Raw genomic sequence first — 272,548 nt, 5'->3', positions numbered from 1 at the left:
TTGGGCTGTCAGGGCCCCAGAAAGGAAATCCCAGGACCACAGAGTCACCCTGATCCTCATTCCAAGGGCATCCCTGTCACCTGGGGCTCCCCTGCCTCTTCCAGCCACCCCACGCCCCTTTGGCTCCCCCTTCCCGTGAGCTGAGCCGGGCCGGTGTCAGCCCTGGCAGCCTGCGCTGCTTCAATTAAACCCTCATTAATTTTTCAGTCCCCCTGAGCACCCGGGCACGGGCGGTTTGCAGAGCTGCTAATTGGTGTCTTCTCTACTCCAGATCCAAGATCCGCCAGCGCGGCCGGGGGGGCTCATCCACCCGCCAGCTCTCGGGGACGCTCACGGAGAGGCTTTGGGGCCACACGGAGCCACGTTCCGTGTCCAGCAGAGGCTGTGGAGGTGACCCAAAATCCGTGGGGCTGAATCACCTCATTCCAGGTGGGGTCCAGCCCTGGCCAGGGACAGGGCACAAGGATGCCATGTCCAGCCGTGGGGGGGTCCCAGCCCTCCTGCCCCCAGAGTGGGGGAGGATGAAGCCCTTCAGCCCCACTGCTGAGAATATTTGTGGTTTTTGTAACCCAGCCCTGTCTCACCTTCAGCTGGGGCAGTTTCTGCTGCTTCCTGCAGCCACCCCAGCAGGAAAGGTGTGTGCACCTGAGGGCAGGTACCTTGGAGAAGGGCTGAGCACCCCATGACACCCCACAGCCCCACTGGGGATGGGATGGGATGGGATGGGATGGGATGGGATGGGATGGGATGGGATGCGATGGGATGGGATGGGATGGGATGGGATGGGATGGGATGGGATGCGATGGGATGCGATGGGATGGGATGGGATGGGATGGGGAGCAGCCCAGTCAGGCTGGACACTTCATCCAGGCTCAGTGGCCACCAGATGCAGAGGGGCAGCTTAGGACGGGCCCAGTGGCACTGGGATCACAGCAGGATGCCAAGGTCACCGGGAAAAGCGCTCGGCGATCTCCATGGAAACATTCCACCTTTGGTTCTGGAGATCAAAGTGGCTTTCTTGTCCCTCTCTCCTCTGTGCTTCAGCCGTGCCTGTGCCAAGCAAAGAGCCACTGGCGTGTCCAGTGTCCCCAGTGCAGGGGGTGAGGGGCCAGCATCTCCAGGATCCCACTGCCAGCATCCCCCTGCACCCCGGTCCCAGCATCCCGGCCCCATTTCCCTTCCCAGCATCCCAGTACCCCCCAGTATCCCACCTCGACCCCCACCCCGCGGCCCCTCCCGCCTGATTGACAGCGCTCCCAGCCAATGGACGAGCGTCGCCGCCGGGGGGGGCGGGGGGCCCGCGGCAACAAGAGGGGCGGGAGCGGCGGGGGCTGAGCCGGCGGCTGGACCGCGGCCCCTCCGGTACCGGCAGCGGCTCCGCGCCCCGCCCGGCCCCGCCGAGCCGCCACCTGCCCGCGCCGCACCACAGGTAAGGGCTGTCGGGGCTGGAGCCGCACCCGCGGGGCCGGGAGCCGGCTCCCCCCCGGTGCGGAGCCGCCGTCGGGGCAGGTGCCGGGAGCTGCTCCCGGGAGCCGCTTCCCGCGGGTGCCGGGACCGGCGGCCAGGAGCTGTCCCATAGTGCGGGTGGGCAGAGCATCCCCGAGCCCCCACCCATCCCCCGGGCCCCGTCCCTGCTCCCTGGGGTGCCATCCAGGGGTGCTGCTGCAGGCTGGGGTGCTCTGTGCAGCCCTGGGGGGGACACCCGTAGTGCCACCCCTGTGTCCGGTTTTGGGACCAGCAGCCACTGACCAATTGGCACTTTGGGGTGAGCGTGTGGTTCCCTCCTGGGTGCTGTTCCCTGCCCTGGCATGGCTGTGTGCTGCTTGGAAAAGGGAATGGAGGGCTGTGGACTTCAGGATGCTGCTCTGGAGTCCCGGCCACTGAGGGCTGAGCTGTGCTGAGGGGCTGCATCCTCCTGCTGTGGGAGGACTGGGATCGTGGCAGGTGTGCCCATGTAGAGTGCCTGGCATGGGTTATGATCAATGCCAGCCATTTAGAACCAGACCGTGGTGCTGGGGGGCTCGTGGGGCCGAGCTGGGGTCGCTGGGGAAGCCTTGTGCTCTGTGGGTGTCCGGACATTCCCTGGGCTGCCGAGGGCTGGTGGGTTCGGTGCTGCCGCGGCAGACGGTGACAGATGCTGGTGGGATGATGGGGCAGGAAGGAGCTGCTGCCTGTGGGATTTGCCGGGAGCGGGGCTGGCTGGGAGCATGAGGAACCCCACATCCCCCATCCCAGGGTGTGCCCCAGGCCCACACAGCCAGGACATCAGATCCCTGAGAGGAGATGGTGTTGGTCGGGCTCCAGGTGAACTTCTCCTCAACTTCATGGAGAGAGAAGCTCCAGGAGCTCCCGGAGAACCATCTGCTGCTCCGGCTGAGCGGCGCTGGCAGCCAAGGCTGCGTGGGAGCGGGCACGGCGCGTATCGGAGCGGCTCCGCTCCCTGCCCACACAGCCAGGGCCTTGCCAGGGCTCCCTGCTGCTGCTGCAGCCCCCCGGCCAGACCCCGTCCCCACCAAGGAGCAGGATGGCCATCCTCGCTGGATGCTGCGAGGCCAGCGGTGCCAGGGAGGTTTTTATGTGCCCTAATGGCAGATTCTTCACTGTCCCATCCTTAGAGAAGGGCTGGTGAAAGGTGTTCCTGCCCATGGGACTAAAAGCCTGGAACTAAATGAGGTCCTTTCCAACCCAAACCATCCTAGGATTCTATGATTGTGCTCTGGCAAAGGCGATGGGAAGAGTTCTGAATTTTCAGTTGTTTTTTGAGTGTTTTCCTGCAGCCCCAAACGAGCCCAGGGAATGGGGTGATGCTGCTGGCTGCTCTGGTGGGCTGCTCCAGGGCCAGCTCCTGGACACCTCCAGCAGCAAAGGCCACAGCCACATTCCCAGTGCCACAGCTGCTGTCCTGCATGGACACCCATCAGCCAGGTGGATCAGCTCCAGCAAGGAGAAGAGGGATGTGGGATCAGCCAAGGTGGAGGATGGTCTGGGAGGACCATCCCACTCCAGCCTGGTGGGGATTTTCCTTTCCAGGGGCAGCCATGGGGAAACACAGCAGCAAGCTGGCCCCGGAGATGCTGGATGACCTGGTGAGGAGCACGGAGTTCAGCGAGCAGGAGCTGAAGCAGTGGTACAAGGGCTTCCTCAAGGACTGCCCCACCGGCATCCTCAACCTGGAGGAGTTCCAGCAGCTCTACATCAAGGTGGGCTCCAGCTGGGGGTCTGAGTGCTGCCTGGGGGGCTGGAGCACCTCAGGTGCAGCCTCCATGCTGAGTTCCCCCTTCTCATTTCAATTCCTCTTCTCTCCTTCCCGCAGTTTTTCCCCTACGGCGACGCCTCCAAGTTTGCCCAGCACGCGTTCCGCACCTTCGACAAGAACGGGGATGGCACCATCGACTTCAGGGAGTTCATCTGTGCCCTGTCTGTCACCTCCAGGGGCACTTTCGAGCAGAAACTCAACTGGGCCTTCGAGATGTACGACCTGGACGGGGACGGGAAGATCACACGCCTGGAGATGCTGGAGATCATTGAGGTACCACTGCTTCAAACCAGCAGGGATTGTTTGCTTTTTCCAGGCTTTTCACATGCATTGGGTCCCTTTTAGCACCAAAGATTGAGTTTTCCTACCCAGAGCCTTGTCTGAAGGGTGCTTGATGTGGATCTGATAGAACAGGGTCCCAACAGAGCAGCAATCCTGTCCCTGTCCCCTGCCTTGCCCTGGGATCTTGTGTCCTTCCAACATTCCCTCTCATTCCCACTCTCATCCTTCTCCAGGCCATTTACAAGATGGTGGGGACTGTGATCATGATGAGGATGAACCAAGATGGGCTGACACCGCAGCAGCGAGTGGACAAGATCTTCACAAAGATGGACAAGGACAAGGATGACCAGATCTCCCTGGAGGAGTTCAAGGAGGCTGCCAAGAGCGACCCCTCCATCGTCCTGCTCCTGCAGTGTGACATGCAAAAATAGAGCCCTGGGACTCAGGGCTGGACTGGCTGCAGCCAAACTCTGCCCCCTGTGATGGTTTCAATCCCCGTTTTTCCCCCCATTTGGCCCCAGGCATGAGGCACATTCCATCCCTCCTGCTGCCCCTGCTCTGGCTGCATCCTGGGCAGCCCATGTTCCACACCCCTGAGGTCAGAGCCTGCTCTGAGCGTTGTCAGCTCTCTCCCACCCTGGAGATGGATGCCCTGCAGCCACTGGTGTGTCCTGGCTGACCAGGGCCAGCTGTTCCCACATCCCTGCTGCTTTCTCCCTGCTTTCCCCCACTGCTCCACCTGCCCCATTCCCTGATCCTAGCTGAGACCAGCTGTGTCCCCCTTCTGCTGCTTTCCCCCCACTTCATGGCTTGTGATGTCTCCAGGGAGGCTGAAAAGTCCCAAGTCCTGCTCCTGGTCCCTCCTTCACTGGCAATTCCCTGGAAGGCTGCCTGGAGAGGCCAGGGCAGGGTCTTGTACCAGCTTTAGCTCTTCCACCTCTGTTTTTCCTGCTGGGAACAGCCAGGCTTGGTCAGGACACTCCAGCAGAGAACAGAAGTGTCCAAAGCCAGCCCTGGATGTGGCCAGTGTCCCATCCCAGCAGCCACCTTCCATCCCATCAGGTGGGTGATGTCCCCAGCTGCCCTGGGTGCTCTGTGGCATTTCTGACCCTCCTGGATATTGAGGTGAGGCCTTCAATGTCAAACTGGAGGCAGGGTCAGGAGTGTGGGTGTGGAAGGCAGGTTTTGGTGCTGCTCCTGGGTGTGTGGCACTGCTGTGGGGACAGCTGGGTGCTGGATGGGGGCTGTGGGGAGGTGTGGATGGGTCCTGTCCCTGCTGAGCCTCCTGGCAAAGCTCTGAGGCCACAAGAAACAAATCTGTCTCCTTCCTCCCCCCTCCCAGCCTGCTGCATCCACCCCTCCTGTCCCAGGCTGGTGTTTAGTCTGCACCAGGCTGGTGTTTAGTCTGCACGTTGTGGTGTTGGTGGCTGTGGTTTCTGTTAGGAGATGGTGAAGTTGTCACTTATTTTTTTAATGGAAAAATAAACTGTCCCCCGTGTGTGGTGTCCCCCTCTGGATGGTTTATTGGGGGGCAGCTGGCTGGGGACAGTGAGGTGACATCACTGCACTTTTGAGAATATTTTAGGGGTCTCACCTGAGCCTGTGACACCCCAAGGGGTGGAGAAACCCTCAGGGACAACACAGTGGGGCTCAGGCTGGGGAGCCTTGAAGGTGGATGGAAATGCAGCCCTCCAGTCACGCAGGCAGTTCTGGGGAAGAGAATGTCACCTTTGGGGTGGGGAGGCCCAGACCTCAAACCTCTGTGGAAATGGGTTTCACTTGTCAGCCAGGGGCTGGCCCCTGGCTGTGCCCTTCCCTCAGGGCTGGTGGCTTTGTCTTGGGCTCCATCTGTCAGCAACTGGGACCTGCTCTCAGTGCATCTTTGTCCTTCTTTTCTCCACCCCCATCTTCCCCGCACAGATTTTCCTCTGGCCTTTCTTCTCCCTCAGCAGCCTGCACAGACAGTGACTGTTGCTAAGGAGCTCTCACCAAATTTTCATCCTTCTCTGGAATCAATCCGGCAGGGCTGGCTCCCAGCTCTCCCCATCCCACCCCAATCCTGCAATCCCTCAGCCTTTGGTGCGTCCTGCAGCAGCCAGCACGGGAGCACGGGGATGGGAGGGTGCCAAAACCACGGCAGGGAGTGTATTTTTAGGAGAGCTCTGCACCTCGGATCTGGCCGCTGTGCTTTCCAGGAGCGCGCGTGCGAGTTTGCAGCTCAGCAGTGCCTGGGAAAGAGGGAATGGGGCAGGTTGTCCCACCCTGTGGGAGCTGGGGACGTGCCAGGGCTGCTGCCTGAAAGGGCAGCAACTCCAAAGCTCAAGGGAGAACTCCAAGAATAGCCTGGTGATCCCCGGGCCCTTCAAGCTCCTGCTTCCCCGGGGGCCACCCCAAAGGAAGCTCAGGTGTTTCCTAGCAGGGAGCTGCAAAAGGCCCTGGGGAAAGGAAGTCTGTGAGAATGAAATGATGTTGAATCCCCAAAGGGTTTGGGATTCCTGGAGCCAGCCCTGCCCACCAGCACACAGCTGGCTCTGCTCTCCTGGTTGGACCTCGGCGCAGGTGGGGTGGTGTTGGATTGGTCCCATAGGCCCCACGGGGGTCCCCGAGGCTTTCGTCTGTAGGGATGTTTTTTCTTTAGCTGGAGCACAGGGATTTGGGTAAAACCCTGTTCTGTCACCTCCCCCCAGGGAGCTGCACTGTTCCAGGTGAGATCCTTCATCCCTTGCCCCTTTTCCTGGGTTTTGGTCTCTGGGATGCACCTGCTGCTCTCCAAGGGCTTCTGGGGGGTCTGCTGGTGGCGGTGGAATTTTTAGCCTGAGCTGAACGTGCAGCTCTGTGGCTGCTGCTCCCACCAGCACTCCTGGGAGAGGAGAGCCTTAATTAACACCCGCACTCACTCCATTAACCAGTGAATGGCACAGGTCACCCTGGCACGGAGCAGGGTCCCGCCACACCTCCGTCCTCCCCTGGCTGCTCCATCCTCTGCAGCTCCCAGCACTGCCCAAGGATGGCCAAACCAGAGACCCGCGGCTGGCGACGAGCGGGAGCTGCCGTCCCCAGTGCTGCCCCATCGCTCCTGCTCCGTGTCCTCCCGCGGCTCTGCTGAGGCCACCTTTGTCCCCAGCCCTTCCCCTCGTTCCCGGCCGTTCGCTGCCCCCTCAGGGCTCTCCCCTGGAGCGGGGGCTCCCTCCTCCATTCCCCGCAGCTCCCCGCTATCGCCGGGGGGGAGCGCGGCGGCGGCGAGGAGCGCTCGGTCCCTAAGAGGTTAATCCGTGCCCCGGTGGACTGAAACCCCAGAGCTTCATGGGATGCCATATAAAGCGCGTTCCGTCGGGCCGGCCCCGGCTCCGGGAGCTCCCGGGACTCGCGGAGCCGCCGCCGCGCACGGAGCGGAGCCGCCGGTGCCCCGGAGCCGCCGCGCCATGGAGCCGCCAGGTCCTGCCGGGGCGCCGGGGCGGCCCTGGGATGAAGCCAAGGCTTTCTACGACAACCTCGCCCCCAAGAAGAAGCCCAAATCGGTGAGAGCCCCCGAGGTGCCGCGCAGCGCTCCCCGCCATTGGGGACGCCCCCATTCCAGGCGCGACCCCCGCCCCGCCTGCCCCACATCCTGCGGGTGCCCCGGGGCTCTCCAGGTATCCCATCTCCCGCAGGTTCTCCTGGGTGCCTCATGGATTGCCCCATGGAACCCCCCAGGTGTCTGTGGGTGCCCCATCTCCTCCAGGATCTCTGGGGTCCCTTCCGGTGCCCCATTTCCTCCACGTGTTTTGGGGTCCCCCTGAATCTCTCCGTGTTCTCCATCTCCTCCAGGCTCTGTGGGGTCTCCCATGGTGTCTCTGGTGTTTCTTTGTACCCCTGCCTCCATCCATGTCCTTGCGGATGGCCTGGCTCTCTCCAGATGCTCCCACTTCTCCATGGTTGCTGGGGTCTCTCCGGCTCCCCCCGGTCTCTCTGGGTTCCTGCAGGTCCCTGTGGTGCTCCTGGCTCCCTCCTGAGCTGTCCTTGCAGAGTGGCCCGGTGCCCCATGAGCTGCCTGTCCCCTGTGCCAAGGCGGGAGGCCCTGGCAGGGACAGGAGGGGTGGCACTGACAGAGCCGGGGACAGTCAGGAGCCGAGCCGCTGCCTGGGCCGGGGGTGTCACAGGGGTGTAGCTGCCCCTCGCCTGCTCCGGGAGATTAGAGGGAAAGCCTGTGTTATCTAAGGAGGGCTGAGCCTGCCGGCTTTAAACATGGGAGCGCCTGGAAGCAGGAGAGCAGGGCTGGCAGCCCGGCAGGGCTGGGAGCTGTGCCCGCCTGCCCCTGCAGCCTCTGAGCCCCACAGCCACCCTCGGAGCCGTGGGACCCCCAAAACCTGGGGTCTGGCAGAGGCGCTGGACCTGGTGGCAGCTGGCACCTTCTGTGACACTTTCCTTGCTGGCACCTTCCGTGGCAAAGCTCTGTGTGCGACCTCTCCACGAGGGGACACGTCCAAGCCCTCACTTGGGGCAGCCCTTGTGCTTTCCCTGCTGGGGACCAGACTGCCACCCCCGCTCCTGGACCCGCTGCCAGCTCACGTTGCTGCTGCCTGTGCCCTTCCCAGAGGAGAGGGACAGCCTGGCTTGGTGGCAGGATGCAGCTACTTGTCTTTCATGCCTTGCTTTGCCCATGGATGCCATCCCAGGCTCCTCCTCTTCCTCTCCTCGCAGCCAGCTCGCTGACCAGTAACTGTACAACTGGGGAAACTGAGGCACGGGAGCAGCCATGTGCTTTGCAAACTGAGATCCAGGTGCTCACATCCTGAGGCTGGGCTGTGCCACCACGCCCTGTGGGGCTGGGGATGATGCCAGGCTCCGTGCCCCTCTTCTGGGGCAGGCTGGGGGCCCTGTGCCAGTCAGCTGGCAGCCCGTGATGGACGGCTGCAGGGTGCTTTTCTGCAGTATAAATAATTTCCTTGGAAAACTCCAAACCACCCTGGCCATCGCCCTGAACTTTAATCTGATCCCCGAGCAGGGGGCTGGTGGTGCCTGGGGCTCCTTCAGGAAATGGGGTTTGGTGTTGTCTGTCTGCACCCATGGGCTGCCAGTTCTGTCTGTCCTGGCCCAACAGGAGCAGGAGAGAGCTGCGAGGTGACAGGAGAAAAGGTGATTTTGGGAAGCCATTCCTGCCTGGGGAATGGGTTAATGGGGCATTCCTGCTTTGCAGTGGTCGCAGCTCTTCCCGCGGCTGCTCCTGCCAGGGAGGTCAGCAATGAGACCTGTCACCCTTCAGCAATGCTGGAAATGTCCCCAGCCTCTCTGGTGACACCGAGTCGGGCCATTGGGAGCTGGTTTTCTGCCAGCTCCCTTCCTCTGGGCACCCTTGGGACCCAATCATCTCACCCGTGTGCGATTTTTGGGATGCTGGAGTGGGGACAATGCTTGACCCTGGGGCAAACCATTCTTCTTCCCTTTCCGTGACCAAAATCTTCTGAATATTGAATGAATCACAAGAGTTTGGTCTTCTGCAGCATTCAGGGAAGTGCCCAGGATTCCTGCAGGATTTTAGGATGGAGTTGGGCCCAGCCCCAGGCAGCTCAAGAGGATCAAGGGGTGCAGAATGGGGTCCCCACTGTGGCTCCTGCCAGTGGTGGCCCCCAGGGGTGGCAGTGAAGCTGCTGGGGTTGGGTGGCACCGTGGGCACCTGTGGCTCTTGTGGGAGGGGGTGACACGGTCCCACTGCACATCCCAGGAGCCTGTGGGATTTCCAAATGTCTGCCTCTAATCCTTGGGGGGCTGCTGGGGATTTACATCTGATTAGAGCAGCGATTTAAAGGCTGCCAGCTGTTGGATCTGCAGGCAGAAAATTGGGCTGTTTCCAGTCACTCCTGAAATACACCTTCACCCCAAAACTGCGGGGTTTGGGGTGGGGTTTGCACTCAGTGGAGCTGGCCCTGTTGGAAAAGTCTTTTTGCATTTCTGAGTTGGGGTTTGGACCTTGTGGACCTCCTGGAGCTGTGCCAGTGGCTGATGTTCCTCTTCAGAGGGCTGGGCTGTTGGGACACATCCCTGATTGTCCCTCCTGTTTGGCTGACCCTAGGGATGGACCCAGGATTGGGATGGGACCTTCCCCCACCCTGTTCACACTCCTCTTAAACCCATCATTAATCTCTTCCTCAAGGTCCAGGAGGGGGCTGGATCTGACCTTCCCATGGGAAGGAAGAGGAGCTCACCATGAATCCCCAGGCAGCAAATTCAGTTGGATTTGGCTGAGCAGAGCCTGGACTTGTGTTGGATGAGCTTTCACTGACCTTGGCTGACCTTGGATGCTGTTCTGAGGGGAAAAACAGAGTTTGTGATTCAGCCCAAACCCTCCAGGGCTGAGGCAGCCAGAGCAGGAGGCTGTGGTGGGATGGGGGCTGTGGGACCAAATCCATCCCTGGACTGGGAGTGGGACCCCCTCCCATGCACACATTTCCTCTTACAAAAGAAGAGTGTTTGCCTTGAAACATCTCAATTTCTGGGGAAAAGTGGGGTTGGGTGGGTTGTTAGCAGCACTCAGATGGAGGATTTGAGGTGCTGTGGTTCCTGAGGCTTTTTAAAGCTCATTTTTGAGTGTGGTAATGACCATCTGCAGCACTAATGGGACGGAGAGGCATCCAAACAACCTTGAGGAGGGAACACTTCCAAATGAAACCTCCACTTCAAAGAAATGTCAAAATGCAGATCCCTCCTTGCAGTGCAGAATCACCTCATTTTCCAAATGTCAGCATTTCCCAGGGAACAGCAGGGCTGTTCCAGCCCAGCCGGAGCTGGGAGCTGCCTTAGCACCCGGGTGAGACTTTCCTGCCCCGAGTGCTCCACAAGGTGCAAATCTTCCTTGGCAGGATCCGGCAGCTCCCATTCCCAGGGGCTCCCTGCCCGCAGGCACCTGGGGCTCCAGCAGCCCACGCTGGGGCAGAGGCAGGCCTGGAGCTGAGGGTTATTTTTATTGCTGTGTTTATTGCCTCTTCAATGAACCTCCCGGAGGGCTGGTGCCTTTCAGAGGCGGGGAAGGGACCTTGAGCAGCCAGGGCTGTTGGGCAAGGTGTGGAAGGTGTGCGCTGGGGGGAGAGGGAGATGGAAATTCCCTCTGGGCACCCGGCTTGGCTTGTGGCCCCAAACATCCTTCTCACCCCCTTGAACACGCCTCAGTGCTGTTACATCTGGGCTGCTGACCTGTTTTCTCTGCTGGGAATCTCCCTCCAGGGCTGACCCCGGTCCAGGATCAGGGAGCAAACACCTGGAAGATTTCCTGCACACCCAGTGCTGCAGGGACTCGGGAGCAGGATGGAGCAGCAGGACTCCAGCTAATGGCCGGATGTCCCAAGACCTTTCAGAGTTATTAATATTTCCAGCTAATAAATGGCCCATGACACCAGAGTTATTAATTAATGAGCTGAAGTGCCAAAGGCTTGGCCCGTGACCAGTTAATATCTGACACTCCTCGGGGACCTGGCTGTGGTTCACTTGGAGCGGTGCTGGTGTCCTGGATCAGGTCCTGCCTGTCCTGGGGGTTGTTCCCCTCCTTTCCTAAAAGAGCCACTTCCAAACGGGATCTGATTCCCCTGAAAATGCTGTGGGAAAGGGATTCCTGTGCCCTCAGTGATCGTCCCAGCCCGAGCTAATCTGGGTCTTGTCTTAATCGCTTTGCTGGGGATTTGGGGGATTTTGGGGACGGATGCAGCCTCTGGAGAGGTGCCTGGGACGGACCAGCTGTGGGGCTGGTGCTGGGAGTGGCGTGGAGGCTCCCACTGACTCATTCCTGGGTGGGGCTGGGGGCAGAGCGAGCCCAGCCCTGCGGGAAGCGAATGCCAGTGTGGATGGGGCACCTCGGCCTTGCCAGGCTGCTGCTCCAGGAAAGTTCAGCCCCGGGCAGGGTGGGAGCTTGAACTTTGGAACACCTGGGTGTGCGGAGCAGCTGGAGGAGGCACCCTCCACCCTGAGCAAATGGCATTGCCAGAGGATTACTCATGGATAACATGGCCCAGAGGATCCTAGGAGGCACAGAGGAGCAGGGGCTGAGGTGTTCCTGCAGTGCTCACAGCCAGGATTCCTCAGAGCCCCCAAGCCCTGTCCTGCTTGCTGGACTCCTGTGTAGGGGACAGGACTCCCTGTGCCACTGTCCTTCTGTAGGATTTGCTGTCCTGGCAGCCAGGATTTCTCACTGGCCGTTGGTAATTAACTTATTTTTGTGCTTGCAAGTGTGTGATGGGGATTAACACGCTCCCTGCCCTGCAAGGGGAGAGAGGGAGGATGGGTGGGGGTCAAGATGAGCTTGACTTACCCGCTGTCCCCTCTGTCCCTGCCAAGCCCCTCTGGAGGTGCCTCGTTGGCTTCAGCTGGAGGAGGTTTTGGATTTGGGTTTTGGATGGAACCCTCGAACATCAACAATAATGACTCATAAATCGTTGCTTGCACCACCTGTTTGTCATGTTTCCACCCACAATAACTCTATCAAGGGTTTGGAGGAGCTGAGCTGGCACGGGCTGTTTGTCACATCTGGACGGCATCACGGGATGCGGATCTGGCTCAGCCGCAGAGCGCGGCTCGTTCCTGCCTGGGGGGTGGGAAAAGCCACACAAATTCCTTCTGCACGGGCTTCAGCGGCTCCTCCTGGGGTCTGCACGGGTCCTGGGAGCCTGTTTGCAGTGGGAGGGCTTGGCAGCAGGATCTGAGGTGGCCCAAACGTGTGGGGATGGAGCATCAGGGCTGCATCGAAGCCCTGGGATGCAGCTGCTCTGTCCTTCTCCAAATCGTTTCAGAGGTGTCACGCACCTCATGGCCTTAAATGCCGGGAGATGCCACCCAGGGGCTGCCTCCCTAATTTGTCCCTCTGCCCACAGCCCAAACCCGAGAACGCCATCACCATCGCCGTGTCCTCGCGGGCGCTGTTCCGCATGGAGGAGGAGCAGAAGATCTACACGGAGCAGGGCGTGGAGGCCTACGTGAAATATCAGCTGGACCACGAGAACGAGCCCTTCCTCCCCGGGGCAGCCTTCCCCTTCGTCAAGGTGAGCAGCCACAGCGCCGTGATCCCCAGAAATTCTGGGGAGAGGACAGAGCTCATGTGGGGCCAGGATGGACACGAGCCACAGAGCAAACACAGGGCAGACAAACCTCCCAGCAAGCGATGTGCTGCTTCCAGGGCTGGATTTTCCATCTTGAGCCCAGGAATTGAACAAATCATCTCCTTGGATCACGTTTCCCTTTAGGGAATTGTCTTCTTCTTCTTCTCTTTTTTTTTTTTTTTTTTTTTTTTTTTTTTTGTAATTATGATTATTATTACAATTGATTTATTCTTGTAAGTTGGCTGAGTTTAGCCTTGCTCCTGAGTCGGCCAATTTCTAATTCTGACGTGTTGAAATGAGGCATTTCAAACTTGAAAAATATTTTCTAACCTCTGTAGCAGTTGGTGCAGTTTTGGGTGCTGGAGCCCATTCCCAGTAAATAGATTAATCAGCTCTGTGGGGCAAGACTTGTTTCTGATTGCTTGAAAAACACTCATCTGTAACTTGGAGCTAATTTAGCCTCATTTAATAACTCCAAACCTTTTGTGTTTGAAAACAGAAGAGTAGCTAGGTGGAATTATTCCCCCCCTCTAAAATGAATCTATTTTTTTCCCAGCTGATGTCAGCTTGGCTCAGGGTGTAGTTGAGGTGGGGATTTTGGTGACCGGGAGTGTTTTGTTGATGGGAAGGGGCGAGGACCACTCCTGGGGCTGGCCAGATTTGTGGATTTGGTGACCAGGAGTGTTTTGCTGGGTGGGAAGAGGGTCAGGGCCATGCCAGGGGGGGGCTGGCTGACACCCACCCCCTCTCCCCGGGGTGCTGCAGGCTCTGGAGGCAGTGAATGCTCAGCTCCGTGAGCTCTACCCCGACAGCGAGGAGCTCTTCGACATCGTCCTCATGACCAACAACCACGCCCAGGTTGGGGTTCGTTTGATCAACAGCATCAACCACTACGGTGAGATGGGGACAAAGCTCTCCTTGGTGGCTTTTGGGTGGTGGCGTTGCTTGGCACCAAGAAAAGGAGATGTTTTCTCCCATTTTTCCCCGCTTCTCCCGGATTTTCTGGGTGCTGAGCAGAAACTGGCTGGTGGGGAGGAGCTCTGGCTGCTGGCCCTGCTGTTGGGCAGCAGAACCAAAATGAAGCCCAGCCCTTCCAGCACCAAGGCTGGGTTTGGGGGGCAGCCAGGCTCACCCCGGGGTCCCTCCTGCCCCCAGATCTGTTCATCGAGAGGTTCTGCATGACGGGAGGGAACAGCCCCATCTGTTACCTCAAGGCCTATCACACCAACCTCTACCTCTCCTCCGACGCCGAGAAAGTGAGTGGGGCCATTGAAGAGGGTGAGTCTGGGGTCCAGCTCAGGGGGGGCAGCGGGGGGAGCCTGGAGCCCTCAGGGGGTTGATCCCAGGAAGGATAACTCCAATATCCCTGTCCCTAAGCCGACGTGCACTTAAGGTTTGCCGAGCCCCACATCTCTGACGCTCCAAAGAGCCTCCAGTTTCCATAGAAATGAGCCTTTCCTCAGCTCTCCCGAGGCAAGGGCGGTGTTTTTCCTCCTTAATTCTTATATGCAAAGAGTGATTTGTCATCTGGGGGTTTGTTTTTGCCGTGGAAGCTCTCGGGGGCCAAGCTGCGGGTGCTCCCGGGCGCGTTTCCTTGGGGTGTTTTGCTCCCAGCCCGTCGTGTTTTGCTCTGCTCCTCGGTGGCTGAGCCGCGAGGACGGATCCTTGGATAACTGCCACCTCTTGCCTCATCCTCAGGGATTGCTGCAGCCACCATCTTCAGCCCCAGCAGGGACCTGGAGGTGTCGGAGAAGCAGCTGCGGGTGGCGTTCGACGGGGACGCCGTGCTCTTCTCAGATGAGTCGGAGCAGATCGTGAAGGCTCACGGCCTGGACATGTTCTTTGAGCACGAAAAGGCTCACGAGAACAAGCCCCTGGCACAGGTAGAGCTGGACTGAGGGCAGGAAAAGGCTCTGGGAGAGAGAGGCAGCCCTCATGGGACACTCCCAACTCTGGGATCAAGCCAGAGTGAGGTGCGAGGTGGGGTAGGGCAGCAGCTGCTGGCCCAGGGGACGCCTTTGGGGTAATTTTTGGGGGGCTCACAGGGTGAAGGGGTGGTGAGAGGAAGGTGGGGATTGGAAGGCTGACAGAAAGTTTCTTCTTGCTCCGCCAGGGCCCCCTGAAGGGCTTCCTGGAGGCACTGGGGAAGCTGCAGAAGAAGTTCTACTCCAAGGGGCTGAGGCTGGAGTGTCCCATCCGCACGTACCTGGTGACGGCGCGGAGCGCGGCCAGCTCGGGGGCCCGGGCCCTAAAGACTCTGCGCAGCTGGGGCCTGGAGACGGACGAGGCTTTGTTCCTGGCCGGGGCTCCCAAGGGACCTCTGCTCAGGAAGATCCGGCCCCACATCTTCTTCGACGACCAGATGTTCCACGTGGAGGGAGCGCAGGAGATGGGCGCCGTGGCCGCCCACGTCCCCTACGGCGTGGCCCAGAAGCACAAGCGGCCGGCGCAGGAGAAGCAGCAGACCCCAAACAGCAAATAGTGGGGCTGGGGGGATCCCCCCACCAACCCCCAGCACGGACCTCATCCCGTGGGCCGCGCTCCCTGCTCGTGCAGGGAATGTTTGTTGTGGGAATGGGAGCTCATCCCCCGCTCAGGGGCTGCAGAGAGGAGGAAAATGCCCTTGGTGCCTCTGTTCGCCGGGGTCTTGTGGCATTGTCGCTGTTCCTCGTGGGGCTGGGGGCTCCTCTGTGCCAGGAGATGTTTGCCCAGTTTATCCGTGCACTCTGCACTTGCTTCAGGCAAAACCCCTCGAGGATGGGTCTGCCTTGTGTGGAATCTTTGTGCCAGGAAGGTTTAACCTATTTATTTAAAACCCCCAGTGATTCCCAAAGCCTTCTGGCTTTCCCAAGCAAATGGTGAACTGGAAAATTGGGAGCACTCAAAAACCTTCCAAGCAGCTTTGAAACAAAATTTTGTCCCCTTTAACTGGAATTAAACCGTGATATTGTTCCTTCCCAGCCCCAGCTGCTGCTCCCCAACCAGAAAATACTCGATATCTGTCCTTTCACCAAGATTTTGCCAGCTTAAATTTGGAAAAATAGAAACAAATACTTAACATACTAAAAAAAAAAAAAAAAAAAAAAAAAAAAAATCCTGTTTCCTGCTTGGAGCTTTGGGCTGGTGTATTGTTGGCCCAGGTTTTTATATTTGGGTTTCACACTTGCATGATTTAGCACTTAAAACTAATAATCTCAGTGAGCATCCAAAGCCCAGCTTGTCCAAGGGCTGCAGACGCATGCCCAGGGCTTGAATTAAGTTAAAAGCAGGCCTTGATATATTAGGGACATCATTTGAAGTCCATTTAGGTAAATCTGCAGAGAATTTCAGCCTGGGGATTTCAATTAAAGGATTTTTTTTCTCCCTTTCTAGGCTGAGCCCATATGAGTTGATAATCTTTTTCTCCTCAGCTTCTTAAAACCTCTGGTGTTTCCTGAAATAGACACCTCTGTTAGCGATGCTGTGAGAGAACCAAATCTCTGATTAAAAAACAGGATGGGAAATCAATGGGAGAGAAACTGGTGTGAAAATCACACTGACATTTCTGCTCAAAGCCCTGTCCCAAAGGAGACACTCGGGAGGAAAATTTAAAGATTATCTTCCTTGTGGGTTTTTCTTTTCCTCTATTTTTTTTTTTTTTTTTGCACGACATCCCACGGCTGAGCAGGAAGGGTGCTCAATATTATCAGGCAATTTTCTACAAATTCCATGGGCTGAAATTTTCCAAGTTGTGTGTCTGGCTCTTTCCAGGGAGGTTTCAGCTCCAACAGTGAAGCTGGAGCTGGAGTTATCACCCTTTTGAGGAATATGTAAATAACCAAGCTGGTGATGCCTTCAGTGGCTCGGGAGACTTTTCTCATTGCACTAAATCCTGCTCTAGCAGTGAAAAGCAAATTGCACTTTCCCCCCCCAAAAAAAAATTCTTTGGCAGACTGTTAACTGTCACGTCTGGGTGACAAACACCTCGGAGGAAGGTCTAAAATCCAAACAAACAAATGAAAAATCTTGGGAGAAACGAGTTTCTGAGTGTCACATCCGCCAGCACTCAGGTTTATAGAAAGGTCTTGTCTTTTTTAATGTGAACCCAAGATTTTGGGATCTGAACTGGATCTTGGAGACTTTTTTGGCAGCTGGGAGGGGGAGCACAGCCAGTAAACATTTCCAAGGTGTTTCCTGAAGATGGTGGAAGCCCAGCCAAGCCCGGCTTGTGCAGGGGAGAGGATGTTGCAGGAGGAATGGAATTGTCAGCCAGCCCTGGGGAACAGGGCAGGGTGCCAGTGGAACTGGGGACACGGGGATGTGTCCGTGGGATGGTCCAGAGGTGATGCTGGTGTTGGCAGGAGGAGATGGCTGCCCAGGGAAGCAATGGGTTGTGGTTTTGGGGCAGAACGCTGGATTTGAGCAGATTCCTGCTGCCTCTCCAGGCCCTGAGGTGCACAGGGAGCTGGGTGCAAGCTGGGGACAGGGTTTTAGTGACCCTGCTTTGGGTCCTCCTGCTGCCAGGGCAGCTTAGGGGCTCTCTGGGAGGTGTGGAGCTCAGGAAACGGGCCCCAGGTGAGCCAGACCTCCCCAAATCCTTCACGAGCAGGGAGGATTTTCCATTCCCACCATGGCTGCCCCTTTTGCTTTTCTCCACGTGGCTTCCTCTGTTTTTGTTTGGGTTTTTTTTGTTTTTTTTTTCCCTCCTCCATCACTACAACTGGAAGACAAGGACTTGCTGCTTGTGTAGTCCCCTTGGGCTGGGGAGTGTCCCTGGGATCATCCCTTGGGATGGGCACTTCTCCCACAGGGTCCTGCCTCTCCTGCTGTCCTGGCTGACAACTGGACTTTTCCTGCTGTGTGTTGTTGCTGTGGATTTCACTTCTTTGTCCTCCAGTGGTTTTTTGCCATGTTAATGGGATCCCTCGGGGTGTTTTTCCAAAATAAACCGTGTTGGTCCCAGCCCGGCTCCCTCTGTTCTCACAGTGAGAATTTGGCTCTGAGCTCCCTGCTTGGGACCTCCCAGGTTTTATGGTGACGGGGCGAGCGTGACAAGAAGGAAAAAAGGGGTTTTGGGGTTTAAGGGGATTCAGAAAATGTGATTAAAGCTCCTGTTTTGGGACTGGAGACCTGTGGGAGAGGTAGGATCCCAGGGGTGGGATGTGCTCTGATACAACCACCTCCCTCTGCTTCGTGAGCGGCTTTTGTGGGGCACCTGGGCTCGTGATGGAGCCCTGGATAAAAATACAGCTTGGCAGGAGACTTTTGTCAACTTGATCTTCTCCCAGCCAACAGGTGGGAGGCAGCACAAGCTCAGCAGAGGAGATTTATGGCTGCTGAAGTACCGGCTCCATCCGAGCAGCGACACTGCAGCGCCGGCTCCTCCCCGCCAACGAGGGGAACAGATGGACTGAGGGGAAGCAACAAATTCTCCATCCATCACCAAATATAGCCAAGGAATGTCCGTAGGCCCCAGGGCAGCATCCCTGCTATGGGTGTTCATTTAAGGGAGGGATGGCCCTCAGCAGAGCGTTCCTGCTCTGCTGGAGTGCCTTCCCCCAGCCCATCCCCAATCCTGCTGTGCTCTTCCACCAGATGCTCGGAGGGAAAAAAAAAAAAAAAATTGAAAAAAAAAAAATCGAATTCCAGCACAGATTCCAGCCTGAGATGCACCAGGGAAAGTCCAGGTGTGTCCATGCAGCCCTGGGAGGTCGGGATGACCACGGCAAAGCCAAAAGCTGCAAGGACAACCCCAAGCCTGTAGTTGTGAGACGCTGAGATCAGGGAGGGACAGGAGGAGCTTTGTGCAGGTGCATTTGGGATGCCTGGCTCGGCTTTGCTGCGAGCCTGAGGTTTTGATTCTGCTGCCTGTCTTCCAAGCTTTTCCCTCGATCAGGCATGGCAGGGCTTTGCAGGGAGCGTGCTTTGAAATAAAGCCCATGGAGGAGGAGGAGGAGGCGGAGGCAGAGCTGGTGGGAATTATGCTGCCACTCAGCAATTGTCAGCACAGATGTTCCCGAGGTAATCACTGCCCTGAATAGCAGGAGCTGCTTTTCGTGACCAATCCAGGATTTAACCCCAAGAACTTGTGGGGTGTCTTGAGAGAGTGGGACACCTCTGATGAGCGTGGCAGGCAGGTTGGGCAGAGCATGGACTCTGCTCTCCTGGTCCTTTGTGTGCACCAGGGGAGTTGTGACACGTCCCTGCCTCAGTTTCCCCATCACCATGGCAGAATCATGGAATTCTAGACTGGTTTGGGTTGGAAGGGTCCTTAAAGCCCATCCAGTGCCATTCCCTGCCATGGGCAGGGACACCTCCCACTGTCCCAGAGTGCTCCCAGCCCTGTCCAACCTGGCCTTGATCACTTCCTAGGATGGTGAATCCAAAACTGATGAATGATCCAGAGGGAACGGAGGATGATTCCAGCTCCTTAGGGAGGGAAAGCAGAAACCCAGGAGTGCTCTGAAGTGCAGTGAAACCCCTGCAGATCCTGGTGTGTGGGGACCACGCAAATCCAGGTCTGTCCTGTGGCCCAGGTGGGAACTCCTCTGCAGCACGTTCAGTTTTACATCCTCCCTGGAGAGGGGAACAGGCGCCAACAACCCCAGCAGGAACCTGCAGCCATCCCAGGGGGATAAAATGTCAGGGCAGGAGACCTGGTGACAGGGTGACAGAAACACCCGGAGCTGGAAGGACAGATAAGGGGACGTGGCGGCAGGAGAACAAGCAAAGGGCACTTGCTATCAGCACGGGTGGGGCCGTGCCAGGATTTGAGCAGCCCGACCATCTCGTCCCTTCAACACCGCTATTTTTAGCCCTGGTTGCTGACACCTCTGTCACCAGTGCCTAAAATGGTCCCCGCTGAGCACACCCAGCGCCGCCGGGGCCACCAACGAAGCCGTGACTCAACGGGGCAGGCGTGGAGCCGCTCACGGCCCCGCTGGCCGGCGGAGGCAGCCGGAGCCTCCCCTGCCAAGAGGCAGCTCCGTGCTGGGTCAGCTCCGTGCTGGGTCAGCTCCGTGCTGGGCCAGCTCCGTGCTGGGTCAGCTCCGTGCTGGGCCAGCTCCTCGGGAAATGCTCCAGGAGCTTCGTGTTCAGGGCCTGGCCCCTCGCCAGGAGGGGTCCCTGGGGCACCTGTGCCCACCTTCCACCTCGCCAGAGCTGGGAATTGCCCAGCCCTTGTTGTGTTGCACCAAGTGGTTTGTTCCAGATCAATCTCACAAGCCCTGGCTGGGAATTGTTGCTGTCCCTCGGTGTTGGTGCTGTGGGGATGGATCTGTGGGGATGGATTTGTGGGAGCTCCCAGCCGCGCTGGTGGGATTAACCCTTTGCCTGCTGGGCTGGAGCTACACACGGGAGGGCAAAGATCTTGGACCCGCAGAGCAAACCCACCCTGCTCCCTGCCTGGAGATCCCCTTTTAGAAAAAACGGCCTCGTTTTCCCAGCTCTGCCCAGAGCAGCGAGCGGCGGGGGCGGAGATCTCCCTGTCCTGGCGCTTTCCCATTCCTGCAGCGAAGGCTCCGTTACCGGGGCTGCACTTCAAAGCTTTGCTGGCAGCGCTGTGCCGGATGGGGCTGTGCCATAATCCCCCCTGGGAGGAGAGCAGAGCAGAGGAGGGGGGGTCTCAGGACATTCTGGGCCTGCAAGAGAGCTGGAGAAGGGACTTTGGACAAGGGCATGGAGTGATAGGATAAGGGAGAATGGGTTTAAACTGAAGAAATATAGATTTAGATTAGATATTGGGAAGAAATCCTTCCCTCTGAGGGTGGTGAGGCCCTGGCACTGGTTGCCCAGAGAAGCTGCAGATGCCAGGGAGGATAAATGAGAGAAAATCTGCTCTGATTGCACTATGAGGGAATCTTGGCTTCCCCTGCGCTGACTTTTGGTGGGAATTGGAGCACGAGTGGACATTGTTGTCCGTGCTGGAATTCAGGTCCATGCTGATGGGGATGCGTTTGCCCCAGGGAACGGGGGAACACTTCTCGTGGGGACGGGGACAGTTGTGGTGCTGAGCAGGTGCCACGAGAGGGCGTGGAGGGCTTGAGTGCCGCCAGAGGTGACCTGGTGGCCGATGTCCCCCTCCTTGGTGCCCTAATGCCATCACCGCCTTTCCCTGGTGCCACCTGGTGCTCCTTCCCTTCAGGTGCGTGACTGGGGGGTGTGAACGGGCATCTCTGCCTCAGCACAGCCCCGGGGGCCACCTGAGCCCCCGGGCTGTCCCCAACCCACCCCCCTGCAGGGTTTGACCTCCACGGGGAGGGGCAGCTGCTTGAAGCCCACCAAGCTGTGCATGCAGTGATTTTCCTCTGCATTTCCAATTCTGGCGTGGGACACACGTCCTTAAGTGCCACCTCAGGCAATTTGTCACCCTGGGTGACCTGGCTGGGGGGGCCACCCCATATGGCAGGGGTGGGGTGATGGGGGCTTGTCCTGCTGGCTGCACAAACAGGCCCCGCTTCCTCGCCGGCCTCCTCCAGGTGCGGCTGGGAATCATTAGGAACTCTCCGCGCCGGCTGAGTGTGGGAACTGGAAGAGAAAGCTGGAGAGAGGCCTTCTTTCATCTCCCCACTCCCTCCTCCCCCCGCGTCTGCCAAGCCTGGCTTCCTTTTGAATCCTTTAGCTTGTGCCAAGCGAAGGAGAAGAGGAGGGGGGAAGAAAGAGAAAAATGGGGGGGAAAAAAAAAAAACACAACAAAAAAAAAGCAACAACCACAGGAATGTGTCCAGGGATCTGGCTTCATTCAGGCTGCCAAGCCCTGAATACCCCGGCTCCAGTCGGGGAGCTGGAGGGAGGCGGCGGTAGCAGCAGTGGGAAAACAAACAGGGAAGTGCTGGGAGTGTCACCAAAGGGGGTGACAAAGGCTATCAGAGAGGGGGACACGTCCCCTGCCATGGTACTGGGGGTTTGGGAGCACCCCTGGGTTAGGGTGCCACAAGTCCCACGCTGGGAGCAAAGCTGCCATGTCTGGGTGAATCCTGGCCATGTTCCATCCCAGGATGGGGACACAGTGCCCAGCCCGTCTGCATTCCATGGGGCACCGTGGGGACGTGGTGCCCGTGTGCCAGGCCTATCCCTCCCGACCAAGGCAGCAGGGTGGGCGCCAGGAGAGTCTGGGAGTCTTTTCTCCAGCACATCGGGAGAAGGATGGTTTTTGACTCGCTGCCGACTTTATTCCCAGCAAATTAATAATTTCCTCTTGTGGCAGCAGCGTTGGCCTGTGCATGTGCGTGCTGGTGGCTCCCACTGCCCTCCCAGCCGCCTCTCCCCCCTCCGGGAGGGTCAACGCCGCACCTCCCTCCATCCCCGTCCTCAGCTGGGCTCCTTCCAGCTGTGCGGAGCTGTCAGATCCAGCCCAGCTGTGCCGGCCGCGGCCTCGGGAGCATCCCGGCGGGAGCAGGGGCCCGGCTGTGAACTGATGATGCGAGTGCCGGAGGTGGCGGGGAAGCGCCTTGGGTGGCGGCGAGGGAGGCGCAGCTCCAGGAAGGAGCTCTCGCTGCCTCTTGGCTTCGCAGCCGCTCTGGCAGCGCTCGGAGAAACGGGAAAAAAGCAGCGAGGGAGCCGCCAGCACACGCCGGACTCTGTCCTGGAGACACGGACAGTCTGCCGGGCAGTCCCAGCGCCGGATGGGAGCGCTGGGCACCCCGGCGTGGCAGTAAGCTGGGCACGGGATTGTCACCCGAGTCCTTGCAGAGCTCCACAGACGCGCTCACCGCCCCTCCTCGTGTGCCGTGTGCTCCGAGCATCCCCTCCTGCGCGCTGGGCGCTCCTTCCCAGCCGCTCCCGGGGCTGTCCGTGTGTCCGGCCGCGGCACACACACTTCTCCCGTGTGCGGGCGCGCACCGCGGCACTCGCTATCGGCAGATCTGCTGGGAACGCCAGCCATTCCTCGGGCAAGCGATTGTGTTTTGTTCCTTATTTATATCCCCGGGGTGGTGCCACAGGTGGGCGATTGTTCCAGCTGACAGCCTGAAAGGCAAAGGAACAAGATTGAACTTCCTGCTATTCAATTAGAGAAAGTGAGCATTCAGCAGCAGCTGCTGGCTGCTGGCAGGAGCCGAACCCCGCCGCGGTGGGCGCAGGAAAAAGCAGGAAAAGCTGCCTGATGCCATGGGCACGGCGGGTTCCAAAGCACCCCTGGCTGTCACTGCTCTCCCTTGAGTTTGTTTTTTAGGAGGAGATTTCCTGATCAAAGCAGCTCCCTGGAGCAGAAGTTGGATGAGGAGGAGCTGGGGGAGCTGAGCCTGGAGAAAAGGGGGCTCAGGGGGCACCTCCTGGCTCTGCAGAACTCCCTGACAGGAGGGGACAGCCAGGTGAGGCTCAGGCTCTGCTCCCAGGGGACAGGATCAGAGGAAACAGCATCAAGCGTGCCAGGGGAAGTTTAGGTTGGATAATAGGAAAAAAAATCTTCACTGAAAGGGTGATCAGGCACTGGAATGAGCTGCCCAGGGCAGTGGAGGAATCACCATCCCTGGAAGTGTTCAAAACCACACGGATGTGGCACTCGGGGACAGGGTTTGGTGGAGAGCGTGGTGGTGCTGGATTAATGGTTAGACTCGATTTTAAGGGTCTCTCCCTACTTTAATGGCTCTGTGGGAAGCACCAGCATGGAAAACAGCAGCGTGTGGTGGTGGGGGACACTTTAAGTGGGGAGAAGCCATGCCAGGAGGCAAAGCCAGGAGCTCGAAGTGCCGGAGGGAGCAGCTTCCCCCCCCGGGCCAGCCCGAGCGCTGCAGCTTCGCCTCTGCCCTGAACTCTGTGTGATCCCTGACCCTGGGGCCTCTGTGGCGGAGGGCTGGTGGCTTTGGAAGCCCTGTGGATGATGTGCACTTCCCCTCCTCTGTGCTGGAAGGGCCAGGGGATGATCCCTTCTCTTGTTGACTGGGAGCCTCCTTGTCCCTTTTTCCCCAGACTCGTCTGCACTCCCTCCCAGAGGCCGGCAAGGGAGGAAGGAGTGTGTGCTCCTGTGAGCTCCACATTGGGAACAAACCTCTCTCCCTCCTCCCCTCACTGCCTGGGCCCCCTCTGACGCATGCATGGCCTTGTGGAAACCCCTGCAGCACCCAGGGTGCAGTGAGGGCTTCAGGGTCTCCATGTGCCAGGAGCCCAAGGCATCCCTGCTCCATTTCCTTCCCTCCCTCCTGGGGCCAATCCAATTGGAGAAGAATCTCCTGCTGCTGCCACCTCTCCCTGCTCCTTTCCCCCTGTGCCATCTGTTCCTAGCACAGTGACAACCTCACTGGTGGCGTTGCTGCTCAAGATCCTCCCGTGCACCCCTGAGCTCTGTGTTTTCAACCCATCTGTTTCCACGGGCTCGGGGTGTCTCCCAAGCTGGTTGTGATCATCGGGGCTGCAGTTGGAATCCGTCTGGCACAGCTGCAGCACACGGAGAGCCCCACATGCCTCCACGCACGCCAGACCCCGCAGCTCCGTCACCCCGAGGGTGGGACCGGGCTGAGCTCAGCACCTCGCACGAACATCGGGGAGGTGACACCGCAGCCGAGGCGATCGGCAGCGATTGGCCCCTTTTGGGAGCTCGCCGTGAAAGCTGCAGAGGCTTTTTCCGTGCGTGCCGATGCTTTGGAAGTGGCGGGGGTTGGACATGCCAAAGCACCGGCCACGTCTGAGCGGGGCTCGGTGCCTCGTGTCACTTCCAGGAGGCCGGGAGGGCTCGGGGGTGTTGTCTGTGAATGTTAAAGGCACTTGTGTAGCCAAGCAGCACAGGCACATGCTGTCATTGCCTCTGCAGTGCCATCTGGCCAGCAGCAACGCAGCTAGAACCAGGGCTGTGTGCAGGAGAACATTTTACAACAGAGAGCAATTAACAGAATAAAGCCCTTTTTAAAATCCAGTAATTAAAAACAGTCCCTCCCCCTTGTTTTCCTTTTAAGCTGAAAGTTGCTGTTTACTCATTTGCTTTACAAAGTGTGCCTTGTTGTGGCTTCAGAAGAAATGAAAGTTTGAAGTGGTTAGAGAAGAAAGGCTTTGGGGCTGGTGCGTTCCAGGCAGGGCGGAGGGGCAGGGGCTCTCCAGCCCGGCTTGTTTGTATTTGTTCTTGTCTACTCACAAGATCGCTAAACACACATTTAACAAGTGGTGAAACTGTCTACCAGCCTGATCTCTCCCAGGGTTCATGAGAAGAAGCCTGGCACATTAGCATTGCTGGGGGAAGGGGAGGGGGAGGACAGGCCTTTTGAAGGGTTGGTGTTTTGGGGCTGAGCGAGGGAAGGGCTCCTTGCAGCAGGCCAAGTCCCAAACAAAGGCATTGTGTTCCCCGGAGCCCTGGGGACTGGCCCCGGGGGAAGGCCAGGACCTTGCCTCACCAGCCACGGGTTTTCCCATCCCAGCTCCTGGTTTCCTAGCAGGGGTGCGGCCCTCAGGCCATCCAAGGCTTTCCAGCGGCCAGAGCTGGGAGTTGGCACTTCCAGGGCTGGCTCATCCATCCCTGAGCGCGAGAGCCACAGAACCCAGGGCTGCAGTGGTCATGGGGACCATCCTGTGCCACAGCAGCTCACCTTGTCCCCACCACCCTCACCTTGTCCCCATCACCCTCACCTTGTCCCCACCACCCTCTCTGGGTACACAATACCAGAGAGGAGCAGCCCAGTGTCCAGTGCCGACAAGTCTTCAGTCCTCTCTGTGTGGCCACAGGGGAGCCCTGATGTCAGGGGGCTCCTGGACATGCAGTTGCTCCGTCTGTGGGCAGGTTTGGTGCAATAACAATTATCACTTGTTGTGGCTTCTCTGTAAAACAAGTGCCCAGTGCAGCAGCATCATTATGGGTGGGGAAACTGAGGCATGTCAAGGGCCCAGCCCACTGGTGGTGTCTGGTGCTAAACCATCAGGATGTTCTGCTGATTCCAGAGCAGGATGGTGATCCTGTCCCTGGCTGTCCCTCAGCCCTACTGACCTGGTGACACAGAGTGGCACAGACTCAAGGGGACAGCAGCAGCTCCAAGGTGTCCCAGCCGTGAGCTCAGCAGGTGCAGCCTCGTGGAGCCCCATCCCATGGGATTGCAGGGCTGAGCCACATTCCCAGACCTGCCATGGGGCAATAGGTGTGAGGACACAGACAGCCCTGCCAGGGTGGTGAGGGCAGCGCCGAACTCCAGCTCCAGGATCTGCCCTGTCCCTGCCTGGGGAAGGGTGAGGCCACGGGTTTGTGGGAAAATGTTGTTTTTCCCTCCCCTGGACTGCCCGTAGCAGTCGGCTGGGCGGGCTCTGGATTGCGTGGGCCGGGGAAGTGGGGGGGAGTTTGCAATTGTGGTGCCTCTGGCTTGGAGCAGAGCCACGGCAAACAATCCTCTCCTGGCCTTGCTCCAGATCTGACAGAGCACGGAGGTGATACCGTATTCATCCCTCCACGCTTTCATCCCAAATCACCTCCTGAAAGCCCTGCCTGGTTCTCCCGCCCGCGATGAATCTGCTTAGCCACAGAGCGAGGCAGCCTGTCCACAGCCAGGAATCCTGTCCAGCATCCCTCTGAGGCCTCTGCTTTGGAAATTACAGCTGTGGCTCTGGCAGGCGGCGGTGGGACCTGAGGTTAGTAGGTGATGTTGACTGAAGATGTGAGGACAGGGCATTCCAGGCATGCACGGGGTTAAACCAGAGGTGTCAGTTCACGGGGAGGTAACAGATAAGTCCTGCTCCTCGGCTGCCTCTGGCTTTCCAGAAGCCTTGCCCTCCCTCCCACATTCCAGCTGCTGCAGCTTTTCACAGCTGGCCGCTCTCCTGGGACATTTCCCAGAGCTGGGAAGGCGGGAGGGGAGGGAGCAGCAGCGTGGTCCCAGCGTGGGAGGGGGGTTGGTGGCTGGGCTGACCATTGCCCCTCCTGGGACACTCAGTCTGGAGCCCTTCACCCTCAGGACGGGCCTGGCACAGGCAAACCGAGGCAATCCCAGGTCCCTGGCAGGGATCCACCCTCAGCCCTGGCCCGGAGAGTTTTTCCTGCTGTAGGGAAGGGACATCAATCTTTGCAGCTCACTTATTCCTTGGCCTCTGAAGCAGGGTAGCCAATTAGTGCTGGGTGTGATGGATGGCTTAGCCCCGTCCTCGTGACACCCATCCTCTGGAAACAGTTCCCACCACGGAGAGGCACAGCCAGCCGGAGCAGGGGACAGCTCTCACCAGCTCCTGAGTCCCTGAGGGTCTCACAGGGGTCCCAGGGACGGGAACAGGCATTGCAGCAATGCTTGCTGTCATTCCAGAGGGGAAACAGCCCCGAGCACGGGGCCCGCACTGTTAATTCAGGGCTTGGGGAGAGCTTTCCTCTGATAATTCCCTGGCTTGGCTGTGGCAAAGCCCGGAGCTCTCCAGGGAAGAGCAAATCAGCTCTGGGCAGAGGTTGGTCACCCACTGCTTGTGGCTCTGCTCTCGGGGTCACGGTACCGTGGGAATTGGCTGCAAAGGCACCCAGTGAGAGGCCAGGAGGGGCAGAACCCCCATTTCTGCACCCCAGCTCCCCTTGCCCACAGTGGGGGAGGTCTGGCTGCTCCCTCCCGTGGGACATGGGTGACACTCCTGAAATCCAGCTCCCCTCACGCAGCTAAGCTCGTTTAATCCTTCCCTGTCGTCTCTGCTGAACCGGCCTGTGAGGGGTCTCTGCTCAGTCTGGGGTGATTCAGATGTCCCTCACAATCCCCCCTGGGATCCCTGGGGTCGATTATAAACGACTCTCCAGGAGCACAGGCTGGAGAGCGGATCCGATTACAGGAGAAGTGGGTTTTTGGGGCCCCCGCTCTGTTCATAATGAAGTGTAATCCTAGAAAAACATGTTGCCAATTACACTTCAATTGAACCCAGATAATGATGCTTAGACAGGGCCCAGAAAAGATGGAGTCTGGACAGTGAATTCCTTTCTGATGGAGAAGAAAAGTGTTCCTCTGTGGCAGGTCTGGGCTCGGCTTGGTTCAGGCTCGCTGTGATATGAGCAAGAGCCTGAAACAACCAATCTCAGGATCCCATTTAAATGGTTTTATCGGTGGAAAGAGTATTAATCTCTCAAAAACACATGTTTATGGGAAGTTTGGTTTGGGGATGTATGTGTTTCTAACTGAAATCACTTTGGAAAGGGAGGAGGAGCGGGTCTGAAAACTGCTAAAATAACACTTTTCTAACTCTTCTGGTTCAAAGTAACTTTTCATTTGGAAATGTAAGCTAATAACAGCTCGGCTTCTTGACCACTTCTCATAGTGAAAACAAAACACCAGAATCAGAGTAACAAAGTGCTGTGACCTAAAGCACGGGTTTCACTCCCTTTTTTCAGTTTACAAACACTGCCGAGATGTCAGTTTTCCACTCCAGCCCAGGACGGCTGGTTCAGGTCCCTGCTGCTTCACTTCAGAAAGGAGGATGGTGTGGTTCAGTCCCAAAATCTGCTCGGTGGGGAGGTCTGTGCTTTGCTCAGCTGGGGCAGGCGTGGGCGAAGGGCAGGCAGGAGCCGGGATTTGGCTTTTCCGGAGCTGCTGGCGAGGTGCTGGGGAATTGCAGACACCTCGGTGTTGGCGGGTGCAGCGTGGGTGAGCTGGCAGAGATGGCTGAGGGAGATAGGGAGCACCCCAGGAGGCCACGGGAGACGGGTGGCTTGGCTGGCCCGAGCGGCGACGGGGCTCTTATCGCCGCCACGGTCTCTGCAGAAGGGCTTTGGGAAACCCACGTGTTGCCAGATCTCAGCGCCGATTATTTTCTTCAAAATAAAAGGCATTATTTTCGTACTGGGAACCTCCACTTCAGCGCTCTCCCTCCTCCCCTCTCTCTGTCTCTCTCCCACACGCACACGTTTTTGCTGCCTTGGGGGATTTTAGCAGCGCAGGGCTCTGAAAAACAGATTCCTGCCTCCTTGCTGCAGGAGCGGGGAAAGGGAGATGCTCGCTCGATGCTGGGCTGTGGCTTAAAGTTTCCAGCTTTGCGGAAAGAGACCAGAAAACAGCGATTCATCCCAGTGTTACAAAGCCTAAAGTTGGGCTTCGGCCGTTTTGTCTCACGGGGTAGGTGTCTAATGCCCTGGTGAGCTGGCACTTGAAGAGGCTCCAAGGCTGTGGGAGCGTGGCAGGAGGCCGAACTCCCGGCGGGACCATCGTGCTGCGGTGCCAGGCCTGGCCCGAGTGCGGTGCCACCGCTGCCACCCCGGCCCTCGGCAGTGGCCGCCGATCGATGCCAGCCGAGGGCCCTTTGAGCGGCGTCCTCAAACAGCGCCGCGCTCCGAGCGAGCGGCTTTCCATCCGAGCCGTGAGCCTGCGAGGTGCCGGGCAGACATGTGTGTGCGTGTGGGGCTGGATGTTGATTTTTCCCTGAAACAACTCAAGGCTTTATCAGTCCCATCTCTTTCCCACGGTTTTCTGTTGCCAGTGAGGTCACTGGTCCCTTTAAACTGGGGCTGAGGCCAATGTGCAGCGGGTGGAAGGGGGGCCGTGGGCAGGAGGGGGGGACATGAGACGGTTCACACAGACTGTTCCTTTTACAGGAAGACTTGGGATTTCGACCAGCGAGCGGGAGGAGGCGGCGGGGCGAGGAGGGGGGGCCCTGGGAACCGGGGAGCGCCGGCGCGGCCGCGTAATCCGTCACTCCCGGGAGATGGTGGCTCATTAACCCATTACCCGGGAGGTGGGGACGTGCCGGGAGGGAGCCAGGGAAGGAGAGCCGGGGGTGGGAGAGGCAGAGCGGGCAGGGGAGGAGCCGTGCGGGGCCGGAGCGGCGGAGCCCGGGCAGGGACAGAGCACTGCCCCGAGCACGGCGGGCGAGGACGGCGGCGGCCAGCGGGGCCACGCGTGGGGCAACCTCGCCGAGCCCACCGGCTTCTCCCCCCGCCAGGATGAAGCGGCTCTGCGAGGAGAGCTCGTCCGACACGGAGTCTGACGGCACCATCGACGTGGGCCGGGAGGAGGAGTACAGGTGAGGGCAGGCTCCGTCCCACGCGGGTTTTTGGGGTCCCGGCACCGCTCCCCGCGAGCTGCTCGGAGCGGCAGCGCCCGGTGCCTGCCGGGGCATGGCACGGGAGGGCACCGGCTCTGCCACGGCTGAACCGGGGCACGGACGGGAGGGCACCGGCGCTGCCACCGCCGCACCGGGAGTCCCTCGCACCTCGCTTAACCCCTCGGGGTCGGGCTGGTCCTGCGGGGACCGGCAAGATGACCCCAGAGTGCTGGGCAGGGCTGGTGCTGGCCATGGGGCTGACCCCCAAGGAAATCGAAGTGGCCATACAAGTGTTAAAGCTGCGTTAGGAGCTTCAAGAGAACCCCATCAAAGCCAGCGCGGTGGCCTTCTCCTGCCAGGTGGCAGAAGGGCAGTGGGAGCCCGTTCTCTGCACCCCGAGATGGGGCAGCCCCCCCGGAGCAGAGGCACCCACGCCCCTGTGCTCCCGGCAATCCGAGGGCTCCCAGGGAATGTGGAAGAGACGGGAGGTTTTGCGTGAGAAAAACGCTTCTGCTGTGCTGATGCATTCGTAACGCAGCAGCTGGGGCTGTGATGTGTTAGGGAGGGAGCCCGAGCAGGGAAGCGCTGCCCCGGTGCCCCTCGGCGGTGCAGGCTCTGTCCCAGCGCTCCTGAGCTGCACTTTCGGCTCCGGGGCTTTGCAGTTTGTGAGGGAATGGTGAGGACAGGACCCGTGTGTGGTTCCCCAGGTGATGCCCTCAGGCTCCCCTGGCACCGGGCATCCCCAGCAATGCCCGGTTCCCAGGCTGGGTCAGCCCTCCCAGGCTCCGAGGGTGCAGACAGCACAGAGAATGAAGGAAAGGCTCTGTTATTTGTTCCCATCCAAAAATCAGCTGCTTTTGAACTCTTGTTTCAGTAGCCAAGTGTTTCCACTCCCTCCACATCCAGCAAGGCCTTGGATTAATTCATTCCCTCTTGCTCTTTGGTATCCTGAGTGGAGAAACTGCCTGGCTGGTGCCAAGCTCAGCTTCTCATGGGACAAAATTCATGAATCTGCTTCTGATACAGTCGCAGCAGAGTCGGGCACGTCTTACACAAAATGTCCTGCAGAATTTCCCTGAGCCCTTATGCATTTCCAAGTGCATCAATATTTAAGCTGCTTTCCTGCTGCAGCTGAAATGTATCCCACCTCTTCACATCAGTGCAGCACAGAGTCCACAGGACCCCAAGGGACAAAATATTTATTTATTTTGGTGACCAGTAATGATGAACTTTTAATCTCCCCCTGGTGCTGCTAATGTGTTTGTCTTCTCGAGCCGGTGGTGGAACCAGGCTGGCTGTGATCTGGTGATATTTGTAGAGGTGGATGTTGGTCCTCGTGTCACGCAAATCTACAGCCAAAAGAACTGTTCTTGCCCTGCTGAGGTCACACCCCAAGTAATGCCATCCTGCATGGGATGCTGGTGCACCCAGAAAAAGCAGACATTTCCAGGTGGGAAGTGAGGAGGAGTGATTAGAGCAGAGAGAGGCTGCCTGGCTGGGGTTCCCAGCCCATTACCCATCGGTTGAGTGGTTTGGGCAAACCAGTTTCCCTGTAGTGAGGGGATGAGTCACGCCGGGTGTGAGGCTTGAATCAGTTTGTGGAGCAAGTTTAGGCTCCGGGGTCACTGCAGAAGTGCAAGATCTGCCAAGTTCACAGCCAAAGTTATGCTGTGGATGATAAAACCAAGCAAAGAGCAATGCAGAAATTTTAATCACCAGAGAATATACTCACACCATCTTTTATGCGGTTCAAATCCACCAGAAGTATTTTTAAAATACATTTTGCAATGAGATGGGTGTTGATACCCACATCTGGACCTGAAGCTCACCAAGAGCAACACATCCAGACAGCTCTACAAAGAGAGTTTCAAAAATCCCTATTCCTCTTTGGGTGCCTACTTTGCATTTCCAGGTGAATTCAGCACCTACCCCCTGCACCTAAAACACCCTGGTGTCCATACAGAGCCTGTTTTCACACCAAAATTGCTCATTCTGTGTGTGTCTGCGTAGCTGGCAATGCGTGTTAGTACTTGTGGAGCCAGCCAGCACCTCTGCCCAGAGAGAGCCCACCCAGCAGACATTCAAATAGGGGACCTGTATGGAGACGAGCAGAGCAGGCAGTAGAAGAACGTGTTATTGTGTAAAACCACTTCTGAAAGCACCTCGCTTGGGCCTATTTTTAATAGGCTGCGCTGGGTCGGCTCGCTGCAGACTGCAGCGTCTGTGCAGGAAAATCCTTAATAGACTCTTATTAAAATGCTTTGTCAAACTGAAAAACATTTGGATTGGGGTGAACCCAAGTGCCCCTTTTCCAGATTTGGGTGTCTGACACCAGCTCTGGTCCCTGCGGCGCGCTGGGCTGGCTGGGATTGCAGGCGTGTTCACATCCCTGCTCCGAGTTTCGTAAGGCACAGAAACAGCCCTGAGCCAGCTGCCCTTTCCAGAGGGACAAATCCTGCTTGGGGGAGGTGGGAGGTGGCCCAGCCAGCCTCATCCCCCTCCTCGGCCACAGGGTCTTGCTGCAGGGAGTTTCCCACGCCCGGTTATCCATGGTTATGGAGACTTCACCTCCGTGGGGACCTAAGGGTTGAACTTTGCCTCCCTCTGCATGTCTAGTGCTGACCTTTGGTGCTTTTAGCCAGGCAGGCACAGGGTGGTTTGTGGGGCCCTGTTCCTTAGACTGTCCCCACGATGTCCCTCGTCCCCTGGGCAGAGCTGAGCCCCAGCAGGAGGGTCTCTGCTCTGTCACCTCCTGCCAGGTGTCCTCCCTGCCCAGCCCCCGGCCCCTCTCTGGATGGTTCAGGGGTGTCCGTGAGTTCAGAACATCCCAGCCCACCCCGAAAACTGTGGTTTGGGAAGCGACTCTGTGGGAAGCCCTCAGAAACCACATCAGTGCCACCACTGGCCTCACCCTGAGGAGCAGCCAGCCCTCCCTGGGTGGGAGCTCGGATCCCAGAACTCAGATCCCTCCTGCCATCGTGGCTCCGAGATGCAAAGCCCTGCAGACAGGGCAGGCTCAGACACGAGAGACGGGAGGTTCACACATGGAGGAAGAAAGGCCATGACTCCAGAGCTCAGATCGCTGCTTTTCCAGCTCTGTGGAGATGCCATCATGGGTTGGGATGGAAGAATTGTGCCTGGGAGTGGGTGGACAGTTTGGTGCAGAAATCTGTCCCAGGCTGGTGGGAGATTCTCGGAGGGGAGAGAGTGGGATTCAAATCTCTGCTTGGTCCCCATCCCCAATTCCTGAGCTCTGTGTTGTGGGTAAAAATGAGATGGGAACCACAGAAGACATTTTTTGGGGTGGGGGGAGGAAACTGCAGATGGCAAACGTGTGTAGAACATATGTGCAAGAGAGGTTGCTCTCCAGCCAGAAATGATCCCCTCTCCTTCCTTTCCAGCCATGTTTCCAGGTCTGTGTCTCCCACCACGACATCTCAGATACAAGCCAGGAAGAAGAGGAGAGGGGTGAGTGTCCTTTCAGGGCAGCTGTGTACCCTGGTCAGGCTGGCCCTGTGTGCCAGGGGTGTCCCCCTGTGTGCACTGGGGGGCTCTTGGCCCATCCTTCCTGTTAAAATCACCTTTACACTGCTCCTGCTCCACCTCCTGCAGAACTCCCCCCAAACCCAATTTTTTCCCCAGAGATTTGGCCTCAAACCCGGCAGAAAAGGGGAGAGCCATTTCACCTGGGCTTATCACACCAGTCCACTTTTCTTCACTCAACTTCTGCACTCCAAAACATTCACACACACGGCCCTTCCAAAGCACCTGGAGGGCTTTAGATCTGTGAGCTGTGGCTGTAAGTGACTGTGGTTTCTTCTGTCTGCTTGGAAAATCTCCCACAGATCATCGAGAAGCGGCGCCGAGACCGCATCAACAGCAGCCTCTCGGAGCTGCGGCGCCTGGTGCCCACGGCCTTCGAGAAGCAGGTGTGTGTTTGTGGGAGCCCCTGGTGCCCCCCGTGAGGCCTGCAGGGTTTGGGGTACAGCCCCCAGAATGAGGAAGTCTGGAGCAAGGCTATGCCTTTCTTATCCTCCTCACTCCGGGGCGTAAGTGGGTGGTGGAAATGGGGTGGTGAAATGATATTAGCAAATATTCAGGAGCCCTAGGGAGGATAAAATCAATCTAGGAAGTGTTTTGCAGATATGAGGAAGCACAGAAATGGGGATTTTTTTCAATCTGCATTGGGAAGGAGCTCTTTTTTCTGTTCACTTGATGTGAAAAACAGAGCCCTGGTGGATGCCCTGCACCATTCTGAGCACTCCTGGGCTTCAGAGAGGTTTCAGGGAGGAAATCATTGGCCAGACCTCGGCTCCTGAGAGGCACAAAGCCCTGGACCATAAAATGACAAATGGCTTTTCCTTTCTGCTCCAAACACAGGGGTCTTCCAAGCTGGAGAAGGCAGAAATTCTACAAATGACAGTGGATCACTTAAAAATGCTTCACGCCACAGGAGGAACGGGTAAGAACTGCTCTTATGAGCACATGGCTGAGGTGAAGGTGCAAACCTGGAAGGAAAATTCCCCAGCAGCAGCAGCAGCAAGCTGCCTCCAGCCAGCTCTGCCTGCTTCCCAAGGGAAATACCTTTTCAGGGAGGGCAGATGGGCATTTTCCTTCAGATGGATCAGCATCCCATGCATCCATTTGGGAGACTGGGGTATGTGGGATGGTAAACCCCCAGCCCCACAGGGACAGCAGGGGTGTTTCACCCCCTGCTAAAAGCTGTTTTGCCAGAGACTCATTTATTCCTGCTCCAAAACGGAGCCTGCTTCCAGAAAAACCATATTAAACTCTTTACCTCCTCCCTGGGATACATTTCCTGCGGAGGCTGAATTCTGCATGAGGACTCTGCAAATAAACAAGGCTTTTTTTCCTTTTCTGTTCTTTTTTTGTGTGTGTGTGCCTCTTGGTTGTTATAAGAAGAGACAGGGAGTCCTGTGCAAAATCCAACAAAGGTTTTATTTGTACTGAGACTTTAGTTCAGACCCTCTGTCCTGTTCCAGTTAACAGGATGGAGATCACAGCTCCAGTAAAGAAGCCTCTGGCTTGCTTACCACCCAGTTTTGGCTTGCTGGGGACATTGCTGGCATCCAGGCTTTGGTTCAGGGCTGTAACTTGGTCTGGAAGATTTGTTTAGATATTCAGTTTGACTGCACTGCAACAAAGGGCTGCATTGTCACGAGAGACCCCGTCAAGCACAGTGGTCCAGCACTTCACTGTGCTGTGACATTCTCTGCTTTATTGCTTATGGTCTCATGAAGCTGCAAGTTGGGAGCAGAAGCCTGAAAATCAGCAGTTGGTTGCTGATTTCTGTGGCTTTGAGCTTTCTCAGCCCAGCTGTTTTGGTTCTGCCACTGCCCTGTGACATTGCTTTAAAGGCAGTGTAAATTTTGGGAGCCAGGCAGAGAGAAGTGGTGCTCAGCTGTGCGTTGAGGAGACACTGTCCTGAGTGGAATATCCCTCTGGCAAAGGCAGTCCAATCCCAGTGCCCATCTAGCCCACAGCCACGTCTCCAGCATCACTGATAGAATCCAATAGGGGAAAAAACCTCCCTTCCTGAGCACAGCTAATGAAACCTTTTTCTGGTCTCACACCACTGAGAGGCTCCCTGACCCTGGCGGGTTTGTCCCGGTGAGATAACCGCAGATGCCGCTCTCATGCACACAAACCTCCAGTCCCTTGGGACACCCACTTGGCTGCCTGCTTCAGGAATATCACACGGCAGCAAAGTGCCTCAAGTGAAAAACACAGTGCATTAGAGAGGGTAGTGAAATCCAGGCGCATTCCTGAGCTCTGCACGGTTTTAATGTCACCCATGTCCTCTCCCTCCAGGCTTCCTGGATGCCCGGGCTCTGGCTGTGGATTACAGAAGCATCGGCTTCCGCGAGTGTCTCACCGAAGTTGTCAGGTACCTGGGCATCCTCGAGGGCCAAAATGCTGCCGACCCCATCCGGCTGCGACTCCTCTCCCACCTGAATAATTACGTGGCAGAAATGGAGCCTTCGCCCGTGGCCGCGTCCCTGCTGCCCATCCAGACCTGGCCCTGGTCCTTCCTGCACGGCGCCGCTGGCCCTGTGCAGATCCCCAGGAGGGAGGCCGCTCCCGCTCCGGTTGTTTTGACTGCATCTTCCCTGGCTTACCCCAGCCCTGCAGTGAGGCCGGCCCCTCTCCGCCGCGTCCCCGGCGAGATGCTGCCGTCTCGCCGGAGCTTCCTGGCCAGCAGGATGGGTTCCTCCAGCCGGAGGGCCCGCGGCGCCAGCTCGGCCGCAGCCGTGCCAGCCGTGCCCAGGATGCCGTCGCCAGCGGGAGCACTGAGAGAGGGCTCATCCAAGAGCAGCCAAATCGCCACATTCCTCTTCTCCCCAGCCTCTGCCGGCATCCCTGTGCCGCCAGCTTATGCAGCGCCACCCATCTTGGGCGCTGCCGCGCAGGGACCAGGGATCAGGGTTGGGACATCCAGGATCTGCCGCTCCTGGGCGACGGAAATCGGGGCTTTCTGACCCTCCCTTCCCCTCCGGAGACAGGAGTTCTCCAGCGCTCATCGCCCGCAGGGCTGTGAACAAACTCGGTTGAAAAGGCATCTTTCCTGCTTTGCAGAAGCCAAGGATCCATAGAGAAAATTCTCTCTGCTCTTCCCTCCCTCCTTGCACCGCCCTCGTCGCCTCACCATCACACGTCCTCTCCCTCGTGATGCCTGCAAACATAAATCACATCCAATTCCATGCACTTGCCTGCACGAGGCCACGCTCCAGACCCTTCTGGATACGAGGGAGGGGGCACACGCAGATCCCAACCCCGTTCCTCCTCCAGCAAACCCCTCTGCAGAACCCAGCCTTGCTCTCCTTTGGAAAACAGCCAGCCTTGAAATACTGTCTTTATTTCCCCGGGGACTCAGAGCTGCCAGCCAGACTTGCTCGTGCCGATTCCCTGCGACGCATCCCCCAGCTGCAGCACCTAATTTTGGTGTGGTGGGATGGACACAGCTCACGCCCCTTGCCCAGCACTGCTGGCACCCACAAGGCAGGCTCCAGCCCCCCCAGCTCCCGAAGAGAACTGGCTGCCTGCTAATCCCTGTGCTTTCCTCTCTGCATTACCAGCTTTTCCCACTTATGTGCCCTTAAGGTGGAGTGAGGCAGCGGCTTAGCAGGGCTCGTTCCCACAACCCGGCTGAGATCCCGCCGTGGCTGCAGGGCCTGCGCTGGGTTCCCGGCACAAACCCTGCTGGAGCAGCCGGCCAGGCCACCTGGGCACAGCCCCTGCCCCGCACCGAGGTGTGAAGAGGCGAGACCGAGGATTTCAAAGGGACGCCTGTCACCGAGGGCAAGGCTCTGACTGCCAAAGTGAGAAGAAAATGCCTTTCCCTCTGCCAGCCTCCCTGCTGGAGCTGTCTCTCCTCCACCCCCTGCCGAACAGCAGTGTCTGCAAAGGGGGAAAATGGGTTGGAGCAGCCTGAATTTGAAGTGCCTCCCTCGTTCTCCCTGAGCCCAGCATCCTTCACCCTCCCCTCCTACAATGTCTCTGTTTTCTTTCTCCAGCACTATGTTTGGGTCTCACACCTCTCATCCCCCTCCCTGGGCCGGGACCAAAACCCACTGAGGTGTCACTGCACTTGTCCTGAGTCCTGAGAGCTCTCCCTGCCTTGCCCTGTGTGCCCCTAGATGAGTGTCACAGCAGACCACACCTCTGCTCCTGCAGCTGGCCTCCCCTCCTCTCTTCTTTGGGCAGAAAGAACAGAAGCTTGACGCTTTCAAGCCACCCTGCCCCTGTGCCATGTCCCGTGGTGGCAGGGCAGAGTGACCCAGTGCTCCCCCCCACCTGAACAGCTCCCTGCATTTGTGCCTTGACTTGCTGGGATACATGTGAACAATATTCTGGATCCAGCTGCATGCCCAGCCCTTGCCCACCTCTACAGCACCCCACCATGGAAAGAGAGAAGAGGTCGGTGCAAACAAAGGTTAAAAAAAAGGGAGAAGATCTCTTTTGAATGGGAGAAACTCTTCCCATGCCTCAGGTCAGAGGTGCAGCCGGTTGGGCTGTGTGGATGAGCTGCTGTTTTCCTTCCTGCAGATGGTATCTGCCATGTGCATGTCAATGTATGTATCTGCCATTGTTTGGGAAGTGAGTCCCTCCCAGTTGTTTTGGTGGAAGTCATCGCACTTAACACACAGAAATGCCTCTGCTGCTTCTCACCCTTGTCCTCAAGTGCCAGAATCAGCCAGGAACAACATATTCCTTTTTAATAAAGTCACAGGAGGGAAATCCTCGTGGAGCCTGGCTGTTCCTGCAGCTGGTTTGTGCACTAGAGCTCACGGCCTCACTTTACACTGTGCAGTGCTCTTAGATTCACAAGCTGTGACATCAGCCAAGGTGTCAAATAAAGTCTTTCAAACCCCTGTCCTGGTTGTGAAATTTAGTGTTGAAGTGAATCCCATCTGCTCATCCAGCCTGCCTGGATCACGGAAGGGACCTGGGAAGGTCATTGATGAGTAATTTTGTGGCAGGTTTTGATCCCTGAAAAGCTTCAAAAAAAAAAGGTAAGATGCAGCTTTTAAGGTGACATCCCCTCTGAGTCTTTTATAGCACTTGGTCATTCTGGCCCCAAGATTTTTACTTTGGAAAACGAGTCGGAATCAGACGGGTATTCACCGAGGCTTGCCCTGAGATTGGCAATAACCCATCACTTGAGAAGAAATAATTTCATTTAGGGTCTACAGAAGTGTCAGGGAACAGATGGGGTCTGGCAGAGCCTTGCAGCCAGACTGAGGGCTCGCCCTGGTCTCCTGACCCTTTGCAGCCAGGACCAGGACAACCCCTGTGGCATCTCGCTGTCGGGAAACGCTTTGGACTAAACAAAGAGCCACAGCTGAGAGCCTGTCTCTGTTTTGAGGAAAGGACCAGTAAATGATCCCTCTTCGTGAAAGATGCTTGGGAGAATTTTACTGAGGAATGGTGGGAATTCAACTTCCTTTCCCATAACTCCTTCCCGCTGCAAAATGCCTTTCAAAACCGCCCATTAATCCCTTCCTTAAGTGCTGTGTGGGGAATTGCTGGAAGGGAGCAACTGCAGCTGTGATGGAGTAATGCAGCATCCGTCTGGAAGCGGGGAGAAACTTCAAGAGCAATAATAGGGCTATTGATGACGGGTCGTCCCGCTGGTGCCTGGGCTGCCCTGACCCGGCTGGAGCTCAGTGCTCTGGTGTGGCCTCGGCCAGAGAGAGGAACCAAATTACCCTCCGTGGGAGGCAGGCACACAAACCGGCCCCGCGGGCTACAGTGCTAAAACAAAACAGAGACAGTGGGAAAAAAAACCAAAAAACAAAAAACAAAAAACAAAAAACCCAAAAAAAACCACCCAAACCCCACTTCCTGATCTCCGCGGATCAAATGGGAGCCAGGGTGGGTGGAAGGGCATCGGTTCAGGCCCGTGGGGTTTTCTCCCCACAGCAACTCGGTGATTACAGAGCAGTAGGTCGGGACTGCAGCTTCATTTAATTTTCTTTTCCCAGGGTTTTCTTTAGCCTAAACTCTAATACATCCTGGCAGCTTTTGATCTACCCTGCAGGGGAAATCCCCGAACTCTCCGTGCACTCCCTTCATCCTTGTTCTTCAGGCAAAAAAAAATCCTGATGGAGAGACCTGTGGGAAGGCGTGGGCTGCTCGGTGGCACAGCGGAGTTAAACAAGGCTCCCAGCCCCGACACGGCTGGAACAAAACAGGGTCCTGATGAACGAGCTTGGAGGGGACAGGGACACTCCCAGGCTGTGGGAGATGTGCTGTGCAGCAGGTGCTCCAGGAGCCAGCCCTGCTCTCCCAAATTCCCCCGCATGAAAAACATTGCTTATCTCACTCCTGCCCTGGGGGAAATGTTCTCCCTCCTTTCTGCTCGTGGAGCAATCCCGCCCTGCCATCTGCTGGTGAAATCCTAAAGCCGAGGAGGAGAAATCCTAAACCGGGGGCAGCATTTGGTGGAAAGCCTGCCATCTGTGCTGAGAACTGGGTGATCTTTCGGGGTGACCATCAGCGACCGAGGCACAGCTCAGACGCACGGTGGCACAGCAGCTTGGGAGGCCTCTGGATGATGGATGGGTCACCCACCAGCACCATCGATGGGGATGGATTGGCCAGATGAAGCCATTAACAGATGTCCCCTCCGCTCCAGGCGCTGCTGAAGGTGCTGAGAGGGCCAGCTGGGAGGAGCTCGGGTATCGCTGGTCACCAGGAGCAGCTGCACCCGTGCGTTGAGGGCACCAAGAGCAGGGCGGCCCCTGGGGCAGTTTTGTACCACTCAGTCCGTGTAGGGAGTGAAAAGGATCGAGCAGGACACAACTGTGGCTGTCTGCACTGAGTCCCCTGGGAGGGAGCACAAATGTCACAAAATATGTTTCAAATCAGAGCCACAGCGGCTGCTGCAGCCAAAGGGTGTTTTATGTGGAAACACGCTCTTTGAGCTGGGCTGTGTTTTGACTTTAGCTGTCAAAGCAGGAGCTGAACACTTCCACCGCGACATGCCTGTGTCAGTCCCTGGTTTCCCAGCGGAGGAGGTGCCAGCTGTGAAGGACCAAGCTCAAAACAGTGGCAGGTGTGATCCCACCAGTGCGGCCTCACGGCACTGTCAGCTGTTGGGAGAATGATGGGAGCAGGAGGAGGAGGGTAGAAAATATTGTAAATCACTACAATTTGCTTTGCTATTTTTACCTTTTTTCTGCTACTCTTGATTATTCCACTGTAGTGAAGGGGAAGATATTATATCCCAATTTTTTGATAACGTTGTATCCCGCTTTTAAAGCAAATTAAAGGCAATTTACCAATTGAGAAGCCACAATGCCCAGCTAACCAGCATCTACAGACTTAGTCCCCCTTAACAGGACAGCCATGGAGCCTGAAGGTCACTGATGAATCACTGAATCCTGCTCTGCCGTGTCCTCACGCTCTGCTGAAGATGCTGGAAATAGATAATTACGGATCTCCCTGGAGCTGATCTCGTGAGCGTGAAGCCACGGGACAGCAGCAGAGGGAGGTGAATCCCTCTCCCATTCCAGCAGCTTTCTGCTGGGAGCTGTTTAAGCCTCATCCGGGGAAGAGGGACTGACAGCTCGCTTCCATGGGGAGACATCCAGGACCCTTGGTCCCGCTCCAGGGCAGCCCATGATGGGAGCTGGAACAGCGCCGGGGCTGCTGCGGGAACTCGCGCTTATTTGGGGAAAAATGATGCTCTGAAGAGGAGGAGGTTGTGGGAACAGCTCCAGCTCCGACCTCTCCTCATCCCGCTGCCAGCGACACCTCCAAAACCAGAGCTCGGAGCAGTGAGAAGAAAAATCCCAGAGGAATTGTTCACTCTCCTGGTGCATTCCTCTGCTCGACCTGCTCCTTGCCCTGTCCCAGCCCCACGGCCCCGCTCTCCACAGGAGCCTTCCCTGGATTTTTTTGTGTTTTATGGTGGGACTGAGCTGCCCTGTGAGACATCTGCACATGTAGGATGGGGTGGGAGGGAAGAGAACCCCAAAAACTCTTGTGGGTCCATCTCCCTGCCAGCTGCCCACAGGGGATTGTTCATCCCTAAATCTGTTGAGGTGAAACTTGTGTTTTTGCTTATGGCTGTTGCTCCATGTTGGGAACACTGAACAGCCTGGCACATTCCTCTGACACCACTTGGGGATATTTTATGGATTTATGGGATCCATAATCCCACAATTTATAGGATCCTTCTCAGCCTTCCCTTCTCCAGACAGACCAGGCCCAGCTCTTGCAGTCTCCCCTCATGAGGGCAATGCTCCAGACCCCAAATCATCTTTGTGACCTCTGCCGGACCCCTCCCTTCCCCTCCACCATCTCCTTCCCTTTATTGTCCTAAAACTAATCAGGCAACCCACACAATTTCCAAAAACGATTAACTTTAATCATTCCCAGCGCGGGCCGCTCTCCTGTGAGGCCCCCGAAATGGCGGGAGCCGGGCGGGTCCTCCCGCCCGCTGGGGGGCGCTGCGTGCGGCGCGGGGCGCCCCGGGCCGGGCCCGGCCGCCTCCTCTCGGCGGCACCGCGGCCCACTCGCGCCGCCGCGGCGCCTATAAAGGGCCGCCCGCCGCCCGAAACCGCCGCCTCTCCGCCCGCCGCGGCCGCACCGCGTGAGTCGGGGTCGGGACCGGCGCCGCCGAGCCCGCCCCGGGCCGGCGCCGCGGGGTAGGGAGCGCGGCGCGCCGGGAGAGCGCGGCGGCCGCGCCCTGCCCGCCCGCCCGCCCTCAGGCCGCCGCGTGCCGCGCTGGTTTATTTATAATACCTTTGGGCTATCTAGCCGAGCTAGTTTTAAGATAAATAGTTGCGTTGGTGCGCGTTAGAGCCTTATTTATTTATTTGGGTTTTATTTTGTTTTGTTTCCTCAGGAAAATCCACGCGCCGCCGCTCTGCAGAATCTGGGCTAAATCGAAGCAAAAGATAAGAGACGTTGGGGTTTTAGGAGTTTTGTTTTTTGCCTTAAAGCTCTTGGGAGCCGGCGTATGAATTTTGGCGTCTTATCCGATCGCTGCTCTCCAGGAGGCGTAACTTTGGGGTGTTTTTGCTGATTTTCAAGCTTGCACAAGCCTCTCAGCTGCTCGGTGTCCTGGTGCCCACCCTCCCGCCAGCCCCCCTTATCCCGAGCTTCTGCCGGCCGCAGCTTAGGCTTTAATTAAGAGTTTTGAGTGTTCCCCCAGAATTAATATTTGTAAGGAGCTTGACTTGAGACCCTCCCCAAGTGAAAAAAAAAACCCCAGTGGTTGAGAGCGCCGAGGGGAAGATGAACACGGCCGCCAGCAGTTACCCCATGGCCTCGCTGTACGTGGGGGACCTGCACCCCGATATCACCGAGGCCATGCTCTATGAGAAGTTCAGCCCGGCTGGCCCCGTGCTGTCCATTCGGGTCTGCAGGGATATGATCACCCGCCGCTCCCTGGGCTACGCCTACGTCAACTTCCAGCAGCCCGCAGATGGTAAGTGGCAACGGCAGCCGCATCCATGGCTTTTCCCACCTCGTTTTTCCTCTTTTTTTCCCCCCACTAATTCACGTGTTGCCATGTAGCTGCCCACCGCAACGTTACAGGGTGAATCGTCTCTTTCTGGTGATTGCAGCTGGAATATTTTTTTACTGCTTGGTGGCTACAAAATGCTCTGCAAAATGCACTTCTTACTAATATCTGTAATTTTAGGCAGGCCTGTTTTTTGCACTGATAGTAAATTTCAGAGATTCGTGTTTGCTCCTCGTATGAGAAAATAATCCCTACTATGTTCGCCTTCATTCTGGGGTAGTTTGGGGCTGTTTCTGTGGGGGGTTGTGCAGCCAGTCCTAGCAGAGAAACTTCAGAGTAGGCTGCGTGCTCAGTTAAGTGACTGATCCTGTGGCCGCTCCACACACTCCCAGTTTAATAAATTTGCTATCTCCTGTTGTTCAAGCAGCTGGCTGTGCCTCCCAGTTGGGGAAGCGGTGTTCTTGCTCTAAAGTGAAATAAAATGCTTTGTTCAACGTGTGGAGAACCAGATTGTCTCATGTGCAGGAGCCACATTTGCTTTGCTCTTGCCAGACTCTCTTTTTTTCACACTTTGCTTCCTGCTCAAAGGCAGGTGTTGCAGAGCTGAAGCAGCACATGAAAGATGGGACAGGAGAGGTCATTTTAGAACACGTCTTTTCTGGAAGGAAAATGGGTCAGCGTTTTCTGCCCCAGTTTTCAGAGCTCTGCCTGCTGACTGCTGCAAGTTTATTGCTCCGTGCTGGGGTTTAACAGCACCTCTGTGTGATAGAGGCATCCAAGTGGAGATGAGAGTGAGTTCAGAATCAGTTTACAGCAGCACAGACTTTGTAAGCTTTCCTTTAGCCTGTAGTAGGTTTTCTTACCTTACGTTTTTGCAGAGCTTCCATCCTCTCCCAGGGCAGTTCCCTGTGATGCCATTTCCTTGGACTGAGCTGACTGAGCACTTTTGATCCTTTTCCTTGTCATGCTGATTAAAAGCTGACTTTTAGGCACCCCACTGCCTAATTTCTCATTTGTGGCACAAAAAAGCTTTTTCTTTTTTTTTGGGGGGGGGCAGTGAATTTGTGTTTTAAAGATTCTCAGAAAGAAGGAACCTGAGAGCCTCTATGTGTGGTCCTATCCTGCCCTGAGTGCCTCTTATAAAACCATCTTGGTACATTGATCAAAAACAAAGTTATCCCAGCTCACCTGCCTTCCTTAAGCTCTGATCTCATTTTGCAGGATCAGAGACATAAAAACAAGCAGCAGAAACAATGGCAGGAAGGAACTCCAGCATGGATTGGATAAATTCTGGGGAGAATTTTGGGGTGCAGAAGTGTAGATGAAGTTCTCTCAAAGCAGAGAAGGGTGATCTCAGAAGGGATCAGTGGCTGGTCCCATGTGCTTTAGCAGAAGCATTCTGCACCTCGTACAAATGGGGGCCTTCCCAATATATTCCAAGGTAATCTTTTATGGTAATAAATAGGCAGGAATTTAGGGGGAGGCTGCACCATTCTGGGCTGCTGGGGAGGCAGCAGACATTTTAGGAAGCTCCTGGACTTGAAGTGATACTTGGAGCAAGTAGGTGGTGTCTTGTTACTGGTAGGTCTTAAAAGGTCAAGTGGTTTAAACCTAATCGTTGAGTGAATACTGGAACAGGGAAATAGTCAAACTCCTCCTGCCCTCATGAAGAGATGCGAATTTCTGAATTTCTCCTGTCAAACTGCGGCATGTATTACCCTACATAAATAAAAAAACCCACCCGCTGCACTCCGTTTGTTGAATTCCAAACACTGACAGTCACAAAAAGACAGCTCAGGGTAATGAAGCAGAGAAACTTCAGTTTGGCTGCAGAGATAAGGTGTTCTGAAAGTGTAGGAAAACCAGAATGTTTCCCAAGCTAAGGAGGATCCCAGGGCTGGAAATAGATATGTGTTTCTGTAGGAAGCTATAGATAAACTTGTTTGTTCTCCTCCTTGAGGACAGTGTAAAGGAGGAGCTGTGTAAGGCGAATTGTGAAGTTAAAAGGGAAGAGTTGGTACTGACACAAGCTTCACTGCAGCAGCATTTTGTTGTAACCTCAGTGACTGAGGAACTTAATTCTTTTGAATATGCACAATCTCTTTTTTTAAAAAAACAAGTGGCTACATTTGCACGGTGTGTTTTCCTTGTCAGGACTTTTTTGCTCAGTGACCTAAGTGAGAGCCTGGAGGTCTGGGGAGAATAAAACTCTTTGTCTGGAGTTTCTCGTGGGTGAATCTTGGGGTGTGAGGTTGGTTATTGATCTTCATGCTGCACAGCCACAGCCACTAATTCCACATTGTGTTAACTCTGCACCTGTAAGGGAGGCTAATTGCTCTTGAGGCCTGAGGCAAACTGCAGTGAGTGTTCAGGTGCTCTCCCTATCCAGAAAGGGAATGAAAAGGAAGCCTGAAAGGGGCTGTGAGTGTGTTTTATGTTCTGTATGAGCCGCAGTTGAGTCTGCTGGAAGGATGACAGGAACCAGTGGGAGAGAAACAGATACAGGAACTGAAATGGCTGAAGCTTTGTGGCTTAAATAGAAGAAAATGAGAAGGTGTTTGCTCAGATGAAGGAAATGAATCAGATGTGCTTGGTGTGAGTCATTCACAGAACTCTTGCAGATCCTTTACAGGTTTTCTGAGGTCCTGGTGTAGAGGGGTTGCATCTCCACCTGTGGGTGTGGCACACATCCCTCGGGGAATCCTTGTAGGGCTTTCTCCTCTCACCAGAAGTGTCTGGGTGTAATAATAGAGTGGAACAGTAGCAACCCGTTGAAAGAGCAGAGCAATAGTATCTGCTCAGGGAGCTGGGGAGAAACCGGGAAGAACTTCCTAAGTGCTCTGGAGCTGGGTGGTGGCTCTGGAGCCTTCACACTCCCCCTGGTTACAGCCACTGCTTGGTCTGCTTGTCACCTTCCAGCAGGAGCCTGTTCCTGCTGCAAATGGTATTATCCACCCAGTTTGTGCCCTTGCCAGCACATGCTTCTGCAGGACCTCTGCCTGCTATAATTAAACACTGCCAAATTTGACGAGCTGCACCGGCTCGCCTGCTGAGCTGCCTACACTAGGAAAGGACTGCAGGAAGAACCTGGCTTGCATGGACTTGGAGGAGCAGCAGCTGAGGAATCGTTTTAGCCTGGCAGTTAATTGCATGTAACACCTTGGTCTAAGCAGAGCTGTTGGAGTCCTTAAATTATATATTTTTTTTTCAAGCAGAGCGTGTTTCCAACTGGATTTGTGTGTGGGGAGAACAGTGATGGTCCCATTTCAATTTGAAAAGCAGCAAGAACAAAAAAAAAAAAAAAAAAATGCATTTCAAAGCGCATGAAAAAATTGGAGAAACTTCCATGCAGTAGTGGAGGCTGGCACTGGGGCTAGGGAGTGCAGGCTTTGGTAGGCAATATTCCACTGGAATTCCTGGAGGTAGTTTTGGGACATGCTGAGTAGTTAATCAGGCTGCACGAGCCAAGTCACGTGCAAGGTGCTCAGATTGGTCTTTTCCTTGAATTTTCTGCTCCTGAAATCTAATCAGCAAATACCACAGGGTGAAGGTGGCCTGGGAGAACTGAGCCAAACAAATTTGGAAAGCTTGGGTTCTGCCCTGTTAATTTTCCTCAATTTTAATGCATGTCTTTCCATCTCTTTGCTTGCTCCATGCTGGGAATTAAGACTCTTTCTTCTCTGCTCGCTCCATGCTGGGAGTGTTTTCTGGCACAGAACAGTGCGAGCATCTCGATTTTATGAACAAGATCCTGATGTGTGTATGTAATGATCCTTTTAATACACCAGTAGGCAGCAGAAATAGCCTCGTGGAGGGGGGTTTCAGTGCAGGTTAGAATGACAGTGCTGGCGTTTGAGAGCTTAGATAAACACTTCCCTGTTAATCAGATGGGGTGTACAGACTTTTTCCCCCCAGAATTTTCTCAGGTCTCTTGTCATCTTTAGCTTGAACAACTTGGGAATCATTTTTTGGCCACATAAGTTATGTAGAAGCTGACTCATGTCCTCACAGCCAGCCATGTGTTCATGCACATTTTCCCTGACCTGACAGGGAGATGATCCTTCTCTCTGAATAGAAATGAGGATGGGGAGATGTGAGCTTCATGAAAAGCAAAACAGCCACACAGTCGCTCTTTTTACTTCTTTTTTTTTTACCAGAGTTTCCTGGTTTTCCTTTCCTTCTTTGGGTGGAGTAATTTACCTTTATAATAATTCAGAATATGACTAATAAACCAGGCATTTTGATATCAGTTTTGCTGTGGTGGTAAATACATTGCTATAATGTAAATTTAAAGTCTGTGAAACCTTTTATATACTTAGTGACTGTGCTGCAAAGACCTCCCTTGAAACATTGAGTTAAAAGTCATTGATCACCTCTGATAATACCCCAAATGCCTCCATGAGCTGAGTAAAATCGATAGAAAAGGATCACCCACCCACTGGAAACCTTTATTTTGTAACCAACCACGGAAAATCTGTTCTTGGCTTCTCTTGCAGCTGAGCGAGCTCTCGATACCATGAATTTTGATGTGATCAAAGGGAAACCCATTCGCATCATGTGGTCTCAGAGGGACCCTTCCCTGAGGAAGTCAGGGGTTGGGAATGTCTTCATCAAGAACCTGGACAAATCCATTGATAACAAGGCACTTTACGACACATTCTCGGCCTTCGGAAACATTTTGTCCTGCAAGGTGAGATGTGGTTACGTTGTCCAGTTCTTTTAGGGTGGGGCCATGATCAGAGATTGAGTGTAGGTAGTGAAAGGGACACTTTTTGTCAAGTATAAGCAGCAAATTCACAGAATATTCTGAGTTGAGACACACAAGGCTCATCAAGTCCAACTCTTTAAATGAATGCTGCCTACAGAGATCAAACCTATGACCTTGGTGTTAAAACAGAATCTCTGAAAGGCAGAGTTGACCCAAAGCTGAAATTACATCAGATTTGGTCATGAAGTGCAGGAATCTGACGTGCAGGTGGTGTCTGCCAGGTGCTGACCCTTGTCAGGAGCTGCCTGGTGCTGACCCTTGGCAGTGGCACGTTTTCACCCGCTGGCCCGTGGCAGAGGAGGGACGCTGACAGCTGGCTTTGCTCCCTCTCCTGCAGGTGGTGTGTGATGAGAATGGCTCTAAGGGCTACGCCTTTGTGCACTTTGAGACCCAGGATGCTGCAGATAGGGCCATCGAGAAGATGAACGGCATGCTGCTCAACGACCGCAAAGTGTGAGTGTCACAGGCGGCAGCAGCAGCGCTCACATGCTCCGGGATGCATCTCGGTATTAACAGGGACACACAAGGCACTGGTTCTCCTGGCCCAAGCCTTGGCCTGCTACCTCTCCACTCCAGGGCTGGTGAGTGACCCTGCCCAAGCCATGGCCTGCTACCCCTCCATTCCAGGACTGGTGGGCTTCCCTGACCGAGCCTTGATTTGCCACCTCTCTGTGAGCGGGCTGGGGTGGGTTCTGTCTAGGGCCAGTGGGAGTCCTTGGCCAGCCACAGCACAGGTGATTTTTCTGGTTGGTCTGTGGCCTGTTTGTTGTCCTCTGCTGTCACCCTTTCTTGTCCCCATTCCCAGCTCCTACTGCACACTCATTTTTTTTGCCTCGCCGCAAGTCACACATTATCTTTTCGCTCTTGGAACCGATCTGTTTATTGGGATTTTCATTTTTTTTATCTTACAGATTTGTTGGGAGATTCAAGTCTCGTAAAGAGAGGGAGGCTGAGCTGGGAGCCAAGGCGAAGGAATTCACCAATGTCTATATTAAAAACTTTGGGGATGACATGGATGATGAAAGACTAAAGGAGCTCTTTGGCAAATATGGTAAATACAGAAATACTTTAATTGAGGCTGTGAATTTCATGAAATGTGGTAGTTTGAGTGCTGCTGTGTAGTCCCTACCTGGGTCACTTTAAGGCTGAAGACTGGAGATACTACATGGAATTTAATAATCTTGAAATACTTCTGGTATTTTACTAACCCTGTTCCTTGGTAACAGGTAAAACTCTGAGTGTTAAAGTGATGACAGACCCCACTGGAAAATCCAAAGGCTTTGGCTTTGTAAGCTTTGAAAAGCATGAAGAAGCCAACAAGGTAGGACTGACTTTTATGTTTCTTAGATAACTTCAGAAAAGAAAAACTTGGTTTATCCTGGGAGCCTGTTTCTGAAATGGAAGAAAATTCTGCCTTGGGCATGACCTTTTCTAGATGTAGGAACTTGGAAACCTTTTGCACCTTAATAGCTTGACATTGAAGGGTAACTTGGCATCCCTCCAGTTTCCTAGATCCACACAGAGTGCAGTGGTATAATCAAGAATGTTAATTGCTGAAGAAATACTACAGTGCAGGGCTGAAGGAGGAGGAGGAGGGCACCTAGAGTGAGAACAGTGCTCAAAAATGGTCTTTTCTAAGCAGAATGCTTGTTAAAATGTAGCTTTAATTACAAGAAAGGGTGGGGATGAATTTCCAAGTTAGGTCAGCGCTCAGTGGTGTGTCAGCTTGATCTCTGTGATAACTTCAGCTTGTCTTTAATGAGCCTGTTGTTAACAGGAAGAGTGCAAAGGTAACGTGCAAACTCTGGTTTATTGACTGACAGGCAGGGACACAGCTCTGGGCAGTCCTGCTCTGACACAATCAGGGGCTGTCCTGCTGCAGCAGCTGAGAGTTTCCTCTTGAACCCTCTGTGCAGGCAGTGGAAGAAATGAACGGGAAGGACATCAATGGGAAAATGCTCTTTGTGGGCAGAGCACAGAAGAAGGCTGAGCGCCAGGCAGAGCTGAAAAGAAGGTTTGAACAGCTAAAACAGGAGAGACTCAGCCGGTACCAGGTGAAGAATGTTGCTTTTCTCAATTTAAGCACTATTTCTGGTCTGTTGAAGGAATTGCCAGAGCAGTTATTGTCCTGTGAGACATCCTGGGTTAAAACACAGAGGTGTCTCCGTGGTATTTGGTGGCAAAGGGGGCATCAGGGCTTAGTCTTGGTACTGAAAGCGTTTAGGAAGATGTGAGACAACAGGCATGAAGTCTCCTTGACTTTCAAATGGGGATCCCTGGGGGGATGGGAAGAGGCAGCACAACTCTGCACTGCTCTCTGTAATTTGTGGCAGAACTGGGTCGTGTCAGAGGTGGCATCTGAAACTCCCCCACTCCCTGAGGTGCAGTGGTGGACTGGGGACACGTTATGATGCCACAGGAAGGCAGAGGAAATCCAGACGAGCTCCCTTTCACCACAGTGGGACTTGTCTCTACGCCTTTGCAACATTTATCACCTTCAGCTTTGGGTGGTGTGGAAGGAACATGATGCTAAATTAAGAGTTTTCAGATAAATTACTGCTCTGGCAGATGGGTAACAGTTGATGTGATTAAGTTGTTTTTTTTTTTTTTTTTAATGTTGTGGATGTCATGCTGTTCTCTCCCTTTCCAGGGTGTTAACCTGTACATTAAAAACCTAGATGACACTATAGATGATGAAAAACTGAGGAAGGAGTTCTCACCTTTTGGGTCAATAACAAGTGCCAAGGTACTGTGGGATTTGGGGGTTACTTGGATTTTAAAGCCTGAAGAAGGAATTGTTGTCTGACATGGCATTAAAGGGCTGTTCTTAACGTGTGGTTATTGTGATTCTGAAAACACCTTGGCTAGTAAATAGTGGGATTTTACTGAAAGCTTCATTCCCCTACTAAAAGGGGAGGCAGGAAGTGGCAAACATGCTTGCTTGAGGTGGTAAGCATGAAATGGCACTTTCCTCTGTGCATTTAGGACTGCACCAAATCTTTCCCATTCCTTACTGTGCAGTGTGGGCCTGGGGACACATGGTGCTGACAGCAACGCAGAGCAAATCCAGACAGGTGACTCTTCATGAGAACCTGTCTCTACACCTCTGCAACAAGTTGTGTGCTACCTAAAATCTAAAAAAACCACAGATTCTTCAGCTCAGTTGTACTGGTACTCCATTAGCAATTGATCTTTACTGCAGGTGATGCTGGAAGATGGACGGAGCAAAGGGTTTGGCTTTGTCTGCTTTTCCTCTCCAGAGGAGGCCACCAAAGCTGTGACAGAGATGAACGGGCGCATCGTGGGCTCCAAGCCCCTCTATGTGGCACTGGCACAGAGGAAGGAGGAGAGGAAGGCCCACCTCACCAACCAGTACATGCAGCGCATCGCTGGCATGAGGGCCTTGCCTGCCAACACCATCATCAACCAGTTCCAGCCCGCTGCTGGTGGTTATTTCATGCCTGCTGTGCCCCAGGTGAGCTGCTGTGAGGTTTTTAACCTGTGCTAATCTCACTGAGCCTTTCTCATGCCTGTAAGCAACAACTCCTAATGAGGGGTGCAGCAGTGGAGTTAATTCTGTGACTTGCCAGCTGCCTGTTCTCTTAATCCGACCTGAGTTGAGTCCTGGCAACGGCTGCCAAAACACGTTGTAAACAATGTTTGTGATGCGCTTGGATGTTGCCTCTGAGCTTATCTGATCTTCCTCCAGGCTCAGAGCAGACCCACTTACTATGCACCCAACCAAATGACACAGATGAGACCCAACCCACGATGGCAGCAAGGAGGGAGACCTCAAGGTGAGAGCACCAGAGGCTGCTTTGGTTGTAGAATCCTTTGGGAGCTGTACTTCCCAACGGGAACAATTAATGCTTTCCTTTGTGGGAATGGTCCTGTGCAGGGCCAGGAGCTGGACTCTGATCCTTGTGCATCCCTTCCAACTTGGCATATTCCGTGATTCTCTGATTCTTCCCGTGCACCACCCCTGTAGCTGGCTGTCCTGCCTTGCCAGGCGCTTCTCTTTTGAGGATTTCCCCTCCTTCCATCCTCTAGGCTTCCAGGGAATGCCGAATGCCATGCGCCAGTCGGGGCCCCGGCCCGCCCTGCGCCACCTGACCCCTGCCAACGCTCCTGCCTCCCGGGGCCTCCCCACTGCTGCCCAGAGAGTTGGTAAGAAGGGGTCTCTTCCTGGGCTTTTCCCCTTCTCTGGGAGGGAGGAGGATGCTGTGGAGACTTGACTTCTCCCAAAGACGGTCATCAGACCTGGGCTTTCTGCAAAGAGCAGAGCCAGCACCTGCTGCTTTCCTGTTCCTCGCTCTGCAGTGCAGGTCTGGGGGCACTTGGTGCTACAGCACAGCAGTGGAAATCCAGATGGGTTCTTCTCCACTGGTTTGGGACTCATCTCTACACCTCTGCAACACCGCCCAAAACTCTCTGTAGCTTATGGGTTTTGCTTTCAGAGGAGAGCAGCCTAATTATTTTTTCCCCGGTGATCAGCTGTAGAACAAAAGGTGTGGGATCTATGGATTGGTTCTAGGGAGAACAGCCCTTTCCTGAAGTAACCAGCTACACTTTGGTTTCTGAAGAATTATCACTGTGCAGAGCATAGTTTGAATTAAAACCAGACATCCCAACTTGTTAGCATGTTGCTGCAGGTGTTTGTCACCGTGTTCTGTTCCTTTGCAGGTGTTGGCACAGCAGCACAGAATTTGGCTCCCCGTCCTCCTGTAGCTGCCCCTGCTCCCAGGGCTGTTCCTCCTTACAAATATGCCTCAAGTGTCCGCAGCCCACACCCAGGTGTCCAACCTCTGCAGGTACCACCAGGGCAGGGCAGGGCTGGGAAGTCCCTGCAGTTTCACATGCAACTGAAGTATTTTTATAGAAACTTCAAGCTCCTTTTACGACCCAGACAATGCTAATTTGGAATTTTAAAACCTGGCAGTTGTGCCTTTGCCAGGGGCACTCTGGTTGGATGACCTGTCTTGTATTCACAAGCCCTTTTGTAGCCAGACTGGCTGTAAGGATATTTCTCTTGGTTCTTTGTTCCAATGTTTTGCAACCATTTAAGTCTCTCTCCTCTTTGCCAAGTTCTCACTGGGGTATCATTGAAAGAAAGAGCACCATCTACACCTGGCTTTCTCAACATCTCATGATGTTTGATCCAGGTTTTGTAAGACATTTATGGTGCTCCTGTGTGACATTCCAGGGTTTTGAGCTCAAGGCTTGCAGGGAGTGTTTGTGAACCAAGGGTACCTTACCTGCCCTTTTCTGAAGCTGAGGTGTTCTGTAGGCTTGACAAAGATCGTGTTTTAGGAGGGAACATCTTAGAATTGTCTAAATATGAAGCAATCAGCCTCTTCCTTATTTCAGAACTGTTGTCTGCCCTTTTCAGGCACCGCAGCCTGCAGTGCATGTGCAGGGCCAGGAGCCACTGACAGCCTCCATGCTGGCTGCTGCCCCTCCCCAGGAGCAGAAACAGATGCTGGGTGAGTAAAACCCCACTGCTTACCAATCATTTTTCATCCCCTCAGGTTTCAAAGATCCAGACTCATCCACCTGAACTCCTTTTTCTCCTTCAGGAGAGCGTTTGTTCCCCCTGATCCAAGCTATGCACCCCAGCCTGGCGGGGAAGATCACAGGAATGCTGCTAGAGATTGACAACTCAGAACTGCTGCATATGCTGGAATCTCCAGAGTCCCTCCGCTCCAAGGTGAGCTGCTGTGTCCCTTTTTTGTCTTGGGGGGCCTCTGAGCAGGGAGAAAATCTCACTGGATTTGTGTCCCCAGGTGGAGGAGGCTGTGGCAGTGCTGCAGGCTCACCAAGCTAAGAAAGAAGCTGCCCAGAAAGTGGGTGTGGTTGCTGCTACCTCTTGAACCAGGATGACTGGTGAGTGTCTCAGTCCTCAGCTTCAGTGAAAAGCTTCCAGAATCAGTAAATAAAACACAGTTGTTTTATTTAATTAAGGAAAAATATATAAATAAATAAAACACGGTGAACAATTCATGTGGGTCTGTGACCAGCACTTACCTGATTGTAGTCCACTTTTCAACAACAAAAAGCTCCTAATGTAGTTTCTCCCAGCAGAATACTTATGTAGAACTTAAGAAATATTCATTCTGATGCTCATTTAAGGGATCTAAAGATGTTGTTCAAGTCCCTGAGGTGTTCCTTGGAGCTGACATGCTGGGGATGAGTCTTGTGGAACTGCTAATCTGGGAAATAGCCACGAGGAGCTCTGGCAATTTTGAGGCTAAACAGGCTCTTAGTGCCCATTCCTTATCCTGGAAACCACTTGCCTTCTGGATATAATAAATGTTGGAAATGTTTCACTGGATATGTCTGTCCACACAAGTGGTGTCACCTGTGTTTGGGGTTGGCTCTTGTTTTATTTATGGATAAGGATTTTGATTCTTGGAATGTCTCTTGCTGTTTCTCATGATCCATTTTTCTACGGGTTGTCTGGAATTGCCATCTCCAAGACTTTGTGCTGGAGATCTGTGATCAGATGTCACAGCTCAAGCTGGTGAAGAATGATGAGTATTCTTATTTTCACTGGGTGGTCTAGCAAAGAATTTGAGTTTCTTGTCGATAATAATTTCTGATCATCTGACCAGCACAAGTAGCTTCTCTGTACCTTCCCAATTATACTGGAATCCTTATTTCTTGGAATGCTGGAGTATTCCCTAGCCTGGAGCAGGGATGCTGTCAATAACATCTCTCCCTCTTTCCCCCCTAGGATACAAAGAAGCCAAATAGCCCCTTCCTAGACATCAGCTCAAGATGTGTGAAGATCCTTCACTGTCCTGCCGATCTCAAGGCCATGCATTGTATCACATAGTTATATTGCATTTTGTAAATTAATCTTATAGATCTTATTTAAAAAGCCAACTCTGAAGCTCAAGGTTTCCAAAACCAGAATCTGGGGGGGTTGCAAGCTTTTCCTTTGCCAGAACAGAGCTGCCCCTTGTGTCTTCTAAAGAGGACGTTGAGGATTTTAGGCTGGAAGTATTTTTGTGAGTTTGTGTTTAATTGAACAATCCAGTTTGGAAAGTTTGGGAAACATTTATCAATAAAGGAATAAACTTGCACTGTGTTTCTCATCATTTCTCTCTGTTGGATAAACAAATGTGGTGTGGCTTTGTGAAATTAAACTGATGGGCGTTTAATTGGGGGGTGAATACATTAAACAGGGATTTGACTTATTCTGCTTACTAATTTTAGATAATGACTATTTAAAATCATGCCTGGGGCAGTATCTGAAGGGGTGATGGCTGTAAACAGTGCTCTAAGAAGGGTTGGGGAGGTATTTTCAAGTGAAGGGTACAAGGGTTTGGCCTGTTTTGTCGTGGGCTGTTCTTTGTTTACATTTCTACATTTTCAGCTGGATCTTTAGTGGCCCTTCTGCTATTTTATACCTGAGGTTTGCCACTGGGCTCGACAAATCCTTTCCAAGCTTATTTTGGGTGATCCTTTGGGCTAAAAAGCATTTATTCAGGTAGCACAGACCACTCGCTAAGCTGGGACGAGCCCTCCCCAACCCAAGCTCCAACACCGCGCTCAGGCTGGAGCTGAGCACCCCTCCCGCAGTGCACGGGAGGCTTTGGGAAAGCCTGGACTGGGGTGGAAGGAGCGCGCAGGGCTGCACCAGCGGCTCGCTCGGGTTCTCTGCTGTGAACGCGAGCCGCGCCGGCCGAGCCCCGCGCCGGCCGAGCCCCGGCGGAGGGCGGAGCGATGTCGCCGTTCCGGGGCGGGCCGGGCCGGGCCGAGCCGTTCCGGGGGAGCGGGGCGCGATGGCGGCCACCAAGCGGGTGCTGTACGTGGGTGAGTGGCCGGGCTGGGGGGACCCCCGAGGGGCCGGGGCCGCCGGCGGTGACCGCTGGCCGCCCCCGCAGGCGGGCTGGCCGAGGAGGTGGACGAGAAGGTGCTGCACGCCGCCTTCATCCCCTTCGGAGACATCACCGACATCCAGATCCCGCTGGACTACGAGACCGGTGCGTGCCTGGGCGGGCTGGAGCATCCCCGGGGTGCGGGTTTGGGGTGGCTTTCCCGGGATGGGACCCCCCCCCCCGCCCCGTGGTACCGATGTGTCCGTGCTGGCCCTGACCCCTCGCTTCCTTCCTTCCCTCCAGAAAAGCACCGCGGATTCGCCTTCGTGGAGTTTGAGCTGGCAGAGGTGAGGAACCAGCAAGTGCTTGAGCCATTTTGGGTTTTTTTGGGATGGATCCTCTTCCTGCTGGTGAAATCGCGTGTGGGTTACCCGCCATAACATTGTTCTGCTCTTCCAAGTCCTCACTTTTCCCATTTTCTCTTGGGCTGAAGTTCCCACTTTTCCTGTTTCCAACCCAAACTGCTCCCCTGCCACCGTCCCTGGCTGGGTTCCTTGGTTTCATGGGCTGTCATCTATTTGTCCTCTGATCATCTGTCCTGGGCTTTGTACACAAATCTCTCCTCTCCCAAATTCTCATGGCAGCAGTAAAACATCTTAAATATGAGGGGTTAGTGGGAAGATGAGACCCACATGGGGTTTGGAAACGCCACATGGATGGGGTTTGGATATGGCTTTTACAAAACCCATCAGTTCATACATCCCTGGGATAAGTGAGGTTTAATAAAACCTGGCAATTTTCTTTCTAATGAGATGCTGGGACATGGCTATGCTGGACCATGAGAATAAATGTTAATAATGATTTTATTTTGATTTTTTCTTTTGGCAGGATGCAGCAGCAGCTATTGACAACATGGTATGGACCCTGCTCCCACTCCTGCTCCCTGTTCCTTGGGGATGTGTGGCTTTGCTGCCCTGGGTGCTGTGGGTTTCAGAGAGAGCAGAAGCTGTGTCCTCTGAGCTCTGCAGGGCTTGGGGGGGCACGGTGGTTTTATACCTTTTGGTGGGCTTTGCTGTGCTTTTTTCTCCTCTGCAGAACGAGTCTGAGCTCTTTGGCAGGACAATCCGAGTGAACCTGGCCAAACCCATGAGGATTAAAGAAGGGTCATCCAGGCCTGGTGAGCTGGGGAACAGAACATCCCTGGGCGTGCTCGGAGCTCTGTGCATAAGCTGAGCTGTGGCCCTTTGGGTCAGTTCCTGTGCTCTGACCTTTCCTTTTGTGGCCACAGTCTGGTCAGATGACGAGTGGCTGAAGAAGTTCTCAGGGAAGACTTTGGAGGAGAACAAGGAGGAGGGAGGAGCAGAGGCCCCCAAAGCAGAGGCACAGGAGGTAGGAAAAACAACCGGAGCCATCTGTATCCCCGTTATCCCAAAGGATGAGAGTGCAAAGCAGAGAGAAATGTCACCTCAACTTGCTTTTCTTTTTTTTCCTGCCCAGGACGAGCCTCCTGCCAAGAAATCCCGGGTCAACCCCCAGGTTTACATGGACATCAAGATCGGGAACAAGCCCGCGGGGCGGCTGCGGATCCTCCTGCGCTCCGACGTGGTGCCCATGACCGCAGGTGAGGCGAAGGCTCAGCCTCCCCTCCTGGTTGTGGTGTGGAGGATCAAAAATGGGACGGCACACCGTGATCAATATGATCAAGTGAAGCCACTTTTATTATACAGAATCCTATATTTATGATGAGTTCTGCTGTTTATGCTCCTCCAGCTAATACGTGTTTATTGGTTAATCCTAACTGTCCACGCATCTAAAATTAAATACTGATTGGATCACCCGATTCTTCACACGTCCTGCTTTGCTTGTCTGGCCCACCCTGAGTTCTCTTTTTTACTTTCTCGAACTTTGCTGACAACTTTTGCTGATTCTTGCTGACTCTACTTCTTTTCCTGTCTTCAAGGATTCACTGACCCCGTTCCTTGAACTGATTATTTGTTACCAGAAGGCCGGATTGTGCATCTGCTGAATGTGTGTCCATTGTCCTGCAAAAAATCCTCAACACCTGGTGACCCCCCCGGGGGGGGCACAGCTCTCACCTCCCTCCCCTTTGCCCCCCACACAGAGAATTTCCGCTGCCTCTGCACCCACGAGAAAGGATTTGGCTTCAAAGGCAGCAGCTTCCACCGCATCATCCCCCAGTTCATGTGCCAGGCCGGAGACTTCACCAACCACAACGGCACCGGCGGCAAATCCATCTACGGGAAGAAGTTTGATGATGAAAACTTCATCCTCAAGCACACAGGGCCAGGTAAAGCCCATTCTCCAGGAGAGAAAATGGCTTGGCATCATCCAGGGACCCCATTTGGGCTGTTTTGGCCATGTTGATAGCAGCAGCCCTGAATTATAATGATTATCATCTACATTGGCCACGTTTTTCTGCCACATTCAGACCCTTGTGTCTCACCAAATGCATCGTTCCCTCTCCATCCACTTTATTTGCAGTGTTACATAAAGGAAAAACAATTTCAAAGCTGCTTTTCCTGCTTGATTTTAAATGAGGGTTGTCACAGCACGACTGTGAAAGGCAGGAGCAAGCAAGCAGATTTATCTCCATACAAACAGCTTTGCTGTTACTGCAGCTAAAAATAGCTGAGCAACTTTCACACTTGCAAGTGCTCCTCAGCATAATTGATTTCTGGTAGTTTCTGGGGGTTTTGATATCCAGCAGCTCCCCCGAATCCAGCAGCGTTCTGTGGGACACGGGAATGGGGCTGGGCTGGGGTAGCAGCTCCTGAACTCAGCCATAACTCTGCACTCTCTGATCCCAGGGATGGTGTCCATGGCAAACTCGGGCCCAAACACCAATGGCTCCCAGTTCTTCATCACCTGTGAGAAAACAGACTGGCTGGACGGGAAGCACGTGGTGTTCGGGGAGGTGACGGAGGGCATGGACGTGGTGAGGGAGATCGAGGTAGGTGAGGGCAGGGGGGAGCTGGGGGCAGAGCCCACTTCCTTCCTGCCCTGAGGATTCACGCCTGGAATTCCCGCTGCTCTTTTCTGCAAGGCTCAGGGCACCAAAGATGGGAAGCCAAAGCAGAAGGTGATCATCTCGGACTGCGGGGAGTGCCCGTGAGCTCGGTGCTTGGAGGGGCTGGATGGGGAGAGCCTGGCCTGGAGGGACAGGGAACCAGCAGGGATGGGACGCCCCGGGGACTCCCCAGCACTGCCCATCTTGCAGCTTCCATAGGAATTCCCCTGCAAAGGTTCCTGTGGGCAGGATTTATCCTTCCCGGGATAAATCGCTTCCCAGCCTGCGCTGCCCGAGCTGGGCTGGGCTGGTCCTGCTGCCGTGTTCTGGAAAAAAATTTATGTTTGGTAAAAATAAAACCTAGTTTTGAAAATACTGAGGGCCTGGCTGCTGAATTCCCTCTGTGGGAGGCTGGTCTTTGAACAAAGATGCTTTTTTTTTTTTTTTTTTGCATTTGCCCTCATCTTCATGAATCCCGTGCCTAAATCCTGGCTCCAGGGGAAGGTGCCTGTGCCAGGGAGAGAAGAGCTGAGCTGAACCTCTCGTGTTTGCTGCACAGCAGCATCTCCTGGAGGTGTTTTTGCCTTTGTAGTGTCCTTTTCCAGCAGCAGAGGGAGGCAGGTCCCTGGCTGGTGTCTCTCCTGCTGGGAAGGCTGGTCCAGCTCCATCCCCACGCCAGAGGGAGGGCGTTCACCGGGGTGTGTGAGCTGGAGAACACGGTCAGGACAAGGAACACCGGGAACTGAGGGAGCTCTTGAGGTGATGGAGAAGAAAAAAACCCAGAGTGATGAGGCTGTAGGAAGGGATTTCCAGCCTGCAGGTTGCAGAGTGGGATAAAGCACATGGATTTGTAGTTCCTGTGGTGGGCAGCCTTGGCTTTGCACTTAAAGGTGACCAGGAAATGGTGGGTTTTGAGTTTCCAGTGGAATTATGGAAGGGATGTTTGGTTCTGAGCTTGCGCAGGTATTGGCAGGAGGGATGGGGCTGCTGAGGTGGAGAGGAAGATCTGATGTTTGGATTTTGGGGATGTTGGGAAGTGCTTGTGCCACTGGGGATTTTGGGTTTGCCCAGCCCCTCACAAGTCATGGTATTGCTTTCCCATAAGGGTTGCTTCTTTCTGGTTTCCTAGGGTGCTTTTTGAGGGGGTTGTGCATTGTCCTAAAACTGAGACAAGGTGAGATGCACAGATGTGATTCCTGACAGACAAACCAGCCCAGCTTTCCCCTTCCTTGCTCCCTTCTTTTTATTTAAATCCCACATTTTAAAGTCAGCCCTTGCAGGCATCTTCAGCAAGACCTGAGAGGGAGAGCCCAGAGTCAGTGCAAGGCCTGGGAGTTCTCTCTGCAGGAGGCACCACATCCCACAGAGCCAGGATTGCATCCTGAGCTGGATTTCGTGTGGAATTAAATACCCAGACAAGCAGGACTTTTCCTTGAGAAGCAGGGCACTGACAGGGAGCAAATCTTCCTTATTTTGGTGGGGTTTCATTGGGATTTTCCCCCGACTGTGCCAGCTTATTTCCTTGTTTATTGATGTAAGGCTCCCCAGGTATCCGAGCTGAGAACCAGGACAGGCCTTTTCCTTTTAAAATCAGAGCAAATAAATAATTCAGTTGTGCAAATAACCTGGGGAAGCTGCCTGGGACTGGTGCGGTCACAGCCCTGCTGGGAGCCCACGGGATGGGCACAGCCTGACCTAAAACTCACATCAGGGCTCATTTTCAAGCAAATAGCTACAATTTTAGCCAATTCTGAGTATTTTTTCATTGCAAAAGGCCCTCTGAACAGAGCCCTGTTGTGCTGTGACATTAAAAAACAAAGAGCAAGAGAAACTCCGTGTTTACTTTCCAAACTTTGCGTTTATTTTATAACAGTGCTGTAGCTCAATATGGATATTTTTTTTCCAACTGGCTGAGTTTGGTGAACTTTGGGTAAACAGGAGGGGGTCGGTCAGCCAGCTACTTAATTGGCTGATGATGTTTTCATTCAGGGAATTAAAAGCACTTGGGTAGAGGTGGGTTAGTGGAGAAATACACAGCTAGAAACAGCTCAGTCCCAGAGCAGCCTGGATGCTGCCTCCCCCCCAAAACTGCTCCACCACAGGGAAAACACATCAGTCACAAAACAGAATCAGCCAAAAATCCTCTCTTTCCTATATCCTATATATATATATGTTTGTATATATCTGTGTGTCTCATCAAGCAGGATAAGAAAAAGGAAGTTTTATATTATTTACATCCACTTCTAGGAAGGGGTGGGAGGGGTTTAATTTTGGTGGTTATTATTATTATTATTAATGGATTTTGCTCTGATGCAGCCCACAAAGCTCCTCTTCCATGCATGCAGCAGAAACCCAGGGTGACATTGCTCTGGTGGGAATGGGAGGGGACACTCAGGGACAGGAATGGGACATCCAGGGACAGGAATGGCACATTCAGGGGTGAGAATGGGACACTCAGGGACAGGAATGGGACATCCAGGGGTGGGAATGTGACACTCAGGGACAGGAATGGGACATCCAGGGATGAGAATGGGACATCCAGGGGTGGGAATGGGACACTCAGGGACAGGAATGGGACATCCAGGGATGAGAATGGGACATCCAGGGGTGCAAATGGGACATCCAGGGGTGCAAATGGGGCACTCAGGGGTGGGGATGGGACACTCAGGGACAGGAATGGGACATCCAGGGATGAGAATGGGACATCCAGGGGTGGGAATGGGACACTCAGGGATGGGGAGGGGACACTCAGGGCTGGGAATGGGACCTGTCCATCAGTGGCAGCCGCAGGATTTCACCACCATGTTCCGATGCTTTTTGAGGATGACGTTGTTGTTGCTGTCGTAGTAGAGGACAGAGGTGGCACTGAGCTTGGTGGGGGCACAGCACGCCTTGGGCACAGCCTCAGGCTTCATCAGGTGGACCTGGGGGATGGATGGAGCCCGTCAGCGCCAGCAAACGTGGCTCCAGGCAACAGAAAAAGCGTCAGACCGAGCAAAAAACGCTGGGTGAATGGGGGGATTATTTCCATCTTTTTGCAAAAATATTTATTCTAAACTTCAGGCAGTCCCTGCTGCGGTTTACATTGGATCAGGGTTCATGGCACTGCGTGGGCCAAGCAGCCCCTTCATTAATTTGGGATTTCAGGGCCCTTTTTCTCACAAAAATAGACCAATGACTAAAATAAACCCCATAAATCAGCGCAGCATGGGTCAGGCTCTGGTGCAGGCGGGGGTCGCTGGGTGTTGTTCCGACAGAGATTCTCCACGCCAAACTTTAAACCTAAAGTCCACCAACAGCTCTGTGACCAGGACTGCACTCTTGGATGGCTTTTCCCTGCTGGGGACACTCGTTATCCCGGTGTTTTCCTGCAGGGCAGGAGCTGGAGGGAGGCTGGCAGGACGCGGAGCCCTCGCTGGCTGCCCCGACATGTGCGATTAATTTACAGCAGGGGCAGCCCAGCTCTCCCAGCTCGGAAGTCCGGTGTTTTTGCTCTCCAACCCTGCTATTTGCAGCTCAGGCTGGGGCTGGCACGGCTCCGCAGCCGCCTTTGCCCTGGCTCTTCCCAGAAGGGCCGGATCCAGGTGATTCACATCCTGCCCCAACGGTTTTGGGAACAGCGCTGGGTTTGGGGGCGATGGGTGGGTGTAGGGGGGGGGAAAGAGCCCCTCCCTGCCGCTGCCAGGATGGTTCCCAGCCCCTGGATGGGCCCTGGAAGTTTTGTTAATGTCAAAATTAAACCCAGCCAGGCGACACCTTCAAAGGCACGGCCGAGGGCTCGGCGCTCCCTGTAATTAACCGCGAGCACCGGAGCCGGGGTGGCTCTGCCATTGGGAAACCAAAACACTCACAGGGCAGGAAATTCCAGAAATTAAAGCGCTGGCTGGGATGTGGGGTGGGTTTGGGAAAAAAACAAACCCAAGGCATTAAAGCTTTCTTGCTCGGAATATGCTGAGCCCAACGTTTGGGTGCTGGGGCTGTGGATAAGCCCTCGGAAGCAGCTGGAGAGGAGGATGCAGGGATGACCACGGAGCCTTTTTTGGGGAGCTCTGGTGTGCCCTGGGCTTGTCCCTGCTCCCCAGCTCGCTGCCTGGGGAGAGGGACCATTAACCTGTCAGAAATCATCAGTTTTGCCCCAGCTGCTGTGAAGCTGGAGCAGGATCGTGTCAGTCAGAAAATCAAGAGGTGAGGGAGCTCTGGGATTACAAAACCTCACTGACTGAGGGTGAGGGACAGAGCTTTGTGCCCTCACTCTGGGTGTTTCCACAAATGTCTTGAAATTCCGTATTGGAACCTCCCGTGGTGGTTCCAGTGGTGGGGGCCAGCCTGTGAGCAGCCATCCAGATGTGTGAGCATTCATCCAGATGTGCAAGCACTCATCCAGATGTGCATCCGCTCATCCAGACCTGCATTCACCCATGCAGATGTGTGAGCACTCATCCAGATGTGTGAGCACCCACCCAGACCTGCATTCACCCATCCAGATGTGTGAACACTCATCCAGATCTGCATTCACCCATCCAGATGTGCATTCACCCATCCAGATGTGCGAGCACCCACACAGATGTGTGAGCACCCACCCAGACCTGCATTCACCCATCCAGATGTGTGAACACTCATCCAGATCTGCATTCACCCATCCAGATGTGCATTCACCCACCCAGATGTGCGAGCACCCACCCAGATGTGCATTCACCCACGAATTTAATTCTTTATTTCAATCAGGAGCCCAACTGCACCCTCCCACCTGAACACCCTCAAACCCAGCCGTGCTCATCCCAAAATCTCAGCTCTTCCTCAGGACCTGCCGGGCTCTGACTGCTCCCCAGGACCCTGGATGTCCCCCCAGGGCTGCCCTCGTGGGCTGCACTGACCAGGGACTGCAGGATGGCGTGGTTGGTGGCGTTCATGCAGGAGTCCAGTGGGAATGCACACTCCCCCTCGCAGTAGTAGGCTGAGTATCCCTGTGGAGCAATCACCCAGTCCTGCAAAAAAAAAAAAAAAAAAAGGGATTACATGGAGGGCTTCACCCTTCTGTGCCCCCTCATCCATTCCCCACCTGCATAAACAGCTCAGCCACCTCCTCCCCGCAGGGCTGTGCTGGCAGCAAGGGTTTATTTTGGTTTTTTTGGATCAGCCATCAGTTCGGGGTCACCGGTGGGGTTTGGGGTTGTGGCAGTTCGTGTTTGCCTTCCCAGCTCCCGGGATGGTTTCATGGGCAGGAGAATCCAGCCTGGGAAGGAGCCCAGGGTGGGGGAATGGAATGATGGTTTTTTTGGGTTTTTTTTTTTTTTTTTGTCATTTACTTCTCCCAGCAGACAAGTACCAGCCAGCCAAGGTCCTGGAAGCTGACGTAGAGCTCGTGGCGCCGGCAGACCTGCCGCCCATCTGTGGTGTGGACATCATCTGTGGGAAAAGGGAACAGGGATTTCAGGCCTGGAATTCCCCCTCAGAGGTGGGATCCAGCCCCTGGGATTGGGATTAGCCCAGGAGAGCCAAAGGAGAGGAGCCTTTGTTGCTGCACAAAGGGAAAAGCAGCTCCAGACTGGCCTATAAATTGATATTCCAATATTGGGATGAAGGAATTCAGCCTTGGAAGGGCTAAACCCCAGCTTTGCTCACTTTGAGGGTTTCCCAAACTCAGGCCTTCCTGTTCCCCTCCTTCCTGAGCTTTCTGGAGCTGTCACACCTTCCCAGGGCTCCAAAGCCAAGGGCAATGAGGCAAAAATTCCAATATTCAGTAATCCTGACACGCTCACAAAACACCATTTCCTTGAGGGCATCCAACCCAAACCCTCTTTGCACCTCCCAAACTTCAAAAACCTCCAATCCTAAAACCTCAGAACTATTTGCTCTGTTTCCCTTGGGCCAAAAAATTGGGATTTCAAGGTGCTGACAAGCAGAGCCTCATGTTTTCCGCAGGGAGATCCCCCCCTCCTCCAGAAAACACCTTACCAAAAATTCCTGGGAGCTTGTTGGGGTGGGGCAGGTCGTTGGATTTCTTGGGCTGTCGCCTCCTTGGGGATTTGGCTGCTCGTGTGACACGGGAGGGGCTGGGGCTGGCCCGGAAAAATGTCACCATGAAGGGCTGCTTGGAGCGGGGTCCCCGGCGCCCCAGGAGCCCGGCCGAGCCCGGATCGACGCTGTGCCCTGCGGGGACAGGACCGTGGGTGGGTTTGTCCTCAAATAGAACTTGTTTGGTTAAAGCAGAGGTTAGAAATACAGGAAACTTGCAGCAGGAGATGGCATCCCAAGGGGTTGGAGACCCCTGAGGGTCCTGCTCCAGCATGAAATGGTCACATGGGGCTATTCAAGGGTTAAAATGGATTTTCTCCTTCACTCCAAGGAAGGGATGGGGCTTTCCTGGCTGTGATTCCTCCTCCCATGGAAGAGGAGCTGCTCTTTGTGTGCCTTCCCACCTGGAAAAGGCACTGCCGGAGCAGATTTAATCCCGTGGGGAAAAGAGGGTTAATCCTCTGCCACACACGCAGAGGATCCCTCCAGGTAAGGAGTTCATTAATTGTTAATGAGGTTAATTACAGTCCACTGCCATCAGAACCTGCAAACCCAGACTGCTGGCACCCATCACAGCTGGAAATTTAAAACTGCACTGAGATCAACCCCCCCACCACATCCACAGCACCGAGAGGACTCCAGTTCCTGGGAATTTGTCCCCAAACGCTGCAGGCAGGTCGGGCAGGCTCACCATCATCTGTCTCCACGTAGAGCCGCAGCCCCAGGTTGTGTTTCTGATCCACTGACCAGTGGTTGCTGGCGGCCGTGACATCAAACACCAGCCAGCCCTCTGTCCCAGCACGCAGGTCCTGCACATCCAGCAGGAACAGGTCAGACTCCCTACAGGAACAGGGGGAAAAGGAGCAGGTGAGTAACAGCACCCAAGGGGCTCCAGCAGGAAGGATAATTAATGGAAATGACTCCTCGGAGCTGTGTCCGGGCAGATCCCGGCTCTCAGTGCCACTGGCTGTGCTGGACACCATGGGGGTGTCCTGGGAAAAGCTCCCTCCCTGCCCAGGTGGAAATGCCAGGGCGTGGCACTGCCCTGTGGGAAGGTGTGGGAGCAGCCGGACACGGCGGTGCCGCTTCGGGTGGGGTGGGAAGGGAAAGCCTAGGGCTGGTCCCCATACCTGTCTCCATCTTCATCCCAATTCCCATCCCCATCATCTTCATTTCCATCGCCATCACCCCATTCCCACCCCCATTCCCCTCTTCTTCAGTTCTATTCCCATTCCTATCTTCATTCCTTGCCCACACCCATTCCCATCATCTCCATTCCCATTATCTTCATTCCCATTCCTATTTTCAATCCCTATCCCCATTAACCTGATTTCCATTCCCATTTTCTATCCTTATCCCCACTAACCTTGTTTCCATTCCCATTTTCAATCCCTATCCCCATTAACCTTGTTCCCATTCCCATTCCTAATCCCTATCCCCACTAGCCTTGTTCCCATTCCCATTTTCTATCCCTATCCCCACTAACCTTGTTTCCATTCCCATTTTCAATCCCTATCCCCATTAACCTTGTGCCCATTCCCATTTTTAATCCCTATCCCTGTTAACCTTGTTCCCATTCCCATTCCTAATCCCTATCCCCATTAACCTTGTTCCCATTCCCATTTTCCATCCCTATCCCCACTAACTTTGTTTCCATTTCCATTTTCAATCCCTATCCCCACTAACCTTGTTTCCATTCCCATTCCCATTTTCTTCATTCCCTTACCCATTCACATTTTAATTCCCACTCCCATCATCCCCATCCCCCACATTCTCACCCCCATCCCCATCATCCTCACTGCTATCCCCATTCCCTTCCCATCTCCTTCATTCCCACACCCTTTCCCATCCCCACCACCTTCATCCTCACCCCCATTCCCATCCTCTCCACCCCATCCCCATCACCCCACTCCATTTTCTCCATGCCATACCCACTCCCCTCACGTCCATCCCCACTCCCACCCCCCTCTCCCTCATTCCCAACCCCCTTCCCGCCGTCCCTGCCGTTCCCAGCCCCTCACCTGTTGGAATGCTGGGCAGCCACCTCGTAGATGCTGACGTGGAGGCTGCTGTTGGCGTGGCTGGGGACACCCCGGGATTTGTAGATGCGGAACTCGGCGGCCGTCACGGCCTCTCCCGCCGGCACCTGGGTCAGGTCGAACCTGAACTCCTTCCAGTAGGGCTTGGGTGAGAACAGGTCCCGGTCCTGCTCCACTGAGGAGAAAAAAAGGGGTCAGGGATGGCTGAGCCAAGCCTGGAACCTCCCCACTGAGCCCCACCAGATGGATTTTGGGGATGAACTCGCTGGTTCTGAGCCGCCCCCCCTTGGTTGGGAGTTCCCATCTCCTGAGGGATTGAATCCGGATCAGCCTCCCCTGTTTCTGCATTTTATTTTGCTGTAAACCCACCAGCTTCCCCTCCCAGCCCTCCTCCTTTATTATTAATTAAAATAAATCAAAATTAAAAGCACAAATACTGGCTATGGGAGGAGCACACAGAATGTGATGGCTTTAGGGGCTGCAGCCTTCTGTGCTTCATCAAAAGGTGAAAAACACATTCAAAATGTTGAAGTTTTGGGGGTCAGCAGGACCACATGGAGTTTTCCAAACTTTTCTTGCAGCAGACAAACCCAGGGCTCATCAGGGCCATCACTGGATGTTACAGGTCCACAAGTAAAGATTTGTCCACAAGCAAAAATTTATCCACAAGTAAAGCTTTTCAGCCTGTGTGTTTTTGGGGAGCTGGGGGGGGATTATCAGGTCACTGCTCTGTAAAAAAACCCTCCCTTTTTCCTGAAAACACCTTTTTTCTCCACCACACTGGGACAGGAAAAATCTGATTTTATTTTGTTCGTCCATAAAGAATAAACCTTCCTTTCTCTATGGTAATGCAGCCCCCACAGTTTTGTTAATGTGCAATTATTTGCTTCAAATTCTTCTTTAAAAATATCCCAATCTTCTTCATCTAATTAAAGTTTATGATTTAATATGATTCAATGTGACTAAAAGCTTCTCCCGCTTCAGGCGCAAAAGCGACGTAACCGGGCGCTTACTTTTAGAACTAAAACAAATAATTAACTAAATAAAAAATAAACATTTTAAATATATTTTTTAACCAGTTCCGGGGGGGGGGAAATACTCTAAATTTGATCCACCATAAGCTTGCCATTCCCATTGGAGGGAGCAGCGCATCCCTCCAAACCCAACACCGAGATTTTACTGACGTACCCACAAGTTCTTTTCCTTCTTCATATTTTTTTCCTCTTTTTTTGCCCCCCCCTTTTTTTTTTTTTTTTTTGTTTTGTTTTTCAAATCCCACATTCCCTCCAGCTCCTGGCCTCACCACAAGCTGTGTTATAAAAAGAGCCCGGGGCCAGGCGGGCAGGGCGGATGCGGAGAGCGCTTCCTGCTCCAGCAGGGCGGCTGCCAGCTGGACAGAAGGATGCTGTGGGGACCTGACCCAACCCCTGTCCCCCTCGGGGGGGACACAGAGCCCCCCAAACCCTCTGCAGTCCCTCAGCCTCTTCCCTCTTTCCCATTTCTTCCACCATCCCATCGTGGGGTGGTTTTATTCTCCTGGCTTATTGGTGCTGCCAAAGCTGCCGAGGCCTCGTGGCGCTTGCAAAAATCCTTCAATTCCCCCCAAAACACAAGCAGAGCAGTCTCCTCTGGTTTTTTAGCACTGATAAGCCACCAGTGGGTGTCCCACAGTCGGTCCAAGGGACACTCAGGTACAGAGTGGTGTCCCCTTGGGTGTTTTTGGTCACTTGGTCCAAAATCTTTGGCTGTAGCTGGACCCTCACCCAGGGATGGGCAGAGGGATTTTTTTTCAGAGCCAAGGGAGCCACAGAGATCCCATGCCAGATAAAAAAGCCAAAAAGGTGATTTTTGTCCCTAAAGAAGAGTGAATGCCTCTGTTAATTTTTTTTTAATGAAAATATCCTGTTGCTGTGGAGGTGATGGAGGGGTCCAGGCGTGAAGGCAGAGGAGGGGATTTGGTGGGAGGAGAGCCCAGGGACACCTTGGCAGCAGGAGAAATGCAAAAAGGGCTGCAATTAGCTGAGCTCCTTGATGAACCAAATAAACTGGATCTGACAGCAATCTGTCTGTCTTTGGGATGAAATTCTGGGGGGAATCCCTGAATTCTCTGCTTTTTCAGGGAGGAAAAAAGGGAACCCCTTTGGGGAGGAGGGAGAAGCTTCCCCTTCTGTGCCATGACTGGCGCACAAACAGCAGCTTGGGGAGGGCTCAACATCACCGTGTTTGCTGCTGAAATCCGAAGGGTTGTGAAATGAGAGCCCTGCAGTCCCCCCCTGAGCACCCAGCAGAGCCGTGGGTGCTCAGATGCTGCTGGGGGTGTGCTGAGGGTGCCCTCCCCGGCTGGGGGTGTGCTGGGGGTGCCCCCCCCGGCTGGTTTGGGGAGCCCACGGTGCCTGGGAACCTGCCCCTGATTCGGGTTGACTCAGCCACACCAGCAACCCTCAATTATCTGTGGGCGGATTATCCGGATTGCAGAGGAGACGCACTAAAAAAGCCCAACCCAAGCGCTTTGCTCTCCTTTCCCCCTCCTTTGGCATCATCCCCAGGAGCTGCTGCATCTTCCCCCGAAGCTGAGTGTCCCCCTGTGCTCCCGTCACCCCCCAAAAAATGATATAAAAATTATTATAAACCAATACAAACAGCCTTGGGGCCGTTCCCTGGGCAGGGGATGCCCAGCTCCATCTCGACTGAGCCTCTTGGTGTCTCCCAGTCCCTGAGCATTCCCAGATCCCTTCTCAGATCCCACCCTTCCTCCTGCTCCCCAGGTTATTCTTAGCTGCACGTTTTTCATTGTGCACTTTCTGGGCTTCTATAAACTGTGCATCAGTGGTAATTACCAGTCCTGGCTGCTCCCGATGGGTCCCCACGATCATTTCAGACACCAAATTAAAAGGAAATGCCAGGATATTCAACCACATCAAGTGCTCTGGATCCTAAAATAGGTTTAAAGGAGATGCAGGGAAGATGCTGTCCTTCGCTAGCAAGGAGGAAAAAATAAGCTCTGGAGGCTTTCTGAAGTGGGGAGGGATTTAGGAGTTATCCCAACACATCCAGACTCCCAGTTTGCCTCCTGAGTGTTTCCTCCATCCTGTCGGGATGAACACTGGGAGCTGCAGGACTCGGCTCAGGACACCCCATCCCAGCTACCTTTGGCCTTGGCCCCTGCCCTACACTCATCCAGCTGGGAGCACCGTGCCACAGGTGGATCCCAGGATTTATTTGGGAAGCTTTTCCCACTAAAACACACACGGAGGGTCCATAGAGAGCACTGACACCTTGGCACAGGCTGCCCTCGGGTGGATGCCCAGGAGAGGAGGCTCAAATGGCTGCAAAATGAAGCCAGGGGTGGGAAAATCCTGAGCCAGCTGCTGACAGCAGCTGGATTTCAGTGGTAATTGTGTGGGGGCGAGGGCAGTGGGTGATGAACTTCCCAACTCCTAAAATTCAATTAAAGAGGCTGCCCTGAGCTCCCACCCCACACTTAGGGCTCCCTGAAGTGCCCGGAGTGCTGTGGCTGTTTTTTGCCAAGGTGTCCTGCATTCTTCTCCAGTGCTCCCTGGATTTTCCAGGAAGATGCGTGGCTGTGGGCACAGCTTCATCCGAAACAGCCACAGGGGAGTCCAGCCCCAGGGAATCACAGACTGCTTTGGGTTGGAAGGAACCTTAAGGATCACCTAATTCCAACCCCTTGCCATGGGCAGGGACACCCTCCAATAATTTGGAGCCATGGATGCCAGGAGGGAGAGGGGGGATGTGTGCACTGTGGTGCCCTGGGGGTCTGGGGAATGCTGTGAGTCCTCACCCCCTTCCCAATGCACATCTCTCTGCCCCACAATTACACCCTGCCCGTATCCATGACTCAGAGCTGAGGAGAAATCCCAAAGCCCATCCTCACCCCGGGCTTAAAAACCCAACATCCCGCCCGACTGCTGCAGCGAGGGCACAGAAACAGCACGGGCCAGGCTTCATCCTCACTCCAGGAAAGGCTGGGATGGGCAGATCCACCATCACCAAATGCAGCTGGGGGTGCCCAGTGGCCCTGGCTACCCGTGCCCCCCCCAAAATGGGGCGTGTTTGTGCTCCAGGGAGGTTTGTCACTCCCCCTTGCCAGGAACAAGGAGTGCCCCGGCTCACACAGGGATGGCTGCGAGTAAAGAGGTCCAAGTGCCCAATGGGGCACAGGCTTTACCCCATTTGCATGTCCCATCAGGATAATTGTGCAGCTAATTATGTATGCAAATGAGAGCTGGCCTTCTCCCACAGAAAAAATCCTCCTTATTTAATTAACATGAAGGGGCCGACGAAGCCACAGAAATCAAAGCCATTCAAATTGAAGGCTGGAGCTGTGCTCCCCAACTCTCCTGGCCACTGCAGGAGCACTGGGCAGCAGTGCCCCCGTGCCTGCACCCCTGCACCAGCAGTGACACCTCCCAAAGGCTCCCCTGAGCATCCCACGCTGGTTGCCCTCAAACCTGACCATTTTAAAGCCCATTTTGGCGCTTGGGTGTTGTCCCAGGTGCTGAGGGGATTTGGTGTTTCAGTTTTTGTCTCCATCACTCTCAGCTTTCCCAGGATGCTGAGCTCCACCAGTTGGAGTGCCTGGAGCTGGGTGCCTGCGCCTGTGGGCACCCCAAGCACCTGGGTCTGTCCCAGGGAGACTCCTCACACCCACCCGTGGCACACGGGGTGTAGGAATGAGTGGGAGACACTTCTACAGCTCCTCCCTCGCCTAAACCTCCTCCCAGGGGTGCAGATCCCCCTCCCTGCCTCCAATCTCCAAAGAGGGATTCTCCCCATCCTCAGAGGTTGTGGTGGATTTTGTACTCGGGGCACCCAAACACCCTTTAAAGCAACGAGCAGGGGCAGGGAAAAGCTCCATCTCTGAGCTCCCAGTCTGCGAATCCCACTGGGTTCAGGCCACCCCAAATGCCTGCCCTGGGAGAGGATTCATCTCATCCCGAGCGTTTGTGGCCCCGCTGATGCTGGGAACAGCTCTGCTGCTGCCTGGAAATGCGAGGGATGCTGGAGCTGGAGCCTGGTAAGCAGCTGGACGGGATTCCAGCAATAATTAGCAGCCTCGAGGGTTTTATTTGGAGCCGTGATTCAGTGTCCCATCGAGGGTCACCCAGAGCTGCTGTCCCACCTGTCCTGAGCCCCGTTCGCTGCCCACTGAAACGGGGAGAGCCTCCCTCAGCTCCCCCTTGCTGCAGGACATTCCCGCTCTCAATTTCTCCTTTTTAAAGGGAATTGGGATTCATCCCGGCCACTTTCAGCCAACACTTGTGTCCCTCACCGCCGCTCTCCCCGTTACTGAGCTTAACTTTGGGCGAAAGAGTTCCTTGTTTGAACAAGGACTGAGAAACCACCCCGAGGGATGCCCGGAGCTGCCGGTGCCACAGTCACGGACCGGGAGTTGGGGTTGGGGTCAGCTCAGCCCCGTGCCCGTCCCGCCGGGGCTGTCCCCCGGTGTCCCCTCGGTGCCTTCCCGGCTCTGCGCTGTGCGGGCTCAGCCGCCGCCTTCTCGCCGGTCCTGCCCGTCCACTCCCGTCTGCTTTTGTCCCCCCGGTCCCTCCGTGCGCCCCGGTCCCTCCCGGTGCTGCCTAAACCACCTGGATCATCCCCGTGCGCTCCGATCGTCCCGCTGCCCCCGGTCCTGCCAAAGCCGCCGGGATCCTGCCCGCACATCCCGGTATCCCCTCCCGGTACCCTCGGTGAGCCCCGGGGCGCTCCGATCGTCCCGGTGCCCCCGGTCCTGCCAAAGCCGCCGGGATCCTGCCCGCACATCCCGGTACCCCCGGTGCGCTCCGGTCTCCCCGATGCTCCGCACATCCCGGTGCCCCCGGTGCGCCCCGATACCCTCGGTGCCCCCCGCTCCTCCCGGTGCCCCGCAGCGGTTCTCACCCATGTTGACGAGGCTGACCACGGTGTCTGCGCGGCTCACGACGCTGCCGGGCGGGGGGCTCTGCGTGCTGAGCCCGGTGAGCACCGGGCGCGACACCGCCGCTTCCTCGCCCTCCTCCTCCTCCTCCTCGCCGGCCACGGCGTGGTACAGATCGAGCATGAAGAGCGGCGCGGCGGCGGCGGGGGCGCGGGCGGGGGCGCGGGGCCGGGGCCGGCCGGGCAGCCCCAGCACGGCCAGGATCTCCCGCTGCACGTCCCGCCGCTCGCCGCCGCTCAGCCGCCGCTGCGGGACCCCGGCGGCGTGGAGCCGGCGGCGGAGGACGCTGCCGCTGCCCAGCTGGCACAGCACGGCCGCCACCCACAGCAGCGCCACGGCCCCTCGCCGCCCCCCGGCCGCCCCGCGCCCCGGCCCCATGGCACCGCCGGGACCCCCCGCCCGCCCGGTGCGGTGCGGTGCGGCCCCGGGCACCGGCACGGCCCCGGCCCGCCCCGGCGGGGCGAGGGGAAGGGACGGTCCCTCCAGCGGCACCGCCCCGGCCCTCCCCGCCCGGCTGCTCCGGGGCACGGGGAGCATCGCTGGGCATGAGAAGCGGCAGGCACCCAAAGCCGTGGAGACACAAATTCATGGGAACCCATCCCTGGGGATGTTTATCCTCGTGGGCACCCAAAGCCGTGGGTTCCCAGCCTCACTCACACCCAAAACCACGGGCACCCATCCCTAGGGATGCTCCTGCTCGTGGTTGCACAAACGCGTGGAAATCCATTCCTAGGGATGCTCACCCCACGGGCACCCACTTCTAAGGAAGCCAGACCCAGGGGCACCCACCCTCACTGGCTCCCAAATCCCTGAACATCCACACCTGGGGATACTCACCCTTGTGGGAAACCAAACCCAGGGGCACCCAAATCCACGAATACTCACACCTGGGGACACTCACCCACTTGGGCATCCACTCCTGAGGCCACCCAAACTCTTGGACACCCCCCTGCATCCCTCCCCCTCACAGGCACCCGCTTCCCCACCCCACTGAGCACCTCACCAGCCTCACCCACCCACCTGGACCATTTAATTTTGGGGCTGGCTGGCTCCCTGCTCCATCCTACAAGAAAACCCAGGTGCAAACACCCCCTGACTTCAACAGCCACTGCCTTCCCACACGGGATAACCAGCTCCAGCTCATCCTTACAAAGCTAACACTGGGGAATAAAGTAGGAGGCAAGATCGTTTATTACCGCAAGCAATTTTAATACAAAAATGTGTCTGGTTCTTTTAAACAATTCATTGGTAGAGCTTCAGTTTTGCCTCAATTTGAAACCAATTGAGAGGATCACACAGCAACACGGTCAGAGCCGGAGAGGAACAATATTTAATAAATACAGGAGCTGTGGAGAGCCCTCGGCCCCGGCCCGTCTCCTGGTCACTTGGTCAGTTGGATTTTATTACAAAGAAAAAGGAGCGTACAAAAGCGAGACAGGACTTGCAGCGAGTGTGCTGGTGAGACTCATTTCAAGGACAAGCAACTGTGCGTGTAAGTCCAGATTTCTCCTAGGAGCAGAGTTCACATCAATCTCAGCCTGGCTGGAAGTGGAATGACCAGTTAAATAATAAATAGGAAACAAAGAGATGCAGATAAAACAGTGATTGTGTAAGGAACGCCTCGGGGCGGGCTGGTTAAGCCATCAATCCAGAAGAATCCTTGATTTTGGAGGGCCCACCACCTCTAAGGGATGCATCCCAGTGATCCAGACCTGCAATCCTACCCCGTATCCTCTGGTGCGAAGCTCCTCCTCAAACCCTTCCCCAAACCCTTCACCCTCGGTTTGTTCTTTAAAAACAAAGTTGTCAGGACAGTATTTTCAAGACAGCAAAATTGTCACGGCCTTTGCTGTAGTGTGTGCAAATTTTATTAAAGTCAAACTCCGCTTTCTTCAGATAAAACCACATAGCTTTAAAAAAAATGGAAACATAAGCCCCAAGTCCCCTCACCTCATGTTTCTCTGGTTGAGGTATCTGTGATTTACAAAAAGAGAGTTCCTTGAACACTGCAGGATTCAGGTCTTTGCTTTTAAATATAATTTACCTTGCTGAGACAGCAAGTTAAGTTTATAAAGATGCATTTAGGAAACAATCCTAAAAGATAAAGCAGGTTCACACCCTGCACCGCGCAGAAATCCTATTTATATTTTAGTTTTTCTTTACACTTTCACATCTTGACCTTTTTTTTTTGCTTCCTTTTTTTTTTTTTAATCTTTTTCTTGTTTTTTTTTTTCTTTCTCTCCCACATTTCAGTTTTCTAGGCCCCTCTCTAAACAGGGGTCACCGAGAGGCAATTTTTTTATCTACATAAATATTCACATGAAAAATAGTAACTTACAAAAAAGAAAAAAAAAAAAACCAAAAAAAACCCCAAAAACAAAACAAAACAAAAAACCCAAATAAGGCAGCTTCATAACACAACTTCTCTTTTACACTTTTAACAATATAGTTTCTCCCATTTAGAATAAATATACATCCAATGTACGGAGCAGGGTTAAAAACCGGACACGGGTCGGGTGCGTTGTTTTGTTTTGTTTTTCCTTCCTCTCTCCCGCGGGTACAGTATTATCTCTTAGGGCCTGGAGTTTTTGGGGTGGCAGTGGGCGTTTTCTTGGACATGGTGGGGATTTTGGAGGGTTTGGCCGCGCCCCGGCGCGAGCTCTGCCCGCCGGCCGCGCTGCTCTCCGAGGTGTCCGAGCAGGCCGACTGCGTCTCCAGCAGGTCGAAGTCGGAGGCGTCGCTGCCCCGCCGGCTGCTGGCCCGGCTCCCCGTGCGGCTCCCGGCGCGGCTCGTGGGACGACTGGCTGCTTTTTTAGGGTCTGCGGGGAGAGCCCACAAAGCTGTGAGAAGGAAGGTTTGTTCCTCCCAATGCCCTGAGTTTTGCTCCTCCTGATGCCCTTTGTTCCTCCTGATGTCTTAAGTTTTGTTCTTCCCGATGTCTTAAGTTTTGTTCCTCCCAATGCCCTAAGTTTTGCTCCTCCTGATGCCCTTTGTTCCTCCTGATGCCCTGAGTTTTGTTCCTCCCCATGCCCTTTGTTCCTCCTGATACCTTTTGTTCCTCCCAATACCCTAAATTTTGATCCTCCTCATGCCCTTTGTTTCTCCTGATGCCTTAAGTTTTGTTCCTCCCAATGCCCTAAGTTTTGTTCCTCCCCATGCCCTTTCTTTCTCCTGATACCTTAAGTTTTGTTCCTCCCAATACCCTAAATTTTGATCCTCCTCATGCCCTTTGTTTCTCCTGATGCCTTAAGTTTTGTTCCTCCCAATGCCCTAAGTTTTGTTCCTCCCCATGCCCTTTCTTTCTCCTGATACCATAAGTTTTGTTCCTCCCAATGCCCTAAGTTTTGTTCCTCCTGATGCCCTTTGTTCCTCCTGATGCCTTAAGTTTTGTTCCTCCCAATGCCCTAAATTTTGTTCCCCCCATTGCCTTAAGTTTTGCTTCTCCTGATGCCTCCAGTTTTAGCTTTCATGTTTCCCAGATTCTGTACTGCATTAGTGTGTAACTCTGAACTTCATATAAAGTGTTGACAGTCAGACAGCTCAGGCACACAAAACAATCAATTTCCAGCCCCAGAACCAAGGACACCGCTGCAGCTTCAGGCCCAAAAAGTGCAAACAACAGGGAACTGAGGAGAGCAAACTGGGAGGATGGGGCTGCATAACCTCGAGGTGTAATTGGGCAATTAACCCCAATATTTAAATGGACCAAACTTATAGAAGTGTGAGAACTTGTGACTCGGGGTCCATCTTGGGTGGAGCCATGGCCAGGCTCTTGTGCTGCCCATGGTGTGTCCTATAAAGGCCTTTTAATAAATCTCTACTTTATTCCTTTAACTCTAACCCTAACCCCAACTCTGTCCAGCCTCTGTTCCACAGAGCCTCTCCAGGCATCACTCCCCCATCCCCAGATCAACAGCAAAATCCCCAACCCCTCTCTGGGTGCTTCCACCAGCACCCCTGAGATGGGAGGTTCAACACCTGGGTTGATTCCTTCCTGAATTTCAGCAATTCCCTGGAGTGCAGAGCTGTGCCAGCATCTCCTTCCCCACCGCCCATCCCTCAAATATTCTGTATTTTCCTCACTGCGCCGGGGGGGGAGTTTTTCCATCTTTTCCCTTCACTCACCTGCCCGAGTGGCTTTGGCACCTGTCGAGACTGGTGAGGAGCTGTTACTGGTGTCCCCAGCCAGGGAGGTCCGGCTGGAGTGGAAGGTGGGGCGCTTCAGCTTGCTGCCCGCCGAGGGGGTCACCTTGGGAGGAAGCACACACAGGACATCCTTCAGCTGTCACCTGCACCGTGACGGGCCCACATCACATCCCAGATCAGATCCTCAGCAAAAATCTGGGCACTTAAGGAACCCCCATCTCAATGGTCAGGGAAGGCACAAGCTGCTGTTTCAGTTTCAGTTCCCTTATTTATAAAATAAGGGAAAAGCCCAAATGCTGAAAATTTGGAGGGGAACGGCAGTTTGTGAGCTGCAGGCTGATGGAAGGGAATTTGTTGGGAAAAAGAAAATTCCAAGCAAAGCTGTTAAGAGGCAGCATCAGCTGGGCTTGAAACCTCCACAAAGGAAATACGGAAAAATAGGGATTTTAGCATCCAAGCAGCTCAGGAGCATTTTGGAAGGTCAAGTCCAGCTCGGGATCTCGAGTGGCACAACCCATTGTGGGCAGAGGTGCAGGGACACCCTGGTGCTGATGTCCACACCACTTCCAGTGCCCAGAGGCAGCCAAATTGGAAAAGGGATGGACAGGGACACAAACCACAGCAGATGAGCTCTGGCTGCATCCCGAAACGGTGCCTTTTCCCGACCTTTAAGATGTTGGAAGTGCAGCTGCTGTGGGGTGAAGCAGCACAACAGGCAACTCTGCTCCCGCCGCTGCTGCAGGAAGCCAAGGGGAAGGTGCCAGCAGGGCGAGGGCACCTGGATCCAGCTGGAAAAAGCAGCTCCAGTTCCAGTTCACCATCCAAAGCTCTGGGTTTGGGGCAGTGCTGCAGGAAAGCGCCTGCCTGTCGCGTCCCCAGCCCTGGGGGTTTTAGGGGTGCTGCACCCCTGGAGAGATGGACACAGATCCCAGAGGGCATTTCCCACAGCTGGAGGGGTTTTCCTCCATCCCCTGCGATTTTGTGATTTTTGGGAACCTCAGAAATGTTGGAATGTGATGAAACTGGAGCTGCAGGGGGAGAGGGGCAGCTGAGGGAATCAAAATCCATTAACACGCGATTTTCGAGGTACCATTGTCATCATCAGAGATTTCGATTCTCATCCTTGATCCTATTTTAAAATAGGCAGCAAGCATCAATTTGGGGCAACTGGGGAAGTGCTCCTGACCTCCTGGTGAATCAAATTAATCCATTTTCCACATGGAAGCACCGCTGAGCAAGACACAGTTACCTCACCAGAGCAGTGAACCACCGGGATCTACCCAGTGCTTCTCATCACCCACTCGCAAGGGCAGGAAAAGTCCACGAGGAGGCTGAAAACTTTAGGGAAACCAAAGGCTCAGCCCAAATTCATCCTCCTGGGAGCATCAAGGCGGTGGCTGGACACACCAGACGTGCTTCAACACGGTGAGAAACACAAGCTCTCCATAAAACTGAGGCGGTGTGCTGACGGTGCATGCGCTGTAGCTGATTTTCAAGTCTCAACTCGGCTGCTGGATTTCAATTTTTGGGAAGCCAAACGCGGCCCCTTTCCAATAAAGCTCGGAAAATGAACACATTTTTCAAAGCACAAGAGGATTAACACGGTTTGGAAGCAGGTGAAGGTGGATTGAAAGCGTTGTGCTTCGCTCTGAAGCCAATATTTTAATTTTAATCCGAGTTGGAGACCCATGAAAAACGCCAACAGTCGGAGCGTTAGCGGTGCTACAAGCGCTGCTCTACCACGAGGAAAGCGTTAAGAGCAGGCAGGGGAGTGGGATGACTCCGTGCCAGGGGCACTCCAGCCTGCCAGCAGCTCCTTGGGGCTGGCAGACCATACTCTACCTCGGCGCTCGGGAGCTGGAAGTCGGAATAATCGATTCCCCTCAGGGGGGTGCCCGCTTTACTGTTTATCAACCAGGGTTTGTCATAACATCGAGAGAAGTGATGTGGAGTCTGTGAAATGGAAAAGCCAAGGAAGGGGGGGAGAGGTGGGATGAGTGGTAAAAAAAAAAAATAAATAAAAAAAGAGAAATGGGAGAGTATCCGGAAAATGGGGGGAAAACGGCACTAAAATGGAGCGAGAACCAAACGGGAATTACATAAATTAAAATAAAGGGAAGAAACCCAAAAGGTGATGAAATAATGACATGGTGGGGAAGGAGAGATGAGGGGTGATGGCTTCCTCCTGACACCACAGCCCTGCCTCGGGCACCAGGAGCCTTCGGCTGCACGGTGAGCGCTGGGGATGCTCCTGTGGAGCCACAGGGATCCAAGTCCGGGCTGGAAACCTGGAAACCCATCCTGCATCCCACCCCCATTCCCCCTGGACACCAATGAGCACCTTCTAGAGCCCTCCTCAAGCCCCCAAGCCCCAACCTTCCTCCTCCCTGCACCTGCAGCTCCTCATCTGGGTTTTGGAGACCACCGGTTTCTAAAGGGAAGGGAAAGCTTCACCCCTGCCCCCACCTTGGCTCCGCTGGCCGGAGTGGCCGGAGAGGAGGGCATGGAGGCGCAGCTGTGGTTGCTCTGGCTGGCGCTGGAGCTGGACCGGGTCGGGGAAGCTGCCCGGGAGGAGGGTTTGGATCTCCGGCCCCGCGACCGGAACGGGGTCATTCCCTGCGAGGCGCCTTCCGGCAGGATGAACTTCTCCCGCAGCTCCAGGTTGGTCCGTCCTCGTGCTGGAAGGGGAGAAAGGAGAGGAGAACTCAGCTTTGGAGGGACCCAACATCCTCAGCGGGGCTCAGGAGGCTCCAGGGCTGGGAGCAGCTTCCTTGGGCATCTCCCCGTGCCCATCTCCGAGGGCAGTGAGGCCGCCCTGGTTCTCCTGCTCTGCCTTAAAACCACCTCCTGCCACGGATCAGCTCTTTGAGAAACCGGCTGATTAAAAGCTGCCCCAGGGCCTGGAATTCACACGGGATGCTCTGTTCCTCTCTTCTGGAAAAGCATCCTGATGGCCTTTACCTCACCATGTCACAACAGCGGCCAATGTGATCTTTAACGTGGCTTAAAAATAGCAAAAGCAGCTTTGAAGGGTTGAAATTCTCGAGAATCTGAGAGAGATTCTGCTCTCTTGCAACTCTGGGCAGCTCTCCACGCATTTTTTGGGGAGTGAGGAGAGAAAACCACCTTCCCAGCTTTTCCAACCAGCCATTGAAAACAGACTTTTCAAAAACTTTCATCCAAACGCCTCAAAGAGCTGGAGGGTCTCCCTTCGACAAGCAAGGGGCAACCAAGCAGGGAGGAGGTCTGTGGGCTTCAGCTGAGGCGTGCCAGAGTGCTTCATGCTCAGGGGTGTTCAAACAGAGAGCGAGGGCATGCACCGAGCCTTACGGGACACCGGAGGAATTCTGGGGCCGACGGATTATGGACCAGAAAGCCAAGAAAGCAATTGCAGGAGGGAAGCGCCACGCTGAGATAACCAAGGGATAGAAACAACCTCGATGTCAGCGCTGCAAAACATCTGCTGCAAAGCGTGCAGGGCGGAGGAGGAGCAGGAAAACCCCGAGGGCTCTCCCCGGAGCTCGCTGTAAATCATGCTGCTTTCAGCAACAGCCGTCGGGCAGCCGGAGCACGGAATGCAGCAGCTTGAACAAGACATAGCCGAAGCAATTAACATCCCAGAGACCCCAGGGAAACGTGGAGCACTCTCCAAAACTCGCTCCAGTCCTGGCCAGCCCCTGGCTAATCCTGCTCTCTCCCCTGGGCATGGCTCTTGTCCAGCCCAGTGGCTCTGACCACTGTCAAACCTCAAGGTTTTGGGGAGGATGTGACCCCAGCTCCACCTGCTGAGGCCTTAAAACCAAGGAAAACACAACCCTTCCCTCTTTCCCTGGATAAACACTGCCAGGTTAGCTGCAGCATCACCAAATCTGGTGATTCCAAAATCTCCATTTGTTTTGGATCTGTTTTCTCCAGCTCCTGCCCATCTCGACAATGGTCCATGCTGGTCACCCAGCCACAGCATCCAAACTCCCCTCCGTGGGTGAGGAGACTCTGATTGCATCAAGCCTTACCTCTGCACGGGTCATTCTTCACTAGAAACTCGTCCAGGGCCATCCATCCTCCGCCCACACGGACCATGACCGTGCTCCTCAGGATACGGACCAGCCGCAGCTGCTGGGAATCGCCGAACTGTGGGCCAAGGAGAGGGTCAGGGAAAGGGGAACAACCAGGGCAAGGCGGCTCCTTCCCTCCCCAGGCTGCACCAAAGGCTTTCATCCACCTATTCCACAGTTTAAAGGCTTCTCCAGACAGGTTCTGCTGGAGTAAGTGAGAGGTAATCCCAATTGATGAGTTTTCCTGACTGGTTTGGAGATGATGCAACCAACCCAAATCCTTTCATTTTAAAGTAATTTTTTCAGCGCAACAAAGGAGATTTTAGATTTTGGGGTTGGATGGGTTTTCTCAACCAGAATTCTAGGGTTTTTTTTCTCTCTTTCTTTGGTGAAGGAAATAGAGGCTGGCAATGCCCTGACCCTCCTGGTGCAGCCCACGTGGGAAGGAGCCGGCTGATTCAGCAGGACAAGCCGAGCCAGACACCTGTGATCACCACCAAGTCTGAAATCCAGGGATTCTCCTGAGCCTCAGACTTGACCCCAGCAGCCACAAAGCCCCTGCTGCAGCAATCGCCCAGTGAGGATGTTTGGGTGAGTGCAGAGTGATGGGAATCCAGGCAGGAACCTCCAGCAATGTTGATTAGTGACTGCGATGTTCATTAGTGGTTTGAAATGCCTGTGATATCAAAAAAGTGCACCCCAGATCAAAAGCATGTGTTTATAAAGCTCCCCTAAATCTCCTGGACACCCGAGCCCAGGCTCCTGGGTGTCTGCCAGGCATGGGAGGGACATGGAGAGCCTGGCTTGGATGTGGCAGCTCTGCATCCAGGTCTGCAGAGCACCTGCTGGGATGAGAAGACAGGAGAACCAGGTTTTGCAAGCAAGACCCTCTCCAGAATGATTAAAAAAAGGAAGAAAAAAAAAAACCAAATAGGAACATTTTCTGTGGGTGGAGATGCAAAAAATAAGAGATTCAATGAAAACAGATAGTGCAAAGTGACTGGGGTGGGTCAGGGCAGGAGGTGACACCTCTGACCTGCAGGGATACGGGACCTGGACCATTGGTGGATCTCCCTGCTCGAGGGTCCTACCGAGCTGTCCTTGTCTCAGTTAAAGAGCTGCCACTGTGCTCACAGGCAGGGAAGGGAGCAGGGAAACTTTTTCCCCTCTCTCCAGGCTCTCCATGAGATGTCCTTCAAGAGCCAACCCCAGGGACAAATCAATTCTCGTTATTTTTCAGTTTTTGTTGAAGACATTTCTATAATCGCTGCCTAAATTAAACCAGAGCTCTCAGGAGTCATCCACTTCCAACATCCAAGTTTGTTTCATTTTGGGCATCTTTTGGGGTATCTTTTTTGCATGGGCACCATCACTGCATGTGAAAAAGAAGCTTTTTTTCATCTGGGCAGGGGCAGTGGGGACATCAGAGGGACACAGGGTGCTCCAGCCCCGTTCAAAAGGGGGCTGGGCTTATCTCAGGTCACGACACTCTCAGGACACATGCAGGTTCTGGGAGGGGAGCCTTGCCCCAGTGAGGAGTTACTCAGTGGGAGTAGCAGGGATGAGGGTTTAGTTGTCCTACAGGATTACTCAGAGCTCTCATTCCATGGTGATTGCAGTCCAAACCCACCCTGAGCCTGGTGCAGGTTGTGCCCCCTGGGCTGGCTGTGCCCCTCAGGAGAACACATCTATCTGTGCCCCAGTGCCACGATTCACCACCACGAACCCCCCCAATATATCCAGGGGAGGATCCCAGAGAGAATAATCTCTCTGCTTTTGCCAAATCTTGCTTTTTCCATCGGATTTTTTCCTCTTTTTTTCTGCCCAATTTTTTTTTTTTTTTTTTTTGGGGGGGTGGCACTCCTCTGTACCAGGCTCTGCTGAGCAGAACTCCCAGATTACATCCTCCCACAGCACCACAGGACAGAGCAGCATCACAACACACAGAGCTATGGTGGTTAAAAAAATTCCAGAGGTGAGAAACAGCACCACAAGGTAAACTAAACTGTACCTGATTGCCGAGGAAGAACTATGGAGGGACAGGAGTTGTGTAGGGAGGGGGAACGGGGAGAGGGGAGGAAAGTCCAGAGGAAGAGGAGGGGAAAGAAAAACAAGAAAAACATTTATGGGATTAACAGTGCAATAATCATGAAATCTGTTAACTGCAGGAGTTAGAAATCTGGGGGGGGTTGGGCTGTTTGGGGGGAAGGAGAAGCTCTGGCAGCTTGGGGCCAGTGCTGCCGGAGGGCTGGAACATCAACCCCAAACCCAGCTGGGGCAGGAAAGTGGGAATTCTGCCGCCACTTCACCTCGGTGAAGGGTTTGAAACACAACCAGCAGATCGTTACAAAGAGATTCTGTCAGGAAATTATTCTCCCTTCTTCGGGAGCGAGCTAAGAAAAACACAGGCACAAGGTACACTCATCCAGGAGGGAAACTTCAAGGGCGGCTCCGGCCGAGTGAAAGCGGCGTTTCACGGGGGCCCCCGGGCTGCCTGCCCCAGAACAGGGACACTTTTATGTTCTCCCAATTCAGGGAACGCCCTGGGGCCAAGGATGGAGCTGGGAAAACACATCCCAGCCACCTCCGCCAGTGCCAGGGGACGAGGTCTCTGCCTCACCCCGGGTCCCCCCGTGCCAAGCTGGGCACCCCCTGGGTGATGCCCCCTCCCTTGGTGGGAAGGGGGAGGAGGATTTGGGGAGGTTTCCATCTCCCTCTGCCTTACCCGGTATTTGTTCTCGCCGATCTGCTCCACTTGGAATCTCTTGGCACACTTGCACTGGGCCACTTGCCTGGTGACCTGCCACCACCAACACGAGAGGTGAGGAACCAGGATTTTGGGAGTCTCCCCCAGTACAAATCACTGCTCGGAAAAAACAGCCCCAAGCAGCCTTTCCTTCTAAAACACGCTCACTTCCAACCAATTAATTTGGCTCAGCACCACCAAAATCCTCTTTTAATCGAATTTTTCTCTTCCCCACTGCCAACCCGCAGCCTGAACCACCCCTAACCCTGCTGAGCACCCCCTTTTTTTGGTGCTTCACCTCATCCTCGATCTTGTCAGCATCAGTGGTGGGTCTGTAGGCGTCCTTGTTGGGATGGAGGGCAGCCACAAACTCGTAGTAGTCGATGTAGCCGTCACCGTCGCGGTCGAAGATATCGGCCACCGCCGTCATCTCCAGCTTCGTGGTGGGGAATTCTGGAAGGAGAAGGAAAGGAGGAAAGGATGAGCTCCTCAGTCAGAGACAGGCATGCAGGAGCAGCAGGGTGGTTTCCCAGGACCATTGCAGGGACTCACTGGAAGCCAGGATGCCGTCGATGAATTCCTGCCGGGTGATCTTCCCGTCCTGGTCCTTGTCAATGCGCCGGAAGAAATCCATGACCCGGGATTTCTTGTGGTTCATCCAGCGCATGTACTTCTTCCTCCAGACGTCAAAGTCGAAGTTTGCAAACTCCTTCAACTGGAAGGAAAACCCCAGAGAGTCAAGTGGGGGAAATCCCAAAGGGGCAGCACTCACAGAACCACCCCAAAACGCCTTGGGTGAGCTCCCGGCGCTACCGCTCCCTGCCCGCCCTCCTGGGAAGGTTTATCTGGATTTATCCAGACAATTCCCAGTGCAGAGCTTGCCCAGATTGAACTCCCAGCACAGGACACACAGCGGAGCCAACAGCCAGCACGTGGATTGTGCATCCCGGGAGCTCGGGATGCAGCGCTGCCCACGCTGCTGTGGGGACACACAGGCAGGGAAGATCAGCTACAGGCACACAGACACACACACACCCCGTCTGCTCGGCCTTCTGGGGAGGCTTCCTCACCCCAGGGACTTGCCAGGGAGGAATTCCCACTGCCAGCATCAATCTGGGCACAGATCTCCCCTCTCCCTTTCCCTCTGAGCAGCCAACAAGGGATTTCTCACTCATCTTCCAGCTCCACAATTCCCAGCCTAATTTAGACCCCCCAATTTAAACACCCTTCTTATCTCCCCACCCCAAAAGGACCCCACCAGCTCAAGCAGCTCACACCAAGGTAAGACAACAATTTTAAGGGTTTGTTTGTTTCTTTGGCCTCTCTCTAAACACTCTTGGGGTGAAAAGCAACAAAGAAAAAACATGAATACGAAGGAACTGAACTGACCTACAGCAAAAGCAACAGAAAACAAAAAAAACCACCACTCACTTCTGGGCATAGCTGCTTTGTTAAGCATAAATAAAAACAAAAATGACATTAGATGGTTGGATAAAATAGAGACAGTAATTGTTAAACTAATTACTAGGAGGAAAGCAGGGCCTGGCTGTCATTAACTCTACAGATACCAAATACAGGGGCACAAAGCTGGTTAATGTGCAGTTAATACCTTAATTACCAAAAGGTTTTTAGCCTTAATATTTTAGGAATATTTGATTTCTGAAAAGGCAGCAGGAACTATTTGCAAGAGCTGGGGCAGCACTGATTTAAAATGCTTCTTGCAGCTCTCTGGGGATGAACTCCCAGCTCCCACCCTGCCCAGAGCAGCCAGGGGCTGTTACCTCCTCCAGCCTGTCCAGGGCATCGTTGAGCTTCCTCTGCCTCTCCAGGGCCAGCAGCCAGACCTGCTGCCAGCGTGCTGAGAGCTGGTTTATCCTGGGGTTCTTTGTTTCTGACTGGGAGATAATGGGCATGCTGGGGGGAGCAGCCTGCCCCAAGCACTTTCCTGGAAAAGAGGGAGAGAAGTTGTTTGAGGTACTGTTCATGGAGTCTGAAGAGCAGCAGCGAAATGTGTTTTGGTTTTTTTTCTTTTTTTTTTTTTTGAAGGGAAAACCTCCCACGGCCTTGCTGGCTGCTGTCCCCAGGTAGGAGGACAGGGTGACAGACAGCTCTACACCCACATCCCCCAGCACCCAGGAATTCACACTGGACTCTGGCTTCAAGAATCCACATAAAAAGACCCCAAAACTTCATCCTAAAGCAACTGTGGAGAAAGAGAGAGAGAATGGGGAGCAGTGCTGGCCCAAGCACCCCCAGGAGCAGCACCCCCAGCACGGCTGTTTTGGGAAATGTCACCTGGATTCTCCCCTCCTGACAAGGCTCAGCCGCCTTCCTGGTGGCTGCTAGCGCAGGATGCCTTGTTAATTGATAATCAAAGCTAATTAGCTTCCTAGGAATTTCATTTCCTGCCATGCTAGGACCCAAAGCAGACTCACTGTTGCTGCGGGATTTGTCGATGAAGGGCCCATGGGGAGGCTCAGTTGCTTTTCTTTTGTAAGTTTTCGTCACCCGGTCCACATCCGGCTGTTTCCGTGTCATCTCCTCCATAAAGGACTGTCAAAACACAGAAAGGAGAAAAAAAACCCTTTGCAATTTCAGCCTTTTTGGCTTTCCAGCCCTCAATGGGACATGCCAGGCCAGCAGAGGGAGGTGAGCATCAAGCACCAGCGGTTGGGGATTGTGGTTGAGCCGCTGCTCAGAGCTGGCTTGGATTTGCCAAATCATCCCTGGGCTGGTTTTGCTCCAGCTGGGAATAGGGAATTCCAGGAGAAGGCAGTGCCTCCTCCAACCCGGGAGCCAGGGGAAGCCTCCCTCCCCTGGCCCTCTCCCGAGCTCAGCTCGGGCTCACCTGGTGTTCGGAGATGAGCGCTTTGACCTGATCAATATTCTGGGGCATGGGGTCTTGGTCCCGCTGGATCAGGGTGGTCTCAGCCCACTGGATCCAAGCCAGGAGCTCCTCCAGAAGCTCTGCATTGGCCACCAGCTCGGAAAGCGCCGACTCCAGCCTCTGCTGGTGCTGCTTTGCCCACGTGAGAACCTGTTGGAAACACGGGGTGACCACCCAGCGTGGGAAACCACGGAGCAGGACCCACCACTCCCTGGAACCAGCATCAGCCTGGAACTAGCCCTGCAGGACTCACCTCCTCGAACCTGGCTCGGATGATGGTGATCCAGTGCTTGATGGTGGTGATGCAGTCGGGGTGGCAGGCGCCCAGGATGACCTCGCCCATCCCCACAGCCGCGTTCACGTCCCCCCTCTTCTCCTCCACTTTCTTCATGAACTCCTGGAAGCCCCAAAGGAATTATTTGCTGATATTCCCCCCCCTTCTAAACTTGGCCTGGGTTGTGTTTTGGAGCTCCCCCTTACCTTGTGGGCATCGATGAGGGCCTGCAGGGCCTCGGCGTCGTCCGGCAGCGCTCCCCGAAAACGCAGGGACTGCTCCGCTTCCGAGAGCCACTCCAGCAGCATGTGCACGGCTGTCCTGAACTCCTCGGCCTGCAGCAACAACAGCACAGGCTTTTGTCAGCCCTCCTCCTCCCCAAACAGGCTGCTGCATTCACTCCTGGCAGCTGGAGTGACAACAGGGCTGAAAAGGGCTTTAAAAATACATAACAAAGGGGGGGAAAGCCACGTTTGGGGTTGGGGTTTGGGCTGCCGGGTCCTGCAGCACTCTGGAACCTCCCTCCCCTCGGCATCAGCTGCACTGAAGAAGGAAATGTTTTTAAAAACAGCACAAGTGCTGTATCCTGAGCAATTTGGCACCTGGGTAGTTTATTCTGTAAATTGCCTACTTGAAGTAAAAGCTGCTTAAGAGCCTTTGACCTTTTTGGTTGGTTTTTTTTCTTTTTTTTTAGCTTCAACCGAGTCTCTCTGGACACTGGCAAACACCGGCCTGGCCTGCCCGATCACCGTTGTGCACATCAGCAAGATCTTTCCATCCTCCCTTTTCAAACCAGCCTTTATCTGCTCATTTTTTTAGGAAAAACAATCAGTAACAGGCTGATACCACCCCACTGCTTCGCAGGAACCACTGCAGGGCTGGCGTGTCCTGCCTGGAGAAGGCAAAACCTCTTCCCAGAGCTTGGCGTGGAACAAACCTGGAGCCCAGCAAAGCACCCCAAAGAAGAGTTTTCCAGCCACGGATTTCTCCTCACCTGCTTCAGGGCCTGTTCCAGGCGGGTTTGTTTGGACACAGACAGCTTGCACACCGTGTCCCAGCGGTTGCTCAGCTCCTGCAGCTGCACCTTCACCCAGGTGGTGTCGTCCCGGCTGTTGTCGATGAGCTCCCGGCCCGAGCGCTTGAGCACCTGCACTGTCCCCGTGCGCTTCCCCAGCTCCTTCTGGAACACCTGGAAGGACACAGCAGAAGCTGAGCGAGGTCAGGCAGCTCCACTCCTGTCGCCTTCCCAGTAATGTGAAAGTTCTTCCCGTTTTTTTCCCTTTTTATCCACTGCAGGAAAGCAGGGCAGGCATTCCTGCAGCAAAGCACCAACTCTCTCTGTTCCTTGGCTCCTGGGGAGGACAAGCCCCACTCAGGTCGTGGAGAAGAGCTGGGGAAAGGTGCTCTCACCTTGTGAGCATCCATCAGGTTCATGACCAGATCCAGGTCCCCGTGGACAGGCTGGTCCTCAGCTAACTGGGGCTCCACCTTGTAGAGCCAGTCCACCAGAGCCTGCAGCGCATCCATGAACTGCCCAGAGAACAGCAGGGCCTCCTCCAGCTTGTGCTGCCTGGAAAACAAACATCCCAGAGACCTCCCATGAGCAAACCCACCTCCTTCTGTCACACCCCAGTGACCCCACACCCACCCTGTGGCACACGAGCACTGCTGGTACAACCCTGGGGCTGGGCTCACCTTTCCACGGATTTTCCACACACCGTGTCCCACTTATCCCGGACTTCTCCCAGCAAATGGTCCAGCTTTTGAGTGTCATCTGAAAGCAGGGCTTTTTCTTTGAGGGCTCTGCCTGTCCTGATGGTGGTGTCGTACACAGGCTGCTTCCCACCCAGAGTCTTCTGGAACTCCTGGGAAATGGAGAGAAAACAAAACAGCTTCAGAAAGCCTGGCCTTGGCTCTGAGGATTTCCCAGATTTCCATGGCAATGGGAGGCATGGACATGGACATGCTTTTCTCCTGTGCTGGCAGAGGAGACACTGCCCTGCTCACCCTCCCAACAGAGCCCCTTCCACCCTGTCCAGCACCAGGCTGGCTTTGGCAGAGCTTTACCTTGTGTTTGGAGAGCTGGAGCTTGATTTTGTCAGGATCATTGGAGATCTCCAGCTCCGAGTCCAGGTGATTCTCTGCATCCTCCAGCCAATCAATCAGCTTCTTCCAGGCTTCGTGGAACTGCAAGGCAACACGAGCAAGCCTGAAGCTTCACCCTGGTGGTGCCCCCAGTCCCTCTGTGGTCCTGGGACCTCCTGCTGGCTGTTCCTTGGGGTCTCCCACACCCTTCCCACGCCTCTCACCTGCTTGGCTCTCTTCCTGGCGTCGTCAAGAGCCCGTCCCCGCTCCACCGAGCGCTGCACCACCTTCTCCCAGCGGGACTGGACGCTGACCAGCAGGTTCTTGATCAGCACCACGTCCTGCTTCTGGCTGAGGAACTTCAGCTGGTTCCCGGTCTGATCCAGCTCGATGATGCGATCCCGGTGAGCGTTCACCTCGTTGGCGAACACCTGCCAACAACAAAGGGTGTCCCATGTCAGAGGAGACGGATGTGACCTCGAGAAGCCACAGGCGAGGCGAGGAGCTGCCCTGGCTCCCTCCATCCCGGGGATGGAGCCCTTGGGTACCTTGTGCTCGTCGATCTGGGCCAGCACCGCGGCGAGGATGAGGCTGGGGGGTGGTGCAATGTTCAGGCTCTGCTCAGCCAGGGTCAGCCAGTTGATGAAATCCTGCAGGGAGTTCTGGAAGTCCGTGGCCAGGGCCAATGCCTCCTCCAGCTTTGCCTGTGGCAGCGGGGAGGGAGAGAAAGAGAGGAAAGAACGCAACGCGGAGGGTGAGAGCTCTGATCTGCAGACAGAGGCAGCCTTTGTGTCCCTGCAACAGGAACCTCATCGCCCCGGCCCGGGAACGCCACTGCTTTGCCAAGGGGAGGGGGCTGCAGTGAAAGGCAAGGCTTTCTCTCCAAACAAGAATGGCCCCTGAAAGAGGAGACCTTCCTCGGCACACGAGCAGCTGCGTCACCCTCAGCTTCCTGGGAAAGGGATCTCCGTGGGGACGGGGCTGGGTGGATGGGGGATGAGGTTCTGATGGCAGCAGCTGCAGCGCTGCAAATTTATTCTGGGCCCGGGCCCATCACGGCCCTTGTTTTATCTCATCACCAGCCAAAAGCTGAGGATGGAGTCAGCTTGGAGGAGGGTTTGGCTTGACCAACAAAGCCTGCCTTTGAGAGCTGCGGGAGGCTTCTTCCCACCTCCCTGAATTAACCCAAAATGCCATTTCACCCTCATTTTCTGTGTGATTTAACCAATTCTGATGACTATCTACAAAAAAAAAAAAAAAAAGACCCACGCTAACAGCTTGACACTCAGCACCACCTGACAAACAGACTCAACCTTTACAGCCAAGGGAGACGGATAAAAAAACCCCAACTCCCAACTTTGTGTGGGAAAGCAGAGTGGGAGCAGCTGCTGTCAGACCATGGGGCAAGGCTGGATGCATTTTTCTCTCAACGTTACCTTTCTCTCTTCCATCTTGGTGCTGACCAGACACCATTTCTGCTCCAGCAGGGCCACGCTCTGTTCTGTCTTTGAGCTGGAGCCAGAGTCATCGCGGTTGAGCAGCATCAGCCTCCCCTTGGCCAGCAGTTGGCTGTAGACATCCTCCTTGGCTTTGAGCTGGCTGTACAGCTCCTGCAAAGAGCCACCAGCCAAGGGTTAGGCAGAGAAAAGCTCAGGGAGGGAACATGTCGTGCTGCAAGGCTGCAGGTGATGGGAACATGAGGCTGGGAAGTGACAGCAGAGTGACACTTTGAGCTGAGAAAAGGTGGTTAAAGCATCCTGATGGCTGTTCCAGGCATCAAGAGCAAAATTATCTGTAAGAGGAGACCAGAGCAGCCTATTCTCCCCATCACACACAGAAAGGAGAAGTTTTGATGCTGACATTTGACAGGAACTTGCTGAATTAAAAGCATTAAAAAAAAAAAAAAAAAAAAAGATCTCTCCTGAGAAATTACCATGTGGGCATTGAGCTGTTCCCGGGCAGTTTCTGGCAGACCTCCTGTGGGTTTCGACGCCGACAATTGGCTCTCCATCCTCGTTAGCCACAGGAGGAACTCTTCAATCTCACCATGGAAACCCTGAGCCTGTTGGGGAACAGAGAATCAGCCCCGGATCAGATGACATCAGCCACCATTGATCATGTGCCAGGGGTAACGCTGTGTTTGCTTTGAAAGCAGATAAAGAGGCTGAGCTGGATGTGCCAGCGTGTTCAGGAGGGTGAGGCTGGTGTGTCCACAGCCCACAGGTGTGCCTGCTCCCCACTGCACTGAACCACAGCAGTCACAGAAAAACTTCCATTAAAAAATCCCAGCGTCGCCACAACTCCTTCCCCCACTTTTATTTCTCCCTAAAACAAAGGGAAAAAGTGGCACCCCACTGCACAGGGGGCTATTCCCACTGCCTCTTGCTGACCTGCTGGAGCGTGGACTGCAGCTGCTGCTCCCTCTCCTCTGTCTTCTGCAGCACTGATTCCCAGCAGGAATTCAGCTTCTCCAGGCGGTTCCGCAGGCTGCTGGCATCGTCCCCTGCGCTCGACTCCAGCAGCTCGTTCCCTGCTTTGTTCACTGTCTCCACGGTCGCTTGGTGGGCCAGGACGTCGTTCTTCAGCACCTGCACGAGGTGGGCAAAGGTTGGACACCTCTCCTAAACACCCAGGGATCAAAACAGCTCAAACCCTCCATGAGAAATTGAGTCCTGCCAGGGGAATGGGCTAAAAGTGTATCTGGAGTGGGAAAATACTCACGTGGTGCTTTGCAAGTTCAACCTCGATGACTTTCGGGTCCCCGTTGATGGGTTTTTGGGCATCCAGCAGCTCCTCGGTGTGGGTCAGCCAGGCCATCAGCTCAGCCAGGGCGTGCTGGAACTGGCCCAGTGCCAGCAGGGCTGCTTCCAGCTTGTGCTGGGATGGAAAAGGGGAGTTTTAAAGGGTTGGGGAGCACTGCAGCCAGTTTCATCCTGTGACAGCTCCAGGTGTTCACTCTACCTGTCTGTGAGCAATTTTCTCGCCCAAGTTCTCCCAGAGATGTTTGAGCTCTGTCAGTGGTTCCTTGATGATGTCTCTGTCTGTCTCATCCGTAGCCTTTTTTAGCATCAGTTCACCTTGGTGATTAAGCTTTTCCATCTCAATCTGCTGCTGGTAAACCTCCATTTTAAACTCCTGCCAAGACAAGCAGGACAAGAACCAGAAGCGAGTGAATCACTGGAGCTCTGTGAGGCGAAGCAGCGCCGCAGAACCGCTCCCTCCCCTCCCAGGTACCTTCATCTCGTTCATCTGCTCCTTGACCGTGCTGAGGTCGGTGCCCACAGGGGACATGTTGCACAGTTTGATCACAGCGTTGTCCAGCCAGTCAAACATGGCCTGCAAGGAGCAAGGACAACGTGAGGGAATGGCAAAGTGTCCCCCCTGCAGCTGGTCAGGGGACAAAGGTGGTCCCTCCACCACCCCACAGCCATGAAGGTCGTCTGTCAGGGCAGCTCTGCCTCTTGCCCTCTTGCCTTCCCTCATCCTGCTGCTCTGAGCAGGAATCAAGCTTTGGGAAGACCAATGCAATCAAATATCCTCTCCTCCTCAGAGCTGGTGGTTGAGCTCTGGCTCCCTCAGAGCCTGCAGATGCTCGCCCAGGAGATGCTTCCTGCTTTAAGGAACTGCAAATCCCAGCAGAACTCCAGGGAGAGGGCTCACAGCGGTGCTCCCAAGGCCCACCCACTCCACACCAGCAGCTCTGCCTCTTACTTGGAGTGTATCTTGGTACTGCACAGCTGACTGCATGGCTTCCTCCAGCCTCTCCAGCCTCTCCTTCCATGTTTTGTTTAGGTTTTCCCATGCGTTGTTCATCTGTGGAACACAAAATTCATTGAGCTCCTCAACCAGAGCTCCCACTTGCTCCCACCTGATTTTATCTGGAGGGGAAGCTCTCCCTACCTCATCAATGCTCTTTTTCACTTCTGGCTTCTCAGTCTCACCACAGGCAAAGATCAGGTCGGTCCCGAGGAGGCGGATGAACTCCAGCTCTTCGTGCAACCCGTCTGTCTCCTCCTTGATAGTCTGCAGAGGCACAGCCACAGAAGAAAAACCTTTATGATCAAACCCTCTTCCAAAATTGCTCCATGAGCAGGAGGGTCCTTCCTGCTTCAGTGCCCCACACCTTGGCCAACAGCCCAACTCCAAACCCCAAGAGCAGGTGACACAGAGTGTTGCTGTTGAGATGGTCGCACAGAAGAACAATTCTGAAAGTAATAAACTCTGAAATTTATGCAATTTCAGAAGGCTTCTCTCTTCTCTCTTTGTTTCAAGATTCCCAAATCTTGATTCTAACGGCATGCTTTCATACCTTCCCACAAAGTTCATACTTTACTAATTGGTTACAACAGATCAACACAGTGTTCATTGGTTCAAAGCAGTCTCCACCACTGTTTTCAGCTAACATCCAACTGCATGTTTCTCTCAGGTTTATCTTTTTCTTCTTCTCAGTTTCCATGTCAACAACCTTGGTAGAATTCATTTTGGGGGCAAACATGAACCTTTATCAGCTTCTTCTTCAGCTAACTCTTCCTGGCTCACAGACCAGCTGTCAGCCCCTTCCACATCAGAGAGCAGGTGGCCATTTTTGTCACCACCACCACCACCCTGGTCTGCTCCCACCTCTGGGACTAAAACAAGAACATCTGTATTTAGCTGTGAGCCTGAACTGTCCTGGCTGAAGATGCTGTTTACAGGAGATGTGCTGTTTACAGGAGCGTTTTGTCAACACAGGAGTGAGGGTTTTGAGGTTCAAAAGGTACAAACCAGAGTTAGAATGGTTATGAAAAGGGAGCAGCAAGGCTAAACTTAGCAATCCCTGCTCCTCATGGCCTGAGTCAACTCAAATCCACCTGAAGTGGATTTTGTCACTTACTTGAAGCAACCAGCAACAGACAAATCCAAGCACTTATCTCTGGTCAGACCAAAATCTAAATATACTCCTCCCACGCCAGCCAGCCTCTGGCTTGGGTTGGGAGCAGAGCCCTGCAAGCTTCCACATCACTCCAAGCAAGTGGGCACAGAGCTCTGACCACACAGAGCTCCGTGTGCTTCCCAAAAGAGCAGCAGATAATGTGATTTAAGGTGAAGGATACGTGAAAGCCACTTCTGGCTTTTTCCTGGCAGCTCCAAACTGCAATGGAAATAACTTCATAATCTGCCTGACCGCCTACAAAACTGACTTACAGCCACCTCTGGCCACAGCCATGATCTAAGATCTTCCCAATTTAGCTGATAAGCTGAGGGCAGAGAAGCTGCAGACTGAGGAACAGCCCCATGGGCCTCACCTCTGCTGCTTCCACCTGCTGCTTGATGATGGAGGGGTCAATGCCTGGGCTCTCCAGGTCGTGGACAATGTCCTGGGTGTCCTTGATGGTTGTCAGGAGTGCTGCCATGTCGTACCAGAACTTCTCTGCAAGCTCCAGGACATCAAGGAACTTCATCTCACGTTCCTCGGTCCGAGCTTTGATGTCTTCCCAGAAGAAAACCATCTGATCCAACTTGTCCTGGATGACTGTGGAAGGAAATTGAAGCATTCAGTGAAGAAGGAAAACTTCTAGCAATGCAAGAGCATTTTGAAAACACTCAGGAACAGCCAACAGAATGTCCAGAGGGGAATAAAAATGGCCAGGGCTATCAGAGCATTAGCTCTGGGAGACGCTGAGGGACGTGAGAAACTCCAGCTTGCAGAAAAGCCTTTATTTATGTGCAAGCTCGGAGCAAATTTGCCCACACACTCTCCCTCCAACAAACCTCTGTTCTCGCCACCTCTAGCATGAAGTCCCTGCTCACTCAGTGCATGAGCTGCCTGTTGATCTGCCAAGGAAGGTGCCAATTAGTGCCAATCGTGCTGATGGGCTTTTTGTGCTGGGGGATGTCCCTCCCCACCATTAGATGCTGAAGCGATGTCAACAAATCCTGTCCCAGGGGCCACCAACAAGAGGCCAGCTGGGCTGAGAAGCCACAAATAGTTCTTTTCTCTTCTGACTGATGCCACCCTGTCTGTTCCAGATGGAAGCAGGTCTGTCCATCCATCCATCCATCCATCCATCCATCCATCCATCCATCCATCCATCTGACTCATCCTTCCTCCTAAAGCCAGGAGAACCTCCCAAATCCAAACAGAGGACTCAGCCTTGGTTTTAAGTCTAGGAGAACCTCCCAAATCCATCCAGAAGACTCATCCTTCCTCCTAAAGCCAGGAGAACCTCCAAAACACACCCCTGGGACATCAAAGCCTCCCCAGCAGTGACGGAGCCATGGTTTGGGGAGAAGTTGGACGCTTAAATCCACCCAGAGCTACCTTTGGCTGCCAGGTCCTTGTCTGCTCCCTGGGAGCGGGCAATGAGCTCTTCCCCACGGCGTTTGAGGGCCTCGAAGGAGGGCTGCAGCTTCTCCAGCTCCACCGTGGAGTTTTTGTTCTCGCTGATGCACTCCCGGATCTTGTCGACCTCAGCGGGGATCAGGGGCGGCAGCCGCAGGCGGGAGGAGAGGCTCTCCAGGGTCTCCAGCATGGGCTCGATCTTGTCGTGGAACTGGAGAGGAGCAAAGCCATTAGGGCAGGAGGGAGGGGACAAGGTGACACCGCGGAGCTGCCAGCACGAGCCACGGCCCCGAGCGCTGTGCCATCCTGGAGAGGGGACGGACAACGCCTGCGACAGCAGCAATGACACCTCTGCAGCAGCAATGACACCTCTGCAGCAGCAATGACACCTCTGCAGCCTCCTGCTCACACCTGCCCTGCTCCAGCAGAGCCCACGGAGCACCCACAGACACTCACAGAGCCACTGCCAGCACTTGTCACCCAAACACGGCAGCGCCCTAAAAATTCACTTCTTTTGCTGCCGTCTCGGTTTTGGTGGCATGGCACAAAACCAGCGCTGGTTGGGGGAATACCCAGGCAAGAAATGCTGCTGGAAAAGCGCCCGTGTTTGGTGCTGATGGGAATCTCCACGTGGTGCAAGGCCAGTGGAAACCCATCCCAGTTTTTAGGATCAGCAGGAGCTGCATGCGGGTGGGGAGGAGCTGCCATGGAGCTGCGGCCTCAAAAGCAGAACCAGAAAGCCAGGAGTGAGAGAGGGAGGGGGTCTAGCAGGGTTTATTGTTGGGTTTTTTTAGAGAGAAGTCAACTTTGGCCTTAAAGATCCCAAACTGTCTCTGCTGGTGGGAAGGACAGCTCAGCACTGGGGCTGCTCTTGTCCCTCTCCCAGTTCCTACTGGGAACACACCGGTGCGGGTGCTCACCAAATCCCAGGCTCTCCCAGCAGAGAGGGGCCGGGGCTCTCGGTGCAAAGTTGATCAGGACAGGCTGGCTCAGCCAACAAGCAGGAGCAAGCCAGCACATCCAGCTGGAGCAGTGTGAACCCTTCCAAAAGCAAAACCTCTGCCCTGCAGGAAGCATTCCCAGAGGAAGCTGAGACCAGGCGGCAACGCAACGAAAGCCATCCCAAAAAATGTGATTCCAGCCCCCGCCCCCGGCGTTAAATTTGAAGCATGTTCTGCTGAGCTGTGCATGGACCAGAAATGAAAGTCTGGGTGCCAAATAGAATCAGGCCAGGGAGGGTAAATGAACATCTGTGGTGGGGGGACTCGCTTACCTCCGAAATCTGCAATGGTGGGGCGCAGTCAACACAAGAATGAAATGGGACCATGTGGGGAGGACGGGCACAGGCAGCAACACACACAGACAATACATTCCACAATGGGAGTGAGAGATGAGAGGGGAGGGGAATGTGGGGGGGAAAAACTCGGAGTTAATACAAGTGCAAACCAAGAGAAGTGACTACACAATACAGGAATTAAGAAAATAAACACCCAGGACGTGACAAAAACCAACTGCGCTACGGTAACACGGGGTGAAATGAAACATAACTGGAGGTCATCAACCCTCAGCAGCAGGAGCACTTCACCCCCTTTCTGGACTTTAGCACCTCCAGTCTCTGCCCTTCCTTTCCTATTTCTCCTCCTGCACTCACCCACCTCCTCAGGAGATGCCCAGACCCCCGAGACATCTGTTACCTCTCCCATACAAAGCATCCCATGGCTGCTCACTGCACTCACAGCTTATCAGAACTGAAAATTATCTCTTCAAGCTCTTTCGGGGGGCCCTTCCAACCTTGGGTGGATGCCAGAGTAGCCCCTTTGAACCAGCATCATTATTGAGGCCGTAAAAATTTACGACCCTATTTACTGTGTGGAGCCTCAAACGCCTTCTCCTCTGCTCCCACAGGCAGCAGGAAACTACCCTGGAGGTGCCTGACCACGTTATGCCTTATAGAGGGGTTTTACAGGGGGAATAAAACCACATTCCAAAGCATGTGGCTCTCTCAGGGGGCCTTGAGAGGAAGATTCACCTCCCTGGCACCCCGGCGTACCTGGGTGGACTGTGAGAAAGCCTCATCCAGGGCCAGGGCCCGCTGGCAAACCTCCTCCTTGATTTTGGCATACAAGGCCTCGGCCCTGGAGTATTTTTCCTGCACCATCTCCCCTTCCTCGGGGTTGAGGTCCTTGAGCTGGGGCCCGATTTTCAGCAGCTTGTCGATGTGAGGTTTGTGTTCAGCGATGGACTCTCTCAGTTGCTAGGGAATAGAGGGAAGGGGGGGAAAAAAAAACCAACACATTTGTTTAGAAATCTGCTGCGAGCTGCTGCCTGTTTATTCCAAACAGCACTCCAAGAGCAGTGATGGTATCTGGGAGGAGCTCACACCCTGGATTTCATGCCCCAGCATCTGCCAAGCACATGGCACTCGGCTCTTCCCAACATGGCTGTGGCACAGCGCCTGGCACGGGTCCTCCCCCAGCCTCTGACCCTCCCCACAGCTCCACGGGGGACCCCACTGGGAATTTTTTCCTTTGCAGTCTCTACCCTAAAAGCACAAGGTGTTTTTTTCCTGCCACGAGCAGGAAGGAGATCCAAGAGCAGCCAAGGTTTCCCTGGGAGCAAGCTGAATTTTGGTAAGGAGTGCTCCAGCATAAGAAGGGATTTTCATGTGGCTCTCTTGCATGACACAAGCAAACTCCCCAAAAAGAACAGAAAAGGGGGAAAAATGGAGGAAAATTCAGAAGAAAAAGGTGCTCTCGCCCTCTGTTGATGGACAGGAGGTGCAAACTCTGCATCCTCTTACCCTCATGTCATCCTGCTGCTGCTTGAGCTGCTCGTGGTCGATGGCTGGGGGTGGCAGCTGGGAGATGAGGGCTTGGGTCTCCTCAATCCATGGGTTCAGCTCCTCATAGGTCTCCCAAAACTGGTTGACCAGGACCTGGGCACGCTCCAGGCGGGCATAGCGCTCCGAGTTGAGCTGGCTCACAGCCTCATACTGCTGCACCAGGGACTCGGTTTTCTCCTAAAGAAAAACAGGGAGGAGAGTTATGGGGAGGGATGCAAAAGGGCCCAGGAAAAGGGCCAGCTCCATGCTGAGAGCTGGAAGAGAAGGAGGTGCCTTTGGTGGCCTTCCACATTGCAATTCCAATTAAAGCAGCCTCGGGAATCTCCACCTTCCATCCCCAAACCTTGCAATAAAAATAGGCAATAAAGGAGAGTCATAAATGTAAAGAGATTTCTGCTAACGCTGGCGGGAACTACTGAAGATGGAGTAATTTTAAACTCCTTCAGCCCCTGCAAGGGCTGAGGAGTCACCTCTCTGCCCTCTCTGTGCCCCCCTGTTGCAGTAAATAGCAGAGGGGGCTCACCTGGAGAACAGCTTTTTGCTCCTCACCACAGGTGCCGAAGATCTCGTTGCGCTGGCTGAACAGCTCATCCATGGAGTCTTTGTGGCGGATGATGTCGATGGAAAACGCCTGCAGGAAGAGAAAGGGGAGAGCTCAGAGCTGAGCCCAACCTCCCCCCAGCCCATCCGCAGCATCCTCCTGCCAAAGGGACCCCACGAAACTCAGCGCAAGCGTCCTGTGGCAAACTGAAAGTCTGGCTGGGAGTGCAGATTCCTGCCTGCTTTCCTCATCTACACCAACCTCTCTCTTTCAGAGACCTGAAAACAGCTCTTAAAAATAGCTATAATCCACACCCAAGGTCCTCACTGGAGGAAAAGCTCCATCATCCCTTTGTTAGTGAAAGTTATCCCACAAAATGATGCTCTCCAGAGCTGCATCCACCAATAACTTTGCCATTCCCAAGGTCCATGAGATTAACAGCGGGAAGCTGAGCTCAATTTAACTTAATGCTCGATGGTTCAGTCCCCCCTGTCTTCTAACACTGTCTTATTTTCCTTTTCTTTCTTTAATTTTAAATCCAATAAGCCTGCGTGCTGCTCTGATTGCCCAGGCAGAGGGAAGAAAAGGGCCGTTTATTTAAAGTGCACGTTCTTTCAGGCATGAGCTCATCTCAAAGATACATCGGAAAAAAAAAAAAACCCAACCCCTCCAGCACCTCTTTGTTCCACGTCTGGCTGCTGGGAGGGAACTGTGGAGTCCCTCACTGCAGGGAACAATGAGCAAAAAGCAAATGGAAACCACCCTCATTAATCAATATATACATTTCTCTAAACCCTTCCTGCTGCCAGCTCCGGTGAGACCTTGGTCAGGCTTACTCTGGTGGTCACAAGGAAAGGCTTCCATGGGAGCAGCTCTCCCAAGAGAGACCAAAACAAAGCACCCATCAAGCCCTAAATGGCTCCTGTAAACAGACAGGAAGATTTTTCCTTGGGAAGCCCAACACTTGGATGATTTAGAGCAATTTTTTCCTTTGTTTGGTTTTTTTTTTTTTTTTTTTTTCTTTCACATCTCAAGGACAAGTGTTGCATCTCTCCTGCTGCTCTGAGCTCAGCACTGCACACCCCAGGGGAAAGCTGCTTCCCCAAAATGCATCCCATGACCCAAACTGGACCATCCCTCCTTGCTGCCCACCCCACAGAACCCACCAGGGAGTGCACACAGACCTTCTGCACCTGCAGCTGAGCCGTTGTCTGGTCCTGCTCCAGGCGGATGGGACCCAGAGCCATCAGCTTCCTCTTGGTCTCAGCCACCCAGGCCAGCTCTGCATCAGCTGCCTGCTCGTACTGGCACAGGGGAGAGGAGGGGCAGTGGTCAGTGCTGGGCAGCAGGGATGGAGCACACAGTGGGAGAGAGCTGGGGACAGTGGGAATCACAGAGGGACAAACGCCTCGGCCCGGCGTGTGGAGGAGGAGGGGACACTGGGATGGGGCTCAGGTTTCTGGCTCCACGCTGCCCTCGTGGCTCCTGCTGCTGGTTTTGGGGCAAGCTGGAGCAGCCACCTCTCCCCACACCCTCCCTGCCTGCAGGGAAAGGGACATCCCTATAAACAGGAGCATTTCCTTTGCTCCTCCATGGAGAACTGACTCCATGGAGTGAGGTCAGGTATTCCCAGCACTCCACAGCCTCCAGTTCGTGCAGGACAAGCCTTTTTGGGGAGGACTGTTGGCCTGGAACAAATCCCTGTGCTCTCCCAGTGGGGGATGATGTTTTCCCAGCTTTGACAGTCACCCATCACCAGTTTCACACCATCTACGTCACCCCTGCAGGCAGAAATTCACAGGCAGGATAACACAGCGCTGCTCCAGAGTTATCCCATCCCAGAAACACACACCAGGACGGGTCAGCCACCATCCCTGCTGCCACATGCTGCTGCTGGGGTCCATCCCTTGGCACCCCTGATGGGATTTGCCCTTTGTCTGGCTGTGCTTGCCACCCCTCCCACTGCCAGGGCCCCGTGTGACGAGCGGCACTGCTTGCTCCTGCCCTCCCAAGCAAACCCTGCAGGGGTTGTTCACTCACCTGCTGAGACCTCTGAATAGCAGCATCGATTTCCTCCACCCTCTGCTTGATGGTGTCACTGACCAGCTTGTAGCGCTCGTTGGTGTCCGACACCAGCTTGTCCAGCCCCTCCCGGGCTCTCCAGGGAACCAGCTCCAGCAGAGCCCTGCTCACCTCGTTCACCGTGTCCAGGACGAGCCTGTGCTCCATCACCTCCTTCTTCAGCTCCTGTGGAAGGCACCCATGGATGTGTGTCCTTCCCAGCTCCTCCCCAGCCTCCCAAAGCAGAGAGCAAACCATCCCAACCCGGGCTGACGCTCCCGCACCTTTTGCCGCTGCTGGAACTGGGGGATCTGCTCGCCAGCAGGGGATTGTGCCCCGCTGGAAGCCAGCTCGTCCTCCACCTTGCTCATCCACCCCGTGAGCTCCTCGTGGGTGGACTGGAATTTGGTGGCCAGCTGCCGGGCCTGCTCCAGCGTGCGCAGGGCCTTGGAGCTGGCGGCGGTGATGTCGGAGTAGCGGGTCTTGATTCCATCCAGCTTCTCCTGGATCAGCAGCACCTCCTCCCCTGAGGGACAGCAGCAAGGGGAAAATGATGCTGGGCTCTGGGGGCTGAAGGAGCCACCCCAGGAGGCTTCAGATGCTACTTTTTTCTGTCTTTCCCCCTTTTAAACAGCGAATTCCAGCCTCACTTTCCTTTGTATTAATGCAACTGTTTTTACGAAGAGTTGACATTTTCCACCAGCATGACATCCACCTCATCCTGGGATGGGATGGGATGGGATGGGACGGGATGGGATGGGACGGGATGGGATGGGATGGAAGTGTGCTGCCAAGCCCAGCTTTGCCACAAGCCCCAAAGCTACCCCAACTCAGTTCTCGTGTCAAAGCTCCAAGAAAAAAGGGTCAGTTGACCCCTTGCTGCTGTTTCCAAGAGGACACAGAGCTGCCTGCCAAATCCTTTGTAATCACTCTTCCTGCTCCACAGCTCCCACAAGGACACAGGGCTGTACATCTGCTCTGAGCAGACCACATCTGAAGGAAACACAGCGCCCCGACCTCTCTTCCCACTCATAAACATAAACTCACACCCACGTGGCAACAGCCACAACTGCTCAGTCTGGGAAAGCAGCATTAGGAGAGGGCTGGGGGTATTTTTAACCTCTTTTCCATGTGATTTAGCAGCTGGCTGCAGTGAGAAAAGCCTCCCTCAGCACTGAGCATCCCCACAGCGGCAGTGGGAATCACCCGCTCCCCAGGCTGTGAGGGTGGGATTTTGGGACCAAGCAAATCCTAAGCTGGAGCGTTTGTGGCTTAGCATCCAAGGCTGGATGCAAACCAGCTACTTTGGGAGTTTCCAAAAGGAAATGAAGACCTGAGGGAGAAAAGCCTCCACCCAACAGAGCATGGACTTCCCAAGGAAAAGCATGTGGAGGATGGATTCCCAGACCCCCCACATTTCCCAGAGCATGCTGAGATCTCCTCTGTGTTACCTGTGGTTTGCTTCAGGAGAGCTTGTCCATTTCTAATGGCTTGGTCCACGTTCTTCTTCCTGTTCACAATTTCCTCATTCAGAGCCTGAAGAAAAAGGCAAATTTGGGTTATCCTGCTGCAGGCAGGTCCTGCCAGCCAGAGATGCTATGGGGGGGGCATGAACTTCCCTACTGAGCACAGGCAGGCTGGACAAGCCATCTGAAAACTGTCCAGTCATCCTGCTATGGGAATTATTGGGATTTTTGGGACTCAAAGGCCCAAATCTCAGAGCAAACCCAACCCAACCCATTGGATCTGTGTCACCAAAGGACTCGCCCTTGTATTAGACAGAACCTCACTCTTGAAAAGAGCCTGCACAGCCTCAGGGAGAGGATGCAGAGGCTTCCTCAGTGGCCAGCCCAGCTCCAAAAAGCCACCAGACTTTTCCAGCTCTCGGTTTTGGAAACAGCATCCAGCTTTCTGAAGGCACAGGGTGGCCAAGCTGGCTCAGACACTGTTCACAAATCAAACGAACCATTTGAAGTTCCCCCACCTCAAGAAACCCATTTTTTGGACAGGGAGGGGGGGGCCCACAATTGTTGTTTATAACACATGAAATCTCTTTACACTCCTCTCCAAGCCTCACAGAGACCCAGCAGCAGAACGAGCTTCGCAAAATTAAAACCAGGCCAGGAACATAAACAAAACCAGATAAAATGCAACAAAACAAACAACGCAAATATGGAATAGAAATAAACAAAAAACAAAAAAAAAAGAAAAAGGGAAATACCAGCTGGTCGGCATGCTGCTTCTGCAGGACGTCCCGTTTGTAATCCTTTATGGACACTGAGCCCAGCTTGTCCTCCACCTCAGCCAGCCAGTTGAGCACTTCCACCTCCTCCTCCCCAAAAAGCCTGGCGTTGGCCAGAGCCTGGTCCAGCAGTGCTGCCTTCCGGCCGCACCGGTCCCGGACCTCGCCGTAGCGGCTCTGCAGAGCCTCTAACTTCTCTGCCAGCAGCCTCTGCTCAGCAGCACAGCTCAGGGAGGACAGCGACTGCCCGACCCCCAGTGCCCGAGACACGTTGGTAGCGTGGCTCTCTATCTCTTCCTCAAGAGCCTGAATGGTGGAGGGTAGAATGGACAACAGAAAGGGGGAAAAAAAAAAAAAAGAGTGGAGAATGAGGAAAATGAAAGAAACGCAACGTAAAAAGGGGAACGCAACAGTGAACGTAACTGAAAAATGGAGGAGACATAAAAGCCACCCGTGAACGGGCAAACTGAGTAGAAATTAAAAAGAAACACATGAATGGGAATGTTTTTTTCTATCCAAAGCTGCTGGGAGGTGCAAGGACATCGGTTTAATGTTTAGCCACGCGGATGGGTCAGGGCTTGCAGCCTTCTCTGTACATAAAACAGCCTGGATAACTCCTCCAGTCCTTGTTTGTGCCAAAAATCCTCTCTGGTTGTGGTGGAAACAACCACTGGAGCGGGACCTGACTCCAACCACCTCCATCCTGCTCCTGCACAGGTCCTACCTTGTGGCGGCTGATCTGCTGCTGGATTTTGGCAGTCTGGGTACCAATGGGCTCAGAGTTGGCCAGTTTCTTCTCTGTCACCGACAGCCAGTCGGACACGGGCTCCGTGGTTTCATGGAACTGCTTTGCCAGCACCAAGATATCCTCCAGCTGCTTCTGCCTATAAAAAGTAATCATAAAATTAGAAGGAAATAATTGTTCAAGGCCGGGTTGGATGTGGCCCCGAGCGTCCTGGTCTGGTGGAAGGTGTCCCTGCCCTCAGCAGGGGGTTGGAACAAGATGGTTTTTCAGGTCCCCTCCAACCAAAACCAGTCTGTGATCCTTTGAGTCAATGAAAACATTAAGGAGCAGCTCCCAGTTGGAGCCAGGCACGGGAAGCAGCTTCAGGTATTTGGAAGAAGCAGCTCTGTTCAGAGCAAGGTGAGACACCATTGTCAGGCAAGCCACAATGGCAAAGATAAAAATCAATGTGGAGGAACTGCAAAATAAGCTTTTCCTGCAGCTGTGCCTTTCGTTTGTTGCCCTGTGAAGGTAGCAGAAGGGCTTCCCCATTGTGCAGCTTTTCATGAAACAGTTTTGAGATGGAAAGGACCTTAAAGATCATTTAGTTCCATTTGTTCCATCCCTATCGCTGTCTTGCAGATCCCTCAGCTTGTGGCCAGGCTCTTGGTCCTTCAGAGCTTTTGGTTAGAGACAATCCTGGATGGACAGTCCTGGGTGGACAGTCCAGCTTGCTGGCAATGATTAAAAACATGGAGAAAGGTCCAATCTGGCCTCAGAAGTGACTTCATAACCTCAAACACCAGTTTAGGTAGAAATAAGTAACTCATATAAACAAGGTTCTGGCAGCATAAAGGTGTCAACAGGATGTTGCTAAACGTTAAAGCTTACAGGAATAAAAATAACATCCCTCCCCTGCAGGGAAATTATTTAATCTCAGCTCTTCCCTGCCATTGTAAACCACTGCTATCAGCACCAGCTCCCAGCCAGCCTTTGATTCCTCATGTTTTCCAGCTGTTTCCAGGATGTATCTGCACCGAAATCTCCGCCAGCTTCCCGAACGCTGTCACCCCAGGCTCCGGGGCACCACAACTGGTGGGATGAGCTGGCCCCAGTGCCTCTCACCTGGCAGCTGCCCTGCCCAGCAGCCCTTCCCAGCGCCGTGCCAGGCTCTCCAGCTGCCCCACGATCTTGTCCCGGTCCGCGGGCTCGGCCGACTGCGCGATCCTGTCGCCCTCCGCCTGGATCATCTCCACCGTGGCTTTGCGATCGTCCAGGAGGCGCTGGAGCAGCTTTGGGGAGGCAAAGGGAGGGGGGAAGTCACCAGATTGGGGCAGCAGAACCAAATCCAGCCCTTGGAGGGGTCAGATCTCTAATTGTGGCCCAGAATTGCTGCCAGCACTGGGCTGAGACCGGGCCCAGCCCAGGGGGGTGGCTCTGCCTTCAAAACCAGTTCAAAAAATTATAGAGTTATATTATATTGTTATATTATATTACATTATAATAATCACATGCTTTGATTTGGGCAGCCCTGAAGTGGTCAAGCAGCTGGACAGGGTGATTATTGTAGGTCCCATGCAACTGAACTTTCATTTATTCTATTCTATTCTATTCTATTCTATTCTATTCTATTCTATTCTATTCCATTTTCCTTTCCCTTTTCACTTTCCCCTTTTCTTTCCTCTTCCCTCCCTGTTCCCTCTTTTACACTACTCAAGATGCAAACCACTTCTGTGCCACAAGAGTTTTCCCAGTCTTTCCCACCAACCCCCTCCAAATTATCAAGTTTTTAACTTCCACTTGAAGCACATTTCCTCTTCCAACCTCCACACGCCGGACCAAGCCTGGGTAAGAATTCATTTCTAAAATATTTCCCCATGACCACACTTGACCTTCCCTCCTCCCACTCGCAGGGCAGGCGCCGACCCCGGTTTGTTATCTCAGCAAACACCGGCACACCTTGGGCCCGCTCTCACACTTTGCAACATTCCCTTTGTCCCAACACCCAAACCAGGCCCTGCACCACCACCAGCTCGCTCCTGACACAGCAGAATTAGCAGCACAAAGCAAAACTCAGGGCTGGAAAAACACAGCCAACCAGCAAAACCAACTTCAAGAGGCAGCGGGACAACGACAGCGATGGAGATCATTGAGTGTGGGCAAACTGTTCATTACACTGGGATGTGAGGAACTGAGATCCACCAGGAGAGAAGCACAGACATCCCAGCTGGACCCCCAAAAGACTGTCTGGTTGTCCTGAGCTGCCCTCCCATAGAGCCATCCAGTGCTCACTCACCTTCTGCTCTTGGATCTGGGCTTTCACCACCTTGTACTCGGCAGAGGGAGGTTTCTGGTTGGAGATGAGCTCCTCGGTGTCTGCCAGCCAGCTCAGCAGTGGCTCCAGGGCGTCCTGGAACTTCCCGCAGTGCAACAGGGCCTCCTGCAGCTGAGCCACTCGCTGGGCCACCTGCAGCCCAAAAACAACCCCACTGCAGTGTCAGGCACCGGCACCGGAGCCTCAGCTCCCTGCCCGTGATCCCCTCCTTTCCCCAGACCCCAGAAAAAGCAGGGACAGCCCCTCCCCATGCTCCCACCTTCTTGTTGAGGGTGTTCCAGCGGGTGTTGATTTCTTCCATGTCATGCTCCAGCCCTTGGACATCACAGTTTTTCCCGGCGCTTTGGATGAGTCCCTGACCAACTCCATTGACTTGCTGCAGCTTTAGCTGGAGGGGATCCACTTGCTCCTTCTGGAATTGCTGTGGGGTGGAAAAGGTGGGAGAGAAAAGGTGATTTATAAGCTATGAGCTGCTCTTCCAGCCGCTCAATCTTTCCATGGATACTGCAGGCTTTCCTCTCTAGGGAAGATGCAGTAGCCACTTGCACTGATTTTATTGGAATTGTGCAAGTTTGTCTAAAACTCCTCCCTTGCCTTGACCTAGTGACACAGATGTCACAGGAATCTGCTGGTTTGGAGCACAACTCAGGGTCTATCCACACCCACCTCTGGTTTTAAATGGGTAAATCCCATTTTTCCAAGCACTGGAGTGAGGTAAAAAGAGAAAACTGAGGAAGAAATGAGAGCATCGGCTCCGACTCACCATCAGATTGGGAAATAATGCTCCTGGGGAAAAACCCCAAGCAATTCTCACAGTGAAGCTATTGAGAACAGAGACCTGACATCATATGAGTTTTGTTAACCACAAAATTACAGGCAGCGAGGAGCTCGCTGTGTTTCGAAAGACAAAGGCAATAGGCAATTAATGTGCGAGTCGTTTACCACGGATTTGGCACGGTCCTGCCTGGGAATCCTGTGGGGAAAAGCTTTCTAAACCAAAAAAGATTTGATAGGGAAGGGGGAGGAGAGCGAATGAAGCTCCCCATTGTCAGGAGAGGCAGCAGGGAGAATCCTGTTTCTCCAGAGGAGATAAATGCTCTTTATCAGAGCTGGGGATCTGCTGGAACCACACGCTGCCCGTGCACTGTCCCTCTGCAGTCCTTCCCTGCCGGCCCCAAGGGACAAGCCTGCCCTGTCCCCCACAGCAAACACCCCAAAAATAGGGAGCAGATTCCTGGCTCACTCTGCTCCCCTGGCCCAGGAGCCCATGCAGAGCACGGGTCACCCTGCAGCCGGCGCTGGGCAGGAGCAGAGCCCTTGGCCCTGTCACGATGTTTTCCCGTTGGGAAGCAGAGGGGATGGCAAGCAGCCACCTGCTCCCTGTGCCCAAGAATTCATGGGCACTGCCTGCACTGAAAAATTCCCACTTGGATGCAAGACCTCCCCCAGCAGAGCAGCAGCTCGTGGAGGACACGGCTCTCTGCGCCTGGCAATCGCTTTGCTCCGGAGCAGCACGAAGCAAAACCCCCTAAAAACGCCAAAATCCCCCAAAACACACAGGCACAGCTCCCAGCCTGAGCAAGAGGCACTGCCTTGACTTATCCTGCCTCATTTCCAGAGGAAAAAAAAGCTACTTTTTCCCAGCAGAGCTCAGCAACCAGAGGGCAGGGAGGTCCCTCCAGGACATGAGCAAAGGGTGAGCTGGCAGACACTGTCCAGAGCTGTTTGCTCATGGAGAATTCTGCCACGGTTATAAGAAATAAACGGGGACTTGGAATCACCAATTCCCGGGCTGTTCTCCTGTTACTGTTTATATATGGAGCTGCTGGGTAGAAGAGCCAAACCCACAAAAGGATCAGGCTGATAAGCCTGGCATGCCAGGCTGGTCCGAGCTCTCTGCGTACTGCAAAACAAACTCCAAAGGAGCCAGGCAGGGAGGGAGCCCTGTGGAAAAGCCTCGATGACCCAACCAGGGGTACCTGCAACACAGGTATCAGCCAGCCTGAGAGCCCGATGCTCCCTGAGGAGCCTGACAAAAATAATCCCAGCAACAGCCTGAGGGTGAGTGCATCCAACACACTTGTTTTCCTTTGCTCATAAAAGATTCCAGTGATTTAGCTCATTAACCTCACTGTGACTCAGCTTGGAAACAAATATTTAATGACTCCCCTTTGCTGTGGAGCAAGGTGTCCTGCCCTGGGGACGAGCTGGACAGACATTTTGGGAGAGCAGAAGGACATCTGCTCCACCACACCTCCTCCTCCTCACTCCCAGAAAGGTTTCCCAAAGCATCCGCTTGCTTTCTGCTTCCCTCATCTCCCTTAACCCCTCTGCTGCTGGATGTGGAATTCCAGGAAGCATCTCCAGCAATGCTTGGAGTGAGGGGAAGGTTTGTGGGGTTAACAATCAGAGGTGCTGAACCTAAAATAAGGATCCCCCCGCTGAATTTCAAGCAACAGACAACGATTGCAAGAACCCAATGGTTTCTCCCTCACCCAGGTCCCCTCTGGGTGTCCCAGCCTGTGCTCACGTGGACCCCCATGTGAAACCACCTCTCCAAGCCCCTCCACGTGGTTATCTCAAAGGGGTGGTACAGCCCAAAGGATGAGTAATTGCCACCAAATCGGGATTTTTGGTGCTGACTAACTTCTGATGTCTCCTTAGTGATATTTCTCCTATTCCAGATGGCAGGAAATCAGCGCTCGGCTGTGGGAACTCCAGCACCGAGGTCTCTCCAGGCAAGAGCCACGAGCAACACAAATCCCCGAAGACCAGAGAGAATCTGAGCCCCTTCCCAAGCACCTTCCACGCCTCAGCACCTCAATGCTCACAGAAAAAACTACAGACAGCGATGACTGCACGGGACAGGAATTGCTTGCACTTAATTCATTTTACAGGTTTCTCTTTCCTGACATATTTTCTGCTTCAAAAATGGGAACTCCCTGCCAGGAGCCAGCGAGAAGGTTTTTCTAAAGTCCGTGATCTCCATCTGAGTGACCATAATGTACTTTAATAAGCCAAAAAAGTGTAAGTCAACATTTCAGGTCATCGAGCAGCGAGAATCTTTTGCCTCCCTTACTTACACAATCACACAATTCCCCCCCTCCCCGTCCCCCAAAAAACTTTTTGCCTGCCAAATTCAAGCCGATCTCAGGAGGGAGAAGGCTGTTTGGAAGCCCAGATCGTGCGTTACTGAGTGGGCTCCCACCTCCCACCCATCCCTGGAGTGCAAAATAAAGCGATTTCTGTGCCTGAAGCCCCGGCTGCGGGAGCCTGAGCAACAAATACCTCGTTATCTGGAACGAATCCATCTGGGAGAGCAGGGGGCCCTTCTGCCATGAGAGCGGCGCCGAGGGGTCCTTCCGTGCCCGATGTCCCCTCTCCCTCGCTGGGACAGAGGGCAAGGGCACCCCCACAGCTGTGGGGACGGAGGGGGCCCCTCAACACAGCCCTGGGGAGGGTTTGTGCCCTGGGTGCTGTGGCAAAGGGTGTCCCCAGCAGCTCTGGGGTGGTGGGACCTTCTGGGAGGGGTGAGAAGGCACCAGGGGGACCCTCCCAAGCTGCCACCCCTGCTGCAGGTAAGCTCGTAACGGGGTCGTCCTCCAAAGCCACCGCTTCAGCGGGCAGGTGCTCCAGGATGGGCGGCACAACCATGATGGCAAAGTCATCTGTATCCCCCAAGGCCACTACCAATGGCACGGGGTCACCGCTGAGGTCCCCGGCACCTGAGGAGAGTGGCTCGGCCGCTGGTGGTGGCACAGTGGCAACAGGCACGTCAGCAAAGGGTGGTGGGGCTTCCAGAAGCTCCTCCACCATCAAGGGCATGGCAGTGGTGGCGGCTCCTGGAGGTTCCTCAGCATCCATGGTAGGATCCCCAGTGGCTGGTGGCAACCCCTGAGCCTGAGGCTCCAGGACAGCCACATCTCCTGCTGAAAGTGGGTGGGCTGGAGCAGAAAGCTCCCCAAAATCCCATGGGATGGCAGGCCCTGCAATGGACAATGTGCCAGGAAGCTCTTCAGGGGCGGCTGGGCTGGCAGGACATGGGACCTCCCAGCTGGGGGCAAACAACAAGTCCACATCTCCTGGCTGCAGGATGGCTGCTGGTGTCCCCCCGTGTGTGACAGCCACCTCTATGGGGCACCCCTCTATGTGGGCAGCCCCTTCCAGAGACAGGGCACGGCCCAGGGAAACCATTTCCCACGGGGGGTCCTCAACAGGCACTGGGAATGTTGTCGGAGCCTTGGAGCCTGGCTCTGATGCAGAGCCAGCGTGGAAAGGCAGCAGAGAACCACAGCAAACATCCCCACTCCCTGCTGGATGAGTCCAGCCCTCAGCTCCACTCCCTGATCCCAAATCTGTGGCTTCATCCTCAGAAACCAGTTCTGGGACATCCCAGTTGGCGACCTCAGTCCTTCCAGGCAGAAGGTGATGGGTCCTGAATGGATCCATGGCCTCAACGCCAGCCTGGCTGTGCCGTGGGGGGGACCCCAGCCCCTCCATCGCTGTGTCTGGAGCTGGGGGCTGGCAGGGGGACACTCGGCCAGGACAAGTCCCCTCGGAAAGCAAGTCTTGGTTATCTTCACCCCACCCCACCGGAGCACTGGGGTATCCATCTCCTCCCAGTCCAGCAGCTGGATGTGCCCCTGTGCCAGGACATGGCATCCCACCAGCCACAAACTCCGGGTCCACCAGTGGGTCAGGATCAGCCTCCCCCACCAGCGCTGGGGAGGGAGGGTCCAGGAGGGACCCCAGCCCTGCCATGGCCACGGGGCTGGGGGAGGCCCCTCCGTCCGAGTCCGTCGGGGTGACAGCCAAGGTGTCCCTTTCTGAGAAGGGCTCTGTCAAGGGCTCCAGCGTGCTCAGCACCTGTGAGCTGCAGGTGACATCAAAGTCCTCCAGATCTGACACAACGGCAGAGTCCGAGGCGCTGATATCCAAGGGGGCCCTGTGCTGACCCCCTTCAACCACCAACCTGGCCAGTTTGGCCGAATCTGGGTCCAGCCCCTCTGAGTCCATTGGGGACATTTGGATCTCCAGGCAGCTGGGGACAGCTCCATCACCCCCGTCCTCATCCAGGCACTGCTCTTCCAGCTCCAGGAACATCTGCACCGAGTCTGTGTCAGACAGCTCGGGGCCCGTGGGGCTGGTTGAGCGCTCCAAAACTGGAGCAAAGTCCTCAACCCCACATTGCACCGCCACGTCCTCCGTGCAGCACGCGCCGCCACCACCCCCAGGGGACGTGCAGGACCGGGAGGTCCCCGGGCTGGGGGCAGAGCCATCCTCTGGAGCTGTGGATTGTTCCCTTTCTTCAGAAATATCTGCCAAGCAACAGCTCCTCTTCTCCTCTGCCACCAGAACAGCCTTTCCTCTCTCTGACAGCGTCGCCTCCTCCCACTCCTCCATCATCACCCAGCGCTCGTCCTCCTCAAATCTCAGCTCAGACTCCGTTTTCTCCCTGAGATTGGAGGTGATGAGAATATCCAGTCCCGTATCCAGCAGCTCTTCACTAAGGCACGGAGAGAGGTTGACGTTCTCCACTGTAGAGTCCGACTCGGAGGCCTCCAGGGTCTCCTGGTGCCCATCGTTGAAGTTCCCCCTGATGAAATTCTTCCTGGCTCGTGGCCAGGTGGCACTGGGGAGCCGGCGGGCCCTGGCCAGGTCCCTGACACGGCTGTCACCGGCGTTCAGAAGGGCCTGGCGCTCGTCCCGGGGACCACCATAGCCATCCACGCTGAACTGCTTGGCCGCCAGAGCCTCTGCCGTGCCAGACGACTTGGAGACGTGCTCCAGGGTGAGAGACTCCGACATGGGCTCGCCGTGGTCGGGCTGGCCCGGCTGCTCGGCGAGCATGGCACTGGAATCCCGCTTATCCCGCAGGGAAGGGTTGGAAGCGCCCGCCTCCGACACCTCGCTCAGCGAAGCCCCCATCCTTTCCGCGAATTCGGTGAAGTTGGGCGGCATGAAGGACTTCCACGAGCGCCGGTTGACGTTCTCCTTCTTCTCGGGGTTCGGTCGCCTCTTTGGCGGAGCCGGCGCCGGCTTGGAGACGTCGCTGCTGAGCTTCAGCTGGTCGAAGATGACTCGCTCATCCAGCTTTTTGGGTTCCGGCGGCCTGGACTCGAAGACATTGGCAGCTCCCAGAGTCCCGTTGCTGGATATGGTGCTGCCATCCCCCTTGCCCAGGGTGCTCTTGGAGAGCTGGTTGAGCTTCGATCCCTGATCGATCTGCTCGTTAATTCTCATCGTGTCGTATATCGATCTCTGGGGCACGTAGCAATCCTCTATATAACCATCCTCATCCTCGCCCTTCCCCAGGCAAGTGCGGTTCTGCCGTAAACAGTCTGGCCGGCTCAGTGGTTTGCCCATACTCTCGTCCTTATGGATGACGGAACCACCCCGGCAACCTTTCGCCCGCCACGGCAGGAAGCATCACACAGCCAGCAGGTCCCAAACCCTAATCCCAAAGTGACACTACGGGGATGGCAAGGGGGACCGGCAGCACCGCGCCGGCTCAGCAGCCCGACCGGCAGTCCCGAGCAGTGAAACAACCCATCTCATCCCCCCGGCCCCCCTAGAAAACCCCATCCATCAGCGGATCATCCAAAATCCAACAGCTCCGGTAAAATATTCCAAGCGGTTTGCAACAGAAAGGGCGGAAGAGTTTGAAGCTCTTAAATTATCCCGTCTGTCCTTCTTTACTAACAAAGGCACTGCTTGTCCCGGCGGCTCCCGGCTGGCAGTGGCGAGCGGCTCCGCGCGTTTTCCGCCCAGCCCCGAGCGCCGTGGAAGTCCAGCTGGTCCGAATTAGCCTCTCCCCCCGACTCTCGTGTTTTCATTTGAACCGAGCTTGTCAGCGGATATTCGTACAACTTTAAACACAGGAAGTTCTTCATTCAGGGCAAACTCGGAGGTTTCCTGTCTCAAAAACATGATGGCATTGTCGCTGCCGTCACCTCGCCCGGTGCCACCGGCAGTGGCGGAACCCCCAAAATCCAGCCGGTGGGTGCGCGGCGGTGGCGGCACGGCCGCGGAGTCCGGCGGTGGAGGAAGGCTGCTGGGTCTTCGCTTTTTTTTTTTTTTTCGCTTTCTCCCCAGGGGAAAAAAAAAAATTGGCTATAAAACGCATCCAAAAATGGCAAAGGGACGGAGCGGGATGGAATCCCCTGAGTTGCCTCCGGGAGCCGACGGGGGGGACGGAGAGCAGCCGCGGCTGGAGGCGCGCTGTTGCCGCTGCTGCTGCTGCTTCTTCTTCCTCCTCCTCCTCCTCCTCCTGCTGCTGCCGGCCCCGCTCGCACTAACTTTCCCGGCGGCCGGTGTCGGGCTGCGGCGGCTCCGCGCCACCGGGCGGCCCGGCCATGGCGGGGCGGGGGGCGGCGGGGCGGGCGCGGGGCCGGTACCGGCGGCGATGCGGGGCGGACCGGGGCTGGGGACGGGGCGGGCACACACACACACACACACACCCCGGGGCCGCCCTCCCGTTCCCCTTCCCCGCCGCTCTCGCCCCTTTTGTGCGCGGCTCAGCGGCCGGGCCGGGGGCGGGGGGCTCCGGGCCGCCCCCGCGGGCAGCCCCCGGCCGGCGCGGCGGGATGCATGGCCGCTGCCTTCCTCCTCCTCCTCCTCCTGTTCCTGCTCGTCCTCCTCCTGCTCCCGGCCGCCGCCCGCCCGCTCTCCTTCCCGCCGGCGGAACAAAAGGCCGAGCCGCGCAGGCCGCCGCACGCCCCGGCCCCGCCGCCGCCGCCAGCACCGGCTCCCGCGGAGCTCCAGCCCCGGCGGAGGGCGGGGGGACGCGGGGGCGGGCGGGGGGCGGCGCCGCGGGGCGGGGCGGCAGCGCCGGGGCCGCCCCCTCCCCGAGCGCCGCGGTGCCTCCCGCACCCCCCCCGCACCGACCCCCCCACCGGCCCCGGGAAGGGGGGACCGGAGCGCGACCCGGCTGGGGAGCGGGGGGGATGCTCGGTGGCAGCGCGGGGGTGGTCCCCGCCCGCCCCGCCGGGGACGGCCCCTCCTCCGGGGGGAGGCGGCAGCCCCCGACAAAGAGCAGCAACGCCCTGGCTCGGCGGCGGCTCCGGCTCCGGCTCCCACCGCCACCGGCCCCGCTCCCCCGGCCCTTTGTCCGCTGTTCCCCGAGCCGGCGCTGGCAGGGAGATGGCGACCCCCCCCACCCCCCCGCCACACATCGGGTGTCCCTGCTCCTCACAGCCGTCCTCGCACAAAGAACCGAGTTTCGAATTCACCGCAGAAACCCACCCGAAACACCCCCAAAGTACCGATTTTGCCTTCCCCCATCGCTCTGCCAAAAAACCACCTGGCAACTTGCCACCGTTCCCCTCAACCACTGTAGGCTCTTTTCCTAAAAATCATGATTTTTATAGCCCCAGCTCTTGGGTAGCATCCTGCTCCTCCCATCCCGAGTCCTGTCACCCTCTTTTCCTCCCCCAAAACCCTTGGGTTTAAGAGATGGGGAACATTGGAAGTGGGGAGGGAGGCAGCCCGGGCGCGTGAATCACCGCTGCGAAGTGATGCTGCGGGAAGTCACAGACTTGGGAGAGAAAACAGGAGGGTTGGGAACAGCCTCCACGCATCTCCAGGCAACAACCCGCCCCACCAGCCACCCGGCCTGCTACTTTGGGATGAATTATGGCATCGGGATAAAAATACAAGGTGTTTAATACAGAAAAACGTGCAGCGTTGCACTCCAAAAGCACCAACACCGGGAGAATCAGATCTCGGTCTGTCCCTTGCTGTGCCACAGCTTCACCAAAAGCCTTCCCACCTGGCCGTGGTGAGCCACAGCCAAGGAAGATGAAATCCCGAATATTTTTTGATGCACTGCCATCCTGAAAACACTGAGGCTTTGCCAAAGTCATGGTATGGTGTGGTGAGAGCCCAGCTCCCACATCCCCAAGCTCTCAGACCCTGCATCCCCACGTCCCGGCACCAACTGCACATGCAGCAGCTCCAGCACCACATTCCCGAAGCTTTGTTTTGCTTTGGAGAGATGGGAACGGATGTTTTGTGGAAGGGGAGGGTTTGGGGGAAATTGCCCGTTAAATGGCCCGAAGTGCTCCTCAGATGGAGATTTTTTGCACAGTGGGAAACCTTCAGAACCCTTTTTTTTCCACCATCAAATATAACCAAGGAAAAGAGCGGGAGGCAGGGAGGGAGTGGGGACCTGGGAGGGGATTCCAAACATCCCCCAGGGAGCCCCTCTGCCCATCCAGGGCATGTCCCCTCCACGTCCCCCCGAGCCCTCCTGGACAGACAGCCGGACATTCATCCCTGCAGCCTCCTCCAGCCCCAGCTGCCAACACTGCCAGAGTGTCCCAACGCCTGGATTTTTCCCCTTGGCGGGGGACACCGCTGCTCCCGGTCCCTGGTATTAATCCAGAGCAGCTGAAACAACAAGAGGACAACGGTTCCGTGCCAAAAACGCCGCCCCGGCTCCTCCGCTACCACCTTGGCCGGGAGCTGGCGGAGCTGCACCGTTACCGCTCCGGGGCCCCTCCGCCAGGAATCCCAGGCATCCGGGCTGGGGCGAGGAGGCTTTTTTGTTCCACTGCGAAGAAGGAACGATCCCTCTCGCTCGACGTGGAGCTGCCCCGTTTCACAGCCAGAAATTCTTTTCCCATTTCCTCACCGAATCACGTGTCAGGAGCGAGCCGAGTCTTCCTCCGACACATTCCCCCCACCACCAATTTCTAAAAACCATTAGGGAAGTATTGGGCAGGGACGAAAGCCAGTTGGAAACCTGCTGTTCCTGGCCCAAAGATCCCGGCCACAGCTCGTGCAGGTTCCTCAAATCACAGCTTTAAGCCTCCAAGTGCCACTCCAGCGATGGGGACAGGAGCCAAACAGTGCTGGGAATTGCAAGGTCAGGGCTTTGCTTGAGCTTTGTGTCGGTGCAAGGGATGGATGTGGAAGGACATGAAGGTCCTGCCTGATTTTTGTCCTTTCTGATGTTTCCAAGTGATCACCAAGACCCCTCACTTGGCTTTTGCTCAGTCCCCAAACCTCCCGCAAACAGCTCCTGTCACCCAACCCAGACCTGGACCTGCCCCAGGCCACATACTGAAGATTAAACACCCTCAGCTAAAACCCACCCAGAGGCTTTCCAAGACCTTCGAGCATCCCCATTTGTCCCCTGAACCTGCTGGTTTCAAGCTCTCCTCACATGGCCACCGGCCCTGGCGCGTGGGGACGCGCGCTGTCCCTGTCACGGGCTGATGTCACCCTGTTTATGGCTGTGCTACATCCTGCCACCTCTGCCACCACTGTCTACATGGCACAGCACTCTTTGGAAACCAATGTATTTTTAGCTTTAAATGTTTAAAATACATTTAGCAATGTATTTTTTCTTTTAATGCATCTCAGCAGCTGGAAGCAAGGGACCTGTGTTATGTGACGAGCAAGAGAGCTCAGAGGCAGCTCAAGATCTCTGATGGATGGGTCATTTATGAGATCAGGGTGCAACCAAGGGTTTTCTTCACTTTCAAAGCTTCTTTAAACTTCACCTTGGTGCCCTTCTGCCCTGGGAGTGCAGGGTGGATGGAGGAGAGCTCCTAGCACTATGAGCTTTGTGCCTACAGGTCTTGCTGACCATGTCATAAAATCATAGAATAGTTTGTGTTGGAAGGACGGGAAAACTCGTCCCACTCTCTGCTCTGAGCAGGGACACTTTCCAGGCTGTTCCAGCCTGGCCTTGAGGGATGGGGGAGCCACAGCTTCTCTGGGCAACCTGTTCCCTGTGTCTGACATCGTGTGGTCACTGTGTCCCCCCTGTGTGACCCCACGAGTGCCACCCCTGGGCTGGGACACTGTGCCATGTCCAAGCAAGGCAGAGTGGATAACCCCAAGTGCCTCCAGCCCAACAGAAGGACTGAGGGCGCATTCCACCCTCCCTCAGACACTGCAATAAAAGCACAAAGCCAAATCAAGCACACACAAAATCTCCCTTAGAAACGGCGCTTTAGGTTGCGCTGGGATTTTTAGCAGAGGATTCATGTTTTTTAAAGCCTTTGCTGCGTTTGTCAGAAGGTCAGAGGGACTTCTTTCTTTCCCTCTCGCTCTCCTCCTAACTCATTCCTTTTCCCAAATCTTTGTGATTGCCATTCCAGCTCCTGATCCAGGCAGGAGCACTGGGGCTATTCCCACCCCACTGCGCTGCTCTGGGTGCTCCCTGATCCCTTTGGCTCACAGCTGACTTCAAACCAACCTCACATCAGGGCTCTGCCACCACTCAATCCCTCTTCAAAGGCTACAGCTGCTCGGGATGCAGGGAGCCAGCACATCTTTAAATCAGCCATTTGGTACCCGGAGCCTGTTCATTCAGGACTCTCCTCCACAGGGCTGTGGGAGGAAACCTGGGCAGGCTCCGTGGGGGTCTGCACCTCCACGGGGAAAGTTTTAGGAAGAGGTTAAAATCCAAACTCCCAGAGAAACCTCCTGCACTTTGGATGCTCAGCTGCAGTGAGCGGTATGTAAAAAAAAAAAAAAAAAAAAAAAAAAAAAAAAAAAAAATTAAATTTATTTTGCTCTTCCAAGAGTGCAGGAGCTGCGCCACAGTGCTTTCCCTGCAAGGCAGCTAATATAGATGTTGGTATAAATAATTCTCCTGAACGAAGCCTGGAGCCCACGTGTTACAGCAGAGCTCAGGCACAGCCCCACAGCACTCAGCGTTCCCATGGAACCCCCAGAGCGCCCAAAAACTCCCTGAGATGGGACTGTGAGACAAGGGTAGAGCCCCGTGCCAGCGCCCTCGTGGCCAGGAGGTGAAAGCTGCTGAAATGCCCATTTTTGTCCTCAGCTGCTCTGTTTCCCTGCAAATTGAAGCACCCTGGGCTCTCTGGGCATCCCACTCCCACCCCACAGCCCACGAACTGCAGAATCTGCTCCCCAGAGCAAAGGGGGACAGGAGGGATGGGGTGAGTAAGGAACTGTTCTGAGGCTCTTTAGGAAGTGAGGTAAGTGTGTTATCATCCTGAGAATCCTCTGGATGGGAGACGTCTAAACCACTCCTTCAGCAGGAGAATTGGCAATTGTTCTTGAAAGGCTGCAGCGACTAATCCAAGCCTGAGTCCTTCCCTGCTTGCTCCAGACCCAGTGGCCACAGTCCCTGCCTTCCCAAGCCTGGCTTGGATGCTGTGGGTGATGGCAATGTCCCCACAGATCCCCCCCCTCCACTGCATCCTGCCAGGACCAGGCTCCTCTCCCTCCTCTGCTCAGCCCTTGCAGACAAAAAGCTTCCCATCTCCTCCTCTCTCGGATCCTCAGCTCTCCTGGTCTTATGCAAAGCTGGTATTTTTAGTATCTCCTGGAAACACTGTGAAGTGTCATCACCACCAGCTAACGAGTGCTCGGGAGAGAGGACATTCCTCCGGCCATCTCCCTCGGCTCAGACCTGGCAGGGTCACCAAAGCATCTGCAAGTGGGTGCCTTTTGGAGCACTGACCCAAGGCAGCTCCTGAAAGGCGCCATTTGATCACAGCCTGATTGTTTCACGGTCAAGAAAAGAAAAGGAAAGGAGGAGGAGAAAAAAAAAAAAAAAAAAAGCGCTATGGTTTGTTCGATCTCAGCAACTCTTGGCTTAATTTGCTCTTGTTCTCAGGATCAGGGAAGCCTCTGCTGACACGTCAAGGTCAAAGCCCACCCGTGGTTTGCTGATGAGCCAGCACACCAGCAGCATTCCCTCTGGGAAGAGGGAGCTCCAGGGGTACATCTGCTCTCCCCTCACTGCTAAAATTTACTCCCAAGGAGCGAGGAGGCTGCCAGGGCCACTCATGCTCCTGGGCAAGCACAAGATTGCCAGGTTAGAAATGCACCCAGCCCCACCAGGGCTCTGCAGCTTGGGCCACTCTCCCCAGCCAGGCTCGGTGACAGCCCTGTCACCCAGCACAGCCCGTGCTTATCACCCCCATTTATCATCCCCTTCCCCAACGAGGGGAGATGGTGCCTTTAAGGCAGCTTAACAGCTGTCAGAGAGGAGGCATTTCTGCGTGTGCTGCTGATGCTGAAAATACAAGCCAGAGATACTTTAAGTAGGTCTGGAAAGCGTTCAACGAGAAGACACCGTCACGCAGCCTGTCCCCACTCCCAGCCCGGTCCCACCCAGCTGCTCCCAGCTCCACGACTGTCGGGAGCCGCACGCATTCCTCCGGGGGCACAGAAGGGTTAAAAATACCCCGGGCCAGGCTGGGGCACAGCAAGTGGCAGAGTGTCCCTTCCCTGCCACATCCCATTCTCAGAAACCCACCTCCCCTCGCCCACCTGCCTGGGGGCTTGGCTGTTTGATGGGGTGTGGAGTGCCCAAAAAAGCCACCCCGGAGGCGTGGGCTGGGTGCTCGGGCATGGCCTGTGTGACCACTTGTCCTGGCTAAGGATCGCTCTTGTCCTGCTGCCTGCAGAAATTAAGGCTTTGAGTGTCAATACCTTGTGACATCAGCACATGGAGTCACTCCTGCCCTCCAGTGCAGCCTTGCAATCCCAAAATGGGATGCTGCTTTTCCTCTCTGTCCATCCTCTGCTCTCCTTAGGAGGGCTGGAATGAGGTGATCTTTAAGGTCCCAACCCAAACCATTCTCTGATCTTCAAGAGAATCTCTGCAGTGGCAGGAGCAGAGCTAACAGTCCCAGGGAAAACCACAAAATCACTGAGGCTGGAAAAGACCCTCAAGATCACCCTACACAGGAAGGTCACAAAAAGCCCCTTGTGCATCCAGGGACCACAAGCATCAAACCTAAATGGGCTAAAACTTCTGGGAAAAAAACCCAAACTCTGATCCTCCTGCAAAATATCCTCGATGAAACACTGCAGGATGCTGGGCAGTGCCCATCCCATCCCTCCCTGCCTCTGACATCAATGGCTTAGGAGGTCACAGCAGTGGCAGCCCCCTCTCCAAAACCATCACCCTCAGGCAGTGACACCCGGGAGAAACCCTGGGACACAAGGCACTGGATACAGGCACCAGGGGCACAGTGGAGTCAGCTCCCTGGTGGAAAGGTTGGGGGAATTACGAGTCATAAAGGAAGTGCTGAGAGAAGTTGACATCCCCCAGGCAGGAAGGGGGGCAGAGGAGGGCACGGGAGCCGGCGTGGGCTCCCCAGCCCTGGCTAAATGCTGCCTTCTCCCAGGAGCAGGGTCAGACAGCAGCACTGGAATGGCCAGATGAGTAATTCTGGTTTGGGCCTCACTCAGTGCATCACCACTCCTGGGATTTCTTTCCTGATTTTTTTTTTTTCTTTTTAATTGAAGCACACCAAGAGGGTGCTGGAGGCACAACGGCTGCGCGGGCCCTGGCCGACCTGACCTACTCTAAAATAAAGCAGTGAGGCTTCAGTTATTGCTGTCTAGGGATTCTCCCTCCTCCTCTTCATCATCCAACATTAATTCTTTATTGGTGTGACACAGCACTGCCAGAGTTCACCGCATTGAGCAACTCCAGTTTCCAAAAAGCTCCCCAGGAATGCCAGGAGGAGAGGCAGGATCCCAAAATCCCATCTCTTCCCTCCGCTGCCTTGGCTAAGCCATCACCCACTGAAGGCTGGATGCGGGAGGACCCCTCCTGCTCCTCCCTCCTCTGCAGGGTGGGGTTTAATTAACTCTGGGATAAACAGCCCGGGCTGTGCCAGCTGCGGCAGGTCCTGGCTCGCCACATTCCTGTGCCGTGCCCCAGCGCCACCGAGCTCAGCTGTGGTGACAACGGGAGCCACCAGCCCACGGTGTCCAGCCAAGCACAGACACATCACCAGGTGTCCCCCCACCTCAGCCAACTGCACCTGCACCCACCCCAAAGTGACGGTGACCTTTGGTTGTGTCAAGTTTGATGCTTTTTTTCCCTTGGGTTTCGTTTTGGGGGAAGCGCTCCAGATTCTTGCAGGAATCCCTTCTGGCTGTTGAGCACAGCTTGGGAGGAACGCAGGGTTGATCCTGCTCTCATCTTCCTCACAGGGACAAAGCAGAGCACCAGCAAAGCAGAGCACCCTGGCACGTTACAGCTGAGATTCTTCCTGGAGGAAATGGCCACAGAAGCTGTGGCTGCCTCATCCCTGGAAGAGTTCAAGGATAGGTTGGACAGGGCTTGGAGCAACCCGGGAGAGTGGAAAGTGTCCCTGCCCCTTCTCACTCAAACCATTCCATGATTCCATGACCTGGGGTGGCACCAGGATCCTTCACTCCTGAGCACTGTAAGGCAGAGAGCCCAAAAATCCCTGCCAGCTGACCCAGGGCTGAGCCTTAATGCCATGAATTTTGTAGGTGAAATGTGACAACGTCAAGAGTTTGTCCAAAAACAACACCGCGAATCAAAGAGGGTCCCAGCTCAGATCTGCCAACGCCAAGCACAAGCCACGCTTTGAAACCCAAGTTCAAAATCCACTGTGTAAAAGATAAACAAAAGCCAAGCTTAAGCTTGCTTAGCCAGGAGGCCGAGCTACCCCAGCACAGATGTCTCCCCCAAAACACCCAAGAATTTGATTCCATCAGCTCTCCATGGCCCAGGCTGATGGGTGCTCTTTGGCCAGACAGGACAAGCCCATGCCTGGGGCTTTCTGGCACCTCTGCTCCCAACCAGCAAACCTCACCTCTGATTCTTCAGCATGTAAAGGAGGATGAGCCACTTGCACTGAGCAGCACAAGCTTCATCCCATTAGTTTCACCATTTTTGGGGTGAAGAGTTCTCACTCAGGGTCTTCCAGCTGATCAGGGGTTGCTGATGATGGAGACAAAGCCAGGCAGAACCCCCCTATGCCTTCACGTGAGTGACCCCCCCCCCCCCCCCGGCTCATCTGTACCTGGGGAATCATTTCCCTGGGGAATTCTGATGTTTGCCAAACTGAATCCACAGAGCTGTTATGTTTAGAAACATCTCAACTGTAGCTCACTTGATTCCAGTCATTAAAATGTAATATTAGTGTAAGCTTTGAGAAACCTGAGCTGACAGCAGAGACAGTGGAGGGGGAAGAAGTGCCCCAGCCTGGAAACTCCTACGAGGTGCTGGTGCCTGGCTCTTGTCCCTCGTGCTGAAGAGCCCAACTTGCTGTGTGAAGCTCAGCACAAAGATTCTCCCGAATTTTAACACCTTTTTACACAAAACAGAGGCTCCTCAGAGAGGCAGCAATGGAAGGAGAGCCACTTGGGTTAAACTCCTGCTGGAGATCAGGAGTTAAAGATGAGGTTCCTTTGCTCTGACAGCTTAACATGAGCTAAACCCATGTTATTTCTTCTGTGGCACAGCTGGATCCGAAGCGATCCATCGGGATGTCCATATAAGCACAGGCTCCAAACCACAGAAATGCCTTTCAGCTGCACTTGATCTCACCAGAAAACTCAGGGCTGAATTCGATGACCCCTTGAAGTCTCCTCCAGATGGCATTTCTTACAATCCTGCTACAACCAACCAGTCCCTGCCTGGTTTCCCCACACTCCCAGAACTCCAGCTCCACCCTGGATCGTTGTCCTGGCTCCTGATGGGAGCTGGTGAGGACCAGTCCCTAAAATCACATCCACTCGCTGAAGCAAAACCCCTCCTGCAAACAAAGCTTCCCCCTGAGCATGATCCGACAGCTGCTTCCCAGCCTCCTGCCTCGCAGGAACCCGGCCAGGAGGAAAACTTACAGCAGGAGAGGGCTCATCCATCCCAAAGCCAGGATTAGTCCCTCTGTGACCTGGGAAAGGGGCTGGGGGGATAGAGAGGAAATGCACAAATGGCAGCTTTCCAAAAGTTAAGGAGGTTGTGGCCTTTTGGGGAAAGAAAAGGGAAAAGAAAAATACATGGGAAGCTTCAAATATGAGCTGCTTCCAAAGTCATCCCTTCCCAGCCTCCACCAGAGCCTTCAATGTATCTTCTTTATTAAAATCTGGACACAATGAGTCCAGAAGTGCCCACCTTTGTCAGGGCTCTATTGGCAACTTGCCTGGAGCCCCGGGGCCATGCTTAATTTGCATCTCATTTACACAGATGTTCATTAAAATTAATGCCTTAAGACATAATATCTGCCTGCATTTGAGCCTTCTGGACAGACAGAGCGCGACCGCTCCCGGAGAGCCCCCGTCACCCCATCCCTCACCCCATCCTCCCCCCGCAGCACTGCCAGCATGAGGAGCTCCTCTGCTCCACCAGGACACTCCGGGCACGCCCCTGGTTTGCAATCCAAGGAGGGCAAGAGTTGTGATATTGTCTTAGAGAGAGAATTTGTTGGGAAATAAAAGCCTGGCGCAAGCAAGAGAAGCCCCCCGAGCTCCCCACAGAGCACGAGCCAGGCTTTTCCACGGCTCTCCCTCCAGTCCCTGCTGATGCCCTTCCACGTGCAGATCAGGGTCTGGGATTGTATTCCCCTTAGGTAGGAGCAGAAGGTGAAGCTTTGCCAAGATCAGCTCCGCAACCTTTAGGATTTGTGTAAAAATCCCTGGGGATGAGCCGTGCACGGGAGAAGCGGAGGAGAGGAGGAATGAAGGAATGCTGCTGCAACCACCATTGCTCCATCCTCCACTCGTGCTTCATTCCCAGCCATTACACAGCAAAACCTTCCCACCACTGCTGCAACTTTCACTTTCCCACCCACAAAGGCCCCAGCTGCTCCACGTGGCCTCGATGGCCAGTGGATGACTCTTGGTAATGACACCTCAGACCCCCAAACCCCCTCGGCCCAGGTCACCCATGCCTTAAGGGGTCATCCTCAAGGTCACTGAGCTGTGGGCCACGTGCAAACCCCACGGTGGGTTAAGCTGCTCCTGCCCAGTCTGGGTTTTGTCATCGTTCCTAATGAGAGCTGCTCAGCCTGGAATAATCCCGTGTTCTGCAGGAAAGGTTCACTGATTTTAAGGACTAAAACCTCCTTTTTAGACCTATTTGCTCCAAGTGACTCGGTGGTGTTTAATAATGAATTTAAATCCTTCCCATTGACATCAGCTCAAAGCAAAGTGCCCAACACAAGCAACACCATCAGGTGAGGTTGAATTTGCCCCATAAATACACTTCAGCTTTTTTTTTTTTTTTTTTTTTTTTTTTTTTTTTTTTTTTTTTTTGATAGGCAAACCCCAAACCAGAAACACCCTGTCCTGGTGAAGGTTTCACAGAGCTGCTCAAATGGTGGAACGGGATCAATTAGCCATGAGATGAAAAGTAAATGGCTGTAAAACTGTCTCTCCCTCCCACCCTCCCATTAACACCAGGAAACAAGCAGCCAGATGTAAATCAGCCCAATCATCAACTCCTGAGCACATCAGGAATAGAAGTTTCACAGCAAGAGGATTTCTAAGCCGTGTTAATGTAATTAATGTAGTGTAACAGCATGACCCACCATCATAATACTGTACAGAAATATATCAAACACACTTCAACTCTTCCCTCTCTCAGTGCTTCATGCAAGCCTTGATGCTCTCCATCAGCTCCTTGCTGGAAATGTGAACAGCCACATAAAACTCCACCTTGGTTTTATTTCCTGGGCGCACTCCTTGTCTCACAGTTTATCTGTGGCTCTTTTTATACCCAAGGATCCCAAAATGGATGTAATGCGTGACCCAGATGGAGTGAACAACAAACAGGAACAGTGGGCCAGGCAGAGCCACACCTACAGGATGATCTGATGTGGACTAGACTCTCAAACAGTGCAAATTCACAGCTCAAGTGGACTCAAACCCCTCCCTTCCTCCCCAAAATCTAAATGCCACCCACCTCTACCAGCCCACGAGGTGCTGGCATGCCAACATCACACGTCACCAGGAGAACAGGGATTTTCCTGCCAATCCCAGAATCTTTCCACACCTTTTCACCACAGACTATCAAGTCCACCAGCAAGATTTCACATCCTCCAGAGCAAGGACGTTTCAGTGCAGACCCACTCACAATCACAGCAACAAAAACAACGGAGACGCCGCGGCTTGAAGCCCACCAAAAAAAAAAACCAACAAAAAACCACAATGCCTTCCACAACGCCAAAAACCACTTCAAAAAAAACAAAGAAACAACCCCAACCATCATGGAATCAAACTTACCTTGAAGTCTGCCAGCTGCTGGTTGATGGTTTCCACCTCTGTCCCCACCACCCACTGCAAGGCCTCGTTCTCCTCGGCCGCCGCGGTCATGTGGCTCAGCTCCTTCAGGCGGCTGTAGAAGTCCTCGACGCGGGCCAGCGTTGTCTCCACCTGCTCCTGCCGGTTCCTCCCCCTCTCTGTCAGCTTGCTGCACTGCTTGTTCAGCGTCTCCAGCTCCCGCTTCAGCCCCAGCAAGTCGGGGCTGCCCTCGTCCTCCAGCATCTTCTTGCACTCGCTCTCGGAGGATTCGATGTCGCATTTCAGCCGGTGGAGCTTGCCCAGGAAGGCGCGCACGTCCTCGGCCTGGGACTGGAGGCTGTCCGAGTCTCTCCCGATGGGGCCCATGCTGTCCAGCTCATCATCCAGATCCGCCAGCTGGGAGAACATCTCCCTGACCCTGCTGTTGAACTGGCCGATCCCTTCCAGCTTGTTTTCCATGAGAGCACAGCAATCGTTGACTTTCTGCTTCACGGCCTTGAAGTCCTGCTGAGCCACCTCAGCTTGGCTTAAGAGCTGGGAGCAGTCAGATCCATCTGGAGCATCTTCTACCAGACCTTGAGTGAGGTTTTTCAGATAATCCACTTGTGGCTCCAGGGCCTGCAGCACCTCCTGCTGTGCCCTGAGCTTCTCCAAATTCTTGTTGCTGCAGGCTTGTGGCCCCAGGGCATCGTAGATCTCCAGCTGGTGCTTGGCCCCTTCCAGCTTCTTCTCGATGTTCTTGAAGCTCTCCTGGAATTCCTTGAGCCTCTGGGACATTTCTTCAATGGAGCCAGTCTTGGTTTGCAGCTCTTCTGTGATGGCATCCATCTTCTGGTTGATGCTGGCCTTCTCATCCCGGATGTCATCCTCATCCGTTTGGGAAGCATCAGTCAGGATGTCAGCAGCACTGTTGAGCATCTCCAGCAGGGACCGGCGCTTCTCCACGTCACTCAGCATGGCCTTGGACCTCAGAAGAGTGGCCTCCAGCTGCACTGGATCCAGGGTTACCTCCAGCTCTGCCATCCTCGCCTTGCAGTCCTCCACCCAGGGCAGGAGATCATCGGCGTGCCGCTGGTACTTCTGAGCTTTCTGCAAGCAGTCCTTGAGCTTGGAGTGCCTGTCAGCAGCCTGCTTGCTGAGCTCCTCCCAGTGTGTTTTCAGGCTGACCAGCTGGTTCTGCAGAGTGGTCTTCTCCTCCCCAGGTTGGACTGAAAGCAGCAAAGATTCTCCCTCGGCCACAATCATCTCGTAGGAGCCGCTGTGTTGGTTGAGGCTCTTCTGGAACTCTTCTTGCTCCTGGATTTGGCCCTGCAGCCTCTCCAGTTTAGCAGAGATCGGTTGGCTCTGGGCTTGCTGGCACCTTTTGTCATCCAGCCAGGTCCTGAGTTCATCAAACATGTGCTGGAACTGCTGGGAGCTCGCGAGCGCAGTCTGCAGTCGGTTCATCCGGTCGGCTGGAACAGCAATGAGATTAGAAGGCGACAATTAAGCTCAAATCAAATAAGCGAAGTGCAATTATTTAAAATCATCTCAGATGCACCAACTGTGTTTTGATTAACAGGAAGGAGCTTTCCATTGCATCACCAGCCCTTTTTGCTCATTGATTCATAAATTTTTTAAGTAGTAAGAGGCAGCGGTAATGCAGAAGTCTCAGCTCTCCTGACCAGTCTCTAAATGTAACCTCTCAGAAACCAGAAGATGCATCCCAAGATCAGAGGGTGGCCACTGAATTTAGGAACCTGGTTTGTTTCCCAAGCACATGCCACCCTGCTTGGTGAAGAGTCACATCAGTGGGGCTAAACACCTCTGCTCCCTCTGCAGGCTCAGGTATTTCTGGTGTGGGAACTCTCCCATGCTTGGTGCCACATAAAACAACCAAGAAGAACCCTAAAAAGTGATAAATGGTGCTTCCCCTATTATTTTCATAAACCCAGTGGTGGGAGAGCCCTTTAGCAAAGAGCAGGGTTGCAGCTTGACATCCTAACATCTTAAGCAAGTCCTCCCTCTATCTCACCTGCCAGATCCTCCAGCCCTTTGAGGGGAAGCGCCACTGTCTCCAGACGTTTCCTCAACTCATCTTTGAGGTACTGCTCCCCAATCAGGATGGAGAGGTCATCACAGAGGGTCTGAGCCTCTGAGATCTCCTCTTCCAGCTGCTCCAGGTCCGAGCGGATCTCGCTGGTCTCCTCCAGCTGCTGTTTGACAGCATCAGGCTGGGTGCTGATGGCAGACTGGCTGCTCAGGCGCTGCCCAACAGCCTTCACCTTCTCTGAGAGGCCCTGGAGAAGCTCCTGGTACTGGGTGCTCTTTACTATGGCTTGGTCGATCTGGCTGGAGCGGGAGTTGAGGCGCTCGGTGAGCTCGGACCATTTCTGGTTGACCCCTTGGAGCTCATCCCGCACCTGGCTGGTGGATGGGGAAACATCTCCAGGGCCAGTCAGGATGCTCTGAGCTGCCTGGTTGAGCTGCTCGTGCTGTTGTCGGCGAGCTTCGAATTCCTTCAGCATAAACTGGAACAGAAATAACATAAAAATGTTTGCATAAAGCTGACAGCTCCGAGTACACACAGTCAAAACAAACCAGACCTCCAGGGGCTTTATCCAGCCCATGGAATCGACAGGAATAGGCCCTGGGGTGGGACAGCAGTTGGGCTGGGTAGCCCAGGATCTACTGTGACCTTGGAAGTTAAAAAATTGGGAGGGGGTCTGTGACCCCAGGACTTTGCTCTCTCTCTTATTTGTCTTATAATGTAGCATAAACCACTGAGATGAGATGAAAATCCAATTATCTGCACTGGGGCTTTTTTGCTCCATGATGTGGCTGGTTACAGCCATGTTAGGATTTGGAAGCAGAAGGAATGGAAGGTCAGGCTGGCAGGCAGAGGGGCAGCATTAGCAAGTCCTGCAGAGCATCAGCACAGGCCTTGTTTAAAGCAATTTCACTCTCCAAGAGGGGCCAAGTGATTCACTGCTGAGTCAGCCCAGTGCAGGAAGGGAGCTCAGCACTGCACCCTTTTCAAGTTCCTCACAGCGGTTTGGGCTCAGCGGGGTTTGGAGGACTTGCAAGAGGAGCCATGAGGTCTCTGAACACTCACTGCACGCCAGAGCGCTCACAAGACAAGCACAACCTTCCTGGGCGGGACACTCTGCTCCATCCTGCGCCCACCACGAAGGCACAAACCCCTCTCACCTGCACCTGCTGCTTCTGAGCGTTCAGCATGTTGGGGTCGATGGAGAGGGGGCCCAGCACACTCATCATCAGCTCCTTCTCCATCAGCCAGGGCCGCAGCTGGGCCTCAGTGGCCTGGAACGTGGCCAGCTGGGTCGCTGACTCCTCCAGCTTCTGCTGCCGCGCGGCCGTGGCCTGGCTGGCCCTCTCCCACCTGCAATCTGAAGCACCACCTCTGTTGGCCGTGGTCAAGCTCCTGGCCAGCCCACCCCTCCATCACCAAGGTTGTTTTCCCCTCCCCGTGGTTTTCCCGATGGGAAATCTCTGGTTTTCAATAAAACTAGCATGGCTCAATCCACTCTCCATCTAAGAAGCCATCACCCAAATCTAGAGGCCACATGGTCTGGAAGCTCCTAGGAGAAAACCCTGCAAGCAGGATTTCTGTGCTCTAGTCACTGCTGCCATCACCTTGGGTGAGCCATCTCACATCCCTGGCCTGATAAATGAGGGTACTCTCAGGAGTGCCCATCCTCACACAGCACACTCAGATCTCCTGGGATGGAGTCAACACATTCCTGCTACTTCAAAGAAGGGAATCTCTGGGCTTCTTTCTGAACACACAGCCTTGTTTAGTCAACACCTAATTACCTAGGGTAGCCTCACTAATGACTAGAATTTTACATCAAGCAGTGAAGCTTTTAATCAAAACAATCAACCTGTGCCACTAACACATTTCCCCCCCGCGCCTTTTTCTTTTTTTTTTTTTTTAAGAAGCAATTTAAGGAGGCAATCCTTTAAAATCCACATCCATCACAGAGATTTCATTAATCACGACAGTGCTCATCTCAGGAACACCTTCCACACCAGACAGCTCAGAGATAGGTTTGCTATTTACTGAATTTTAATTAGAAGTGACTCTGCTCTAGCGTGACTTTGGGATCGCCCCACACTCCTGAACCACGTCTAACGTGATGTTTGGAGACAGAAGCCTCATTAATGCTTCAGGCACTTACTCAGTTCTTCCTGCATCTTCTTCCAGTTCGCTGCTTCTGGGGAATCTGGATATTTCTCCAGCAAGCCAGAAAGTGCTTCCTTTACCTTCTGGATCTTCCCAGAATTCTGTTCCAATTCAGCCAGAAATGCCTGGAAAATAATGATTTGATTCCTCACACACAGGGCAGGAGTATGAATGAGTAGGAATGAAGCAGCACCTACAAGCTGGAGCTGGATAATTTCTGTTCTTTGCTCTTTAGTTAAATCAATTTTTTTAGCATTGTTGTGAGCTAACTTGGCCACAAGGGCAGGGAAATGCTGGGAATTGCTTCCCAGGAGAAGCTGGAGTGACCCAGCAGCAAGAGCTCCAAATAATCTCTTTTTCCCTCAGCCTGACATCAACAGGTCTAAAAGCAAAGGGGAACTTTGGGCTGCTGCTCCATGAATCTGCCTGGAATTCACAGAATTCCCAGAATGACCAGGCTGGAAGAGACCTTCAAGACCATCGAGTCCAATCCAGCCCCAACACCTCACCTAAACCCTGGTACCAAGTGCCACATCCAGTCTTTTTTAAAACACACCCAGGGATGGTGACTCCACCACCTCCCTGGGCAGGCCATTCCAGAACTTTATCGCTCTTCCCATAAAAAACTTTTCCCTAATATCCAACCCGTTATTTCCCTTGGCGCAGCTCAAGCCTGTGCCTGGGAATGCCCTTCTTTAACTCAGGGCAAACCCTTGTGGCTAATTCTGTGTGACAAAGCCCATCCCTGGGATCCTTTGGGAGATGCATGGCGGAAGGGTGGAACTGGACGACCTTTAAGGGCCATTTTGTGACCCCATGATCCCAGAAAGCCGGGAAGAGCAGTCACCTTGTTGTGCTCAGCCTGGGCTCTCATCGTCTCCGTCTTGGTGGGCGAGGAGGAGGCGTCCAGCTCGGACAGCATCCGTTCCTTGGACTCCAGCCACTTGAGCATGGAGCTGGCCTCCTCCTGCACCTCCTGCATCCTGTCCAGCATGGCCGAGAGCTGCTGCTGGCGCTCCCGCAGCGCCGCGCCCAGCGCCTGGTACCGCCGGCTCACGTCCGACACGTCGCACTGGATCTCCGTCAGATCTGCCCCCAAAAAAAAAACCCAGCCCGGGGTCAGCACCACGTTCTGCACCTCAGACTATCAGGTTCTCAGCCAGCCACAGACAGCTGAGATGAGGAGCAAGAGGCCACGCTCTGTCCGCCCGCCCGCGGAGCGACAACGCATCGTCCTCGCCTCTCCTGCCACAGGGGATTTTCCTCTTGTCCCCTCTATGCCCTTTGACAGTTTACAAACAAAGCTCTCTGTTGGTGAGCTTGATGCAAACTGAGCCCCCTTTTCATAAAGCCACTGCTAATGCAAGGTTAAATAATTTGGCACCAAGATGTGAAGCCATTTTTATGCACCTATTATCTCGTTGAACCGGCAAACTAACAGCAGATAACGGGCAATAATTAAAATTGCTCTTCAAACTGGAGGGTTGGACGCCGTTATAATCCCACAGAACCAATAAATTTAATTGCAGGCCTTAAAATGATCTCCCATTTATCAGCTCCTAACACTACCTGATGAGGTGTCAGGGTGCTGTCACTCTCCAGGGCTGCCCCTCTCCGTCCTTCAGCCCGACCTCCACCCTCCATCACAGCAGCTGAGAATTCCCAACCCATTGCCAAGCTCATTTCCCTTCTGCTGGGATGCTGATGGTGTCACACTGAGGTTTGTATTCCCAGGGAATGGAAATGCATGGACAAAAAAGGGACAGGGGGACGGCTCAGCGGTGTTGACAGCGAGCTCTCTCACCTTTGCACGTGTGGTATCCGTTCACGCTGCCTCCTGAGCCTCCTGGAGTGGGCAGAGTGGCACCTGGGCAGAGGGGACAGGGACAAGAGGGACAAGAGGGACAAGACAGAAGTGTTAGGGATGCAGACAGCGAGTGATGAATGGCTGCTGCTTGACAGGGACCACCAAGCACTGCCATGGCATCTCCACCGCCCATCTGCCCAGCACTGGGCATTAATTTCATTTGGACTCCCTTTATCTCTCCTCCTCCTGCTCCCCTCACTTTCCTGGAGCAGTTCCTGCCTTTCTGGAGCTTCTGAAGCTTCTGGAGCAGCTCTCCCAGCATCCCAACATCACCCAGAGAGCAGGGATAACATGCCTCCTACATGGGCTGCAATACTGGGGACCACAGACCTGGGAAGCTGCTACCCTGAGCATGATTTTGTGACTTATACCCAATAAAACTGCTGAATGCCTTCCCTGCAGGGATTAATTCCCCCATATCGTCCTTTTTTTATGGGATGAAACTATTCAAACCAGCCCTGTGTTCATGCTGTCTTTGCCCAGAGATGCAGGATGCACCAGTGTCCCTTCTCTGGACACCAGATGTCACAACCAAGGGGAAATTCACATTTTCAGGCAAGTCTCCCTTTTCTAACCACATATTTTAAAGCTTTCATGGACATAAGGGGCTGCACCTTTTGTCACCCACAAGCCTCTCCTCACTTCTGCTGATGGTTTCCCAAAGAACTGCTCATGAACTTAATCCTAACAAACAAATCCAGACCGTAAATTCCCATAAATTCCCATCAGTGATGAGAGTCCAGGGACTTGCTCTCACAAGCTGGAAGACATCTTTGAGCTGCTTTCCAAACGAACCAGACATAATCTCATTGCTTCACAGACTTGAAGCCAAAAGGGAGACCAGTAAATCACATGTGACTATCGCAGCCCCAAATGGCATCCAGATATGAAACCCAAACGTTGGAGGTTGATTAAAACACTCCAGCCCTCAGGAGGCTGAAGAACATCACCAGGAGAGAGCACAAGCCACTTCCATGAGCTCCCAAGCTCTACCAGAGAGTGATATGTGTCCCCACGGCAAACACAGGGCTCGTTAGGCCACAATTAATTAAGCCAAGTCAGGATGATGCATTAAAGCAATGAGTGCCAGTGACTCAACCACTGGGCTGAGCCCCACGATACTCAGATCACCACAGGCCCTCTGAATTTGCTTAAAAGGGGGAAATAACCCGATTTTTTTGCTGAAGGCAGGCTCAGAGAAGATGCAGTGGTGACAGCAGAGTTGTCCTCAGGAGTGCTGGCCACAACTCACCTGCCTTGGGCGGGGTGTTGGGGGCTGTAATCTCCACGATCAGGTTCTCCAGGAGGGTTCCTCTGCGGCCAATCTCCTCCACCTGGGGCCCCTTCCCCTTCCATTCCTCCAGGAGATCCTGCCCAAAAGCAAAGTTTGGGATTGGAGGCCAGGCTTGCCCGGCCACAGCCCTTCCTTCCTCGCCTGTCCCCTCTGTGGTGACACGGTGACACCAGGACACAGCACCCAGGGAACCAGCTCATGGCTGCACCCGGGGAAGTGGGTGTGACACATCTATTTTTGCCAGGGAGGGGGAATCAAACAGCAGAAAAAAGCTCTTCCCAACTAATGGGTCTGTTGAAGGAAACCTTCTCCCTCCCACCATTCCGGGGACATCCCTCCTCCCCCTCCCTGCAGAGCCCAGCCTGGCTGAGCCCAGTCCTGGGTGCCGTGGGGTGTGAGGGCTGTGGGTGACTCAGCAGAGCTGCTCTGCCTCTGAGTCAAAGCCCTGCACATCCCGATTTGTCACATCCCTCTGCTGGAGCACAGCGGGGGCTCGGTGACAGGAGGCCACCTTCCACACCTACCATGGGAAACATTCACAAAAAAACCCAGCGTGCTCGCATCTCCCACCCCCAAATCCCAACCAGAGCAGGCACAGGGAGTGACAGGAAACAAGGCAGTGCCCAAGGAAGCTCTCACACTGCTCCCTGCTCTGCAAGCCACTGGATGCACGCTGAGACCGTAAACCACCTCCCAGGCCTCTGCTTCCTGGGATTTGTTTCACATTCCAGCATTTCAACGCTTTCCCAGTTTGGTTCCAGCTTCCCTTGGCCCACCTGGATCTGCTGCCTGTGCTGCTGCAGCTCCTGGGTGCCCAGGGAGGTCTCGGCAGGTGGAATTTTGCCTTCGCTCTCCCTCAGCCACTTCCTCACGGCGCCAACCAGATCCCGAAACTCATCCAGTTGCTCCTGGCAGGATGATGCATCCTTTTCTCTGGGAGTAAAGAGGTTTTGGAGAGTCAGAGCTCGTGCTCTGCCTTGCAATTACCCCCTCCTGAATGCAGCACGGTTGTGTCTCTAGGAGCCCTTTTTTAAATTATTATTATTATTAGATGTTGCCTGGGAACAGCACAAAACGAGGTGCAAGCAGTGTCAGTCCCTCACTGCTGCTGACCCCCTCAAATCCTGGCTGGTGGCACTTTGGGGCACTCCAGTGGTGGCCAACAGCCACGGGACCACCACTGCCAACCTGCCCAGGCTCTTTGTCCTGGGAAAAGCGACGCTTTTGGGAAGACAGGGCTCATTCATGCCGTGTCCCCCCAGGCACCTGCACCCTGGGGGAGCCCAGGCTGTGCTGCCCCTCCTCCCTGGCCACAGCTCCATCCATTCAGCCCATCCTGGAGGAACAAGGCAGCCCCTGGATGGGAGTCACGGGCCCCTCTGGCTCGTCCTTGCTGGCCACAGCTGCGAGCAGCCTGCACAGCCCTGAATTACTGGGGGTTATTGGGAGTTTCATGTGCTTTTCCCCACCACCTTCCCTGCATTCCGCAGGGATTTTGGAGACGCAGCCAGACAGGGGTGGCTCCCGGGGATGCTGTTGCTCTGACCCTGCTCAAGCTCCCTTTCATCCCCATTTCAGGGCACTCCAGGAACAGGCTGCTCTGCTGTCACCTCGCTTCCCCATCCTCCCAGCACCCAGCAGGCTGCTCTGGGATGGAGCTGTGGCACCCACATGCCGGGAGCTGGGAAATGCAGAGCTCCTGCTCCTGCTGCAGCACCAGGAATTTTTCACAACGCCCCCAGCCAAGGCTTTTTTTAAAGCGTCAGCTGGAGCAGAGCTGCCTCAGGATCCTGGCGTGGGAGGAGGGTGGCAGGAAGAGCTGGCTCATGCCCCCCCTCCTTGGAAAGGAGATCTCCACAGGGTCTTGCTGGGACCATGAAGCCACCCCCAAGCTCCCCTCGGTGGGACTCACCTGTCTTTTGCCACCTTTTGTAGCTGCAGGAAATCTTTCTTCAGGCTCTGCAGCTTCTCCTGCTGCTGGAAGGCGCTGGGGGCGAAGCCACAGGAGCTCAGCTCCTCAGCCAGGTGCTCCAGGGTGGCCAGGTCCTCCTGGTGCTGCCTCATCTCCGAATTCAGCTCCTGCCAAGAGCAAAGCGTGATGCTGACCACGTTCCCCAGCAGCAGAGGGGATGAACTGGGCAGTCCCACACCCTGCTGAGATGGACAGACCCTCTGTGGGCAGTGCCATGCGTGGCACCAGTGCCAAATGTTGGGCACAGCTCACTGCCACCTGCTCCTCCAGCTCAGCAAATACTTTGAGCAGCTGCAGGGGCAAATCCCACTTTCCCCAGTGCTGGTGACTGGCATGGGATGGGGAGGCCTAGACCAAGCCAAATCAGCCCCTGCCACAGCACAGGTGTCTGGTTTCATGTCATCTTCCAGCATTTCTGAGGCTGTGGATGAACCACCCCCTGTAGCAGAACACTTTTGGGAAGCCAGAGGGAGGAATCCTGCACAGCCACCATGGCCCACAGCACCCCTGAAAGTGTCCAAGACAACCCTAAACAACCTGGCCTAGTGGAAACTGTCCCTGTCCCTGAGAGGGAAATTGGAATGAGATGATCTTTAAGGTCCCTTCCAACCCAAACCATTCCAGGATTCTCTGGCTCTAAGACCTGCAAGGTCTCTGTCACATCCTGCACTGCCCTCACTGCCAGCACAGGGGTATTTTGCTGTATTAACCCCACGGAGTCTTTGAGTGGTAAAATCCTGCTACATTTGGACTGGATCCTAAAAGATCCCATCTGAAAACCAGCCTGGCTCCTGGGAGATGCCAGCCTGGACCTTCCTCAGACACTTGGTGCAGGTAGAACTCCTGCCCCCAGGGCCTCACCTGGATGTGCTGGGAGAAGTGAGCGATGTCGCGGTCGGGCTGATTCCCGGACGCCAACATCCGCGTCCTGCTCTCCATGAACTGCTGCAGCTTCTCCCACAGCTGCTCGTACTGCTCCACCTTGGGGAGGAGGCCCTTGAGGGCGTCCTCCCGCTCCTGCTGCTGCTGGCACAGCCTCCCAAAGTGCTCTGTCACCTGGGCCAGCTTGTCCTGCAGGGCAGAGGCCGCGGGGCTGTCGGCGGCCTCTGTGAACCGTGTCACCATCTCCCGGGTGGCTTCCAGGCAGCTCCTCTGCCTGGCAATGTCCTGCTTCAGCTTCTGTGGGGAGCACAGGAGGAGAGGGAGGGTTTTTTAAGGAAGTTTCATGAGCAGAACTAACTGGGCTGCCCTCATGAGCAGCAGCAGGTGCTTTGACACAACCAGAGTTGGGGAAAAAAATAGTTTTATATCCCAGTTTTCCTTTCTTTTCTGACCTGCCCACCATGCTCCGTTTTTCCCTGTGTCTGAAATCTTGTTAGCAAAGAAAAAAGGAGATTTTCAACAAGTCTGCGACCTTGCACAGTCTGCCCACAGATGCTGGAGCTGCCCCATCCTTGGAAATGTCCAAGGCCAGATTGCACAGGGCCCTGAGCGACCTGGTCCAGTGGAAGGTGTCCCTGCCCACGGCAGGGTGTTGGAATTGGATGGTCTTTAAGGTTCCCTCCCACCCAAACCATTCAGGGATTCTATGAAAATAAGAACATTCTGCTCATATTCCTTTTTAGGGGTGTTTTTTGGTGCTTTCAGCACTCAGTAGTTACCCCTGCACGGTGCAGGTGCTGCTCTGGGGTGTTTGGGGTGAGGGAGCCGGGCCAGCCTTACCACACTCGTGGCAAGCGAGTCCTGGATGGAGGCAGAGGAGAGCACAGCTGGCTGGTCCTTCTCCAGGTTCTTCTCAATCTCAGCCACCGACTGCAGGAGGCTCTCCAGGCTCTCCTGGACGCTCTGGGACTGGGCAATGGATTTCTGCAGCAGGTCCGAGCGCTCGGACATCTGCTGGGAGAGGCTCTGGAAGCGGCTCACGATGGCATCTGCAGGGTTCAGCGCAGAGGACGCTCAGTGGCACAGAGCTCCAAGTGCTCAGAGAGCAGCCAGGGTCGCCTTTGGCTCCCCCAAAACTCTCAGTGATGACAAATCCCTGTCCCCAAACTCAGCAGCGAGACGGGGGATGCAACACAAGTGGCCACATCCCTCCCCCAACATGCAAACACAAACCCTGAGGATGCACTGCCATGTGATTACCCCCAAATTCCCCAAAAAAGTGATTTGTCTCTGTCCTCTCTGGCTTGTTCCCATTCTCTCCAACCCTTCAACACTGGCAGCTGCTTTGCTCTGTACCTGTTGTTTCCTGAATGTGGCTGTGGTCTGGGGCTGGCTCCCCTTGGATGTCCAGCAGGCTCCGAGATGCTTTCTGGAGCTTCTCCACTGGCACCTGGTGCTCAGCCAGGTCTCCCTGCAGTTGCTGTTTTCACACAAGACAAGACAAAATCAGAGATGGGTCCCAGGCAGGATTGCCACACTCATTGAGCTCAGGGCTCCTTTTACACCCCCTGAGGGATCCTCTGCACTTCATCACTAAATCGTTAAGGAATTATGGAAAAATCTACCCCCACACTGCAGGCAGAGCTGGATCAGAGGGTTTGGGCTGTGCCAGTGCTCTGGCACCCTCATGGGGGAGCAATGTCCCCCTCTGTGTCCCTCTGGGGTGTCTGTGCCTGCAGCCCCTGCTCCTTACCCTATGCACCTCTCCCAGAAGTTTGACCCCACCTGACCTGCAGCACCAGAACCTGCTGCATCTGCAGGTTCATCTTTGCCCTCAACCAGCAAAAAAAACCACCAACAGGTCAAGTCTCCTCCCTGCTGCTGACTGCTCAGAGCAGCCAAAGTCCCATCCAGGCTCCAGCACTTCCCAGGAAATCCCCCAAGTGTACCTTGGTGCTGGCAAGCTGCTTCTGCAGCACGGCCAGGTCTGACGAAACCGTCTCTGAGAGCAGCTTCCCAAGGGCAGCTTCACTCTCCTGCAGCCACGTCCTGAGAGACTCTGCCACCTCCTGGAACTGCTGGTAGTGATCCAGCAAGGTGTTCAGGTGGGAGCCCAGCTTGGAGCACTGCAAGGGAGCAACGAGAGGTGACAGGGATGCACACAAGCACTGAGCAGCCCGTGGGAAAAGGCACAGGAATCAGCAAGAAAGAAAAAGCAATTAAAAAAAAAAAAAATCAATCTTGCCGCAGGTTAAATTAATTACCAGGGGTAACATGCAGACCAACAGCAAGACAAGGGTGTTGCCCAAGCCCTGAAGAAGACAATCCTTGTCCTACAATCTATTAATGTCCTGGCAGCTGGGACAAATGTCCCTCCCCAAATATCCCCTGCACAGGAGGAAAAGAGGACGCAGCTCACAGCCCGTGCCATACCTTGGAGTGCAGCGTGGTGTATCTCTGCGTGGCATCCTCCAGCTTGCTCTTGACCACACTCCTGGACATCAGCAGCTGGGATTCAGCATCCCCATCATCCCCATCCAGAAACTTCTCCCCCGACATGGTGACGAAGCGCAGATCACCCTTGTGGGAGATGACATCCTCCGAGAAGCTCCCCTGGCGCCGCAGCAGCTGCCTGAGGGAGGCAGGGTCACCGTCCCCCTTGCACATCCCCTGCAGCTCCTGCTCCGCCTGCTCCAGCCAGGCCTCGAACTCGCCGTGGTCCCGCAGGAACTTCTGGAGCTCCTCCCGCAGGAGCTGCGCCCGCTTCAGCCGCGCCTCCGCGCGCGCCAGCGACGCCGGGTACCGCTCCCTGAGCTGCGCCAGCTGCGCCTGCAGCCGCTCCCGCTCCTCCCCGGCCAGGCCGGGCCCCTGCTTCTCCAGGAAAGCCTGTGCTGCCTGCGTGGCCAGGATGACATCCTGCTGCTGGGACAGCAGCTCCTGGTGCTGCGCCTGAAAGGGACAAAGTGAGGCTCAGCACTGTGGCAGCAGCTCTCCGGCCACGGGGAGCAGGCACAGACTTTCCCAGGTGTTTTTTCCCGGCGGGAAGATCGGAGAAAAGAATCAGAAGCAATTCTTATCTCCACTTGTTGCACCTGCTGTTGTGCACATGTGGAATGTGCCGTGGAGATTTGTGTACCAAAGGGTGATTTCTTAATTGGACACTGGATGGTGTTGGGATGGATGGACCAATTAGGTCAAAGCTGGATGGGGCTGGCTGGAAGGGTTACTGAGTTTCTTAATTAGTATAGTATAATATAGAATAAGATGATATAATAAAGCAATTGATCAGCTTTCTGCAGTCATGGAGTCAGTGGTAATTATTCCCCGGCTGGGGGCCTGTGGTGACACGGCACAGCCCGCCCGAGCCTCTGCGTCCCCCAGCAGCTGTGGCTGGCCCATCCCTGGAAGGGCTCAAGGCCAGAGTGGAGCAGCCTGGTCTAGTGGAAGGTGGGAGTGGAACAGGATGATCCTTAAGGTCCCTTCCAAACCAATTATTTTCATGATTCCATGAAAAAGCACCAGCAGGGTGGGGAAAACTGGGAATGCCCCGGGTTGGGTGACAGGAGTTCTGCCCACAGCAGAGTGACTCCTTCTGTGGCCATCACGGGCACCTTCGGGACCCTGATTACGCCTTGCCACGGCACAAACCCACTGCACATTCTGCATCTCCTGCAGGAAGCCGGGCAGGGCCTTTCTGAGCTTCCCACATGGAGAATCCCGTGTTTCAGAGCCAGCTAACAGCAGGGTCAGGGTGTGGGGCAGGAGGCTTTGGGTGGGACAAGGTGTCAGTGCTGACCTTCAGCCTCTCGTACTGCTCGTCCAGGCTCTCAGCAGCACTGTCTGCTCCCACAGCGTGGCCATCAGGGACATCCCCGGTGCTTTTTCCTGCTTGTGTCCCTGTGCCTTGATTGACAGGGTGTGGTCTGTACTCCGGGAGCCCTCCCTTCTGCTCCAGCGATGCCACCCAGTTCAAAAGGGAATCAATCTTATTGCTGTTCTCCTCCAGCTCTTTGGCAGCTTTCACCTGAAAGCACAAGGGCTCCAGATAAGAATGACCCAGTTCTTGCATGTTCAGCAAACTGCTGCACGGGGGAGGGAGACAAAAATCAGCAGAAGGAAAAAAAAAAACACCCAAGGAGTTTCCCAGCCTCAGCAAATGCCTGAGACACCCCCAGACACTTTGTGGCTCTCTGGAAGGTACAAAGAAGCTGTGAAAATCTCAGCCTCGCTGCTATATTGAATTTCTCATCCTCATACAAGCCAGGGCCCCTACCCCAAAAGGGCTGGGATGTGATTGACAATCCTCACCCATTAGGGGTCACCCCAAAGGCAGAGTAAGGGGCCTTTTCCTCCCCCACTCCCTCCACAACCAGCTCATCCCTGGCTGCAACTCCCAAGGCATTTCATGATAGAAATATCTGGGGGAAACCTCGCCCAGAGAACACCCAGGAAGGAACCACCAATTGCTCTGTGCACCCAGATGGGCTTCACAGAACCCCTCAAGCAAAGCCTGGAGGCTCTACAGCTCCTGGCACGTTACCTTCTCAGTCTCCTGCTGCACTGCAGCACTCACAGCACTCTCCAGCTCCTTCTGGGCCACCTCTGTCCTCTCCTGCAGGGACTGGTACTGCTCCTTGGCACGCTGCAGGTCCTGCTGCAGTGCTGCCAGCTCCCCGGGCTCCAGCTTGGCCTTGTTCTCCTCCAAAAACTGCTCTGTGCTCTTGAGGACGCCGGCGAAGGAGGCGGCTCTGCTGTGCATGCTCCTCTGCAGCTCCTGGGTGCACGATGCTGTGAGGCTCTGGCCACTCCCGGGGTGAAACCTCTCCACCTCTGCCCCTCCCCAAATTTTAAATATCACTGACCTTAACATCGCTTTGCCTCTGCTGCAAGGCAGGCAGGTCCCCTTCTGCTCTCTGCTGCTCTGCCAGCGTGTCCTCTGCCTGGCCCAGCCAGCGGCTCAGCTCGGCCAGGCTCCGTGCCCGGGCTGCCTGCTGCTCCTGCAGGGTCTGCGGGCACAGGAAAGGGGACAGGGGGACAGGGGGGACAGTCAGCAGCGGCCCTGCACCTCCTCTCACGCTGCTGAAAGGCAAGGTGAGGTTACAGCTGGAGCAGCTCCTGGAGGGGAGGATGCAGCACAGAAAACTTTGTGGCTCTCCAGGTGCTCCCCGTCCGGCAGCAGGTGCCACGTCCCTGCCGAGCTGGTGGCACCTTTGTCACCATGGGAGGCTTCTCTCTGAGGAGCCTGTTGAGCTGCAAGATGGAGCTGCACTGCTCTCCCAGGAAAACTCAGCCACGAGTTTCTGTGCCTTTTCCATTCCACCTTACAAACATTAAAACAGCAGCAGAAACTCACTGAATGAGAGGCAACAACGACCTGGGTCAGGCAGCACCACTGTGGAGCCCCAGACAACCCCAGATTAGGGTTTTTTTTTTAATGATTTGGGGTTGGAAAGGGAGCCCTGGAGAGGGAAAGTGTTTCTGTAGCTGATCCAGCTCCTCTTTTCGCTGCCAGAGCACAACACAGAAGCGCCTGTTTGAGCAATTGAGCATGATGTGACCTGAGAGTCCCTGTGACACCCCTGCCCCCCTCTGCCAGGGGGGATAAAAGGTTTTTGAGTTTTTCACTGGGCATTCCAGCAAGGTGATGTACAAACTTGTGCAAAACACTGTTTTGTGCCTGTTTCTCCCAGGCATAAGATAAAACAACAGAAGCAAATTGAAAGAGCCTTCTTAAGAGCTCTTCAGCTGCAAAGCGAGTTCTTCCTGGGTTAGGATGGGCGCACACTCAATCTGAAAAGGCAAAGCAAACTGGTTAATACACACACACACTCCAGAGAGGACAGGCAAGAGTTACAGAGAGCAATTGTTAATAAAAACCACATTAATCCTGTCTTGGGTGAGAGGATCCATGCAGTGGTGGGTGCTGCAGCAGTGCAGCAGAGATCTGAGGACTTGTTTTTGTCCTTGCCAGCTGTTTCCCTGGGACAGCAATGCTTGATGTGTGCAGTGGAAATAGGACATTGGGTGTCTGTGGTGGCCCTTCTGCACAGGGATTTTGGGGCTGATTACAGGGTTTATTCCACCCAGCCCCAAACAATTCCATATCTAGCAGAGAACTGCTACCCAGACCTCAGCAGGGCTCCGTATTCTGGGAGCAAAGCAACCTTCTGTCTGGTAGGAAGAAGAAAGACTTTTAGAGGAAGCTCATGATGTGCAGTGAGAACTCCTGAACTGGGAGTGGCATGCAAGGGAAATCCCAAATTTGAGGTGCCTCAGCTCCTGTTCCTGTGGCTGGGAAGCGCTTCAGCGAGCAAAGGGCAGCCAGGGAGGAGATGTCTCACAACCTTCACCTGCTCCGTCTGCTCCACTTGCTGGAGACAGACCTGCAGCACCTCCACCCGTGCTGTCACACGCTCTGACAGGTCCCTGAAGGCTTTCTGCAGCTCATTGAGCAGCCTCAGCAGCTGCCTGCTCTGCTGGGGGGTTAAATCCTGGGCGTGCTCCGAGATGAGGAACTGGATGTCGAAGGCAGTGGCGTCCAGCTCAGCCTTGGTGTCAGTGAGGGGCTCCTTCAGCTCCTGAACAGGAGAGAAAAAACAGCTCAAATGACCCCACAGCCAGGGCTGTGCTGCACTGCTTCCCATCTGCAGGTGCCACAGGAAATATATTCCAAAAACACCAAACTCTCCCAAAGCAACACTCAGCATGGAGGTGAGAGCGTCTCAGCACAGGGATTTTCCAACTTCCCTCTGCACTGGGTGCTGGATGCACCTCACCAAGAGGTTTCTTGGATGTGTCTAGGGCTGCCCTTGGGTATGAAGATGACCCAGACCTGGCCACAGTGACTCCATGTGCCACCACCAGCTCTCAAAGCCTTCAATCCCCTGATTTCTATGCCAAGATGCCACCACCAAGCTTGGAAATAATCTTTATTGCTAGAAGACAGATAAGGAGACTGGGCTCCTCGTACGGGTGATGGAGACCAGGGCAGGTGTGATGGAGCAGCTTCCCAGAGGATGCAGCTCTCTCCTCCTCAACAGCCTGACAGGAATCTCCCCAGGTCACTCAGCCATCACCACACCCTTGCACAGGAGCATGTCCAAACAACCAAACCAGGCCGTGGATTATGGAAACAAATGACTTTGGAGAGCACCCAACACAGCAGCTCCTGCTGCAGCACGAGCTAAGGGCAAAGCCTTGGTAGGCTCTGGGAGAGAAGCAGGATTAAAAGCTTCTCCTCTGTGCAGAGGGCAGCAAGTTCATCAGCCTGCAGGATTAGGGGCATTGCCATGGTTACCTTGTAGTGCTGCAGGCAGCGACTCAAGCCGCTGGCATCGGTGGCCTGCTGGAAATCGCTGTCATCCAGCGACTCCGTGGTGCCAGAGACCCAGCTCAGCAGCTCCTGCAGCTTGCCCTGAAGAGTCTCATGATGGGCCAGGATTTTAGCCTTAAAAGCAGAAATTCACCGTTTAAAGGAGGAATTTTAGGAAGCTTGTGAGGCAGAAGGGGGCAGTTGCCAGCTCTACCTTTTCAGCTTCTGCCGCCCCACGAAGGTTTTGCAGCCGGGACTGCAGGACTTCACTTGCAGAGCTCAGAGACTTCTGGAGGTTCTTGGCATCCTTCTCCAAAGCCTTCAGTAACTGCTCAGGGACTTCTTCAGGGGGGTTGGCCACAATTCTCTGCACAGCATCCAGCTCCTGATTCACTGAGAAGCTCAGCTCCTGCAGCTCAGCTCCCAGGGCCTGAGACAAAGACAGCATCGACAGGGTGACTTCACCTCCCTGCTGCCAAAACCCAGCAGGGGTTTTGGAGAGGCAGCTCCAAACACTGAGTCTAGAAAAATCCATCCCACCCTCCAGCCCTGCTCAGCTGCCAGCACTCTCCTGCCTTTCTCCAGGCTGTAAAATTCATGTCAGCCAAGCTCAGGCTGTCTGGGCAGTGTGGATGGATCAGAAGAAGGGATGACGTTTGATATAAAAGCCTGTTAAACCTGAGACAAAACTCCCAGAAGCAGGGAGGGGTGAAAGGGCTGTGCAGGAAGCTGGGGAGAGGGGGAAAAGCTCTGTCTAGCACCAGCCAAGCCTGGCCCACCCTCACTCACCTCTGCTTGCTGCCTCAGGTCGTGCAGGGCTGCCAAATTCTGCTCCGCCGGCTGCACCCGTTTGATTCTCATCTCGATGTCTCGGAGCATGGAGAGATAAGATATCAGCCTCTGGTCGTGCTCCAGACACATCTTCTTGCTGAACTTGATCTGCAGAATCAGACAGGAAATCAAAGCTTCAAACTTAGGCAGAAAAGGGGACAGAGTGTTATATAAAATTCTTTTTTTTTTCTCCAAAGGAGAAATTTGTTAATAACGTTCCCGCTCGTGGACTTGCCACTTGCCAGCCTTATCTACAAGATTTACTACAGGAAAAATAAAACACATGGTTCTTTTTCCAACATAAGCTTATAAATGGCAAGAGATCTCTTGGAGCTGCAGCAAAAGTGCCAAAAAAAAAAAGAGTTCTACTTATTAGTCATTTAACAGTAATGCTCCAGCAAAAGGAGCCACAACTCAGCCCTGAATGTTTCCAGTTGTACATCACTGGCTCCTTTGCCAAATCCACTGCAGCTGATACTGCAACATCCACTCCTCACGCTTCAGCTGCCCTCTGTGCCCAGGATCTCAGACAGATTTAGCACCAAACACCCACAAATAGCTCAGAAAAATTGCCAAAATAGCAAAAATATTCACTGACCTGGGCTGGTCTCCTGGACTCCCTCGAGGTTTCCAGCAGCTCCCCCTCCATGATCACAGGCAAGAGCAAACCCCGATCGCCCGGACCTGGCTGCTTGGTCCTCTCCTGGGGGGGTTCTTCTTGGGATTTTGGGGGAGCAGGGGCTTGGTCTGCTCTGAGCTCAGCTCTTTGCTCGTGCTGTTTCTCCTCTCCAAGCTCCAGGACTGCAGAGGTTTCCTGAACTTCTGTGGGTTCCTCTCTGATAATTAAGTCACGGGGCAGTTCCTGTGCCACGGTGGCTTTGCTGGACGCATCCCGGGCGGTTTCCACCCTGATGTCTTCCTGAGCCATCCTTTCCTCCAGGCTCAGGGCCACCAAGGAACCGTGACCATCCTTGATCCCACCTTTCACCACCCCTTGAGCTTCCGCGTGCTCGTGGGGCACAGGGAACACCTGATCCTCTCTGGGGGTTTCTGTATCTTTCCCAGGAATCGTTTTCTTTCCTTTTCCACCCTTGTGCTTGGCTGTGTCTCGTGCCAACCCAGCAGTAGTCTCAATGCTGGATTCATGTTTTGGCTCTGGCACTCTGGAGACAAAGTGCTCCTCCTCACCCTTTTTCCTTGGAATTTCATGGGAAACCAGAGAAGGAAGGAGCTGCTTTTCTGAAGGCTTCTCTGGCTGAGTGCTGTCTCCTGGAATGCTGCCCTGCTTTGCTTTCTTTTTCTTGCTTTTCTTTTTCTGGGTAGGTTTTAGCTCAGTTTCACTTGTTTTTTCCTGATCAATTGGACCTTCTGTGCGAGAGGTTTCTCTTTCTGTGTGTTTCACAGCTTTTTTCCCTCCAAGCTCATCTCCCACAGGAACACCAACCTCAGGGGGTTCTCCAGACTCTGCAGGACCCATCCCTCCCTTCCCTGGGCCCACACTGAGAGATTTCCTCAGAGGTGCTGGTGTCTCCTGGACCACGCTGGTCACTCTCTCTCTTTGCCCAGAAGTCACCACTGCACCTTCTCCACCTGCCACAACTCCCTCTGCACTTACAAACGCTCTCCTCCTCTCCTCCCCATCCTCCTCCCTCTGAAGCACCTCTGTGCCCAAGAACAACTGCTCCTTCTCCAAGCTCAGCCTCTCTATTTTCTCTGTCTCTCCATCCACTTCTTCCCTGGATTCCTTGCCCCGGGCTGCTCTCACCTGGGAGCTGCCTTTTGGGATCCCTTTTTCCACCACTGCCTCTTCAGGGAGAGATGCTGTCCCCAACACTGAGGGGTGCTCTGGAGTCACCTCAGCCTTTGCCTGGGGTTGATGAAGATGATGATGTTCATCTTGGGGATGGACACCACCCTCTGAAGCTTCCTGGGGTTTTAATTTCCTTTCTGTCTGTGCTTTGGGGGATTTCTCAGTGGCTGCAGCTGCACTGTGAGCTGTGTCATAGCTCACAGCTTTGGGCTCAGCACCATCAGACCTGGCACATCTGGCAGGGAGGATGACACTTTCCTCTTTTGGAGATAGTTTTTCTATTTTTTCCTGCGAAAGCTGCTTTTCTTCTACTTTGCAGACCTTGGAACCAATTTCCTCTCCAGATATTTGCACATCCCGAAGACCAGCAGCTAATTTTTGGCTTATCAGTCCTTTTCCAACAGCTTCCTTCACAGTCAACCTTTTCCCACCGGGGGCATCAACAATTCCCCCAGCCCTGAGCTGGTTGGTGGCGATGACTTTGGCCATGGGCTCATCCAGCATCCCCTGTTCCACAGCTGCCCTCAGGGACAGCCTCTTGCTGACACTGCCCTCCACCACCCCTCCACTGTCTGCCTGTGCCTGCAGCAGCCTCAGGGTGGGCAGGGGGTCCACCTTGCCCAGCCTCACCGCCTCAGCACACGGCAGCTTGGTTCCTGTCACCTCATCCTTGATGGCCTGGAAGGGATGGACCTCCAGGTACCTCTGGCCGGATTCGATATCGATTTTACACTTCTTCAGGAACTCCGAGTAGGGAACGATCATGCAGGTCTCGGGGTCTACAATTCCTTCTCTCATTTCTGAAGATGACAGGGCTTTCTCCACCACCTGCTGGGGTACCAAGCCCTCCTGCACCGCTTGACTCAGCGCCAGCCGCTGGCCAGAAGCTGGATCAAGAATGCTCCCGCTCTCAGCCTGGATTTCCTGCACTTTCCTCTGGAATTCTGGGCTAACGAGCCCCAGTGACACTGCCTGGGGCAAGGGCAGCTTCTCTTTTGTAGCTGGATGGACAAAGTCCTGCAGGACCACACTTTCAGCTTTCCTGAGCTCCTTGCATAGATCTGGATTGATCAAACCGTGTTTCATGGCGTTGTCCACTGAAAGCCTCATCCCAGACACGTGATGGATGATTCCTCCATCAGCAACCTGCTTGGTCAAGAGCTGAAAAGCTTTTTCCTTCTCCAGGAGCCCTTTTTCAACAGACTCTGCCACAGTCAAAGGCTGTTTGGTTTCAGGATCCACAATTCCACTGGTCTCAGCCTGTAGATTAATGAGCTTCTGCCTGGTCACCTCATCAGTGCCTTTCCCCTTGGAAGCCTTCTCCAGCTTCACCAGCTCTGTCTGACCCGTTGGCTCTATGAGGCCCAGATTTGAAGCCAAAGTCACCGACACCTTTTTACCACGTTTCAAGTCAACAATCCCCCCAGTAACCACTTGCCCTTCCAAGATCCTCATCGCCGTCTCCTTGTCCAGGAGGCCAACAGCAGCAGCATCCTTGATGGAGTAGACAAAGTTGTTGCCTGGGTCAAGGACACCACTTATGGCTTTGTCGGACGCGAGGACCTTCTGGAGCAGCTTCTCATCCATCAGACCTTCTTCAATCACGTCCTCGGTGGTCAAGGATTCACACACCTGAGAGTCAAAGAAGCCACTGAACATCTTCATCCTCTCCATGAGTTTCACGGCCGTGTGGCCGGACACCACTCCAGAGGCCACCGCCTCGTCCAGCAGCAGCGTCCTGCCCGTCTGCTCATGGATGATGCCACTGCTTTGGAGCTGCATCAGGAGCTTTTCCAAGGTGTCCTCTGCTTCCTGCTCCTCAGGGGCTGGCAGGGATGGTTCCTCAACGCCCTCATCACCCAACACTTCTTCCCGCTCTCCTTCTTCCACTTTCAACACAGTTTCCATGTCCATGCGTTGCCTCTCTGCCGGCGCTGCCTCCCCACGTGCAGGGAGCACAGCCTCCTCTCCTCCCAGCACACCATTTTCAACTGTCCCCTCCTTTGGCAAATAAACCTCTCCAACATCTTCTGCCTCTCGCTCAGGTTCCCTCACACCCTGAGACCTCTCTGCCACGATTTTCAGTCTGTCTCTACTTTCTGGAACACCCATTGTTATGCAGATTTCACTTTTCACAACCACTGCCCCACTTTCCAATGCCCTCTTCTGGTGTTCGGGACCTTCCAATCCATCTACGGCAGGAGGCTTCGACTCTTCTTCTGCCTCAATCATCATTTCCACTGTTTCTCTGATTAATCCACTATCAAGGTCACTGGGAGGTTCTGGCATCAATAATTCTACCTGATGTTTATCCTTGGTTGTAAAAGTGACCTGTTCTTTTCCAAATTCAGCATCAGTTTCACTCCTGATGGTCTCCCGTTCAGTGGAAATCTGCTCCTGCTCTTCCACACGCAGGAAATCCTCTGCATCCTCCAAGAGGAGACTTTCAGGTCCCACCACCACTTCCCCATTCTCCAAAGCACTTCTGGGTGGTAGGATCTTCTCGCTTTCACCTTTTGAAGGAGCAAATTGAAGCTCAAGCCGCTGCAAAGCCAAACCATTGCAAGGTTCGCTTTCAAGGGCTGCGTCTGCCTCTGTCTCCTCAAAGCCTTCCAACACCTGTGCACAGGATCCATTTTCTGGGCTTTGGATGAGAGCTTTAGTGAGATTGTTCAACTCTGCATCCACTAAGAGCACCTTCTGGCCATCGTGGATGTTGATGTAGCTGTGGGTCATCAAGTGGAACATCAGCCTTTCGTCGTTGCTCCTCAGCAGAGGCTCCTCCTGACCTGTGGGGCTCCTTCCAGGGGAGCTCTGGCCGTGCCTGCTCCTGCCTGGAGATCCAGCGAGCTGCACGCTGGCCATGGCATCAGGTATGGCTGTTGATTTCAGCTTCTCCACCACCTCTCTCTCCAGGATGCCCCGTTCCACTGCCTTCTGCCAGGACAACACCTCCGTGGTTTCCGGTACAAGAACAGCCTGAAGGAGCTGCCTCTTGCTGAGAACCTCCTGAATCAACTCTGTGGAGAGGATCCCCTGCTCCAAAGCATCTGCAACGGGGATGATCTCCCCCGTCTCTGGCCACAGCAGCCCCACGAAGGACCCCAGGGATTCCAGGACCAGCAGTGCAATCCTTGGAGCTACCAACCCCTTCCTTAGGGCTTCATCCACGGTCAGCCTCTCTCCCGTGAGGGTGTCCACGATCCCACCCGTCTGCAGCTGCCGGATCAGAAGCGTGCAGGCCAAATCCTGGTCGATCAAATTGTGCCTGACAGCCTCATCCACGGTCAGCCTGTGTCCCGTCCTGGGGTCAACAATGCCACCAGCAAAGAGGTGGGCTTCCAGCAACCTGATGGTCACCTGCCTGTCTATCAGCCCCTCCTGCACTGCACGGAAGATGCTGACCTCCCTGCCTGACCTCAAGCTCACCATCCCACCTGCCAGCTGCTTGACTGGGAGCAGCCTCAGCCCAGTCTCGTGGTGGATGATGCACCTGTCCAGGAGCTCAGGCAGACTGGTTTTCTCAGCAGTGTTGGGGTCAATCAAATCTTTGCCACCTTCCAGGTGAAACAGGAGCCTGGAGTGAAGCTGCGGGGGAAGGAGCCTTTCTTGCACTGCTGTCTCCATGCTGATTCTGCCCTGCTGGAATTTAAAGCCCCCAGTGATGAGCTCAACCTCAAGAATCTTCAGCCCAACGCTCTCACTGATCCTCCCCTCTTCTATGGCAGTGACGACGGGGAGGAGCTGCCTCCCTTCACATCTGACCTCTTCCACCTGCTGGAGAGCATCCTTCAGTTCCTGCAGCACCTGGAATGCCCTGAGATCAATGATGTTTCTTGCCAGAGCTTTCTCCAAGGAGAGTTTCTCACTGGTCTCTGGGACAACTAAGTCAGAGGAGATCACCTGGGCCTCCAGGAGGACCAGGCCCGTGTCCTGATCTATAAGACCTCTCTGCATGGCACCAAAGACAGGGAATATTTCTACCGTGCCAAGATCGATCACTCCCGCCACGGCTTCGCTGCCCTGGAACAGAAAGAGAAGGAAAAGAATTAAATCAGAATCCAGCATTTTCAGCACTCATTGCATGAGTTTCAGGGAGGCCTCAGTTAAAAAAAAAAAAAATTAAAAAAACCAAACTTAAAATCCCCAAACAGGCTAGAAAGTCCTAAAGTGTTTGAAATCTAGTCCATCACCAGGGCAACACCAAGATGCTTCCAATATCCACCAGCAGTAATGCAGCAAAGCAGCAAGCACCAAAACTCAGAATCATTCCTAATGCTCCACAGAAGAGAGGGCAGGAGACCAACAAGCACAACAAAGCCCTTCAACAAGTCCAGCTTTAAAAAGTAAAGACAACACAAATCCCACTGTGCACTCATGGGGAAGAAACCCCCCTCCCCAAAACCACCCACTTTGGGGTAAAGAGGAACCTTTCCCAGCACAGCCTCCATGCTGATTCCTGCCATGCTGAAAATCCTGCACTTCCCAAGCAAATCCCAAGTGCCAGGATGGGTGGGGAACACCACAGAGCCCCGTGCCATGGAGCAGCTCCCAGCCATGCATCAGGGCAGGAGCAGGACAGCTCCCCAGGCATGACCACGGCCCCTGCTCTGCCACTCCAGCACCTCCAAGTTGCTCCTCAGACAGGGCCAGGGGAGAAATGGAGCGAGTTGGAGGTTCCAGCATGGGAACAGTGACAAACTGGGACCACACCAACTACTTAGGTGTTTTTTGGAGGGGCTTTTCTTGCTGCTATCCCCACAGGGAGGGTAATAATTCAGGTGATAAAGTGTCTTTGTTCAAAGGCTCTTTGGACGTTTGCGTTTCTCCCAGTGACACTGGTTGGGTCTAAGGCTGGCCCAAGCACTCCAAGATTTTTGTGGGGATAGCAAGGAGGGAATCAGGACTATGGAATGAATTCCTTTTGCCTCCCAACACCCTGCTGTGGGGGCAGGAGGAACCTTCTGGGACAACCTAAGCTCTCCACCACCATCGCCAGACCCTGACGTGCATACTCAAGAGATGAACGAGCCGTGGAAGGACAGAGAAGAGGGAAAGGGGGGAAACAAAAGAGAAAGATAAAAAAAGGAGATGGATGGGAGGGAGGGGAGTAAAAGGCTTTTACTTACCGACTTGCAGGGTGTGCCTTGAGCAGTTAAAGACAGAGCCTTATGGAGCAGTTCAGCCGTATCACACACAGTGTAAAGCTTGGGGTTAGCGTCCAGCATGCGACTGTTTTGTTTTGCAAAAAGAACCCCCACACACAGGTCCGTCCTCTTTCCCTTTTGTGTGTTTTGTTTGTTTAAATCCCAGGGGGGTTAGTTAAACTTGTAAGCAAGGATGTCAGTTAATCTTAAAAACAGTTGACATGAAACACAAACCATACAGGGACACATCATGCTCAATTTAGCGCGTTCTGCTTTGCATTTTTTGGTCTTTTGTAACTTCTTTCTGACAGTTGGATGTTTCCAGCAAGCAAATGTTAAAGAGTTCTTCATGCTCCCTCTACAGTGAAGCAACAGCTCTGCACCAGAGCCGCAGGGATGGTTTTGCAGACGGGGATTTAAGGTGAAGCCCCACTGCCATCTCTTGTTTTGCTGCCTGGGCTTCATCGAGTCCGTGAGTGAAAACTGTTCCAGCCCCAAAGCAGCCTCGTGCTGTACCAAAACAAGCCCTGGAGAAGGCTTTTGCTCCAAAATAATTTTCCTGACCAAAAGGGAGGAAAAGGGAAAGGAAAAAAAGCATCCATTCCACAGAGAGGCTGCACCAAATCTGTGATGGCTCAACAAAATGATGTATTCACCTTTCTGCTGCCAGCACAAGGGCTAAAGGGCTTCCAATAAAAGAAATAATTTCCTGCTCTGAAACACCTGGAATGTGCTGTAAAGTCCAGTTTGGAGCAAAACACTACATATTTAGGTGAAAGCTGGACAGGCAGTTCTCAAAAAAAAAGCAGCTCTGCCACCTTCTCCCCATGAGTGGCTTGAACAGGGCTTCACTCACAGACCTGAGAGCCAAAACCTGCGTCTCACAGCCAGATGTGAGCGGGCTGTTGCTTCAGGGTACAGGGAGCCAGCAAGCAAACACACAAAAATATCCATTGACACATGAATATACACTGAGAGAACACGCACACATAAATCTGTGAACGACAGCTCGTAACAGAGGCAATAAGGATGCGCTTCCAGCCCTCCCTACAAGGATGGGACCTGGTGGATATGAACAGGGAACGGGTCCTGAAGGTCTCCCAGGTCAGCTGAGGGGCTGGATAATGCATTTGCCTTCCACAAGGAAGAGCTACTTGGGTCAGCCACCGCTGAGAAAAAGCCTTGGCCAGACCCTGAGATCCCCGAGGCCACGTGAGTCCCACCTTCCTGCAGCCCCTGCCCGCAGGCAGCCAGTGGGACTGAGCCCTCAGGGGACACAGATTTCCTCAAGGGGACACAGATTTCCTCAAGGGGACCATTTCCAGGGCAGAATTGCATCTGCCACCCTGCTCACCGAGCACAAACGAGCCTTGTGCAGAGGGCAGAGCCCTGATGGCAACCAAAGGACAACTCTCCCATGGACCTGGAAGGCAGCAGGAAAACAGCTCCTGCTTGGCCTCCAGGGACCACCAGATGCTTTAGGTGACCATGAATAGGAGAGAAGGGAGGGCAACCACGAGGCTGTGAGTGGCCAGTGGCCAGGAGACACACAACAAAATGAAACCTTTTCCACAGCCTGAGGAGGGAAGGCGAGGAGTGAGCAGGGCTGAGCAGGGAGCAGTACCTTGTGCTCTGTCTCCTGAGCCAGCTGGCTCTGGAGCTGCTGGAGCTGCTCCGTGGAGTTGCTGCAGAGAGCCTGGTAGGTTTCCTTCAGAGCACCAATCTGAGCAGAAATCTGGTCCTTTTCTGCTTGGGAAAGCCTGCAAGGGGAAGGGGAAATATCTCAGGATACTGCCCAAACCAGCTCCACAGAATTACCACGTCCTTCCAAGCACAGGAAAAGGCCAAATCCACCATGAGTCCCTTCCTCTCCCTGCCCTGCCCAGCTAAAACCTGCCAGGATAACTGAGCAAAGGCTGACCTGCCTTGTAACAATCAAATCCCCAAACATATGGGGCTGCATCTCAGCTAAAGAGGATAAATATTATTGTAAATGTAAATGTATTGTTGTAAATGGGTTGCACATTTCACAGATCTCATTGCAGACAGTAGAGAAGACAACTGCTGTGTGCAACTCATTGTTTTTAACTGGAGTCAGGCACTGGATCCCATGGATCCACCAGCTCTAAGGAATCTCATCTCCAGCCCCTGTTCTCTCCCTGGTCACACTCACTTGTGGCTGTGTTTTGCCAGGAAGATTTGGGAAGTTTTGATGGCTTCAGAGACCTGCTCTTTCTTCGCAGTCAGCTCCTCATTCAGGGCCTGGAAAAAAATGTAAAAAAGAAAGAAAGGAGCTTAATGCAGCTGTGAAAAGAAGAGCAGAAGTTAAACCTCAGGGTCTGGTGTCAGTCCTGCTTTACCTGCTGCTCCGAGATGGATTTCTCGATGTCTCCCAGCTCTCTGCTGCCAGCAGCAGCTGTCCTGCCCTGCACACTCTGCTTCAAGCCCAGGGCCCAGCCCAGGAGCTCCTTCACCTTGTCCACGTGCTCCTGCTTTTCCTCCTCCACCACTTTCTGCAAACAGAGGAGGAAGGAGGAAGACAACCACGTCAAAAGGGGTCTCCAAAGGGGGAGCAAAGGGAGATGCTGCTCCCTCAGCACGGAGCAGCATCCCTGTGGGTGGGGGGGATGTGGGGACAGAGTCCAGGTGTGCCCCACGGCCTCACCTCCTCCTCCTCCAGCCGCCGCAGCGCGTCGCTGATGTACTTCACGTGCTGGGTGGTCAGAGTCACCAGGGCCGTGTAGCGAGTCCTCAAATCCATGAACTGCCAAGGGACAGAGGGGAAAACAGAGGGAAGAGGGGGTGCATCAGTCGTGCTGGCGGATCCAGAGCGCCACCCTTCACAGTACATGACAGGGATGAGGCACCTCTGGCTTGGGAACCCCCCAAGGCACCTGGCAGACCCGGGATGGCACCAATGGAATGCAGCAGGTCTGCTGGGGAGGGTGGTGGCCACACAAGGCATGCTGCACGACACTGGAGCGAGGGCACACTCCGGCCACGGACACTGGGGCGGATGCTCAACTCTTACAGAGGGCTATCGGGATCTTTAATATCCACACAGAGCAGACAGGACCTCGGGTCCCTAAAAGGTTCTCATCCCAAAGATGCACACACAGCAACACTGCATGGTGCTCTGGTTATTTACCTCGCAAGGCTGAAGGGCTGAGCCGACCCCGCTGGATTTGACCCAGGGGTTCCCAGGAGTCTAGGTATGGCATACCTGGTGCTTAGGGCACTAAGCCATCCTCTCTGGCTATTGGAAAAAACAGCGAGGGTGGAAACTTTATTTATACAAGAGAGTTCAGCAGGAAGGAGCTCATTTCACAGAGGCTGCTGGGTGGTTTTGCTGGGCGTGGAAGAAGCCCCCCCCTGAAATTTCCCCCCCTGCTGAGCTTAGGTGGGTTCCTACCTCCTGGGTGATGGCATCTGAGGAGGAGAGCATCCGCCGGCGCTTCATGGGCGACTTCTGCTGCGACTCCACGAAGGCCCTGTAGGTCATCAGCTGCAGCTCATAGTCCTGAAAAGGTGGGGAGATGTGGAGCTTGTGAGATCTGCAAACTCTGCCAGGGCTGCTCCTGCCCAGCCCACCCTGCCCAGGAACTGTACCTTGACGGCGGCCGAGTACTGCTGGGAGAATTTCTGACACTGGTCCAGCTTGGCTTGGTTTTTCTCAATTTCTGCAGCCAAAGCCTTCAAGGAAATTCAAAGCAAAAGTGGTTGTCAGAACAGGTTGGCTGAGTTGTTGCTCAGAGAAGCTGTGGATGCCCCAACCATGGAAGTGTTCAAGGCCAGGTTGGAGGGGGCTTGGAGCAACCTGGGATAGTGGAAGGTGTCCCTGCCTGTGGCAGGAGGATGGAAACAAGATTATCTTAGAAATCCCTTCCAACCCAACCTTTCTGGGATTCTATGACAGCAGCCATGGGCACGTGAGCAGAATTCTGGTTCACATCTCTGCACTTTTGGCTAAAATCTTTACACTCTCCAATTTTTCACACAAGACCTCATCTGCACCTCGAGCCAAGCAGAGTTCCTCCACTTCCCAGACACCCAGCTCAGGCCTGCAGCCTCTTCCCTGCTGCTTTTCATATTTCCAAGCCCAGAGATGAAAAGAAGTGACACGGTCACAGCAGCAAGGAGACATCACGAGGTCCTGCCTCACCGTTTGCTGGCTGAGCTGCTCCGACAGCACCCGGCTGTCCTCAGCCTGGCCAGGCTTCATCAGCTCCTGCTGGGCTGTGATCTCCTCAATCCACTGGATCAGGGCGCTGTGGCACTGCCGGTAATCACTCAGCACCTCCTGGATGCTCTCCAGCTCCGTGTGGCTGAGAGAAAACCACGACAGGTAAGAGGAGGGGGTGAAACACCACCAGCAGGAATCCCAGGCAGAAAGATTTCGCCTCCACCAAGCCTGACCCAAGGTCTCAGCTGAAGGATGAGAGTAAATCTGGGAGAGGAGGCAGGAGGTCTCTCACCGGGTCTCGATCTGGGCGCAGACTCGCTGCCAGCGATCCCACAGCTGGCTCCCCTTCTCCTGGAAGCGCTCCAGGTCGATGCTGCGCTCCTGCCTCAGCCTGAACAGCTGCTCCCCCACCTCCTTCGCCTTCACCATCTCCTCCTCCAGCCTGGAGAACACGGAGCCCTTGTCCTTCACCTCCCCGAGCCATTGCTGCAAAAGGAGACAGCACCAGGGTCAATGTCATTGAAAGCAGAAGGGACCAAGTCAGAGATGTCCTCCCAGCCAGAGGTGACAAAGCTGCAAAGGGGTTAATGGGTTTATTTTCCCCCCTCTCCTTAACCTGCAAAGAACTGGGAGGTGCAGAATGAAGGGGAAATGCTCCCAGGTCAGACTGGTTCAGGCCCTGTCCTACAGCAGCAGACACAGCACAAGCCACAGCACCTCCTCTACATTCACAAAGCAATCAGGGCTCTCATGTCAGCAGCACAAAATCCTCTCAAATGTACCAAGGCAAGAAAAATGTCCCACAGTCCAGATTCAGCAGAAAAAAGGGAAGGACGCTGCTTGACAGACCAACAGCACCAACCTGCAAGGCCGTCCTGTGAGTCTGAATGGCTGCCAGGTCAGCAGGAACAGCCTCCTCCTGGCTCAGCTTCACCTCGTAGCCTTTCACCAGGGATTCTGCTCCTTGGGTGCTGCGGATAATGATGTCAACCGTCTTCAACCTGGCAAATCAAACAGAACACAGTGACATCCCAGACGTGGCAGAGATCCGGAGGCTGCACCACATGCTGCAGGGGGATGGATTCAATTACATCCACCACAAGGTGTGTTGGAGGGACAGAACAAGGCCTTTAATGAAATGAGAACACTCAAAAGGGCATTTGGGAACAGAGGCACATCCCTACTCACTTTTCCAGGTAGATGGAAGACAGTCCATGTGTCTGCTCCATCTTGTTCACCACCAAGTCCAGCTCTGAACGCAGGTGGGGCGTGCTGGGCCCCGCAGGAGCTCTGTCCAGGAAGCTGTAGCACCTCTCGGACACAACCCGGAGCTCTGACTGCAGCTGCTGCAGATCCTCCTGCGTGCGCTGCACAGAGAGGGACACAACGTGAAAAGAGAGCCCAAACAGGCAGGGAAAAGGCAGGACTGCCCTTGGCAAAGGAGCTGGTAGGAAATAAGGCAGGGAGCCCACCTGCTGGGATTCCCTGCTGCGAGATTCCCTCAAACCCACGCAGAGGAGCTACAGCCAATTTTGGATCTGTGCCCACCTCACCCCTCCGTGCCCACCTCCCAGCAGCAGGCCTGACCTCCTGCTCTGCCATGCGGATGGCGTTTTCCTGGATGCTGTCACCGTCTGCTCGGGCGCTGCTCGGTGACTGGATGCGGCTCACGAGCCGCTGCTCGCACTCCTCCAGGCGCAGGCGGATGTTCTTCAGCTCGGACAGATAGGTCCTGGCAACGGTCTCATCCTTGTCTTCTGCAAGCCAGAGACACACAGAAGAGCAGCTCAAGCACCACTGGCCAGTATCTGTCCCAAACGGGACCTGCTGGAATCCCCGGAGCTGAGCGCAGCTGAACGCTGACACCGGGATCTCTGCTCAGGTGGAAAACACCTTAATTAAATCATCTCGTTCTGGAAATGAGTCCAGCCACAGGGAACCTCACTGGAGTCCTAGTGGGACTCACAGTGTCACAAGTGCCACCACCACGTGTATTTTCCCAAAGACTAAATGCAGGAAGAGCTCCTTGCTTGGAATGCATCCCCGTTGCCAACACTACAAGGGGAAGAGGGCTCAGCAGCTCAGCGGAAGCTGCAAAGCCAAGGCCTCTCTGCAGGAATAGTGCTGGACAAAGGCCGAACACTTGGAGGGATAGATGGAGAAATAAGGAGATCAGCTGCTCACACCATCAACCAGCTAGCTCAGGAAAAGAAGAACATGAAGCCATCCCATAAATCCTTTGTTTATGAGCTCCCACAGCTCCTGGTTAAACCATCGGGCCCTCTGAAGCTCACCGTTCTCCATGGACTCCAGCAGCTGCCGGATGCGTTCCTTGGAAGACTCCACTTCCTCCTCCAGGCGCAGCCGGTCCGACACGGAGAAGAGCTCCGAGTCCCGGCTGTCCTGCAGGAAATCCTCGTAGTGGGCCTGCAGGCTCTTCAGGGCTTGCTGACACTCCCCTTGAGCCAAGGATCTGAGCTGTGAGTGGAAAAAGAGGCACATCCAAACATCAGGAACAACCTCCTGCACACCAACCGAACCGCCTTCGTTTGCCCAAGGAGTATTTTCAGAGGGGGAGAGGGAAATCCTCTGTATCAGACCCGTGCCTCCCTCCAGCTGTGCTCACTCCCTAATGAAATGCTCAATCCACCATCTCTCAGCAGCAGCAAACTCCTGATGCTCTTTTTATTGGGAAAAGCTGCAATCCTTTTGCACAGCACCCCAAGCTCAGGTTTTCAAGGTGTGAATCGTTCCCCTTTTCCCCATAGCTGTAAATTGCAACCCTTTTCAAGATGTGCACTATTCCAGGTGTAAAGACCCTTGATTTCCCCAGTCTTGCACTCCCTGGTTTTCTCCTCTTTTCGGCCACACAGAGAAGCCTGGAGAGCAGCACAACCCCAGAACCAGGCAGGGAAGCTCCTCTGTACCTTTTCCATGCTGAAGCTCTGCACCAGGGCTATGTCCTTCCTCAGGTAGTTCCAGGAGATGAGGCTCTTTGTGTTCATGTGGAGCTGGTGCCAGAGAGCCATCACTTTCTGGTACAGCTGCTCCACCCTGCAAGGGGAAAGGAGCAGATCCATCAGCTCTGAATCTTCACAGCAAACCCAGCCCTGACCCCGTTAATCCTCCAGCCATCAGTGCCAGGCAGCAGCCCATCAGTGCAGTGACCCCAGAGTGGCAGCATGCAGGGAGTGATGCTCCTGCTGCTCAGTGCCAGAGATCCCTGCGGGGATCCCTCCCAAACTGTCATTTTTTCATTTTGCAAGCTACTGCAGCCATCTCTGCAATGGAGTTTGCAGCTGTAGAACCATGAGGGATTCCTTTCCTCACCACAAACCACTTTCATACCTCCATCCCCACCCCAAAATCTGTCCCCTCCCATGCCACCATCTCATCTCCCTGTGACTGTCACCAAGTTACCTGTTGGCCATCTCGATGGCCTCTTTGTTGGGTGGGGGGATCAGGAAGCAGACAGAAGGCACCATGGCCTCATTCCCCGTGGGGCTGATCACCTTCCACTTGGTCCTCTGGGAATTGTCCTCCAGGACACACTCGTCGTTCCTGCAGATGGTGATCTGCAACAGCACCAACACCAGGCACCCATCAGAAACCAGCAGCAGGGCCATGCTCAGCTGCCCCTGCTGCCAGCCCCGCTGCTGGGGGTGAGCCAGCTCCCAGAAATACACAGATGGATGTGTTTTAATGGAGCAACAGCCTGGAACGGTGCCAGGCAGTGCGGCGCGCTCGTGCCGGGAGAGGAAGGGACGAGGAAGTTACGGGGAGTTGGCTGCCACCCACGAGCTTGTTTGGCTGAGGCTGATGGAGCCCATCCTCCTTGGAAGGGGAAAGGACTCCAGCTCCTGCCCAGAATAAATCTGAGACATGGAAATCTGCTCCAGGAAGAACATTCCTGCTGTTTCCCTCCTCCTTGCCTTCCCACTCTGCTCCTGCTTTCCGTTGACAGATCCTACGGCGCTCATCCTAAACCACCCCGGGTGCCAGTCCCTTGTCCCTGCCTTCCCTTCCCAAGGGCCACCAGCACCCTGCCAGCCCTCACCTCGATCTGCCGGTAGTCACAGACAGCCTTGATGGGGATGGTGCTCTTCACAGCGTGCTCGGGGTTCCTGGGCCGGAGCTGGACGATGGTTTTGGACCGTCCCACCAGGCTGGCCACCGAGCTCTTGGACTGGATCAGCTGCTCCTTCTCATCCTGGCAGGGACAAGGAGGATGGGTTGCTCAAGGATGGTGAGGGGAGGTCTGTCCCGGGCATCTCAGCTCACCCCCCACCCCAGTGCTGGCCTGCAAGGGCTGAGCAAACACGTCAGGAGGATCCTGCTGCCCTGGCAGGGTGGGAAGAGGGCTCAGGAGATGGGATGGGACGTCACCGCTACTCCCACTGCCCTGCAAAGCCACATGCACACCTCTGGCTCTCTGGCTGGTAGGACAAGAAAATGTTTTCTTTCAAAAGGGAAAAAAAAAAAAAAAAAAAAAAAAAAAAGAGAACACAACATCCACCAAAACGAAGTCCCAGCAGCTGTGAGGGGCTGAGAGCAGGACAACGTCCAGCCCAAAGCTGGTTTAGCTGCCTGGAGGAGAGCCCAGGGAAGCATGCTCCCTTCTCTAAAGCAAAGGATGAAGGGGTGTTTAAACCAATGGCTGGAATGGGAGACAATGAATTATGGGGATAAAACATCTCAGGAGAAGGGGCTCGGGGTGGAGCGACCGCACAGGCCTCCGGTTCTGGGGAGAAATCTGCCAGCTGGAGCTAATTGACTCCTACAAATCCCTGCTGGGTTTGGTGATGGCACCAACCCGGGGGGAATGGTGGCAAAGCTGCCCTGGAACAGCCTCTGGCACCGTGGAGACGTGTGCGGATCACAACACTGGCAGCTCGTGTGATTAGTGACAGCTCAGCCCCTGCTGGCTGTGGCAAAGGTTTCAAAAAAAAAGATCCCAGAAAAGGTTCTCCCTCATGCTCGGTACTCTGGGGTTGGTTAGTGTGCTACGACAGTGGAGGAGAATTTAATGGTTAAAAAAAAAAATCAAATCAAATTAAATTAAAATAAAAGAATAAATGATTAAATAAACTACCTGTGCCTGTCCCAGGGAGCATGATTGGAAGAAATACAACTTTAACTTATTAGGTAAGAAAGAGTAAAATAGCTGAGCTCAGGGCAGCTGCCCCAGTCCTGGGTTTGTGGCCACTCTCTGGCTGCCCAGCACAGCCTCTCCCACCCCAGATGGCACCTGCCAGTCTCCTGATGTTCCCGGGCTCCCAAACACAGACCCCAGGAGCCAGCCTGGCTGCTCCATGTCCTGGCAGCACCAGAGACAGGCCAGGACAACCCCGAGACCGTGACAGAGAGGATGGGGGAGCCCCCAGCCCTCCAGGAGGGAAGACAGTGCTGATGCACCCATCACCCCCAGTAAGGGCACCCCAGTGCCACTGGGGACACCCTCATGTGCACTTCTTAGTGACCACCTGCCTCCACACGCTCAGTGTCACCTCCTGACCCTGCCACCACAGCTCAGCACTTCAGCCACAGCCCAAATCCTCCCCTGACCCTGGTGTCAAACACCAGCTGATGCTTTGCTCCTTGGGGGTTGGTTTTAGGTTGGTTTTTTTCAGGCCAAATCAGGCAAGAAGGTGACAGTGCCACGACCCAGGCTCTGCTCTGCTCAGCTAAGCCAGGCCACGTGTTCAGAGATCAGCCCCTGGCACAGCCAGGCTGCCCTGACTCTCCCCATCCAGCAGGATGGATTAGCACAGGATTTGAGCTGGATAAAGAGCAGGCATTTCTCCACCAGCTCCAAAGCAGAACCAGGAGCATCCTAGAGGCCCTGCCTTTGTCAGCAGGACTCGAGCAGGATGGGCTTGGCTGGGGCAGGAGCAGCTCACACGTCAGGCTGTGACCTTGCACAGCCAGCACAGGCTGCCTGCTCCTCACCCTGAGGACACAGAGAGGTCAGATGGTGCCTCTAAATGACAGTGACCAACTCCAGCTACACCACACAGCTGGGGCCACCGCAGCCTGCAGCTCATTCAGCAGCTCCACGGGAAAACAAATCACTGCCCGAGGTGGAACACAAACCACATCCCACCAAACTGTGGGGACAAGGAGCCCAGTTCTCCCTGGAGAAGAAGGAGGTGTCCCAGGCAATGCTGCTGGACCAGAGCAGGGTGGTGGGGTGCCAGAGAACCCACCATGGAGTCCTGCAGGAGGTCCTCCAGCCGTGTCAGGCTCGTGTTGTGGTCGCAGGAGTATTTCCTTTTGATGGAGTCCTGCAGGTTCCGCAGGTACGTCTCCGACTCCCGGGCGTCGCTGAAGAACTGCGAAGGCAAAAAGGGTCACAGGGACCTGGACAAGTCCCCTGAGCAGCCTGAAGGCAGGCAAGGAGCACCCCAAAGGCTCAGCCAGGAGCTCCTGACACTGCTCTGGCTTTAGGGCTGCAAGGGCAGGGTCACCCCAGGTGGATGACCAGAACTACAGGGAAGTTGTTCCCTTTTTCCCCCTAGCAATGCCCAGGGAGCAGCTAACAGATATTCCAGAGGAAACACAAATCCCTCCTTCCCTCTCCATCAAGGACAACAGCAGTGTGAGGAGCTCATGCAGCTCATGGAGTGGGATTCAGCAGGTGGGACTGAGGGAATTTGGCCCCAAATACCTGGAAATAGGCAGCGTTCTCCTTCACGTGCTGCTCCACGCACAGGCAGAGCTGCTTGATCCACTGCCACTGGGTGTGCACAGCAGCGCTGTAGGCCTGTGGAAAACACAGAAAAGGGCACTGGACAAGGGCATTCACAGCCAGGAGGGGCACAGCAAGGACACAGGAGATGAAGAGAGGGACAGAAATGACCAAAATCAGGCTGCGGCCAGGAGGGTTTGGACATAGGAGATGGCAGATCCTGTCTCAGTGTCCCCATGTCACCCACGACGCCAGAGGCAGGAACAATTTTGCTTTTACCCCATGGAAAAGGTTCCCACAGCCCTTTGCTTCACCACCACAGTGTCCCTGGAAGCCTGGATGACCCCAGGGCAGCCAAGGCCATTCCCTGCATCACCTCTCTGTGGGAAAGGCTCATGCTCTGTGTGTTTGTGTCTTAATTTGAGGTGGTGATTATTTGGGAGTGGCCACTTCCCAGAATTAAAAAATCTCCACCACTGCACTGACGTCCTGCCACCACAAAACACTTCTGTGGGGTGGGGCAGTGAGTCTCCCAGTTCCAGCTGAGGTGATTTGATCCTTGGGAACCCCACAGCTCTGCCAGGTTCCTGCTCACCTCTACGGTTTGCTTGGCCGGGTGGTTCTCCAGGGAGAGCAGCTCAGCCGTGTCCTGGAGGGAACGGAAGATGTCCTGCTTCTCTTCCAGCTCTGCTGTCAGCTCCTGCAGGAGGCAAAGTCCAAATCTCAGCTCTGGGACCTCGCTCAGACTGTGTCTCCAACTAACACAGTGGGGAAGTTCTAAAGGAGGTACCAGTGGATGCAAGGGAATCCAGCACGGCACCACAGCCCCGTTCCCAACAGGAATCTGCCTCCTGTGTGCCAAACAGGCACTGGGAACCTGCCCAGGGACCTCTTCACACAGTGTGCTTGTGGGAAGATGGGAATTTGTTTATACTGCTGTAAAGAGGAATCAATTTTCCTCTTTGGCTCAGACTTACCCCCCTCGCCCCCACTAGTTCAAGATGCCTTGAGCTCCAAAATAATGCTAAAAATACATCTTTTGATGCCTTTTTGATTGCAATTCAATTGAAGACACACATTCATTTCACTTTCTGCTCTGGGGAGAGCTTCCATCAGCTCTGTTCAGGAGCAACAAGCTCAGTGAGCTGGGAGGGAGCATCCAGCCTCAGGATTTCAGGTCTGTTGGGAGCTGAGGGCTCCACAGAGCACCAAAAGCAGCACCTGCCCTCGCAGCACTCACCGAGAAGTAATTCTTCTTGGCTGCAATGTTGGGGTTGTTGTCACTCCAGTCGTAGGCCAGTTCCTCCTCCTCCTTCTCATTCAGCCAGATCAGCTCGGCAGTGGCCCGGGACACAAATCCATGCAAGCTCTGCAGGTGCCTCAGCCTGAAGCTCGAGGTTTCCTGGGCACAAAGAATGATTTATTATTCCTCCTCCCTGCTCTGTGGCCGATGGGTTTTTGCCCCTCTCCCCAGCCCTGGAGCAGGGAGGGTCCCCAGGCTCCCCGGGCAGTGCTGGGAGCCCGCTCACCATCAGTTTGCAGTACTGAGTCTCCAGCTTGCCCAGCGTCTCCGTGTAGCTCGCGCGGAAATTCGGAGACATTTTACCCTGAAGGGTGAGAAACGCTCCTGTTACCCATCACAGGGCAGCATCACTCAGAGCCCCATCCCCAAATCTCCCTCCACAGCTCTGTGTGAGGAAGGGGAGGGTGGAGAGGATGGCTCAGGGCAGCACTGCATCAACTCAGAAGCTCCATCCTTAAAAATCACCTCTGTGCCAGGAAAGTGACCCATAAGAGCTGATCCTAATGCCCTCAGCCCCCACATGGGGCCATGCCTGGTGTCCCCCACCATACCTCATACATCCTGGCCTCCTTCACGCTGGAGCCCAGGTCCTCCACGCTGGCGTGGATGTGCCTCTGGGTCTCCAGCTGGGATTCCACGCTCGGCAGGTCGGTGCCCCACTCTGCCCGCTCCAGTCTCATCTGAAACCAAGAGGCTCAGGTCAGCACTGCTCATTCTGCTCTCAAAGGGACACCAGGAATCCTCCCAGGTCACCCCAGAGGGAACAAACACCTCCCAGTCTTGGTAGAAGATCCTAAGCCAGTGCTCCAACACTGAATGTTTCTGGGACAGCCCACACAAGCTTCCCACCCACGTAAGACCAAGTGACTGCATCAGCACAGATCTGCTTCCAGCTTTGAAAGGCTCCTCTGGTCCCCACTGGCCAGCAGGACCACAAGAGAGAAAACCCAGCTCCAGACAGAAGCGTCAGATCTCCAAAAACTACAAACCATCAAAGCAACTACTCACAGATAAAGGCAGGAAAAGGCCCGGGGCAGCTTCCCACATCAGCCTGAGCACAGGCAGGAGGTTTGGCCCAGCACTCACCTGCATCTCCTCCACCCAGGCCAGCAGCTCGTAGACGAAGCGGAGGCTGCCTTCGTCTTCGGAGGAGGAGATGGCCACCAGCTCCGTCCTGGTCATCGGCTTCCGGAACCAGGAGGCCGAGGAGGTGTGGAGCCCCTTGGTCAGGGACTCGCCCTTCAAGTGCGTCGTGCTCAGCGTGGTCGTGGGCACCAGCTCCAGCGTGGAGAAGTGGCCTTTCCTGTACAGGTTGGTGCACTCCAACCTCAGCGTCACCAGCTCGTCCTGCAGCCTCATGATCCTGGGGAAGCAAGCGAGGAGAGGGTAAGGAGATGGACACCTGCTCCCTCCTTGCCCCACGCAGAGCAGATGTGCAGCCCCTGAGGAAGCTCCTCCACGGTCACCTGAACACCAGCTCCTCCAGCTGGTAGTAGTTCTCGTCCCGGAGGATCTGCACGTCCACCTGGAGCTGGCGGAGGAGCCCCTCGCACTCCTGCAGGTACACCACCACGTCGGACTCGTACTGCACCGGCTGGCCCGACTCCAGGTGAGCAGCATCCTGAGGGGACATGGGACACTCAGGGCCGAGTCCCCTCAGCCCAGTTGGGGCAGGCAGAACACCACAGCAACCCAGCTTGGAGACTGGAAACACCTTGGGATCCACAAGCTTAGCTGGAGCAGGACACGTATCCATCCCCCCACACCACACCCAGGACAACCCCTTTAGAAAAACTTCTGGAGATGAACTGAAAGGTCCCAGGAACAGATGGGATCACCATTTTTAGCTCCCAACCCTTTCAGCCAACATCTCTTTCTCCCATAACGATGAAAATCTCTTCAGAAACCTGCTCCCTACTGAGTCCTTTCCACCAGGCAAATAAAACAGATTTTGGGGGTTTTAAGCCTCATTATACAAGAAAAATACTCAACAAGCTTTTCCAGAAGTGCTGGTCTCCCCCACACCAGCACCTCTGCAGATGTCTAGCCTCACTTGCTGTATTCCCAGAGACAAGACCATTCCCCATGCCCCTGTCCTCAAGGTGATCTGTGGATCACCAAATATCTACCACCACCCCTACAGCACCTCTGGGACAGGCTCAAGGGCAGAAAAGAAAGGAAAACATTCCAGGGGAACCCATCACCCCAAGCAGAGGAGAGGAGAGGAGATGGGTACAAAAAAAAAAAGCAGGAAAACAAATAAGTCAATAAAATCAGGAGGGGGAAACCCCACTCCCCACTCACAGCCTGCAGCGTGTTCTTCGCCAGGGTGAGCTTTTCTTCACAGCTCAGAGCACCATTCTGGATTTTGTTGGCGATTTGTAGCAGCAATTCCAGCCTGGAATGACAGAAGGAGATGAGAGAGGGGTTTTGGATGTCCCTCTGGCCAGAGGGAGGAGCAGGGGATGTCCCTGCCATGGGCACAGCACCGACCTCTCCACCGCCGGCCGCAGGAGCTTCTCGCGCTCCAGCATCTCAATGATGAGCTTGCCCCACTCCTCCTCCACATCGTTGGGGTGGTAGCCCTGGGGCAACTTGATGCGTCCAAATTCAATCCAGACCTGGGGGAAACATCAGCAGAATGGCATTTCCCACCTCTGCCTTGAGCTGGCTGAGGATTCCAGCGAGGGAAGAGGGGCTCTGCCTCTGCTCCTGCAGTGCGCTGCTCGCTGCCTCGTTTATCCTGAGGGGCATTCCCACTTCTCCACTCCAAAATAAACCTGAACTGAGCAAGTTCAGTCTTGCTAAAAAAGCACAACATTCCCACCTACCAGCCTCTGGGCAGCCATCCTTACCTCTAGCAGTTTGTAGAGCTCCTCTATCTGTCCTTTCTCCTGCTCTTTCGCTGGGATTTCAGTTTCTTTGAAGTGTATGTACTGGTTATAAAGTGCCTGGGATGAGAAAGGTTCGTCAGGAACCACCCTGGGGAATGCCACCACCCACCCCTCAGCACTGGACATGGGACACACTGAGGAGAGACCTTGTCCAGCACCTACCTTTAGCTCTACAGGGTTCTGGGGGAAGGATTTGTCTGACATGAGTATCGTGTGCTGCTTGATCCACGAGATGAGGGACTCCACACGGGTCTGGTACTCCAGCCACCTCGAATCCACCTCCTGTGGGGCGAGAGTGTCTTTGCAAGCACTGCTGGTGGGCAGATCACAGAGGGAAATGAGGTGCCACAGACAAGCCACAGGGTGGATCGTGTGCCAGGGCCTCCCTGCTGTGATGCCATCCCAGGTGCAGAGAGGAGGGGGATCCTCCTTGCCAGCTGCTCTGTGGGAGCTCAGCTTTTTTCCTGCAGAGCCTGGGCAGCGCTGTGGCCTTACAGACACCCCAGCAGGTCACAGGGCAGACACCATTATGGGGACTCCCTCCCTCTCCTCAGCCCTCTTCCACAGGGAACAGACCCTTTCCCAAACCCCAACCACAACCCCCAGCTGCCTCCCAAACCTGTCCCAGCCTCCCAGCCCTCAGCAGTGCTTACGATGGCGCTGATCCCTTCTCCTCCCTCGGGGACTTTGGGAAAGGCATCGTAGATTGAAGACACATAAGTTATCACAGATTTCTCATCTGGAGAGGGAACGTCCACGTCTGGCAGGAGGGAAGCAGAAAGGCAGTGAGGAAAGGGAGTGGGAAGAGAGGCTGGCATCTCCCTGCACTGGTCACATGCCCTGGCCACCCACCTTCGGCGTCCAGCAGCCGTGTGACCCCCAGGCGCTCGGCGATCTCGAAGGCCTGCTCCAGGTTCTCCCGGTTACTCTGGATCTGCACCCTCTCCATGTCCACCAGATCTGGCCTGCAAGACACACCCCAGAGTCACAACCAGCACCAGGTGGCCAGGGCAGAGCATCCTGGATGGGCACTGCTGCCATGGGTGGCTCTGAGCCCCTGTCCCAGGGTGGTGGCTCTCCAAGGGGACCTGGCCTGCAGGACTTCCCTGTCTCATCCCCTTTGGGAAGGGGGCTCAGGCTGCAGAGAAAAACCTCTTGGTCCCAGCTGGGGAAGGAGGAACCAAGAGAGGTTTAACTGCTGCTTGTGAGACCTCCAAGATCCTGGGATAAAAGTGTGGATGGAAGTGCTGCTGTTCATGGAGAGCGAAAGGGCAGCACTGCAGCACTCATGACTTTAAAAGCTTTTCTTTCCTGCCTCTCTCCTCAACATCATTAAGATTTTTTTTTTCCTGCAACCTGATGTATCTTTTGCTCATTCCAAGCATCGCCCCCTCCACAGCTACCTGGCAGAAAAAAGACATTGCTTCCTGCCAGCCTCACCCACATCTCCAAGCACTCCAGCCCATCACTGACCACAGCGGTGGGCAGAGACCCCTGGGAGATCCTCATCCCCCCTCCCACCCTCATGACACTCCCCATTGCTTCTTCCTGCCTACCTGTATCTGTGGATGAGGGCGTTGAACATCTTGCCATCGCTCCAGCAGGAGGAGAAGTTGGTGCATTTCAGCCCGATGTAACCTGCTGTCACCTTCTGTGTCCACAGCAGGAGCTTCTCCTTGGCTGACATATCCCCCAGCTCCCCACTGATGTAGATGTCAGAGATCTGTAAGGAAGCAGCACAGCCATGGGAGGATGCAGGAGCAGGGAAACCTCCACCAGGCACATCCTGCTTCTGTGAACTTGCCCCAGGCCTGGCTACCAGAAAGGGCAGGAGGCAACTTGTGGTCACCACGGGGCAGAGGGGACCCTGCGGCCGAGGAACTTGGGAAGGGGTCACAGGACCTGCATGGAGTTTGGGCAGGCTGGAGATCCAAGCAGGCAGAGCCAGACATTTCCTAACCCTGTGAAAACAGGGGCACCAGGTGCTGCTTGGCCACACAGCCCAGCCCAGCTGGGACACGAGCTGACAACACCAAAGCCCAGCTCCCAACAACCACCAGAGCCGCTCCCTCCACACCATCCCTGTCCCCACAGACAGGGACACACCTCACTGGGAACACAATGTCCTGGAGAGAGGAGGCTCCTGCCTCTCCCTGCTCTAAACACGCCGTGCACCCTCCTGTACCCTCACTGCCCCTGCCCAGCACCCACCACGAGGAGCCCCAGCACCCTCAGACACCCAGGGCTCCCTCAGGAACAGTCACTGCCACCCAGCAGCACCCAGGGTGGGCAATGAGAAGGGACCACCACCAATATCTCTTGTTGGGGCTGCAGGTGTGGCAGGGGAGCTCCACCTGGAGCACCCTGTTGTAAAAAAAATACCAACTTAAGAAGTGGGAAAACACTTGGAGAGGAGGGCTCTCCCTGACCTCCAGCCATGGAGCAGCTCCATGCTGGGGGAAAAGGGAAGGACGGGGAGAAGGATGTGACATTTCCCCTCTGGCTCGCTGGTGCCAGGGGGTGCTGGTGGCAGGGGGTGCTGTGACCCAATTCCCAACAAAAGACAGCGACAGTCACGGACCCCTCAGACAGGACTGGCTGCGAGTCCCAGACTGGCACGTGACACCACGCACGTGTCCCCGCATGCCAGCATATTCCTGATTGGCACGGCTTCCTCCTCACCCTCCCCTCTCCAGCTCCCCAGTTAGTACAATTACCTCCCCTTAATTAAGGGGAGGACAAAGAGGAGGATGGGAGCCACTCGGATTTTCCAGGGTGCCCACGGAAAGGCAACACAGGCTGTTTGCTCCCCGGATTCCTCCTCCCGGCACTGCGGGGAGCAGGTGTGCCAGGACCCAGCCCTACCCACCGCCCTGAAAACACCCAAATCCCTCCCCAAAACACCCTCAGCTGGGTGCTGGCACCGCTCAGGTCCCGGCTGTCAGACATCCCTTTGCAGGCTGGAGACAGGGACCTGCGGGATTATCCGCCTCTCCCGCCGGCGGGGCGGATGCTGCCGGTGTAATTGGTATGCTGCAGCTCACCTCCCTCTCCAGCCTGATACGCTCATCACACATAAAACTGCTCTTTGTCAGCTGCTGCCACACTGCCGGAGCTGCCTTTAACTCCTCCAGCCCCGGGGCTGGCTTTCCCCAGGGATGTCGGGAGCCGGCACCTGGCGGCAGAGCCGGGATGGGTGGGATGATGTGCTGGGTGAGCAGCAGGATGCAGGATGGGACCCTCCACGCCGGCAGGGAGCAGGGGAGGACCCACAAAGCTCCCTCTGCTCAGCACCCCTTTATTAATTACCTGATGGCTCTTAATTAAGAGCAGAATGAACCCTTCTGTGAACCCACCCACCTGCTGTGCCTCACCCGGGCTCTCCAGCAGTGCTGCCCATCCAGGAGCACCTCATAGCACCCAGGTCTGAAAAATCCTTTATTTTTAATCCCTCACACAGCACTGGGGTTCTCCAACCACTGGGCCTGTTCCCTGAGAGCATCCTTGAAGGAAACTCTCCTAGAGATGTGCTTATTGGAGGTGCAGGGTGCGGCTCCAGCTCCACCCTCCTTTCTTCACATGTCTGTGACAGGACAAAGATTTAGGGAGGCACCAGCAAGAAAAGAGAGTGGAAACTCACAGGACTTGGGGCCAAACCCTTCTAGCATCAGCTTTGTGCATCAAGCAACTGGTGGCAGGATGCTGAAAGCCACATGGTGACTGTGACAGTGGTCCCAACTTGGCAAAGGCATCAGGGCCACAGCCCCTCAAACCACACACCTGTTCTGGGGCATTCACAGCTTGACCAAACCCAAGGGCACCTTTGCCCACACTGTCACCCCCGAAAGAGTGACCAGCAAACAGCAACAGACTCCGAAACACAGCATCATCCCCTCCTGTTCCTCCTGGAGACCCCTCAGAGCAGGCAGAGCCCCCACATCTCTATGTTCATCCTGCTACCATTCATCCTGCACAGGCAGCAGGATGGGGACACCCCAAATTCATAGCCTGAGGGCACGAGTGGCACTGATGACAGCAGCCACCAGCCGCACCCACTGGATCCAGGGACTGTCACTCCCAGCCTGCCTGTGCCAGGAGCAGGGGACAAGACAGGTCAGTCCCCAAGGGCTACTTTCCCAGTGGAGATGCTGGAAGGGAAAAGCTTCAGGAGTTTTCTTCTCCAGCATCCTGCCACCCGTGCTCAGCACGAGGTTGCCCCTTGCCGAAATGACCGTGCCCAGGAGCCACCAGGATTTGGGGTCCACCGAGCCAGGTCCCCCCACCCCGCTCCGGAAAGGGGGCGAGGGCACACTCACACACTGACCATTGCTCCGGCTGTCCCCGAGCTCCCCCTCCAAGCCCGGCCCTCCACAGCGAGCCTGAGGCCACCATCAGAGGGTGACACCGTGGTCCCACCAGCTCCTGTGCCCTTGGCCGGCCGGTCGCTGCCGTACCCCGAGGAGCTCCGGGCCGCGCTGCCGCTGAAGGAGGATGGGCTGCGGGAAGCCGGCAGCCCGTGACCATCTCCCTCCCCGGCCCCAGACGACGGCAACCCTGAACTTCTCCCCACGCTGGGGTTTTCCAGCTGATCCACCATGGGGGACGGCGTGGACAGCTCGGACACGGTGCCCGGCTCTGCTGCGGAGGAGCACGTCCAGGCGGCGCTGGAGCTGGGATCATCACTGCCTCCTTTCCCCCAGGCTTCCAGGGCGCTGCCGGCCTCCGGCTCCCGGCTGGGCGCTGGCTCCTCGCCGGACGCGGCGCTGGCCGGGGACAGGAGTCCTCCCGCACGGCCATCGGTCCCTGCGCGCAGTGGCAGCAGCACGGCCCGGCAGCTGCCGCTCCTCTGCAGCTCGACCAGCCGGCTCACCGCCTTCTCGCAGTCCTTCTCGGCCGGGTTCTCCAGCAGGCGGGCGATGACGGTGGTGCCTTCCTCCCGGGAAGCTCCCGCCACACCCGGCCGCTGCGGCTCCAGCACCAGGCGCGCTTTCTGCACCTCCCCCTGGAAGCGCTCCTTCACCTGCACGATGATCCCGGGGTGCAGCGCCGCCGGCTCGGGGTCCCCGCCGCGGGGCCGGCTGCCGGAGGGCTCCTCTCCTCCCTCCTGCCGAGGGGCTGCCTTCGACTTGGGCGCCTCCTCATCCTCGGCCACCTCCAGCGCCGGGGGCTCCTCCTGCGGGGCTGCCTCCGGCATCGCTCTCCTCTTCCCTCTCCGCCTCCGTTTGAAGCGCACCCTTTTTTTGGGAGACAGCGGTGCCTTCCCCACAGCTTTTTCCTTCTGCTCTTTAACGCAGCCCAGCGAATTCCCCATCTCCTCCTGCTCGGTGCCGGCAGGAACGCAGCTGAGCGAGTCGCCGGCTCCCGAATAAATCCCAGCCCGGGCTTCATCGGATCAAACGCCCGGCGCGCAGCGTTCCGCGGACTGCCCCTTGTCGCCGTCCCCTCCCGCCAGCCCTGCCGCCACCGCCGCCACTCCAGACAGCCATCTTACAGCCTGGGCGCTGCGAGAAGACAAATTCAAAGCATCTCACTGCAGTTCAGAAATCACTTGACCTAAAAGCAGAGGGAGCGGGGATTGGCTGCGGCGTCCTTCTCTCCAAATATGAGGTAATTGGAGCACGGCCCTTGCCAACACAAACAGGGAGCAGGAATCAGGCAGCGGAGCGAGGAGGGGAGTGGGAGAGGGTGGGGAAGACGGGGATAAAACACAAAACCTAAGGAAGGTTGGCAAAGGTAGAATAAAGGAAGGGGTGGGAGAGAAATGGGAAGGGGAAAAAAAAAAAAAAAAAGCAGGGAGGAGTCAGAGTGACTCTGCATGCTCGCCAGCCGGCTCCGCAGGGCTGTTTCTCTCTGGTTCCGAAGGTTTGCTCCTTAATTCTTAATTCTCGGAGTCCCAAAAGCCCAACTCGTGTGCTCACGCTGCTGTCAGGCTCACCCAGTTTGGGGCACAGATGGGCACAGAGGTGCCCTGGAGACCCAGCATCGCTCCAGGGAGCCGTGGTCCCAGCAGGAACGGGAGTGGGATGCTGCCCAGCCCAGTCCGGCCCCACTCCTGCCTCTCTCCTGTGGCTCCTGCCCCAAACGCTGCCCAGGGCAGGGGTTTGAGGAGCATGGAGCACCCCAACTCTGCCTGCCAGCTCAGAGGGACCAGGGTAGGGTAACACGCACCAAAAGTGGGGGTGGGACAAAAATTGGGGAGTAGGGGGCACAAAGATGGGGGGACTGAGCTCAGCCCCAGAAAGCAGGGAAACATTCAATGAGAAAATGCTCAAGGGGGAAACGCTCAACAGGGAGCAATCCAGAAGATGACTAAGGGAAACCAGTGACCACAAGAGCTCCCAGGGCATGGGGAAAAGCCCCCAGGGCAGCAGAGCACCCCCCTCATCCTCACCACACAGGAGCTGGCAGAGCCTGAGCTCCACACCAGCACCATCCCACCCCAAACCTCTCCCGGGGCTCTCCCAGCCGCCTGCCCCCAGGCAGCAGCACTGGGACATGGGAGATTAAAAGGTTCACAATGGAGCCACAACCCCAGAAAAAATCCCGTTAGCGCAGCGGGAGCAGGACGCGCAGGCTCGCCAGCACCGCCCTGCTCCCGTGTCACCCACCCTGTCCCCCACGCCAGGGTGGCAGTGTCCCCTCCCAGCCAGGCATGGAGGGGACCCAGGACCTCCTGATGTCCCTCTCCTGCAACAGAGGATGCACCAGGGCTGGTTGACCACAAGGACAGCGGGAACAAGATGCCACAGCCAGGGCCCCACCGGAGATGACGGTGACTCATCAGCATCCAGAGCCTGCTCGACCCCGGCTGCTTCCCAGGGCCAAAGCCTGGGAAGAGCCTTGTCAGCAGCCTTACACCCAGCTCAGCCCCATGCTCCCCCCAAAAGCCTCTCCCTGAGGCGCTGCCCATCCTCCAAAAGATACAGTCTTCCAGTGCAATTTTCCTTAAAGGCAGCACTAGTCCTGTCTGGAAGATGCCAGCAGGGATAAGGCAGGGAGCTGGGATACAGCAGATCCCACAGGCTCGGGCCCACAGAGCCGATGCCACACGGCCAACGAGCTGCTGACAGCAGCACTGCCCAGCAAACCCCAAATGCCAACTCACTGATGGCCACACATCACCCCCCTGAAGCCATCAGAGCTACAATTGGATAATTTGAAGCTACTAAAGACCCAAAACTCGCTTTTCCAAGAGCAGCTCTAGCACACAATTGCTGGAGACAGTCCCAGGTCAGGGCACTTCTCCCATCCCTGTGCTGTCACCCAGCTGACACATTCCATCCCAGTGAAAACTTCTGTGGCTGCACCGACCACCCAAAGGGCCGGGAGTGCCTTGGGATAACAGCCTCTGGCCCCTTCCAAATTTGCTCTTCTCCTCCAGAGACTCCAGCTGAGCAAACAGCCACGGCCAACAACCCCCAGGAGGCCACGGCACACAACCCATCATTAATGATTTCATTATGCAAATGACGAGGGGAGGCTGTTGCTGTCCTCCCAACGTGGTCTCCATGACACTGCCATGAACCTCCAGACCCATCCATGTGCTGAGATCTCCATGGAAAATGGAGAAAACAAGGATTCCACTGCCCCGGAGAGACAACGCGCTCCCGACGCCCGCCCCGCGTCCTCCAGCAAGAAAATTCCATGTCCTACCTGGAAGTGGAGGATGATGGTCCAGATGAGCCCCAGGGTGAGCTTGGGGTTGCCATCTGTGATGTCATCATTGCGGATATTCACCAGTTTCACCTGGAAAAAAGGCAAACAGGGTTCAAGTTTCCCCATCAGCCTCGCCCGGAGAGCAGGGGGACACGTCAGGGCCACCCCGGGCACTCCATTGAGGAGCAGGCACACAGGAAGATCCCAGTGATTCCCAAGAGGCAGAGATGCCACCTCATCTCCTGGCTCGGGGAGGATTTTTCCAGTGTTTCCAGCACTCTCCATCCAGAAGTGCTTTCCCAGCACTTAATGGCTTTACTTCAGCTCACAGAGCAGCGTCCCCGAAGCCCTGAGCACTGGTGCATAATTGAACAGCTACAGACCACAGAGAGCGGGGAAAAAGGGGATGACCAAGCTTTAACTCCAGCCTGGGCTCAAAACCAAGCTCTAATGAAGGCAGGAACACCCTCACTCCTCCCCTGGGCAAGTCCCCTCTCCCCAGCACTCCACGGGACCCCACGGAACACTCCCTGGCAGGAGTGTCTGGGGTAAGACATCCCAGCAAGGCCACCACACTTCAAAGGGAAAAGCTGTTTCATCCAAGTGGAGAAACAAGTTCCCCAGAGCCCTTGGCAAAATGTCTCTATCAAGGAGCTGAGGAGGAGGAGGAGGAGGAGGAGGGGGGCTGGAAGCAGCTCACCCTCCCTGGAGTAGGGAATGTGCTCAAATTTATTCCATGCCCTCAGGCCAGCAGCGAGGGAGAAAAGTCTCTGCTTCAGCATGAACTGGTACCATTTATCATCATCATCACCTTGGCATATCTGGGAGCATCACGGTGGGGAGAACCTGACCCAACAGGCAGAACAGGACACCCAGCCCCCGGGGCTGTGGGGGTTCCACCTGCAGAGCCAACAAGTCTCGGGATGCATCCCACTGCTGCGGGCAGGATCTGCCCAGGGCTGTGCAGCTTGGCTGGTCTCCGGCACTGAGGGGCTAGCAGCTCCCAAAAGCCTGGTGGAGAGAGCCTCTCCTCCAAAAACTGAGGGATAATAAGGCCATGCTGATGTCCAGAGGAGCGGTGCCACACAGGTCAAGGCTGCGTGGGCTGGGCAGAGCCAGCTGCCACATCTCCCCAGAAGTTGGTGGGAAGGCACAGACGTGCCACAGCCACCCATCCCCACAGCAGGGATCTGCCAGGGAGCCCCAGGGGAGCCTTTTGGGGTGCAGAAGTGACATTTGCGAACCTCTTCTCAGAGCTGGGGTCAGGTCCCTTTTTCACAGTGGTTTTTGTATGCAGGGGCGGTTTCCAGAGGCACAACACCCACAGGGAAAATCCCCCTGCAATCCATCCTCCATCAGCACCAGAGAGACGGGCACACCCCAGCACAGGCTGCTTCTCGACTCCTTCTAAAGCCTCAGACAAGACAAAGAATGCACAAACCACCCAGCTCTGCTGGATGAGCTTTTATCAGCCCTTACCTGTCGCTGCTTCAGGAAATCCAGGGCAATCTGCACGTTCTGCAGGCGGTGGAAGCGCATCCGGCCCTTCTCACGTGGCTGCAAGAGACAGGCAGCAGTTTTAGGTCAGGCTCATGGGGCTGGGCTGGCAGCACCCCACATGCACAGTGACCCCCCCCGGGAGGTGTCAGCGTGCTGCTGTGACCCCCTGTGCCCCCACACGTCCTGCTCTACCTTGTTCTGGAGTAAATAAGGTCATTGCTATGCACAACCCTGCTGGGAGAAGGTTAAAATGCCCTGCTGGGAGATGAAGGTGGGAAGATGCTGAGATCCAGACCTCAGCTGAGGCCCTGAGGGTCTGGGTGCAGGCCTGGCTTAGCCTCTGAGACCCCAGGGCAGGATCTTGCCCAGCTCGTGGACAGCCAGACAAGGTGGGAAGAGGGCTCAGCACAGAGGTGGACTCAAACAGGTACAGAGTCCAATTTGTCCAGGTGGAAGCAGAGGCAGGACAGGGGTATTCAGGACAGGGGGACTCAGGACTGCAGGTCCTCACTGATGGCAGAGGAATCCTGACCTCAGCACCAGCCCCTCCAGCTCTTCCCATACATGGCAGGGGCTGCTGCTCCAGGTACCTCTGAATCCCTTGGGAAGGGGCACATGAGACACCCTGGGCCTTGCCCATCTCTGCTGAAGTTGAGGGATTTCCAGAGGTTTCCATCAGCTGAGCCACGGCCGGGAAAGGGGATGGGAGGCTTTGAATCAGCAGGAGCGGGAGGAGCGACACCCAAAACCAAATCCCAGCCTCAAGATGAGGCACCACCAGGATGTTCACGGAATCACGGGAGCTTTGGGTTGGAAAGGACCTTAAAGACCATCTCATTCCAACCATGGTGGGGGGACACACTCCACAGCCATGTTCTGAACTGCTGGGACACCCCAAGTGCTCCGAGTCCCCTTCCTTTTCCAGCCTGAAGGGAAGAGATGTCCCAGCAAGAGAAGAGCTGTCTTTCCAAGGGGAAAATCTGTCCCTGCAAGGGGAAAAGCTGTCCCTGCAAGGGGAAAAGCTGTCCCTGCAAGGGGAACACCTCCAGGGCTGCAGGACCATCAGGAAGGTGCTACAGCCCGCTCCAGGGAGGTGACACTGCACAAGGGCATCGTCACCCCGAGCACAGGGGCTGAAAAACACATCTGGGCACATTCTGGGGTCTGACCCTCACCTGGGGCTGTGCTGTGCTCGCTCCCACCCCCAGTCCCATGCAGGATCCCAGAAGGTGCCTGTGCCCGGAGCCTGTCCATGCAGTGCCAGGTGTGCAGCCCTCACAGCGGCCCCGAGCAGCGTGCGGGACCCGTCCCTGTCCCCTCCCGCCCCGTGGAGGGGACACATGCTGTCACAGCGGGTGGGTGGCGTGCCCTGCCTGCAGGCTGACCCCGCAGTGCGCACACAGAGACAATCCAGACCCCGGGAACACAGCCCTGCTCCAGCAGAGCGCCCGGGCTGGGTTTTATCCCAAACCCCGCTGGATGATCTGGTGGCACTGCCAGGGAGCTGCTGCGGCCGGGGCAGGCTCGACCTACTTCTTCATCATCATCATCTTCCTCCTCCTCGCTGCTCGCACGGCACCAGGCCGGCGCTGTCACCAGGCGAAGGCTCCGCTGAGCTGGTGGCTCTACGGGCTAAGGAGGACGGGGAGGGTGGCACGGCAGGGACACAGAATGGAAACCAAAATGTGACACCCAGGCACGAGGAGAAACAGGAAAAAAAAAAAAAAAAAAGACAGCAACAGCACGGGGTGAAGGAGGCTGGGTCTCCAGAGCAAAGAAAAATTCCCAGCACTGGAATTTCCTCCTGATTTTGGAAGCTGAGGAGCAGGAAGCTGTCTGGATCACAAGTAGAGTGATCCAAGTTTTCAGCCCCCACAAAATCCCATTTGGCGGCTCCGGAGGGTACGGAGGGACGTAGGAGATCTTTGCCCAGATCCTATTTTTGGGGGGAACTAAAATAATTCCTCCTGTGCTACGGCAATCGGGATCTTCCCAGAGCTGAGGGAATGTGTCAGTCAGAGAGGGAAGAGGAGGAGGAGGAGGAAGGAGGGGGAACTCTACGATGCTCCAGGCACCAATGACTGCTACAAACCCAGGAGCTGAGCATGAGGCAGGAGTGTCACATCTGAGATAAACTGCTGGGCACGCTGCCACAGAAGCAGATTTTGGTCAAATTCTGCTGTTATCCATGATTTTAAATATGGAGCCACATCTGGAAGGTGAAGGCGTGTAAAACTTGGCAAGAAGAGGGCTTTACCCAAGGCACCATAATTAGGTGAGAGACCAGCCTGGGGAACAGGGGTTTGAGTAAAAATAGATAGATAAAAAATACAGAGAAAAATATAATAGTAAAAAATATAAATAATATTATAAAAATATAAATAACATAATAAAATAGTAAAAAAAAAAGTAAATAATATTCTTGATAATAAAAGAAACAATGACAGACATTTGAAACTGAAACCATGGGGTGAGAAAAGACAGCTGATGGCTGGGGGTGAAGGGGAGCAGGGGAGGGGGTCTAGGGGGACTCCAGAATCCCTGCCCAGCCCTGGGGACTCACCAGCTTCACTCCTGACAGCACTTCCAGGAGGGAAATGAGGTTGTGACCATCTCTCAGGTCTTCATAGAGGTCATTGATGTGCTTGCGCACCTGGGGATGGGAAAAGCCATCAGCGATGCCAAAATCATCACCAGGGAAAACAAAATTATCACCAGGGAAAGCAGCCTCCCCCTTCCCAAACAGCCTGGCAGAAGCTGCTGCCAATTTCACACACAAAATCCAGCCGTGACACCATCTGTAGCCCAGGAAACCCCGTGATACTGCAGGAAGGGCAGCCCCTCCTGAATTTAACTTCTCACATTCCTCACAGCACCTCCCAAAACGCAGCTCCTGGCAGCAGAGCAGCTTTCCACGGGCACCAGGTGCAGCCTCTCTTCCCCCAACACCCAGACCTTGTCCTGGGGTTTTACCCTCTTGGCAATCCCCGGATGTTTTCCCCCAACAGCCTTAAGATTTTTCTCTGTTTTCCCCTCCTCTGCAAGGTTTAGGAAGCAGCCAAAAGCTTGGCACAGAGCTTTGCAAAGCTGGCAGGAAAACACAGCTGGGACACCTAGTGCTCAAACCATTTTTTTCTCTCCTTTTTTTTTTTTTTTTTTTTTGGCAAATGGAGAATTAATTAAAACCCACCCAGCATTAACCAAGAAAGCAGGAGGCACCTCGTGGTGACATGTTAATCCTGCTTAACAAACTTTGGATCTTGTCTCCATCCTGGAGCATCCTTCAAGGGACAAAAATGCCCCTTTTTCCTGGCAAGGGGGTGCGAGGGGGGATTCAGGATCCCCTCCTTTCCTCCAGGATGCACAAGCCTCGTGTTAAACAAGGATCAGGTGCCCATGAGGGAAAGGTAAGAAAAGAGCTGAGTGGTGATGCTACAGTGCCCTCCAAAGGCTCCAGCACATTTCCAGCACATCCTGCTCTGCTCTGACTCATATGAGCACCCAAAACAAACAGTCCTGGCATAAAAAAAAACCTTAAAAAGGCATTTATCTGCCAGTCCTGAGCTGCAACAGACAGAGAGATGGTCATTTCAGTGGCTTTATAACAAAATCCGTGACTCTTACCTTCATCAAGTGTTTATTGACCCATTTAGTGAAGGTTTTCTTTTGGACTCTGTCCCGTTCATCTGTCAAAAGGAGACAAAGGCAGCTCTTGGTCAGTGGTTCTCATGCAGAAACTCAAACGACTTTGAAATGACGGGAAGAGACAGAGGGATCGCCGGCGGTGCCAGCACGGATCCCAGGCGGGCACAGGGAACAGAGGCAGCTTATTCAGGGAATGCTGCGGGATGGGGCCGTTCACGCGGCTCCAGCATGCCCCCCGGGCAGGGAAATGCGAGTCAGAACAAAATACACCGGGTTTTTCCTGCTGAGAATGAGGATATTTAACGAAAGCAGCGTGGATGACTGGGATAGGTACAACCGGCAGCACCGACTGAGCGCCCGGAATTCATCCCCTCTGCGCCCCCCCCCACCTCCCCCGGAGGCAGCACAGGGGGGTTTGCCCAATTTTAGGAGGGTGTCCCCCTCCCCTGCCCACTCCTGGAAGGCTTTAGGGTGTTACATAAACCCCCAGATGTCCCGTATCAGGTCCTGGCCGGGCACACCAATTAGCAGCTTATTCTGTCGCTGTATTTTAGGTTCATTGGATTGCCAGGATTTAATGTTTATTTCTGTCCCACAGCTCAGCCCCGGCCGGACACTGGGAGCTCTGAGTGCTGCCAGGACAGAGTGACAATGTGGGTGTCATCCCCAGGGGGTCCCAGTCCCCGGGGTGGCAGGGGGGTGGGATGGGAGGTTTGTGGTGAGGCCAAGCAGCGATGGGGGAGCTCTAGGCAGGCTTTTTGCTCCATGAAAAAATAATATCAGAGGAAAAAACACAGGCAAACAGGCGAAAGGAGATGGTCCCGCAGGGCAGGGGGGACCCACTCAGCTCCCCAGGGAGTGAGGGGGGCTCAGGGCTGGCCTGGCAGCTAGTCCTGTGTCCAGCAGGATTTAACAACATCATCTTGGAGCACAGAGAGATCCCCAGCAACAACCCAGGGCACACAGCCCTGAGCACTGCATCTCCAGCCCACAGGACCCCATGGATATTTGGGGAAAGGACGAGTCCTGCTCACCCAAAACACATCTCTGACATCAGGATCTACCTGGCAGTCACACCCCTTGCTTTGGTTTTAAGTCAAAAATCGAGAAAAAGGAGAAAACCAGCATCTCCCAGGCCAAGCTCCCCAGGACAGCCCCAGAACACCCTCCTGGGGTGGAGAGCGTCGCTGGGGGTCCCAGGGACCCTAGGGAAAACCTCCCGATGTCTCCATCCACGCAGATTGGAAAGCACCACCCAACGTTCTTCCTCTTCCTCACCCACCCTGCGGCTTCCCCCTCCGAAAGCACACGTGGCACAGGGTGACACAGGCGTCAGCTCCCTGTGCCCCACTCCGTCCCCCAGGCCACGGCACGGAACCAGGTGCCACAAACCACCCCGTAGGCTGAGCCACATCCACCCTCACTTCCCACCCCGCCAGGCTCCAGCCTTGGCACGGCTCGCAGGAGCCTCGGAGCCGCCGCCTGGCACCGCCGGCCATAGGAAGCTGTGTCACTGCCACGTGTTTTTAGGGATTTTCCTTCACCAGACCCCTCCAGAGCCGCAGCGTCGCGTCCCTTCCCAACTCCGGTGTCCGCTCGGGATGGATGAAGCCCGTGTGCCCGGGCAGGGGGTACTAACCCATGCAGCACATCCGGCACACCAGGCAGGCGCTGAGCCGCCTCTTCTCCCCGGAGAGAAGCCGCCTCTCCATCGCCCCGGCCCGGGATGGCGAGCGCTGGTCCCGGCAAAGCGGCAGCACCTGGGGAAGGGTCTTCTGGCGGCACCTCCCGCTCGCCGACCTCGACCCCGGCGGGTGTGGACGGATGAGTTCTGGGCCACAGCTCCTCCCACCGAGCCACTTCCTTACCCCCGGTGCCCCCGGCGCGGGCAGCGCCCGTTCCTCCTCCGCGGCATCGCCACCAACCTCTCACCGTTCCCGGCTCCTCCGGGCGCTCCCAGCTCTGCAAAACCCTCACCAGCCGGCAGAGCAGCTTGGAACAGTCCCAGCAGCGAAGGGCAGAGCCGCTGCTCCGTCCGGCCCGAGGGGACGAAGCGATGCCGAGCGCGGTGCGGCTCCCGCAGCCCAAAGCCCGGCGGGTCCGGGATGCGGGCACAGGCTCGTCCCGCAGAGCCGGGCACTGCCCGCTGGCCGGTTCTTGGCTTGTTTTTCCTCGTCTTGTTTTCCAGTTAATTGCACCAGGGACAAGAGGGACAATGCCGGGCTGTTCTCCGCGCTCCCGCCCGCCCGCCCGCGGCTTCTGCCCAAATCATGTCCCCGGTCCCGGAGCCGGGACGCGGCCCCGCTCGGCACGCGGGGAGATAACGGGGGCCGCCTTATCACCTCCTCTCTTCCTCTTCTTCTAAATATAATCCCCCTGCAGCCCTTCTGCCGGCTGCTGCCCCGGCCTGGAGGGCGAGAGGAGCCGGGCTGCTGCCCCGGGGAGGTGGGAGAGCGTCCCCGAGCATCGCACGGAGCACGCGGGGACAGAGGATGGATGTCACCATGGATGTCACCGGGTCCCACACGGACAGTCGGCAGCCAGCCACCTCCAGCGCTGCATCCCAGAGGTGCTCACAGCCCAGCGGCTCCTCCACGACATCCCTCTTCCCATGTCCCGCAGAAATGGGGGGTTTTCCTCCGTTTTTTTTTTTTCCCTGATTCACTTCCTTCGGGTGGTTCCCGGGCTCTAACCAGATTAAACCTCCCCAGCCCGGACCCGTGCTATCAGCTGAGCTAATAATAATGCTGGTTACTGCTTACTAACAATATTAAGGCATTGCAAGCTTATCTCTGCCCAGCTAATCTTTACCAGAGTCACCCTGACAAATAATTTGTTGCAATCCCCCCCATGCTCGTCCTCTCCCTGGTCTAGCAGAGGCTTGCTGGCCCCAGCCACCAAAAACCACCCTGTCACCATCCAGGGACATTCAGAGGAGGCACGGCAGGCAGGTAGGGCAGGGACAGAGGGAAGATTATGGGGAAAAGGAAAGGAAAATCTTTCCCACTCCAAAGACAAGCTAGTGGCAGGAAAAGGGACTGCAGAGCCTCGTGTCCCTCACACACAGGGAATGGAGCAAGGGCTGGTGGCAGTGACACAGGGAATGTCAGCAGCAAACAGAGACCATCGGCCTCTGCAGGACCACACGTGGTTTAATTCCCTCCTCACCTGCTCTCCCGACATTGCTCATCAGAGCTCGGCTCATGGCACCCCCAAAAACGGGGATCCCAAAGGAACCGGGGCACTGGAGCACAAATCCCCCACAGAGGCTCAAGGGGCATTGGTGGCTGCACAAGGGGAAGGTGAGGCATGGGGGTTTCCCTCTCCTCTTGAACTCACCTCATCAAAGGAAACAAGGAAAACCATCCTGCCCCACAGCTGCTGAGGCATCAGCTGAGCACAGAAAGATAAACCCCCACTCCCCATCCCGCTAGACCTCAGCATCCCCAGGCACTTTCCATCATCACAGGGATGGCTCCCACAGGTGCTGGGTGCCAGAGAACCCCCCCAGCACCACCACAACGCCCTGCACAGACAATTCCCTCCCTGTTTTCCTGCAGCAGCCTCTGTCCTGGCAGCCTGCCTGTCCCCAGCAGCTCCCAACACGTCCAGCCAGGAGCTGCTGCTCCCCCCCAGATCTCTCCTCCATCATCACCGGCCTTGCTTGCTGTCATTCTCCATCCCTGTGTGCCTCCTCCTGCCTCAGGTTGCTGCCAGAGTCCAGCCCCAGCCCCAGGAACCAGCGGGATAAAAGGTGCCTGGCAGGCACCATCCCTAATCCCAGCCCTGCCTTGGCACCCTCCATCCCACCCGGTGCTCCCTGGCATGGCCTTTTGCCATCCTTGGGAGGGAACCAGGGGGTTTCATGTTGCCCACCAGCTCCTGGAATAAAGTTGGGAAGTGGCTCCCAAACTTTCTCCTGCTGTTAAATCCAAAGGAGCACAGGAGACATCAGACAGGGCACTGATCTCACGGAGATCTCGAGGATATCTCCAAGCCCACACTCAGTGTGAAAGTGGGATTAAACAACTATGGGGTAAAGGAGGGGTTGGTTACTTTAAAAAGCCAAAACTCCAAATGTTTAAGCATTGAAACCCAGAGTTTTCCCTTCAAAACGAGCAAAGAATGAGAATGTGCAGGGGGCTTTTTGAACCTGGCACTTTTGAGAGGGGGGGATATGCAAAAAAAATCTGGCTGGCTGAGGAGCACAAGGTATTCAAAACATGCTGGCTGCCAACTTGAGAGCTGACATAATCCATCATGACAACAGAGCCAACAGGGCAGGATTTACAGAGCCTTTCACCCAGGGAGAGGAAACGGAGCCTGATTCAGCCTGGAAGAATGCACAAGAGATACCTGCGGTGGAAAAGTATCCAACACCCGGATATTTAATGAGGGAGACACCTGAGATGTGGTGATGCAAAGGAGAGCAGGGCAGATGCTCAGCAGAGCCTGGCTGAGCATCACAGAGCAAAAAACCTGCTGCAAAATGATTCTGGTTTTCCAGGATTGGGCTTCACCTGCCCTTTTCTGGGGAAAAGTAGTGAAAAAAACCCAGGTTTTGAATATACTTGCTGCTTGCAACAGATTTTTTCTAAAAGGGGTGGATTTGGGGGAGGGAAACATCCCTCCAAGTAGGATGAAGCAGCAGGTCAGCATGGGGAAGAGACAGTCCAGTTGGGAAGCATCTAGGAGGCCCCCAAATGGAGCCAAGGACATCACTGGACAACACTGCCCAGCCATGGGGATTAATTAAATGGACAGGTCAGCAGGAGGAATTGCAGCAAGGCTGGGTTTAGTGGGTGACAGGGTGCATTCTGCATGACACGTTTGTGCAATTCCCTCGCAACCTCCCTCTCCCAGTAGCTCAGAGGGAGAAAGGAAGCAGTGTATCCCAAAGCAGCATCCAGGGAAAGGTCTGTGCGCGCTGCCCGGCTGCGCAGTCCCGCCCCTTCGCATAAAAAAGGGAAAGAAAAGAGGGAATCGGTCATGGACGCGGGGAAAGGGCCCCATGCGGAGGCACCGGCGAGAACAAGCACGGCTGGAAAGAAAGAGCGAGGAATCAAAACAAACAGATCCCAGGGGGAAGAGGTCGGGACGGAGAAGGCGTTACCAAGTCCTCGTCTGGGGCCTGGAGCTATCCCACACCCCTGTAACGAATCCTTGCCCTCCTTGAGCAGTCATGTGCGGGCCCTATTTTGGGAAACTGAGGCAGGGTCAGCCCCAGCTGCTCGGAGAGGCCGTGCCAGCTCCAGGAGAAGCTCCCAGGGCCGCGTCTTGCCGGTGCTGGGAGCTGACAGAGACGCCGCTGCCACGGAGAGGGGTGGGAGCCACCGGGGCAGAAGCGGGAGGCAGAACCCCAGCCACGTGTCGTGGGATTGTGCCAGACAAAAAGCAGCCTCATCCCCCACCATCCCCAGCCCCACACAGGCCAGGAACGGGTGGTGAGGCCACATTTAGGCTCTCAAACCTCTGTCCCCCCTCCCCATCTGGGTTCAGAGCCCACTGAGGGCTCCCTGCTGCCGTGTCCTCCTCCCTCCTCCTCACAGCCGCGCCTGTCCCTGTCCCTGTCCCTGTCGCTGCCACGGCTCCTGGGGAGGGAAAACAATCCGTGCCCCAGTCGTGCCGGCCATCTTAGCGCTCCGTGCCCCCCCGAACACCCCAAACCTCCCTGCCCCTACCTTCCCTGCTCCGGCTCCTCCAGTACAGGACGCCGGCGATGCCCAGGACGTGGCTCAGGACAAAGGCAGCGGGTGGCAGATAGGAGCTCTCCGAAAGAGGCATCGCTTCCTATTCCCGGCCCCTCATCCCAAGCCTGGCTCCGACTTTCCTTCTCCTGCTGGAGCCCGGCATCGCCGGAGGGGTGAGGGGATGGGGGCTGAGCCGCTGCCTGGAGAAACTTCCAAAACTTCCTGCCTGCAGCTCTGCCCGCAGCCGGCTGTGTCCTGCGGCGTCCCCGGAGCTGGCAGGGCTTGGGACAGCCAGCGCCGCTGGGACTGGGAGATTTGGGAGCTCCAAGAGGGGGCGGGTAAAGGGAGAAAAAGCGAGCGTCAGGCCGGCTCAAACATCTTTGCTCGGAGTTCTCGCGGCCAAACTTCGTCGTCCCCCCCTCCGCTCGGTGGGGAGAGACGTCATCTCCTCAATATCCATTCCCAGCCCCGCCGGGAAGGAGCCGCAGCCGAGGGGATATCGGCGGCAGCAGCTGCCATGGCGGCATCGCCACAACGTCCCCGAACTCACCGGGGGTTTGGGACAAGCACAAAACCTCAGTTCCTCACCCCCCCCCCCCGATGGGTGACAGTCAGCAGCGTCCCCTGCCAGCCGGCAGCCGGAGGTGCCAAGCGCAGCCGGGAGCGGCTGGGACGTGGAGGCAGCACTTCCAGGGGCGCCTGGGGTACTCGGGATCCAGCCAGCAGCGTCTGCCCGCAGGAAACTCTGCCCAGCAAGGGGCTGAAAGCAACGGTGATAAAATTTGGCCTTCTGGGGGTTGAGGATCACAAGCACATCCCCATCACCTTCCCTGGATGCTCTGGATAATGTGAGAACGTTCCCCCATGAGGAAACACCCCAAAAGATGCTCTAACACCAGAGGTTTGTGCACTTCCCCACCCTTCCCGTGGCTGGGTGTCCTGCTTGCCCTCAGTGTGGCAGATTTTGCAGCCCAGCCCCGTTTACCAGCGGTTTGCACCGTGTTGGGCGTTACTCAGAGTTTCGGTTCTTTTCGGAAACGCTTCCGCTGCCGGCGGTGCCAGGAACGGCACGGGGAAACCGAGAGCAGCCGGTGCCTGCCCGGCCCCTCTGCCGTTGTAACCACAAGCAAACGGGGTGGGGAGGCTCCCACAAAGCCTGGATTGATCTCACAGCCCCTCGCACAGCAACTGCCAGCTCCGGAGGGAGAAACTGGCTCTTGGAGAGAGGTTGTACGGAATTAAAGGCTCATTTTTCGCCGTCCCCGTCTCCCAAAGGCTCAGACAAGAAGGGGTTGTTCTGCTGGGGGCTCAGGGGAGTTGTTCAGGTGAGGGTGGCACAAAGCAGAGCTGCAGAGCATCGGCCTGGCTCAGGATTTACTGGTGGGAGAGCCAGGAAGCCCAGCTGAGGATTTACGGACCAGGAGATGCAGCATCAGATGCCATCCCACAACTCCTGCTCCACATTTGGGAAACCCCATGAGGCCCAGGGTTCCATCCAGGTGCAAACAGATATTTATATTATATTTACAACCCTGAGCAGTTCCCCAAACCCAACAGCCACCAACTAGTCAGGCACACAAAGAAAAACCATATCAAGCAAAACGTGATAGACTCAAAAACTGCCTGAAACATTCCAAAACCTGGCACAGGTTGCCCAGAGAAGCTGGGGCTGCCCCTGGATCCCTGGAAGTGCCCAAGGCCAGGTTGGACAGGGCTTGGAGCACCCTGGGATGGTGGAAGGTGTCCCTGCCCATGGCAGGGGGGATGGAATGAGATGATCTTTGAGGTCCCTTCCATCCAACCATCCCATGATCCTATGATTGCACCGTTCCCTGGGGTTCCTGCAACCCCCACATCTTTTGGGACAACGAGATGGGTGATAAAAAAATACAGAATTACCCCGGGGCTCGGCGCTGTTGCAATATATTCTCCAGAGCTCCATCCCTGCCTGGATGAAAAATACCCTGGCATAGTTTTCCTCCAAAGACGTCTGCTTTCTGTTAAAGCTGCAGGAGGAATGACCCACCACGAGGCAGGCACGAGGCCACCATAAATGGGCCCGTGGTCCAGCCTGAGAGGGGCAAAGAGCCTCCTGCAAGGCAGATGAGAGTTGGTGACGTGATGGAGCTGGGATGTGCCAGCGGAAAAGGGTCCAGGAAGCAGGAGCTGGTTTCTCACATCCCCTCACCCCAGCTGCAACTGTGGGGGCTCAGCTGCTCTTGGGCTTCCCGGGTGTTTCCTGCACAGAGGGGGTGATAAAATGCACTGAGTGCTGCCAGCTGCTCCAGCTGGAGAAGGCTTTGGGTGAAATAAATTCTTAAAATATACATAATTGTATGTAAATACATGTTTTTATTTCTTTTTATACGTATAAATATAATTTGATGGAATCGCAGAATGCCCTGACTTGGAAAAGACCCACGAGGATCACCAAGCCCAACTTTTGAATATATTTATATAAATGTATATTTATATCAATACATCCCTCTGCTGCATCAGGACATCCTGGGGATTCCTGTGATCCCAAATTCCTCCAGCTCAGTTTAACACCATCACCCCACTTTCCTTTCCCCACTGCAGGAAGCTGATAGGGCAGGAAGGAGGTGGCTGACCCGGGGTGTCAGGAGCGGGGTTTCGGGGTGACTCTGCCAGGCTCTGGGGATCACCCAGCCCCAGATGCAGCCACCAGCCCCCACACCCCTCTCTCCCTGCCATGGAAACCACCCTGAGCACCCAAAACACAAACAGCTCATTTTTAGTTCCTTGCAGGGCGGCTTTGCCCAGAAAGGAAAGGGGTGGGGAGAGGACACATCTCCCGCCCGCGCAGGAATTTGGGGGAGAGGAGAGGCCCTGCCCTCCCACAGCGGGGTCCCCACCTGGCAGGGCACCCCCTTGTTTAACAGGCAGCATTTTGCACCACCCAGGAGGGTGGGACCCCAGCACTGCCCCCCACCTGGGTTTAGGGTAGCCCATGGGGGAGCAGGGGGGACACGGATCCCGGATCCCCTCGCTCCAGCCTCTCTCCTGCCCGGAGCTGAGTCACGCCAAGCTTTGGGTGTCCTGGGCTGTTCCTCCCCCCTCCATGTGCCTCCCCAGTGAGTAATGCTCAGGCGACAGAGATCAGCTCCCGGCTCAGCTCCCGGCTCCGGCATCTCCTTATATGACCGGAGAAGCTGCCGGGCAGCGTCACACGGGAGCGGGGCACAGCCCCCGTGTCCTGGCACCACTCAGGGCATGGAGACACCCTGGCATCGGTGTGGGCAAAGCCACTGGGGCGCTCCTTCATCCCCCGGGTGCTGCGGCCTCGCAGAAGGCAGCAAAAGGTCCGTGATCTCCGGCCAGGGCCGCGCGTCCCCCAGCCCGGGGAGGTGGCAGCCAGGTGGCACTGTGGAAACGCTGGAGTGGGCACCGCTGTGACAGAGCCAGAGCTGGCACCCGGCAGCACTGAGGGGGCTCTGCCTGCACCCTGCCGTGCCCGGGTGGGTGAGGGTGCTGCCAGTGCCCCCCAGCCTAGCCCAGCAAAGCCCCCCCCCCATTGCCTGCAGCAGGAAAAACTGGACATGGGAGCAGCTGGGAGTGCCCTGGAGGGCTTCTCTGCCCCAAAGGGTCATCGGGGTCACCCCACCCTGCCCACGAGGTTCCCACAGCAGTTAAAGGGCCTGTCCAGCAGCAGAGCTGAGCACGCACAAACTCGTGACTGCAGGACAGGAGCCAGGTTTCCTGCCCTGCTTCCTCAGCAAAGCTTTTCCCCTTTCTGTTGTTTTTTTCCTCCTTTCTGGGCGCTCTAGGAGCAAATCTCAGTCGGTCACAGCAGTGGCTGAAAATCGACCAGGAGGGGAAGGAGAGTCCAGGTTTTGGATCAGGGGTGCCCTGGTAAATCAAAGACAGCATCACCAGGGGCAGGCGGGTCGAGGAGTCTGTCTGGGCTTCCACGGGGGCTGGATGGGGGCACGGGGCTGTAACAAACACAGCTCCTAACCCTTAGCCAGGGGATGGAGCACATGCCCCACCCCAGTGCTCAGCTGCGGTCGTTCCCCCTCTGCTCACAGCTCTTCCCCCCTCCTCAGCATCACACCCTCCCGGCAAACCACAGCAAAGGCGGCTGCGGACAGACAGACAGACAGACAGCTCAGCAAGACACATCCCTGGCTGCCGAGAGCTGCCGCACGTGCCAGGGCACCCCGTTCTGCCGGCAAGCACGGGCAGGGCCCCGCCGGGGTGCGGAGCCTCGCTCCACCCTGCCCGCGGCGCCAGGAGCCTTGGGAAAGGAAAGCCAGAACAAAGATGACGTTTCTTCTGATCAGGGCTATTAAAAACAAGGTGGAACGAGGCAGGTCACAGCTCCCGACGCTGCCCAGCTCCTCGGCTCCAGCTCCCCTCCTGCTGCCGGTGAATCACCGAGCGTGTGCGGGCACAGCCGGGGAGCCCTCGCCAGCCGGCTCCTGGCACGGCGGGCACATTCCCCACGTTCAACATTTCCTTCTGGCTTTCATCATCCCCCGGCGGCCACATTCCTGCTGGGAGGGATAGGGAAAAGCCCGCGGGGTCCTGTGCCGGCCCCTGGGCATCACCACCCAACTCCAGTGCGGCAAAAATCGGCACCGTGGAAAAGTGCCAGACAGCAAAGCTCTTGTGGCCCTGGAAAACCAACGTCCCAAGCACGGGGGTTTGTGCAAACAGGGATTCTGGCCCTGAGTATCCCTCCACTGCTCCCCATTTGCACAGCAATAGTGGGAGCTCGAGCTGGGATTCATCTGGATTAACCAGAGCAGCTCCATCCCACCCAGGGCTGGCAGGCTGTTCTGCAGCAGCCCCCCCAGTCTGCACTGTGAGGGCAGCACAAGTCAATATTTGCCTGCAAATGCCTCACAGAGGAGCTTCCAAAGGTCAGCAAAACAAGGGGAGAGAGAAGGGGCTGGGAGGGAACCTCGGAACCCCCCCAGGCACCATCAGTGGTAAAATCGGAACTGAGCGAAAGGAAGCTCCGGTGATAAGAATGGAGATGTTCCCTTTTCCAGCAGACGTCTGGGCACCAAAATTAGAATAATCTCTTTTAAAAAAGACAAGACTTCCCTTCCCACAGCAGGGCTGGCAGTGCTGCATCGGAGGGGACGTGGGAAAGCACCTCAGGACCCCCTTGCTGTGGGATATAGAGGTGGAGGGCAGGGACAAGAAGGTTCGAGGTAAGGCTGGAAGCAAACATCATTCCTGTGGCTTTCATCCTGCAAACAGCTGAGCTGGATGGCCACCTGCTCATGACTTAATCATTCCCCAGCAGCGTGAACTCCTGCTGCTGGGCTGGAGGGCAAATCCCCCAGCACACCAGCAGTTATGGGGTCTACGGAAATGTGACATCCCAACGGGGGCCATCCAAAGGGACCAACTCCAGTGAGATGGACAGAGCCAACAGGAGAACCCAGGGCCTTGAGAACCTCAAAAATAATTCAACAGGAGACTGTTCCCTACAACAGCAGGATCAGGAAGAGGCTCCCACATTTCCTGCAGGAAGAGCAGTTGGCATTCCCAGGGCATCATCTTCCTTTCCTTGGTGGGGCTCACTTTTTTTGGTGTCCCAGACTGAGCACCTTTCCCGGGACATCCAGAGCCAGCAGCACTTCCAGCCCTGCTGCCCACCTCTCCGTGCATCCTCCAGAGCGACCCCAGCTCCCCATGTCCCTGACATGGATCCCAGCAGACCCTTGCCCACGAGCCACGTGCACACAAAGCCAGCCTGGACACATCTCATTCCGACTCTCCCCGGCCTTTGGAACTCTCCCTGCAGCCTGGGAGCGAGCGTCATGCTGGAGGGGGGGTGATCTCACCGCTGCTTTCCCAGCACGACAAACCTCCCTCCCCAAGGCTGCCGGGATTCTGCTGACGCAGCAGCTCAGGCATTATTTCATCGCTTCCCACTTCTCGGAAGCCTCCCGTGGCTTGTCACCCCTCCGAGGACGCTGGCAGCTCCTGCTCATTGAGTGATGCCATAAAATTCACGGCCACGTAACCCCGGAAAGCACCGGACCCCGCGGAGCTGGCACGGACTCGGTGGCATCGTCCTGCAATGGGGAGGGCAGGAGGGAACAGGGACAGGCACTGGGGGCACAGATCAAAGCTGCACGGAGAGCTTGGAGCCATCCTGGATTCGCTTGGAAATGCTGGGTGAGAGGGAAGAGGTGAGGACGGGGATGCACAGGGAAAGGAACAGCAAAGGCCTCCCGGCAGAGAACACCGCGGGCTCTTCAGGAGGGAGCGACACCAGCCCTGGGCAGAGGAAGGCTTGCTCGCACACCCACGTGCAAGAGGACACACACGTCTGCACGCCTTCCCAGGGGCCTGTGCTGACACGAGAGGTGGCTTCTTTCCCAGGCCGGGGGAGGAGGAGGAAGGCGATGCCATCTCCGGGTCCCTCCCTGCCCCTGCGGCCACGGGGACAACGCCGCACACCTCCACAGAGCCGCCGTCACCACACCCGCTCCGCAATTCCCAGCACACCCCGGCACTGGGGGGAGAAAGCCATGAAAAAACAAGTCACCAAAAAAAACCCCCCAGCCAGGAGATTTGATGGAAACCCCGTCAGGGGGGAGAGGCACAGGATCCCAAATCCCAAATCCACTGCCTGCATAGGAGCCGAGCACCAGGAATGCCCTGAATGCTGGAAAAACGCCCCAGATTAAGTCTCAGGCCCCAGCCCTTCTCGGAGGAGGCAGAGCCCGCTGTGCTGTGGCTGCTGGGGGTGCAGAGCTGCTCGCCAAGCCCCGGGAGAGCCGTGGGGAGCCGGATCGGAGCCGCGGCGCTGCGATCATCCCCGGCAGCTCAAATCCAAGCTTTGCACTTCCCACAGCAGCGGCTCAGGGAGCAGGAAAGCCGGGGGGCAGAGGGATGAAAAAACTCCGGCATCAAAACTCCTTTTCTGCCAGCTAACAAAAGAGCCGGTGTCTCCGCAGAGAGGCTCGTTATTCCAACGCCAAGCAGAGGCTGCTTGGCAGCGGGGGAAATAGGGAAATGTTGGGCTAGTGGGAACTGGCTGCGCTTTGTTTGGGGGCTGCTGTGTTTGCACAGCCCCCACACAATGGGGGTGTTGGGGCCAGGGGGGTCAGGGCTGGGCTCTCCCCTGGGAATGGCCACCAGCTCTGGTGGCCTCGTCCTGCTCCCCGCAAATAAAGCACAGAGGTCACTGCCCAAGGTGCTGTTAGGAAGTTGTGGGTCCCCACGTTTTTCTGCCTGCAGCTGCCCAGGTGTGCCCCGAAAAGCAGCTCAGGGTCCCCCCACGCTCGCCGCGCTGCGAACACGAGGACGGCGATGGTGGAGCCGGAGATGTGCAAAGCCTCCTCTGAGAAATGGAGGTCAAAGAGAAGGAAGCAGCCGATTCCCCCCTCTTCCTCTGCAGATGGAGGGCAGGCAGCAACCTTGAGCCCTGATCTCATTAGATGTCCCAAACTAAGCAGTGTGAAACCTGATTAGCGCCGGGCGGGAGGCGGGAGAAGGAGCGGCGGCTTGTTCTGCCAGCCAGCCCCAGCCTCTGGAGAGGGGGGTCTGAGGAGCACAGCACCCCCAGCTGCCTCCCCACAGCACCCAGGACCTGCTCCTGGTCCTTCCAAGCTCGATCACACCCCAGGTCACGGCCGTGCTGTGCCCTGAAGTGATGCTTCATCCCAGCTGCTCCCGCCAGCTCCCGGCCAGTTGGCCTTGGCGTGCAGCAGCACAGAGAAACGTAGGATTAAAAAAAAGGGGGAGGCAGGAGCCCAAAACTTCTGTTCCCTAGAGACCTGCTCTCCTGCAGAGAAACTTAATCCCTGTTAAAAAGCAAATGAAATAATCCAGTTGCTAACACTGCTCTGGCCGCTCCGTTCAAGGCCCAGATCCGCCGGACCCCTCCAGCCTGGCCCAAGCCCAGCAGATTCCCTCAGCAGGGCTGAGCTGGACCTTTCTGGGGCTAAAACCACCCCTGGCACCACAAAGCTGTGGTGGGAAAGCTGTGAATCAGCAGAGATCCTCAGTCAGGGCACAGCCCGTGAGTGTCCCTGCCTGGCAGGGCTGCCCAGGGGACATCTCACGGGGTGGCCGGGCTGGAAAAGTGTCCCCCACCCTTTCCCAGGAGACACCAGCCCCATCCTCCTCATGCACAGGGACACAGGGCTGGCAGAGCCACGTGCTGGAGGAGCCAAAACTCACCAGGGCCTCCACCCAGGGCAGCCAGGGAAGATGTTGGCCCTGGATCTCTTATCACACCCGGCCACCTTGGGCGGCCCCGTCTGCTCCTCGGGGAAGCCACCACATGATGGGACGAAAGCAAACAGTGACAAGGGGACGAGCTGTGCCACCACTCTAGCACTGTGGATGCTGTTCCTGCCTCCTGCTCTGATCCCACACATCCCTCAGGCAGCAGAGCCAGCACCTAACACCCAAAGCCCTCCTTTTTAACAGCAGAAACTCAGCAGAGCTGCAAAATTCCTCACTGCGGGCACATGCGCCACAGTGAGGTGACAGGAACAAGCATGGACCCACTCCTTGGTCACAGGGGAAAATCTGAGCCTGGTTCCCCTGGGGAAAGCACGTGGCAGCTCCAAGGTCAGATGGAGCCAGATTAGCTGGCAGTGCACGGACAGGGCCAAGGAGATGCCAGGTTTGAGCCGGCTACCAAGTAAACAACAAAACTCCTCAGAAAGCGAAACCAGCCGGCCTCGTGCTTGCTGGTAAAATTAACCCAGCAATAAATTTGTAATCTAATGGGTTTCCTCAGCCAAGCCCACAGGATCTGGTCATCTCGGGGCCGTGACCGACGCCGCCCCGGGAAACTCAAGATGGAAACTGTGTGGAAAGTCTGGGTGACCCCACACCCACCGGGGCAGTGTCCCCCCCCGGAGCAGCGTCCTTTGTCCCCAGCATGGAGACAAGGATCTGGCAGGGCCCCCCAGCCCCATCCCAGCTGGGCGAGCTGGGGGCACTGGGATGCTCTCCAAGCCCCTTGGAGGGCTGACAGGGATGGATGCTGGCACGGAGCCGGGGGTCAGGGGCCTGGACTTACACACACGAGCATTTACATATGAAACACTCCCAGCTCCAATATCCGCTGCTGCCTCCACCTCCCCGGGGAGATGAATAGAGATGAGGGGGGGAGAAGGGAAAAGAAACCTCTCCAGCAATAAAACCTTGTTTTCCTCCAGCTCTGGCCGGCCCCACAGCTCAAGGGCAGGCCAGGCTGGCTGTTCTCAGTGCTGGGAGCACACTTAGATCCATGGCAATGCCAAATAGTGACAGCAGGATGCACGGCACAGCATCCCCACGGCAGTGAGCACCACAGAGCCAACCATTCCCTGTGGGCACCCCTTTTGTGCTTGGATGCACTGGGAAGCCCCCCAGCAGCGTGGAAGGGCTCAAACTGTGCTGGTTCAAGTAGCGTTTGGCCTCCTCCTAGCAGAGAATCCCAGACTGGTTTGGTTGGAAGGGACCTTAAAGGCCATTTCATCCCCACGGGCAGGAACGCCTTCCACCAGACCAGGTTGCTCCAAGCCCTGTCCAACCTGGCCTTGGACACTTGCAGCCTCCACCCCCCTGAATTAAAACAACAAAGGGCTGTGGTAAACACAGCTGGTGACAGACAAAGTCGTCATCACTGGGTCTAGAGGCAGCAAAACAGACCAAAACCCACAGACTGAGCTTCTCGGGGACGTGCCACCCGCGCTTCCATGTCCTTGTTCCGGGCTCGCGGGAACGGAAAGTGCCACCAGCTCTGGGATGTGGGAGCCAACGCTCCCGGCAGGGCTCTGGGCAGCACCTGGAGAGAGGAAGGCTGCCAGCTCAGCTCCTGCAAGCAGTCACCTTGTAAACACGATTAATAATGTCATCTTGGCTCCCTGGCCTCGCTCTCGCTGGCACGACGGGAATTCGCCGAGCTGCAGCTGGAGACGGGGCTGGAAAGCTCCGTGGGAGAGCTTCAGCAGCAACCCCCAAACACAGAGTGGGGCTCAATGGCACCCAAACCCCACACCCAAACCCAGCACCCATCCCTGCTCCAGCTGCCAAGGGGCTGGAGATGGAGGGGACAGAGCCAGCCACCAGCCCTGGCACACCCAGCCGGCACACGGCCACTCAGGGCTCCTTTCACATTGATTCCCAGTGCCAGCTGCAGCGAGGCTCAGGAAAAATGTATGATGGACACCACGGCAGCATAAGAAAGTGAATTATATTCCTCCCAGACTCAGTAACTCAGGGCAGCTGTCAGCACAGAGCTGCGGGATTAACCCTTCGCAGCGGCGGCATGGGAGGGTGGGGACACTGCCAGCCTGCTGGTGACAACTCCCTTGGCTCCCTGCTAAATTAAACATGGAATTGATTCACCTTTGTTATACAATGGGATCAGCTGGTAAAGCCCAGCCGAGGCCTTGCTGTAAAAAAGGGGCAAGTCAATGACAGCATTGTTGGATGACAGGTAATGGCATTCCAGGTGCCTTCTGTTTTCCTCTCCTCTCCTTCTAGCAGAACTCCTGCAGCAGAATGAGGCTGGCTGGGAATTCCAGAGGAAAAAGCTCCTCTGACAGCAGGGAGGATAAAAAAATCGAGAAAGAAAGGGGAGAAAAAGCATTCTCAGAGCACCAGGTAAGCCGAGCTGCTCTCCCGCAGCCCAGGCTCGCTGCTTGTGACAGTGGGACAACGGCTGCGTGCCTCCAGCCACCTGCCAGGGGCCAGCCCAGCACGATCGGGTGTCCCAGCTGGCTCTCCAGGGACAGCCTGAGAGGCAGGAGAGGGCAGAGCTTTAGTGGGAAAGAGCTTTAGAAAGAAGGGAATTGGGAAAACAGCAATCTGCACACGCGGTGAAAGCACCCTCAGCAGAGCAGGATCAGCCCCCATCCCATGGGAACAGCAGCCCGGAGCAGGAATTTGAGCTCAATTCCTTTCCCAGTTGTTATTTGCTGAGCAGCTTCCCTGGGCTCCCTGAGCTGCTGGCAGGGCTGGGCCAGCCGCTGCCCCAGCGCTCCTTTGTGCCCAGCTCCAAACCCAAGGAGAGGACAAAAGAGGGAAGTGGAGCGGAGCCGTGCAAGCACCACCCCTCCCGGGGGAAGCCGGCAGCTCCTCCCGGCCGTGCCGGGATCCTCCTCGATCGGGGATCGATGACAGATGGTGGCACCCATCTGCTCAGCCTCTCCCTGCCGCGGGTCACAAATACCTCTCAGGGTGCCGAGTCCATCCAGGAACTTCTTGTACTTCTCCAAGTTCATCTTCCAGCCGCGCCGCTCAGCTGGGCGGCATCGGGGCAAGCACGGGCTCCAGCCACTGCCCCCGGCTCAGCATTCCCACTGGACTCCTCTCAGTCGCCCTTTGACCACTGGCAGTGTTTCCTTATTTGATGAAAGCCTCCCAGGGCTGAGGCCACCCCCCTTTGTGCAAATGAGCCCAGCAACTGCCCCGCACCACCAGGGCCCCCCGGCATCCCTCATCCCACCCCTCCACGCCAGAGATTGGATGTCCTGGGGATATTTCCAGCAAGGAGAGTGTTTGAGGGAATTGGGAGGGGAAGGAAAAAAAAAAAAAAAATCCATGGGATTTAAGGCAAGGAAAACGCAGGCAGGGGCAGGTGGGTTACCATCCTTGTGGGAAAAGCCATGCTGACTGACACCAGGCCAACAATCTATGAGAAGCCATCAGAAAAATGCCATAAAACGCTGGAAGAATGGGCCAGGTGAGACCCAGGAGCAGATGGGGAGCAGATCCCTCCTGTCTCTGCCCCCCGACACTCGCCACATGTTCACCTCGCCCTGGCTGCAAGGGGCTTACAAAGCTGAAAAGGAGATTTACTGGTTTTAAAGGAATTTTTGGCAGCAGGAACCAGCCCAGAGCGATCCAAGGGGATCCTGCTCATTGCTGCCCTTCAGCAGGACTGGTGTCCACCAGGCACGGACCAGGACTTCTGTTAAATCAAATAATAAAGGCAATAATGACAATGATAATTACAATAATATAATCATCATCAGTAGTGTTGAAACGTGCTGTCATGGAGGTAGATCCTGCTCTCCCCATTCCCTCTCTGGAAAGATCCCAGCAGATTGAGCAAGACCCACCACACGGTGTAGGATCATCCTGCCTGGGCTCCCACACAGCATTTGAGCTTTGCCAGAGGAATGGGAGAGAAATAGAGCAAGGATGTGCTGCAGGAGACAAATCTTCCCCCAAAAACCAGGGGGGAAGCTGTCTGAAAGTCAGAGTAGCAAGGAGATTCCCCTCATCCACAGGCACATGAATCCCTGGCTACTTCACGGTGTGTTGAGATGCATCCCCAGAGCAACCCCCATCCCACGGCAAATTATCCATAAAAACATTAACACAAACAAAACACTCATGGAAACAACCCTGTGTCTGCCTCCTCCACGGCTCCAGGACAGACAGACACTTCTCCAGGGACAGACACACAGCAGGGGTATCACTTTGCATGGTGAGCAGAGCAAACCCAGCAGGCCAGTTGCTGCTTGTGCCCCTGACAGCTGGGAAGCAGGGAGCCAAAAATCCCTCTGGGAGCTCCCACTTGGAAAGGGGGGCAGTGGTGAGGTGCCTTCTCCACAGCCTGGTTACCCCAGCACCCTCTGCACCCCTGGGCTCCAGTGGGATGGAGGTGACATCCGTTCATCCCAGCTGATCCAGGAGCTCATCCAGCCACATGGAGAGCCTGGATTTAGGAGCTGGAGGTGCCTGGTGCCCCTCTGCATCCCTGGCATCACAGGGCCATTCCCAGCCATCCCCCCGTGCCCGCCGGCAGCAGAATAAAAGTTGTTGGGAGAAGCCGAGTTGTCACCACTAAAAATAGCACAATGGAATTTTCCTCTAAAGGAAGAAAAAAAAAAAAGGGAAGGAAAAAAAATTCCTGATCCTTGCTGACAAAGGGGCTGTGAGAAAGAAGGGTGGGAACAGCCCCATGGAGGGGACATGAGGGGACATCAGGTCCTTCCCCCTCCAACACGCCCAAACAGGCACAGAGAGCTGAGCCCACCACGGGGGGGACAGAGAAATCCTTATTTATCTCCATCCTCTCCTTCCTGGCAAAGGGGAGAGCCCAGACCCCAGCAGGATGGCCACTGGACACGGCAAGCAGGCACTGCTGCTCCAAAATGACAGCAGCAGGAGGGAGATGGGGGGGATTCAGCCTGAGCTCCCCAAACCCTGCCTGGATGGGGAGAAGGACACTCCCCTCCTCCCGTGCCGAGGGGGTTAAAGGGAAGCGGGTCTGACGCCACCAGATCCCTTCCCCAAGCATCGCAGCTCCTCTCCCCTCTGCCGGGAACGCCAGGAATTCCTGGAGGAGGGAGGATCGCTCCAGCTGGCTCCATCAGCGCACTGAGACTGGGGGCGGGGGGAGTCAGGGCAGCCCCCAGCTCCCGCAACATCCAGGAATCCCAGATCTCCCAGCACGGCAACTGCCCTCCCAGCAGGAACGAGAGGCATCCCAAACAGCCGGCCAGGATGAAATATCCCCACGGGCAGCAGCGTCTGGAGGCGCCTGCACTGAAACCTCGTGTGCCACCCATGGCTGTCCCCAGCGCTGTCACCCCGGAGCTGGGGGGATGCCGGGACACCCCACCAGCCCCAGGAGCGGGGATGGGGCTGCTCGAGCCGTGCCAAGGTTGTTGCCAGAGGCAGGGAATGGAGGTGTGATCCTGGACACGCCTGGGGTGCAGGGTGGATTTATTTAGGGACAGCTTTAAGGCTGCACCGTCACCGCCCTGGCGAGCCCCCAGCGGGGTCACAGGGCCACACCAGCTGTCCCCAACATCACCGTGTCAACTGAACACGCCTGGAGCAGAGGGGTGGTGCACTAATTAACGCTCATTAGCTGGCGGGGCAGAGCAGGACCACCAGGCTGGGAAGACATCCCGACCCCACTGCCCATGGAAAGGAGCCGCTCCCACAGGATTTACCAGGAGCAAAACTGCCCAAGGTCAGCTGGAATCTCCCAGCCAGGGGAGCCCTTGTATACAGTTTCCTGCAGGGAAAAATAAGCTGCTGGCAAAAGCATTTCTGTAGGGCCGCAAGAGACCCGAATAATGATTAATAAAAACCAAGACAAGTCCCACCTTGATAGGACACAAAAATCCCACTGGGATCAAGGCACAGCTCCGTGGCTGTGCAGGAGTGGGGTGGATGGCTGAGGGGAGCAAGGGCAGGGCAAGAGATTTGGAGAAGAGCTGGTTTCAATCCCAGCCATGCCAGGATTATGCCCCCGACCTGGGCAGGGGTCCCAGCAGAGCTTGAGGAAGGGGAAAAGGCTCCCAGCAGAGCTCAAGGTGGGCAAAACAGAAGCTGGGAGAGAAAACAGCCCACGCAGGTGCTGCAGAGGTGCAAAACACAGCACTCATCACCTGTGGGAGGCTGGAAAAGCTTCCCCAGCATCATTAAAAAAAAAACCGCTCATCTGAGCAGAGGAGGGCAGGCAGGGCACGCTGGGACTCAGCAGAGGGAAACAGGGCTCAACAGGAAATGAAAAATGGAAATGCAGGCTTGTCACGCACAGGAAAACAACAAAATAAACACAATTGTGGCCTCCCAGCGCCCGGAGCTCGCTGGCTCAGAGCACTGATAAACAGAGGGTGACAAAGGGACACTCCAGGCACGGCTGCAGGGACCAGCACAGGCTCTGCAGCCGGACCTGTCCCACCTCTGCTGGGAGCCACAGAGCCAGGCTGTGCTCTGAGGGGTCACAGGGAGCTGCAGCCCGTCCTGCTGGGATCAGCATCCTGCTTCTCACCCAGAATCTCCCAAACCATCTTGCCCAACAGCCCCCCTCCCACTTCCCCCCCCCTTCCAGGAATCCCTGAGCTTATCTGACCCAGGAGCAGGACACACAGATCCCATCCCAGGACTCATTTTACCCTGTCCAGGGCCAAACACACAGCAAATCTGATCACTCAGCCTCCCGCCCCACCACACATCCCCACGGGAAGCTGAGGCTGGAGGATCCCCCTCCCCGGCCCCCCAGCCGGGTGAGATCCATCCAGACACACAAAACCCCACGACAAGAGCTTGGAAGTGAAACTCCCCAGCTTATTAACACAAGCATCCTCCGTGCAGGGAATTTCCTTGGCAGTTTCCCTCTCCGAGCTGGAGGATGTTTGAACACCCCCAGACCCCCCAGACTGGGCCGTGCTGGGAGGTTAAATCTGGAGTTTCCCGGGAGAAAGAGCATCTGGAAGGAAAGGCAGATCCCAAGGACAGCATCCAGCAGGGATGAGGGGCGTGCTGGGGAGATCAGCTCCCGCCTCCACCACCTCCCAGCACCGGCTCTGCTGGTTCCCACCCCACCCACAGCCTCCGATGGGATGGGATAAAGGTGTGAGCAATCAGGGGCGCGGAGAGGAGCCGGTTTGCTGGTCCTGCCCATGGACCTGGGAGGGCTCACCCACTGCCGGGGGGCACAGCACGGGTGACCAGCCCCAGCAATCAGGGCTCCCCGCTGTGTCCCCCGCTCCCGGCCTCATCCCAGGTGTGCCAGCAGCCCTGCACCGCCTCTCCCCAGGGCAGCGATTGCCTCACCTGCCTGGAAAACTCAGCTGGCGTTGCTAAGATCCGGCCACAGCACGGAGCTTCCACGGCAGCAACGCCCTGGGCACGGCAGAGCCACGGAGAGGGTTGGGGTGGGCTGGATTGTTGGAGCTCAGGGAGTGGGGTCCCTTCCACCCTGTGCTGCTTCCCAGCTGCTCCGAGCATCTCCCTGCCACCCCACGGCTGTCCCGGCCCTCCTGCTGCAGCCGGCAGAGAAACACTGCCCCGTGCAGGAACCAGCCAGGCTGAGCCCAAGGTCCAGGCAGGGCTCGCAGCCCCTCTGTGCAGGAGAAGGGAGCTGGATCCAGAGATCCCAGCATGGACCAGCTCCTTGACAGCCACCCCGAGCTCCAGCACAGCCTCTCCCTGCAGGAAGACAGGAGGAACTGGAACCTGCAGCACCCTGCTGCTCCCACAGCCTGGATTTATCCCTTTCAGACCCATAAAAAAGGCACTTATCACTCGGGTATTCAAACAATGGTGTTAAGACACTTTAAATTTAAATAAAACCTCTTGTTTTACTTCCCTCTGGGAGGTTCCTTGCCACTGGCATCAGCCAGAATGTCCAGAGCAGTCTAAACTTAGCTGACACAAGCGAGACAAGCCTAGAAAGGAGGTTGGCTCAGACCCAGCAGACGGAGGTCAAAGACTCCAGTCTCGCCCCGGAGCTTGAGCCGGGAAGGAAAAGGCTCCACGGGAATGCAGAGCTGAGGAGAGCAGGCAGAGAACAGCCCCAGCCCTTTCCAAAGGCTGCTGAGAGGAGATCAAAGCCTTCCGGCACAGCCCCGGTCACGTCCCGGTGTCAGTGCCAGCGAGGTACCGGGGGTGAGGCCACCTCGCACCCACCCCCTGCCCTCCCAGGGGATCTTCTCACATGGAAAGGAGGAGAAGCAGCCAACAGCCGCAGGAGCTGCGAGAGCAGGGCTCAGCCACGGTTCTGGTTCATGTGCAGGGCACCAGGACAACGCCGGCCGCGGCTTCCGCTGATGCCGGGGATGCCGGCGGCATGGGGGGAGGCACACGCCTCTCTGCCAGGCAATCCCAGCCCCGGAGGCACCGCTGGGCCTTGGCATGGGGGTGACTCCACGCAGAGAGCCAGGTAGGGTGGATGCTGTCACCTGTCACCTGCAACACCACCAGCCCCATTTCCCCGCTGGCCAAAACAAACCGAGCAAAACAGCTCCTGGCACCCAGTGCTGGGGCTCCACCTCGGACACCCAGGGCTGCCCCAGGCTCCTGCCACCTTCCTGAGCCCCCCTTTTCCCTCTGGTCCCCACCCCCCCATACCAGAGAAGCCAATGACTCCCAGACAACCCCCCCCAAAAATCAGGGTTACTCACCCAATGATGGAAAATCCCACGGCTTCCAGCCCAGCTTCCCCCCCACACTTGCCCCAGCCAGGGACTCTCCACTCCAAAAGTGGAACTTGGCCAACCCTCCTCCTGAGGGATGAAGAGGAAGAAGGGCTTCCTCTCCCCCAGCAAGGAGTCACCACCACAGCACCAGCCCCAGCAGTGATCTCACAGGCCACAGAGGCCTCGTGCAGCCCACTCAGCACCAGCCAGGAGTGATGTTTATCCTCGTGGGATGCATCTCCCAGCAATCCCCTGCATCGGGAGGCGGCTGCACGCTGGGAGAGCTGCTCGGCTCAAGGAACGAGGCACCTCCGAGTCCTCAGACACCTCCAGGTGCATTTGTTGTGGCACAACAACAGCCACAAGTGGGGAAAAAAACAGGTTCTTCAGAGATGGGCATGGCCAAGAATGCCACCCACCACCAGGAAGGCTCCAGTCCCAACTGGAATGAATCCTGGTTGATTTATACAAGGGTCCCCCACCTCTCCTGCCCACCCCAGGGTCTTCTCCAGTCCTTGGGAGGTTGTTCCCTCCCTAACTGACGGCAGTTTACTCAACCAAGGTGACAAAACCACCTTGTGCTGTCCCAGTCCAAACAAGCCAGGCCACGTGCCGGGCACCACGGAGCAGGCACAGACAGCACCGGGAGCGGGGAAAAGCTTTTGAGATGCCACAGCTCCAGGTTTTCTACCCCCAATCCCCTAAAAAAACCCAGTTAATTATGAGAAAGAAAGGATTTCAGCAGGATTGATTAGTTAATGTTTACAGCACCGAGAGCAGGGGAAGCATGACCTGTGTTCTGAGCTTGGCAGAGCTGCCGGCACCCTTGAGCTGCCGGGGGCTGCTCAGCACAGGGCCACGATTTCCACGTGCTGGCTCCTGATTTTCCAAGGGGACAGCGAGGGTCAGCACCCCCAAAACGTGACAGGAGACTGCCATGGGAATGGAGAGAGGCCTCAGCTGCTGGGCCCCGCTCAGGGTGACAGAGTCAGGCTCCTAGCCCGACAGAGAGGTGTCCAAAAAGCTCCATCCACCATCAGCATCACCCCCCGCGCCGATGCCGTCATTCCCGCCGGGATCCGCAGCAGCAGGTCCCGGCATGCGCCGCCATCCAGGGATGAGGCAAGAGGGGCTGGAATCCCCGCGGGGAGCTGGCCTGCTGGCTTCCAACTGGGCCACACAGGTGAAGGTGGTGGCACTGGGGACCTCCCAGCTGCAGGTGTGGGGTTCTCTCCAGACGGGACAACCCCGAGGACGCCGGCGGCTGAAGAAAGCGAGAGCCACGAAGCGCTGAGACGTCACCTGAGCCACCACCCCCAAAATGCCCACTTTTAGCCCCATCCTCTGGTTGAAGCCACCCCCTCGGGAGCAGGGCACAGCAGGTGGGTGCCCCCGCAGCGCTGATGCAGACGTCCTCCCCCGGGCAGGCCCGGGATCGGGAGCGTCCCGGCGAGCCCCGGCGCCGCAGCGCTGCGGCACAGCTCCCCGGCACCCCGCTGCCGAGGGTGGGTGTTCTTAGAAAGAAAGGAATCACGGGGATCTGCCAGCTGCTTCACTCCTGCTCACCAGGGAGATTCAGGACTCGCAGCCTGCTCTGGGATCCTTCCCGTGCCACCGCTCTCCTTCCCTCCGGACCTGTCCCGGCTCGCTCCACAGCGGAGGCCTCGCTGCACAAATTGGGATTTTTTGTAGGGTATTTAGTGGTGCTGACTTAGAGAAATGCATTTGCAATCCTGGCTCTGGCAGTGCCAAGTGTCCTCCTTGCCCTCCTTGCCGCCGGTGCTGGCAGTGCCGGGTCCTGGACGTGGCAGGTCCTGGATGTGGCCACCACAAGAACACTGCAGGTCTCCCCACTGGGCCCTGAGCAGTCACATTTCAGTGAAAACTCTGTTTTTGCAGGATTAAGAGGGGGAGGGGATGAGCCAGTGGAAAACTTGTTCTGGACAGGAAAAACCAAGCAGTTTACAGGAGCTGCAGTGGGGAATAACAGGGAAGAGACAACACATCCACCAACTCAAACTCAAACAACCCAAACTGGGGCTCCCACCCAGCCCTTGCAGCGCTGGTGGGATGCCCCAGGAGGGGTGGGGGGGCTGGGAAGGGGTCAAAAGCAAAGGAAAGCTTTCATGGGGTATAAACACTCATTTCCCCTACACCACAAACAAGCTCCGACAACACCCAGCAGGGTATTTCCAAGTTACCCAGCTTTCTACCATATCCCAGTGCAAAAACCAGGTATTCCCTAGGAAAACTCCTTCCCAGAAAAACCCAATTGCTCATGGAAGGCACCAACAGCCAGAGCAGGGAGCGGGCAAGGGGAGCCCAGGTGCCAGGGGTGCTCCAGCTGGACCAAGTGCATTACAGGCCCTGGAATTTCCTTTTTTTTTTTTGTGGAACAAAGCAAACCCGATGCAAACAGCAGCTCCTTCCATGCCAGCGTCTCCACGCTGAACCCAACTACATCAAAGCAGCTCTTTATTAATAAAAAAGTTTGTCAAGTACTCGGACAAGCCCAAGTCACGGTTCCCAGTGCCTTTCTGAGGCACCCGAGGAGGTTTCATTCCCTGCTCCCTGCGGAGGCTGCGCGTCTCTCCCACCTCTGGGATGTTGGAGCGGCACCCCCTGAATCAGGGAGCCAGGGAATCCATTATTCCCCTTTTTCCGCAGGAAAAAAAAAGGAAAAGGAAACAAACAGCGCCTGGCTCCTCTCGGCCATCCGCATTTTAAAGAGACTTGGCTGCTAAACTTATAAAACGGAGCACTGGGAGCCCTGTGGGGCTGGAATCTGGGCTCCAGGACAAGCCTAGCTCTGCAGCGGGGAGGAGGGAAAAAAAAATAATAATAACAAGGAGAAGAATGGGAACGCACACACAGCTGCCGGGGACGAGCCGCTGACATCAAAACTGCACACTCACTGCCGGTACCGGCACCGGCAGCACCCCGGCCCCGCATCCCCAGGGCTCAAACAGGGACCCCGGCCGCGGGGGGGGCTGCGGGGGACACGGATGGGTCCCCACAGCCCTGGTGGCACCGCGGGTGAGGGCACAGGGAGGAGGGATGCCGTGCTGCTCCGAGCGGCTGGGATGCTGGGCACCCCACGGAAGGGACACGGGGACCCCAAAACTCTGGGAAAGCCCTACCCAGGGGCCGGGGGACGCTCACGCAGGGCTGCCGAGCGCCCCCAGACATCCCACGCTGGGGACAGCAGCGTCGCTCATCCCTCGGGCACCCCACGCAGGGATGCTGAGCCCACGCAGGAGCCGCGGCACCCAGGAACCCCACGCAGGGACGGAGCTCCCCCACACAGCCCACGCAGGAACCCGGGACACCCCACGCAGGGGACGCTCAGACGCTGTCCCCACGCTGGGGACACTCGGATCAGGACACCCCACGCGGGGACACCGCGCTCCCCGAGGATGCTGCCCCCGAGCATCCACCCCGAGCATCCGCGGGCACCGAGAAAACACCGAGAAAACACCGAGAAAACACCCGAAAGGCTCCGGGAAGGCTCCGGGAAGGCTCCGGGAAGGCACCGGTTGAGCCCCGCGGGGCGGCCCCGGCGCGCTCCAGGCCCGGCCTGGGGCCCCGGCGGGCGCGGTACCTTTGTAGCGCTCCAGCACGTCCTCGTAGGCCTGCACGAACTCCTTCTCCTGGCTGCGGTTGGCCGGGAGCAGCCCCGGCACGTACCCGGCCATGGCGGCCTTTGTGCCCGGGCTGGGCGCAGCTGCCGGCGGCGCGGCCAGGGCCCGTCTGTGCCGGGGCCGCTTCCGCCGCGCCGCGCCCGGCACCGACCCGCCCCGGCGACCCGCCCCTCGCCACCGGGACCCGCCCCGGCGACCCGCCCCTCGCCACCGGGACCCGCCCCGGGGACACGCCCCTCGCCACCGGGACACGCCCCTCGCCACCGGGACCCGCCCCGGGGACCCGTCCCTCACCACCGGGACACGCCCCTCGCCACCGGGACCCGCCCCTCGCCACCGGGACCCGCCCCGGGGACCCGCCCCTCGCCACCGGGACCCGCCCCGGGAACACGCCCCCCGCCACCGGGACACGCCCCCGGAATCCGCCCCTCGCCACCGGGACACGCCCCTCGCCACCGGGACACGCCCCTCGCCACCGGGACCCGCCCCGGGGATCCGCCCACTGGCACGGGACACGCCCCTCGCCACCGGGACTCGCCCACCGGAGGGACTCGCCCTTGGGTCGTGCCCACCGACAGGGACACGCCCCTAAACCCGCTCATGGCTCCCGGGACCCCCCCCCAAACACCGGCCGGTAACAGCCCGTGGGTGGGGACACTGCCGTGGGTGGGGACACTGCCGTGGGTGGGGACACTGCCGTGGGTGGGGACACTGCCGTGGGTGGGGACGCGCCACTGGACACGCCCCAGAGTTCGGAATTATCATGGACACGCCCATGGTGACGCCCGTCTGGACAGGCCCCGCCCACCTGGCTGTGTTTGCTCCGCCCCCGTTGAGGCCACACCCCTGATTTGGCCCCGCCCTCTGGCTCCCGCCCCGGGCCCGCCGCGACCCCTGGCGGCCGCTCGGGGTAGCGCCGGGGGGACAACGGGGGTGACACCGGGGTAACATCGGGGTGACAACGGGGATTATACTGGGGGTGACACCGGGGTGACATCGGGGATTATACTGGGGGTGACACAGTGGTGATACGAGGGTGACACCGGGGATTTCACTGGGGGTGACATCGGGGTGACATGGGGGGATTATACTGGGGGTGACACAGTGGTGATATGGGGGTGACATCGGGGATTTCACTGGGGTGACACCGGAGTGACATCGGGGATTACACTGGGGGTGACACAGGGGTGACACTCTGGTGACAATGGCTGTGATACCAGGAACGACACCAGGGGGTGACACTGTGTGTGACGCTGAGGGGGTGACACTGGGAGTGATGCTGGAGGTGACACTAACACCAAGGGGTGACACTGGGAGTGACATAGGGGACAACACGGGAGGGTGACTGACACAGGCAGTGACACCAGAGGGTGACACAGAGGTGTGACAGCGGGACTGACACCAGGGGTGACACCTTGCACTGCCTGGAGGAGCCGGGGGGAGTGGGGACCCCTCAGCACCAGCTGGTGAGGAACGGGCAGGAAAAAGGGGGCCCTGAGAATCAGCTGGGGGACTTTGGAGGGGATGGAAAGGGGAACAGTGGGGCAGAGCCAAGCCCCGCTGGGTTTGGGAAATGGGGGCTCAGGGGAGCCTGGCACTCCCGTAGCCACAGAAACCCCACTGAGCCCCCCCAAATCCCAGCTGAGCTGACGGAGCAAAACCTCCCGTGGAAACAGCTCCTACAGGGGCACGAGTGGCTGTCCCCAGGCCAGGGGACACCCCAGCCCCCCCAACACCCACCCAGACCCCGCTGAGCCCACAGGACCCCCCCCTCGCCATGACCCAGCAGGTCCCAGCCCCCCGCCCGGGGCAAATCCCGGCCCTTTTTTGGCCATCTCAAGATGTTGCTTTTTCACCCCGATGCGCCGTTCCCATGGCAACTGGAGGGCCCGGCTGGGTAACCATAGCAACGAGAAAAGCCCCATCCCGCTCAGACAGACACCCTGTGTGTCCCCACCGTCACCCAGGGACCCCCGAGCCCCCTCAGGGTGGGGGGGGCCGCACCCCACATCCCTCCAGGGAATGAAGAGGGACCAGGGGCAGCACCTCCATCTTCCTCCTCTTCCTCCTCCCGCAGCCCCCGGCCTGGGGTGGGGTTACACAAATCACCTCCCTCATCCCGGTTTTGGAGGCATCTCCCTTTCAGCTTGGCGCCTTAATTAGGAAAAGTAATTAACGTGGCACAGAGCGCGGGTGCCCGGCTGCATCCCCGGCAGAGCCTCCGTGGGGAGGAGGGTTTCGATCGCGGCGACCTCGTGGGCAGGGCCTTTGTGCCCGGCGGTGCCAGGCACGCATCCTCAGCGGAGCATCCCACTGGGAATGGCCAGAGAATCCCCTGGGAACGGCCCCAGGGGCGCAGCTCCCCCGGCTCTGCCCGCGGAGCCGCCCGGCACAGAGCCCTGCAGAGGTGCCTGCGCTCGCCACATCCCTCTGACCCAAAAACGCGTTCCCAGGGAAAGGGAAATCTGTGCCGGCCAGCTGGCACTCAGCGATTCCTCCTCGGGCAGCAGCGGGAGCGCTGCTCGGAATCTGCCCCGAGCCGGCGGCTTCGCTGCTCCCAAGGCAGCGGAGAACAAGGGGGTTTGTTCCCGTGTCCCCGGGGATGAAGCACAGCTCCCTCCCGCAGCCAGCGCCGGCTCTGCCAGCGGCGCGGGTGACGCGCCCGGGTGACAAAGGACTCCCAGGAACCTTTTCAAAGAGCCCTTGGAAAGCCCCCGCGACGCCTCGTCCATCACTCCTGCCCGCTCACCCCTGGCACCCCCGAGTGCCCCGGCCCCTCCTGCCCCAGCAGCACCCCAGCACGGCCCTGGCAGCACCAAGTGCAGGCAGATTTAGGATGAAAGAGCCCTTTTTTTTCCCCCAAAAGCAGCCACCCCGCCCACCCTCACCCTCTGCCAAGCGCCTGGAGCGAGGCACAGCAAGGCAGGGCCAAGGGTCACACTCTGACCCTCCACGTCCTGCTCCCCCCTCCCCTCCCACCGCTGCCTTCCCAGGAGATGCCAGAAAAGCAGGGAACGGCTCCAGAGCTGCCTGGAGACCTGGGCCAGCGTGTCCCAGCCCCCCACAGGCCCTCTCTGGGCTGTGTCCTCCTTTCCTTGGCTCTGATGGCCAGAAGAGATGCAGAGACTGCTGGACCCCATGGAGAGTGAGGAGGAAGAGGCCCCCCCCAGATCTCTGAGTCCCCTCAAAACCAAGATCCCCGTGTCCCCCCAAACCCACAAAGGTGCCACTCTGTCTGTGTCATCTCCACAAGGTCCCTGGTGGCACAAGGGTGGGGCTCCCCAGCACGAAATGATGCCCAGGCTCCATCCCCAGGCCCTGGTGCCCCTTCCTGGGGTTCCCAAAAAGCCAAGCCCCCATCGCCCTCCCCTCACCTCACTGAGAGGTGCCAGGTCCCCCAGGGCACACTCCTCAGGCCACCATCCCTGGTCCCAAGCCTGATCCCAGTGGGAAGAGGCACTGGGGCAGCCAGCGCCCCGCAGACATTCCCGCTGAATAATGCAAGGACCTGAATCAATATTTCAGCTCATTTTCAAACTTGGTGACACAAAACTGTCTCAGAACTCTTCTTCTTTTTTTTTTTTTTTTTTTTTTTCCCAGCTCAGCACTGTCTCACTGCACCTCCCGAGTTATTTTTAATGGGCAATCTGCATGAGACCGAATTTTGTGACATCCCCCTGCCTTTCATCACGGGCTGGATCCAGCCGGGTGACGACAAGCACTCGGCATCCCGGGCAGAAATGGAGCTGGGGAATGGCTGGGCCTTGGCAGAATCCATCCCTGGCGTGTGGGAGGATGGGGATTTTGGGTCAGAGCGGGTCCATGAGAAGCAGTTAATATGGCAGGATCCCGGTACCCCTCCATCTCCCAGCCCCAGGGATTTGGGATTTGGGATTTGGGGCAGGGCCAGCCGCACCCTGCACATTTGCCTATCCCAGCCCCAGCCGTGCATTCTCAAGAACCATCATTTGAATCAACTGGTTCTTCCAGCCCCAAGATTCCAGGGCTGGCACGGCGGCACCGCGGCACGGCTGGATCCCCACGCACCCCCGTGCCATGGGGCAGGCAGGGAGAGAGGGAGCAGCACCCCACAGCCACCCCTGAGCTGGTGGCACCTGCCCCGGTGCCAGGTGTGTCCCTGCTCCCCAGTGCTCCCAGATTTTGTCCCCACAGGGTGGGAGCCCAGCAAGGGGCTGGTTTGGGCACTGACTGGTTTGGGCAGAGTGGGCACCTCAGAGGCTTGTCACCCTTGTGCCCACCCCCACCAGTGAGATTAAAGCCCAGCCCCGGGTTCCTCTTGGAGCAACAGCCAGGAACAGCCTGGCCAGGGCTCAGCAGGGGTCCCTCAGCACGGCCCCGATTCCCAAATCCCCGTTTGCTCCAGCTGGAGAAGATCAAAGGCTCCCGGAGCGCCGGGAGATGTGGACAGACACAGATCAAAGCCCTTGATGGCCATTTGGCCCCAGTGAAGAATCCAATCCCAGCTCTGGTGCCTGGAGGCACCACCCTGAGCAGATTCCGCCATCCTCCCTCCCCAGCCATCCTGGAGCGGGTCCCCAGAGCGGCGCTTGGACCAGGAGCCGTCGGCCAAGGTGGGTCCATCCCTGTCTTTGTTTCTGCTTCCCAGCCCTGCTCCTTCCCCTGAGCTGTGACTGGGTCAGCAGCACAGCAGGCAAAGGGACACACGGGGCACTGTCCCCTGCACACGGGGACACCAGCACGTCCCGATGACCCCAGCGATGGAGCTGCTGATGGACACCACAAAGGAGCAGCCCCAGCTCCATCAGCCGGGCGGGAATCCCAAACCTCCCCGGGCAAATTCCTCCCCGGAGTTCAGCCGAGGGCATTGTTCCACCAAGGAGCCATTCAGTCCTTAATTAAACGTTTTAATGTCACCCAACCCGCGAGCTGGAGGTGCCCAATCATCCCTTAACCCCAGTGCTGAAGGGATGAACAGCCCGGGGCGAGCCTGGAGAGGACAAAGCCATGGCAGAGACAAACCACCACCCTGCTCCTCGGCCACCAGAGCCACATCCATCCCTCCCCTCCTCTCCCCAGGCTCCCTGAGGAGCAGTGGGGCACAGAGGTGACCCCAAGAGCATCTCAGTCACCGCGGGGGAGCCCCGGGAACCCCCGGGGGGGAACCAACAAGGCGCTGCCTTACCTGCGACCCTGACGACAGCCCTCTCGGCCGGGTCCAGCACCGAATCCTGACTCTTCCTCTTCCTCTGCTCATGGAGGGGTAAATTCCAGGGCAAGGTGTCCCCGGGGGGGCAGGGGGAGAGGCTGCCCGAGCGCTCGCTGCGGTAGGAGCGCTCACTCCGGCACGACCGCTCGCTCCGGCACGAGCGCTCGCTGAGGGTCTCCTCGTCGGAGGACGACATGGCCCAGGGCACGGGCAGGAGGGCGGGCAGGACGTCCCCGCGGGCAGCAGCACCCTGGAGAAGGAGCAAACAGCGCGTGACACCGGGCCACCGGCCGCGGGGCCCTCCCCGCCACAGGTGCTGCGGGTGGTGGAGAAGGGACCGTCCACCATGGGTGTCTCTGCCCACTCGGCCAGGTGAATCAGCCCTCCTGGAGGTTCTGAATGCTGCCTCAGTTTCCCCCTTGCTGGGGTTCCCAGGGATGGGGACAGTGGCACGGCTGCCCCTCTACCAGCAAAGCTCACACTGGCATCCCCGAGCTCACTCCCACAAAGCCAAGTCCAACCTTTTGGGCTCGATTTCTTTGTGCTCAGCGCAAGAAGGAGCATCAGCTCGGCTCTGCCCTTTGTACCTGCAGGTTTTTCCCCTCTGAGAACGGGGATGGCTTTAAAAATCTTATTAATCATGGCAGAGGAAGGTGGTAGGGCTTTCTGGAGCACGCCGGGAGTGAGCTGTGCCGCGTACACACGCTGGGCAAATAAGCACCTTGCATGAGACATATTTAAAATAAATCTCATTGTGTCCTCTAGCACGGCCAGGAAAAATGCCTGAGACTCCTACAACCGATGTGCCGCGGCGCAGGAGCCGCCTCCATCACGCCGAGCCTTTCCTTATTCCCATCATTTAATCAGCAAAACAGGAACAAAGAGACCCAAAAAAACATTGAAAGAAACGGAGAAAGGATTCCATGAGTCATTCACCCCCCATTGAAAAGCTGCGAAAAAATGAATCGCGGCCCAAAACCGCGGCTCCCCGGGTAGCCCCGAGGGGCTCAGCCCGCGCCCTGCTTTTGGGGGACCCACGGGTGTGGGGCTGGGGGGGCTGCGGGGCCGGGCGCGGTTCGGTGCCCAGGGAGCGGCAGGGCCGGGGGCTGCGGGGGTTGGACCCGGGTTTGCAGCACGGGCGGGGGGGGGCAGCAGGTGCAGGAGGCAGCGGGGTGCGGGCACGGCTCTGCGGGGGCACACGGGGCCGGTGTGGCCCCCCCGGGTCCTGCTCCCACCTGGTCCTACCCTTTCTCCCGGCACTCTCCGGTGCCCGCAGCTCCAGCCCACCCCCGGCGGCTGCTGCCTCCTTTTCCCGGTCCATTCCCATCCCCACCCGCCGCCCTTCCGCGCTCCATCCCCGCTGCATCCCCGTGTCCTGCCCTTCCCGCTCCATCCCCCGCTCATCTCCCGCTCTGACCCTGCGCTTCCCCGCTCCATCCCCGGCCCATCCCCGCTCCATCCGCCGCCGTTCCCCGGTCCCTCCCCGGTGCGCAGCCCCCTGCCCGCAGCCCCGGCTCCGCTCACCCCCCGCCGGCGCTCCGGTACCGACTCGGCGCGGGCAGGACGCGGCGCTCCGGTGCCGGCCCGGCCCCGCCGTGCGCTCCCGGTCCGGCCGCTCCCGGCCCCGCCGTGCGCTCCCGCCGCCGCGGCGCCTCCCCCGGCCCGGCCCGGCCCTGCCCACCGGGCGGCGGGGAGCGGCGGGGGGGTCCCGGCCGCCTCCCGCCCCGCGCAGCCCCGGGACCGGCCCCGCCGCCCGCCCCTGCGCCAGCACAACCGGCACCTCCACCCCGGGCACCCCCGGGCCGGCCCCGGGCAACCCCCTCGGGGTTCCCAGCCTGCGCCCTCCAACCTGCCCGTGCTCCTCAGGGCGCCCCAACGCCTGCTGCCTCCCCGCCCTGCACCCCCATTTCACAGGGGGTCCCCCCGAACCACCCAGCAGCTCCCCGCACCCCACAGAGCCCCCCCCCCGGCATCCTCGCAGCATCCCCGTTCCATCCTCATCCTCCGGATCCCCCCAGGCCCAGGCTAATTAGAGCAGCCATCGATCGGGGATCGGGGCCAGCAGCCGCAGCCACGGCGCATCGCGGGGGACACGAGCAGGGTGCGGGGCACAGGCTCGGGAAGGTGCGGAGGGCCGCGCTGGGAGAGCCGTGAGCTGCCCAGCGCCTCACCTGCGGGGCAGCCGGGCATCCCAGCCGCAGCCGAATGTGTCCCAGCGCCAGCCGCGGCGCGGGCAGGGACACCAGGAGCAGCCCGAAGGGGTGGCGGAGCTGCAGGACAGCCCCAGCCGCCTGGCAGGAGGGAAGCAGGCTAAACCGCTCCGGCTGACGGCAGATCCAGCCGCCCCGCACCGACGGCGGCATCCAACGAGCAGCAGCAGCTCCGTGCCACGGCCCCGGGCCAGCGCGGCTGCTCCCGCGGCGCCGCACGCGGCCCGGCCAAGCCCGGCGCCCCGGTCCCCCCGGGGTCTCGGCGCACCCGAGAGCCCCGTGGGCATCTCTCCCCCGCCGGTTTTCAGATCTCATCCCAACACCTCTGCTTCCCCGGTGCGTGTTTTCCTGAGCGCTTCCAGCGACGGGGTGGGACGCGGTGCAGGACACGCGGCGTGGGGTGTGGTGACACCTGCTCTTGGACGCAGCTTGGGATGTGGCTGGAGAGGAGCACGTGTTGCCCTGCGGCCCTGCCCGCTGGGATGCAGGGATGGGGAGGAAGCACCTGGCCAAAACCTGCCCGGGTGTGGACACACCAGTGGGGTGACCCCACAGATGCAGGGGCAAGGCCTCGAAGACACGAGGTCCAGCTGGGAATGAGGCTGTGAGTTCTGGGATCTGGGAACCCTCTTGGGCTGCAGCCAGGCCAGACTGGTGCTGGGGAACTGCGGGCAGAGTAAAGGGTGCACTGGAAAAGGGTGTGCTTGTGGGCTGGCACCAGTCCCACCACCCCAATGACAAGGTGACAGTGACAGGGCCATCACCCTGGTGCCACCTGATGGATAAACGCACTCGGGGGGGGCTGTGGTTCCCATCATTACAGGGGACCCCAAAACCCGTGAGAGCTGTGGAGCAGGGAAGGCTCATCCCGGCAGAGCCGGCAGCCCCAGAGGCGTTGGGAGGAGGGAAGCGCCTGGAGAGCCAGACGCTGCCGCAGCGCCGTTCCCAAAGCTCCCGGACGGGTTGGGCGGCTCAGCCGCGTGTCTGCAGCGCTGCCGGCCCCGAGAGCGCGGCCACGGCCGGCCCGGCCCCGGGCACACGCCGGGGTGTTGCCGTGACACCCTCGGTCACCCCCGCTGCCCGCCTTGGTGACCGGGCACCGCTCGCCCTCGGGACAGCACGCAGGGTTCACGGCCCGCCCGGCTGCGGGAAGTCCGGTGCTGGCTGCGGGGTGACGCGTGCCTTTGTCACCCCGTGTGTCACCAGCCGGGCTCCAGCCTCCTCCCTCACGGTGCTCTGGGAGCAAACCCAGCCAATTCCAGCCGTGCTGAATCCCGGAGGAGTGCGGGCGGCTGGGAGACGGCGCCGGTTCCAGCCCGCGTGGATCTCACACCCGGAACGCGCTTCCCGAAATCCCTCGCAGCGCCGGGAGGCGCTGGATTATTTGTGCTGCGAATCTGGGTTAGGATCGTGCGTTGTTTTGCCTACGTGGAGACAGGGAGTCGTTATTTTTGGGAGGAAGGGGGAGGCAGGCTCTCCCTAAATCATTTCATTTCCCTGTTCCTGCGCTGCTCAGCAGGATTGAGGGGACCCCTGGGACCCCGAGTGACGAGACCTCGGACATCCACAGGGATGCAGGGAGATGTCTCCTGGTGCAAATCAGCCAGAACCCGACTCTGCCCCAAGAACTGTCCCCTCTCCCTCATTAAAACCTCTGCCCAAGCCCAGGGCTGAAATCTGCCTTTTCCCTTGACTTTTGATAAATTATTCATCTCCTGAGAGTTGTTTGTTCCCCCTCTCCAAGGCAGAGAAGAGCTGCAGACGATGCACAGCACATGCAGGGCTGTGGGAGCTGCAGGAGGTGGGGGCTCAGCCCAACTCCCACTCCTGGGAGCTAAGGGTTGTAGGAAAATGGGAATGAGGGGCTGGGGGCAGGGATGGTGCTCTGCCCTCACTGGCTCCTGCCCAGCCAGTGTCCATGGCAGAAGCAGCTCCCCACGGAGAATTCCCACCCCATCCCAGCCCCGGTGCCTCCCACCCAGCTGGGACGTGGCATCACCCCGTGCCAAAAAAGCGACAAAAAAGGCAAAGAGAAAAATATAAATTTGGAACTACTACAGGCTGGATATGGATCCTGTTCAGGCTTCGTGGTGAACCACACTGTGGAGCTGAGGATGCTCCAAATCCCTTTGCCCAGGGGAACTCGGTCACGATCCATTTTCGATCCCTGCTGCTCAGCCAGAGCCTCGGCCTCGGTCTCCTCCCAGCAGAGCTGGGACGTGTTTTTATTTTAATCTCTCCATAAATTTGATTGTTTTCATCACGTCTTTGATTATTCCCTTTATTGGTGAAATTCCTGACAGAGCTTTTAACTGGAGCAAATGGATCCTCCTGGCTGTGGCTGCACCAACGCCGATCGCCGGAGCAATTAGATTTTGAACGGATCTAAAGAGCCACTCGGGAGCCAGGAGCGTTCAGATGCATCCCAGTATTTCCTCCAGCATCTGGAGTGCTCGATGGGATGAGTCACTCTCCACACCAGCGAGCTGCCAGGACTTTTGCTGAGCCTGGTTTTTTTCCCTCCTCTCCCTGGAAAAGCAACACTTCTAATCAAAACAGGTTTTTTTCCCCCAAAACAGCAATTCCTGGGAGTTTTGGCCCCTGCTGCCGTGTGGCTCCGGGTGCCACCAGCCCTCACATCCAGCCTGGGAGGAAGTTGTGATGCCACTGGCAAAGCCTCCACCAGAAAAGTCATCCCCAAAGTCTTCTCTGCACTCCCGGTGCCTCCAGCAGTGCACAACTCTTTGGGAAAGGGAATTGATAATAATTAATCATCATCCATAATGAGCGATTGCAAGTGTGGATGCTCATGAAGATTTGACCTCCTGGCTGGCTCCGCTTCCCAAATTTCCATCCATGGCTGAAACCCAGGGACTGGCCCTGGGGAGTTGTGATTTGGGGAGGGATCAGCTCCTGGAATAGCTGAGCCCTGCTCAGACCTTTTGGGTGCTCCATGTGGGCCCCCACATCCACAGTCCCATCCCCTCCCTCACTCCTCCTCCCCGGATCCCCCCAGGAGAGTTCACCGAGGATAAATCACTCCAATGGCTCCGTGGCACTGCTCAATTTCCATCCCCAGCACCATTTCCCCCCTTTATCCATCCTTTATTTGTTCTGGCAGCTCTGTAACCTCCCCAGTCCTTTTCCACCTGAAGCCACTCCCTTTTCCTCACGTGGTCCCCATGTTTTCCCTGTGTTTCCCTCCTCAGAGCTCCTCCTTGCCCATTTTTACAGCTGGAATGCTGAGATCCACGGAGCACTGATATCCTGACGTTGGTTTTCCTCTGCTCAAACTCATCACCACCAGAATTTTCATATTTAAAGCAGCAATCAGAATCCCTGAGGATTATCAATCTCCATCAGTTACTGCAAGGACAGCCAGGAATTAGCAAGGATCCAGCCAGGATGGGGTCTTGGGTCATTTATTCCTGCTTTGGGCAGGAAACAGGAGAAAAATATCAAAATTGATGAAAAAAAAATTGTTAGAAGGGCATTATTTCCAGAGTTATCCAAATGAGAGGGAACACACGGGGCAGGGTGAGGATCAGCAGTGCCAAACGAAGGCAGGCACAGGGAAGAGCCAGTCCTGGGACGTGGATGTGCCCCTGGCTCAGAGGATTTGATCCCAGACTGGGAATTTGGAGCTCTCCAGTGCCACCCTCCCCCAGTGCCTGCCCTGCCAGGGACAATCGTGGCTGCAGCCCCGGCTGTGACTCAGAATCCATCTGGGCTGCAGCAACGGATCCATCTGGGCCTGGGGGAAGGGACAAGGCTCAGGCAGGGCTTGGGAAGGACGATTTGGGGGGAGCTGAGGGACAGGGGCTTGTGAGGAGCAGCAGAAATGCCAGGAAAAGCTCAAACCCTGCTGGGATGGCTCCTGAGAGGCCATCGCTGCCCTGTGAAATCCAGGGAAGGGTTTTTCCAGTGCACTTTGTTCCAAGGGGAAATAACAGAGCCCTCCTGGCTCAGATCCCTGCCCTGGACACCCTGGGATGGCTCAGAGCCCCCAAAAACAGCAGCCAGCTGTGATCCCTCGTATCCAAGGGCTCAGCAATCCCTGGGGTCAGGGATCCATGGGACTCCTCTCCAGGAGGGCTCCTGTGCCCAGCATGGGATTCGTGCCCCAGGAAGCAGGGGGCTGGAATGTCCCTCCTGGAATGTCCCTTGTGTCACTTCCCTGCCGTGCTGGGCTCAGCCTTTGTCATCCCAGCAGGGGGATTTGGGATCAGGAATCTGCCAGCAAAGATCCAGCACGAACTCCAGCAGCAGCAGCACTAAAAACGTGGGTTAAAGCACAGAGCTGGCCACTCTGCACTTCCAGGGACTCTCCTGCTTCAGTGCTGCTCCAAAACTGAGGGAAAAACTCTCCTTGGGAGGGAAAAACCCCCTGGGCTGTGCCAGGCCCTCCATGGATCCTGCTGGCATTTCAAAGCCCCCAGTGAGGAAATCTGCCTCCCACACTCTGAAAAGCCAGGAGAGATCCCAAATCCATCCACTTCCACTCTGAATCCGTGTGGAAACGAGGCGTTTTTCCCCCCTCCATAAAAAAAAAAAAAAAAAAAGAAAGACAAGACAGAGGCACGGAGACATTCCAAAGGGATATTTACTGCCCCAGCAGTGCCCGACCTGAGGCTGCTCCCCTCCAGCCACAGCAGGGCCCCTGCCCCGGGCTCTGTGGCTTTTCTTCCAAGAGGAATCCCAGCGGCAATCACGGCCTGGGCTCCTCCTTGCCCATGTGGTGCTCGGGGGGTGTGTACTTCCCCTGCTTGATCATCTTGTCCCGCTGCTCCAAGATCATCCGGAGCCGTTGAGTCTGCCAGGGACACACGGGGGTCTCAGGGGGTCCCCAGGGCAGGTCCTGGCAGCCCCACGGATGTGGAACCCTCACTAACCCCACCCTGGGGCTCCTCGCTCGATTTTGAGGCTTTTCTCAAAGACTTTGGGGTTTTCAGGCTGTTCTGTACTGCTTTGGGTTTCCAGCCCCGTGCTCTGACCAGGATTTTGTCCTGGATGTGGCTGCTGCTGGAGGAGCGCTGCGGGCAGGGAGAAATGCCTGCTCCGTGCTGCCCCAAGACACGGAGCGGTTTGGTTGGGAGGGCACTAAAATCCCATCCCGTGCCACCCCCCGTGGGCAGGGACACCTTCCGCTACCCAGCTGGCTCCAAGCTGGCCTGGAACACTTCCAGGAACGGGGCAGCCGCGGCTTCTCCCGGCTCCTGCAGCCGCCGCAGGAACGGGGCAGGGGCTGCTGCGGGGCCAGACCCCCCCTCGCTCTGGCAATGAGCAGGCAGCGCTCCCCACCCTGGGCTGGAGCCCCCGAACCTTCCCCAGAGCATGGCCAGGAGCCTCTGCACGCTGTCCCCAGCCGGACCCAGCACCTCGAGTCGCCCCAGCGCGCACCTGGTGCCCCCCTTTGTCAGGACCCCCAGACCCCCGCGCCCCCCGAGGTGTCCCCCCGCTCACCCACCAGCTTGGTGCGCTTCATGCACTCCATGAAATCCTCGTACTCGAGCTGACACTCGCGCCGGGCGCGGATCTGGCCCAGCCCGTGCCCGCACTCCACCCACTCGCGCTCGAAGGCGTGGCAGGCCCCGGCCTGGCCGTGCGGCTGCGGCATGCTCTGCCGCAGCAGGAAGCTGTCCACATCGATGCCCAGCTGCTTCTGCAGGCCCAAGAACGGCATGGCTGCGCTCCTGTCGCGACACGGCCGCTGTCGCGCCGCCGACACCGCCGCCCCCCCTCACGGGCCCGCCGCCGTCCTTCACGGGCCTTTCGCGACGCCCCCGCCGTCAAGCGCAACCGACGTCGCGGCACCCTGTCGCGCTCGACGGCTGGGCGGAGCCGGAGAGAAGGACGGCACCACGCCCGCCCCGCCCTTGCGCTGTAGCGCCCCTGGCGGCTTGGAGGACTCGCTGCACGCCGCACCCAGCGCCCCCTGGCGGCCACGGTGCTCACGGCTCTCCCAGTGCTCCCAGTGTCCTCCCAGTGCTCCCAGTGCCCTCCCGGTGTCCTCCCAATGCTCCTGGTGCCCTCCCAGTGTCCTCCCAGTGCTCCCAGTGTCCTCCCAGTGCCCTCCCAGTGCCCTCCCGGTGTCCTCCCAGTGCCCTCCCAATGCTCCTGGTGCCCTCCCAGTGCTCCCAGTGCCCTCCCGGTGCCCTCCCAGTGCCCTCCCGGTGTCCTCCCAGTGTCCTCCCAGTGTCCTCCCAGTGTCTTCCCAATGCTCCCAGTGCTCCCAGTGCCCTCCCAGTGCCCTCCCAATGCTCCCAGTGCCCTCCCTGTGCCCTCACAGTGCCCTCACAATGCTCCCAGTGTCCTCTCAGTGCCCTCCCAGTGTCCTCCCAATGCTCCCAGTGCCCTCTCAGTGTCCTCCCAGTGCCCTCCCAGTGTCCTCCCAATGCTCCCAGTGTCCTCTCAGTGTCCTCCCAGTGTCCTCCCAGCGTCCTCCCAGTGCTCCCAGTGTCCTCCCAACGCTCCCAATGCTCCCAGTGCCCTCCCAGTGCCCTCCCAATGCTCCCAGTGTCCTCTCAGTGTCCTCCCAGTGCCCTCCCGGTGTCCTCCCAGTGCCCTCCCAGTGCCCTCCCAGTGTCCTCCCAGTGCCCTCCCAATGCTCCCAGTGCCCTCCCAGTGCTCCCAGTGCTCCCAGTGCCCTCCCGATGTCCTCCCAGTGCTCCCAGTGCCCTCCCGGTGTCCTCCCAGTGCTCCCAGCGTCCTCCCAGTGCTCCCAGTGTCCTCCCAGTTTCCTCCTAGTGCTCCCAGTGCCCTCCCGGTGTCCTCCTGGTGCCCTCCCGGTGTCCTCCCAGTGCTCCCAGTGCCCTCCCAGTGCTCCCAGTGCCCTCCCGGTGCCCTCCCAGTGCTCCCAGTGTCCTCCCAATGCTCCCAGCGTCCTCCGAGTGCTCCCAGTGCCCTTCCAGTGCCCTCCCAGTGTCCTCCCAGTGTCATCCCAGTGCCCTCCCAGTGTCCTCCCAATGCTCCCAGTGCCCTCCCAGTGTCCTCCCGGTGCCCTCCCAGTGCTCCCAGTGCCCTCCCAGTGCCCTCCCAATGCTCCCAGTGTCCTCTCAGTGTCCTCCCAGTGCCCTCCCGGTGTCCTCCCAGTGCCCTCCCAGTGTCCTCCCAGTGCCCTCCCAATGCTCCCAGTGCCCTCCCAGTGCTCCCAGTGCTCCCAGTGCCCTCCCGATGTCCTCCCAGTGCTCCCAGTGCCCTCCCGGTGTCCTCCCAGTGCTCCCAGCGTCCTCCCAGTGCTCCCAGTGTCCTCCCAGTTTCCTCCTAGTGCTCCCAGTGCCCTCCCGGTGTCCTCCTGGTGCCCTCCCGGTGTCCTCCCAGTGCTCCCAGTGCCCTCCCAGTGCTCCCAGTGCCCTCCCGGTGCCCTCCCAGTGCTCCCAGTGTCCTCCCAATGCTCCCAGCGTCCTCCGAGTGCTCCCAGTGCCCTTCCAGTGCCCTCCCAGTGTCCTCCCAGTGTCATCCCAGTGCCCTCCCAGTGTCCTCCCAATGCTCCCAGTGCTCCCAGTGTCCTCCCGGTGCCCTCCCGGTGCTCCCAGTGCCCTCCCAGTGCCCTTCCAATGCTCCCAGTGTCCTCCCAGTGCCCTCCCAATGCTCCCAGTGTCCTCTCAGTGTCCTCCCAGTGCCCTCCCAGTGTCCTCTCAGTGTCCTCCCAGTGCTCCCAGTGCCCTCCCAGTGTCCTCTTAGTGTCCTCCCTCTGTCCTCCCTCTGTCCTCATCCCAGTGCTCCAGTGTCTTCCCAGTGTCCTCCCCGTCCCCCGGTGTCCTCCCAGTACAGTTCTCCCAGTGCCCTCTCAGTGCTCTCTCTGAGTCCCCAAACCTGGAGGAGACCAATGCACCCTCCCAGTGCTCCCAGTGCCTCCACCTCAGTGGCAGCCAGTGTCCCATTACTCCCAGTGCATCCCATTCCCATGATCCAAGGTCCTCCCAGTGCCCCCCAAGTTCTCCCAGTGCCCCCCAGCTCTTCCAGTGCCCCCCAGCTCTCCCAGTGCCCCCCAGTTCTCCCAGTTCCTGGCCTTCAGGGGTCTCAGGGGGCTGTACCCAGGGCAGGAGCCTTCGTGAAGCCTGACGAGCCCTCAGGAGCCAGGGAGATGCCACAAGGCCCAGGTCTGCCCCCCCCAGAGTCACCCACAAAACCTAAACCCACGCCCTATTTCCACACCCTCCCAAAATCCCAGGGGTCCCTCTGATCCCTGAAGAGAGCCCGAGGTTTGGGTGGACGGCCACGCCTTCCCTAACGAGCAAAGCCTCATTAAAAGCTGATTACAGAGGGATTCTCCAGCACAGGGTGAGGAGGAAGAGCCGGGCCTTCCTCACCCGACCCCTCAAGCCACGCTGGGCTACCAATGATCACCACCACTCCTAAAAACAGAGCCCAAAGCTGCCAAACCCCTTTGGAAGGCACCGCACACCGCACGAGCTGGAGGAGCAGGATTTATGGGACAGGATTTACCTCCAAATCCATGAGAGCAGAGCGGGGCGATGCCAGAGGCAGGATGGCATCTTCCCCCTCCCTGGCACTGCCATGGGATCCTTCCCCCCTCTGGTACCACCACAGGACCTCTCCCTTCTGGCACTGCCATGGGACTTTTCCCACTGTGGATTTTTAGGCTGTAAAAATCCTGCTTTTCCCTCTGTAGGATTTTTATCCCTCCAGCACCACCGTGGGACCTTTTCCCCTGGTGCTGCCATGGGATTTTTCCCACCCCGATACCATTATGGGACATTTCCCCTGGCAGTGCCACCACAGGACCTTTCCCACGGTGGCTCCTTCCCCGGAGCTGCTCAGATGATGCCAGCTGGAGCGAAGACAGGGGTGACACAAAGTGTCTCTGCCATCTCCCAGCCGCAGGACAGGGGTGTGCAGAGGCTCTCACGGTCGTCTTCAGTCTGGGGTGGCTTTCCCTGGAAGAGCTGGACGGCTTTCCTGCAAGTGGAGACACCCAAGGGAGAGCCAGGGGGAGGAGCAGCCCCTTGAGAATGGGATGGGGACGCTCCAGGGCTCTCCTGTCCCCCAGAAAAACAGCCAGAGGTGAGCTGGCTCTCTTTGCTCCAATGAAAAACTGCCTCAAATTTGATAATATTTTTAAAAATAGGATTTTTGCCCCTGAGGCCATGATTTCACCCTGAATTTCCAGGTTCTGGGATTCAGATTTCCCCCTCTCCCTTGGGCCAAGAGCCCAGGTGGAAGAGAAGCCAGCACCTCCCGCGGGACCCAGCCCTGCCCTCCCACCCTGCCCATCTCTTACCAGGCCACGCGGGACATGGCGTAGGTGACCCGTGCCTGGGGACCCGCCGTCAGCAGCGATGAGCTTGGCATGGTGTAGGCTCCCATGTTGCCAAAAACCAGCCAGTCCCCCACGTGCAGCTGGGGCAGCTCCAGCCCGTCGGCGATGCGATCCTCGGCGGGCCCCGGCGGGCCCCGCAGGCTGCTGCTGTGCCAGGGCTGCTCCGGGCACGGTCTCTGCGGGAAGAACGCGGCGTGAGGATGTCCCAGCGTCACACCGACCCCCAGATTCAACCCCGGGTGAATGGCAGACCCTCTGTGGCAGGGGGTTGGCTGACCCCCAGCTGTCCCCAGGGCAGGTGAGCCCCTCACCTTGTGCAGCCGAGGCCTGGGGCAGGGGCTGTCGAACAGGAGGCAGCTGAAGGCACCGTAGATGCCATCACTGAGGTGATAGACCAGGCTCTTCTTGCTGCCACACTCTTCCTCTGGAAGGGAGAGGGGAGAGGGCTCAGGGGGGCTCAGGGATACAGGGGACACATCTGGGAGCAGGGAGAGGGCTCAGGGGCACAGGAGACACATCTGGGAGCAGGGAGAGGGCTCAGGGGGGCTCAGGGACACAGGGGACACATCTGGGAGCAGGGAGAGGGCTCAGGGACACAGGGGACACATCTGGGAGCAGGGAGAGGGCTCAGGGACACAGGGGATACATCTGGGAGCAGGGAGAGGGCTCAGGGGGCTCAGGGACACAGGGGACACATCTGGGAGCAGGGAGAGGGCTCAGGGACACAGGGGACACATCTGGGAGCAGGGAGAGAGCTCAAGGGGGCTCAGGGACACAGGGGACACATCTGGGAGCAGGGAGAGAGCTCAGGGGGGCTCAGGGACACAGGGGACACATCTGGGAGCAGGGAGAGAGCTCAGGGGGGCTCAGGGACACAGGGGACACATCTGGGAGCGGGGAGAGGGCTCAGGGGGGCTCAGGGACACAAGGGACACATCTGGGAGCAGGGAGAGGGCTCAGGGGGGCTCAGGGACACAAGGGACACATCCTACCGTCAGAGCCAGGCTGCTCCATGGGGATCTCCTCCAAGGCAGTGATGCTGACAGCCAAGGTGAAGGCAGAGGTGACATAATAACGCCCAGGCCTGGCAACAACGTCCACCCCGCTGCCCTCGGGGAAGTACAAATCCAAGGCAGAGTTTATCCCGGCAGCGATCTGTGAGGGAAGAAAAAAGAACCTTCCTCTTGGTCAGCTGGGAATTCTTCAGGGAGCCAGACCCGGGGAGAGCTTCCAAGCTCATTCTCTGCCTGCTGAGGGCAGGTGTTGGAGGTTTGTACCTCTTCCAGCGGGGCTCTGGTGTCCTCAGTGCCGGGGAACCCCCCCCCGATGTCCAGGAGGTGCATGTGGTGTCCCAGCTCCGTGCCCATGTCAAACACCAGCTGTGCTGTGGCCACAGCCTGGGCCCAGGCCTGGGGCTCCAGCCCACGGCTCCCGAGGTGGAAGCTGAGGGCACAGACCCCGTCTCAGCAGGGTTTGATCATCCCCAGAGCACAGGGGACATGGCACTGGGTTTGGCACCCTCACAGCTTCCCACACGCCATCCCAAGCCAGACCCACAGAGCCCCACAGAGCCTTTCCTGGGGTCAAACCTGCCCCAAATTGGCCCCAGCAAGGTCAAATCCCTGCCTTCACCTCAATCCCAAGCAGAGCAGCTGGACCACTGCGTGGTTCCAGCAGGGCAGAGCTCCCCAGATCCCGATCCAGAGGGGCTGAGCACCCCTAGGGAAGGAGGCCCAGGGCTGTACCTGATGCCAACGACCTCCACAGCCTGTTCCTTCGCTGTCTCCAGCAGGTGCCGGCAGGATTTCAGCGTGCTCCCAAAGGTCATGCTCGGGTGGGCAGGAGGGATGGACTCAGCAGTGATCCCCAACAACATCCTGCACAGCAAAGCCACGCTGTGTTGAGGGGTCTCAGAATAACAGGATCACGAAAGGAAAAGCCTTTGAGGGCTGGAAAAGATCACTGAGTCCAAATATTAACCCCAACTATTAAGTCCAGTACTAAACCATGTCCCTGAGTACCACATCTACAAGGTTTTGAACGTTTCCAGAGATGATTAATCCACCCCTTTCCTGGGCAGCCTGTTCCACTGCCCAATCACCCCTTCAAATTTCTCCCCATATCCAATCTAAACATCCCCTGGCACCGCTTGAGGCCGTTCCTCTTGTCCTATCGCTTGGGGAAAGAGACAGACACCCACCTTGTACAACATCCTCTTGCCTCCCACAGCCCACCCCGTCCTCCAGCACCCACTCCAGTGGCACTGCCAGGCACCCACCTGGCACGGGGGTGGCTCCTGGCCACCTTGCTCAGCTCCACCTCGTTGTCGAAGGCCATCAGCCTGACCCCGCGGGTGGCCGCGTACCTGATGTGGGCGACCTGCTTGCAGGGGCTGCTGTAGAAGATCCTGTCAGCTGGGACCCCAATGCCTTGGACCCGGGTGATCTCTGCCTGCAGGGAGAAGGGGGACACGTGGGGCAGGTCCCCAGGAGCTGGGTGGGGACCAGCCACCAGCTCTGGGTCTTGGCCAGCCTGCAGTGCTGAGGAGGGCGAAGCGCCAGCATTGCAGCCTGGGCTTTTCCAGGGAAAAGCTACCAGAGCTCAAAGGGATCACAGTGGACTTTGTCCTGGCATGGGCAGGTTTGAAAACACCATGAGAATGGGAGAGGAAACAACTGGGGTTAGCAGGCCTGGGGCTGAGCCCTGGTCTGAGCTGTGACAACTCTTGCCCTTTCTCCTCTTGCCCTTTCTCGTCCTATTTAATTACATAAAAGTAAGTGATTTAATTCTGCCTCCTCCCTGGAAGTCTGGCTGTTGCAAATGACAAGCAGGAGGGAGCAAAAAGCTTTAGGCTCAGCCCTAAGGACACCAAGAGCTGGACAGCTGTGGCAGTGACACCCCAGGGATGTGCTGTGCCACCAGGCAGGACAGCAGCTCCAGAGAGAGCAATGTCAGCCAAAGGGGACAACACAGATGGGACAAGGAATTCTGAGCTGTGACAGCAGAGGGAGACTCCTGCCCCTGTAAATGTCACCTAGAGCACAGACTTAGGAAAGGAGAGTGAGCTCTGCCACTCCCCCACAAACATTTCCCCTGGAGCTGTCCTCCCACGGCTCTACCTTGTTGGCACAGGCAAATCCTGCCCCCAGCTCTGCCAGCAGCCGAATCACCCCTTCGCTGCCGTTGCATTTAACTGGGAAATAGGGTTTCACTCGGGGCAAGGCCTTCAGGAAACGCAGGTGTTTCTTCACGATGTCCCCAAGGTCTGCCACGAAGAAGGCCTGCTGGTCGCTCTAGGAGACAGCTGGAGTGAGCAGCAGCTCCAGGAGTGCCTTTTCCAAAGGCAGCAGCAGAGCATCAGCCCTCACCTCTTGGCACAGCTCCCCCAGGAGGGTCTCCAGGAGGTCTCTGGTGGTGAAGCCCTCCTCCACCATCAGGAAGTTGGATTCGTTCAAGTACCCGTTCATGGTGTGATGTTCTGGGCGTGGTGATGCTCCTTTAAAGCCTCCTGGAGTAGGGGATGGATTCTAAGGATGAGACACACTGTAAAAATGAAAGGAATGTTTAGGGGAAGGGTTCAGAAGCTCCATCAGCACGGACCACCCAGCCCATGGGTGCCCCTGGGTAGAGCTCTGAGCTGCTCTGCTCCAAACCAGCAGCTCAGCAGAGCCCTGCTGTGGGTTACAGCATCTTCCCCGGGGGAGGAGACACATTTCTCTGCAGTTCAGAGCTCTGTTTTGGCACACAGCAGCCTTGTCTCCATCAGCAGGCACCAGCACAGTCAACAACAAAGCCAACTGCACCACAAAGAGCAGAGATGCCTTTCTAGGCCAGGACAGGCCCCTTCACGCTCTGGAATGCAGCTGGATCTGCTGAGTGTTCAGTGGGGTGAGCATCCTTGGATGGATCCCAAATAGCTGAAGGCTCCTGGACCCACCTTCCCAGTGGAAAGCCCCAGTACAAGGCAGGCACAGCACAGGCCACTCGCTGACACCATCCAGCCTCAGGACAGCCTGGATCCCTGCTGTGGATGCAGTTCCACGGCTCTCCCGTGACACAGGGTGTGGAACAAGGGGACAATTGAGCAGCACGGAGGTTTTGGGCTCATCCTAGCAGAGCTTTAGCTTTGAGCTCACACCCTGAGCTTTAAGAATCTCCTGCCCTGGATCCAGCCTGGCCCATAACCCAGGGAGCTGATGAGCTAGCAGGGAACATTTCCACTCCAATAATCCAGGTCTAGCTCCAGGGCTCTTCCAGGAGCATGGACTCTCTGATTGGAAGTGCAGGAGGCAGAGGTTTCATTTCTCAGAGCTGCACACCCCCTCCTCCCCACAGAGACCTCCTGACAGCATTCCAGGGGGCACTGGGAGAAAGACCACGCTGACCCCGGAGCAGCAGGATGTTGTAATGCATTGAGCAAGCACCACCAGCCAATTCCAGACATGGGGAATGAGATGAAAAAAACATGTTTTGAAGCTCTTAGAGCTTCCTAAGCAGGAAAGGAGAGCAACTCCTCCAGCTTTACCCTTCACTCCCCATCACCAAACAGCACCCAGCCCACCCTGGTGGGGCACAGAAGGGATGAAATGGGTCACTCCTGTCAGAACTCGTGCCCCAGCCGCGGACATCCCCTCCTTACCACGCTCCAGTTGTCCCTGCCAGGTGTCCTGGTGTGCTGTCAGGGGGGCTCCCCGAGGAACGCCGAGCTCCTGCAGCAGCCCGAGGTGTAGCTGTGCCTGGGGGTCCGGGGTCTCTGGGGAGAAGCAGTGCAGGGGCTTAGGGAGGAAGAGGGGCACTGACAGCACAATGCCCTTCACCCCCATCCCTAAATTAGCAACTAGAGGCACTCTACAGCTCCCTTCTCACTGTGCCAGGCAAAGCAGCTCCCCCACAGCCCCCGCAAAAGCCCCCTTACCTCAGGAAGCATTTAAACAGATTCTGCCATGGGTATCCCAAGAGAATGAACCGGCTGTTTGTCCTGCCCCAGCTCCCTGCCTGCCCCGAGCCCCTGCAGAGGATGGGGGGGCTCTGCACCCCTTCTCTCCCAGCGCTGCCTCCCTGCTCTGCCTCCCAACCGTAGCCATGACAACCAAATCCAGCCACCCCATTGGCCGAGCCGCCTCCGAGCATCCTTCATCCCTTTTGGAGAACGCTCCCCCTCCTCGCCCACCCTCTCCCAAGGCTGGGGCTGCCCCCTGCAGTCACGCCGGGCTCTCACCGAGTCCCCGCAGCTCATCCCCAGCCTGGCAGCCCAGCCCTGCTTCCCGCGGCTGCGCATCCTGAGCACGGGGACCCTCGGGGGGGAAGAGAGCCCGAAATACCTCGGAAATGCTGCCAGGGAAACCAGGCTTCCTGCAGATTAAAGACTGAGCGGTGTTTGGCTGGGACTCCGGGGAGGGGGAGGTAGTTGGGAAGATGTCAGGGACTGATCCTGCCCTTGCTGAGCTGCTGCTGGTTTTGCTGGGTGCCCCAGTGGCAGATCCAGCTCTGCCATCAGTGCAGATGCTCTGTGTGATCTGTGAGAGCTGGATCTTGGACACGGTGCCACTGCTCCATCCCACAAACAGGAGATGGGCTCAGCAGGGATTTTTTAACTGTTCTTGTTAAACGTGCAGGTCCCTCTCTGGTGCTGCTGAGGAGCCAATATTCTCTCTGTGGAGGGGTGGCTGTCCCCACTGAGGGGGGAGTGAGAAGGACTGACTTATCCTGGGTTTTTGTATTCAACACCGTGGTCTTGGCTTTGCCACAGACTCTCCTGGCAACCAGGGCCAAGGAAGCTCTTGTCTGCTGTGAGATCCTGGCTGGTTTTGCCTGTGCTCTGGCCCATCACCAGCGCTGGACTGTGCAGTGTGGGATGTGGGGACCGTGCAGAGAGGCTGGGAGAACAGAGGGATGCAGAGCCCTGCAGTGCCAGCCCCTCCTGGATGTGCCGGGCAGTGTTGTGATGCACAGCCCACGCAGAGCAGGGCACTGAGCCCAACCCACACAACGCCAGGGCAAGCACAGCTCAGAATCACAGAATCAATTAGGTTGGAAAAGATCTCTGGGATCACACTGCGACCAGACATCACCTTGTTAACTGGCCCACGCACCAAGAGCCATGTCCATTCTTTCCTTAAATGCTTCCAAGGATGGTGACTCCACCATCTCCCTGGGAAGCCCATTCCAGTGTCTAATCTTCCTAATGTCCAGCCTAAACCTCCCCTTGCGTAGCTTAAGACTGTGTCTTGCCCTGTCACTATCTGTGGGAGGCAAGCCCTACCCCCACCTGGCTCCAAACTCCTTTCAGGCAGATGCAGAGAGCGATAAGGTCACCCCTGAACCTCCTTTTCTCCCGGCTCAGCCGCCCCAACTCCCTCAGCCGCTCCTCATCAGACTCGTACTCCAGCCCCGCTGCCCTTCTCTGCACGTATTCCAGCAGCCCAATGTCCTCCTTGAACCGAGTGACCCAAAACTGGACGCAGCACTGGCGGAGCGGCCTCAGCAGCGCCCGGGACTTGGGGACAGCTCGGGGCAAGCGCGGCGACACCGAGCGACCCCTGCGGGCCACGAAGCCCCGCCCACGCGGATAACCACGCCCACTGGCTATAAAATGCGCGCTGTAGTTTGCATAGCACCGCCCATTATTTTGCATAGCCCCGCCCAGCGGCGCTGTCCCCGCCCACGAGGCGCGGCGCGGGCGCGCAGTCGGCGGCGGCCATGGCTCCGAGCGCGCAGGCGGGGGGCGGCCGCGGGCAGGCCCCGGCCGCGGGGATCCGCCACGGCATCCGCGCCGTGCTGCTGGGCCCGCCCGGCGCCGGCAAGGGCACGCAGGTGAGGGCGATGCGGGCGGGAGCGGCCGGCCCGCCCGGCCTTCCCCGCTCCCGGCGCTCCCGGCGTGGAGGGCCGCGGGTGTCCGGCCTTCGGTTGCTCGCCGAGGGATCGGGGTGTGCGGTGTGTTGGTGTGGCCCCGGGTCTCCTTTCCGCGGGGGCTCGGTGGTATCCCGCCTCCAGGGAGGGCCCGCTCGCCGGGGCTCTTTGTCCCGGATTCCTTTGTCCCGGGCTAGGGTCGGCCGCGGGGACCCGGTGTCGCTGAGCTCCGGGGCTCCGTGCCCGGCCCTGCCACGTGCTGGCCGGTCAACGACGGTCCCGCTGCCGCGACAGGGGGACAAAGCCCCGCCGGGGCGGGGATCCTCAGCCTCCGAGGTCCGGTCTCACCTCTGTCCTCTTCCGCAGGCCCCGAAGCTGGCCGAGACCTACTGCGTGTGCCACCTGGCTACCGGCGACATGCTGCGGGCCATGGTGGCCTCGGGCTCCGAGCTGGGCAAGCGGCTCAAGGAGACGATGGATTCGGGGAAGCTGGTGGGTCGCGGGGAGTGTGCTGGGAGGGGACACGGGCTGGCAGCATCCGGAATGAGAGCAGACAAAATCCACCTCCTAATTAGAATTCTCTAATTAGTGTAGGAATGTAGATTGCAGGGTGAAGGTAGGGATGGTGTGGGGGCTTTCCTTCTATCACCCTGCAGGAGAAGTATCTTATACAAACATCCTTCCTCTTCAAAATTACTATTTGCTTACCAGCAGCCTGTGGCCCTGGGTTGTTTTTATCTTTTAGGGTGTGCAGTCTGGCTGGCAATTTTCTGGCTCCTGAACACTGAGGTGACAGTGTATCCTTGGAGCTGCAGGATGTTACAGCCTTGCTCTGCAGCTCCTGTGTCTCTTCATTTGATACCTGAGCTCCAGGTATCACTTCAGAGGGTTCATCTGCATCCCAGCTCCTGCATAAGCTCGATTCACCTGTAACTCTAGGGTGAAAATAGACCTAAAGGTGTTGCTGGGGTAGTAACAGCAGCTGCTGTGTGAGAGAGACACTTTGGATCCCCAAGAGATGTGAGTTAGAATCTCTGACATTCATTTTCTGAGGGTCTCATTATCTCATCCTAATGACTGAAATATCTCAGGGAAACTCGAGGGACCACAAATTGCAGTGACTTGCCCCAGTGTGGGGCAGATCTCGAGCATCGCTGCGGCTGCCACGGGCTCCTAACACCCTGGGGAGAATCTGCAGGCCCCAGATGGGGAGAGCAGCCTTATCTCACTTCTGCTCAGAGCTCATTGCAACACCGAGCCTGCAATACCCAGCTGGTTATGAAAGATAGGGACGTTATCTGGCCAGGCTGGTGGTATCTGCCACGTGTGTTTGTGTGTGGCAGGCAGCTCCAGGCTGCTCCACGGGCACATCCCGCAGCTCTGTGATAACTCAGCTGGGAGCAGCCCAGCATTTCGGGATGGCATTTATGCTCAGGATCTTTTTTGCTCCAAAGGGTGTAATCAGGAAGGCACAGAAGTGACTTGTTGCTTACTTCCCCTGCCTGCAGGGCTGTTTGTGTGTTGTGACAGCCTGGTCCCCAGTCCTGCTGGGTCCCAGCTGTGTGTGCTGGAGAAAACAGCACTGCTGGGGAGAGCTGCTCCCAAATAAACAGCTATTGTTGGGGCTGCAGCAGTCTGTGAGTGCTGCAGTGTGGAAAAGGCACTAATCCCAGTGGTATGCTGAGATTGTTAGATGGGGAAAAAACTATCCAGTGAAGCTAGAGCTTGTCAGCAACTATTGGGCTTTCACCTTCGTGTGAAGTTTATGGGAGTCAATGAGCAACTCACCTGCTCTGCCCTTCGTGCCCGGGCCTGCCTCCCGAGGTGGATGTATAGGTGAAAGTACAAAGTAACAGGAAATTAAGGTTCTGTTGATACTTTGTATTGTGAACTGGTTAAAAAAAAATAATAATCTAAGGAGTTTGAGCTGACAGCTTTCATTGCAGTACAGCAGCCTTTGTAACAGTGAGGTTACAGTGCTGGTCCAAGTCCCTGCGCAGGCTGGAGTGTCCCTGGAGTGAAATGTGGCATTGCCTATGTCCTAGTGTTGCAGGGAGTGCTGCCCTGATGTGGGCAGGTCTGAACAGGCAGCCTGGGCATTGACATGAATCATGGAATCACAGAATATCCTGACACACAAGAATTGGAAGGGACACACAAGAATTATTGAGCCCAGCCCTTGGCCCTGCACAGAACAACTCCAAAAATCCCACTCTGTCCACACGGGCAGCAGCTGTGTGTAAATTCAGGGTGCCCTTCCTGACAACATACCTGTCTCATCTCTGCAGGTGAGTGATGAGATGGTGGTGGAGCTGATTGAGAACAACCTGGACTCCCCTCCCTGCAAGAATGGGTTCCTCCTGGACGGCTTCCCACGCACAGTGAAACAGGCAGAGATGGTATATGGGAGCCCCTGCTCAGGGGCTGCTCCAGCACCTCCTTCCCTCAAACCCAGGGGTCTCTGCTCCCTCAGCCCCTCTGAGGTGTGTGTTTGCTGTTGCAGCTGGATGAGCTCCTGGAGAAAAGGAGAGAGAAGCTCGACTCCGTCATTGAGTTCAGCATCCCCGACTCCTTGCTGATCCGGAGGATCACGGGACGGTAATCCTCCTCTCCCAGTGCTCGGTGCACGGGTTGGCATTTCCTAGTCTATGGAAGAGCTTCCTAATTTCAGATCTCAGCTTGTCCTCATGGTGCTTAAGGCTGGCTGTGGTGCCAGTCCCTATTTTCTGCCCTGATCCTTTGCCTGGGCCAGCCTTGAGCAGAGCACCTTCCTTGCCCTATAAATCAGGGATTTCTGTAGAAAATATCAGCTCACTCTGTAAGTTCCTCCTTCTCCAAAGCTATTATTGCTCCCTTACGCAGGACACTGAATACATTTGGGCACCATACTCCTCCAGGGTCAGGAGTGTGTTCTCTTGCACTGTTTTCCAGACCCCTTTCCCAGCAGAGCAGGATGTAAAATTCCCCTTCTCCATCTCCCAGCGCAGCTGCTTTTCCAAACTGAAGAGGCCCTTAGTACAGAAATAACTGGAGAAAATTTTCTTGCAACTGAAAGGCTAATGGTGTTGCTGTGGCAGATGTTTCTGTGCTGATGAGTGGCAGGTTCAGGAGATCTTGTCCTGACCACCTGCTTTGCTGACACTTCTTTTCTGTCTCAGGCTGATTCACCCAGCGAGTGGCCGCTCGTATCATGAGGAGTTCAGACCCCCGAAAGAGCACATGAAGGACGATGTATGTGAGCTCCCAAGGCCACAGCTTACCTTGCTTTGGGTTTAGCTGATGCTTTGCAGTGTCTCCCTGGAAAAACTCACTTCTTTCCTTCTCTTGTACCTTCTTGTCCTGGCTTTCTGGGGAGCGTGGGAAGCTGCTTGGGCAGCCTGAGCTGACGGCACGGCGGGGAGCGAGGCCTGGAGGGATGGATGGATTGGATGGATGAAGGGCATGGCCAGTCTGCAGAGCTGGCCCAGGCTCTGCCAGCCTCTGAACTTGTTGGACTCTGTCCACAGCTCAAGTTGCAGTGGGTTGTGACTGGTTTCCATCCTGGGGAGCGGCTGTAGCTGGTGCCTGGTCTCGAGGCTCCTTTTAGCAAGCAGAGTGGTGTGTGGGGAAAAAGACCACGGTGCTGAGCCTTTCTCTCTTCAGTGACTGCTCTGAGACTTGTTCTGGCTGCCCCGGGTTCACTCCATCTCCCCCGCACACCTGGGGTCTCCTCTGCAGCACCGCCTTGGAGGACGGGAGCAGGGAGAGAAGGGGGGAGCATCCCAGGCTGCAGCTCGCTGGAGACTGTCCCCTTGCTTCTCCCAGGTCACTGGAGAGCCCCTGATCCGCCGCTCGGACGATAACGAAACGGCCCTGAAAACCCGCCTGAAGGCCTATCACACGCAGACCTCGCCCCTGGTGTCCTACTACAGCAAGAGAGGGATCCATACGGCCGTGGATGCCTCCCAGTCTCCCGATGTGGTGTTTGCCAGCATCCTGGCAGCCTTCACGAAAGCAACATGTAAAGACCTGGTTATGTTCATTTAAGGCTCTGTCCCAGGATGGGGTTCTCCTTTTTTTTTTGTTTTCCTCTCTCTCTCTCTCTCTCTCTCTTTCTCTGTCTCTGTCTCTCTGGGGCCAAGGAGGGTGAAGAGCTGAGCAGAGTAGAAGGGGAAAGGATGAGGTGATGCAGCCCAAGGCAGGGCTGTGCTAATTCTCTAATTTAATTAAACGAGCTGTTAACGGTCTCGATGTGGCTATATGTGAACGTCAGTCTGTGTGTAGATGTTGGGATTTTGGCCTCTAGAGGCCGCAGCGAGCCCAGGCTCCAGCTGCCCGAAATGGGCTCTGCACTCCTTTGGGTCAAAAAGCCTTTGTTTCATCCTAGAAATGCACCTCCCTGGAAGGAACTGTACTTCCAGCTCCTCCCAGCTACCCCACAGGGGCCTTGGAGAAGGTTGGGGATGTGGGGGAAGGATTTCCCAGGAGATGTGAAGCTGCAGGATTGAAACCTGGGGTTGCTCTGTGTGTGTTGCTGTGGGAGCAGCCTGAGGGACAGCCTGGCTGCCGCTCGGGGCTGGGTGATGGTGTGTTCTCCTTGTATGTGTTTTATTCCCTGTGGGGTAGCAGGTTCCTATTCTGATGGCAGCTGGGGGGGGGCAGAAAGAGGGTGGGGGGTTTCAACCATTATTTATTTGTGGGATTTGTAGCAAATTAGTGAGATGCTTCTTGCTCTTTTTAATGTGAAATCTGTGGTCAGTCTGACAGTTACTGTGTGGCAGGTTGGGATGTCCTGAGGATAAGAAAAGGACTTGGGTTTTAACTCTTCACTTTTGCCTTGGTTTTGACCAAGGAGAGGAAGATGCGTTGAGCTTCTCCTGATCCCAGAGTCTAAATATAATAAAGCCTTATTGCAAAACAAATGATTTCTCAAGGCTCAAGAGACAGCATTATTAACCACTGGCTCCATGTGCCCTTGAGCTAACGACCTTCGTTATGAGCTCATGGAAATGTTCCCGTTTCTTGAGCAAATCCAGCAGCTCCGTCGGGCTGTGTTTGAGGACGCTGTTTGTGCTCAGTGCCTCGGCCTTTCCAGGGCATTGTGCTGCTGTGTGGTGACACTGCAGGGCTGGTACTGACCTTTGGCCATGAGGGATTCCAGCCCTTCCTAGAGGACCCTGCTGTAAATATGGATTGGCACAGATGAAACTTTGTCCTTTGGCATTCCATATGTGTTTACTGATTGAGTGTTACTGAGTATCCTCCTCTCTCTCTCTCTCAGGATGGCCACTCCATCCTGTGCACTGAGCTGCTGTGAGCTCTGTGGCCAGAGCAGATGTTTAATCCTCAGGAATCCCTTGCTCTTTTCCTTGATAATTTCTCTTTTGCCTGACAATCCCCTCTCTGTCCTCATACATCCTTTCCAGGGGCAGAACCTCTTCCCTTCCAGCAAACTGGGAACCAAAAGCAGTGGACTTGTTGCTCTAGAAAGCACGTGACTGAGGAGAAAGGCTCTGACAGTAAACAGGGCTGGTTTTGCCAGCAGCCTGTTGTCCCCTGGGATTCCCAGGCAGCCTTTGCTCTGTCTCTGGGTTTCCTGTGGAAGGATAACCTGGAGCTGGTGTGCTTGGGATAGCATTTAGGATAAGACTGGTGTGCCCCAGGGAGTGGGAAAATGTGTGGGTGACAGCTGCCCTGGTATCTTGGTGACTAAAGAAGTTGTGTGGAAGCAGCTTTTATTTTGAGAGCCAAAGGGAGAGCTGCAGCCCCCTACACTCTGGGAAGGGTTCCCAGCCAGTTGGCATTCCTGGATTTGGTCAAGGTTTTACTCTACAGCAAGAGCAAGATGTACCCCCACTCTTCGTTCCTTTCCTCCTCCCTTGTGCTCTCTTCACATCCAGCTCACCAGCCTTTTTTTTTTTTACCATAAACCATGCTTAATTTTGTTTGTTTGTTTTTCCCTAAATATTTTTTTTCTCTCTGTTCCCATTTATTCCAGCTGAGTGACTCCATCAAGCAGATGAGACACCACCAAACGCTGCACACTCTGCTACATCACCCATTGCAGCCCTTCCCTGGGTGCAGGGAGGGCAGCTGGGAGGGGGGTATGATTTATGGGAGGGAGGGGAAGGAGGTGGCAAACAAGGGGTTGGGGGGCTGATTTGGTTGGGTTTTGGTTGGATTTTTTATTTGGCAGAATCATAGTGAAGAAGAGGCAGCCTTCTCCTTAGGAATCATGTTTGTGGAGGCAAAACAATTGTGGAGAGGGAAACATCTCTCAGTGATCAGCTGTAGGTCCTTGACCTGTTGGAGGGCAGGGCTAGATGTTACTCCAGGCTTCTCCAGGACTTTCAGGGCTTGTCTCATGGGCTCTTGGTACTCTGAGGCCACTGAAAGGTTTGCTGTGCCTTTTTCCTAAAGTTGCTTCCTATCAGCAAGGACCAAAAGAAACAAATGATTCATCATGTCTGAAATGGAAAGGAAAAAGAGATGCCGTGGTCTTTTCCGGGAAGTTTTGTTTTTCTTGTTCTGCTGCATTCCTAAACCCTGGCATAAAGACTTCTCAAGGATTCTCTGCTGCTGAACAGAGGGGCTGTGGCTCTAGTCCAAACCTGCCTTACTTGGGAATGGGGTGGCTTTTCTGTGATCATGACCAAGCTGGAATTCACACAATGCTGAAGAAATGCAAAAGACTTTTCTTAATTGCCTGCAAAAATAACACTTAATTGGGGAGGTTTTTTTGCATTTCTTTTTAGATCAAATGGTGCCTTGTCTAACCTCTGAATCAATAATAAAATAACCCCTTTACATTTGTATCTGGTGCTGTGTCCTCTTTGACCTGCAGACAGCATGGAGGATGAGGAGGCAGATGACAGCATCAACTAACAATTGAGCTGGGTGGATCCTGGGGCCTGATCCTATCTCAAGGATGTTCTGTGCAGCTGGAAATGTGGCTTGTAATTCCTGTTATCTCTTCTCCTTGCTGAGTGTGTCCATTGCTTTAGATCACCATAGCAATGGTGGTTTTTTGCTGGTTCTCTCTCCTGTTTCTTCCTGTGTGAGCCTGAAAGCACTGAGCCCCTCTGTATCCGCTCTGTCCAGAGCTCCTTGCAGCATTTTAACTGATGTAATCCCTTTTTTTCCTCCTTCCTTTGAATCTCCAGTGTGTGGAGGAGCTGATGTTATTTCCTCCTCTCCTCCTGCAACAACTGGAAGCCACATTATTGTCTTCTGTTTCTGCCTTTCATACTTTGCTGCCTCCCTCCCTCTCTCTAAATTCTCAGGGAAAAATCTGTCCTAATGCAGGGAATGAGAGCATTTCCTGGCCTCCCTTTCTCCTGCCTCCACAGGGACTCTGACCCTCTGTGGTATCCCAGAGGAGGCTGTTCTGATGGAGGCTTGTTTTTTATCCATGGTTCTTGCAGCCCTGCGTGTGTTCAGGCACCAAAGGGCTGGGCTGCATGTACCCATTTCCTGCAGAAATTATTGGTTTTCCAGCATAATTGGGCTCTCCTGCTCCTCCGCCATTCCGTCTCTGTGCTCAGGTGTTCTTATTACCTCTCTGAACCTCGCATTACCATTTTGTGCCTCCCTGGCCTTTGTGGTGTTCTTCCCTTGTTCCTTTTGATGGTGGATGTTAAACTCTGCTCTTCTGCTCTTCCTCCTTGTCTGGGATTGTGTCCTCTGCTCCTTGCCTGCTGTTGTTTTAAAAACCTGTTCTGCCTGCTCCTCCTGGCTTTCTGGTCTGTGGGATGGAGGAGTCTTGGCTCCTCTGAGCTGGGCTGCCTCTGTTTGATCCTTACCTGAGTGTGGAGCAGGAAATGGATTGCTGGGGAGCTGTGGGGAGGCTGCAGTGGGGAGTCTGTGAGCTCAAGCCTGGATCCTCTGGAGCTGGATCTGTGCTGTGACCTGTCTCTCTCAGGCTGACCTTGAATGTTTTCCACAGCACACGATGCTCTGCAGGTGCTGTAAATTCCTTCTGCTCAACCATTTCGTTCCAGCAAGCTGCTTATCAGGCACTCTTTTGAAAACTGTGTTCATATTTCATACACACAATTATTCAGCAACTATAAAAGGGGAAAATTCCTATTTATAGCACAAGGACCAGCATCAAATAGGACACTGAATTCTCACTGATAGAGGAAATGACCTGTTCTCTAATGCAGCAATATTTCTGCTGAAAAGAAACAGCATCTTGAATGGGGGGAGGGATGAAAGCCCTGGGCCATCTCTTTCCATTAAAAATGTGCTGCAGTCCTAAAAATGTATCTGCCCTTCTCCCTTCCCAATGAAACCATTGGCGACAGGGATTGCAGGAAAACCTTTCACTGTGGATTTGTGGTTAGTGGTAATGAGCCCACCGACTCCTGATGGTCTGGTTTGGAGCTGGGCTTAAGTTTCTGATTAATAACCTGATCTCTGACCTTGATGTGGGGGCGAGGAGAAGCTGCTGCAGAGATGTCTGTGGGGACTTTGTGCCATCACGATGCTCATGTGCACAGCCCTGAAGGAGCGAGCACGTGGGGCTGAGGAACAAAGAACTGCCTGGGAACGAGCAATGGAGGGAGTGGGAAGGTGGGAAAAGCTCAGGGGACACGGGTGGAACTGCTGCGGGTAAGGTGAGAGCCTGTTTGCTCTGAGCCTGCTTCCCCTGGCTCCCTCTGCTCTCCCTTCCCTTCCAGGTATGTTGAGCCACAAGGCCATCACTGGCCGCTCCCTGCAGCTGTCCCCTGCTCTCGCCCTGTCCTTCCCGCGGTCTCTTTGGGAAGAGCTGCAGTGGGTGATACCAAGCGAGGCCCTGGGAGGTGGAGGAGCAGAGGATGGGATTCCCCTGCTGTCGCTGTGGCAACGCTGGGCAGGGAAGCAGCAGCAGCAGCGGGATGCGATGGGCGGCTGCGTGGCGTGGAGGGTGCGCTGGGGAGGCTGCGGGGGCCGGGCTGCGCTGACATCACACGGGGAGGTGGCGCAGAGGGAAGGGGAGTGGGAAAGGGAGAGCGGGGAGACTGCGGAGGGGAGAGCGCGGCACCGGGAGTGGGCTCCGGGGACAGGTAAGGGATGCCCGGGGCAAGGGGGGGCTCCGCGAGCTGCTGTGGGATCAGCGCCTGCCTCGGCATCTCTCGGGGTGATGTGGTGCTGGGGGATGGCTCCCGGGCAGCGGGAATATTATACAATGCCTGAACAGCCTGGCACAGCAGGGCTTGGCAGTGGGACAGTGAGAGCAGGTCAGAGCCCAGCTGGCTGGTGCAGAAACTGGTGCAGATGCTTCCCCCCAGGATAGCAGTGTGTGTCACTGGTGCTGTACTGGGAAGAGCCAGGAGTACCTGCACTTCCAGAACAGGATAAAGGGACTGGAGAGCAGCCCTGGTTCCTGGCTGGAGAAGGGGAGCAGAGTTCTCCCTAGGGATTACAGCAGGGATCATAGATTAAATTAATCAGAAGTTTGAGACTCCATCCCCTGAGCTGCATCTATCTTAGAGTGGGCTGTGAGCAGAGCTGGTGCACTGGGACCGAGCCCAGCAGCGCGTTTGTGGTGGGAATCCTAAACTGCACACCCCCAGCAGCCTCAGCACTTCCCCTGCCTGTGCAATAGTTCTGGGGAAGGCAGCCAGGTGCATGGGTACTGCCAGGAGCTCTCTGGATGTGGATCCAGGGGATTGCAGACCTGGAAGGCAAAACAACAAAGTCCTTGAAGCCTCTCTGGGTGTCGTGTTGCCTTTTAGCACAAGGGTTGCATAACGGGATCTGTTTTGTTAGCAGAGGGAGTAAGGGTGACAGTCACCTCTGCCCAGCAGCAGCCCAGCAGTATCTGTGTGCTGTGCTGGCCTGTGGTCCCGGGGGGAATTTCATCTTTTTCTTAATCCAAGAGTTGGGCTGGCTCCTTGCTGCTTTGTGGTTTCCCAGCTCTGATCCCACAGCAGGGTGTAGGAACTCTACACCTACACTCAGGCTACACAGCCTTATCAAACTAGAAAATGAGTTTGTGAGCACCCCACTCATCTGTGCTGACCTGATTCTGGCCTGTCAGGATTCTCAGTGTGTACCTGACTGAGGAAAACACATTTGGGGTCAAAAGCTCAGTGTTGGGGATCCCTGTGGGTGTCAGAAACCAGTACGGAAGTGGAGATGAAACAGGCACAAAGTAGAAACCTTGCTTGAAATCCGAGAACAGGGAGAGGCCAATGCTCCTGTCACAACCATTTTGTTGAAACAACACATTTCCCAAGGCATTTAAAGGGCTGGGGGCTGTGACCCAGTGGGGCCACGGAGAAATGCAGTCAGAAGTGCTTGAGAGTGTAATTGCCACAAGAAGCATAAATATGCTTTAATTAGAGAAGCAATTGCTGTGTGATGCACAATCCCTCCCCACCAAGGCACACATGCTGGGTCTACTGGGACCACTTGGGAGTGGCCCCGGTGGCCATACCGCTGCTTATGGGATGGAAACTGCTAACAGCAACAGCTTGTGCTGCTCTGTGGGGCTTCTCTGGGAGCAAGGGGTGGGAGCCCCACGCTTGGAGGGTGACAGGCAGTGCTGTCACCCAGGTGGCTACAGGGCCAGCTGCATTCCAAGCCTCTGGCATGGGCAGGGAGGGAGGGGAGGGCCTGTCAGCTGCTCTGTGCCAGCCCTCAGCTCTGCCCAGGGCAGCTGTGCTGGGAGGGAGCCAGCTCGGGATGGGCCCCTGTGCCCCAAGGGGGATCTCACTGGGCACAGCCTGAGCTGGGCTCCCAGGGCCAGTTTGGGAAGGGTGCAGGGAGGAGTTAACACTGCTGTTCTGCAGTTTCATTCCCCAGGTTGTGGTTCTGCATGACCAGCAGCAGGACTGCTTCAAAGTCATGTTCCAACTTGATTTTTTTCAAGGTTATTCAAAATTCAGTGCAGGAATGGCACCAGGACCTCTCACAAACAGAAAGGCCAAGTCACCCCCTCCTAGTCCTTGACCTTCTCTGTGGCTCAGCTGGCTCTCCTTGCTTTCCCCCATACTTGCCTACACTGCAAAAGGGATGATCATGTGAATATTACAAAGCCTGGCATCTGCACATCAGCTGCAGCAGCTGAGGCTCTGACATGCTCCCGGTGCCTTGGTGTGACCCTGTCCCCGCAGCCATGCTCTGTCACCTGTGTGTTCAGCCCCTGCCACAGGCTGTCACTACCAGGCACACAATAATACAGAAACACATTAACTGGGAACTCGTGCTCCCTCCTGGGAAAAGTGCTATGGATCTGTGAGCCTCTGCAGAGACCTGGAGCATCAGGAGAAGCTACCTTTGTGCCAGGGTCCAAAGAAGGCCCTGGGAGCTGAGCCAGGTCCTGTGAGACATTTTAATCCTGCCTATTTCACAGCCTATCTTGGCCACGACTCCACTGCAGTGAACGTTTTCCCCTTCCTTTGTTAGGGGCACTCACAGGCACCTACTTGGTGTTTGTTTTCACTCCTTATCTGGTGCCACTGGGAGCAGGCAGGGCAGCAGTGCAGCAAGGAGAGTCAAGGAGAGTGGGAATACACATTCCCACTGTTGCCTGGCCGCCCTGGAGACCCCTTGATCCTCTCCCTAAAGCCAGGCTGAAATTTCTTTCTGCTGAGGTAGCTGTTTGTTAAATAGTTGAGGTTACTTGAGTAATCAATAGTTCTCTGGTTCCCAACAGAAATATTATCCCTTTGGCCAAATCAGCTTTTCTATCTTTGCTATAAAGCTGCTCCTGCCTCTCAGCTGTTGAAGGATTGAGGTGCATTCCTTATTTATCTGCACAGAACCCCACTCCTCTTCTTTCCTCCTGCCAGCCCCACTTTTTCTCTCTGAGGTTGAGCTGTAAGGGCTGGAAGCACATGGAGAAATCACTGGAGTCACTGGACTCTTCAGTCTCAGCCCTTCTCTTGGCCCTGCCCCAACAGCTCCTTCTCTGTGCTTACTTCTCCAAGAGAGAGGTGAGAGTCAATGGGATCCTCATGACCAAGGGCACTTCTGACATAACTCCTAGTCCATGGACTCCAAAACAATTTGGCTCAGCTGCTGCCAGCTGAAGAAAAATTGTTCCTATCCCACAGCAGGAGCTGCATCCCGGAGAACCAGGGCTGGAAGACAAGGAGCCCATAGTGAGGTTTCATGGCTGCACATAAATTTTCCTTCCAAACAGGCAAAGGCACCAACTCCCAGGAGCTGGATTTCTGGTTCCACCCCAGCAGCCAAAGGCTGGGCTGTGGCTCTGGGCTCCAGTTTCCTGTGACTGAAGGAGGCCACGAGGTTTGTTCTGCTGCTGGGGCAGTGGAAACAGCCTTGCTGTGCATTGTGAGCATCTCTGCACATCTCTGTTCTTTCCAAACCAGAAAAGGTCACAGAGACCCAAGAGAAACCCACTTCCCTCCTTCACTGAACTCCTTCTGCCTCACACATGCTTTTGTTGCCATCCCTTGCTTGCCAAAGGCAGGAACAAACACTGGGGTTTGGCAGGGCTCAGAGCCTTGGCGTGTTGGATGGGAAAGAGGCATTCTTGGTCCTCAGCCCGGGGACAGGGCTCTGCTCCACGTCCACTGCCAGATTTTCCAGCTGTGATTTCACTGCTCATCCCATGCTGAGGGCACCGCTCTGGGGATGGGGAGCACCCCTGGCTGCTCAGCTGTGAATCCTGCAGGAGATCCATGGAAGGGAGGAGGGAATAGCGGGAGCAGGACCCAGAGCTACGTGAACCCTGCATGCTGCTGTGGCTGAGCTTCACATCCAGGGGGAAGCGCTGGAGGTGCTGCCCTGAGAGGCTTTTCCCAAAGAATGCCCGATTCCAGGGGAGCAGAGAAAGGCACAGGGAGGCCATGTAAAGCCAGGCTGTCCCTGCTTTGGTTAAATAGGGCTGTTTTTGCTGACAGCTCCTCCTGAGAGACTGCAGGGAGGAATTCTGAGAGGCTCTTGGCAGCTACTGCTGTTTCAGTGTCAGGCACTGGACTTTTCTGGTGCTCAGGGGAAAAGGGATGGCAGGGCTGGGCAGATGAGAGGCTGCTGCCTCCCTGTTAGAAGGATGCTCTGGAGCAACAGCAGGGCCTGATTTCAGAGAAGCATTTGAGGTCTCAGTGCACACTGATCGCCCCAGAAACCTCCTACTCAATTTTCTGCTGTGCACAGCCCAGCCTGAGGCAGCACAGGGGGCAGTTTGCTCCAACACTGGTTAAGACAACCCACAGATGACAAGCCCCAGAGAGGGGTGAGTGTTTCTCATGGTGGTGAAGGGCTGAGGGAGAGGAGGGAGCAAGAAGAGCAATTTCCTGGTTGTGGTAAAGGTGGGTTGTGCTTGAAGTTAGAGAGAATGGGTTTGTGGTCATGGCATCAGGTTGGGGAAAGGAAGCAGCAAAACCCAGCAGAACAAACCCCATTTGCCCTTCCATGCCAGCACAAGAATGAAGGACAAACTACAGCTCCCCACTCCCTTTCCCCACCTTGTTCTGCTGCAGAGGACAGAGCACAGGGGGAACAGCCCTGAACTGAGCTGGGGGCAGGGGCCTGGCAGTCGAGAGTCAGACTGGGGAAAGATCTCAGCTGAGACAAGGGAACCCTGAGCAAGCACATGTTCAGAGTGAGAGGCTCATACATTCCCCACCTGGTTAATGCTGGCTCAGCCCTCTGGAAAATGACACACGTTTTCCTTGCTGTGGGGCCAGAGGGCTGTGCTGGGAGCTCTCTCTGCTCCCCCAGCCCAGCTGCAGGCAAGAGGTGCTGCTGGCAGGGTCCAGAATCACTGTTCTTTCCCCTTTTCACAGCTGTTGCTGGTTATGAAAATGGGAATGTTCCCCAGGCAGTTCTCAGCAGGAACTGCCCTTTCCAGGGCTGACCGCATGGGCTCTTTCTTCCTCTTCCCACCTCCTGACAGCAGTCACAGTTTTGGGTACATTCTAGTCTTGGCAAAGCCCTTCCCTGCTCTTCTTCCTCACATGACACACAGCAGAGAGAGGCTGTGGCCTGTGGAAGGGGAATGTTTGTTCCTGGACTGAGATCAATACAATTCTTGAGACAGTCCTCCTCCCAAAGCTCACAGAGAGAAAGAAGAAAAGTGGGATCAGTCTCACACAGTGGGAATTTACACCCCAAACTGTCAGTCTGTTCCTAGCACAGAGATGCTGACACCAGCTCTCCTTTTCCCAGTGCAGGATGGGGGGCACAGCTTGCAGGAACACCAGGGCATGTTGTGCAACATTATTTCTTGTCACATCTGATGCAGAGTGTCCACAGCACAAAGGAACACTGGGCAAAGCTTAGGGAAGGCAGGCAGGAGACAGCTGGGCTTGCTGCTGCTGGAAGCTGAGGGCACAGAGTTCAGCAGAGGGGTCAAACACAGGAGTTACCACAGATTTCAGGGTAGGAAGCACCAGGGTTCAGAGCTTAAGCCAGTTTCTCAAAGAGCTGGACTAGCAGGAAAGGGGAATGACACCAGGCCAGCTTTCTGGCAGTGCTGGATACTCAGAGGACACTGATGGCACAGAAGGGGGTGGATTTGGGCCACATCCTAGCCAGGAGCTTGGGAGTCCTTTGGAAAACCCAAATAATGCAACTGAGCTAAGTCAGAGGGGAGTGGTCTGGCTAAGGCCAAGGTCAGTCTGAATAATTCCTTCCACTCTCTCTTCTACTTTTGTGCAGTGAGGCAGGAAGCTGAAAATTCTCAGGCTGATTTTGGGAGTGCAGAGGTCAGTGACCATTGATCATCCTGGCTCTGAGGAACAGATGAGTGTGTTAGCACCCAACCCTGCACTCAGCTCCCTCCCGACTCCTTAGCACACATCCACAGAATTTCCTGGCTTTTTGTTTCAGAACTCAGGGAAAATTCCTGCCACCAGTGCTGAGTTAAATTGAAAGTTGGTAAATTCAGGAGGCTTCTTTTGACAAGGCACTAACCTTTGGAATTGCCTCAAGAGTTGGTAAAGTCAAATAATAACTGGCTTGGAAAATCCTGATGGTTTTATGACCTTTCACAATGTCTGTACTTCTGTACCCAGACAAGGGTCACCACACCATTCCAAGACATGACCAGAGGGATAAAGGAAGAGTTCTTTTCCTGTCTTTCCCTGTCCTGGTGTGATTGCCATTGCTCAGCTCTGTAAAGCAGAGGAATTACTCCAAGCCAGAGCAGCGTGGCTGGAGTGCTGAGCCTGTTCCCATGAACCCCACTTTGGGATGAGAATTCAGGTCTCTCCACGACCTCCTGACAAGTGAGGGAATGTGGATGTGGCCATTGCTGAAGGGGCTTCAGAAGACCCTGCTGAGGGCAGTTGTCCTTGGAAGTTCTGCTGAGACCTTTCACTTCCCAGGTGCTTTGTGGGATTGAAGCCCAAACTTCCTTGGAGGCCAGGCAGCCATGGGGACAGGCTTCATCCACCACCTTCCCATGGCAGCAGGTCCCAGTGGTGCTCAGTTCACTGGAGCTTTCTCCCACCAGCAGGTGCCTGTGAGCAGTGGATTATGCCCTGGCAACAGGGACACTGCAACATGCAAACCCCAAAACTGCAGTGCCTGCTCCACTACACAGCAAAATAGGTCGTGCATCAGCAAATGAAAAAGGACAGATGGTGTCTGCTAATACAGCTTAGTTTATGGCCTGCAGGATTAACTCACTAGTTGTCATGTCTGCAGAAAATAGGAAATGGGTGGGTCGACTGGAGGAAACGTGTGGTGTGCCCAGCCCTACCTGTGCTGTGGGATGCACCAGCTGGAGAGGATGTCAGAGATCCTGTGAGGTTTTGAGATGTTGCTGAAGGGCTGCCAGTGTCTTTTGGGGGCTCTGGGCACTGGAGATAGTGCCTTGTACCAAGCCTTCCTGCCCACCTCGGATTCCCACAGTCCCACTGCAAAGGTCGGCGCTGCAGGGATTGACGTGAGCCGAGCAGGGATCTCCAGCAGACACAGGGACACCCTCTGTGGTCTCTGCTCCAGCAGCTCTGCAGGAGGAAACCACAGCTTCCTGTCCTCTGCCAGCTGCAGGACAGTCTCTAGTTCAGCCTTTTGAACTCCCAAGACTCCACGTGTCTGCAGGAGTAAGACCGAAAGCTGAGGCAGAAGCCTCAGGTCTTTTCAATGCCTTCTATGTGACACACTGTTCTCCTTTCCTGGAAACCAGGCCAGTGCCTCACTCTGTTCTCCTTGCAGAAATCCAAGCCCGTGCCAGGGCTCTGCCTTGTGCATCTGCTCTCTGAAAGGCAGGACAAACTCTTCCTTAGCTCTCCATGGGTGCTCCTCCTGAAGACTTCACTTTGATCTTGCTGCTTCTGCTGTGGCCAAGTTTGCTCATGTCCTGCAAGATGCTGAGCATCCCAAAAAACAGCTGGCATCAGGAAAATACTCCAGAGCCAGGAGCATGCCATGCCATGCCATGCCATCTCCATGCCTCTTAGCCTTCTGCTGTCACAGGTGTTTGTCACCACCACCTTCTAACCACAGCCAGCCATCACAGGCACTGAGGTTTTCTCCAGTGACTGATTTGCCTGTGTTTATGCCAACACCAAACACTTAATTGTCTATTTAATGACTTAGGCGAGGAGGGAGTCTGGCTCCTTCCTCCTGCCATAAGATCTGGCAGCACCCTACAGTGCTAAGCCTTCTCAGCTATAAATCCCCCATCATTAAGGGTAGCAGGTCAGTGGTGAGAGTGACTTGAGAGCGGGGATCATTGTCACTTCTATCCCCAAAGCTTTTCAGTGAGCGTGGAGGTGAATAAAGAACACAGAACAGCCTGTGCTTTTATTACAAAAGGAAATGCTGCTTTTTGTAGAGGGGAAAAGCATGTCAGATTACTATTATAAGTAATTGCTTAATGGCCCCTACCTTTGCGTCATTGCTGAAGTACATCCGAGTCCCTTTTTGGGGTCTCTCCTCACTGCACGTGTGTCACCAACGGGGCCAAGCCCGTGGCCATCCCGGCTGTGGGAGCCCTGCAGGAGACAGGGTGGGAGAGCTACGTGGGCACGAGAGCCTCCACATTCTTCCCCCTCGAAATCTCCCCACCTCCCACCTCTTTTATCAGCTGCTGACAAGACTTGCCATGTGTGTAGGCGGCTCCCAAGCTTCCAAGATGATTCCCCGCTCCCCCCACCTCCCATCCATGAGAGGAGCGCCCAGGATTTCGGGGAGGGGGAGCGCAGCGTTCCTCCGGCTGCCGGCCTGTTCTGATGCTTTCAGAGAGCTCCATGTGGTAACTCTCTCCCAGGATTTCACATGACAGCCTCTTCCCCAGAAAGTCACAGCAGGGAGTGGAAGATTGCCGCGCGTGTGGGTGTTAGGAGGGAGCAGAGTGGGATGGGGAGATGGAGGGGAGAGGAGGTGTAACCACAGACTAAACCAGAACAAATCCTCTTGGAAGAGCCTTGCATTTCTGATCCCAAGGCTCCCATCTCCTGCCTCTTCCTCTTCATTTAGAAGAATGTCAATCCTTGTTAAGTCCAGCACAGAAAAGAGGAGTCAAGCACAATCATCTCCTTCCTTCCCTGAACACATCTCAGGGGACCAGGAGAGGCAAACAGAACACGAACTAACTGGATAGAGGCAGAGATGTGCACACTGGGGAGAGCCCTCCCCAGCCACGGGTGTCTTCCCTAGAGAGACAATAGCGGCTGTTAATGACATCTCCATCTGACAAACGATCACAGTGCATGTCACTACGACCCAGTGCTTCCCCGAGGCCCTGGCAGAAAATGACCCCGATGAGCTTCAGTTCTTGCAATCACAGCTGCTCCCCCTGAACGTTCAGCGTCCCTCGCTGCACAGCTCCGGGCTCTCGGGGTTAAGCCTCGCCGAATGCCTCGGGCAAGCTGAGATTGACATCCCTGCTCTGGAGCTGGGACCCCTAAAAGAGGAGCAGGGAAGCCGACGTGCCCCTGGCACAACTCTCCAGGGCAGGGAGCTGGGGGGACACCTCACACTGCACTTCTGAGAGGTTTAAAACTACCTCTGTGCTACTTAAATCTGTCTTCCCTCTCATCTTCCTCCAGATGCCGTGAGTGCAGCACATCTCAGGTGGGTCCTCAGCAGAGAGACCCCTGAAACTGCCATCTGTATTTTGGCATCATGAGGCACCTGGATCCCTTTAACAGCCCTGGCTGTCCCACCTTAATAAGGCCAAAGGTCCCAGCCTGCCCAGCAAAACCAGAGCTGAGTCATTCTCGAGTGTCCCTGTGCAAAAACAAGGAAGAATTCCTGGTGTAAAGCTGCTCCCCTCCTTCCCGCATTTCATCAGCAAGCAGCAACACGAGCTGGGTTTTCTCTAAACTCCATCTGCTCTGCAATGCAGCCTGTCCCCCTTGAATAACCCCCCCATCCTTGCCTGGGAAAAGTGGGAGAAACCCTGAGGAGACCCACAAGACTTCTAAGAGAAAAGAGTCAGTGCTAGGGAGGGGTTCACACATCAGTGCCTGCATTCCAGAGGTTTAAGGCAGGTTGCATCTTTGTGTGTCCTGAAATAGCTGATTCAACACCCCCTGTGTCCTGCAGGCCAAGGGAGAAGAGCACCAGGCAGGTATTTCCCATACCTGTGATATTTGGGTCACCAGGAAGTGGGGGAAAGGTGGGCAAAAGGGATGTGGTAGGAGCTGGAATTTCAATTTCATCGGCTGCAAACCCAAACCGACGTGCCTCCTGCGTGTCCCACCGCAGCAATATTCCCGGCCAGGCACACCCCAGTTCCTCCATGCAGTCTGACTTTCACAATCCCTTCCCAGCAGCCCAGCCTCTGCTTTCACTCTCTGAATTACCAAGGGGAATTTTCATTACATCACCAGAGGCGCTTCCTCCTCGACAGTGACAGAGCTGTCACTCTGCTTTGCAGGGGGTTTTTGGGGTGTGGGTGACGAGAGTATTTCTCAGGAAAGAGAAATACCTCCCAAAAGCAGGTCCAGCCCAGCTCAGCGTCCCCCAGTGGCTCCATCCAGGCTGGGAACGGCACTGGGCAGTGTGGGGTGGCTCCAACCGGTGTCTGGACAAATCCTTCTCCCTGGACAAAGCCTTCCTACGGGATACAGCGCTTTCAGGCAGCTTTAAAAGTCGCCTGTGCCAAATCCAGCGGGGTCGGAAGTCAGCAATCTTCCAGCTTTCTGCCAGCGTAAGCAAAAGCAAATTTGCCTATTGGAGCTGGGATTTGCAGAATGATTCGCTGCAGCGTTTGAATCCCCCTCCACGCCCCCGCCTTCTGTATCTTTTTTGTTTGTTTGGTTTGGGTTTATCTTTTCAAATATCCCCCAGTTTAACGGTCAGGCAGCTTCCCCGCAGCTCCTGGGAGGGGCTGATCTGATCTCACTCCCAATCCGGTGCCTTCCCAATCAGCCTCTTTCCTCCCTGGCAGCTTGCTTTCCTGCCCTCTGCTTCCAGTTCCTGGCTGTTTGTCTTGGAGTGGTTGTTTGGTTTTTTTTGGTTTTTTTTTTTGAATCAAAACAAACTACCGGGTTCAAACTGCTAGTCAGGAACACACTGAGCAGGAGCCTTTGCTCCTGGCAAGGGCTGTGGAAACTCGCCATGGAAAAACACCTCAGCCATAGAGAACTTGTTCTTAAGTAGCTTGGATGTCTGGACCACAGCGGGGTCCGGACAGTTGAAAATCTGTCTCACAGCTCCATAAAAGCACTGAGTTCCCTCAAATGTATAACCACTGGCAAGAGCTCTGCACAGCTTGGGAGGAGGGAAGATGGCTCTGAAGTCACTTGGATTTACCCTGGCCTCCCCCAGCCTTGCTGATATCGTGATTCCTCATATAAGGCAGTGAAGAGTCATTTCTGCCCCATCAGCCCATCCTTTCCCAGGAGCTCCAGATGGTTTTGCTCTCTGTCTCTCTGTGTCTGCACTACTGGTAATTCAGGCCTGTCTCACATTAGCTTTTGAGCTGAAACCTTCCCACAATTAGTTAGAGTCTGCTTCTGCGCTGCAGAGGACGTAGGGCTGAGCTGACAGAGCGCTGTCTGGGAGATCCGTCCCACACAACTCCTGTTGAGGTTTCTCTATTTCAGTCAAGAGTGTGATTTTTCTAGTGAAATCATCAAAGCAAGACAGTCTCTGCTACAGATGGGCAGCGACAGCCATTTGAAGATGCCTCATACCTGGCTTGTCTCAAGACAGAAGTAGTTATTTTCAATATAATCTCGTTTTACACCAATATAACATCTCTCCCTTCTTCATCTGGCCCTCCTTTCCCAAGGAAAAGGGTCATTTTCCTCTGGGAGCTCCATACCACAAAGTATCAGGGAAATCTTCATGCCTGCCCAAGGACCACAGCTCAGCAACTCACTGTTCAGGGAAAATGTGCTCCACAGACACCCTGGAAGCATCCCTGTTTCTCTTGGAGCAGAGCTGTTTGGCCCTTGCCAAATTAACTTGCTAATTAACAGGGTTTTTTGATCCCAGGCAGGAATTTACCAGTCTGAGGCCAAACCTAAGTGTGGTCCAAAACTTCCAGCTGGTCCAAAGCCCTGTGTGCTGTGGCAGGAATGTAAAGAGCTGACAAATGTCTGGGGAATGCAATCTCTGGGGAAGGACTTGGGTGTAGCAGATGTCTTGGGATAAGTAGTAAGGGAGGGTGTATGGCAGGCACAGAATTAGGGAGAAGGAGCACAGGGAAAAGCAGGATTGCTGCAGGGCATTTAGGAGAGGAGGATGCTTCATTTGTGCAGGTGATTTACTCCTTCTGTGCCTTCATTCGCCCATCAGACAGGGAAGTGTCATCATTATCCCCGATCTGGGGTCTTTGCCTACAGCAATCCAGCAGCACCAGCACCGAAATCCTGGTTCCTTGTTCCCATCCCAGCTCTCAGAAGGATCTCGGTAATAATAATCAAGCAAACAGGCTTTGCTGAGGGAGATGATTTCAGGAATGGTGATAGCTGGGAGACAGTGATGGAGCCACACTTGTCACATGAATAACCACAGTCTGTCCAGTCAGAGCTGACAGTCTAAGGCAAGGCAGCTCCTTCTGTGCTGATTTAAGAGGCTCTTCGTAGACACAGCAGATCTTTCTGCTTCACCTCCTCTGCATAATAAGAAGCAGCATCCTTCCTGTTAGTTTATCTGCCTTTGGATGGGATGTGAGGCTGGCAGACCCCTCTGGGCATGGGGGAACCCTGGAAGGAAACGAAGGCTTTTAACTTTCTGCATGAGTGCAGTGAGAATGTGGGTTGTAGTTTCAGTTCCTCTAAACCTGGCACTCGGGGAGGAGTTCCAAGCTGAGTAAATTCTTACATGATCCTCAGAAATGTTATCAAGGAGGGACACACAGCGGGGGACAAGGTGGTCCACTGGGATGGATGGATTTAGAGGGAGCTCCTGAGGTTACAGACACCCCTCTCCAACGAGAGATGTTAAAAAGCAAACTGCCCCAGGGTTTTTATAAATAGGAACCTTTTTTTTCTGCACAATCCAGCCAGAAGATTTCCCCTATTCCAAGCCCTGGGTGAGGCAGCCATGGCAGTGCTGAGTAAGGGATGTTGAGGAGAAGATGTAGAGCTGAAAGGAGAATCATAGAATAAGCCAAGTCGGAAAGAACCCATCAGAATCATCGAGTCCAACTCCTGGCCTTATGCAGGACACCCCATGAATGTCACCATGTGCCTGAGAGTGTTGTCCAAACATTGAGGGAATCAGGGTGCTGAGGGGAAAATGAGAGCGTTGAGGGGACCCAGGAACTGAGGGGAGCCGGGTGTTGCAAGGAGCCAGGGCGCTGAGGGGAAATGGGGAGCTGAAGGGAGACATGGGGGCACTGAGGGGAACCAGGGGTGCTGACAGAACCAGGAGGCTGAGGAGAGTCGGGCACTGAGGGGAGCAATGGTGCTGAGGGCAGATGGAGGCACTAAAGGGAGCAATGGAGCTGAGGGCAGATGGAGGTACTAAAGGGAGCAATGGTGCTGAGGGGAGATGGAGGCACTGAAGGGAGCAATGGTGCTGAGGGGAGATGGAGGCACTGAAGGGAGCAATGGTGCTGAGGGCAGATGGAGGCACTGAAGGGAGCAATGGTGCTGAGGGGAGATGGAGGCACTGAAGGGAACAATGGCGCTGAGGGAGCAATGGCGCTGAGGGCAGATGGAGGCACTGAAAGGAACAATGGCGCTGAGGGCAGATGAAGGCACTAAAGGGAGCAGTGGTGCTGAGGGGAGATGGAGGCACTGAAGGGAACAATGGCACTGAGGGGAGCAATGGCGCTGAGGGCAGATGAAGGCACTAAAGGGAGCAATGGTGCTGAGGAGAGCAGGGGCTGAGAGGATCAATGGCACTGAAGGGAGGCAGGGGCTGAGGGGAGCAATGGTGCTGAGGGGAGATGGAGGGGCTGAGGGGAGCAATGGCGCTAAGGGGAGATGGAGGGGCTGAGGGGAGCAATGGCGCTAAGGGGAGATGGAGGGGCTGAGGGGAGCAATGGCGCTGAGGGGAGATGGAGGGGCTGAGGGGAGCAATGGCGCTGAGGGGAGATGGAGGGGCTGAGGGGAGCAATGGCGCTGAGGGGAGATGGAGGGGCTGAGGGGAGCCCAGAAGCAGAGCGGAGGCTCAGCTCGCTGAGACGCTTCAGAGCCACTTACAGGCACCGCAGCTGCGGAACGGGCACACGGACGGGCACCGCAGGCTCCGGGACTGCCCGGGGGCGGTGCCCACAACCGAAATGGCGGCGGCGGCCGCGCCCGGTGCGGGGCGGGACGAGGCGGGGCCGCACTCACCCGGCCCCGGCGCCGCTTTCGTTACAGCGCGGCCGAGGCAGCGCCCGGCGGGACGCGGCGCCCGGAGCCCCCGGACTGATCCGCTGCCTCCACCTCGGACCCCGCCGCCGGTGATACCGCCGAGCTAACCTCGCCGCCATGGGCTCCGAGCGGGACTCCGAGTCGCCGCGCTCCTCATCCATCCACTCGGCCGCCGCCAAGTGCCCCAAGCCCGGCCGCCGCCGCCGCCTCTCGTTCCAGAGCGTCTTCTCCGCCGCCGCCGCCTCCGCCGCGGGCGGCCGCCGCCGCGCCAAGGCCGAGCCGCCCCCGGCCGCCCCGCCGCCGCCCCCCGCCGCCCCGCCGGCCCCGCCACCACCCCCGCCGCCGCCGCCGCCCCCCGAGGAGGCTCCGGTGGTCCCGGAGGGCGAGGAGGAGCTGGAGTGCCCGCTGTGCCTGGTGCGGCAGCCGGCGGAGAACGCGCCGCGGCTGCTGTCGTGCCCGCACCGGTCGTGCGGGGCCTGCCTGCGGCAGTACCTGCGCATCGAGATCACCGAGTCCCGCGTCAACATCTGCTGCCCCGAGTGCAGCGAGCGCCTCAACCCCGCCGACATCCGCCGCCTGCTCCGCGACTCCCCGCACCTCGTCGCCAAGTACGAGGAGTTCATGCTGCGCCGCTGCCTGGCCGCCGACCCCGACTGCCGCTGGTGTCCGGCCCCCGACTGCGGGTGAGTGCTGCGGGAGACAAGGGGTGGCGGTGGGATGCTGCCACTCCGTGCTGGGACAGCCCGAGCAGCGGGGAACCTGCTGGTCTCTCCACGCTGGGAGCCCTTGGGGAGTGGGGAACCGCTGTCCCCTCCATCCCGGGACACCGTGTGGAGGGGGAGACTTCTGTCCTTTCCATCGTGGGACAGCTTGGCAGGGGAAACCTGCTGTCTCCTTAGGGTGCTGCCCCATCTGTCTGTCCTGGGGCGTCCTGGGGAAGGTAGACCCCCGCCCTGGAGGGATGCTGCCTGTCCCCTACACGTGCTGGGATAGCTGGGTGAAGTGGAACCCGCTGCGGGTTGCTGCCTATCCCCAGCAGGTCCTGCGGATGGCATCCCAGCTGGGATGCCCTTGGGACTCACTGTCCTGCCCGTGCCCACGTGGGTCCCAGGACAGCACAGGGAGGGGTGGCTCACCCTCGGTGGGGTGCTGCTGCTGGTACACTTCTGGTCCTGCTGTGTCCCATGGGGAGCCCTCGCTGCAGGGGTTCTTTGCTTATCTGCAGTCTCTTCAGGACAGCTGATAGGCCTTGGGTACCAAAATTCCATGTATCTCCATTATCCCTCAAGAGCTCCAGGATTTGACCTTGGGGATTATGAAAACACAGACAAATCGGGCAGGAGTGATATGACTTGAAGGGGGTTTTAGCAGAGCCATTGCTTCCCTAATATAACAGAAACCTTTTTTTCTGCACAAATGGTTAAGTGTGGATTTTCCCAGCTGTGTGTTTCACTGCCAGTCCTGGGGACAGTGCATGGGGACAACGCTGCAGCCTCCAGTAGTGGGGAAGAAGGGACAGGGACTGTAACCAGTCACTTTTTCCCAGTGAGGACATGAATACACAGCAGAGAGGAGTGATGTTGACTCACTGTCCGATGCCCAAGTGAGGAAATGTCTGTCCAGAAGTCAGCCCAGCCAAGCCTGATGACTGTGTAGTGATGAACGTGTTGCTTTCATTTTCTCTTCCTTTTTCTTTTAAACGAGCTCTGTTAGGTTTCTGTTTTGGGTGTGACCCAAAGCTGCCTGGAAGAGGGCTTGGTCGGGGAACTTAAGAGAAGTGCTGTGAAGTTGAGCTACAACTCAGCTTGGATGGCAATTCTGGGTAGCAAGAACATGAAAGGAAAGTCTGACCTAGTAGTCGGAATGGAAAAGGTGGTGGGAGGATTGTGAAGATTTAATCAGAGCCTTGTAATAGGCATCCTATGCAAATCAGTGAACCTGGCTCAGGTTACCCATTTCACGGCCTCTTGAGCATCCTGTATAAGGGCTTGTTCCTTCAGAGGGTGAAGTTAACAGCAAACAACACCTTTGTTCCTTTCTGAAGCCAAATCAAGTGCAAGATCTCGATATTTCAGCAGCTGCTGGGGATAAGATCAGGGAGATAGAGCAGCCACGGAGGGAATGCCTCTGCTGGTAACCGGCTGGAGAAAATCCGGTTCCTGCTCACCGAATGTCAGCTCCTTGCCTGTTGTGGTGTTATCTGTGCCCAGGATAAGGTGTACAAGCAGCGGCGTCACCTGGGCTGGCTGGTTGGAAGGAGCCAGCCTCCCCGGAGGGCGTTGCCTCTGTGACAGCAAGGCAGCTTGGAGCCTGATCCCTTCCTCTGGGGGGGCTTGGGCAGGCTGGTGTCACACACGGCTCTTTCTCCGAGCGAAAGCCTCCTCCCTGGTTAGTCGGCGAGCAGGATGAGCCAGGCGACATGCTGGCATCCTCCTCCCAGCTGCCCAGAAGAGCAAGAAGCGAGCCCGGGGCTGTTGGAGATGTTGGAGACAGCTCTAGTGGACCGGCGCTGCTGGTGTGTCTGTAGCGCTCGAACAAAGGCTGTTGGAATCAGCCCTCCGGCAGGGAGAGGAATTAATCACCCTATTCATTCTTCCCAGCAGAGCTTGTGTGGCTGTGCTTATGTAAAATCAGGGTATGAATTATTTACAGCGGGCTTTCCCCGCTGCAGTAGTGCCGGAGTAGTACAGAGCGCAGGGCTGGGGGCACGGCAGAGTGATGTTTGGCACTGAATGTCACCCACCACTGTCACCCGAACTGAAACTCGCCAGCAACGTCACTTCAGTGTCAGAGAATCGAGGCATTCCTTTATTCTGGCCGAGATGTGCAACAGAAATCATTTCATCCACACATGCCTGGCTGGTGCAGTGAAAATCCTTTCATCCCACCTGGTTCTTTACCAGACTTTTCACATATTTATACATTAAAAACCTCAAAGAAATTTCACGTTCCTTGGTCTTAAATTACACAATGATTCGATCTCCTATTGGTTATCGATCCCCTCGATGCTAATTCGGCCCTCATTCTTTGGTTCTCTTATCGATCTTTTCCCAGACCAGGTGTCTCCAGCCTCACCAGGGGGTGATGTTTGTTGATGTCCGTTTATTTCCTCTGTTTCTTCTGGCTCCTCCCAATCTGTTGATGTTCAGCTCACCCGGGCTTTTGAAGAGAAACTTCAATTCCCCTCCCCCTGGGCACAGGCGAACAAAACCCCTCCGTGAAATTACAACAAAAATGCTGCAAGTTGTATCACTACCAGTGCCACCGAGGTACCCCACGAGGGCTGGGGTGTCATTGGGTGGTCACCCCCACCGAGCTGACGGCATCAAGGGGCTGTGACAGGTCCCTAAAAACATCCTGTGCCTTCCTCGCAGCGTTTCCTAAATGAAAGAGCCTGGCTGTGCTGCCGGGGGGAGGAGGAGGAGAACAACTCGACACCGGTGCGTGTTGCCATGGAAACCCTGGTCAATTGATGCACCATCAATCGCAAAACAAATCATTTTCTGTGTTTGCAGCTCCGGGTTTGGTTTTTTTTTTGTTGTTTTTGTTTGTTTTTTTTTTTTCCCTTTGCTACAGTCAGGTGGTATCGCTGTCTAGTGTTTGTCACACTGCAGCCTTCCCAAAAGCTTGGGAGAAAAACAGAACCTTTGAAGAAAACGGAGGTGTGTGGGCTGAGATCCGTGAATGGGCAGGAGGAGGGATGGAGGAAACTCACGGCCATCCGAGGAGGGGGCTGGAAGCAGAGCTGTGCCATTCCTGGGGTCTCAGGAAGACACTCACATTCTTTCTGGGGAAAACTCAGGGAGGAGAGCTCAGTTTCTCTTCTTATCTAAAGGGATGGAGCCTGAAAATGGCCATTTAAGCCAGCAATATGTCAGAGGTCAGTGGAAGAGGAGAACCACTGTCCATCCCAGTCCTGCCATGACTATTCCTCAGCATTTCACTTCAAAACCCACTTTCTAGTTGACCTTGCCATGGAGATGTGTTATTTCTTTCCCCACTAGACAGTCCTGGAGCTTCTTTCCCCACAGCTGTGGGCTCGTGCATGATATTTGTCATTTCAGCTCCAGCAATAAAATATAAATGCTGATGATTTTAATTTCTTGAGTGTTTAAAAAAACCCAACATTTTGAGCGAGGAGTTAATTTAGAGTGTGCTTAATATATTACACTGTGCTCTCCTAGGCTGCTGTTATGGTTTGAAATAGCAGTGTCACAACACAGCTGGGCAGATGAAGCTTTTCCTTTCTGTTTTGCCAAGGGCAGGCCGGGGGGTAGTGGCAGGGTGAGGAAATTTAGTGGAATATTCCTTAGACAAGGGTGCACAGGAATCAAATTCATCCCTCCCAACACCCTGGGCCATTTGCATCACAGAATTATCATATGGGAACAGAGTGGTTTGGTGAAAAGGACCTTAAAATTCATCCACTCATGGGCTGGGATACTTCCAGGGATGGGTTTTTCCCATCTCTCCTCCTGCTGGGCTCAGGTGCAGGTGTGTGGATGCACAGGTAGAGCTGCAGTCGTGCCTGCCAGCCCTCAGATGTTGTTTCTTTGGCGATGCTGTCGTAGCCTGGCAGGATGAAGTTGCTCAAACTCCCACGGGATGTGAATCATTGTGGTATGACACATTCAGTGGTTCTCACGCTGCTGCCTCAGAGAAGAAGAGGCAAATACAACTCGAGCCACACAAGCTCTAAATATGAAACCTTAAATAGGAGTTATTCTCTTCTGACCACTAACAAAAATACCCTTTTTGCCATATGGGTGTTGCAGGACTGGGAAGGCACTTCTGGGATTGCTCATGTCAGCCCCTGCCAATGGAAACAGCCTCATCCTCAGTGACTGTCAGTCAGATTTCTGCAGCACTGCTTGGTGATGCTGCTTAGGCTTCTGTGTACACGGGACACTTCCTTCTGGGTGTGTCACACTACTGTCACAGTGAGCTGGTTGAGCTTGGCCTCTCTGTCTTGCACAGTTGATTATTTTTCTCCAATTTTGGCTTTGGTTCCAAAGGCAGAGCATTGTTCTTCACCACTCTTTGGAAAAGAAAGCTCTGAAGAGATCCTCAAGAGAGTGCTTGTTGACTTAGCTACGTATGGAACTGTTGTTCCACTTTTTTTAGAATCATTCAGTTGATAGAAGTGCTGAGGACAAGCTCAGCTTTCCTAGACTCCTCTGGACCATGCAGCATCCACCCATAGGTCTGTCCTAAGGAAATGAGGGATGTGTGTGCCTGGAAAGAGCAGCCAGAGCCCATCCTGGGAGGAAACAGCAAGGAGTTAGCTGGGCACACTGGGCCAGACAAATCTGCCCTGTGTGAGTTGCCAGTGAGAACTGCCAGCAGTTACTGAGGAGAAAACAACTCAGCATCTCAAGCTGCCTGCATGAAAGGTCCCTGCCCTGAATAACCCAATTAGCACTGCTTAATTTCAGGCCCTGCAGAGCGCAGGAATGTGTCTGGTGTGGAGGCTGCTGTAGCAGTGATCAGGAATGAGATGGGGGAGGTGGGCTGGTGGCTCCGGGTGTCTGAATGAAAGGGCTCTCACCTGGTAACTCTGTGTTTTAATTCCTGCCCGCAGGTACGCGGTGATCGCCTACGGCTGTGCCAGCTGCCCCAAGCTGACCTGCGAGAGGGACGGCTGCCAGACAGAGTTCTGCTACCACTGCAAGCAGATATGGCACCCCAACCAAACCTGCGACATGGCCCGGCAGCAGCGGGCACAGACCCTGCGGGTACGGACCAAGCACACGTCGGGCCTCAGCTACGGACAGGAGTCCGGGCCGGGTATGGATTTACCCATTTTTCACAAAATATCCCAAGTTCAGAGAGACCCACTAGGCTAACTCCTCGCCCTGCACAGGACAGCCCCAAGAGTCACACCCTGATTTTTTGGTTGCTTGGCTCTGTGTGTGTGTGTGTGATGAGGAAGCTGCAGGTCTGTGAAAACCTCCTCCCCTCAAAGCCTGAGTGTCTCCTGCAGCTTTGAAACTCAAGAGTCATTTCCCCTCCTCCTGATGTGTGTTAGAACACATCTGATCTCTTCCAGCAGCACCAAAGAGATCAGTAGGTGATGATGTGCTTTGGGTCCTTTTGTGTCACGGCAACTCCCCTCATCAGCCCCAGCTCTGCTTGTGGCTCTTTTGATCTTGGATGTTCTTGCCTTTTTGCTGATCTAAACCCTGAACAAGCAGTCACTTTTTTACTGTTGCAGCTTCAAAGTTGCCTGGTCGTGAAGAGCAGCTTTCATGGCCGGCTGAGTGTGGGGAGCTCTGCTCTGTGCACTGTTAGGTCTTGGTAATGGCAGGTACCAAAAAAATGCCAACCCACAGAACTCCTCCGCTGCCTGGTAGGAGCTGCTGTGTCTGCTGAGTTTGTGTTCCTTAAGAATAACTGTATTGACTCTGGAAGTGGGCAGTGAGGCCATTTTTTTAAAGCCCTGCCCTACCCCCAAACAAAATACCCTGTTTTTCCTTCTGTGTGAGGAGTTTAAATATTAATTCACTCAGTGTGGAGCTGTCGTGGGTGGTTCTGAGGTGGCTTAGTGGTGTGCCGAGGTCCAACATGGCCCAGTTTAGAGAACCCTAAGAATGGACAGCATAGATCCTGCCCCAGCCAGCAGAAAAACCCAGTTTTTCTATCCTGTTAGGGAGATCCCTGCCAGGAAGGGCACTTAGCCACAGGAAGGGAGGTTTTTGAGACAGTGGTTTCTCCCCACCCCGCCATGCTGGATCCAGCCTGGTGATTAATAAGGTGTGAGCCGGGCTCACAGCTGGATTTCATCTTGCTGAGCTTTGCAGGGGCCAGCAGAGCCCCGAACCACGGCACAGCCATTGCATAACCACGATCAGATGATGCCTGAATTAGGGAAGGGATGAAAGCCCCTTATCCTGCTCTGCCAGCAGCACGCTGGGGCCTGGGCAGCCTCTGCAGCTGTGTGTGGCTGCAGCCCCATGTCCCCTAAAAGCCAGGTTTGGGGTTTCTCCAGTGCCTGTTCTCCCAGTTGTTGTGTTGTTCTTGGCCCGTGAATCACCTCCGTGGAGCAATTCAGTAATGGCTCGTTGTGCTGGGCAGGTATGACTTGTTCCCTGTGTTTAAGCATGAATTCTGGAATACATCCCATTCAAGATTAGAACCAGCTTTTTAAAGTGGCTGTTGTTGCCAGTCCCTGCTGTTGGTGGGGTCTGTCACATTAAAATTATCTTCTCTGAGATAAATTAAAGACACACCACCCCCTGCGAGCAGCAAAGGTGCTCTGCTGCAGAGAAAATAAAGATTTCAGTCCTTAATGAGAATCCCCTGGTTGACTGCTCACTCTCACAGCAGAGATCCCATCTGAATTCCCTGTTTCCTCCCCTCAGCTGATGACATCAAGCCGTGCCCACGCTGCAGTGCTTACATCATCAAGATGAACGATGGCAGCTGCAACCACATGACGTGTGCCGTGTGTGGCTGCGAGTTCTGCTGGCTCTGCATGAAGGAGATCTCAGATCTGCATTACCTCAGGTGAGCAGGCCAGCAGCACGTGCCTCTCTCAGGCTGTGCGGAGGAGTTCACTGCCCCTGTTGGACTTTCACCCTCCTGCTTCAGCGAAATTTTATTGTTTCTGACCCAAAGAGATGAACTCTGTTCCCACTCTACAGCATTCAGATGCTCTTCCCACACCAAACAAAGCTCCTGATACAATTACTTTTGAGACCTCTTGGTGTACTGAGTATTAAACATAGGCCCAATAGTGTGATATTCACCTTTTGGGGGAAAAAAAAAGACAGAAAACTTATTTGTGTTGTCTACCTGCTTCCTAAATTTTGGGTTTTATTCGTGTGCAAGTTGAACTTGGGATTCTCAGGAGCTTATAGGAATTGCTGGAGTGCTAATGCCATTTTTTCCCCTTCCATGAAGCCCCTCTGGCTGTACATTCTGGGGCAAAAAGCCATGGAGTCGTAAAAAGAAGATTCTCTGGCAGCTGGGCACGTTGATTGGAGCTCCTGTGGGCATTTCCCTCATTGCTGGCATTGCCATTCCTGCCATGGTCATTGGCATCCCTGTGTACGTTGGGAGGAAGGTGAGTGTGGGGGCAGAAGGGTTTTTTGGGGTGTTCTCTGTCCTGACCAGAAATTTAGAGCTGATAGAAAGGGTGGATCTTGTCATAGAACCCAAATTCAGTTTTCTCTTCTAAAGCTTCTCTTATCTCCTGGGCTTTGTGTGGGCATGGGGAAGGTGGTGGCTGATAGCCCTGGTAGCCCTTCAGGCTCAAGTCCTCCCAAATGCATTTTGCATTTCTTTTGTACCTCTGCTTTGACCCAGGAGCACCCAAGGAATCCCTTTTGAGCCCATCAGCCCTGTACTTGTGGTTGCTTCTTTTTCTTCAACACACACCCTCCTGCTAGGTCTGCTCTGTGAGGAGATCTGTGCTCAAAATGAGGTTCTTCAAGGGCTCGTGCAGCTGGCAAGGCTGTAAAATCACTTCTTAATGTCCCCTGGGTGTCTGCTGTTCTCACCTGGTGCATTTTCTTCCATCAGATCCACAGCAGGTATGAGGGGAAGAAAACCTCCAAGCACAAGAGGAACTTGGCCATTACTGGTGGGGTCACCTTGTCTGTCATTGCCTCCCCAGTCATTGCTGCTGTCAGTGTTGGTAAGTGGGCTCAGCCCTGTCCCTTCTGCTGGCCCAGTAGCCACTGAGACAAGTGGGTAGCCCAGCCCTGTGCCATGGGGTGGCCAAAGGGCAATTTGCAGAGTGCAGCTCTGTGTGGGTTTGGGCACAATGCTGTCTCTCATCCTGGTGTGCTCGAGCTGGCCCACAGCCAGCACAGGGCTTGTCTGCAGCGCCAGTTGGCTGTGCCACAGCCCATCCTGGAGTCCCTTGTCACACAGAGCTGTCTCCTGTCATGCTTTGGTGGCTGATGCCTTGGGGGTTCAGTGCTCTTGGGGTTCCCCCACTCAGCCCACAGGGCTCCTCCGCTGTCTTTCTGCATAACTGTGAACCTTTAAAAGCGACAAAAACATGACTGAGAGAGTCCCTAAAAAATATTTTCTGTCTGCCCAACACATCTTAAAGCTCCTCTTAACCCAGCTCATCCTCCTCTCCAGGAATTGGGGTCCCCATCATGCTGGCCTATGTCTATGGGGTCGTGCCCATCTCGCTGTGCCGGGGTGGTGGCTGTGGGGTCAGCACAGCCAACGGAAAGGGGGTGAAAATCGAGTTTGATGAAGATGATGGACCCATCACAGGTAAAAAACTGGTGATGGGAAGGGGGTGAAGCAAAATGCTCTTGTTTTTGCCTCTTGTAATGAAATGCTTTGGGGTCCTGATGTCTCCCAAACCTGAGACGAGACGTCGCAGCCGAGCGCTCCCACTGCCGATTCCAACCCCTGTGCTCTCCTTCCCTGCAGTGGCCGATGCCTGGAGAGCCCTGAAGAACCCCAGCATTGGAGAGAGCAGCATTGAGGGGCTGACCAGTGTGCTGAGCACCAGTGGCAGCCCCACAGATGGGCTCAGTGTCATCCAGGGCAACTACAGCGAGACTGCCAGCTTCGCTGCCCTGTCCGGGGGCACCCTGAGCGGGGGGGTCCTCTCGGGGAGCAAGGGGAAGTACAGCAGGTAACTGGACTGTGGGAAAAGCAGAGGGGATCCCAAGGCCTGTGTGGGTTGAGTGGGTTTGTTTTGGGGAGCTTCCCAGGAGTGTGAGTGAAGCTGCTTTGATCTAGGGGGTTGTGTCATGGTGGTTTTGTGCCTTGGTTTGTCTAGGAGATCACCTAGGATGATCTGGAACCCAGAGCCACACAGGGTGGGGAGACACTGGCACAGCTTGCCCAGAGAGGTTGTGGGGTCCCCATCCTTGGAGATGTTCCAGGACCAGGTTGGATGGGGCTCTGAGCAGCCTGGTCTAGGAGAAGGTGTCCCTGCCCGTGGCAGGAGGTTGGAACTGGATGACCTTTAAGGTCCTTTCCAACCCAAGCCATTCCATGATTCTGTTTCTGGAGTCTGTGCCAGTCTAGTTCTTTCAAGGAGGACAGATCCCTACTGAGCTCCTTGAGACCACAGAGCTGATGCTTCAGCTTAATTGGGAACAGCACAGAGCTCCTGCCTGCCCTGCTTAAAGCTATTCCAGCCCTGTTATCCCAGCCTGGAGGCTTTGATGCTTCCTGTTCTGCAGGCAGGGTCATGGCTCTCCAAGTCAGGAGGTTACACCACAGTTTTCCTCCTAACTTGCCTGTGAGTCAGTTTGCTGGGTAATTAGAGCCACGTGTTGATGTGGCAGCCAGGATGTAATCACGGCTCTGTGCGAGATCCATGGAAATCAGCTCTTTGCAGGAATCGTGTGAGTCATGGGTGTAAACACGGCTTTACCTTCGTCATGGAAAACGGAATGGATTTGCCTAAATGGAGACAAAAACGAGACTAAATGAGAGCAACCACTGGGGTTAAACTCCTGTCACACCGAGCTGGGCCAGCTCACAGGGATTCTTGCGTTCCCGTGAGGAGCAGGGATGGGTTGGTGCTCCTAAAGCACCTGAAGCGTTTCTGAGGAATCCTCTTCTTTCCTGCAGGCTGGAAGTCCAGGCAGATGTCCAGAAGGAGATTTTCCCCAAAGACTCGGTCAGTCTGGGGGCCATCAGTGACAACGCCAGCACCCGAGCCATGGCTGGTTCCATCATCAGCTCCTACAACCCCCAGGACAGGTAGGAGGACGTGGAGTGCTGAGAGGAGCGTTGGTGGAGGCCGTCCTGGGAAAATGCACGCTCTGTGAGCGCTGCTGTGGGTGGTGGGATGGCTGTGTTTGCACCAGGGATCCGTCCTTCTCCTAGCGCGGCAGGAGGGCTGGGGACAGTTTGGGAGCAGCCTCCGTGTGTGGGGGGCAGGCTGGGGAGGGGATCTGCAGCCCAGCACCCTCAGGGGCTGTGCTGGCAGTTTGAGGGGACTCTGGAGCTTTCCCAGCTCAGCCCCTGGCTCAGCCTGGGGGTGATCTTGGCTCTCTTAGGAGGATTCAAGGAGAGCAGTGTGTTGTGGGGTGCTGAGCAGCATCTTGCTCGTGTCTGGGAGGTGTGATGCTCCCAGTACAGCCCAGTTGAACCCAGTAACTGCTGCCAGTAACGTGAGGGTGGTTGTTCCTGCAGGGAGTGCAATAACATGGAGATCCAGGTGGACATCGAAGCCAAACCCAGTCACTACCAGCTGACCAGTGGCAGCAGCACAGAGGACTCCCTGCACGTCCACACCCAGATGGCAGAGAACGAGGAAGAGGAGGAGGAGGAGGAGGAAGAGGAGGAGGACGACAAGCAGGAGCAGACGTGCAAGCACCAAAGCTGTGAGCAAAAGGACTGCATTGCCAGCCAGACGTGGGACATCACCCTGGCCCAGCCCGAGAGCATCCGCAGCGACCTGGAGAGCTCGGACAGCCAGTCGGACGACGTGCCGGACATTACCTCGGACGAGTGCGAGTCCCCCCACTGTCAGACTGCAGCAGGCTGCCCACACACCCCCAGGGCAAGAGGTGCCCAGAGCCCAAGTGCCCACCTGAGCCACTGTGCCCAAGCCGAGGGCTGCCGGCTGGATGAGATGGTCCAGCTGGAATGCATCGAAGCCAGAGTGTGACCTGAGCACGCTCCCTGTCACTGCAGCTTCTGGGCCAGGGTTGTGTCCCTGTTGGCTTCTGTTTGCCATCCTCCAGCTGGCTCCCCCCAGCCTCGCCTCGGGGAGTTGCTGTTTCTTACGTGACAGAAAAAAAAAAAAGAAACAACAAAAAAAAAAAGGAAAGGAAACAAAGAATAAATTCCCCACCGCCCTCTTTTTGTTTTAATTTATTGGTTCAAACTCTGTGAGGTGTGTAAGAGTGTAAATATGTACGTGTGTCTGTATGTCTGCAACCATCCTAAGGGACTCTTGGAATAAAGACTCTGGTTGTCATTCGACCTGAATCCAGCTCATCCTTTCCAAAGCTGCAGGGAAATCTACCATCTGCCTTTGCCCACGTGAATGCTGTTCCCAAAGGCTTGGGAAGGGGAGAGATTTCTCCCTCTCCCTGTGCAGCAAGGCTGGGTACAGGTGCAAGGAGGGGAAGAATGGGAAAAAAGGGCAAATTTCCAGCACTTCTGGGTGTGTGGGAGCTGAGGATGCTGAGAGCAGTGGCTCAGGTGGGAAGCTGGGGACAGCGCCATTCCCCAGAGCAGTCCTAGGAACCAAAGTTGTCCCTGGAATTAAATTGTTGGACCCCACAGCCCCAGCAAGGCCCTGTTGCCATCCCAGTCCCTGGAATTTCCCTGGAAGCTCCCTGAGGGTGATGGCCACCAAACCAGCTCCTCTGATTCACCATTTGGTGAAGTCACCACCCGCCCTGACCCCTCTGCTCTGCCCTCACTCCCTGGCAGTGCTGGTCCATGCCCTGTGGTCCGGCAGTGTCCCACCCCCAGGGGCTGCCCCTTCCCAGACCCTCAGCCTGGGGGATCCCTGGCTGGATCCCAGCCTGCTGCCACAGCTTTGGGGTGTGCAGGAGGGGTGGGGATGGATGGGGAGGGGGATGAGGAAGCGTGGGATGGTGAATTGGCTTGGCATGGCACGGCACGGCATGTCACGGCACGGCTGCTGGCTTGGCAGCAAGGGGAGGGCAGGGGTGGGACACGCAGGAGAAGGTGGAGTTATCCCTTTGTCCCGGGGAGCTGGTCTGACAGGAATTGGAGCAGCAGGCGGGTGGCTCCGGTGTCCTGGTCCCACCCAGACCCGATGGATCCGGGGGCTGAGGGCAGGGCAGGCCCCCGGGGCATCGAGGGGCTCTGATGGGCTGATCCTGGCCCGGTGAAGATGTGCCAAGTGGGTGAGTCCGGCTCTGGGTGGGGATCACAACAGGAGGGCTCTATCTCTGCCCTCCTGCAGGGGAAACTGAGGCAGGGAGGGAGGAAGAGGAGCTGAGGGACTCGATGGGGTCAGGGAAGGAGCTGGGCTGAGCACTGGGTGGCGATGGCTCTGTGAGGGGGGGTTCCAGAGGGAGAACAGCCCCACAGTCACTCCTCGAAGTGCCGGGTGCCAGAACCCAGCCCTGGAGCTGCCCTTTGGGGACAGCTGCTCTCCCAGAGCTTCCTCGTCGCTCCGAGGAGCCCCAGCTCTTCCCAGCCCCACAGGGACCCTGTCCCCATGGCCACTGACCCCACACCTTTGCTCCAGCCCCAGGACAGCTGGCTGGACCAGTGGTCTGCATATCTGGGCTACCGGTGGCCTCCACATCACCTCCTGCCTCACCCCCCTGCCAGCACGGGGCACGTCCTCTGGGGCTGTCCCCAAATGCCCCATTCCTGTGCCAGGTAGGGACAGCTTGGTGCTGGCCACCCCACACCCTCCTCTCCCCTTGTCTCAGGCCACCTCGATCCCAGCAGCCACCGAAATGTGCTGATGAAAACGGGGCTCATCCTCCTCATCGTCGGGCACCTCAACTTCATCACCGGCGCCCTGGTCCACGGCACCGTCCTGCGCTTCGTGGTCGCCGCCCGCGATGCCACCTCCCTGCACTACGGCGTCACCAACAGCGCCTCTGTCATTGCTGCACTGCTGGTACCACCGGCAGCGGGGCTGGGGACACGGGGGGGACACGTGGGGAGGGTTGGGGTGAGGGAGGGATGGGGGAGGGCTGCAGCGTGGGAAGGAGATGGGATGCAGGATGGACGCTGCTGGCTCTCTCCTTCCCCACCCGAAAGAAGCCTTTCTTGGGGAATTAAATTGGGCTCGTTACTGGGTGAGGCTGTGGGAGGTGAAGCGCTGCCCCCTGGATGAGCTTCCAGGGACAAAGGCAGCAGGGAAAGGGGCCCGGTGTCCCTGGGGCAGGGGCTGCTCCTCGCTGACCTCCCTGTGCTTCCCCGCAGACCATCTCCTGCGGAGTCTCTGCCCTGCTGCTCTCCCGTTACCCCGGCCCTGCTGCCCTCGTAAGCACCCCCAGCCCCCCTCCCAGCACCCGGGGGGTGCAGCCCTTCCAGGGAGCCTGCACAGCCCCCCAGCCCCTCTCTTGGGTCCGTCCTGGGGAGGGGACATCCCCTAACCCTACCCCTACCCCTAACCCCCTTCTCTCCCTCCTGCAGAAATGGGCGCTGCTGGCCCTGAGCGCCTGCAGCAGCCTGAGCTGCCTGTGCTGCCTGCTGGGGCTGCTCGTGGCCATCGGGCTCACCCTGGGCAACCAGGGCCAGGTGCTGCTGGCCCCCTGCTCCATCGCCAACAGCGCCCTCACCCCGGTGTCCCGCGAGTGTCCCTTCGATCCCACCCGCGTCTACGTGAGTGCCCCTTGGGTTGGGGAGGGGAGGGGGAGGACGAGCAGGGGGCTGATGCTCCCCCTGTGTCCCAGAGCTCCACGCTGTCCCTCTGGGCCATCTCCCTCCTGCTGGAGGCCATGGGGATCTTCTTCAGCATCCGCTGCCTCCTGCTCACCCTCGAGCTGCTCCGCCTCGGCCGCTGCTGCCGTGGGACGCTCCGGATGAAGGTGATTTCTGCTGCCTGGGCTCAGCTCCATCCCCTCTGCTGCAGGGCTGGGACAGACCAGGCTGGGCCCAGGGGTGACTTGTGGATCCTAGGCTTCCATCCCTCTGCTCCCATTCTCATCCTTCTCTCTGCCTTCCAGGTCTCTCTGCAGGAAGCCCCTGTGCAGAGCCCTGGCCCCGGGCAGTGCCTGGCCTTGCTGAGACTGGACAGTGGAGAAATTGCCCGGCTCTGAGCAGGGCCTGAGGGATAAATGACCCTGTGGATGTGCCCTGGCCATTCCTGCCCTGTTCCAGCACCAGCACAGCCCCACGACAGAACTCAGCTGCCTCCCAGGATGTGTGGACACATCTCCTGGAGCATGAGCCCATCCCGTGGCCTTGGGCTGCCTGGGGCTGCAGCGAGGGATGAAACTGGGCTGGATCCAGACCCTGCAGGGAGGAACTTTCCCCAGGGGCTCCGTGTCCCCTTTCCCAGCACGGACTGCACTGACACAAACTTTATTCTGCAGGTATTAAAGCCCAGAAGCACGGCCCCCCCCGAACCTCCCCCAGCCCTGCCCGTGGGGAAGGGGCTGATCCAGCCCTGCCCGTGGCGGTGTCTCCACGTGGGGCTGGGTTTTGGGGACCCCCCAGCCACCGGAGTTTTGTCCCCTGGGCCGTGTCCCCGCGCCTGCCGGAGATGCAGCGGTGGCTTGGCCACCAGCCTGTCCCACCAGGCTGGGCTGTCCCCCTGCTCCAAGCCCCGGAGCTGGGGGGAACTGTCCTCACTCAGGGCAGACCCTGCCTCCATCCTCCCACCAGCGAAGCCAGTGCAGGAGCCCTCCGGGGATGGGGACTGTCCCCTGGGCTCCCCTCACCCCAGTATCATCCCACGAGGGGCTGTGGGGGCACAGCGGGGACTGCAGGGGCTGGGCAAGGGACAGTGACCATCGGCAGGGTCGGGGGTGGTGGTGGGGGGGCTGTGGGGGTCCGTGGGGCTCAGAACTGCATGGCCCCGCTGGGGTCACACTGCAGCAGGCGCACGATGGACGGGTCGCTCTTGGCCCCTCTGATGAACTCCTCCAGCGAGAGCTTCCCTGCGGGGAAGGGGACACGGCTCAGCCACCTCGCAGCACCAGAGACCACCCAGAGCAGCCCATGGATCCCTCACCCCACCCGGGAGGAGCACCCTGGGGTGCCCAGCACCCTGAGCCCCTGCTGCCAGCGGGGCCAGGCCAGGGGACATGAGCCATTTAATCAGCGTGCGTGCGGCTCCTTCTGAGAGCCCTGGATTTAGCCATGAGACCTTTCCCTAATCCCCTGCAGCTCCTCTCATTTACCATCATTATCAGTATCCATCTGTCGGAAGATTTTGTCCGTCCTTTTTTCCGGGGTGGATTCGTCTTCAGGCATGTTCATGACAGAGGAGACCATTTTGTAGATGGCCTGGGGGAAGGAGAGGGGTGAGGGTTCTGGCATTGCCCACCTGGGACAGGGACAGAGCTCTGGGCTTTGCTTCCCTGGGAATGGGGCTGGCTTTTGACACCCTTCCCATGGGATCGGGCTGTGGGGGCTTCAACTCCCAGCACAGCCAGGGCTGGAGCTGCTCCTGCAGGGAGGATTTGGCCACTGAGATGCCACGAGAATCACCGGGTTGGGATTTGGGCAAGGAAAGCGTCTCCTGCCTGTTTGCCAACACCACCAGGCGTGCTGGGGGACAACTGCCCACCCTGGAAGCACGGGAAGGGTCTCGGGATGGGGTGACAAAGGGACACCCCCAGGCAGAGAAGGACAGAAATTAAACATTGGATGCTCCAGGATAAAATGACCCCTGCAGGCAGCAATGGCTTCATCCCTGCTACTGCAAAACCCTGTCCCGGGGGTCCCACAGGGTGAAATCCCCAACCCACCCGCACGCCGGGAGGCGACAGCCACCGTGCCAGCGCGGCGACAGCCCGGAGCACGCGGCCGGAGCCGCGGCGGGGCGGGGCGGGGCAGCCCGGTACCTGCACGATCTCCAGCATCTCCTCCCGGCTGATGTAGCCGTTGCCATCCAGGTCGTACATGCTGAAGGCCCACATGAGCTTCTGCTCCAGCTTGCCGCGGGAGGTGACGCTCAGGGCGATGATGAACTCCCTGAAGTCGATGGTGCCGTCGCCGTTGGTGTCGAAGGTGCGGAAAACGTGCTCGGCGAACTTGGAGGCGTCGCCGTAGGGGAAGAAGTTGGCGTAGATCTTCTTGAACTCCTCCACGTCCAGCATGCCCGAGGGACAGTCCTTCAGGAAACCCTTGTACCAGCCCTGCAGCTCCAGGTCGGAGAACTCCGTGTTTTCCCGCAGGTCCTGGAGCATCTCCGGGCGGAGTTTGCTGTTCTGCTTCCCCATTCCGCTGGGACGCGCCCCGCGGGGACGAGCGCTGCGGGGGCAGGGGCCTGGCCGGGCTCGGGGGGTCCCTCTGCGCTACAGGAGGGTGCAGGGACGGGGCAGCGCTCGCTGGCAACCCCCGGACACCCGGCCGGACGCCGATGCTGCTCCCTCCATCCCCGCTGGGCGCTCTGAGCCGTCGGGGCCAGCCCCGGGGACCACCCAGCGCCAGGCAGCGCCAGCCCCCTCGTGTTTGCGTAATAAGCCCTTATAGCTCATTTGCATAATATATAGGTGATATATAGGTGGGATCAGCAGGGCAGAGCGGCCCCGAAGAGGGGAGGGGGCCCCGGCAGAGCGGTGCCTGCGGTTCTGGGTCCAGCCCAAGCTTTGGGGCTGGCCGGATCTGGGTCACATCCCTCGGAGGAAGGTTATTTTCAGCTCCTCCGCTGTCTCCGTTAATATTTGATGCCTCCGGCGGGCACTGGAGCCCCAGGAAGGGCTGGGCGTGGCAGAGACCTGCTCGGGGCTCTGTCCCTGCCCCAGGGTGCCCCCAGCCCCGGGGGACTCAGCGCAGCCCAGCCCAGCAGGATCAGCCCCGAGGAGCTCCAGGGAGGGTGTCCAGCACCCGGGCACGCACCTCAGGTCCCCAGCCTGGGCACTCTGAGGTGACCTTGACCCACTGCCACCCTCCTGGGGTGCCCGGGGTGCAGCAGTGCCTGGAGCTGCCTTATCCAGAGCAGGGAGAGGCCCCAGCACCCCCAAAGATTCCTTTGGACCTCAGGACTCCCCAGGAGGAGCAGCCAGGTAGGGCTGGACCCCTCAGTTACAGGGGGCTGGGACCCCACAGGGTCTCTCCATCCCCCCCCCCGCCCCCACCACGGCTCCAGCCCCGCTCCAGCAGCCCGAGGAAGGATCTGCGTGTCCCACCCCACTCAGGGGTCCCCGGTTTTGTCCCCCCCGGGGCTGGCACGACCCCCACCCCCAATGCCCGGGGTCTGTGACCCCTCCCCACTGCCCGGGGCAGCTCCCGCCGCTGGGGAGGGAACCCGTGGGGGGCTCTGCACCCCGAGAGGGCTCTGCATGGACCCCCCCAAAGCGGACACCTCCGGAAGGGCGGCTGGGCACCCCCAGGGAATCCTCCCCGGAGTGGGGCGGCTCCGGGGGATTCCCCCCAAACCGGACACCCTCGGATTGCCGGGACACTCCCACGGGAAGGTCCCTCCCGCGGAGAGGCATTGCCAGGCACCCCCGCAAGAAGCGTGGGGGACCGAGGGGCACCCCGAGCACCCCCGAAAGATGCGGCGGGGCGGGGGCGGCTCTGCAGCCGCCGGCGGGGACGGACGTGCCCGGGGCTGGGTCCGTGCCGGTGCCTCGGGCTCTGCGGTTCCTCAGTGCCCCCCGCTCGTGTGTGTGCGTGTCCCCCCCGAGCCCCTTGCCCCCGCCACCTCCTACCTGCCCGGAGACGGCCGCTGTCGCCGCCGCCACCGCCAGCGCAGCCCGGGAGCGCCCGCCGCAGCGCCGGGCGGTGGAGGGGGGGCGGCACCGGCACCGGGGGCAGCACCGGCAGCATCGCCCGGGACCCCCCGGGACACCACGCACCCCCCGGGACCCTGCCCCACGGAGGAGAGCTCGGGGTGCAGCCCCTGGTACCCCCGGAGAAGGAGCTGGGGGGTCTCGGGGAGCACGGGGAAGTCTTGGAGAATGGGAACACTGGGAGCACTGGAATACTGGGAATACTGGGAACACTGGGAATACTGGGAATACTGGGAGGTTTTCAGGCTCTGGGAACACTGGGAACACTGGGAACATTGGGAGCACTGGGAATACTGGGAGTTTTTCAGGCTCTGGGAACACTGGGAACACTGGGAATACTGGGAATACTGGGAGGTTTTCAGGCTCTGGGAACACTGGGAATACTGGGAGGTTTTCAGGCACTGGGAACACCGGGAGAATGGGAAGGTCTTGGGGAATGGGAAGACTGAGAGCACTGGGAGCACTCAGAGCACTGGGAAGTCTTCAGGCAATGGGAACACTGGAAAGGAGCACTGGGAGCACTGGGTGGACTGGAAGGTCTTGGAGCACTGGGAACACTGGGAACACTGAGAAGTCTTGGAGGACTGAGAGATATGGGGGCACTGGGAGCACAGGGAGGGCACTGGAAGCACTGGGAGGGCACTGGAAGAGCACTGGGAACACTGGGAGAAGTGACAGAAGGTGCCAAGCCAGGCTTTTTGGGACTAGAAAGGGACATTTTGGTCTGGGTGTCCCCAGGACTCGGACGAGGGTAGCAAAGCCTCCCCAGCCACTCCAGCCAGGGGCAAAGTGGCTTTCAGAGTCCCGGGAAAAGGCTCCAGTGGGGCCAGATGCTCTCCATGGGGAGGTGCCATTCCCAGCAGGTTTCCCAGGCTCCCTGCACCTGCAGAGCCCGGGATGGCCGTGGGCAGCAGATGGCAGGGGCAGATGGGAGGAAGAGCCACTCTCCTTGGAATTACACAAACAAAAATGCATCAAGTGATTAAATCCAGGGCCCCACCGCTGGCCTGGGGGAGCAGGAATGAGCTGGGGTGGCTGCTCCACGATGGGGAGCTGGGGAAAAGGACCCAGCATGGGGCTAATTCACCCCAAAATCTCCTGGGCATTAAAAAACTGTGGCTGGAAGTGTCCAAGGCTGGGTTGGACGGGGTTTGGAGCAGCCTGGGATAGCAGAAGGTGGCCCTGCCCATGGCAGGGGTGGCACTGGGTGAGTTTAAGGTCCCTTCCCACCCAAAGCAGTCCATGATCAGTGAGGCCGAGGGGCTTTGGGCACCCACCAAGGTGCTTTTGGCACCTCTAGGCCTCAAAGTCCAGGCTGAAGCAGGGCAGGAGTCGGGGAGCAGTCCTGGCAAAGCATCCGAAACCCAGAGCTGTGTTTTGGAGCACTGGTAGGCAGCTCTTGATCAAACAGGGGTCGAAAACTGGAGCAGCTCAGGCCCTGAGGAGCACAGGGACTGGACACACCACAGGAATGAGAAATTCCTGCTGATAAACCCAGGAACCCTCCCTGAGCTCCAGGCAGGGGGTTTGGGCACTGCTGTCCAGCCCAGTGGAGCATTTTGGGAATGGGATTGGGCTGGAAACACGGGAACTGGGGAGGGGAGATGCTGCAGAGGTGTTTGCTTCTCTCCCGTTGTAGAAAGAGATTTGGGAAGTGGGGTGGGATGGGACATGAGCAGAAAGGTGAGGAAAAGGGAGATGTTTGTGCCTTTGGGAAAACATCCTGGGGGGCTGGAGCTGAGCACCCCACAGGCAGCAGTGCCAGGGCTGGGCGAGAGTGGGGGCCCCCAAGGTGGGGGTGCCACCTCCCCTCTGATAATCTTCATATCTATTTTAATCCTCCCGGGCATGAGTGACAGAGGCACAACTGACGCAGGCTGATTTGAAAGCATCCCATTTCTGACTCCAACCCGACCCTAAACCCACCTAATCCCCGAGCTGCAAGGGATTGCAGGAGGGACAGGGAGGATAATGCCCGGGAGGGGGGCACGGGCAGGGGCCTCAAACCCCCAGTGATTTTCAGGGTCCCTGGCACGGGGGGCAAACACCCCCCAGCTCATCCTGCCTGGCTCCCACCCCCTCCACCCCAAAATATCGTGGTTTTATAGCTGGAGCCCCCTCCAGCACCCCTTGCCACGGGGATGGGCAGCACAGCTCCCATGGGAGCGGTCAGGATGCCCTGGGGGTGCCAGGGCGGGCAGGGCTGGTCCGGGCCGGGTCCCGCTGGCCCTGTGGTGCATCCAGGAGATGCTGAAATAGCCACAAGCGCCGCTGTGGCACGTCCCCAAAGCTGCTGGGGACAGGCTGGGGTGCTGCTGATGCCTGCCTGGGAGTTCCCCCTCGTTTTCCTCCTGCTTTTCCTCCTCCTCCTCCTCCCTGCAGGGATTTCTGTGGGAATTTCCTGCGTTGTCATGGCAGCCGTGAAGCCCCCGAGGCTTCTCTGCGGCAGAGCAGGCTGGGGTGGGGCTGCAGGGGACACCCCGGGAGGGGACACCCCGGGAGGGGACACCGCGGTGTCCCTGTGCCCCAGGACAGGGGTTCAGGGCTCCCCGGGCTCTGCACACCCCTCTGTGTGTCCCGGGCAGTGTGTGGTGGCCTCGGCCTGGCCCTGGCTGTGGTCCCCAAGCTGATGGGGCTCGATGATGCTCAGAGTGACCAGAGCTTGGTGATTTGGGGTCCAGCATCAGCCTCACCGCCCTCATCAGCCCCGAGTGCCCACGGGAGCATCCTCGTGGGTGCCCACACAGTCAGGGTGGCACAGAAGGAGCCCGGGTGTGTCCAGGGAGGTTTGGTGCTCAGACACCATCCCTAAAACCTTCTGGGGTACCGGGACAAACTGGGACAGGGCAAAGCAGGAGGGGCTCAGCCCCTTGTTGTACTGGAGAACACAACCAGGGTGTCCCCAACTACCCCACAGACCCCCCCCCCCCACAGGCCCACGCTGTCCCCAGAGCCTGTCCCTGTCCCCAGAGCGTGTCCCTGTCCCCAGAGCGTGTCCCTTTCCCCAGAGCGTGTCCCTGTCCCCAGAGCCTGTCCCTTTCCCCAGAGTGTGTCCCTGTCCCCAGAGCCTGTCCCTGTCCCCACTGCCTGTCCCTGTCCCCACAGCCTGTCCCTGTCCCAGAGTGTGTCCCTGTCCCCACAGCCTGTCCCTGTCCCCAGAGCCTGTCCCTGTCCCCAGAGCGTGTCCCTGTCCCCAGAGCGTGTCCCAGTCCCCAGAGTGTGTCCCTGTCCCTGTCCCCACGCCCTGGCCCTGCGGAGGACACAGGGAAAGTAAGCGGGGCAGGGTGGGGCAGGGGCTGCGGGAATAGCCGGGGATTAAAAGCAAATACCCAGATAATGAGGATCTTTGGTAAAAAGCCCATTTGTATAATTTAAACCTCTAATAGGCTTCCTGGAATACAAAGCCCTTTGTGATGCCCCATCTCATCTGGATCAGGAGCCACTCTCTCGCTAAATCTTGCCTTAGCAGTGCGGGGATGCGGGGACGTTTCATAACATTTCATAACGGAGTGGTTCCATCCCGTGTCCCCGTGTCCCCGTGTCCCCGTGTCCCCGTGTCCCCACGTGCGGTGCCCGCGGTGCCGCCCTGCAGCACGTCCCGCTCACCTCGCCCTGCCAGCCAAGGTCGGGGCTCCTGGGGACACCGTGCCGGTCCCCGTGGGGCGCTGGCACCTGGACACGTGCGCTCAGCAGCGCCGTGGCACCGCCCCGGGCCCTGGTTTGGGGCACTTTGGGCACAGGCGTGTCCCCGAGCCACGGCCGGGCTCTGCCCCAGTTCCCCCAGTTTGGGCTCTGCTGGGGGGTCAGGACATGCCCGGGGTTGGCTGGGGGCTGCAGCTCGTCCCTGTTGTGTCCCAGCGTGGGGACTGAGAGCTGCGGAGGTGGCACTGCCACCCCGGGAAGGGCACGGCCCCGTTGGTGCAGGAATGGGTGACACTGGGGGGGTCTGGAGCGGGGGCGGGGGGCCCAGGAGGGTCTGGACCCAGATTTGTCCCTTGTCCCCCCGCCCTCCTCAAGGAACGCAGGGGTTAAACGCCATCACCAGTGCCACCAGTGCCACCAGTGCCACCAATGCCACCACTAGCCCGAGCGCAACGGCCACGCGCGGACCCCGGGCTCCCTCTCGTGGCTTCTCGCCCCTTCTCATGGGGCGACCGAGGGACCCTCGGGGACGCGGCGGGGCAGCGGCAGCGGGGACAGCGGGGCCGGGGGGCCTGGCCGGGGGTCTCCGAGCCGGGGGGTTCCGAGCGGGGGGACCCCAGTCCCCTCCTGGCCAAGCCCGGCTGCCCCCAGCCC

The 272,548-nt window shown here is 56.2% G+C and overlaps 14 protein-coding genes and 3 non-coding genes across 41 annotated transcripts; 11 read left to right on the top strand and 6 right to left on the bottom strand.

The window, feature by feature from the left end:
* Positions 1-1,330: 1,330 nt before the first annotated feature.
* Positions 1,331-5,036, top strand: HPCAL4 (hippocalcin like 4). The gene is made up of 4 exons (XM_053998776.1): positions 1,331-1,429; positions 3,031-3,200; positions 3,314-3,529; positions 3,772-5,036. Exons 2-4 carry the CDS (start codon positions 3,039-3,041, stop codon positions 3,967-3,969), a joined length of 576 nt encoding a protein of 191 aa, XP_053854751.1. The 5' UTR covers positions 1,331-1,429; positions 3,031-3,038; the 3' UTR covers positions 3,970-5,036.
* A 1,852-nt stretch (positions 5,037-6,888) lies between these two features.
* Positions 6,889-17,523, top strand: NT5C1A (5'-nucleotidase, cytosolic IA). Its single transcript, XM_053999083.1, has 6 exons — positions 6,889-7,056; positions 12,373-12,540; positions 13,363-13,492; positions 13,753-13,875; positions 14,296-14,480; positions 14,711-17,523. The coding sequence occupies exons 1-6, from the start codon at positions 6,961-6,963 to the stop codon at positions 15,077-15,079; spliced, it is 1,071 nt and encodes a 356-aa protein (XP_053855058.1). The 5' UTR covers positions 6,889-6,960; the 3' UTR covers positions 15,080-17,523.
* An 11,717-nt stretch (positions 17,524-29,240) lies between these two features.
* Positions 29,241-37,880, top strand: HEYL (hes related family bHLH transcription factor with YRPW motif like). Its single transcript, XM_053998772.1, has 5 exons — positions 29,241-29,463; positions 32,886-32,952; positions 33,330-33,413; positions 33,865-33,946; positions 35,317-37,880. Exons 1-5 carry the CDS (start codon positions 29,384-29,386, stop codon positions 35,982-35,984), a joined length of 981 nt encoding a protein of 326 aa, XP_053854747.1. The 5' UTR covers positions 29,241-29,383; the 3' UTR covers positions 35,985-37,880.
* Positions 37,881-41,494: 3,614 nt separating this feature from the next.
* On the top strand, positions 41,495-54,334 carry PABPC4 (poly(A) binding protein cytoplasmic 4). Of its 2 annotated transcripts, XM_053998631.1 has the most exons (16): positions 41,497-41,605; positions 41,861-42,445; positions 46,978-47,171; positions 47,587-47,702; positions 48,161-48,300; positions 48,476-48,570; positions 49,166-49,303; positions 49,900-49,995; positions 50,452-50,724; positions 50,959-51,046; positions 51,300-51,416; positions 51,933-52,060; positions 52,639-52,732; positions 52,826-52,956; positions 53,033-53,132; positions 53,983-54,334. In XM_053998631.1, the coding sequence occupies exons 2-15, from the start codon at positions 42,253-42,255 to the stop codon at positions 53,117-53,119; spliced, it is 1,890 nt and encodes a 629-aa protein (XP_053854606.1). In that variant the 5' UTR covers positions 41,497-41,605; positions 41,861-42,252; the 3' UTR covers positions 53,120-53,132; positions 53,983-54,334. The 2 variants fall into 2 exon arrangements, with proteins under 2 accessions (XP_053854608.1, XP_053854606.1); XM_053998633.1 differs by lacking the exons at positions 49,166-49,303; positions 49,900-49,995; positions 50,452-50,724; ... (5 more) ...; positions 53,033-53,132; positions 53,983-54,334 and adding an exon at positions 49,073-49,158 and having other exon boundaries at positions 41,495-41,605.
* LOC128819158 (small nucleolar RNA SNORA55) lies at positions 49,604-49,739 on the top strand. The gene has a single exon (XR_008440660.1). It is a non-coding gene; the product is annotated as a small nucleolar RNA SNORA55 (small nucleolar RNA).
* LOC128819155 (small nucleolar RNA SNORA55) lies at positions 50,239-50,366 on the top strand. The gene has a single exon (XR_008440658.1). It is a non-coding gene; the product is annotated as a small nucleolar RNA SNORA55 (small nucleolar RNA).
* Positions 51,537-51,669, top strand: LOC128819156 (small nucleolar RNA SNORA55). The gene has a single exon (XR_008440659.1). It is a non-coding gene; the product is annotated as a small nucleolar RNA SNORA55 (small nucleolar RNA).
* Positions 54,335-55,000: 666 nt separating the features above from the next.
* PPIE (peptidylprolyl isomerase E) lies at positions 55,001-58,476 on the top strand. Its single transcript, XM_053998634.1, has 10 exons — positions 55,001-55,067; positions 55,139-55,237; positions 55,376-55,419; positions 55,961-55,987; positions 56,168-56,249; positions 56,361-56,461; positions 56,570-56,693; positions 57,195-57,380; positions 57,901-58,043; positions 58,137-58,476. Exons 1-10 carry the CDS (start codon positions 55,037-55,039, stop codon positions 58,203-58,205), a joined length of 906 nt encoding a protein of 301 aa, XP_053854609.1. The 5' UTR covers positions 55,001-55,036; the 3' UTR covers positions 58,206-58,476.
* A 1,360-nt stretch (positions 58,477-59,836) lies between these two features.
* On the bottom strand, positions 59,837-72,470 carry LOC128818927 (bone morphogenetic protein 8B-like). Its single transcript, XM_053998736.1, has 7 exons — positions 72,056-72,470; positions 66,137-66,329; positions 64,807-64,955; positions 64,056-64,250; positions 63,427-63,506; positions 62,975-63,085; positions 59,837-61,024 (listed from the first exon to the last, which is right to left on the bottom strand). Exons 1-7 carry the CDS (start codon positions 72,468-72,470, stop codon positions 60,875-60,877), a joined length of 1,293 nt encoding a protein of 430 aa, XP_053854711.1. The 3' UTR covers positions 59,837-60,874.
* Positions 72,471-73,265: 795 nt separating this feature from the next.
* On the bottom strand, positions 73,266-209,157 carry MACF1 (microtubule actin crosslinking factor 1). Of its 16 annotated transcripts, none has more exons than XM_053998724.1 (99): positions 208,900-209,157; positions 177,504-177,565; positions 176,443-176,532; positions 173,859-173,936; positions 172,377-172,469; positions 166,280-166,446; positions 165,576-165,688; positions 165,377-165,483; positions 164,886-165,005; positions 164,685-164,780; positions 164,323-164,450; positions 164,134-164,227; positions 163,296-163,450; positions 162,916-163,192; positions 162,381-162,509; positions 162,056-162,133; positions 161,767-161,928; positions 161,122-161,226; positions 160,506-160,601; positions 160,045-160,170; positions 157,896-158,048; positions 157,259-157,413; positions 156,766-156,892; positions 156,133-156,316; positions 155,426-155,595; positions 155,027-155,205; positions 154,701-154,839; positions 154,131-154,324; positions 153,818-153,980; positions 153,265-153,348; positions 153,068-153,175; positions 152,321-152,419; positions 152,016-152,168; positions 151,829-151,917; positions 151,280-151,415; positions 143,297-148,531; positions 142,657-142,806; positions 142,082-142,297; positions 141,853-142,002; positions 140,900-141,133; positions 139,418-139,561; positions 139,096-139,329; positions 138,352-138,579; positions 136,989-137,504; positions 136,505-136,681; positions 135,912-136,035; positions 135,396-135,604; positions 134,535-134,852; positions 133,614-133,780; positions 132,478-132,634; positions 131,660-131,777; positions 130,345-130,407; positions 129,388-129,629; positions 128,536-128,665; positions 127,544-127,743; positions 126,369-126,864; positions 124,337-125,808; positions 105,612-105,773; positions 105,314-105,484; positions 104,143-104,309; positions 103,018-103,177; positions 102,273-102,599; positions 101,503-101,587; positions 100,336-100,577; positions 100,031-100,237; positions 99,175-99,294; positions 97,973-98,080; positions 97,408-97,626; positions 96,658-96,861; positions 94,587-94,818; positions 93,571-93,797; positions 92,186-92,308; positions 91,997-92,098; positions 91,520-91,621; positions 91,247-91,420; positions 91,007-91,162; positions 90,676-90,873; positions 90,219-90,347; positions 89,722-89,895; positions 88,834-88,989; positions 88,510-88,716; positions 88,268-88,387; positions 87,896-88,065; positions 87,611-87,770; positions 87,195-87,389; positions 86,407-86,535; positions 86,180-86,323; positions 85,888-86,076; positions 85,475-85,592; positions 84,821-84,984; positions 83,592-83,754; positions 83,338-83,492; positions 83,019-83,093; positions 82,305-82,322; positions 80,252-80,369; positions 78,705-78,916; positions 78,081-78,191; positions 76,218-76,341; positions 73,266-74,911 (listed from the first exon to the last, which is right to left on the bottom strand). In XM_053998724.1, exons 1-99 carry the CDS (start codon positions 209,117-209,119, stop codon positions 74,658-74,660), a joined length of 22,380 nt encoding a protein of 7,459 aa, XP_053854699.1. In that variant the 5' UTR covers positions 209,120-209,157; the 3' UTR covers positions 73,266-74,657. The 16 variants fall into 16 exon arrangements, with proteins under 16 accessions (XP_053854699.1, XP_053854701.1, XP_053854700.1 ...); XM_053998726.1 differs by lacking the exon at positions 208,900-209,157 and adding an exon at positions 203,696-203,824; XM_053998725.1 differs by lacking the exon at positions 208,900-209,157 and adding an exon at positions 183,206-183,308.
* LOC128818926 (microtubule-actin cross-linking factor 1, isoforms 6/7-like) lies at positions 108,046-112,378 on the bottom strand. The gene has a single exon (XM_053998735.1). It carries the CDS (start codon positions 111,716-111,718, stop codon positions 108,542-108,544), a length of 3,177 nt encoding a protein of 1,058 aa, XP_053854710.1. The 5' UTR covers positions 111,719-112,378; the 3' UTR covers positions 108,046-108,541.
* A 6,561-nt stretch (positions 209,158-215,718) lies between the features above and the next one.
* NDUFS5 (NADH:ubiquinone oxidoreductase subunit S5) lies at positions 215,719-216,945 on the bottom strand. The gene is made up of 2 exons (XM_053998796.1): positions 216,601-216,945; positions 215,719-215,946 (listed from the first exon to the last, which is right to left on the bottom strand). The coding sequence occupies exons 1-2, from the start codon at positions 216,814-216,816 to the stop codon at positions 215,842-215,844; spliced, it is 321 nt and encodes a 106-aa protein (XP_053854771.1). The 5' UTR covers positions 216,817-216,945; the 3' UTR covers positions 215,719-215,841.
* A 2,604-nt stretch (positions 216,946-219,549) lies between these two features.
* AZIN2 (antizyme inhibitor 2) lies at positions 219,550-249,927 on the bottom strand. Of its 7 annotated transcripts, none has more exons than XM_053998788.1 (11): positions 249,759-249,927; positions 244,039-244,145; positions 223,785-223,959; positions 223,536-223,709; positions 222,695-222,867; positions 222,162-222,293; positions 221,694-221,859; positions 221,409-221,571; positions 220,728-220,840; positions 220,378-220,592; positions 219,550-220,055 (listed from the first exon to the last, which is right to left on the bottom strand). In XM_053998788.1, the coding sequence occupies exons 3-11, from the start codon at positions 223,881-223,883 to the stop codon at positions 219,914-219,916; spliced, it is 1,377 nt and encodes a 458-aa protein (XP_053854763.1). In that variant the 5' UTR covers positions 223,884-223,959; positions 244,039-244,145; positions 249,759-249,927; the 3' UTR covers positions 219,550-219,913. The 7 variants fall into 7 exon arrangements, with proteins under 7 accessions (XP_053854763.1, XP_053854762.1, XP_053854761.1 ...); XM_053998787.1 differs by lacking the exon at positions 249,759-249,927 and adding an exon at positions 246,086-246,555; XM_053998786.1 differs by lacking the exons at positions 244,039-244,145; positions 249,759-249,927 and adding exons at positions 225,056-225,169; positions 225,635-225,712.
* AK2 (adenylate kinase 2) lies at positions 227,107-234,059 on the top strand. 2 transcript variants are annotated; one of them, XM_053998794.1, is made up of 7 exons: positions 227,107-227,229; positions 227,632-227,757; positions 229,554-229,664; positions 229,769-229,863; positions 230,424-230,496; positions 231,070-231,265; positions 233,243-234,059. In XM_053998794.1, exons 1-7 carry the CDS (start codon positions 227,116-227,118, stop codon positions 233,248-233,250), a joined length of 723 nt encoding a protein of 240 aa, XP_053854769.1. In that variant the 5' UTR covers positions 227,107-227,115; the 3' UTR covers positions 233,251-234,059. The 2 variants fall into 2 exon arrangements, with proteins under 2 accessions (XP_053854769.1, XP_053854768.1); XM_053998793.1 differs by lacking the exon at positions 233,243-234,059 and having other exon boundaries at positions 231,070-231,491.
* Positions 249,928-250,020: 93 nt separating the features above from the next.
* Positions 250,021-261,830, top strand: RNF19B (ring finger protein 19B). Its single transcript, XM_053998781.1, has 9 exons — positions 250,021-250,597; positions 255,496-255,701; positions 257,276-257,420; positions 257,817-257,979; positions 258,438-258,552; positions 259,008-259,148; positions 259,311-259,518; positions 260,469-260,600; positions 261,036-261,830. Exons 1-9 carry the CDS (start codon positions 250,032-250,034, stop codon positions 261,511-261,513), a joined length of 2,154 nt encoding a protein of 717 aa, XP_053854756.1. The 5' UTR covers positions 250,021-250,031; the 3' UTR covers positions 261,514-261,830.
* A 778-nt stretch (positions 261,831-262,608) lies between these two features.
* TMEM54 (transmembrane protein 54) lies at positions 262,609-264,872 on the top strand. Of its 2 annotated transcripts, XM_053998791.1 has the most exons (6): positions 262,609-262,729; positions 263,267-263,460; positions 263,769-263,828; positions 263,982-264,170; positions 264,242-264,376; positions 264,515-264,872. In XM_053998791.1, exons 1-6 carry the CDS (start codon positions 262,717-262,719, stop codon positions 264,605-264,607), a joined length of 684 nt encoding a protein of 227 aa, XP_053854766.1. In that variant the 5' UTR covers positions 262,609-262,716; the 3' UTR covers positions 264,608-264,872. The 2 variants fall into 2 exon arrangements, with proteins under 2 accessions (XP_053854766.1, XP_053854765.1); XM_053998790.1 differs by having other exon boundaries at positions 264,242-264,872.
* Positions 264,856-268,223, bottom strand: HPCA (hippocalcin). The gene is made up of 4 exons (XM_053998795.1): positions 268,172-268,223; positions 266,360-266,812; positions 265,694-265,799; positions 264,856-265,450 (listed from the first exon to the last, which is right to left on the bottom strand). Exons 2-4 carry the CDS (start codon positions 266,735-266,737, stop codon positions 265,353-265,355), a joined length of 582 nt encoding a protein of 193 aa, XP_053854770.1. The 5' UTR covers positions 266,738-266,812; positions 268,172-268,223; the 3' UTR covers positions 264,856-265,352.
* Positions 268,224-272,548: the final 4,325 nt, after the last annotated feature.

The sequence above is a fragment of the Vidua macroura genome, chromosome 25 (genome assembly GCF_024509145.1).
Source record: "Vidua macroura isolate BioBank_ID:100142 chromosome 25, ASM2450914v1, whole genome shotgun sequence".
Classification (NCBI taxonomy): Eukaryota; Metazoa; Chordata; class Aves; order Passeriformes; family Viduidae; genus Vidua; species Vidua macroura.
The sequence above is the reverse complement of the archived record's forward strand: the minus strand, read 5'-3'. Positions and strand labels throughout refer to the sequence as shown.

Bases quoted from the DNA above. Each gene is read 5' to 3' on its own strand.
- PPIE (XM_053998634.1), top strand. From the start codon at position 55,037: ATGGCGGCCACCAAGCGGGTGCTGTACGTGG. The intron at 56,462-56,569 runs GTAGGAAAAACA...TTTCCTGCCCAG, and splicing joins CCAAAGCAGAGGCACAGGAG to GACGAGCCTCCTGCCAAGAA. The intron at 56,694-57,194 runs GTGAGGCGAAGG...CCCCCCACACAG, and splicing joins CGTGGTGCCCATGACCGCAG to AGAATTTCCGCTGCCTCTGC.
- NDUFS5 (XM_053998796.1), bottom strand. From the start codon at position 216,816: ATGCCGTTCTTGGGCCTGCAGAAGCAGCTGGGCATCGATGTGGACAGC. The intron at 215,947-216,600 runs GTGGGTGAGCGG...TGTCCCTGGCAG, and splicing joins GCATGAAGCGCACCAAGCTG to ACTCAACGGCTCCGGATGAT.
- LOC128818927 (XM_053998736.1), bottom strand. From the start codon at position 72,470: ATGGGGCCGGGGCGCGGGGCGGCCGGGGGGCGGCGAGGGGCCGTGGCG. The intron at 66,330-72,055 runs GTGAGAACCGCT...TTTTCTCCTCAG, and splicing joins GGTCAGCCTCGTCAACATGG to TGGAGCAGGACCGGGACCTG. The intron at 64,251-64,806 runs GTGAGCCTGCCC...CTGTCCCCGCAG, and splicing joins CTACGTGGAGACAGATGATG to GGCACAGCGTCGATCCGGGC.
- AZIN2 (XM_053998783.1), bottom strand. The intron at 220,841-221,408 runs GTAGGATGTGTC...TCTCCCTTCCAG, and splicing joins GGAGCAGCCTGGCTCTGACG to AGGAAGAGTGTGGCAGCAAG. The intron at 220,056-220,377 runs GTAAGAGATGGG...CTCCACTTGCAG, and splicing joins GCCATGTCCCGCGTGGCCTG to GAAAGCCGTCCAGCTCTTCC.
- LOC128818926 (XM_053998735.1), bottom strand. From the start codon at position 111,718: ATGGGCAAACCACTGAGCCGGCCAGACTGTTTACGGCAGAACCGCACT.
- MACF1 (XM_053998718.1), bottom strand. From the start codon at position 170,034: ATGGGGAATTCGCTGGGCTGCGTTAAAGAGCAGAAGGAAAAAGCTGTG. The intron at 157,414-157,895 runs GTGAGGGCTGGC...GTGCTGTTGCAG, and splicing joins GTGACTACCGGCAGATCGAG to ATCACCATCTGCAGGAACGA. The intron at 130,408-131,659 runs GTGAGTTGTGGC...CCCTCTGCCCAG, and splicing joins CAACACCCCGCCCAAGGCAG to GTGCCACTCTGCCCACTCCA.
- HEYL (XM_053998772.1), top strand. From the start codon at position 29,384: ATGAAGCGGCTCTGCGAGGAGAGCTCGTCCGACACGGAGTCTGACGGC. The intron at 29,464-32,885 runs GTGAGGGCAGGC...CTTCCTTTCCAG, and splicing joins GGCCGGGAGGAGGAGTACAG to CCATGTTTCCAGGTCTGTGT. The intron at 33,414-33,864 runs GTGTGTGTTTGT...CTCCAAACACAG, and splicing joins CCACGGCCTTCGAGAAGCAG to GGGTCTTCCAAGCTGGAGAA.
- AK2 (XM_053998793.1), top strand. From the start codon at position 227,116: ATGGCTCCGAGCGCGCAGGCGGGGGGCGGCCGCGGGCAGGCCCCGGCC. The intron at 227,230-227,631 runs GTGAGGGCGATG...CCTCTTCCGCAG, and splicing joins GCGCCGGCAAGGGCACGCAG to GCCCCGAAGCTGGCCGAGAC. The intron at 227,758-229,553 runs GTGGGTCGCGGG...TCATCTCTGCAG, and splicing joins CGATGGATTCGGGGAAGCTG to GTGAGTGATGAGATGGTGGT.
- HPCAL4 (XM_053998776.1), top strand. From the start codon at position 3,039: ATGGGGAAACACAGCAGCAAGCTGGCCCCGGAGATGCTGGATGACCTG. The intron at 3,201-3,313 runs GTGGGCTCCAGC...TCCTTCCCGCAG, and splicing joins TCCAGCAGCTCTACATCAAG to TTTTTCCCCTACGGCGACGC. The intron at 3,530-3,771 runs GTACCACTGCTT...ATCCTTCTCCAG, and splicing joins AGATGCTGGAGATCATTGAG to GCCATTTACAAGATGGTGGG.
- TMEM54 (XM_053998790.1), top strand. The intron at 263,829-263,981 runs GTAAGCACCCCC...TCCCTCCTGCAG, and splicing joins ACCCCGGCCCTGCTGCCCTC to AAATGGGCGCTGCTGGCCCT. The intron at 264,171-264,241 runs GTGAGTGCCCCT...CCTGTGTCCCAG, and splicing joins TCGATCCCACCCGCGTCTAC to AGCTCCACGCTGTCCCTCTG.
- NT5C1A (XM_053999083.1), top strand. From the start codon at position 6,961: ATGGAGCCGCCAGGTCCTGCCGGGGCGCCGGGGCGGCCCTGGGATGAA. The intron at 13,493-13,752 runs GTGAGATGGGGA...TCCTGCCCCCAG, and splicing joins CAACAGCATCAACCACTACG to ATCTGTTCATCGAGAGGTTC. The intron at 14,481-14,710 runs GTAGAGCTGGAC...TTGCTCCGCCAG, and splicing joins AGAACAAGCCCCTGGCACAG to GGCCCCCTGAAGGGCTTCCT.
- HPCA (XM_053998795.1), bottom strand. From the start codon at position 266,737: ATGGGGAAGCAGAACAGCAAACTCCGCCCGGAGATGCTCCAGGACCTG. The intron at 265,800-266,359 runs GTACCGGGCTGC...TCCTTCCCCCAG, and splicing joins AGATGCTGGAGATCGTGCAG to GCCATCTACAAAATGGTCTC. The intron at 265,451-265,693 runs GTAAATGAGAGG...CCTTCCCCGCAG, and splicing joins GATGGATACTGATAATGATG to GGAAGCTCTCGCTGGAGGAG.
- PABPC4 (XM_053998631.1), top strand. From the start codon at position 42,253: ATGAACACGGCCGCCAGCAGTTACCCCATGGCCTCGCTGTACGTGGGG. The intron at 49,996-50,451 runs GTACTGTGGGAT...TCTTTACTGCAG, and splicing joins GGTCAATAACAAGTGCCAAG to GTGATGCTGGAAGATGGACG. The intron at 52,957-53,032 runs GTGAGCTGCTGT...TTGTGTCCCCAG, and splicing joins CAGAGTCCCTCCGCTCCAAG to GTGGAGGAGGCTGTGGCAGT.
- RNF19B (XM_053998781.1), top strand. From the start codon at position 250,032: ATGGGCTCCGAGCGGGACTCCGAGTCGCCGCGCTCCTCATCCATCCAC. The intron at 250,598-255,495 runs GTGAGTGCTGCG...TCCTGCCCGCAG, and splicing joins TGTCCGGCCCCCGACTGCGG to GTACGCGGTGATCGCCTACG. The intron at 259,519-260,468 runs GTAACTGGACTG...TCTTTCCTGCAG, and splicing joins AGCAAGGGGAAGTACAGCAG to GCTGGAAGTCCAGGCAGATG.